The 288358-nt window shown below is 35.5% G+C and overlaps 4 protein-coding genes across 6 annotated transcripts; 2 read left to right on the top strand and 2 right to left on the bottom strand.

Moving 5' to 3' along the window:
* Positions 1 to 138939: 138939 nt before the first annotated feature.
* Positions 138940 to 258807, top strand: LOC122400885 (TWiK family of potassium channels protein 9-like). Its single transcript, XM_043402620.1, has 5 exons — positions 138940 to 139565; positions 142250 to 142535; positions 253737 to 253942; positions 255047 to 255332; positions 258527 to 258807. The coding sequence occupies exons 1-5, from the start codon at positions 139206 to 139208 to the stop codon at positions 258805 to 258807; spliced, it is 1419 nt and encodes a 472-aa protein (XP_043258555.1). The 5' UTR covers positions 138940 to 139205.
* A 9570-nt stretch (positions 258808 to 268377) lies between these two features.
* Positions 268378 to 269253, bottom strand: LOC122400884 (nucleoside diphosphate kinase 6-like). The gene is made up of 3 exons (XM_043402619.1): positions 269085 to 269253; positions 268624 to 268927; positions 268378 to 268556 (listed from the first exon to the last, which is right to left on the bottom strand). The coding sequence occupies exons 1-3, from the start codon at positions 269160 to 269162 to the stop codon at positions 268378 to 268380; spliced, it is 561 nt and encodes a 186-aa protein (XP_043258554.1). The 5' UTR covers positions 269163 to 269253.
* Positions 269254 to 270429: 1176 nt separating this feature from the next.
* Positions 270430 to 276658, top strand: LOC122400838 (NEDD8-activating enzyme E1 regulatory subunit). 3 transcript variants are annotated; one of them, XM_043402516.1, is made up of 8 exons: positions 270430 to 270580; positions 270781 to 270945; positions 271046 to 271228; positions 271304 to 271799; positions 271870 to 272003; positions 272084 to 272286; positions 272388 to 272512; positions 273118 to 276658. In XM_043402516.1, exons 1-8 carry the CDS (start codon positions 270513 to 270515, stop codon positions 273346 to 273348), a joined length of 1605 nt encoding a protein of 534 aa, XP_043258451.1. In that variant the 5' UTR covers positions 270430 to 270512; the 3' UTR covers positions 273349 to 276658. The 3 variants fall into 3 exon arrangements, with proteins under 3 accessions (XP_043258451.1, XP_043258449.1, XP_043258452.1); XM_043402514.1 differs by having other exon boundaries at positions 272376 to 272512; XM_043402517.1 differs by lacking the exon at positions 270430 to 270580 and having other exon boundaries at positions 270788 to 270945; positions 271057 to 271228; positions 272376 to 272512.
* A 134-nt stretch (positions 276659 to 276792) lies between these two features.
* LOC122400834 (neurocalcin homolog) lies at positions 276793 to 284445 on the bottom strand. The gene is made up of 4 exons (XM_043402509.1): positions 284315 to 284445; positions 284045 to 284163; positions 283644 to 283832; positions 276793 to 282382 (listed from the first exon to the last, which is right to left on the bottom strand). The coding sequence occupies exons 1-4, from the start codon at positions 284382 to 284384 to the stop codon at positions 282182 to 282184; spliced, it is 579 nt and encodes a 192-aa protein (XP_043258444.1). The 5' UTR covers positions 284385 to 284445; the 3' UTR covers positions 276793 to 282181.
* Between the last annotated feature and the right edge of the window lie 3913 nt (positions 284446 to 288358).

Raw genomic sequence — 288358 nt, 5'->3', positions numbered from 1 at the left:
ATAAAATGTTAACTGGCAAGCTGGATTGTAATTTTGGCGTTAATAATTTAATTCCTACTATTTTCCAACGTATACTGATAAAAGGAAGGAATATTTAAATTTTGTACATTATTTTTACAGCCGCTAATCATTTATACAGCGTTGAAAAATTCTCGTAAAACGAGCCATAACCACGTCTGACTATTTCCTGATATTTCTACTTGATTTAGTGTATATGTCCATTAACGATGATATAATATCACCCATTTGTAATTATTTCGAGTTAGTTACACGATAGATAAATGGAAAATAGATATCACGATATTACCACGAACGATTTCCACCAATAAAACACTAATACAAGTAGAAATAACGAACAATGGTCGGACGCATTAACCGTACCGAATAGTACGCGTTCCCTACTAATTTTCAAACTTAATTTTCTCGGAAACAAAGCTTCGTATGAAACAATTTTATTATAAATTATCGATTCATTTTTGCATGGAAAGTCACTCCTTTTTTCTGTCATACTACGATGTCGTTTGTTCATATCGAATTGATTTTCAAGGGCCAATTTGCATTTGCTACCGTAGTAACAAATATTCTAAAGGTTCCTATTACATTGACGTATCACAATCATATGTAAAATTGAAGAAAAAAAATAACCAAACGATGCAATTAAATTTTTTAAAAGCTGGCTTAAATAATTAGTTAATTTAGCTTAATTTTTTTATCAAGGCATTAAAATTTGTGGTAAAATCGTGAATGTTATTTAAAGGAATGTAAAAAATATAAATTTCGCAATTTGCTAATTATTCACAACGTTCCGTTGTCAGAAGTTTAATATTAAAAACTTGAAAAGCAACAACAATAAATCACGTTACATTCGTTTATATTTTCCGACGCGCTTTTTGTTCGTACATTTAAATATGACCTACCAACGTTATAATGCCTCTAAAAATCCATCCATTTCGGTGAAAAAGGGAAAATAGCGACAACGTCATTGGAATTAATGTGACCGAGACAGGCGCCGGCCGGAGTTCATTTATTGTCTGTAAAAGCTCTCTATTTGTCATTGTCGTATGTATGGTCAAAACAATGTACGCATTCAACAAGAACACTAGAAACGTGACGAGTATAGAATTGACCGAGGCCGATGAAACTGGGATTCCAAAGTGATAAATAAATCTAGGAATTGCCTAAAACATCTATTCGAAATTCCTGATTAAAACTTTTTAAAGACGATCTTTTGACGTTTCGATTATTACCATCGATTAAAATATTTGTTCGATAGAAACTCTTTGGCAAATAAAGTTTTTCCAGTAATTTATTAGAAATTATTATCTACCAAAAAACACTGCTATATATTGGCCTCCAGGAAACTAAAAAAATCGTTTTTTAATCTTCTTACTGATCATAACAATTTGCTAAAATTGTAGTAATATAAGCAAGATCAACCAAATATTTAAAATAATTTACAGAAATTAGGTTTTTAATTATTTTTAAGTATGTTCCATCAATTTGAAAAATCTATAATTCTATAAAAAGGTTCTAATTAAAAAATTCTATAGTCAATAATTCTGGAACATAATTTTTATCATAAACTTTTATTCGGTGCAACGAAAGAAGTGAAGCTTGTAAATTACGTTTTGCCCTGTAATTATCCTAATAATAGGAGTAGAAAATTTTTTTTTTAAGGGCCTATCCATTGATACGTCCAAAGTTGAATTTAGTTTCGGGGAACTTTTACCATGCTTATTCGGCTATAACCGTTTTCTTTTAATAAAAATCAATAATTGTGTAATCATCGTGCAATGAAAATTTATTTTCATCTTTTTATATCGTAAAAAATTATTCGTAAAGCGTGCACCGAATGCCGTGACGAGCAGAAAATAAATCTTCAGCTAGGGGTGGGTGATTTTCGTTAATTATACTCTAGGATAAAGTTCTGAAGCAAATCTTCCGAAGGCGCGTAAAAAAGTTCTTTCAGGGATGGTACCGTGGATATACCCAACGTAATTAAATTACAAACCACTTAACTAGTACCTGAGCTGGAGATTAATCCGAGATTACTTTGCAGCCGAGAAACAGTATTATTCTATTACCGTGCTATTGTGTCCTTTATCTCGACTACGGTCGCCGTGGTTTCACAACATGCAATAATTGAACAACACCGGTCACTTTATTGTACCCCTTTTAACCGTGTTTGGACCTTAGAACGATCTCAGCACTTTTCTTAATCTGTTTCAAGCGCAACATTTTTATAGGGAAAAGGGGGCAAACTTATTACCACACGCGCAATAAAATTTCATTTTTAGAGAAGAAGCATATTCAACTCTTTAAAATATTCTTTAAAAATTTTAGGGTTCGATTCATCGATTAATTTCCATATTACTTTACAAAATTGCCCTAATAACACTTCTGTACTATTTCTATCACGATACACACTTTCCTAACGACACAAATATTCCACCACTACCACTTTGAAGGCTCGATTCAATCGACAAATGGAAGCTGACATTCATAGTTTCAACCATAAAAATTCGTTGCCACTAGTTCCAACAGATACAAATCTTGTTTAACCCCTTAACAAATTTAAACAAAATTGAATAGTATATGTTTGAAAAATTATTTGGAATTAAATCGTAAGTTAAATTAGATTTGTTAACGTACGATTAAATTTGACAAATTTAAACAAAATTAAATAGTATACGTTTGAAAAATTATTTGGAATTAAATCGTATGTTAACAAATTTAATTGTACGTTAATAAATGTGATTTAACGTACGATTTAATTTCAGATAATTTTTCAAGCGTATACTATTTAATTTTGTTCAAATTTGTTCGTACAAGGAATATGAATATATAAAACTTAATGACGAGTGAGAACTTGTCACGAGTTAGACTCGTCATTGTACGGTAAGGGGTTAATAGAGAAAAATGTAAGCCATAAAATGCAACATAACACATAGCTAAAAGGAAGTTTTTATTCAGAGAATCTTCTTTCGAAGAAACTTATGCGTCGACCCTAAAACGCGAGCAACTAGAGCGCAGCAAAGTGTCAGTTTGCATTGGGATAAATTGGCATTCCGCGTCTTTAGGTTCAAAATGAATTAGCTTCCTCTCCAATATGCCAACTTTATATTCGGTAATGGTACTCGAACAGTATTCAGGGCTTCCGTAATATAAACTGCCGAGTAAGTGAAGTCACGTTCCGCGCTAGTTCTCTCAAAGAAAGACGAAGAAACGTAAGTTGGTCGCGTTCCACGACAAATTTCACTGCATGTTTCATCAAATCTATACCCCCCTTTCCGGCGCTCACTTCAATGGCCCGATATCTCTTTACTTCCCCGCGTCTCCTTAATTCTGCAAGGGGCGTTGCAGCAGAAAGTTTTGCTGGCACAGCCAGACCGGCTGCTCGAGCGTTTATCTTTGGATCCGCTGCCTCCGCTCGTCCTCCATTCTTCCCTTTCTTTACTGTTTACTAAATCCGTAATAACGATGCACCCCGTTTCAAGTACTTACCTTAACCTATTCCGAACGGGAGTCTCGCTCTACCGCGCCTGGAATATGTGGAACGCTAGGAAAGGGAGATAAGGTTTTCGAACAACTTCCGCGGCAACTTTTTCTGATACGCATTTATAAACTCTCCGGGGCAAGATAACTTTGTTCTTGATCGTGTATTCGAGGAAATTAAGGAAAATAAACTTTTGGATCATTTGGTTGTTAGAGAAAAAATTGAATACAGGAATATGATTCACGATGAGTCCGTGAACGTTTCTATTGCTTTTAACTTGAGGCCCCGGTGCATAAACATCTGCTAATGTTGAATTTTACAATATTTTGCAGTATTTTCTGTATTTGTTAGTTCATATCCAAGTAATATCCGACGACCACAGAAAATATTTTTCAAAAAGAAACTTAAAAAAAGCCAAGAGGCGTTATTTTACGTATAAAGAAAATTGGGTTATCAACGGTCGTCTGTTTTATTGACATAGCTTTTTATCAAAACTGTATATTTTTCCACGTGTTGGAGTCATCGATAAATGTTTCCTCGACATCGTATTCATCGATAGTATTTTACCAATATCGACTTTTGTCGATACTATTTACTTACTACTGAGCATGACAAATTTTTATTGTTGAACCAATATACGCTTTGCGTTGGTACGATAAACCAAATAGTAGAAACTCTTTCGTCTATTCGCGGCAATCCAAATATTTGTATCGATGGTTTTGTATACATACAACGTGGAAATGGAAGCGACCTCTTAGAAAGAGTGTCAAAAAAATTATGAAAAATTGCAGCGACTATGAATGCTACGACAAATACAATATACAATATTAATTTAACTATTAGGTATAAAATATTTTCGTGCATTAAACTTGTAATCTTATTTTCTTTAAAGAGACGTTATTTTCTATATTTTAAATAAAAAATTTCTCATCTCATTGTTCTGAAGAGAATTGAATTCTAATTAAAATTTTCCTAAGTATTAACGTTGTTAACAATTTCAAAAAGTGGTAACTCACTGTTTATTCGTAAGATATCCTCTTTTATGTCAGCAAATTTTTTAATTTTCATCGGATAGAAGATAAAATGCCCTTCAAAACGAATTTTGTTCCAAGTTGATATTGTAATTAGTTCTAGAGAAAACAATTATTTAAGAAAAAGTGCACATTAGTAAATTCGCGAACATCCTGTATTTAAATTTAAATTAATTTTCAATTAAATAAACAATTTATGATCCTGTTTTATCGTAGGCTAGTCGTATGATCAATAGGAAATGCTGAAACTATTTTGGGTATGTAGCGTCAAAGTAAATGTGAAAATAAACATAGAAGACAGCAAAAATTATAGTAGTTGGTATAGTCATTGGATAGAGGATGAAATGCCCTTTAAAATGAGTGTTCGAACAAGTCGATAGCTTTATTAGTTCCGGAGATACAGCGATTTTAGTTTCAAGTCGATGCGGTGGTTAGTTACGGAGATACGAGGGTCCGAAGCGTTTGTTTACTTTCTTACTACGGCCTTGTCAAGGTCGTTGACCGCACGTGCTCGTAGTAACTAGGTCACTCGGCCACTCGGTCGCGAGTCACGTGCGAGAAAGAGAGGTCCGACGCGACGCGTCAGACGAAGACAGCGATAGTCGAATTAAGAAAAATTACCTTTTACATAAATCACGATATCTCCGAAACGGGAAGTCGGATCGACAAAAACCAAAAGCCATTTTAAAGAGGAAGCTTTACCGCCGCTAACAATGGCTCAATAATGGATAAGGCACTAGTAGTTTCGGAACTGCACGCGTCCAAAGTTTCAGTATTTTTAATACGCGTTGTTAAACTTCTAAAACAGTGGAAACTGGAAATTCTCTTCTTTCATCATTCCTGTTTACTTCAGAAGTTAACCAAAATAATTTATATACACATTTAGAATAAATCGCTCAACCTGTTAGATGACAAGTCAACAACATATCTTTCTCAGAAAACAAACAATAAAAATAGATGTGAATATTGTAAATTTCATTGTACGTATACTATAAGAAAAGTCGTGAAGTTAAATGGCGCTAAAATAACATTGTACAGTCATGGTAGGTCTAGTGTTAATAGTACCGAGAATATAATGAATATCCTCAAATTCATCCATAGCAACAAATCACTCTACGAATCTATTTAATCATGGACAAATAATAATCTATGTCGCTAATGATGTTGTCGATACGACGTTATGCTTTCAATTAAAAAGAAAAAAATTCTTCCGTTCGTATTTTTGATAAATCAGATTAACTTTCGCAGTTTTCATTTTATTTCGATTCGGAGTTGTATATCGTTCTCACCGGAAACTCCGTGTACTTTTCGATGGACGTTGGTCCGAAATTCAATTCCACTTGTCCTCCGTCGTCCGCGGGGACTCGACCGACGCAGTCCCGGTGCAACACCTTTCTCCGTTTCTGTCCGTTAACGCCTCAACAAGTGCGAGGAACTACTCTTGGTAAGAGACTTAGCATCGTTGAACGTCGTCGCGCCGCCACGGTAGACAGAGTCAAATTCCACGGTTGATTAAGGGAATTAGGTGTCCGTTCCGACGAGACCTGCGGACTCTGTTTAACCGAGCTGCAACTGGAACTCGTGACGCGTCACTATTCATCGTCTGGCCGCCGTGGTCCTCGAACTATTCCCGTAGCGACAGGTGCCAGCTGTTGAATAAGCCTCGTGTGTTTGAGCAACTGACGGACAAATGGACCATAATTCCAAACGTGGACGAGGGTTGGGGTGGGGGAGATTCAACGTTTTGATCTTTACAGAGTCGCCTTGGGATTTCTTTTCACTGAGTTTATCATGGACACCGCGAACGTACGACTTCACGACGATCACGTATATTGATGCCACCTGATGTCTACGAGTTCCTTTCAGTGAAGTGCTCGAGCTATTATCCAACTGACACAGAAACGTTCGAAACGTGTCGACGTAAAAGTGGAATCGCTGTCGTTTCACGGGTACTCGCTGATGCCACCGATGAAAGGCCACTCGAAGGCTACGCGGAGTGGAATTCGCCAACGACTAATCATTTTATGCCTTTCTCGCGACGAGGACGACCCATTTAAATCGTTCCGAACGAACGGTCTCGAAACTTTCAGAAACAACGAAAAATGTTCCAAAGTTGAATTTCAAGGAACGTTAATATTATACTTTGTTGGCGACGATCATTTGTTTAGTTTACTTCGCGACGCGAAATTATGTATTTAAGACTTGTCTTTTTATTTATTTTACTTTATGTCGCATGCTCTCTTTTGTGTAGGACATTTGTACTGTACAGAATGTGTAGTATATAGTGAAATATCTACAGAAAATTTATATTGAATCATTGAATCGGTGTTGTGTTCAAATTTTATTGATATTATTATTGTCCGAGAAAGTTTTTTCTAACTTTCATTTTTATTAAACTTTCGATAATTTTTGCCCACGAATATACAAGGAAAAATTTTAATGGGAAATTCTAGAGGCCAAAATAAGATGAAGATCAAGAATATCACTTTGTTAATTGAGGCTTCGTTAAAAAGTTATTAAAAAATTTAATTAAAAAATTTCAAATCATTCTGAAAAAATTCTTTTTGGTTGCAGGGGTCAATTATAATCATTTTTGGTGAATAGACATACCTCCGAAATCCTCCGCACTTTCGAGAAAAAAATTCGAGTGGGTGTGAAATTTGTCGACAAAATTAAAAAATTTTAAATCATTTTAAAAAAATTATTTTTAGTGGCAGGTGTCAAGTACACACGTGCCCACCCTTAAAACTCATGGTGTATAAAAATTAATGAAATACGTTTTCGGTTTTTCAATGTGATTCACGTGTGTTTCGAGTCTGAAGTACAATTTATCGTGGGAGTACATGCTATAACGGCAATCGTTACGACCTTCCCCATGTTCCGGGGAAAAGATTGCAATCCCTACGATAAAGTGGCCTCGAAGACCTTTCTTCGGAAAACTGAGGGTTGATGAGCCCTTTCATTCGAGCAGCGATAGCCATTCCCTGCAGCCGTTCCCATTAGAACCCTAAAATTCCTTGAAGATTACACACCCCTGGATGCCTCTCAAATTCCTTGGTGAAAACACCACAGCTCTATAGTACACGACAACCTGATCTCGTTTTTTGTAGCTTGATTAGTAAATATCATTTACAATAAAATATTCATACACAAATTTCGAGATTCAGTGCTGTAAATATTGTGAGTCACAAATAAAACTTGCTTTCGATAATGTGAGGCGTATATGAACCACGTGGAGTTTATCAAAAAGTTACTAGAAATTGGTGCATCACGAAGCATATTAAAGTGTTGAGAATCCCTTATGGAAAACAGTAAAAACAACCTCAAAATAATATTTAAGCTGAGTGTAATTTGGGGTGAAAGTAACACAACAATTCAGAGTTTAGTCTTTTATGTTTTATATTTATAGTATAATACATAGGTAGAATCTTATTTCTAGTGAAACTAAAAATGAACTTAATTTTAATAACGCCTAAATGAAGATATTTGTAATAAACTTTTATTTGCATCATTAAGCTATATAAAAAATAATTGTAAAAACTAAGAATTTATTTTTATTCTCGCTAAAAATAAGTCTCTACCTATGTGTAATAAATATAAAACATAATATATATAAAATGAAATATCCTGAAAAATGAAACCTTGTTATTTTTCTTAGGAACTATTACAATAAATCCTGTCACCCATATGTGGATGACGCGGCAATAGAAATGTTAATACGTAAATCGCTATCATTCCCCAGCTCCGATTTCGAACCACATACAGTTACTAAAAAAATTTCCAATAACCTCGCCATCGGTAGCGTATATTTCTCCCGGTGTCGACGAACACAAATGTCCACGTTGTGTCAGCTGACGTTCTGATCCTACGGGATGTCCCTCGAGGCTCGTCGCAGTTAAGCATCATCGCTCTCCGCGGATCTGTTCCGACCACTCGAAATGGATCCCCATGTTGTACTAGTTTCGCCCCCAGGCAGTCTCGATTGGCTCGCAGAAAACTGCCCTTACAATTAGTTGCAACAAAAGCGCGGTCGCCAAAGTGGCGCCCGAGCCTAGAGAGCGTCGGAGGCTCTCAGGATTTCCGTGTAATTGCGTTTGCGTCATCTCGACAGAGCCCACAGCGCCGTTTTACGCGTGAAAGTTTAGTGAACCAGGGCCCGAATAAATCTGAAGCAACTAAGGGGAATATAGGAGAGCCGCGTGTCGAATGGCGGGGGTTGGTAAAGCTGATTGTATCGACGACGCGTCGATCTCATCAGAAACATGACCGCTGGAGCTTTGGTAATGATGTCTGGATATTGAGCCGCGGCGAGTGCAATTACTTTATCCTGTTTCTGGGTTCCTGTAGCGCGCAACGTTTTCTCGATTTTCATTTTCCGCTTCGTGTTTCTCACGGACGTTCGACGGTAACGAGAATTCATTGTAATCGTTCGGTGATTTGAAAGTTGGTCGAATAATTGCTCGCGTCGCGACGGTGTTCCCCTTTTTGGGAACATTTATCGTTACGTATTTCGATTGTGTGTAGAATTAAATTTGTATGGAATGGCAGCAGGCGAGGAGAAACGCAATTTATTGGACAAATTTGATAAAACAGAAATTAAATATGAAATTGTTGGCTTGTGTTATTGAAGAAATATTCAAGGTATACAACATTTTAAACTAGAAATCTAATTAATAGCAGCACCATAATATTTAAAAAAATAACAAAAATATTGCATTACTTACATTTAATAACCTACTACATTTTAATATATCAGAAATAAAATATAAAATATTTTCTTTGCATATAAGAATAATGCACATTTTTCCTTGTGTCATTCAAGAAACTTTCAAACCACATAACATTTTAAAAATGAAATATGGCAGGACCACGAAGTTTTTGAAAATAACAAAAATACTTATCGCTAATTCATGTAGTACTAAAAGGAATTAACACATGTGGTTGAATTTGGAAATACAGGCGTAATATTTTATTCGATAATTGTAAATAGTCGCGTGGAACGAGTGGGAATGAAGGGCTTAAGGTAAATCGTTTTCCAGTAATCATGCAGTGAGCGGTTCTAAAGGGAAGTCCGCGCTTAAGCGGAAGTGGTGCTTTCTAACAGGATAGCACAGTGAGAACCAGAACGTCTGGGCCTCGCAGAGAGTTGGGTTCACCACTTCCTCACTTTCTTACTTTTCGATAAAGGAATACCTCCGCGGAAAGTGGTAACCTTTGCTCCCCATCCAGGTCTCCGCCATTCTTGTAAGCGAACGAATCCTTGTGTTGGTGAAGAACGAGTCGAATCTCGATAAGTGCAACCTCAACGATTCCGGGAGATCATTTTTCATTGAATTGTGTTGACAAGTAGAAGGGTCACTTACCCACGAGTCAAATTGGAGGCGAAAGATTCTACTAACCTGGTCTCCAATCCATACTGTCGATACTAATCTATAAATTATAGTCTGGTATCGAGAAATATTTAATACCTCACGAAAACATTGTTGTTCCCTTCATTTTTTATGAACAAAAATCAGTGTCTCGTGTAACTGTCGCCACGATGTTTCGAGCAATTTCGACGGCCTGATATTGAAATGTAACAAACATCGATCAGTTTCCTGTCAGCTAGAAATTGCAATATAAAAATTACCAAAAAATTGTTTTATTCCAAACAAGTCTTGCTTCATTTTTTTAAATGGTATTGTATATTTTTTACTTTGTATTATTGTAGCTCGTATCAAGACGAATTCAAAGACTTTATATACCATGACCATCGAATGACTTTAAAAAATATAGAATGATATTTAAAAAAATAAAGGTGGCTTCAACTTTGTTGGAATAAAAAAAATTGTTGGTAGCTTTTATATTGCAATTTGTAGCTAATCAGAAACTGATTAATTTTTGTTTGGTACATTTTTCTGTCAAACCATTAGAGTTTCGTGATTAGGGTATACATTCAAGTCTAATAAAAAATATATTGGAGAATATCATTGAATACTTTTGTGACTATAATATGTACACACGTGTACACAATTAGTGATTTTAATCTATTTGTTTTTATTTATTTATCATACACAAGTAAATGGGTTACAAAGAAGTAAAAACCCAATAGTGTACAAGAGAAAATATAATAATTTTTACAGTTGAGATAGAGACCAGTGAAAAGCAGAATAAGTATTGATAGTGAGACAATCCACATTCCTCGGCATTAAAAATTTCCTCTTGCGTCTTCCCTGGATTGTACATTCCCCCTCCCCTGCCCTCTGGGGATCGCGCCAGCTACTTTGTAAGAAGCCAGCATATATAGTAATTCTGTTACGTGTGTGTGTGGCGTATGTGTGGGTTATTTATTGTAAAGGTTGCTTCTGAAATAATAAAGGGGGCTCGAGAACGTGTTTCTATTGCTAAAGTAGTGTAGGTTTCTTTTGATTTTTAACGGATATGCTTGTATCGTTGCCAACGGTTTCGAGCTCGCGTAACTATTCAGTACAGCGACAATAATCTTCCGAGCTACGACGATACTCCTACCTAATTATAATCAGTTCGTATCCACGATTGCCAAAATTCTCAACAAATATAACAAAGTCATACCGTAAGATCAGAAAGCATTTCTGTAAACATAATAACTAGACTGCGGATGCTTATGCATTTATGGGAAATTTTAATTTTCAAAAAACTGTAGAATGCACTTAATATGCAAATATGTAAGAAATACTCAAAGCAAGTTGTGATTTCATTAATTCTATTAATAAAAATATGAATTTGTATAAAGATCCACAGTTTAATCAGAACAAATATTTGATAGAGAATTTGTTTAAAAATAGTTTTAAAATATACTACAAATATAATAATTTAAATCTGAGTTAGGGGTGCACCAAAAATTTAGATCCACAGTTTAATCATAACGTATATTTAATAGAAAATTTGTTTAAAAATAATTTTAATATATACTACAAATACAATAATTTAAATCTACTTTAAGGGTGTATCAAAAGTGTTTTATCAGGGAAATCCAGGGGAAAATTAGGTTTGAGAAGTTCTGCCGCACCAAGGGGATGTTCTTTTCTAATGGCGCCGATATTTCCTGCGCAAGTTGGATCAGAAACGAGGAGGCGAGTAAAAGAACCGAACAGACGAATGTTCTTTCGACGGTTTCCGTCTCAATTTACTCCCTTGTTTTTGCGTACCGCGATTAGCGATCGAAGGTCCAGGAAAAGGGGATGGTAATTACGCTCCGGTTGATTGCAACAACGCCAGAACGTCGCTGCGCGATTGCCTCGTTCTCCTTCCTCTAGACGCTCTCGTAAACGCCACGGGAGCTCTCTTGGCTTCTATCGCGGCTCAAAGAAACGAAGTAAACACTCGGAATGACGCCTTTTGTCGCCGCGAAACGTCGCGGCTCGAGGAAATGATAAAGCGGCTCGTCACGCCGCGAAGAAAAAGTCCTCGGGACAATTAACAGGGCACAACGCCTTAATGAAATTCGTAATAACGCTGTCTGGGCTTCGTCGATAATTTCTGCGTACAAGTTACGTAACATTTTTCCTTTCGTCGTTCTTCGTGAAAGCGTTGTTTATTCGATGCAGGAATTCCGAATACTTTATTCTCGCGCATTTTATTAGCGCGTCGAAATTGTTTTCCTCAATTTTAAAACGAGACTTCGTATAATCCTACTTTTCGCTTTAAATATTCTTTTTTTTTTTTTAGAATGCTATGTATTCGATGCAAGAATTTGGAATATTTTTATTTACAGATTCTTCTTCTTGCGCATTTTATTTTATCCGTTTCCAACGATCTGCGTACTGAAATTATTTTCCACACTATTTCAAAAGTTTTCGTATAATTTTGTTCGACTTTTTTTTACGAGCAGTATTATTCTTTTAAAAAATGCTATATATTCGATGCACTGGAATTCTGAATATTTTTACCTGCACATTTTTCTTCTCGTGCATTTTATTCTACCTTGTCTTTTCACCGACGAATATATCAAAATTATTTTCCACTGTGTTTCAAAGTTTTTGCATTTGTTCGACTTTTTTTTATAAATAATATTATTTTCTTCAAATTCTATTTATTATATGTAGTAATTCTGAATATTTTTATGCACAGATTCCCACTCTATTTCGAAGCTAATTTTTATATAATTTTATTTTTATCCACATATTTCCACTCTTTATCAATTCAAAATTTTCGTATAATCTCTGTCTACTTTTCCAATGAACAGTATAATTTAAACAAAAATTCTATTCATTCAACGCAATAATTTCGAATATTTTTATTCTCAAACTTTCGTCTCGCTTATTTTACTCCATCTTTTCCCATCGATGTCGTAATTATTGTAGGCGCGAGATAATGGTTAAACAAGCCGGTTCAAAGATGTTCTACCAGAATATCGTCGTGTTTGATGGCCGATCGTCACGGTTATTAGCTTGTAGTGCACGGGTCAGCGCACATGTTCGAACCGTATCGACGATCTTTACACGTTTAGACGAGGTTACTTGGTGTCATTACCATGTCCCGTAACTAAGCATTGGCTTATTGGATTAGACGTCCGCGGGAGCGGGGGGGATAACTCATTAAAACGGGGGGGAGGTTGCCTCGCGAGCACCGCCATCGATCTTCCAGCGTCGGTGGTGCCTCCGACGAGCGCGTTCATCGAACCACTTGTCGTCGAGCGATTCGATAAAATTTTTGCGTATTGACGATCTTCGCGTGAGCGATGACGTCGGAACACGCTGTGACAAATTATCGGTCGATTGACTTTTAGCAAAAAGACTGATGGGAACGTCAACGGGACGAGGCGGCTGTTTCTATTTCACGAACAATTTAGCAACGTTCACAAGCCGTTTTATTGTTGCTATACGTGTGTATTCGATATATGCGAGAATTCAGATCCAATTGGTATCCGCGGTGAATTTGCATCGTGGAACCGAAACATCGAAGCGTCGATGAAAAGACTTCGATCGCTTCGAACTTGTTATTTCAACATGATTTATCGTAATATAATTGCCCCTTTTATTTTACCTTTTGTATCAGTTCGTCGAACGTGAAATATTACGCACGGAATCCCAATGCACATGTTTGTTTAGTAGATCGGTATATTAATTACAAAAATACATTTCACTGTAGAGTTTATTTCGTTGTATGTACTTTTTCAAATATGCAATTATTACATTTAAATGAATGTAATAAAGTATATTTTTATAGATTTAATTTTACCAAGTTTACCTTGAAACAAATCCCCAAGAGATTGAAATAATTAAAAAAGGTTTGATTGTGCATATCGACATACTATATACCTTGCGTTATTTTGAAAGCAAGTTGAAATTGAGAAAAATAATTTTTATATTAAGTTCATTAGATTGAAAGGAGTAGAACATTTTCAAATATTTTTAACATCGCGTAGAAAATAATTGAGAAACGGTTTCAGTCTACAATTGATTCGTCCTCGTCGACTCAACATTCACGGTGGCTTTAATTCCCAGCATTGGTTGAGAATCGCTCCCAATGGTTATTTTTCTCTAACTAGTCCCCCTTTCTTCCCAAATTAAATTCCATCATTCCCCGACAAGATCTTTTTTCGGGAGGCTAAGTCAGGTCAGAATTCCCCGCAAGCAGAAGTCTGTTCGAACGATTAATCTCGTCCGTGGAAGGATTTACGTCAAGTCTTACTGATGGGACCACCAGAGGATTCAGAACAAAATGTAATAATTAGAAAACTTAATAAATGGTAGAATTACAAATTGTAATGTGACATTCTTCGTCGGGGGGAAATGTTCTTTGGAAAAGTCTGCATAAAGGACTCCGAGACAATGGACACGATGGAGGCTACAGTCGATGAAATATACGATACGCTAAAGAAATTTCCTGTTGAAACGTCGCGAAGATCTATGACGCGATTTCTCTATCTAATCACTGTCTATTCTCGTTTCACACTCTCCATTGTTTTCCCTCGTCCATGAAACCCACGTGACTCTGTCGATGTACTTTGAAGTCGTGATGTTATTTTCAAAAACAATTTTTACTGGTAGAAATAGCTCTACGTCGCTTTATCTATTCATTATTCTCATTTCATACTTTCCATATTGAAGAATATTATTATCAAAAACAATTGTGACTGGTAGAAATAATTCTACGCAAGTACAAAACCGTGAAATTTGTCACGAAACCAATTGGTTTTATGTAATTGTAAACTAGACAACTTAAAAAACTTAATTCGTCTCGGTACACATTTCCGTAACCTCGCTAAAATTCACGAATCCTATTCAAAATCATTTCCATTAGCGTTTCAACTTGAGATTTAGTTCCCGCGCTCTCCAGCAGGGGGCTACGCTCTCTCGCAAGTTCTCAATCGACCATTACAACAACACAAGCCACACGTTATTATAACTAATGGCTGACTTATCCACGTGAAAAAAAGAATAAATAGATTCCCCGCATAAAGAAATAAATCCATGGATACTCCCAGAGCCCAAGTATTTTCGTCACTCACTGTGGATAAATACAGAAAAACAATATTTCTGTCATAAATAGAGGCCAATGTGTTAAAAGACAAACTATCTCGATTTTGAGGTCAATAACGGAACGTACTCGCGAATAAAATCATGCGAACCGCACACCGTTGCAGCTTCCACGTACGATATCTCACCAGCGTTCTCGCGCCGCGGAAAAAGTCCTTTTCGTGAATCATTTAGGCGGCGAATTTAATCGGAGCTTCGACTACCTGGGTCTCTCGCGGTAATGGCACGGTGAAGCAGATGGGAGATAAGTCGAACACTCAAAGAGATGAGCGAGAAAAGGAAGGAAGCGGGAAGAGTGGTACCGAAGACCGAAAGGAAACGAAAGAAGAACGAGGCGAAAGATGAACGGATATCGCGCCGACGATCTTATTAGAGATCCCTCAGCGCGGTCTGCCAAACGAGTTATTTAAGTTGGATGAGAAAGAGAGAGGTACCAGGGAGCGAAACGAAGACGATGATGAAGATAAAGGGGGAAAGCGGAAAGACGGGGGAAGACCGGAATTAAAGCTCGCCCGGCGATAGGTAGGAACACGGACTCGCGTCATAAAGAGGGCCAGGAAGGCTCTCTTTCCTGTCCGCGTCTTCTCTATCACCGTCGTCGTTTTAAGGAATATATTAATTAAGAGGTTGTATGATTTAATAACGTCGCAATTACCGAAGTGGCTTGGCCAGGCACCCGAGTATAATGTATACCGGTTGAGCCTCGATCCCCAAGATTCCTCTGGCCAATCTTCATGCAAATTGCTACCCCTGCGGATCTCCTAGTACTTGGAAACAACCGTCCTAAGTCCTGGCTGCGGGCGTTGTTAAGGACTTTGACCCCTTCCGTTTTGGCGCGCTGTGTATATGTATTTGGTTCCTTCGTTTTACAGGCGGACCGCGCGAAACGGTCTTTTCGAATGAAATACAGTCGAACCGGCATTATCCGAGCCTCAGTTGTTCCAATACTACCGTATCAGAACGTTCTATTATTATTAACGCGTTGACTGTCGGACCAAAATTGTACAATATTCTGCAAGACTAGAATTTTCATTTCAGATCATTCTAAACAACATGACTTAAAATTTGTTTCAGTACTTATTTTTGTAAGGTAAAATTGACAAGGCTTCTTTGTTTTCTTCATCTTTTCCCCCGACAGACTATCAGTTTTTCGTGTATTAAGTACTAAGTATAAGTTTTTCGAGAGTAAATACAAGAGTCTTAAACTGAGTGTTGCACTTAAACTAGTAACATTTGGAAGCTTGAACAGAAGTATCACAAATTATGAATTTGCACTTAAAGTGTACCAGGTACAAAAGCACTTACTCTAATTCTAATAATTGGCAGAATAACGTTAGTTTACAAAGTATCACATACGTCCAGAGTAGTCAGATAGATTGAGGTTAATACATTCACTGTTAGATCAAAACTAAAATTCTGATTTTAGACCATTGTAAAGTACATAACATGAAATTTGTGTCAATACTTATTTTTGTAAGCTAAAATTCACAAATCCAATCCAAATTTATTTCTCCTCAATATGATTTGCCTGCATGTCTGGTCCATCATTGACTATTTCTACTTATATTTGTACCTATAGATGCTGGAGACGATGTGGTATTATTTTTCTCGTTCTCGATCAAATCGTCTTCAAGTTTGTTGAACCCAGTTGAGAAATACAATACCATATCAATATTAATGCTTGGAAACCAATTTAAGTAGAAATAACGGGAATTTGTCAGACATGGTAGACAAATCGTACTGAATCGAAAAATTGATATAGTACGTTTGACCCATCACTGACTATTTTTATTTACACTAGTGACAGTAGACGTTGACGACAGGGACACTTTGTTGAAACACCTATTTAATAAATTTATCAAGGAATTGAGATTATTTATTACGTTCGAAAAGTACGAAGAGTATTTTTACTTCTTGAGTAATACACCCATAATTTACGAACGAATGTGTACAATGTTTTTTCGTAATTCAATATGAATTGTCCTTGTGCCTGACCCATTACTAGCCATTTCTACTCATATTTGAGATACTCAATCTTATTTGTTTTCTTATGATTTATATCATATTTCGTGGTGCATATTAGTTTCCTTTAAATAATCCAATGTGTTTTTCATTTGATCCGTTTCTATTAAGTCAATCGAAAGTGTTAAACGTAATTCTAATCATCATAATTTATCTTCGAGATTCCCCATTAGTAGAAAATCTTTAAATCGTGTATATGCAAGAATGAAGGCAGAATGCAACATGTAACGAAATCTTGAGGTATTTCGAGGGAAATGAACACAAGAGGCAAAAAATTGATAGGAAGAGTACAATTTACCAGTGTGGTAATGTCATGGCAACAAATGTGTACTGTCGGAGAGAAGAATGAAAGGTATACAGACTATCTGGGATCAAGGAAGAATCGCTAGCATGCGTAGTGGGCGTATGTCTTTACACGGAGGATTTACTACCTAGAGATGCGTCTTTATATAAAACCGCAAGAGACCGGATGAGAAGATTGGAACTCGGAAGAAAGGAATTCACCCGGCAAAAAATACTATAAGCGACAGGAGATACCATGACGAAGCAGTTTAATCAGGGGACTGAAATTTATGGTTAGAATATCCGAAGTAAGAAATTTAAACAGAGAAATCCACGACAAACTGTCAGATATACAAGCAAAGCTGTGTGGTAATCAAAAGAATTCGAAATGGTGGTACAAATCCTATTTTTTAGTCAAAGAATAACCAAGAATTTCTTAAGACAATAATTTTGAGTATAAAGTAGTACAATGTACTAGTAATGATTTTATCTCAGAGTATGCTACTTTATGACGACCCAGAAATCAGAAAGAATATTAGATTATTTAGTATTTAACATATTGATTGCCAGATGGAAACTAAAATTTTTTAGGAGACCAAAACTTTGACATAAATTAAAATTTGTCTTGGTATTTATTTTCGTAAATTGAAATTCGTGAATCCTATTCAAAATTATTTCTTTCAAAATTTCAGCATGAGAATTAATTGTTTAGGTTCCAAAGTGCAAAGTCTTGTCACCCATGTATGGATGATGTGGCAGTTAAAGTGTTAAGGAAGACAACAAGGAAGGCTTTTATAAGATAATGGAATTTTTACTGAGAATATATTCTATGAGGATATTCTATAAAGTACAAAAATATTTTTTCAAACTTTATAATACAAGGAAGAATATTTAAACGCTGGTTTACTACTTTTCCATGTCTCAAACATCTCCTAACCACAGTAAAGTATCTTGTTTTAACACTAATTCAACTAGTTTCAATCCCTCGGGAATTTGTATTATCATATTTTTATCCTCTTATGTTTTTAAAACCCTGATATTTAAAAATATTTGGAATTATTTCTGCAAGGGAGGTTTTTAAAAAGTAATAAAATTTAACGAACATATAGTTTATGAAGATATTTTATAAAGTACAAAAATGTTTTTTTTTTTATTAAGCAGTTGTGAAACCACTCATCCAGGTCAATGTTCTCCCAATGGTGAGAAAATTACATTCTTTGATGAAGGAGAAAACAATTTTACAAGCTTTTATGTTTCTAAATAAACAGATCAATTGGAAATCTAAAATCAGAGAGTTGATAAATTGAACTAAATCTTTTTCCAAAATTTGTAATATAGGGGAAAGCATTTAAACGCTGATTTACTACTTCCCCAAGTCTCGAACATCCCCTAACAATAAAATAGCATGCTCCAAACACTAATTCAATTCCTTCCATCGACAAAAAATTACACATTATTATATTCCTATCATTTTGTTGTTCCAAAACTCCAATTTGTAAAAATACTCGGTAATTATTTCCACACGCTGGAGCCCAATTCTCGACTGCTGTGGTTCTGGGAGGGGGGGAGGGGCAGAATGCAGGAGTTACTCTCGCAAGCATGACCGCCTTTCCCGTATTACAGAGCGAAGTAAATCATTCGGGGTCTTAAACGAATCGCGGTTGGAGAGGTACCGGATGAGGTTAGCCAAGAAAAGACGTACCGTCGTCTCGACCGGTAGTCTCGAGAAATCTACAGATTAACCTGGCCCCAGCTCTTCCCCACCTTTGAACACTTTTCCTACTACGCGCGGCAACCCGTGCTTCCTTATCCGCCTTACTAATATTGGCGCAGCAAACTGTTTGGCCCGCAAGAGCAGAGAGGCTCCGGGATACCGTCTGCTACATCCTGTTCCTCCCGCAGGACCTGCACCCCCCCTCCTCCATCGGGATTCGTGCAACCGCTTCTCTCGTCGCGCCTCACCCACCTCCCGCCATCTTGATGTCTTCTGCCAGAGAACTTGGTCCGGTTGGCTTTACCATCGTCCCCCCATCTTTCCTCCACCTCCCCCCCTGGCTGGTACCCTCAAGTTCCGCAAAGTGAAATTTACAGCGCGCCCAATGGCTTGTTTCGTGCGCGGAGCTCGTCGAGGGGCGTTAGAATCTTACTTAATATTCTGCCGGATCCCATGGGCCATCTTGCCTTCATGGTAGACTTGCCAGACATGGCGTTCGCCACAAAAAGTCACTCGAGATAAGCGTTTCACCCGGAATCTGGATTATCGAAGACTCTCTGAACATCGATCTTGTGAGTGTTTAGATCAGCAAATATTCATCTTGATATTGATAGGAGTAGTATACTCATCGAGTCAGTTAGATCAAAACCGTACAATATTCTGCAAGATTAATATTTTGATTTTAGATAATCGTGAACTATATAAATTACAATTTAGTTTTGATCAGTCATGAATCCTATTCAAATTTCCTTTAACATTTTAGCTTGAGAATTAATTATTTTATTTCTAAAATTAAGTTATCCTTATATGGATGACGTGACAGTCATATTATTAAAGAAGTATTTCAACGTTCTATAAAGGGAGCCACAATTTTTCGGCGAAATTAAAAAATTTCAAATCATTCTAAAAAAATTATTTTTAGTGGCAGGGGTCAATTACAATCATTTTTGGTCATTGCACGTACCCCCGAAATCCTACGCACTTTCGAGAAAAAAATTCCTTACCGAAAATACAATGTCTGACCATACATTGACATCTTTCCCTGAAATTTCATACGTATGTTTAAAAAGTCATAACTCCTGAACGGATTGAAGGATTTTAATGTTTCAAAAGGCAAACGACGCGTATTTTGGTGAAGAATATATAGAGATTCCAAGAATATTCGAAAAGTTGTTCCTTAACCCCGTAAAGTGAGAAAACCCCCATAAAAGTGGTCCAATTTTCAAACGGCCATAACTCCTACAATAGTCAATGGATTTCATTGAAATTTAGTCTGGAAACAGAGCTCATAGATACCTACAAAAAAGTATTAGACACCATTTCCGTATATAAATTTCCTCATACATGAAAATCAACACATTTTTACATTCACAATATATTTGTAAAACAAATCTATTCTTTTTGCGGCCATTTCTTGTACGAACAAATTTAAACAAAATTAAGCAGTATACGTTTGAAAAATTATTTAGAATTAAATCGTACGCCAAGGAATTAAATATAACATCTACTTAGAAGTGTTTCAATGGATAAACTCTTCTAAAGCTCGTAATCATAATTCTGCTTATTATTATATATGCATATTCTTGGGCCGTTAGTTCCGCTACATAACATATGCAGAATCACCAAAGTTTAGCGAATGTTTAGAACCTTAGTTAATATTCTGTTGGGTCCCATGGGTCACATTAGATCCATAGAGGGAGTCGGTACACGTGGTATTTCCTATACCATTTCAGCTAGTGTTTGAGGCGAGAGTTTTTGGGTATATCACACATTATCGTTTAAAATTTTAACAAATATCCAGTATGAGAATTTTTCAAGATCTCTGCCATTGCAAATAATACTTCTTTTCCAACTCGAGCTCGGAAAGTTCGGTTCTCAATCGAAATCGCGGTTTACTTTCGTTAACAATCGTTACTTTCGAGTCCCGGGGACGGTTTTTAAGCCGATTCTTCGGGCTAAACTTCGAACAATCGCCAACTGGAAGTAAATTGATGAAAATGAAGGGGCGAGACGACAATCGATAGGATATTGTGCGATAGAAGTAGTTTTTTTTTCACCCTTTCGCGTTCGTCGTATCGGACGATTATAAAGACTCCGGGGCTCCTTTTCGCGAAGTTCGGAATTCATCGCGGCGGATATAAGTAAAACTGTTATAACGGTACAATTTCCTCTGGGATTCGGAGGAAGCACTCGCCGGTATCGAGATAATAGACGACGATATAACGAAAGCAATTTTATTAAGACGTCGAAGCGTACGATACGATTTATGGCGCAATTCAAACTCCTTTCGTAGCGGTTTATACAATGACCTCGGAACTTGATTTAAAGAGATTTTTAATAGTTCGAGTAACGGACAATCGCGGCGAATTTATGTGCGGTTCCAGTTCGAAATTACGCCGGGACGATAAAAATTTATTGGCTCGAAAGTGCGGAATTTCGATGGACGAATTCCTGAATGATGTCTTCGATGAATCATAAATGCGAGGAAAATACAAATGACGACGGGAGCATAACTAATTTTATACAGTTTTTAATTCAGACAAAGAGTTCGCTTTTAATTGTATTTCATTTAAGGTCTCATTAACATTACTTAATTTCTCCCTTTAAAAAACTGATTTTCATTATGTTTTCAATGATATTCATCATATTTTTAATTTTGTGTTTTTCTCTACCATGATGAAAATTATTACATCAAATATGATATATTTCGAACTGACATTTACAGTTTGAACATTTTGTAGCATTTCCCTTCGTCATTGGATGTGAACGAGTTAATTCAGCGTGTCGTATTAATATTCACGTTATTCTGACGTTTTACCTAGAACTATTTTACACTTTCCAGTTTTGTCACGCGATATTATTTTATTTCACGACCGGAGAAGTAAAATGTACACACAAGAACTGCTCCATATCGGACAGGGTGAAAGAAGAGAGGTTCCAGCGACCGTAGCTGTTTTACAAGGTAATTTAATGCTTGAACTTCGCCCTGAGACGTTCGATTATACTAAAAGGAAACGAACCATCTAATACTGCCTCGAGTTTCCTCAAAATCCCCCATTGGGCACTGTCCTGCTTTAAAATATATCATAGTTTCTAAAAACATAAATTCCTCGAACTTTAAACCTACATTAAAAATGCATCAGTTTCGTGAGATATTTAGGGAATTTTCTATTCCATTTTCTGTAATTGTCGTTTCGTAGGATGCGTTGTTTGCTCGGGGTAATGTCGAAGACAATTATCGCCGCGATTTTTGCACTTTGATCGAAACGACGTGAAAGGACTCGAAATTTCTCATCGGCGCAGGGGATCCGCAACATGAATAATCCCGAAATAATTAACGGCATGTGGGGGCTTTGATCGAATGAGCTTACGCGCGTAGAGTATGCGCCGGGTACAAGGTCAATAAAAAGAGCCCGATAAAGGCGCATAAAGGGAGAGGAGCTTTGGCTCGTTCAATCTCCTCGTATGGAAACTGATATTCTATAAAGCGTCGAGCTGCAGTACACTCTTTCAGTCCTTTGGAAAACGCATCTGTAACACATGATGACAAAGAAAGAGGATTATGCTGAACGAGAAAAAGGGTAAAATGAAACGAATAACGATAGCAAGCGGAAAGATAGCGAGTATCTCCTTCTTTTTTTTTCGCTTTCAGTCGCGTCGACTACGCTCTGTTCCTCCATTTTCCATTGTTACGTGGACACCGACCCTCCACTTGTTTACGTGTATTTAACCCCCTCTGACCCCGCCCTCAGATCGTATAATCAAACATTAATGAACTAGTATTACCAGCCAGTATTATTATCTGTTTACAGTATTCCCTCGTTAAATTCACGAAAGTACTTTTCGTTATATGCATAAACTTTATCCCCATTGCTAGGAGAATCTCCCTTGGAGTTAGTCAATAGTCTAACAATACAAAGCAAAGCTTTATTTTTCGTTTTTTTTTTACATAGAAATTTTTTTAACATATTTCCTGACATTTTTTTTATTAGAATAACACCAAACTCGACGTAAATCAAAAGATATTTATGTATGTGATAAATTCTAAATATTATATTTAACAGTTGCTGGCAATAAATTGGAAATACAAGTTAATACAATTTCAAAATAATATTCCATCGACTACGTATATATTACAATATTTTATTCAGAAATTTATTTACTTTACATTTTCTCTTGACTCTTATCGATGACCGACGCTCTTGATTTGCAAAATATGTATTGAGTAAAGAAAAAGGAATGTTTTAAAAACTAAATTTGTTTATTACACTTAAAGGCATAACGAAATATATAATTGCACAATAATGCTGCCTACACAAACGTATAACAATATATATTTTTAGCTTAAGAGACTCCATTTTGATTTCGACACGTATTCAGCGCCATCTCTTGCGGATCAAAATAAAATCATAACATGGCGGGTGATTTGAAAATTTAAAATCACGATTGCAATTCCAACAGTATATATAAGATAATTTCGGCTTAATTTGACTAATATTTTTGACACTTCTGACTTACTTTCTCCCATAACTAATTCTCCGATTGCGCGAAATCGTAATAAATAACGTCCCCGATGATCCAACTAACACAATACAATTTCTCCACGCTCCGTGCTTCACAGTTTGCCATTCGCTTATTTTCGCCTAGCCATTCGTTCCGGTTTTCTCGTTCTGCTATTCAATTTTCGCTTCTCGTGGAAGCCAAAGGAAGTGGAACGTCCACGACAGGTGTCACAAATTTTTGCGAACGCAATAGCAGAAGAAGCGTCTGACTTTTATGCGATATCCGAGAGAACTCTGCGAATGATTTATATTCAGATCGACCTCGTATTTGTAAATTTTTCCAAGAACACGTAGGGTCATTGTTATTTAATTTTAGTCCTACGAAATAGTCCATCCTAGACGCAAACAAGTTCTAGTAACATTTTATCATCGATACTTTCTATGTTAATTGCCATGGAAACAACTTTCTCTACGTTACTGAAGATGATATAAATAAATATACATTTCATTTGCAATATTTGAAATAGATTATAGTTTATATTAAAACGATCATTTCACTATTTAATGTAACCTAAAATCAGGTATAAAATTACCTAACAAATTAAGCTCATTGAAAATATATTAGGATCTGCAAATAAAATTTATTTCAAAGGAAGCACGAAATAAAAATAAGAAAATAAATCAGACGAATTTATTTATAATTAACGGTATACAAATTTTAGATTCGCTCTATTGACCAGCTTCTGCCCTCACATTTATTTTTTCAAAATTCAGTAATGCATTTCAATTCATGAACGAATAAAATCAGATATAAAATTCTCTGACAAACCAAGCTCACCGGAAATACGTGAAGCATGAAATAAAAATGAGAAAAAGTCGAACAAATTTTATGGAGGATTAACGAATACAAATTTCAGATTCGCTCGTTTGTTTCTGGTCTTGTCTTTATTTTTTAAAAATTCAATAATGAGTTTCAATTCATGAGCGAATAAAATCAGATATAAAATTCTCTAACAAATCAAGCTCACCAAAAATACATAAAATCTTCAAATAAATTCATTTATTTCAAAGGAAGCACGAAATAAAAATGAGAAAACAAAGTCGAACAAATTTTACGAACGATTAACATATACAAATTTTAGATTCGCTCGTTATAACTATAGTTTCTGCTCTTGGCTTTATTTAAAAAAAAAATTAATTTACTAATGAGTGTAAAATTTGTACGATCACGACGAAAATTTGTCCCCACAAAGAAAATGGAAATCTTCACTTGGTGAATTCCGATCAGGTATGGTAAAACGAACTTCCGGTGTACGATGCTTTCAGCTGCAGATGCACGTGTGCACACTTATGCATCGGTAGTGACATTATATCAAGTAGTTGGTGAGTGGATGCATTCGTGGCCCACCTTGTCCGATGTATTGCTCGTGTGATTTACCATCGGGAGTTATTATGTGACTCCTATAAATGCATACCAATGTATTCGAGCTGGCAATACGTGCGTCCCACATTCGAAATTTAGGAATGCTCGTAATGTACCACGTGCATCTGCCGGTGCAACCTCTGAGATGAGACGAGACATGCAACCACGGAGAGGTTAGGCAGAATCGCGTCGTGTAACTCGTCGGGACTATATTAAATTCGAACGCGATTCAAATTTCGGCCTAGCTGAGCCGCAATATCTGCTCGCGACGTTGCAAAGGTTAGAGCTTGTGTACATAAGCGGGTTAATTTTCCATTAATTGTAGAAATAACGTCTTCCTCCGTCGCTTAATCTTTTAACTGCTCGAGCATGTTTGGACTGGAGTGACAATATTATTTTGGCTGGTTTTAGACAAGCGTGAATTTGGTATTTAATTTTTGTATGTATAAGAACAACTGTCAGAAAATGAATAGTGAAATTCATTTAGTAGAAAGGCTTTGCTACCATTGGTTAATTCAACAGTGAAGGGATTAAGAATAGTTTTCAATCTTTTTGGAAGATTTAAATTTTGACGAATTTCTTTCTTTCACATTTGCACATTGGAAAACACTGTTTAAGGGTTATATTAATAATTTAACTTTCTGTGGCATACAAGTTTGAATATTTTGAATGCCTTTCATACAGGCAGAATAACAAAAAAAGTAGTAATTTAACGAGTATAGCCATCATAAATATTCAGTACTTTTGCAATGATACTAACCATTGAAACTTACTTATGTAACGTAATTTTATATAAATAATTTAGCTTTTTGTGGCATAAAAGTTTAAATATTTTGAATGCCTTTCATACAGGTAAAATAAAAAAAAGTAGTAATTTAACAAATATAGCCACCATGAATATTTAGTATTTTTGCAATGATACTAACCATTGAAATTTACGTGTGCAACGTAATTGTATTTTGATTTAAACAGAAATTGATGAAGCCATGTTGAAACATTGGAATGGATTCTTCGTATTTATCATTTCAATATCGAGCATAATTGCAGGGAAAATGATATTTTCATAAAATTCTTACGCGTCGTCGTTTGAATCGGGGTCGATTTCTAATCAGCTGCTGATCGTGTTTTCACCGCATGCACGGCATCGCTGAAAGAGCGAATCTTCACGCCTTTCAATGTTTTCAAAAGGGTAATCCGAGTCCATTCACGATCGATGCCAATGCACGATGTAATTACCTGGAAGCTTACGGAACGTGTAAGGTACACGAACAGTACTTGATTAACCGTTACTCGTCGCCATTCGTCGTTACATATTTCAGTTCCAATATAAGGTAAAAGTACCAGTAGTTGACACTTCAAGAAACAAAGAATGAAAGCAAGAACACCCAACTGTCTCCATCAATAATAAAATAATTGACAGCCATGTCTCGAAACAATTTCGATATGAAATCAAAAAATCTATTCGATCTAACGTTATATTACTCAGAAAAAATATTGGAAACATCAGAGCTCGTTCGCTGGACAAATTAAAAAATTAAAAGGAACGTAACAATAAATTATGATGTTTCTTATTTCTCGATATTCTCGAAGAGACGTTACTTTGGTCGAAACTAAAATGTATCGATGTTCATCGACGGATAGAGAACTCCTCGATCTCGAACGGGATTAGAAATAAAATCGATGTACCGCATTCTTGGATTAATCCGTCCACGAACAAGCATAAGACCGTCCTCGCGATGCTCTCGATCGTCCTTCCACCCACTGCTATTCAGTTTTTTAAGTCTTTCCAACGTAGAATCCTTTGGCGTGTAGTGGAATGTACAGAGATAGCAGGAGGATTACGCCTAGGTCTTTTTTTCTTACTTTCTTCCGCTACGAGGGCCGACGTGACAGGAATAAATGGCAGTCATCCCTCTCGAAGCAACGCACTCGATACTCGCCCTTCCAGGACCGGTTGTGTACTCCGCGTTGTAGAATCTTTTAAGGTATGATGCGTATTCTACCGGCGAGAAAAATTCTACTGCATCACGGAAAAATCTCGCTAGAGACCATAACTTATCGAAAACATTTGTATTATTCGACACTTTGCTAGACCAAACCCCTCAAATTGTCTATGAAATCGAAACTCTGGTTTTGGACAATTTTTCACGAAACTTATTTTTACAATCTTCTTAAAATTCGAGAATTTTATTCAGATTTATTTTGTTTAAAGTCCAGTAGTGAGAATTAATTGTTTTAGCTCCTTAATAAAATGTAAAAATGAATAACTTGAAATTGAAATATTGGTGGATTTAAAATCTATTATCCTCTTGTCAGTATTTTTCATTTTAGTTTTTAATTAATTTGTTTCAATTTGTAGAAACAAAATTTTAATTCAGGATAAACTTCTACTTCAAACTTGAAGATTGAAACGTTGGTAGATTCAAAATAAAGAAAACACGTTTCTTGTTAATATACTCTATATTTCGTAAATAAAGATTGTCTCTAGGGTCCTCAATATTTTATATGGAATTCAAGAAAAATTTAAATATTTGCAAGAGGAACTATAATGCGATATTTCAATTAGAAATTCAATTTAAAAAGATTTTAATTAATTTTTTTGGCAAACTTTTAATTCTTCCTCTATATAAGAGAACCTGAATCACGTTGATATTAAAATCCAGCAATATTATTTCGAATATTACGTGTACACAAACAAAAGGACAATTTCGTGAATATTGATATTTCAAATTGTATATATAACATATATTCAAATTAATCTGTCATTCTTTCATTTCCTCTCTGTTCTTAATTTAACAAATAGGTTCGAACGTTGTCGACGCGCGAACGAAAATTGAAAAAGCGACGTTAGTCGTACGACGAAACAATTGTGACAAACGCCCGTAATGAGATATATTTTTTTTCAAATTGGAACGTTTGTTTTTAAGCGACATCGATGGTAAATACCATAGGTGGAAAATTTTTTAATTCGTTGACCTCGAAATAATCGAATTCGACGGGAAGTCGGAGAAACAGTATCCGTGTCTTTATGGACTTGCCAACCCTCATCAGTTTTCCCCTGTTTCGCTCGATCTTCCTCCCGCAACGATCATCCTTTACCTTCCTTTCGCGAGATTTCGTTCGTACACGCCGCGGTAATGCGGATTTACTCGATTCGCAAGCCCGATTTCTTCAGCCAGATGGATAGAAACGACTAAAAGTTCCTATGATAAACGATCTTGTCTGGATGTTAAAAACCCAGAACGTTTCTTTTTGCTTCGTCCCATGATTCTTTACTTACGCCATTATTTTTACGCGTTTCTCGTTCGCGCTTAACTTTTTCGCGATCTGCACTTTTGAAGAATCGTTACCAACCGATTCGAACGGAACTAAAATACTGCGTTCGTACGCCCGCGGACAAAAACATCTTTAATTCCACGTTAAAGCAATTAATTATATTCGTAATAAATGCGTTTCTGGAAAATTTATTACACAAATATAAATTGTTACGTACAACATCATTCAAAAGTTTGGAAAAAAGTATACTTTTTAAAGAAACACATTATCATTTCGATCGATCTTCAAAAATGTGTTTTTAGAAAATTAATTACGAAAATGTAAATTGCTACATACATCACTGTTCAAAAATTCGGAAGAAAACATACTTTTTAATAAAATTCAATATTTTTTTGTTAATAGAATGAATTTGTATGTATTATATTTTCTATATACATATTTTTATCGAATTTTAGCGGGTTCTGTGATTTTTTCTTTTGGAGGAAAATAGTGTTTCCAATGAATAGGACCTTAACAAATTCAAAGTTTCCAATCTCTGGATTAGATACAGAATATTTAAAAAAATTAATAAATGAAAAATTCAGATACTATTCGAAGAATTCTCTATGCAGAATTCCTATACAACAAAACTTAAAATAAAGTGTTTCCAATGGTGCAACATTTGAATAACGCAAGATCGAATAAAGTTTCAGTGTACTTAGCAAATACATAGGTCGAGGTAAGTTCCAAAAGACGTTCACGTTACTAACAAGGAACCATCGCGAACGGTCCGGCTTCGATTTTGATGAAACTTTGTACACTTATAAAGCAGCCAAAAATAATCAACACGTATTTTTTTTTAGCTGCGGTAACTCGAGTTTAAGGGGTGAAACCACCCCTTGAAGTTTTGGCTCAAAACGGCTATCTCGAAAACGGAAAGACATACAAAAAAATTGTTAATGGGCGAGGTTGATGGTTTCTTATGTACAATAACATGGTGTTAAAAAATTAAAAAAAATACAATTTGTTTATAACAAAAAAAAATTTATTAACTTAATTTTTCATTTTATTGAAATTTTCATAATGACAAAAAATGACGAGCATTTTATTCCAAATCCATTGGTATGCGATTTTTTAAAATTGCCTCCTACAGTTTTGCAGATTTTGATGATTTACATCTTGCGCGCACATCCATTATGGTAGTAGCCGTTCTAACTTTGATTTTAATGAAGCACTGTAGGCTTGCACTACTTCTAGAGGACAAAATCGGGAAAAATACAAGAATACCAATTTGTTGATGGAGGCTTCGTTAAAAAGTTATTAAAAAATTAAATTAAGAAATTTCAAATCCTCCAGGAAAAAATTATTTTCGGTTGCGGGGGCCAATTACAATCATTTTTGGGCAATACATATACCCACAAAATCCTACGCACTGCCGAGAAAAAAATTCCTAATCGAAAATGTAATTTATGGCCAGAAATGTTGTCCGAAAATTTCATGCGAATCTTTAAAACGTCATAACTTCTGAACGGATTGAAGGATTTTAATTTTCAAAAATGCAAACGACGCGTATTTTTATCGAGAATACGTAGAAATCGCAAAAATATGCAAAAAGTTGATCCTTGACCCCGCAAAATGAGAAAAACCCCATTAAAATGCTCCAATCTTCAAACAGCCATAATTCCTACAATAGTGAATATATTTCAATGAAACTTTTTTCTGAAGTAGAGCTCATAGGTACCTACAAAAAAGTATTGGCCAACTTTTTTGTAGGTCGTCAAACAAAATTATTAAAAATGAAAAATGAATTTTTAAGAAAAATCGACAGGCGTAGGTGCCTAAATTTTTCAGCGGAAAAAAAATTTCAAATCGTTCTAAAAAAAATTATTTTCAGTTGCGGGAGTCAATTTCAATCATTTTTGGTCAATATATATACCCCCGAAATCCTACGCACTTTTGAGAAAAAAATTCGAGAATATGTGAAATTTTTCAACAAAATTAAAAAATTTCAAACCATTCTGAAAAAATTATTTTCGGTTGCTGGGGTCGATTACAATCATTTTTGGTCATTGCACATTCCCCCGAAATCTTGGGCATTTCGGAGAAAAAAATTCAGTACGGGCGGAACTTTAAACGTTAATAATTTCTTAACGAAGCCTCCATCAACAAATTGGTATTCTTGTATTTTCCCCGATTTTGTCCTCTAGAAGTAGTGCAAGCCTACAGTGCTTCATTAAAATCAAAGTTAGAACGGCTACTACCATAATGGATGTGCGCGCAAGATGTAAATCATCAAAATCTGCAAAACTGTAGGAGGCAATTTTAAAAAATCGCATACCAATGGATTTGGAATAAAATGCTCGTCATTTTTTGTCATTATGAAAATTTCAATAAAATGAAAAATTAAGTTAATAAATTTTTTTTTGTTATAAACAAATTGTATTTTTTTAAATTTTTTAACACCATGTTATTGTACATAAGAAACCATCAACCTCGCCCATTAACAATTTTTTTGTATGTCTTTCCGTTTTCGAGATAGCCGTTTCGAGCCAAAACTTCAAGGGGTGGTTTCACCCCTTAAACTCGAGTTACCGCAGCTAAAAAAAAATACGTGTCGATTATTTTTGGCTGCTTTATAAGTGTACAAAATTTCATCAAAATCGAAGCCGGACCGTTCGCGATGGTTCCTTGTAAGGATTGTAATTCGATATGCTCACAATATCGCCTCTGGCATTCTGCAGCTAGGTTCCTTGCACGATGATCAAAGATTAGAGAAGGCTTAGTAGTCACTTGGAAAATTGGATCGCCTGCGTTGGCGATGCACTAATTTATATAACGGTTATCAAGTTTCTCGACCCGAGTGCGAGTATCATGACGGATAACTACAAGCAAATCCTCTTAACGCATAATTCGGTGTTTATTAGTTAATTGCTGACTATGCTCAATTTTGAAATCCACTCGATTTCAGAATTGAGTCAGAATCAAGGACCTCTTCTGTCAATGCTGGAAGAACTATTTCCACAGAATCCACGCGTTGAAAGATAATAGTAAATATTAAAAGACTTTCTGATCTTTTTTTTTCTTTTGAATTTAATCGATTGCAAGGCCATTAGCTACATGTTCTGGTAAATTTTATTATATAATTGGGTTAACACTGAAACTACCAGAGGAGTCAAAATGATCCATTCGTAATTTCTAATAAAACTTAGGTGCATTGTCTTATACGAGGCCAAACGATCTTTAGACTTTGAAATGTAGGACCAATAATGATTTGAATAATAATAAAATAATTTATCACGGGTTTGAGGAATGAGATATAATTTTTGTAGCAATTTTGTTTCGACTGTTGTAACTCTAGAACTCGTTATTGTTACAGTCGAGGCTAATACAAAAGAAAATAATTTAAATAATCTAACACTAGAACTGCCCAAATGGCCAAAATGACCCATTCGTAATTTCTAATGAAACTTGTAAGAAGTTTACATTTTGGACATTTTGTATTAGCTGTCCCACTGGTACTTCAGCCAGGCAGGGCTCGTGGAGTGACAGGGTTCAATTAAAGCAGCAAGTGGGTCGAAAGACTGGGGGGACCTTTTCTCGCCACCTAGACAAGTCGATCCTTTCGCTTGTCGGATTTTAAGAACCACGGTGGAACGACAGTCTCGAAACGGTATTGTCTAAACTCAACCACTTATCATTAATAAACTTTAACAGGTCCTCCGAACTTTGGGGTCGCTGATAAACTCTGCGTTGGCCCGCGAAGCTCAGCTGAGCAACTTAAAATAACTCGACGCGTCTTAAACGAAACGTCAATACGATGGACGTAGTGTAACGCGTCCTGGGTCATTCGATAGACGCTTACTCGTCTCGGTTACCCCGTTCGACCGTGGAAACGGTTCTCGTTTCGCAATGGTAACATCAGTCACAAACAAGGTCGTAACTATGTACGTGGCTGTCTGGCCGACCGAGCAATTGGTGCACCGAAAACTATGTTAGACTGGAGAAGGTTCTCCGAAATGGAATTACCCTTACAAACCAACCCCGCGGTCGAGGTATCCGTATTCGCAATCTAGCTGCGCCGACGTCTTTCTGAAATTTCCTATAAAAGTTCACGAAACGTTTATTGTTGGTCTCTCATCTGGCGCGATTAATTTGTTTGGTCGTTTGGACACTTTCGGACCTGGGAATTTGAACGTCACTTTTGATGTGTATCAAATTCAGTTTTTGATTCGGTAGAATATTTGTAATATTTATTTTTATTGGAATTTAAACTTTATTTTTGGTACGTATAAAGTTCAATATTTGATTTCGGGGAACTTTTTTAATATTTACCTTTATTGGAATTTAAACTTTACTTTTGGTATGTAACGAATACAATTTGATTAGGGGCATTTCTATAATTTACATGTATTTTTATCTAGGACGTTCGAATCACAATTTTTCTAAATGTTTATGAATATTTTGTAACACAGTAGTGACGCATTTTTTCAGGTACTCTCAACTAGAATATAGTATTTACAAAATTGTTAAAAAAAAATTGATATATTTTATAATTGTAGTAAATGACTTATCACGTGAAATAAATTGATTTCGTGCATAAAGAATTAAGATTTAAAGAAATAAGTCTATGTGTGGCGATACTTCTGGTTCTAGCCAGCAGAGGGCTACACTCTCTCACCAGTGCTTGATTGACCATCTATTCTTATACAGGGTGTTCTGTCACCTCTGGGAAAAATTTTAATGGGAGATTCTAGAGGCTAAACTAAGACGAAAATCAAGAACACCAATTTTTTGATTCAGTCTTCTTTAAAAACTTATTAACGTTTGAAGTTCCATACACATCAGAAATTTTTTCGGACTAATTAAAAAATTTCAAATCATTCTGAAAAAATTATTTTCGGTTTCGAGAGCCAATTACAATCATTTTTGGTGAATAGACGTACCCCCGAATTCCTACGCAGTTTCGAGAAAAAAATTCAAATAAGTGCTGAAAGTTTTGGATTAAAAAAAAAAGAATTTCGAATCGTTTTGGAAAAATTATTTTTAGTTGCAGGGGTCAATTACAATCATTTTTGGTGAATAGACATGCCCCCGAAATCCTACGCAGTTTCGAGAAAAAAATTCCTTACCGAAAATCTAGTGTCTGACCATACGTCGATATGTTTCCCTGAACTTTCATGCGAATCTTTAAAACGTCATAACTTCTGGACGGATTGAAGGATTTTAATGTTTCAAAAGGCAAACGACGCGTATTTTGGTGGAGAATATGTAGAAATTCTAATAGTATTGAAAAAGTTGTTCCTTGACACCGTAAAGTGAGAAAAATCCCCCAAAACTGGTCCAATTTTCAAACGGCCATAACTCCTACAATAGTGAATATATTTCAATGAAACTTTTTTTGGAAGTAAAGCTGGTAGGTACATACAAAAAAGTATTAAACAACTTTTCCGTACAGCTTCAACCAGAGTGATTAAAAATAAAAAACGCATTTTTAAGAAAAATCGATAAGGGGGTAGGTGCTTAAATTTTTTGGCGAAATTGAAAAGTTTCAAATCAATCTGGAAAAATCATTTTCGGTTATGAGGGTCAATTCCAATAATTTTTGGTGAATAGACATACCCCCATTTTCGAGAAAAAAATTGAGTACATGGACAAATTGTTCAATGGAATTAAAAAATTTCAAATCGTTCTAAAAAAATTATTTTCGTTTGTAAGGGTCGATTACAATCATTTTTTGTCATTTCATATACCCCCGCAATTCTACGTATTTTCGAGAAAAAAATTCCTTACCGAAAATCTAATGTCTGACCATATTTTGACATGTTTTCCTGAAATTTCATGAGAATCTTTAAAATGCCATAACTCCTGAACGGATTGGACGATTTCAAGGTTTCAAAAAGCAAACAACGCGTATTTTAGTGTAGAATATATAAAAATTCTAACAATATTGAAAATGTTGTTCTTTGACCCCATAAAGTGAGTAGAACCCCATAAAAATGGTCTAATTTTCAATCGGCCATAACTCCTAGAATAGTGAATATATTTCCATGAAACTTTTTTCTGAAATAGAGCTCATGGGTACCTACAAAAAAGTATTACACAACTTTTCTATAGGGCATCAAACAAAATTACTAAAAATGAAAAACGAATTATTAAGAAAAATCGACAAGGGGGTGCCTACATTTTTCAGCGAAAAATAAAATTTTAAATCGCTCTAAAAAAATTATTTTCGGTTGCGAGAATCAATTACAAGAATTTTTAGTGAATACACATACCCCCAAAATCCTACTTAGTTTCGAGAAAAAAATTCGTGTAGGTGGACAAATTTTATTAATAATTTTGTTAATAACTGTTTAACGAAGCTTCAATCAACGAATTGGTATTCTTGATTTTCGTCTTATTTTCGCCTCTAGAATTCCCCATTAAAATTTTCCCCAGGGGTGGCCGAACACCCTGTATGTATACACATCTCGTCCAATCATTCAATGTCGAGGCGTCTGAGGCAGAAACGCACCCTTCTGCTACTTTCTTTACACAGCAACAAGCCACCACATATTATTCCAACTCTAATAAGTAACTTATCACATGGAAAAAGAATAAATAGATTTCAAGCATAGATAATACTAAAATATAAAAAAATTAAGATAAAAAGAAATAAATTAACCCACTGTAAACAAAGACAAAGAAAACAATATCAGTATCGTAAAATAGAAACCACTCTCGTGAAACCTGAACATCCTGTCCTGAACATCGGATTTCACAAAATTCTCGACGCACCCCTCTAATATATTTATTCGTTTCATAAAGAAAAGGCCACCCAGCAAACGATATATAATGCACGCGAGAGGACGCCAGACGGTCGGAGGGGAGGGGGGGAGCGAAATTAAATCGATGCGAATATCATCCCCCTCTCCCGTCATCCGGGGGATCAGAAATTGCTTCCGAACGAGCGGATGCACAAAGTTGGCGAGCCCCGACACTCGAGGGGTCGCGATCCCCTAATGAACAAGACCGTAAAATCGGCGAATTGAAATATGATCCCTAAACGGTGAGCAGGGCGCTCGCGAAGCATTCTCGATGCCGGGGGTTAGTCAACCGTGATCGGTATTCATCCTTCGGCACGTATTCTGTCGAGGGGGGTAGATTGACCTCCTGAGAAAAATCACGGCCCTTGTCCGTGACTATATTCCGTCGAGCCTCACTCCAACGAATCTTCAGACCATTTCTCTCTCTCTCCCCAATCCACGCTCGTCAAAGGCCACGGGATCCGTCGTGACTCCTTTAGCGATTCAATTTTCTTAGGATAGCACGCGGACGTGCCGTCGAGAACGGCCTGAATAAGATATACTCCTCGAATTGAGAACGCGGAAGCGGAATGAAAGGGTTGGATAGGCCCTCGGCGAGTATCGTCCCGGAGTACTTATTCGCCCTTCCATCCAGAAACCGGTCGCGCTGTCACAAAGACACCGGTGGAATTTAACGCTTACTCGGCCGTTTTAAATCCTCGAGCGGACGAGTACCCGGCCATTTGCCCTTTTAACCCCCTTCCCCTAGCCTCTCGAGCGTCGATCGTTTTTCAGCTTCTGTGCCGCTGATTCTTCTTCGGTTCGCGCGCCACTCGAAGACCCGGACGAATCGCGGGGACCAGCTTCCGGCGTTCTCCTCGCCCGATTAATATTCCCGCGAAGCGCAAAAGCCTGGAACACGGGGGTCTCTTTTTGCTCGGTGGGAATCCTGCTGGCCGGATGAAATCCCGGGAGTCGTTACTAATCGGTGCCGTGAAAGTCGGTAATGGATTCAGGGGTCGTGGCAAGACGCGGTCCTGGTATGAATATTAAGTTTCAGATTTTGGGAAGACATTTCCGGACGGCGGGGGAGGTCGAGGTTCGAAACGATCGCTCGCGTTGAATAATTTCAAGCTCGGCGTGATCCTGCTCCGGGGGAATTTGTTACATGGGTCCGAGGACCGTTCCGATGTTTAGCTTTATGCATATTATCGGTTTACGTGCACGATGGATTCGCACATATATTCCATGGACTGTTTTCGTTCACGAGAGATTCTGTTTAATGCGTTGAATGGCAGGATAGTAATATTTCTTACGAGATCAAAACTTTGATTTTCATAAATTTATTTCCTTCAATATTTCAACTTGAGAATTAATTAGAATTAATTACTAATTGTAGTGAAGAGTCTGTCAAACAAAAACAGTTCAATTTTTTACGAGACCAAAACCTTAATTTTTGGCCATTGTAGACACAAATAAATATCTAGTACTTATTTTCTTAACCTAGCTAAAATTCATGAATCTTATACAAATTTATTTCCTTCAATATTTCACCTTGAGAATTAATAGTTTTAGTTCCATAATGGAAAATCTGTCAAACCAAAACTGTAAAATTTTTGACAAGACCAGGACTTTGATTTTTAACCATTGTAGACACAAATTAAAATCAAGAATCTGATTCAAGGTGATTTTTATTAACATTTCAATTTGAAAATTAATTTAGTTCCATAGTAAAAAGTTTGTCAAAATAAAACTGTAGAATTTTTGATGAGATGGAAACTTTGATTTTAGATAATTGTAAATACAAATTAAAGTTTAGTTTTTATTTTTGTAACCTAACTAAAATTCAAGAATCTGATTCAAATTTATTTCCTTTAACATTTCACCTTGAAAATTGTTTTAGTTCCATAATGAAAAGTCTGTCAATACCCTGTTTTTGGTGCAATTACTATCAGTGTAATATGCACTTGCATTTATTTCTAAATCCATGCATCCTTTTTTTATATTCCAACGTTGTGTTTCTAAATCCCAAATTAATTATGCAGCAAGGCCTCGTTTAACGCTGCTTCGTTAAGACACATTTTTGTGCTCCGTAGTAAATACACGCTATCAGTTATTAAACACACGTAGCTGGAACCGTGTGTCACGTAAAAAGCGCTTCCTTTATGTAGCCGACACAGTGGACGATTGATGGCGACAATCTTTCCTTTACAACCGATTTATCGAGGCACGTGCAACATAATTTGCCCCAGTGTCCTTTTAGACGTTGCTACGAACAGAGTTTTTAATATGCTACTTTATTACTGTCCGACCAACGGGAAAAGGAAGTATTAAAACAGATAAAATTTTCGAAACAGTCTTCCTTCCAAAATAATAAGCTCCATGATCATGTTTTGACTATACAAAATAAATTTCTATTTTGCGTCCAAACGTCTCAATGGATTTCAATTAAATTCTGTATTTAAATGCTAACGTCAAGAAAAGTCTCTCATAAAAATATCGTACGAAAAAGAGAAGTTTATTATAAATTATTTTCCACGTGTCAATATTTTTCTTTCGTCACTTCCTGATAGAAAATAAATTGCTATTGGTAATTTGCATCTCAATGGATTTTAATTAAATACTAACTTGACATCAAAAAAAGCTGCTCATAAAAATATCGTACTGAAAAGCAAGTTTATTATAAATTATTTTCCGTTACTTTTAAAATTTCTGAGTTTACAATTGGGGCATTAAATATTTAAAATTCGATCGCATGCTAGTTAGCTACACTTTGTAGTAATTTTGTAAATTTGTTAAAACGAACTTGGATTAAATAAATTGCATAACAAGAGCCCCAGTGGGAGTCTAGAAGAGCTGCAGCTACCATTATAATGCGATTGAAAATTAATTCAAGATAATCAGGACAAATGTAATTTCGGAAAAGACTGTTACAAATAGTAGTCGTTCTACAATCGTTTATCACTCGAGGGTTTTGCTAGTCAAAGAAAATGGATTCTGCATGAATTGAACACGACGTTCGAATGCTGGGAACGGCGATATCTGCCTCGTTTTCCGGGAGAAACAAACGAAATGCATTTTTAAGCAAATCGGCTCGCGATGAAAAATGGATTTTATATGATAATCGAAAACACAGTCGAATAAAGCAGAACGGCGGAGCTACATGTCGTAACCGTCGTTTTACCAGGAAAGGATAATGATTGCTGTTTGTGGCTGTATGGAAATTCCTTGAGACACCTATCAGCAAACAAAATGGAAATATATTTCAAGCAAATCGCAGAAATCTATTTTACGAGCAACAGGAAAAGAATTTTAATTGACGCAAAGACGGAAATGTACAATAATTACTACAGTGTAATTTTTGCATAAAAAATGATGACGTACAAACTAATTTTGTTCGATTAAGTTAAAACGAACGAAGTTTGGAGATGTTTGAGGGTGTTTCTTTCGCGTTTAGAAATTGTAGTAGATGTAGTAGATATCAATTAGTTTACTGGTTGTGCAGGTTGGTTTAATCTGAGGATTGGAATCCCAGCAGGAACATTTTAAGCCTCCCATCAATAGCTTTATGGCATCAGGCTGCATAAAAATGCGCCGTATCTGCGTGTAATCTGAATATTATGAGGAGGACATAAACTCGTTAGCTACACAGTCTCCTATAAACCTCGTTTTAACGAGCCCCTCGATATATAGTTCCTTGACATTTATTTCGCAATCAAATCCGACGTAGTTCTAAAGATGCAACTTATAGGGCGAACGGAAGTCACCGTTCCTTCTCACGTAGAAACCATTAACAGTGATCGTGCTCCTTGAGAAGTTTCCCCTCTGGTTTTGATCAAACTTCGTAGCTTCGCGGAGAGGTCAAATATAAGAAATACGATTTCTTTCAGCAAACAATAGTACAAGTTCGAGGGGTCAAACTGCCCTTAGAAGTTACAACCCCCAATGGCGTCCCTAAATATATCGGAGTTACAACAAAGTTTCGAAAATAAAATGATAAAAGTATACAGCTCCATTTAATTTAAATAAAATTGATTCAGTTGATTTAGCTATATATTTGTTTGAACACTATATCAAATTTTTATATAAACTCGAAACATGTTTAATTTTAAGCTGTCACTCTTCATTCACTTTGAAACTTTTTACAAAATTATAGTTGTTTCCAAAGCTGCAGAAAATACCAAATAATTAAAAATAAAAGAATGTGGACCTATTAGCGATTACAAAATAATGAATGATATAATAATGATGAAAATGATCTAGTGTTTGCTCTATTCCATTTAAATAAAATTGATTCAGTTGATTTAGCTATATATTTGTTTGAACACTATATCAAATTTTTATATAAACTCGAAACATGTTTAATTTTAAGCTGTCACTCTTCATTCACTTTGAAACTTTTTACAAAATAATAGTTGTTTCCAAAGCTGCAGAAAATACCAAATAATTAAAAATAAAAGAATGTGGACCTATTAGCGATTACAAAATAATGAATGATATAATAATGATGAAAATGATCTAGTGTTTGCTCTATTCCATTTAAATAAAATTGATTTAGTTAAATTGTTTACGAAGATAAATGTAACTCATTAAATACCATTTAAAATTTTTGAATGTGTTTATTATTCTCAGTGATATTTATTTGAACTTATTTCGATAGAAACATGTTTAATGTTGAGCTGTATTAATTTTCAAATTCTGTGCAAAATTGCAGTTGCTTTTAACATTTCACAAAATACCAAATAATTGAGAATAAAAGAATGCGCGTTTATTATCGATTACGAAATAATAAATCGCATAGATGCATTATAGTCGAATTAACGATTATCCGAATAATAACGCATTGATAAACGGCGGCAAGGGAAACCCCAGTACGCGTTAGAAAGTGCATTAAACCGACCCAAATTTATGCGCAACTATAGCGATTGATAAAACGCTCGAAGCAGTCGTAAATAAGCGTTAAAATAGTGCCAACCAGTGCCCGAAAATTAAAGGATTTTCACCTGAAAAGCCATTTAATGAAGTCGATTGTTTCCAGTAAATTGAAACGTCACTCTCTAACAGGTCGTTTCTTTACTCTTCTATTAATATTCTCGACATGAAATTCACGAAAACTCACATTTACAGAAGTAAATCTTCGATAAACAATCATAAAATTATTAAATTGAATCTTTAAAAAACTAATTTCAAAACCGAAATTAAATATTAATACAAAATTTTAAATTACACTAAAATTTTGTCCATTATTTAGTAATTTTTTAACGAATATAAGACCATTCGATAATAATTTGAATATTCAGCCCGAATTCTATGATTCGAAAAAAGACTTATTTTAAATTCATTCAAAATTGAATATTTTCAACCACGATAAAAAATTTTGTCGTTAATATTAATGTCACGTTCACTTTTTCTTCTTACATTTACAAAATAACACCGTTGGTTTGGTGATGAAAAATTCTTCCGAGTTGTTTAAATAAACGCGAAAGTGGTATAAAAAAGTTTCAAACATTGGATTTAAAAAATTAACGACTTGGCCGTACCTCGGGCTCGTAAAGCGGCTTACCTCGTACCAAATTAATCTTCTGTAACTAATTTCGTAAAAGAGAAGACAACTGAGAATTTCCGAGTTCCGTATTTACGTCACGTCATCTTACGTACAGAGTGAAGCATTTAAATGAGGGCATCCAGACAACGGCTTTAGACGTGCAACTACGAAATAATACTTCGGGACACAATTGCAACGCGTTTGAAGTGCCAAGTAATCGCAACGCGAAAATATCTGTCAAGATCTTGTTCTCGACAATCGTGAAAATTATTTTTTACAGTGATATATTTGTGTTATTTGCAACGCGAAAACGTAAATAGCATTTTGACGTAAATGTTTTGTTGTACAAATCGTAATATAATCACATTGTACCATCAGTGATATTTATAACAAATAATTTCTATCGATTGATTTCTTATTCGTGTTCCTGATGAAATTTCAACGTCAGTTATTTCGAAACCAAACACTTGGACGAACAAATTTCATTCTATATTTTCAATTAATTTTTTTTTTTTTCACGTAGAAGTAGTTTATTTTTTTATTGACTATTAAAGAAGTTACGAGAGTCGAATAATCTGAAATTAGTTAGCACTTGTGATATTAATAGCAGTAGTAGATTTTTCTATAAATATTCAGGAAGAACGTTGAACGTTCCACGGTTTGCAAAAGAAAATTTACAATACGACGATGGAAAAAGGAAATGTTGAAATACAGCAGGGTAGATATCTTCTTTTTATCCGAGCTTGTGACAGAGTGTCGCGTACGTTTCTACAATGGCTTAGGATTTCAATGGAAAACGATAAGAGTTATCGCCAAACGGAATTTTACAAGGTTCCAGGAGAAAACTTTCTGGACGCTGAACTCCTCCAAATATATAAGGCCACGCGTTGAACGGAAACGTGGATCGTTTTCTCATATTTTCTATTTCATTTGCGATCGCTAATAAGTTTCACAAGAAGACTCTGAATCAAACCAAGAAAATGGATTTGAAAATTATATATTCTACATAATCTCTTCTGGTATTCAAAGATTTTCTGACATTTAAAGTATTACATACATAACAGTCACAAAATTAAACAATTTCTGCTTCTTTTATTCCATTAAAAAATATACAACTACATAGGTGACCTGTTATAAGCCTCTCAGTGGAATAATTCATATAAAAATTCGTACAACATATAATTTACAAATTTTACACGCTCTGTGTACGTCACAGCTAAAAAAGAAACACAATGCGTCGGATTTTCATCGTGAGTTTAAATCGTCATTGTTGGTCAAATAAAGGCGAAAATAATGGAAAATGTCTGTCGAAACCGAACATTATTATTTACATATTTATTAACAGGAAAAACCTTTTAGTCCAAAAAATAGTAATATGAAGGGAACAAGAAAATAGAGATTATACAGAGAAGATATCGCTTATAAAATTTAGTAAAATAATTAATATAGAATTAATGCACGGATTTTTATTTATGAATCGCAAAATTTGCAGTAAATGACTGTTAACTCCGTACTTGTTCGAGAAGTTAGATTATGTAGTAGATCAATTTATTTTATCTACGATCACAATAACTTGTTAAAATTAATAACCAGAAATATGGTCTAGCAAAGTCCAAGTTCTGGTCAGGCGTCCAAATGCCTTCAGCAACCAAGATGTTCCCGTTGGCGTCCAAGTGCCTTCAGAAACCAAGATTGGTCTGGTTGGCGTCCAAAATGCCGTCCTCGAGGAAGACGTCATGTCTCCCTCTTAGTGCCTCCTTGGAGGCGTCGATGTTCGGATTGGGCCTTGTCCTGCCCAATCCGGAATTTGTTTAGGTTTTGGATTGTGCAACGCCCACAGCCTAGTTTGTTCATCTTGCAAATCAAGGTCTGCAGGACGTTGCACAATCCCTGGGTTAATTTATTACCCTACTTTGTCCTAGTGACTGTCCTGGTCCTGATGGCAAGCACGTGAGGGTCTGCGATACATCAATTGCCGTTGAGGGTGGTCTAACCGGGGACCGTTTCCAGAGAAATCTGAAACCGGCATCCGGCCAGACCTAGTCCTTTGGAAATTGCATGCTGTCCGTGAAAAATTGTGACTTCCTCAAAAACGGCACTGTTCATTGTCGAGTGTAGCGGAAACCCTTCACGTGGCGGCAACAATGACTAAAATATATATAGGCAAATACTTTAATGCTTCTTTATTTAATATATTACAAACTTAGAATAAAACTTTCAGTAATTGTTAGTATGAAAAAATGTAAATTGCACTACGTATGAAACTAGTTTGTCAGTAAAAATCGTACAATACTTATTTTCGTTTATATTTAACCCTTAAGTGGGCTCTCGATGTCAACTGAATTATTTTATTTAATGTTATTTTTTACCAAATTGGTAAATGGAAATCAACTTCTCTTTAAAACATTTAGGAAATAATGAACGAGGAAGGAGGATTACAAAAATTTTCAAATAATTACATTGACATATATTAAACAATTATTAATTCAAACTTGCGGAGAGCATTCACTTAAGGGTTAATATACACAGCTTATAATATTAATATTTTGTAGGGTATCCACATGCATTTTCATAAAACTGAGGTGTTAGTTTTTACTTAAGTTATCATCTTTTGTTAGATGAGTAATAAAATAAAACATTACATACTAAATAATATCGATTGCCCAGATTCTATCAAAACATTCTATAATACGTTTCACATAATATCGACCAAACGATGCAACCATATTTCAGAATAGAATTGCACCACAGTTTCGACCCCCGTGTTTGTTTCCTAGAAACTTGTAGTTAGCTTGAGGCTTCCGTACACATCATAAACACACACACACACACGTGCGTAAACATCATCGAGAACAACTGCCACGAGCAGACGCGGCGTAAGCTACCCGTTTCGCGCGATTAAAAATCCATTAAACGGTTTCGATAGAAAACCGGAATTCGACGCCCTCGGATTATGTTCGTCGAGCGTGTTTCCGCGGGAAACAGTGGCGCGTGCGATATAGCGCTCGTCGGGGGAATACGTCGCGCAATGAACGTCACTGGGAACACAGCTTAAGGCCGGCCACGGCTTGGGACTTTTGCCAAACTAAGTTCTCCCGGTTCCGGGCGGTCGTTTTGCTCGTTTACCAGCGTCCAGCCAGTTCTCTTGGCATCCGAGGTCCCTGTTTCCCTTCCCCCCCAGCGTCCGTTCGAGTATCGTTAGCATCGTCGCATCGGCGGCACGTTCATCTCACACCCTTAGGCTTACTTTCCAAAGCTCCCGGGTGTCACCTTGGCGACACAAACCTCGCAAACAACCACTGCCAAGATACAGCGAACCGTTTCTACGTTTCCTGTCGACTGGCACGCCAGCCACCGGACGCCTCCACCCGCCCCCCATGCCACCCCCTCTTTCTTCGTACGTCAAGTTGAGCGTGGGAGTTCACGGCTACCGGCCCCCCCGAGAGAACTCGCCAAACTGCCGAGTTGCAAATGTGTACAGACGACCCTCGGACGCGTTGGTCGATAGTCTGAACGAAATTACTCTTCCATCCCTCCTCCCCCTGGGGCTAGCTGGCCGCCCCCGTTGCCCCCCGTGCGTTTAACGGACCCTCTGCAAGTTTGTTTTAATTTCGTTTCACGGTGGCATTTTATCGGACCAGATTTCTGGCGTTCTTGAAACGAACCGTCGTTCTATCGGGGGACATTTTTCGCGACTACGGGTCGGGGAAACCTTCGTGGAAGAATGTATTTAATTGCCAATATTTTTGTGTTGGAAAAGTATTTTTATTTATTAGTTAACAGGCAGATTTACAATATTTATTCGTTCTACGGCGATAGAATTTAAGAACTCAGCCATTCAATATGAATTGTTCGTATGCCTGACCCCATCATTGACAATTTCCACTTAGACTTGTACCTATAGATGATGAAGATAATACTATTTTTTTTTGTTCTCGATCTTATCGTCTTCAAGTTAATTGAACCCAGTTGAAAAATACAATACCACATCGATAATAATGCTTAGAAACAACCAATTTAAGTAGAAATAACAAGAATTGGTCAGACGTGATAGACAAATCGTACTCAATCAAACAATCGTAATAGTACAATACGTCTCATCCATCACTGACTATTTCCACTTATATTTGTGTCAGTAGACGTTGACTATTTAATAAATTTATCAAGGAACTAATATTATTTATTACGATCAAAAAGTACGAAGAGTGTATTTACTTTTTGCTCAATAAACCCATAATTTACGAACGAATTTGCAGTTTCTTCGTAATTCAATATGAATTGTCCTTATGTCTGGCCCATTATTAACCATTTCTACTTATATTTGAGTCTCCAGATGCTGGCGACTTTGTGGTATTGTTTTTTTCGCTCTCCATCTTATTCCCTTCAAGTTAGTTGAAATCAGTTAAAACATACAATACAATATCAACATTAATGCTTAAAAGTAACCAATTTAAGTAGAAATAACAAGAATTTGTCAGACATAATAGACAAATCGTACTCATTTGAAAAATTGAAAAAGCTAAAAATCAATTACGTGTGATTATTAGTGAATTCAATATTGAAAATTTGTAGCTGTGGATTTATGGAAAAATTGGGAAATCGTGTAATGAAAAATTGCAGAAGACAAAATAAAGTAAAAAGAGTTAAGCAGAGGTTGGAAAGGTACTCGAAAAAAGCAGGGAAATGTTACACGAAAGTCAAGAATAGCCTTTTAATTTAGGATCAGTTTAAATCTAGTATGTCTATATTGACACGTAGATGACATTTCCTGTTTCGAGATTATTTGTCTCGAGTGGGAATAAATGAGTTCTCAGCCACCTCGAAGCTTTCGACGCAACACTAGGGTAGATCGATGAAAGAGGTCTCCATTCACGTACAATGAGTTTGGAAAGTGGTAAAACGATGCGATCAGTTTTTAAAAATAGCAAAAGTTACCTCGTTCATAGTTAGTACAATTCTCCCCAGTAATCTCGATTTAACATTATATCAAGCTTGAGATTTCGAACAATGCTGATTAAGCAATTCGTGTGAAAAAAACAGTTTCAGTCGGCGAAAGTAACTTTTCTCATTATGTGAACACGAAGTACGAGATAAATAAAAAGCAATACAAATTCTAATGTATTTATACAAAGTATAATTCTAGAAACTGGACGAAGTTACTTACCAAACAAAAATTTTAAAAGTTGACTAATGAAACAGCTAAATCCCCCACTTTCTGAACAAATATATCACGCAATATTAATTGAATTATACATACATAATACTCACATTTAGCAAATATTTCTTCGATAATTAAAATCAAGAAATTTTAAATCGTATCTACTCGCAAGAAAAATTTTCTCGAAATTTCTTTCTATGTTACCCTTGATTACAATACTTCATCAACAAAATTTTATTTATTTATGCAAAATCTAAAATATTCATCAGTATAAAAAAAGGTCCCCAGTTCAGTCGACATTTCGATCGGAAATCTCTTCCTGTTCATTAATTTCTGTAGCTGGTTCCCACCGACGGTTTGTTTGTTGCGAGACGTCGACCAGATTTGTAAACCACTCTGTTCGAATTATTCATCGGAACTGCGGGATAATTAAGGAAGTTTGGCCGGGGGGGAAGGACAATCAGCCACGATTCTGTCCGCCTTTGCGGACGTCTCTGCGGAAAAGGAGCCATGGGGACATGCCGGTCCGTGGCGATCTACGATCCACGTTCGATCTGGCGTCTTTCGATCCGGGGGGCCCCGCGCGATCCACGGCGGGAAACGAGAAGTGTGTCGACGTCGGGAACTTCTTGAGATCTGCTTCGAACAATGGCGTCTTTGCCCCTTCGTCGCGCAACCTAGCAATTTCGTCTTGTAACTCCGTCGCAAAGGGAGCAAGGGAAACTACCAAGTCCGCGTAACGTGGAATTGGAGCATTGTAGCGACAGGTTTCGCCCAGATGCTCGTTAGGATCGCGCGAAACATTCGACGAACCGTAGCAGACAATTATCAACCGAGTTCCTTGGAAACGTAAATCTGTTTGCGGAAAACGAGGGGGAAGAATTACAATTACTTTCTTTCGTTTCTTTGGTTATATACATTTATTTCTTATATCGGAGACAGAGCTGTATTTATGGCTTACAATTTTATATTGCATGTTCGTTAAATAAAATCGAACCAAATTGTCAACCCAGATCCTTGCAAACGTAAATTTGTTCAAATTGAACAATTATTGAATATTTTAATTTATAGTAAAGACTACTAGTACTAATATGGATCTGATGAAGATTCTCCTTCTTTCATCCTTGTTTATCTTAATTGTGAAAAAATACGTATAATAAAACGAATGAGGTAGACAAAAGTGTGCTAGAATATTTGGTTTTAAAAGACACTGATTTTCCAGCTCCTTTGGATTCATCTGATAGTGATGAAGATGCATATAGTACCAACAATGAATCGTATTTGTTTATAATTGGTTCATCTGTTTGTTATATGTTTAATAACTATAATAACTATAATAGAAGGTGCCTAAATTTTTTAGTGAAAATGAAAAATTTCAAATCATTCTGAGAAAATTAATTATTCCTCTTTTTTCTGTATACTCCTTACACTATTACAACAAAAGAAAAAGGATACGATTACAATTACTTTCTTGTGTTCATTTTGGTAATATATTTTGAATCCATCTTACATCAGACACCATTTTATTTCTTCCTATATAATTTTATTTCGTTATATCTGATATTGTAAGACTCGAATTACCTCGTCACGTTTATCTACTGCGCAATATCAGTAATTTTGTTACGTTCGTGGAAATTAGCATTTTCGCGAGATTTATCAGACGGCGCGGAATAAATAAACAGTTCGTACGTAACGTTAAAACGCGTGCTCGCGGAGGAAGATTAATTGTCTTATTATACATTTGAAAAGATTGCTGAAGCGACACGGTATTTCAGGCAATACGTTATCATAAGTTGAATAATGCAGCGCTTCCGCTGGCTGTTACGTGCGTTTAATATAACCATTCAGAAAATATTGTTCCATTATCAGCAACAGAGCCTCGAAAATTTACCGACCAATATATTTCGCCGCGAAACGTACGATTCACAAATCTTTCTTGCACGCTGGCTTGTTGACTTAATTCACAGAATTAAATCAACACTCCGCGATATATTCCCTAGCAACTAGCCTTGTAAACTTGCTTTAATATTTCATACTTATCTCGCGCCGTACGATCCACGGGAATTTCATTTATCCGGGACTCTTCTAATTGTTTCACGGGGTTTTGGATACAAAAATTGAGTCGAAAGCGAATTTAGTTTGCAAAATTTTCGATATTTCTTACTCGTTTCCCTTAATTTGCCAGGTGTATCAAATTGAATAAAAATTAAACCTAAAATGGGAAAGTCTAGAAAATTTCTAATCGTATCTATAAATGTTAACTGATAAAATGCAGAAATTTATATTGGTATCTACAATATAAATGCTAATTGATAAAATGGGTAAATTTTGTTTGCAAAGCTTAGAGGTACCCAATTTTGATATTTGATACCTAGAAACTTTATTTTTTACAAGGTCTACAATTATTTTGATATTTGACACCAAGGAACTTTATATTCGTATCTACATATATATGCTATCTGATAAAGTGCATAAACTTGTTTGCAAAGCCTACAGTTACGCAAATTTAATATTTGACGTGACGATTTGATAAGATAAGGGTGAACAAATATTGGGCATTTTCTCGATAGACACCTAGTGGAATGTTTCTCAGAAATTAAACCAAAGTACACCCGTTGAAAAATCGCCGCATTTCTATTCATTGTTCCCGGGTAGAGGGCGAGCCAAGAATCGTCGTTTCAGTGTGCGGGGGGCGTAAAAAACAAGGGGTTAGGGAGCTCGCGGTGGCATCAAAGTATGACCGAAGTGGCTTCATCCGCGCTCTCGACGGAGTGTACCGTATAAGCGGTGACGGAAAAGGGAAATTTCATTTCATATTCCGTCGTTTCTTTCTCCGCCGCGACGTTCCTTTTTCCACCGAAATTATCTGCGAACCATGTTACACGTGCCGCTCTTTGCTCGTTAAAGTGGAACATCAAGCTGCCTGCAACCAGTGCTCGACGTCGCTTACACGAGACGAGTTACCTAAGATTGGATTTCGAAAGACGCACGTTGTTTTTGCTGACAGGAGACAAATTTTTTTTTTCTCCCTTAATTTAAAACCCAACAACAGAATCAGGAACAAAGAAATTTCCAATTTATCTTGAGACTGAGAGTAAATGCTTTTTTATGGGGATGATAATAACTATTTTATATTCTGATATTTGTGCAAAATATAATACAGAACTAAATTGTTAGATTTCATTATATTCCATAGAGTAATTCTTTAATGTAACAGAAGATCCTTGCCTAATAATTTAAATAAATATTTAAGGATAAAATGTTCGAATTCTATGATTTCATAAAATGTTAGTATATGAAAAAACGGAGGCTATGTTTGAATAAGATGTGTTTTAGGACAAAGAGAAGAGTATTCAATGCGAACTCTAATTGATCGTTTGGGACAATCGACATTTGCCGTTCCAACAAAAGTACAGAGATTGCGTTTCGTATTTTGCTAGTCGAGCCTCCGTCCCACGGAGCTAGTTTCGCGTTTTATATTCCTTTCCTTATCCGTGCCCATTACCCATTCTCCGCTTTTATTTCCCTTTTCAAATATCATGAAGCTTCACGCTTCGCGTCTCCTGTTGCGCGTTTTACGCCCTTTCACCTTGCGTTTCTCCTATTTTTCTTCCTCTTTTCGCCACTGTCTCCGCGTTAGATGCTTTCACAGATATGGATGCATTTTCGTTCCTGACAATAATTTCCATAATGCTGCGTTCGCTAGAGAATCGTGCGTTATCTGCGTTAAAAACAATATCCATCCTCAAAAAAAGGGTGGAGAAAGTAATGTTCGGCTGGAAAGTGTCAGTATTTTATTCGAGTTAATAAAATGAGTAACAAATATTATTTAATCGAAAATCAGAGACTCCTGCACCGTAAAATGAGATAAATAATTATAAAAATCCGTCCTATAAGTAATTGGGGACCTAAAATAGGACGATGTTTCCTTCGAAAGTAAATAAAAATTGTAGAATGACATTCTATAGTAAAAATAGTCGTTTCTGTAATAATTCATTTTGAAAATATATAGGGCTTTATTCAACACTTTTGAATTATAATACCCTCTTCGATTATATCAAGACCCCAACGCAGTAATAATATTTACATTTATAAAAATTCAATAACGTTTCGAATATTGTAATAAAACATTTTCTCGACGGTGTGCAAACAAGGGTAATTTACGCCATGGTTTGTACTTATACGTATTAAGGCAATACACCCCCGTGGAGGGTGAATATACTTACCGAAGCTGTGGTTTTAGTTCGAATTTATAGCCGTTCCCACGTCACCGCCTCGATACCACTCGATCATAACAATTCTTAAGGGTTGCCTTAAAAGTACGTGGCTGGGTTTACGCTACGGTCGATGGGAACAATGCTAGGTTCTGTTTTATTTTCATCCTTCAAGGAATCACACAAGTAAGAAAATTTAAAAAAAATGTAACATTTTCTTTCTGCTTTAAAAAATAATTGAAAGTTTAAGAATTGATTCGCAGCTGGTCGAAAAGTAATATTTCATTTAGCCAAAACAAAAAATTTATTTACTTATGATAATCAATTTTTTTTTTTGGAACTGAGTATTTATATTTACTGGTGTATCCATTGGTTCGATTCATAAAACGCTAAAATTAAGTAGGTATCATCCGTGTGAAATGCAAATGCATCAATTATTAATTGAAGATGAAGAGAAAAAAAATTGATCAAGTATTGCAAGATAAAATTTGATAAAAAAATGTTTCATCTAAAAGTTTGTTCCTTCTTTACATAGAATAAGAATTTCCAAATAAAAATAGAGGTTTCCATTTCATAAACCACGGTTTCCCTTCAAATAACCTTAAAAGCGTTCGACAAATAAAAAATAAATAAAACCGTTATATTTCTTTCCCAAAACTGAGTAATATTTGTATTTAAAATTTTTCCGGAAAATGTGTCCGTTTTCGAGATATTTATATTTAAATTTTTCCGAACGAACCACCCCCTGTGTAGCCTAGCTGTGCTCTGTGGGAGGCTAGCACCGATTATCGCGACTGTCGCAGTATTTCATCCTAGCAAGCTCTCGGGCTGTCTTCCTCCGGTAATACGAATCGGTCTTAAAGCTTCCTCCGTTCTCCACTTTCGCATCGACAGCGGGGGCCACGGAGTTATTGCCCGCGTTTTTATTGCACAAGTTATTGCACGTACGAAGGCCTGGCACGGAAGACAACAAATTTTCTTTCTGTATCTTTCCAAACGGACCGGCAGGAAATGGGAAGCGGTGTTTTTGAAAAATAACTCGACTCGTCACGGCCTTCGTATCGGGGGATCCCCGTGACTCAACTATTCCATTGTTCCCGGAGAAGCCAACAACTGCCGCGGAAGACGCAAAGTACGTTCAAAGCTTTTCTTCTTCTTTTCCCCAAGTTCTGTTTTTCCCCATCGTTTTCTCCGATGTTCTTCCGGTCACGGGTGAAATCGTGTCATTTTTAATAACGTCACTGTGTAAGAGGGAGGGGGGAGGGGGCTCGGTTTCGCGGAAAACTCCGTTTCCGCGGGATCGTGACGTGCAATCCTTCTTGGCAGTTCGTATATGGAACAGGGGGGGGAAAAGCCTCGACGAAACCGATGAAATTTTATTAGACCGTGCTCGGTAGATTGATCACAGGTCATGTGACCGTTTATTGTCCGGCGAAACAAAGTGATTCGGTCGCGACGAAAGTAGAGCGAAGCGTGGATGACACGCTCCGCAGAGTGGAATGAATTCGAACCTTTTGATCGTCGACGCTTCTTTTATTCCGGCGTTCGATCGTTAAGGGCGGTCGATTTTAAAACGGAACGTTGGACAGTTGCCCGTTCCTCGTGGCTTTTTACTTTTTACAACGCGACGTTTCTGAAATCCGACGGCGATTAGAACGGGGGGGACCTCTGTGTCAAAAACTTTACACCATTCTATCAAACCTGGTATATTTTTTACGAGTTCGACACATTCGATGTGCCTGGGGACACAATATTAAGTGTAGACTTCGTTGAATGGTCGATCGGAGAGCATATATATACAACCAGATGATCACTCGAGCACTTGTGAGAGAGATACAAGCGTAGCCCTCTAGTGGCGAGAGCGAGAACTGACGCCACAGTTTCCTTTCACTTTTCCTTTTAACAGAATGAGATAGAGATGGTTTTTAGTAACCATCTTTCACCAAACATAGGTCACAATTAATTCAATGCATGATTTTTGTACTATTTTGTGCTATCATTGCTCCAGAAGAAGTAATATGTAAGGAACAGAGAAATAAAGATTGCACAGAGATACTATTATCGTTCATAAAATTTTGCAAAATAATTTTAATTTTGTTTCCCAAAAAATAATCGTTTTAAAATGTTACTTTATATTCTTTAGTCACAGCGGTTGAATCGCGAGCGCTCTTGAAACTGTATGATTTATGAAATTTGAAAATAATCTTTTACGCGGCTGTCCTGAATATCGAAACGCGTAATTTCGCGATAAGCCGAAATACACCGAAATTACTGCTGATCAAACTTTAACTAAAATTGAGGTCTTTACGCGATACGAGGCAAATATTTACCATGGTTTTCATAGATGAATATCCGCCCGGCGGAAATTCACCGAATAAACATGCACGGGAGTTTTCTTATTTTCGACAAGATCAAACCGAACATAATTCCAACAATGTAGAGAGGAAGTAAAATAGAGAGCCACTGTAATTACTGACGGTAGAATGGTGGAACCGAATGCATAAGTGGCAGCGGGAGCAGGAGCCTATCAACACATATCTTGGCCAGTTCCCATTTGTATTCATGACCGACATGTTTCTTTTCTTTCCATTCGCGTTCAATAAACTCCCGGTCAGGAAAATAGGAACACGTGAAACTCAACCGACATTTCGGGGCATTGTACCAGAACGAGCACGACGCAAACTGAATACCACTCTAATGCCTACTCGAAACCTTGATACTGGTATTTACATGGATCCAGCGAGAGCCTGGAGTCGATTCGATAGACATTCACGGCCGTGGCAATCGAACGTGTAACTATTCACACGGACATCCCCAACGGTTCTGTATTATCTTGACTGTTCGCTCTTCTCCGCGCGTGCAAACGACCCGAATATTTACCGGCGAAAGAACGGGGAGTGGGTGGAGGGGGCGGGGACTCGTATGGAGTTTTCTTTCTATTCATCCATCCTATCGTGGGAACTTTAAGTATAAATTACATTTCTTTGAACGCGACTTTGAATACCTTTTCTTCCACGGACAATGGAGATTAACCTTTTGACCATCTGAAACGTCCAAAATGACTTGGAACGACAAATAATTTGAGAACTTTTTAATTTCGGTCGATTCTGTTATCGTAGAGGAGGGGACGTGACGAATATTCAAATTTTGTTCTTCAGGACCATATTTTGGTTTTTCAATACGATTTGTGAAGGAAAAGGCAAAAGGGCCATTTACCTTTCTCCTTTGGCATGTTTTCGTAAATGCATTAATAACGGAGTTATGACCTGAAACAGTTGCATGGACCACCCTGTATACGAATACGAAGGTGGTCAGTCGATCACTTGTGAGAAAGACAAGAGGGTAGCCCTCTAGTGGTAAGTATAGAAGGTGTCGCCACAGATTAAAAACCTGTAGATTTCAACAGTTCGAAAATTTTCATAAATCGATTATTCGTCGTCTGATATTTCTTTATTTATTTACGGGGCAAGAACACACTGATTTACAGAAATTGTTATTTCTAAAATTGAATGATAAATTATATACGTGAATGATAAAATTACAAAAGATTGAAAGCCATCGGCATTATTTGAATCTCAAACTTGTATAAATATTGTACAATGATTGATCATGCAAACTCTGTATACGCAAAAACAGATGTAATTGAACAATCGTTAGAAATTCTAAAATTATCCTTGCAGAGTATTGTAAATTATTTTTCTAAAATTGTATAACTAATTATATCTATTATATACAATCTATATTTTGTTATTCCTCACATTTTACTTCCAGTTAATAAATGCACAATAGTAATAATAATTTGGTAACAAGAGGTTTAAGTTTGCCGCGAGACATCTCCCCTCGCGTGGCAAGGAATTACAGACGACAAAGTAAACATAACGCACTTAACAAATTGCATTTAGCGAGAACCCGCGCGGCAGATAGCAGTTCTCGGTTCTACGGTTGATTGTCAGCCCCGGTTATTCGAACGAAGTTACTAATTAGTTGCTCGAAATTTTTGCCGGCGAAAGCCGCGACGAACTAGACGTCGTCGTAATTATTCGCGTCTCGGGCGTCGCGAGCTGCTTCGCTCCGCGTGATTTTAATATTCCCCCGCGGCACGGGCGTCGACATAGTTTGCCTAATTTTGCGGAATTAGCCGGTCCGGTGTTCGAGAATGAATCGGAAACAACGGGTCGGATCGACCGATAAACTCGCGTTTTATCATAATTTCCATCGCGGCTCGTCGACCGCCGCGTCGTGGAATATCGCGGCTCGAAGAACAAACTCGTAAAAAAATGTTTTATGTCCTGCACATGCGAACGGAAACTGGTTCCTCGCTCGTGCCATTTTTTTTTTTTTTTTTTTTTTTCTCCTTTTTTCCCGTTCCTGCGTCCGCAGTGTACTTTTTACGAGGCCCGCGAAGAATGGTTTCCGCCGCGATAAAATTCGCGCGTCTAGTTGTCCGTCTTTGTTTCGCGGGGCAGGCGTGTGCATGTTTTTGCACGAGCAATTTTCTACACGTGGTGTATCCCCAACTTTGAATTCTCTCCCCTCACGCTCGTAAGGAAGCCGCGCTCCTTTGATGTACCGGAGTCCCGATGTACCGCCATTGACGTTTATGGGAGCATTTTACGGGCGATATTCAAGTCGAGACGAGTCGTTAGAGCGAAACAATTGATTAAACTATATATTTTAAGAATGAAAGGGAAGCCAAATATTAACAGAAATCTATTTATGTAAATCTTGATAAAATATTATTGTCGATGAATTCAACTTGAATCAAAATAACATTAAGATTAATAGATATTTTCAGATTAATATCCATAAATCTATTTATAAAAATAGATATGTATAGTAAAAATATAAAGGAAGCTAAATATTAGCAGAAATCTATTTATTTAAGTCTTGACAAAATATTGTTGTCGATGATTTCAATTTGAGTCAAAATAACACTAAGATTAATAAATATTTTAACATTTAACATTTGGAAACAAAGTATATATGCATATATGAGTAATAATAAAATTATTTTGTATATCTTGAAAATAATAAAAATTTTGGGATAAATGTGAATCCTGAGGCCATTTCTGAAACTTTTCGGCGAAATTAAAAAATTTCAAATCGTACTAAAAAAAATTATTTTTGCTTGCAGAGGTCAATTACAATTATTTTTGGTGAATAGACATACCCCCGAAATCCTACGCAGTTTCGAGAAAAAAATTCTTTACCGAAAATGTAATATCTGACCATATATCACATTTTTCCCTGAAATTTCATGCGTATGTTTTAAAACATCATAACTTTTGAACGGATTGGACGATTTTAATGTTTCAAAATGCAAACTACGCGTATTTTGGTGAGGAATTTGTAGAAATTACAAGAATATTCGAAAAGTTATTCCTTAACCCCGTAAAGTGAGAAAAACTCCATAAAAATGGTCTAATTTTCAAACAGCCGTAACTCCGACAATAGTGAATATATTTCAATGAAACTTTTTTCTGAAGTAGAGCCCATAAGTGCCTACAAAAAAGTATTAGATAACTTTTCTATAGAACGTCAAACAAAATTACTAAAAATCAAAAACGAATTTTTAAGGAAAATCGACAGGGGGTAGATGCTTAAATTTCTCGGCGAAAAAAAAAATCTCGAATCATTCTAAAAAAATTATTTCTAGGCGCTGGGGTCAAATACAATCATTTTTGGTCAATAGACATACCCCCGAAATCTTACCCATTTCCAAGAAAAATATTGAGTAAGTGGACAAATTTTTGAACGAAATTAAAAAATTTCAAATCATACTAAAAAAATTATTTCTGGCTACAGGGGTCAATTACAATCAGTTTTGGTGAATAGACATACCTTTGAATTTCTAACCATATTCGAGGAAAGAATTCTTTACCGAAAATATAATGTCTGACCATACCATTGGCATGTTTCACTGAAATTTCATGCGAATCTTTAAAATGTCATAACTCCTGAACGGATTGGACGATTTTAATGTTTCAAAAAGCAAACAACGCGTATTTTAGTGTACAATATGTAGAAATTCTAACAATATCGAAAAAGTTGTTCCTTGACACCGCAAAGTAATAAAAACCCCCTAAAACTGGTCCAATCTTCAAACGGTCATAACTCCTAGAATTGTGAATATATTTCATTGAAATTTTGAGGAGAACTAGAGTTCATGGATACCTACGAAAAAGTATTAAACAATTTTTCTATACAGCGTCAACTAAGTTTATTAAAAATGAAAAACGAATTTTTAAGAAAAATCGATAGGGGATAGGTACCCAAATTCTTCGGCAAAAATAAAAATTTCAAATCGTTCTGGAAAAATTATTTTCGTTTGCGAGGATCAATTCCAATCAGTTTTGGCGAATACACATACCTTCGAAATCCTACGCACTTTCGGGAAAAAATTTTTTTACCGAAAATACAATGTCTGACCAGAATTCAATGATTTCCTCTGAAATTTCATACGTGTGTTTAAAAATCATAACTTATGAACGGATTGGAGGATTTTAATGTTTCGAAATGCAAACAACGCGTATTTTAGTGAAGAATATTTAAAAATTCGAAGAATGTTCGAAAAGTTGGTCATTGAAGAAATGTCTTGGTTTGAATTTCAAGTAAGTTTGTACAAGAAACTTTTCTAATATTCGCTCGTTTCGTCAAAGTTCGACAAGATTTATATTCCCGCAGAAATCTGCCAATAAATCTCGAGTACAGTTCCAATTTCTCAAATATTGACATTTGTCAGCACGCATTCGCGAAACCTAAAACTCGAAGAAAACACGCAACAGTATTCGATGTTTTCAAAGTTTTTGATCAAACTACCTTCTTAAACCGGATATGTCAAACGCGTAAACCGATCCCTTGGCTTCGAGTGTACCGTCCAACGAGTAAAGGGAATGAGATACGCGAGAACGAGAGAGAGAGAGAGACGGAGCAATGGCGAACGAGTATCGCATTACAGACGCTCGGCGGCCGAAATTTCAAAGCGACGCCTCGCGCGTATCGCTGTGTCAATCCCTGTGCCAGTGATTTTCAAACCTTTTAGATGACCTCCTTTCACCCCAAAAGAAAACAAAACCTCCCCACACGAGATAAATCGTATGTGTAAAATGACACGAGAAATCTGTGCTTCAAAAATTTAAGTTACCCATATTTACATTTTCTTTCGACCAGAATCAAGATTTTTGTATTTTAAAACTCCCGTTATAGACGTCACGATGTACTCTATTAATACTAAAATCGCGTGGTCGTATCGAGGTGAAATAATATTTTGTAAAATAATAATACTATTTTACGGACGCAAAAAAGCTAGTATCGTTTTCTTAATTCAGATTACATTAATTTACTCGGAAGAAACGCGACTCCCTCCGAGCATAAGTCACAATTAACGCGACTCGTTTGGTCAGAAAAGTTTTACACCCGCTATAAAAAACGTGCGCTATGAAATATGCACGCAAGGGCGACGCGCTCCCCTAACGCGCGAACTGCATACAATGCAATTCGTATTACACGGGAAAATGCTCGAAGTATATTTTCGAATCTGCACCTGGGTATTTGGGTTTTGTCCAATGTGTGCGCAGTACTTTCGCGAAAAAAGGAAAGTAAACATGAAACGAAACATTTGCGAGCACAGAGGAAACCAGAAAAACACTGGGGCTAGGGAAATTTTACTGGCTCGATTGTACTCCAGTGTTGCACGCGTAGTTTGTATCCGCTGCTATATAGAAATTCTGTTGCTAGTGAAAATGTTTCTTTCTTTCTTGCCATATTCAACAACCGTGACAGGAAAAAGAATAAACTTTCTGTAACCTCAGAGTTCGTGCTAAGGATTCTTCAAAGAGAACGAGTCCTCCTAACGATAACTATAATGACATGCATTGTTTGGCAAACAAGAAGGAACACTTGTACAAGAGCGACCTCTTTTCTTCAGTTTTGTCACCCTTTTTTTTGTGAAACGTGTTTAATAATAAGTAGACTGTGAATTTTTATGTAAATTGATATTTTTATTAATAGAATTAATGAAATGGGAGCTTTTTTTCTCTCAACCCCTAAATATAATAATTCCTATTTTACTTTAAATATTTCTAATATTTTTGGATATTATGTGCATTTTGTAGTTTCTCGAGAATTCAAATTTCCCATAAATGTTTCAACATTCACAGTCTAGTAATAAATCATTATCAGCACGTAGAGAAGACATGTTAACTATCGATTCTTTTAGAAATGTTTAGTGGTTCTCAATTTTTGTTTAATTAAATCAACTCCATGCACTTAACTCTGAAAGATTCTATAATTTTACTAAATATTGCGAGGCGAAAAGAATATATTTGGTGTTTCGCATTTGCGAGAAAATAAATAACGGTATTGTTCGATGCAAAACAAGGTTATATCTGGAAAGTCACTTTTATCAGAGGCTTCCTGGGGCCACCAGAATTTTTATAAGGAACCTTCCGAGCCATGTTCTCCGAGTACAGTTCGTAATACAGTGAATTTAAATTTGGGTTACCGGAGGACCAGTCTTCAGCTGGAATGAACTCCGGGATACCGTTCCATATCCACTTTTAAGTTGTTTTTACTCTGTAAGCTGGGTCGAAGTCTTGTTGGAAAATCCGCCGTCGCCTTTGGAAAAGTATCGTACCCAAGGGTTTTACTGCTACCTCGAAAGTATATATTTTTTCTTCTTTTTTTTATGAATTTTGATCCTAGTTTAACGTCCTTTTTACCGAAACGAAAGCGAGCCACGCTTTAATAAGTCTCCACAAAAAGATTAATGAATCGTTGGCGAAAACATGTTTGTTATTTGTTTTTGAATTACCTAATATTTCGGAATAGAGAAACAGTCGAATATTTTACGCGCTACCTCGAGCTCGGCTAATGATAAATTTTATGCGGGTTTAATTAAGCTCCGACACGTCTGTGTTTTCGCGCGATCCTCTCTAAAAGCTGGTAACGAAGAGAAAAGTTCCAGTCTTCTGGCCCGTCACGTGATCGAGGCGAGCCAGCGCCGCGTGAATTCAAATAAATTAGACCCGGCCGACACACAAAAGTGGCTCAAAAGATTATTCCGCGGCATTAATGCCGGGGATTTGCTGGCCACCGACGCTTCAAGGGTAAAAGCTGTGTAACAACCATAATAAAATGGTCAACTGACCACCGTAAGAGGAACGTCCGGCGGGATTCACGGACGTACCTACGGTTAATCTAGGAAATGACTCAGCGGCACTCGGGCAACGTCGCGAACACTTCGAGTTTCGTCCTATTTAACGGGGCCATTCTCGTTTGCAAACCGAAAAAGATGCCGTTCTTTGGCGATTTTTTGCCAGAAAACAATAATTGAGAATCATCGTCAGTGTTCAAAATTTATTCGACAGGCAAACACAGTTTAGAGTAACGTCGTTGTCTCGATTATAAAATTCACAGAACAGAAATTCATTGACAACTGTATATTTTTATGTTACTCATTTATAATTCTAAATATGTAAATTTGATCCAATAACCACATTTCAAATTCTTCCTACAACAAAAATTTTATTCGAAGGCGTTTGACAGGCAAAACACATTTTAAAATAATGTCTTGATATTTTTATGTTACTCATTTATACTTCTAAACATGTAGATTCGATCCAATAACCACTTTTCAAATTCTTCCTACAACAGAAATTTTATTCGAAGGTGTTTGACAGACAAAACACATTTTAAGATAATGTCTTGATTATAAAATTCACAAAACAGAAAATCATTCACAACTGTATATTTTTATGCCAGTGATTTAAACTTCTAAACATGTAAATTCGATCCAATAACTACATTAGACTTTTCTTCGAATTAACCAATTGAAAAAAATCTTGTTAACTTTATTATAAATCATACTATTTTTAATAATCTCATTGATATTTCTGTACTGTATCGTATGTATGCTTTAATGGATTTACCCGTACAATATATTGTTATTATTTTTATTACGAATACCGTATAACAACGAGCAGTCTGAAATTTCAAAGTCAAGTTTAAAAAATTTGTCAGTCTGTCGGACGCTGTCGTCCAAACATTCTACACGATTACGCGTTTCTTCGACAACAGCCAAGCATTAGCAAACACGAGCAAAACTTGGCGAATGAATTATGTTAATTACACGGCTTGTCTAAGCTAAATTACGTATTCCAAGTTCTCGTAAATTCGTTAATTAAAGGGCAACCGTAAACGCAAACACGTAGTATACAATGTGTACCCAAGGGTGGAACTGCAACAGTAAATCTCAACTCGGATAAGTGAAACTTCCACGTGCCTTTAAAGCTAATAAGATGACTCTTTAGCGGGGCAATCAATACTGTGACAGACGTTACCTTAGGTGCATTTTCTTACACGAGGTCGAACAATCCTTAGACTTTGAAACGCAGGACGAATACTGATTTGAATAATAATAAAATAATTTATTATGGGTTTGAGGGAAGCCGTATAATTTTTGTGCCAATTTTGTTTCAACTGTTGTGACTCTAGAACTCGTTATTATTACGGTTCAGATTAGTACAAAAGAAAATAACAGTAGAACTACCAAAGTGGTCAAAATGACCCATTCGTAATTTCTAACAAAACTCGCAAAAAATTTACTCGACTGAATTTTTGAACATTTACTGTAGTTTTGTGTAAGACAATGAATAAACATTTACTTCTATTGCATTATACATTTCTTCAAGTATCTATCGTTTTAATTTCTTTGGTGCAAATAAATACATCATAATTGTCTATTCTAGTGTTAAATATTTTAAAATTACATTTCACAACGCCATTGAATAAATAATACTAGCAATTAAGTAAGATGCCAAGTTTTATTGATGCAGAAAGTTTCGTATAATGTGTATTTAATTCATGATATTGATCAGAGAGTGACGATTCCCTAACAATATTAAAATTAAAATATCTCTCTAAGCTAATGATTTTTTGACATAAATAGGTTAATATATTTTTGTAAAGAATACTAAGGTATAATAATGACCTCTGCACGTCCACCTATAAGAAATCTAGTATGAATTTTACCCTACGCGTAATAATAATAATAATGAGGTAAATCTAGATGGCAATATGTGGTGGGATTAGTTCGTAAAAAGAATACCATTTAATCTGATTCGCTTTGTGTCGTAATCGAAAATAGGAGGGCTGGTTACTCGCGTTATGAATAATACATTAAATCATTATTTCAATGAATATATTAATGAAGATTGGTGAATAATTATGATATTACCAGGAAGCTTCCATTACCTCGTGTATCGATATTTGACAGAGACAGATTCTTGCAATTATTATAATATGTCTCAATTTTGTTTCTGCCCATACCACAATTATACTCCGCAACATCAACAAAATTATGATATCCCAGAGTCCAGTGACCTTTCCAGACGAATATTCCTGAAGTATAACTCATTTTGGGGGGACCTGTATTATCCAAAGGTTGCCTTAATCGAACACCCGTGTCCCTCCATTAGTTCGGATAATGGAGTTTCTATTGTGTTTCTTTTCGACATCAGCAACAGCCACAAGTGTTCCGATACTTTGGCGAGCGACTATTTATGCATCATGGAACGACGTTGGCCGGTCACGAATTTCTTACGACACTTGGACGATATCCGTCCCCCATTTTCCGCAAACTTTCCCGGCCGCCAACCGTGGCCCCGGCTATATATAACCCGAGCATCTTTTCGCGGCCATAAATTTCCGCGAGAGATTTCGAAATCTTTGACAAAGTTTCCAGCACTGCTTTCCACGAGTTTAAGCCACGGCGTAAAAAGCGCCAAGGCGTGAGGGTCTGGCCCCCCCGGTGGGTGGGTACCTCCGGGTGTGTTCTCTCATTACTCTTCGTTTGGCCCGCGCGAAAATATTTGGATACGGTCGGCTTATCGTCGAATTTCACCCCTGCGATATTGCCACCAGGGGGAAAGAAGAAATCGCACAGGAAGACGGACAGGACAAGCGGACAGATTTACGACGGTCGATTTATCGGGAGGGAAAGTTGCTCTCGTCTCTTGGCGCCTCGCATCAGCCACATTAATGGACGCTTTTTTAAAATAACGAGCAAAGAATAGCGGTGGGAGGTGAATTCTCTTTCACGGCAATTTTTATTGAAAATTAAATCACTTTATTAAAACACCTCCGAAAATTTTGCTTCACTTGCACTCCATGTTTGAAAGAGAAATCACTTCGTTATTATCAAATTTTATAATGAAAATTGGTCAACGTATAAGATAACAGTAGTAAGTGGAAATAGTGGTAACTGAACAGTGTGCTTAGCAGGAGCATTGAATGGTCGATCAAAAAGCGTATATATACAAACAGATGGCCGATCGAGCACTTGTGAGAGAGACAGCGTGGCCCTCTGCTGGCGACTGCACGAAGTGTCGCCAGAATATTCCAATACGTAAAACCCCATTTTAGCAGTGAATTATCGTGACAACACTGAACACAAGTTCTTCTTTACGTAATACACTATTTGCACTAAATAAACTATTTATACTCCAAGAAATTCTTATGGATTATAAAATATAAACGAAAAGAAAATCTCAAATATCATACAATTGTTTGGGCTGTAAATTATGTATGGCCATTATATGGATAGATTTTGACGCTATTTTTGATCGTTGGTTGTATAATCTACCGAATCGAGTCAAAGCAACGTTTCTATTCTTTCGTTTCAAGAATGACAAAATGGATGTTCTCGTAAATGGCTTCGATCTGTGATAAAATTTCTAATTTCTGATCTGAATATGACGTCTGGCGGTCTGGGCCAATGTAATGCACGGGTAAACAGTGGTTAGCTTAACCAGGAAATTGCCTCTGGAGCTGCAGACAGGTGTTTCCTGCCAGTCACTAATGTCTCTGATGATTTCTAAACGTGTCGCCGACATTTCCGATTAAGTTTACGGAGTACTGGCTGCTGATATCGATTTCGTAGTCAACATTATATCGCGTAACCCCTGGTCCGCTAATGTAACGCATCCTATATCTTTTTCTTAAAGGGGCAGTCTCATGTGAAGATTAACCATCTTTATTAATTTTTTTTAAGTAAATGTTACATCTAACGCGATAGTTCATTTTTACTGTTTACTTAACTATCCTTTGGAAATACAAAATAAATTTTTTAATACATATTATACAAAAGATGTTCTACAATCAACAATACTTGACATTTATCTCTCAAGATTAAACTGTACATTCTTAAATATATATACTTTCAAAAAGCGAAATAAAAAATTTTTTTGAAGTCTCACATGAGACCGCCACGAACGTGGATAGTAATTGTGAGCTATTGAGCTTGAGTAAGCGATAACAGTTTCTTTATAAAATATAATTAATTAAAGTATTGTTGAAGATATGTATGAAATATTGAATATATTGTGGTGATAAAGCACAACCTAGCAGGGAACATTGAATGGTCGATCGAGCACTTGTGAGAAAGATAGATTGAACGTAGCCCTCTAGCGACGAATGCAGGAACTATCGATATAATATCTTATTTCTTCAGACACATCATAAGTCTATCAAATTTCATTTTTTTCCAACTTTTCGTATTCTTCTTTAAATAATTTTGTATTGTCGTGGACCTCCAAAACTCTAAAATTTAAAGAGAGTATTTTACATTTGAATCGTACGATGTAAATAAAGAAAATTTTATTTAAAACTAATTTCTACATGTGAAAAGTAACGTCAGGTACGTATCTATTAATTACCGAGTTTTTTCAAAAAACTATCATTTTGTGAACTATTAAAAGCTCAATGCTGTCCACTGCCGGATTTTCTATACTTAATAATCTATTTTTGACAACATACGTGCGCCATTTGCAAACGACACCGATAAGGGGACACCATCGCGGGAATAATTCGCGCGAAACAGTTAATTAAAGGTCCATTCGTCGTGGAAAGAAGGTACGACGAATTATGCCAAGGCCAGGTGCGAGTAAACGCGGGAAATTGACTTTCTGGCGCGGCAATGATAAGAATGCACGTAATTACGACTTAGTATTACTGCTAACAAGCCTTGTAAATAAATTCGGAGATGGAAATTCCGTGAATTTACGAAGGCTCCATTTATTAAGGAAGATTAATTTAGCCGGCAAGTTGTTAGACATTCTCGCCGGCAGTTACTTGTTAAGAGACGGTGGTCTCAAATTACGTGCTCTCGTCGAATGACGTAACTAGGAAAGCATCGTGACTCGCACATATGGCAGACACTACGCGGATATACTGATAATTACAGTTTCACGAGGAACGAAATTAATTTCGTTCGCGAAAACTTTTTGCCTCGCGAACGTCGCGAAGTCGTGAAATGGGATATAATTAAATCAATTCGTTCACACAGCGTCGATAATGCTTCGCGACTACTCAAATTTCAAATTTCACATTTCATAAAATATTTCCCTTCGTGATTTTCAAGTAAGACCAGGACTAGATGAATCTTTTTGCATTTAAATATTAATCGAATGAGGAACCAATGTACCAATGTTTTAATGTAGAACTTTCTCTAAATATAAACGTAATTCTACAAATTGGTGTTACCAATTTTTAATTTTATTCTTGAAATTCTTCAACCTCGAAAATGATTGTTCTCCGACCAAAAAAAAAATTATACTAAAATATTGATACACCGTACTATGTGTGTACAATACCTCGAATTCTTGAACGAAATAACTTCATGAATTTTTAATTAATTAGAACATCAAATTATCGGAATACTTCCGGCGCAGAATTTAATATCACGTTGTCCTCGAAATCACCACGATCGCTGTATAGTTTTCTCTCTCCTTTTTCTCGTTTCTTCGTTTGGACGTTGAGAATTCCAACGAATAAACGGGACCATGGATCTATTATAAACGTAAACTTGCAACGGAGTTTCGGATCGATGGCCACAGGACAGGAAATTCACCATGTTCTGTAATTAACGGGATCGTAAATAAGAAATGACGCGACGACGGAAGTGCTCTTACGGACTAGGCCACGATTCACGGTGACAAATGCCTATTACTGTTCCTATTCGCACCCGTCGAGGCGTCGTTAATCGACTCTAATCAAGCGCGATCGAGCACGCGTCGTACACGCCGGTACACGTCGAATTAAACGTTCCGCGGGGGCCACCGGTGTTTTGAGAATAAGATCAACAAGAAGCGAAGTCGTGGCGCAATTAGAACGCTTCGGCGGTTAAAGGCATTCGAATTTACGACGACGTTCTGAACGACGAGCCTTAATTACGCGCGTCTGCGAATAGAAACTCGCGCCCGCTGGAAATTCTGCCCCGCTAAGAAAAGTTTCCGACCGAAACGCTCCACGCTATTTTCTAAATGCCGTCGCAAAGTAGGATAAGACGCCCTACCATTGGGATATATAAGATTATTTTGGATATTGAACTTTTTTTTGCTCATATTCTAATTTATTCTCCAATACTTAGAATTACAGAATTGAGTATTTTTTGTATACAGTTATTATTCCCCACTCGTATTCGTACAGTATAATTTGTAGAATTGCTATGTTATTACTCTCACTCGTAACTTGTTTTCTTGTTTTTTTCCATTTATTTTTACCAAATGTTGTCTTTATTATACTGTGTTACTCTTATTTACAAATTACTTTCTTTTTGTCTTTTTATTCAATATTAACATGCATTTAACGTTCAATACAAAACCGATAGAGAGATATAATAATATAAACACAGAATACGTATTTTTTTTTCCGAACGGTCACCCATCCCCTAGTACTTGACCGCTCCCAATGTAGCTGCACTTCGGTAATCGTACGAGAATTAGTCTTTCCAACGTCGACAAGTTCTACTTTTAATTTATGCAAACACAAACTCTTAGGTATCTCAATGTATAAAAAAATGGTTTTCAGTTTTAACAACAACGTCTCAATTGATAAGAAACAAGTCTTTTATACTTTAAATTATACTTTTCTTTTATTACTTAAATATCTTAATGTTGAAGATAAAATTAATTCTTCGTTGTGAAGAAATATTTTCATTAATTATCTGAAAACTAGCTTTCTTAGAATTTGTGTGAAAAAATGCAATGAAAAACGTTATTGAAATAATAATAAGCGTTATGAAAAATATCAATATTGGATTTAAAAAAAGTGTATGATGGAAAATGATATTTTGGGTAGTTCCACGCACTAAAATTTTTAATAATCAGTCTACTGATTTTAAGGAATTATTTATTTACAGAAAATATAATGTAGGAAAGTTCTTTTATAGTTACAATTTTCTTAATTATTCTTAAAATAAAAATCACATCTAAATTACAGTAATAGTCATATAACAGCGTTGTGATGCCATGTAACATGATCAAGTCGTATTACACAGCAATTCCCCTCACGATTTTCAATTATCTATATTATCTATATATTATTTGAAAAATCGTATCAATGATAATTGAATAGATTATCGTACAAAACATGGTCGAGTCCATGGTCCTTAATAAACTCATTACAAATTATTAAGGTGTATTGTGGTGTTATTATTTCCTGTGGCTATACCTTATCGAATACCAGCCACATTAATAACTGCTGTATCGAGTTTGGTACCGGGGATAAGCCAACGATGAAAGAGCACTTCCGATAGTGACTCGGTGGACCGGACCAGATCGTCGTGTCTCAAGTAATTCGAGTAAGTCACTCAAAGCCACTGGCCTTTGTGAGCCTAAGTAACCATAACTCAGACTACAGACTATACTACTCGGTAATATCCTGGCAATAAATTAAATCTGCGAAGATAAACCAAGTAGATTTAGTCCCGGGACCCATAGGTTTAGCTAAGAGCCGATAGTATAATGGAAGGAGTAGCGTTTAGATACTGTCTACTTCGACTTCCTGCTTTCACATAAAACTTCAAAAAATTGATCACTCTCGTGTTAACAAAACTGTCGAATAAATTTGTCTATCTATATTGCAGACTGTGACAAAAAAGTAAAATTCATTTTTATTCAGGTTACAACATTTCAAATATCACAGAGCTCTTTCACTCTGTAGGTAACTTTAAGAATATCATATATCATTTAACAGGACTATTACTTTCAATTTTTTATTGTGTGAACGAATCCTTTCTGGCGAGACAAAGAGTTCGTTTGATATAATTGATCGAATATATCGGGCAGTATTTTTGTATCTTTGGAACTTTAATTTAGTACAATATCGAAATTAAATGAATCCTTTATGCTTTGTACAGAAAGAGAATTTATGAGTATTTATATTTCAAATTTTCCAGTTTGATTAATTAAAAACATTCCTATATATGAATGTTTATGTTTCAGTTGGTTTTGTAAAATATTTAGTATTGAATTAAAATTTATATCTATATTTCAAATTTTGTACTCTGATTAATTGAAGAAGTTCCTGTATAAGACTGCATATCTTTTAGTTGGTTTTATACAATATTTAGCATTGAATTAAAATTCTAGCCATACTAATAGCGAGAATAAAATTTATATCTATATTTCAAATTTTGTACTCTGATTAATTGAAAAAGTTCCTGTATAAGACTGCATATCTTTGAGTTGGTTTTATAAAATATTTAGCATTGAATTAAAATTCTAGCCATACTAATAGTGAGAATAAAATTATATCTATATTTCAAATTTTGTATTCTGATTAATTGAACAAGTTTCTGTATAAGACTGCTTATCTTTTAGTTGGTTTTATAAAATATTTAGCATTGAATTAAAATTCTAGCCATACTAATAGTGAGAATAAAATTATATCTATATTTCAAATTTTGTATTCTGATTAATTGAACAAGTTTCTGTATAAGACTGCTTATCTTTTAGTTGGTTTTATAAAATATTTAGCATTGAATTAAAATTCTAGCCACACTAATAGCGAGAATAGAATTTCTACCTATATTTAAAATTTTGTAGTTTGATCAATTAAAAAAATTCCTGTATAAGAATGTATATTTTATGTTTGGTTTTGCAAAATATTTAGTATCGAATTAAAATTCTAGCCATACTAATAGCGCTATCGTAAAATGATATAACTGCTCGGTGCAAAGATGAATGGTCCGATATACATACACGTCCACGAAGGTGGAGATCTATATACTATGCATACACTTCTCAACAAAGCGTACATAATAGACACACGCATGTCTGAGACGCATAAATCTTACACACACATTTGCCGAGGCAATGGCACGCATATAGACAGGTCTATACGCAACCACCCTTTAGGTCGTTCTGGCACATAAATTTATAGTTCATCTTACTGTACAGCCTTCAGATTGTTTATTTATTATATCACGCCATTCTGCGGTATATATTAACCCACCATTGAATTTATATCGATTTATCTACATTTAAAATAATTTCTGAAAATAGGATGTAATTCATCTCCAAAAATAACATTATATAAAGACTGTATAGTCAAAGAATAAAAAGGACGTTTGCATTATATTAAATTACTGAAACATTCTTTCAGATATTAAGAATTATCTTTCATTTTTCAAGATATTAAAACCGAGCCTCAAAGCTCAGATCCAAAAGGATTAAAACTTCATCTAATTCTTTTTATTTATACATGTACGAGCTAATTTGTTAGTTATTCGCATAAAAAATATTTAACGAATACAAATTATTAAACTTGACATGCTTTCTTATCGACAAACCGGAACTTTACCTTTCGAAATAGATTTGCAAAAATTTAATGGGTAAATATAGTATAAAAATGATAGTCCAATGCTTCAAATGATCAATATTAAAATTGTGCATATACGAGCTAATTTGTTAGTTATTCACATAGAAAATTTTTAACGAATACAAATTACTAAACTTGACACACTTTCTTATCGACAAACCGGAACTTTACCTTCCGAAATAGATTTGCAAAAATTTAATGGATGAATATAGTATAAAAATGATAGTCCAATGTTTCAAATGATCGATATTAAAATTGTGCATATACGAGCTAATTTGTTAGTTATTTACATAGAAAATTTTTAACGAATACAAATTATTAAACTTGACACACTTTCTTATCGACAAACCGGAACTTTAACTTTCGAAATAGATTTACAAAAATTTAATGGATGAATATAGTATAAAAATGATAGTCCAATGTTTCAAATGATCGATATTAAAATTGTGCATATACGAGCTAATTTGTTAGTTATTTACATAGAAAATTTTTAACGAATACAAATTATTAAACTTGACACACTTTCTTATCGACAAACCGGAACTTTAACTTTCGAAATAGATTTACAAAAATTTAATGGGTAAATATAGTATAAAAATGATAGTCCAATGCTTCAAATGATCAATATTAAAATTGTGCATATACGAGCTAATTTGTTAGTTATTCGCAAGAAAATTTTTAACGAATACAAATTACTAAACTTGACACACTTTCTTATCGACAAACCGGAACTTTACTTTCTGAAATAGATTTACAAAAATTTAATGGGTAAATATAGTATAAAAATGATAGTCCAATGTTTCAAATGATCGATATTAAAATTGTGCATATACGAGCTAATTTGTTAGTTATTTACATAGAAAATTTTTAACGAATACAAATTATTAAACTTGACACACTTTCTTATCGACAAACCGGAACTTTAACTTTCGAAATAGATTTACAAAAATTTAATGGATGAATATAGTATAAAAATGATAGTCCAATGTTTCAAATGATCGATATTAAAATTGTGCATATACGAGCTAATTTGTTAGTTATTTACATAGAAAATTTTTAACGAATACAAATTATTAAACTTGACACACTTTCTTATCGACAAACCGGAACTTTACCTTCCGAAATAGATTTGCAAAAATTTAATGGATGAATATAGTATAAAAATGATAGTCCAATGTTTCAAATGATCGATATTAAAATTGTGCATATACGAGCTAATTTGTTAGTTATTTACATAGAAAATTTTTAACGAATACAAATTATTAAACTTGACACACTTTCTTATCGACAAACCGGAACTTTAACTTTCGAAATAGATTTACAAAAATTTAATGGGTAAATATAGTATAAAAATGATAGTCCAATGCTTCAAATGATCAATATTAAAATTGTGCATATACGAGCTAATTTGTTAGTTATTCGCAAGAAAATTTTTAACGAATACAAATTACTAAACTTGACACACTTTCTTATCGACAAACCGGAACTTTACCTTCCGAAATAGATTTGCAAAAATTTAATGGATGAATATAGTATAAAAATGATAGTCCAATGTTTCAAATGATCGATATTAAAATTGTGCATATACGAGCTAATTTGTTAGTTATTTACATAGAAAATTTTTAACGAATACAAATTATTAAACTTGACACACTTTCTTATCGACAAACCGGAACTTTACTTTCTGAAATAGATTTACAAAAATTTAATGGGTAAATATAGTATAAAAATGATAGTCCAATGTTTCAAATGATCGATATTAAAATTGTGCATATACGAGCTAATTTGTTAGTTATTTACATAGAAAATTTTTAACGAATACAAATTATTAAACTTGACACACTTTCTTATCGACAAACCGGAACTTTAACTTTCGAAATAGATTTACAAAAATTTAATGGATGAATATAGTATAAAAATGATAGTCCAATGTTTCAAATGATCGATATTAAAATTGTGCATATACGAGCTAATTTGTTAGTTATTTACATAGAAAATTTTTAACGAATACAAATTATTAAACTTGACACACTTTCTTATCGACAAACCGGAACTTTAACTTTCGAAATAGATTTACAAAAATTTAATGGATGAATATAGTATAAAAATGATAGTCCAATGTTTCAAATGATCGATATTAAAATTGTGCATATACGAGCTAATTTGTTAGTTATTTACATAGAAAATTTTTAACGAATACAAATTATTAAACTTGACACACTTTCTTATCGACAAACCGGAACTTTAACTTTCGAAATAGATTTACAAAAATTTAATGGATGAATATAGTATAAAAATGATAGTCCAATGCTTCAACTGATCGATATTAATATTGTGGGAAGAATCGCAGTGTTTTATTAATTAAATATTTGCGTTGGATCAACGAAGTGACCAGTTTCAATTAACGGAAGCCTTCAAACAGAGGACCAATTCCGAGTGTTTCAGCAGTTAATTTTGCAGGCCGCAAACTCATAAAGCGTACGGATCTGAAAAAAAAACATATGGACGGAGCGAAAAAGTTGCTGTCTAATTAGCAGCCTTCGTTGGCGCAGCGCTATAAGCGAAAAATTCGACTTTCTAAAGAATGAATAGCTACATCCTGCTGGGCTTTATGAATCCGCCGTTTCGACGCAACGGAGACAAGAGATTCTATAGAGCTGGCTACATAAACTATGACAAATTTTCTCGAAAGCCATTAAGAATAGTGACATTTTTTGGATATTTCGGAGCACACGGGAACCTTTCATTATGATCTATGCGACTACTACCGCGCCAGAGGAGGATGGCCCTCTCATTTTTTAAAGTGGAACGACATCTAAATTTATGAATTTTTGAGTAGCTCGTTTAAAAACTGGTAATACTCGGTAACTCGCGTTTCGAAAATTTATACGCGGTACGTATTGCTTTTCATTAGTTTACGTTATTTACGTGACAATAATACTGCAATTTAGTGGGTGACGCGTGCATTATAAAGCCATGTCAAATATTTTGTACGGATAACAGGTGAATTTTTCTAGAGTTAGACAAACGACAAATAATTGTACTTTATACAGAAAACATGAAAAAGTTCTCGTAACGATTCTTATTTGAATAAATCACAATAATATCAGACCGTGGATTTTTGTTTAGACTCGACAATTTTTATAAAATTGGAATCGAAATTTGGTTACACCGATACTCCATTTGAACTCGAGTAACTTTTGACTGAAACATTTTTTTGATGTGACAGATTCTAAATAATTCATGCTTTATCAAAAATCATCGTACTAAATAAAAAAGAACAAAATATACTACAGAGATTTCTTTTTACGATATCAAATTTTGGAAGGAATTATCTTAATCATTATCATATTATTAATATTGCAAAGTAATGAAACGGTTCCAATATATCGAATGCCTGTTATTTCAGATAAATCAATACCTGTTATTTACCAATATTCATGTAGTTGTACAAGGTAAATTTGACAAAGAAATTGTATATTATTTAATTGTGTCGAGCAAATACTACAAGAATTAGTTTCATTCGAACTATCATAAGAAAATACACTATAAAAGGGAAGATACTAATAAATTGTAACGTCATTTAAGCAGAAAATTAAATCAAATTTAATTTACACAAATATGAAAAGATTAGAATAATATAAGGAGTAAGTGGATTTTAAAAAGTGTGTAAAATGAAAAATGTTTGTTGTATCGATTCGTGGATGGATCGTGGAAAGTTAACCGTGCAAATTTTAACAAAAATTAACCGTGGATCGCTTGTATAATAAGCAAATTCTCCTCGACAAGGATAGTAACTTCTTGAAACGTGTTCCTAAACTTATCCTATAATCATATTAAAATGATTATAACGCGGTGTTTGGAATAATTTAAATCCTAAGAATCCCAGAAATGTGTATCGTTTTCAGAAAGTGTAGACGAAAAATATTCGTTTTATCGACTCATGGATGGATCGTGGAAAGTTAACCTTGCAAATTTTGACGAAAATTAACCGTGGATCTCTTGTATAATGAACAAATTCTCCTCGACAAGGATAGTAAATTCTTGAAACGCGTGCCCTAATTTATTCTATAATCATATTAAAATGAATATAACGCGGTGTTTGGACTAATTTCAATCCTAAGGATCGCAGAAATGTGTATCGTTTTCAGAAAGTGTAGACGAAAAATATTCGTTTTATCGACACGTGGATGGATCGTGGAAAGTTAACCGTGGAAAGACGAAAGTTAACCGTGCATCGGTGAATAATGATATCGTCGACAAGGATACGATACTAACTTCTTGAAACGCGTGACAAAACTTATCGGTATGCCCGACGCGCGAGTTACCGCTTGTGCATTATCGCAAAATTGCATGGAGCGTGTTTCCGGCACAATAAACACCGGCAGAATTCTGACTTGACATTGATATTTAATCCCGTAATGCATGCGGACAACGAGTGTATCGCACGCGGTAAATTGTCCGCGTTCCACTGATTCACATGACCACCGGTTTACATAACATCCCGATACACTGACGTTCTACGCGCGAAACGACCCGCGCGCGTGCACACCGGTGCACTTTTCTCCGAGGAAAATAATAACCCAACGCGAGCTGGATGCACGCACGGAGCTGAACATAGCATATTCAGAGCGTTGCATCGATCGATGCGCTGATATGCTGTCTTTTATCGCGACAAAGGGGTAAGGATGCACAAGGTGTGCCGTCTATGAGAAACGAGACGAGAGATCCGGCGAGGTTGCATCGAAATTATTCAGCAATATGGCGGAGGGGCGGGGGCAGAGGGCCGTGATAAAACGTGAGGGGGCAGAATGGGCACATGGCCCCGGGCGCCATGTTGTTGAAGCTAAAGAAACTTGGAAGCAAATATGGTAACGATAAAGGGAAAATAAAATTCAAAATCTGTGTGTTTGTGATTTTGTGTTCCAGTAGAAAGCATATGTTAATTTACAAGATTTTTATCTAAATATGTTGGTCTATTAAACAATGTAAAATTAATAATCTTGAACACTCAGAAAGCAAAAGGGAAGGAAGTATGATAACGATATTAAGAAAATAAAATTCATAATCTGTGTGTTTTAGTAGAAAGCATGTGCTAATTTGCCAGACTGATAATCTGAAACACCCAAATTTTTGTAGCAAAACAATTCTCTTTTTTTTTTTATATTAAACGTCACCATCAAATTCTCTATTTGGACTTTGCAAAACACTTGTATGTAGATTTCCATGTATGTAACTGCCACTATTTTTGTCCAATCCAGAGGAAACTTTGTTCTTTTGCTCTGTATGTTGCAATGAAAACCATAAGATTTTAGGATTATCTCCCAAGAAATTTTATCAGAGATTTAGCTTCTATTAAGTTAAGAAAAATTAAATTTGTTAATTGCATATATTATTTTGTGAAACTTACATATAAATAACTGCAATGGAATTCTTTCTAAAATTTTGTTATATGTGAAATAATGTTTTTTGGTTAATGATTGTATGAAACTACTAAGTCCGAGTATTTAATTTTATCAATTTTGCGTATCCACAAAGAGATATTCCATTATTGCCCAAGAGCTAAAAATACCTAGGCATAAACTTGGACTAGAGAAATATACGACAATAAGAACCGTGCAAACGGAGAAACCTTTATCGTAAAGGGTATGGAACATGTAAAACAAAAACGCAGATTGTCCCGATTCTTTGGTTCGAAGATCCGACGTTTCTATGCTTTTCAACGTCGTAGAAAACATTAAGATCTGCAGTGAACCACGAGATTTTAACGATGATATTGTAAAGTTAACTTTATTCGTTTTAGTTGCAAAATACATTGAAAACATCAAGTAGTAAGAACGAAATTTCCATGAAAACACTCTACTAATAAAAAATTGATTTATTCTGTCAATTTATATCAGCTGTAATGTTGAAAATCATAGTATATTTATTTTTAAACGATTCGTGTTAAAATATAATATTATAATATTCTAAAGTAATTTTTGTATCATTAATTGTATTCTAATGACTTGTGTATGTTGTGTCGAAGAATATGAAACACAATTAATAGCTACTTGAACGACATTGACATTTTCATTTTAATCAGTGTCTGGAAATACGACTCAGGAAATTGTAATTTAATTTGCAACTTAATTTATTGTATAGTTTTAAATAAAATTCGACTAAGTCGATAGACCCTCTCCAGGATTCACTATCAAAGAAAATCAATGCAATGTTCTGGATTTATATACGAATGGTAGGAAATGTGAAATGTGTGTGTCTGTGTGTTCAAATTGATAAACGCTGGTCGAGGGCATGCGTAGATGCGCATCCAATTGGATACACATCGCGGTTAACGTGTTAACATACCGGCTGATGATTACAATCTTCATTGTTAAGTATCTCGTAAACTATTGTTCGTCGACGCAAATGGCCGAACATGCATCGTATATTTTACGGTTCTCTGTCTACCTGTGAAATTTCATTAATATTCGGGCGTAACGCGTCGTCTGATTCCCTTGAAAATAATTTCGTCTTTCACTGAGAATTTTATAATAAATATATAAGATTGAAATTTAATACGTAACTTATTTATTCAAAATAAAAGTATCATTGAATCTTCAAATCTGTTATTCTCATTAGCATTAGAAGTATAAATAGAATGTGCATATTATATTAAAAATATCATCGAAACTCGTTATTCTCAGGAGGATTAAAAGTGTAAATAAAATATGTACCCGTAAACCATCGACGGAAAACTTGTATAAAATATACACTGGGAGTTTCACCGGAAATATGCCCGATTGAACTGAAATCTACACGCCCGTAAGTATCCATTAAACGCTTTCAATTTCCGTGAAATTTTTACGCGGCTTCAATTCCAGAGATTTCTCCAGCGCAATTGGAAGGAGACTCGAAGTAAACCGGAAGTCGATCCTCCGTGTTACGAAGTTAGGGTAACCCTGGCGAGGCACCGTGTACCGGAGATAACTACCGTAGTACCTCGCGCGTACGTCCAATAAAAACTTTCCCTCGAAACCCCTCTTCATCCGACGTATATAGATCTCGTTTCATTTCGTATAAAAAGGATCCCACCTTCCTCCATTTCCGTCCCCTACCGCGCCATCGCGCATGAACTTTTTAATTCGTCCTTGCTAGAGAACACCCCCTCTCCCCATCCCCCACAGTCAGCGCCTCGTATTTCCTCTTTGACGTCGTTTCCGGTTACTGAAAGGCGAACGCTTCGCTGTATCCCCGAACCCCCGACTCTTTGACTTTTCTTGGGTGAAATTGTTACCAGACAGGTAATTGCTATTTCCTGTAACAATATTTCGGCGTTAAATGGTTTGTCGGCAGGTTGGACCCGCGCAACCAGACACAGACGAATAATTTAATAACGCAGAACGACGTGGAATGTAACAATTTATTTATAGAGATTGTAATCTTGTCAAAATTATTATAGAAGTTTACACTTATAGTTAATATATTTTTTTATGAGGTGATGACATGGTTCTATTTAAGGGTGGGACTGTAACCATAGTATGTATACAGGGTGTACGGTCAATCCTGGGAAAAATTTTAATGGGAGATTCTAGAGGCCAAAATAAGACGAAAATCAAGAATATCAATTTCTTGACTGAGGCTTCGTTAAAAAGTTATTAAAAAATTAAATTAAAAAATTTCAAATCGTTCTAAAAAAATTATTTTCGATTGCAAGGGTCAATTATAATCATTTTTGGTCATTAGACATACCCCCGAATTCCTATGCACTTTCGAGAAAAAAATTCGAGAAAGTGTGAAATTTTTCGAAAAATTGAAAAGATTCAAATCGTTCTGAAAAAATTATTTTCGGTTGCAGGGGTCAATTACAATCATTTTTGGTTATTAGACATACCCCCGAATTCCTACGCACCTTTGAGAAAAAAAATTCCTCACTGAAAATACAATGTCTGACCATGCATTGACATGTTTCCCTGAAATTTTTCGACAGAATTAAAAAATTTCAAATTGTTCTAAAAAAATTATTTCTAGTTGCTGGGGTCAAATACAACCATGTTTAGTGAATAGACATACCCCCGAAATCCTACGCATTTTCGAGAAAAAAATTCATTACGAGTGGAACTTTAAACATTAATAACTTCTTAACGAAGCCTTCATCAACAAATTGGTATTCTTGATTTTCGTCTTATTTTGGCTTCTAGAATCTTCTATTATAATTGTTTTCCAGGGGTAGGTGAACACCCTGTATAGGGATATGTGTAATCATAGTGAAATGACTCATAGTAAATGAATTATAGTAAATGAATGTGGTGTTTGGACTTGTTTTAATTACAAAGAGTCACAGAAACGCGTTGACATCGTTTTTGAAATGTGTAAGTGAAACATATTCGTTTTATCGATTCGTGGATGAGTCATGGAAAGTTAACCGTGCATCGCTGTGTAGTGATAAAAAAAAAAAAAATTAATATATATCTCCCGACGTTGAGAACACTTCTACATTAAGGGGCGGGAATTTTCAAACAATTTAATAAAATAGACACAAATGTCACAATTTCATTTGGAATACGATTTTGTAAGACCCAATAAAGTTATAAAAAGTCTATTTACAAAGAAATTTCATATCCAACGTTTACGTAAATAAATAAACTTCAGTCTTGGAGAATAGAAACGTTTAACAAAAATTTCTGGACCTCCTCGAGTTCTTTTTATAAAAATTTTGTATAAATGTCTTCTTACGGTTATAAATTCAGCTTGTTCCGAAAGAAATATCCCGTCGTAAAGTAACCATGGAGGTTTGCTTACTTTGTGGGAGTTTGGAGTTAACGCCACGTTTTAGTGGCATCCACGAAGTCGCGTATCGCTTTAATCGACAAGGGGAGGAGTGAAATTCCGGTATAACGTTTGCACTCGTAATTAACGTTTACGTTCATAATTGGTTCTGAACGGAAACGATTCCTCGGACATGTTTCTAGGGGGGGTTCGAGTAAGCGTTTCCGTGGGGGGGAAATTGATAGCCGTTTCCCGTGCAAGAAGAGAATGCCACATCGGCGAAAAAAAAGGCACGCTTTCTTTGTTGTGTACACATTGTTACGACGAAAGAACTTTTGACATGGAAATATTACAAGGATTCGAGAGAAAAATGAGGAAAGTGTGCAGGATGCGCCATTAAAATCACATTTATTTGTTGAAGCCTGGGGTCGGATGTCACGATATCTCGCAATAATAACACCATTACTGTTATTTTATTTGTTCACATTGTATACAAACAGATTAATTCGAAATGATCAATATAAAGGTTCGATACAAAAATAAACATGCAAAATAAAATACCTTTAACAAAGAACATAATTATATGCTTGGAAAATTTTACTGTTATTTAATTTTTTTGTATTCCTCTTATTTTACGACTAATATTTATTTTTCTAATTGTAGATTTATACATTTTACCAACCATTTTGTATTTAAGTCTTCTGAAATTAATTCCTTCGAATAAGAATATAAGTTGGGGCGAATAATTTATGAATTATTTTACTCGTAATAACAAATTTACTGTCGTAAATTTCCACGTAAATTAATTTCTATTTAAATGTTCCGACACGAAGACATTTAGTAAGATATAATTTTCTTAATTTTAAAACGAGTATCTTCTTCTCTCAGTTTCTACTGTTTTATTAAAACTCTAATTAGTGTTCGTTGGAGACCAACATTGCTAGGGACGGATTAATACCTTCAATTAGGAAGTTTTAATGAGCAATTAAGTATGACAATTCTATCACCGATTCAAATTAATTTCAGAGCCATCTACATAATTGTACAACATAGTAGTAGTAGCTTTGATCCTTGGCTATTTCATCTGAAAAATGTGAAATTCAATGGAATTGTTCTTCGTAGACAGCAGCGCCTTAAAAAATATATAAACGTAAATACAATAATAAATTTCATTTTTACTCTGTGAGTATAATTAATAATATAATTTGAAGAATGTATATTTTTTGGACTTTCAGAACAGTGTACGTTTTCTAATAAAATTCCAAGTGCATTTTTTCATAATTTTAAATTAATTATTTTTATCGAGTACAATATCGTACCACATTTGCTGGCCATTGTCGTCGATGTTTGATTTGTCGTAACCAGTGGTTATTTTCAATTGACCAGTAGTGCATATCGTGCAAATTTACATTTTCGTGATCGATGAACGTCCTCTGGCGATGAATAGTATCGTAGCAAAAACGCCTGATTGGTCTATGTTTGCTTTTGTGTCGGTAGAGAAAAATATACGAGCTTGAAGGTCCACATAGTTTCGATTTGGAGTTCATACAATTTTTTTTTTGACGTGCAAATAATCAAGAAAGTAGAGGATGAAAATGAAAGAACGAAGAAGAATATTTGGGGGCCTATCCATTGATCCAAATTTGAATTTTGTTACCCTTCGCTAAAAGCTTCGGTGCTGAGGGAACAAAGGGAAAGAACCTCCCTGTCGTTTCGAGGCATTACGATATGGCGCATGTAAATCACAGGGAGATTTTCGTTATTGCGCGATACAATGCTCGAATCGAAAATTTTATTCGCGCAGAAATCCCCCCCGGCGAGGTCAGCGTTCCACGAAAGAGAATATTCATCTTCCGCCAGTTCCTTTGCATCTCTATTTGCTTACGCGTCTGCAGATGGGTTTTCATCCCCCTCGTCTGCGATACCTCTGCCAAGTGCATACGTACAAAGGATCCCGGTTGCATCGTTTGACCAATTACAGCGAAACGGAAACAGAACTTCCCGCCGGTAATGTAATTCCCCGTCGTTTGGCGTTCGAGTTCCCTTGTAAGCCACCGAGTAATTATCGCCGTGGAAACGTGTTACGTACTCGTCGTCGTAACCCTCGCGCGGCCACGACTCCCTGGCCATCGACGTCGGTTTCATTAATAATCAATTAATGGAAAATCGATTTCTTCCTACCGCGACGCGTCGCGTAATTGAACAACCGAATTAATATCGATTACATCGATATTAATCTTTCCTGTAATTTCGAATTAAACTGTCTCGATCGTGGGTGTATAGGGATTCGTGAGAAATGATGCTAATGTTCCTTGATATATCGATATTGCGTCAATATAGTAGAGACTCTCGATTGTTTATAATTTCTCTTTGGTATTTATAGAATGCTTTGATTCATTGGATACGATATCAGAGTGACGTTTAGAGGCAAAAGTATCGCTTCAATTTTGTCCAAACATAATTTTTCATTTGGTAGAAGGTCTGCATGATTCGTTAGATGTATTTTTGCGTTTAGATGTTACAGCTGGTGCGAAATTCGTACAAAAGTATGTACCAAATATGGAAGCGATTATTCAGATATTTACATGATTCTTATAAAAATTTGAAAATATTATATATACATCGAAAGTAACTTTGTCATAATTCTAAAAAAGCCAGAAGATATTACGTTAATATGAAATAATAATGATTTTGAGATCGCAACAAATTTAAATTCAGTGTGCAAACACTGAACCTTGAGAGTTATGGCGACAGTTCCCGCACTCGCCAGCAGAGGGTCACGCTCTCTCACAAGTGCTCTACCAACCATTGAATATCCCTAAAACAGCAAACCACCAGATAGTTATAATAGACCCAAAGAAAATTACTTTAGAGGAGGGACAAAAACACAGAAGAAAAGTTGCGTCTTAAAATTAATTTGAGGTGTGAAATATGAAACATTTTCTTCATTTGTTACTCCATATTGCAACAACGATATAATCAGACCTAGAGATAACTTAAAATAACATTCAGAAATACCAAATATAATATACAAAGAGAGAGAGAGAGAGGGGTTATCTATAGAATCGAACAGAGCAGCAAAATATGGTACTACCCTTGGAAAATACCCAATAAATGATTCATCCAACTGGTATGAAGTCGTCCAAACCAAATATTCAACTTTACGTTAGGTTTTGACTTGAGATTCACTGAATTAAAATAAGAAACCATAGGAGAGGAATTCATTTCCCTTAAAGTATCCCTCAATAAATAATCAATGTTTATGGTTGTTACCATGTCTTAATGAAAGGAGTCTACATTTCCTCCTGTGAAGAGAAATGCAATAGCGTAGTCGTTGGGACCTCTAGGGGTACTTCTAAATTACATAAAGCCTGAATCGAGAGAGACAAAGTGGGAGATGGCTGCAAAGAGGGGACTCTGGCTCGTATACCTGACGCTGATAATATCTTATAAGTCACTAAGTGTAAACGAGCTGACGAAGGAAGACCTCTGGCGCGTGCGTTGTATACCCCTCTGTCCTTTGACAACAACTAGACGAACAGCAAGGTGAGGTACATATTTCTTCTAACATTTTTAAACGTTCTTGGATTTCTCAATTTAACCCCTTGTGACGTATGAGTTAATACCAAATAATTTTTTAAACGTATATTATTTAATTTTGTTTAAATTTATTCGTACAAAAAATGACCATGAAAAAGAATAGATTTGTTTAATAAGGGAAATTTATTTTATAAGGGAAACTTGTAGCTTCTTTTATAGCCTAAGCTTCTGCTTCTAATTTTGATACCAACATTTTCTTTTTTTTTATATATATATAACATTGAAATACTTCCTTAATACTTTGACTACCACGTCATCCATTTAGAACTATAATAATTAATTCTCAAACTGAAATGTTAAAGGAAATAAATTAGGAATAGGATTCATTAATTTTAGTATGATTATAAAAATAAATACTGAAATAAAATTTAATTCATGTACTTCATAATTGTCTAAAATCAAAATTTTAATCTTGTGGAATATCGTACGGTTTTGATCTAACAGTAAATATGTTAAAACGCCGATCACCGGTGACCACCGTGGTAGTCAACGTGTTAATCGCTAGAATTAGAAATAATTAGAAGTTTTAATAATTTTCAAATCATCCAGGTATCCTTTACTTGCAGTGAATTTTCCATCGCGATCGTTTACTTCGTTGTAAAATTGTGAAGCTCTGTAAAATCCGTTTGCTGAACGTAATACTTAGTCGAAAGGAATACATGAACCCTAGAATCGGTGTCCTTCGCTGTATGTCACAGTGAAGCGATTAACGATGACATATACCCAACAGTGGAAGAACTTAAGTTGGAGAACCGAACGGAAGGAACAATGGCCGAACCGTAAATTCCTCCAAGACACGCGAAATCTGTTCGGCACATTACCCAACATTGCCTATTGAAATTCGCATTAGAAGCAAACCAAACGATCAGAATATGGTGGTCCGTCGAGGATCGGGTCCCGGAATGGTACCTAAGAATCAGTTTTCCCCGACTGCAAACGGTGCTACGCGATATAAAGGGATTAATTTCAGCCGCATGGTGGATTCAATTACGTCGTAGACGATAACCAGTGTTTTCAGAGATCGCGAAGTCTTGGGAATTACCAGTTGTCTTCCTCGTCGTTCAATTTCTTTCTTCTATCGTTTCGACGTTAACCCTTTTTCTTTTTAAAAGTACCTTGGGCTTTCGAGACTCGCCTTTTAGTCGACTATAAGGTCGGAGGTATTGTTACCATTCTAACATTTTAAATTTCAGAATGTTGAACAATCGTTATACTGTACCGGTGAAAATATTCTTTCGTTCTTGCACTGTGGTTTTATTTTTAGTTATTTACGAACCGGAGAATTACTAATTGTAAACGCTACGATTCTTTGCCAATTAACATGTTTCTTTTTCTGCCTGGGAATAGCAATACAGATACACTAATGAAAGACAAATATTTCTTTCGAATTCGTATCAGTAATTAGAGGTGTGTAAATAGTGAAAAATTCTTTAACAATTTGTATCCTGTGCTTAGAAATTTTTGTTCGATGAGCTGGTAAATCGAAACACACTTTTAAGTAATGAATTTAAAAACATATCGATATATTTTTCCTGTTACAGTAATGATTCTTTAAATGAACCACAAACGTGATTCGTACTTTGAACATTTCTAATGGCGTATTCTTTTGTAACTATATATCTCTGTCAATAACTTTGGGGCTCACTGTACAGTAATGATTCTTAAAATGAACCTCCATGACGTGATTCGTAAATTGAACATTTTTATCCCTCTCAACTGAGGAGATTCTCTTTGGAACCAGTGTTACCTCCCATGTACGAAGACCATGCCTACCTACGAATGTTCATTTTAAAAATCATTACTGTGTGCAGAGTTTTATTATTCGCATATTACGTTCCGTGATACGTTACTGCGTCCAATAACTAGCACGATCGTTGCTTCGAAGCATGAATCACCGATACTGTTTTCGTCTTGTATTCAGATTGGACCGTTTAGTTTATATTCCTCCATATTTCACGTCACCTCGGTTGGCGCACGCTTTCGACATAATTTTGCTTTTATTCGCAATAACGAGATCGATAAACGTTACGTATCGGGCACGATGATAAAACAAAGCCGAAGCGTAAGGGTCAAAAGGTACAATTTAATAAATCTGGCGCGTATCTTTTATTTATCTGTGCCCACCCCTCGCGCAAGTAGTCCGATTTTCGGGATAATGAGGTCGTAAGCCAGTACCAGTAACAAGATCCGTCGAAGTAGCGTTGTGTATCAAGAAGGATGCCTTCGTTATTCCGCCGTTATGGTTTTTCTTCTTCTAACGAAGAAAAAGTAGTCTGCCTGTCGTACTTTCGCGCAGCTGTTAGACTCATCTTAGAAGTGCTCTCCTACTTCGCCGAGGCGGAAGGGAGGAATCGTCATAGACCTCTAACAAGGGTCATATTCAATCCGGATGAGCGTGACAATCTGTCCGATGAATAGAATAGAAACGCCCTCGCAAAAGAAGGGAAAATCCAACCGCGAATTTCAAAAGTGGCGAGAGGAATATTGTTACCGAACGAGTAATGTAAAAAGAGATTTAACGCTCGCGTAGCTCTCGCTTTTGGTGTTATTTTGTTTCCAGGGGGACCCCGGAAAGTTCGCGCTCGGTCAATTCGGTGAATGTTTTTGATACTTCTGATAGAGGAAAGCTGCTTTTGAAATACCATTTGGTAATTTTCCGCGAACGTTATCAAACGGGATTTATTTGCAGAGAGGATTAAATATCTCCATCATGAATTTGTTTATTTAAAAAAAAATGAAGTTCCCAATTTTTTTTTTATATAGATTTTCAAATATAGTTAGTAGCTTCTGTTCGTGAAATATATTCGAATTTTTGAAGATTTTTTGTTACCAGGTTAGAAAGTTAAACAACTTTCAGCGAGGTGTATTTATGTTCGGTCTCGAAGTTCGTTCTCTTTCGCGGTGGTTAGTTTTCCAGTCAATTAAGTTGCAGGATCGAACGATTTTTCCTTTCTTTCGATAACAAGGATACTCGATTTTTTAAAATCAACCTTCGATTCTTCGTCAGAAGTTCTCTGGTTTAATAAATTCGGTTTTTTTTGTTTTTCATTGACATTATACAATATTAAAACGTACTTAATAGTATTCTTAATTCTTAAATAGTATTTTTAATTCTGATCACTGGCTCACAATAAATTATTCTGCCAGTCATCGAATAAATATTTATTTTCTTTGAGTTTGAATCAGGATTTCTTAATACTATTCAACAAAAAAGAATTATTTTTTTAAATATGCCCTATTAATTAAAAGATACGAAGACTTTCAAATTGTAATAAAATCTGTGACGATACTTTCTGCGCTCGCCACCAGAGGACTACGCTCTTATCTCTCTCACAAGTGTTCGATCTACCCACAATATATTCTCAATATTTCGTAGCATATTTTGAGCACTATTTCAGTAAATTGCATTTTCCAAAGAAACTTTCATCTCTTAATCGAGCTGTTAAAATAACTGTCTACGTTTACTATTATTCACCTTGCTAGAAAATCGCTAAATCTTTAACACTTTGACTGCCACGTCACTCATATATGGATGGCAGGATTTATCATTATGATGTCGGAAAACTAATTCTCAAGTTAAGGCGTTGAGAAAAATAAATTTCGATAAAATTTGTGAATTTTAACAAGATTACGAAAATAAATACCGAAACAAATTTTAGGTTATGTAGCTTGCAATGGTACAAAATCAAAATTTTACTTTTGCAAAATATTATACGGTTTTGATCTGGCAGTGAACGTGTTAATATTTTACTAAAAATCAGTTTTGAATCGCGTTAAAAAATAAGTGTTCAATTCGTAGGAAGATTTTGTTTGTAACGTGGTTTAGAATGGAGGGGAGAAACAGGAACGTTGCGTCGAAACAAAACACGGTCCGCATAATTTATCGGCGAATTCGAACGTCTGGAAGTAATTACTCGAGTTTAAAGGAGGCCATTGAATCGATTCGCATCAGCCCCAGACATTGTTCGTTCAGCCATCCATTTTCGACGAACGTTCCTGTTTGAAATATGAAGAGGTTGTTCAGAAGTTATAAGGACGCGCCAGGTGCGGCACCTTTCACCCTCCAATCCGCAACATTCCGCAGACTGCGAAGGTTATATTCACTGTTAGGAATGGTCTTATCTTCGCCCATTCTGGAGACGCGGTGCTCTCGCGTACACAAAGTGCGCCGTGAAGAATGGACGTAATTTGAGGATACGACTTCGAACATCGTTCCCGTGTAGGAAGTTATTCCGCGGCTTTGAATGTGTTTGTAAACAGTTTTGAAGGCATTCAAGACGCTGCAGTAAACATTCGGCGGTAGGTTTATAAACGGTAAGCAGTAGTAGACCGCTTTCCATTCCGAGATTGTTCTGTTTTATGCGCGTCAGACTCTTAACGCGATTTTACGACGATCGAAACGATAACGATAATTCCAAAAGTACATTGTCCAAGGAGTACAATTTGCTGATAAATTCGTCGAAAATGATCCAAATATTGAACGAGCTATTTTACAAATGGATTCGAGTGCTTGTATGGCTTGTTAGGATTTATTAAAAACAACAAATGACAAAGCGTAAGAGATACTTGGGACGAATAATGTCGATTGTTAGCGAGATATTACATATTCTGAAGAGGGCACGTACGAACAGTTAAAATGTTAAATAAATACAGGATACATTGCACTACGTATTACTGAAGTTAAATAAATGAAAATAAATGTTGGAGAATGCTTCAAAGATTTATGAACAAAATTCGTCTTAAAATTCGTTCTAAGAAATTGTATAAATATTATAAATTCTCAGTGATATGATCTTTCGATTGACACGTGTTACAGTGGCTATTCGATTTCGCAACTTATTTGAAGAGCGATCTTCTCTAATTGCACCCCATAAATTGAGTTTTCCCGTAAGAGGAATAGTCGAATGAATTTTACCAGCGCGTGATGGCCGTTCCTCCGCTCGTAATGGGTATTCAGGTTTGCGTGCACCTCTCAAAAGAAACGAATAGTACTTGGGAGAATTGTTCAAGACCGCGGGAGTTTGTGAAATGTAAAAAAAAGGAGTGACGTTAACCGGAGTAACGATTACTTTCTCTACTAGTAGAGAGAATTACTGACGATGAGACGCCCTTCTTGCCAAGGTTTCCCATGGCAAAGAACTTGGTGCAATCACCTTGCGTTCTTACGTCACCTTGCAAACACTTGTACAATTCGTTTCTTCGGCTGGTACCGAATCGTTAACAGCTTGAGTGGTTCTCAGAATGAACAAAGAACTAATAACGACGCCCATCGCAATACGTATGTGCTCGAGTTCGATTGAAAAATAATTAATGAGAGGTGAGGTTTCTTCCTCGGATCATCCAAATAATTTTAAATATCACAAGTGTATTTTACTTTGTCTTAGAGAACAAGACGAGATCATATTTTATTATTAATCACAGCTTTTCTAGCTTTCTATGTGTTTCAATTTATCTTATCTATTATAAATATTGCTTAGTATTGTTAAACAAATTTCCTTTAAATTGGAATTATTTCCAAAGCATCCAAATCATTTTCCAAGGATAATTCAACCATTACAACTTATAAAGTAGCCTCTCTGTGTGTTTTTCATAACGTTCACATGGAACTCACAACCGCTCTATCATAATATTTGCCATCTTCTTCGTCTCACCTCCGTACATTTAATTAAGAAGAAATACATTTGCGACTAAAATGATAACGCTGAAGTATTCCTAAATATTAAATGAAATTATAACGCTTGTAATTTAACGCTGATTAAGAATGAATATTTGTTTAATTAGAACTTACGTTAAAATGTAATATACATATCCAGCAGGAGGGTACAATTTAGTGGAATTACGAGCTCTACTATGTAAGCACGAAATTTTCAAGATAAATGCTCGGAAATGGTCAAAAGGAGGGAATGTTGAATTTAAGTATTACTACTCCAATTGAATTCCATAGACAGAGTGGTAGTATAAAGCACACTGGAATACGTGATGTGTAATAAAGATGGGCACGTTCTCGCCACTCTTGGCAACGTTGTTCGATTTTATGATACGATCCTCCATGAAAGTTATAGCGGTATTGGTGTTACGAAGTTAGCTTGTCTTTGAGTAATTTAGAATTTCGAAAACGAGATTTACTGGTCGTTACTTTTTGTGTTATAAATTGTAGTTCTTCCACAAATATCGTACGATCTTTATATCATAAATATTATCGACATTTAATGGGTAACTCTATAGGTAAAAATAAAACAAAAATCAAAAAGTTTTCATTAATTTTTTAAGTAATATAATTTATCTTTATCAGAGAAGTCGGAGAAAAATTATATCTAAATCTTTTAGAATTCAATTCTTTTGAAAATTTATTTAAAACACTTTTTAAGTGTTCACAAATTATTTATATACATCCATCTATCCACGCTTCATTTATAGTTAGAATTCCTGCATAAACATGAGTGCTTTGACAAGCAGAATGTGTAAGTGTTACGCTAACGAGCCAACTTCTTAGATCTTTGATTTTTCATTAATGAGTATGGAAGTTTATGGAAGTTCCAGACCCTACACAGGTTTGTAAATTTAATAAGTTCGACAAGTTCTAAGGGAGTTCCGAGTCCATCAAATTTGGACAAGTTCTATAAGCTATAATCCGCGCGTTAATCTTATCATGCAACCCTTAAACGGCCCTTCCAAATTATTCTCGATCTCCGCGAAAACTTCGATACACATCCTTAATAAATAAAATGCGCGAACACTTCTTCATAATTCGTATAAAATAAAATATTATTGAATTACTACGTGGATTTTTCGTTTCAAAGATATCAACGAAGACATTATTCGAAATTTTTACTTCTAAAGCTGATTCGTAACGCGAACGTACCTTATTTTTGCAATGAAGTCGAAATTACTTGTAGAGTATCGGTCGTCGGCCTTTCCCAGTAAGTTTTAGTTTCGCGTTTCGAGTTTTCCCCTCTTTTTGTACCTTCGTTGAAACTTATTCCTCCGGGAAATCGAGATGTCTCGAAAAGTAAACGACACTGCGTCCTTGAGCAAAAATCGAAAAAGTTTGTCTTCGGTGGGTTCGTTGAGTGAAAATCCAGTTTCGTCTAACGCGTTTAAAAAATCTCTCGAACGGATCCACGGCACTTCGCGAAATTACGAAATTCTTCGACCCTACTATGTATGTAGCTCCTCGGTTCCTTTATGAATATATTGCTCAACTTTTGTAAACACCTGACACAGAATATTTAAACATCCAACAAATTTCAAAATTTCTACTCACGATTTCTTTTGCGTATTCCATGTACACAGGGTGTTCGGCCACCTTTGGAAAAAATTTTAATGGAAGATTTTACACACCAAAATAGGGCGAAAATCAAGAATATAAATTTGTTGACTGAGGCTTCGTTAAAAAGTTATTCAAAAATTTCAAATCGTTCTAAAAAAATTATTTTCGGTTGCAAGGGTCAATTATAATCATTTTTGGTTATTAGACATACCCCCGAATTCCTATGCACTTTCGAGAAAAAAATTCCTCACTGAAAATATAATGCCTGACCATACATTGACATGTTTCCCTGAAATTTTTCGACAGAATTAAAAAATTTCAAATCATTCTGAAAAAATTATTTTCGGTTGCAAGGGTTGATTACAATCATGTTTTGTCATTACACATACCCCAGAAATCCTACGCATTTTCGAGAAAAAAATTGAGTAATTGGACAAATTTTTCAACGAAATTAAAAAATTTCAAATCATACTAAAAAAATTATTTCTGGCTACAGGGGTCAATTACAATCAGTTTTGGTGAATAGACATACCTTTGAATTCCTAACCACTTTCGAGGAAAAAATTCTTTACCGAAAATATAATTTCTGACCATACCATTGGCATGTTTCACTGAAATTTCATGCGAATCTTTAGAATGCCATAACTCCTGAACGGATTGGACGATTTTAATGTTTCAAATAGCAAACAACGCGTATTTTAGTGTAGAATATGTGGAAATTCTAACAATATTGAAAAAGTTGTTCCTTAACACCGTAAAGTGAGAAAAACCCCCTAAAACTGGTCCAATTTTCAAACGGCCATAACTCCTAGTATAGTGAATGAAATTTTTTTCTGAAGTAGAGCTCATGGATACCTACAAAAAAGTATTAGACAACTTTTCTGTAGAGCATCAAACAAAATTACTAAAAATGAAAAACGAATTTTTAAGAAAAATCGACAGGGGGTAGGCACCTAAATTTCTCGGCGGAAAAAAAAATTTCGAATCTCTCTAAAAAACTTATTTCTAGGTGCTGGTGTCAAATACAACCATTTTTGGTGAATAGTCATACCCCCGAAATCCTACGCATTTTCGAGAACAAAATTCATTACAGGCGGAACTTTAAACGTTAATAACTTCTTAACGAAGCCTTCATCAACAAATTGGTATTCTTGATTTTCGTGGTATTTTGGCCTCTAGAATCTGCCTTTAAAATTTTTCGCAGGGGTAGCCGAACACCCTGTATATTATTACGATATATTTATTTATTTTGAAATTAAGTTTAGAATCATTTCATCTCAGTCCATTTGTAGATTTTATTTTCTCGTATTTTAAACGTTTAACAGAGAACGAAAATATAGAGAAATCGTAATCGAAATAAATTCCATTCTATTAGGACCGCGCTGCAACTAAATCGTATTTGTAAAATAGCTGGTGGCTGCTCGCGGTCACGGAAAAGATCCGCTTTAATTTTGAACACTCGAGAGTTCCTTCGGTATGCAAAATCTTGAATCGAGCTTAACCGGAACGTCGTTGCTGCGGCTGAATGAAATTTCGTGGGCGAGTCGATTCTCTTTGAAAAATTCAAACGATAACGAGCCGGGCGTCGTTCACATTTTAACTGGATTTAAATTTTAAATTTCACTTCCCCTCGAAGATCTCTTTTTCGTCGCTTTGAATCCATTTACCTAACATCCGCTTTAGTTCTTTCTACGCGTAGACCTTTTCGTGTATCTGGCGTTCCAATCGAGTCTGGTTCTCGATTCTAATTTCAACAAAATTTCTTCCATCCAATAATCCATAACGCGATCTTTCTATTTGTACTTCGATCTTTTCCAAAATCTATCACTTGAATTAACTCTCGTTTATATTCATGCAATTCGTCGAACATCAACTTAATAAAGCAACAATAAAAAAGAGAACAAGACACCTAATTTCAATAAAATTTCTTCCATCCAATAATCCATAACGCGATTTTTCGATTTGTACTTCGATCTTTCCAAAATCTATCACTTGGATTAACTCTGGTTTATATTTCTGCGATTGGTCGAACATCAACTTAATGAAACAACGATAAAAAGGAGAACAAGACTCCTAGTTTCAATAAAATTTTTTCCATCCAATAACCCATAACGCGATCTTTCCATTTGTACTTCGATCTTTCCCAAAATCTATCACTTGAATTAATTCTCGTTTATATTTCTGCGATTGGTCGAACATCAACTTAATGAAGCAACGATAAAAAGACGGAGAACAAGACTTTATCAGAGAATAAAGAACTTACGGGGCTTAATTTAAGTTTCATCTTCATTCCGAAAGTTTACTGTTCCTTTACAGTTTCTCATACGCGCGCAAAACAATAAGCATTGTTCCTCGTAATTGAAAATCCGTTTTCTCGGTATCAGTTTTCGAGAATCTTTTGCCCGTCGTTAACGCGAAAAACTTTGCTCGTTTTCAGAGACGAAGAAAAGTAAAAGGAAAGCTACGGCCTTTTGTTTTGTTCCGCGGACGGGGATGGAACGCGGGCGTTTTGCAACCGAGAAAAGGCATTCACCCGGAGAAACAATTTCGCGGTTAACCGTGACAACAGATTCGCAGATACCCTGCACGTAGTCGCGGCGTTTAACACCCCAGTCGCGAAACTTTTTATTACAAAGTGAGGAAAGTAAATAAGTTTACGGGCATTATTCGAGGGAAATGTACGTTTTTGTAATGTATACGACGCAAGGAACGTTTAATAATAAAAGTAAAGCCACGTCGAAATAAATATTATTTGTTGGAAAAATAAAATACGTTTCGATGTAAACTCTTTTCGTCGAGTTTGGAACATAATTAAATAGGCGATCATAGGTCAAGTTGGAATAAATATTGGGGAAATTGTTTTTTACGGTCGAGGCTGCACCGAAACTTGGAAAAAGTGATTATGTCCTTTGATGGTCCACGAATGTTCATGCATCCACAATAACTTTAACTTTCCCCGCAAAGTGGCGAAAGTTAAGCGTGTTTTCTCAAACACGAAATTACATTTGCTTCGCCGCTTCAAAGATCCCCGCAGTTTCCTGCGAAAAAGCGATACCTCGCCTCTCGTTTACTTGCAAAGTGATGATCTAATTGTGAGAAGACGAGGACCAAGGTACGAGAAACACGTACAATTATTATTAGGATTAATAATAAGCAATTTATACGTAGGGTTCTCGAACCTTTTGTATCTGGACATCTTCATGATTTTATTCGGTCGAAGACACTATTTATTTTTTCTTCTCGTGTTCTCTGTCCTAAAATTTCTTTCATATGCCTGCAATATCCACTGAAAAGTAGTTCGTGGATTTGAGACACTCCCGGAAACTTCGTTGTCCGGTTTTGATTTATCTGTTGCTGAGGTTGAGCTCCTCTGTTTTCACAACTTTCCTCGAAAATAAAGAAACACGATTTCTTCTCACCCCAACAGCTATCTATAAACCAGAAATGATGTTCCAAGTTTCATAAAATTTCAGAATATAAATGAGAAAAAATGTTGTGTAAACGTACCAGTTAGTCACACTTGTATTCGCACACTATAAATAAAAGAAAGCTTGTTTCTTATAAATTTAACCATCGTTGTTGAAACTGGTATAAATCCATTTTTTCGTTCATCGATATATTTAAGGATTTATATTTGAATAAATTATAAAGAGAATTTGTCAACGATGAATTTTGGTACGTTGGAAACACTGGTCCACGTGTGATCATCGAAGTGAAGCTGCATTGGCCGCGTGCAGTACAGGGGATGGGTGACCGTTTGGAGAAATACCACGTATGCTAATTTTATACACTGTTGATATTATTAATAAATACTTCTCTATTGGTTTGTAATTGGGAAATACTTTCTCGTTAATATTTATAAATAAAAAAAACAAAGAAACAACTTTATAAATAAAAGTAGTAACACAGTGTGATAAAAACATTTGGTGAAAATAAATGGAAAAAATTTATAAGAAATACGAGAGTAGTAGCTTCTGTTAATTTATAGTGAATCCAACATTATAGTGTAGTAAACAACTGTTAAAAATAAATAGAAAAGAATTCGTAAGTAATAAAAACAACATTTGGTAAAAATAAATAAATTCATAGGAAAGTTCCTATTCGTTTATAGTGAATCACCATATTATAATGTACGAATACGAGTGGGAGTAACTGTAAGTCATTTGAAGCTCTGTTTAAAACAGAAATAAGAATAATAAATTCCCATTTTCGGCTGCTGTCAATCTAGTAATTACTCTCAAGTAAACGTTTTCAAGTTAAATTAATAGTAAAATTTTATTTTGTATAATTTCCCCCTAAACTCGAGAGATTTAAGGTTTCATTTGTCGCGATCGTAAGCAATTAAAAGGGTGGAAAACGAGAGCACACGCCCTCGTAAACCATTTTCCCATAGTTTTACGCCGCTGCGAAAGGGTTAACATGGCTGTTCTCGCCTTGGTGGCTCCACAAACGCCCCATACGCCTGGAATTGGGAAACACCCAATCAGCGCGTCTGTACATAGCACGAACTACTAGAACGATATCGGGTTGCAAGCTCCATGTATCCACACTAGTTGGTGAAAAGCTTTCTAAACCTTCGACGTGTCTGCAGGACGGTGCGCGGGGTTGATTAACCACAACTGACACGACAGGTCCAAACTCTGTCCCGCGATATGGGGCCATCAACTGCCAGCTACGATGGCCCGAACTCGTCCTATGGACTAGGGGACCCTATCAAACCTTTAGAGGAGGGGCCAATGGAAGAGTACTCTCGATGAAGTTAACCTCCAACGTGTGGAACCATTTAACCTTTTGTTACCACCTGTATCTAACAGTGCAAAGTTGTTCTTTTAATCAAACAAACCTCTTACGTGTTCTTCAAACGGTATTTAGGAACGTTGGAATTCCACAGAGTTACTCCAAAAGACTTTTGACACTTTTTAAAATTTTAACTTGAAATTATTTTTCAAGTTTAATCTCGTTGTGGTCATAACTCTCAATTTTAAATTTTATAGCTTCACTTTTTCAATGTTAGCTTTGAAGGTTTAGTGTGCGACAATATTTCAGAGTCAAATTTTCAAGATTTAGTCTATACACTGAATTTAAATTTAAATTTGTTATGATCTCAAAATAAGTATTATAATATCTTATTGACAACGTGTTGTCTTTTGGCTTTTTGTTTGTGACGAATTTCATAGTATTGTATTTTTTGTTCTCTAAAATAATTTTCTCGGTTTCTTAAGATTTATTTACTTTGTGGTGGCTTGCTGTTGTAGGGAGTAAGAAGTATATACTATATAGGAATAGGTGGTTGGTCGAGCACTTGTGAGAAAGTGTAGCCCTCTGCCGACGAGTACGGAAAGCGTCGTCACAGTTCGGTTAAGGAAACATTTTCTGTCTTTTTAAGGATTTTTTTACATGAAAAATATAAGTTTCTTAATTTCGACACTATGCATGCATATTTGTTTATGTCTCAGGAATGTTCACAATTTTTTTCAAGTGGAAATAATGAAAACTGACTGAATTATATGAACAAGATTCCTTCGAAAAAAGTCTCCTACTGACTGAGTCTTGTTCAATAACATAATTCAGTCAATTTTAATTATTTTCGCTTGAAAAAAATACTGAACATTCCTAAAACATAAATAAATATCTACACAAAGTATCGAAATTAAGAAACATATACTTTCTTAGTAAAAAAATCCCCAAAAAGACTAGAATACCCCCTCAACAATTATTTCCACCTAAATGCAAAGGTGCCAAAAGACTTCCTTTGACCTAAATAAATAAAACCGCGACAAAAGCAGTGTCAAATCGTTTACCCCAAATTTAATTTGCCATTCGTTCGGTGAACCGTCGTTGATTTAAAATTTTCTAAATTGTTCGAGGATCGTGTCCCCGGTGTACGGCGTTATTTGAATTTCTATGTACGTCGATGGCAAAGAATCATAGCGTAATGCCGGAATTATTCACACTTGAGCAGCCCGGGAAATAATAAAACTTGGGGAAACTAAACCGGTATACAAGCCCCACGGTCTATACAAACGCGGAAACGTATCCAGCCGAAGGATCTGAGATGTCTGGTGTCCACTCGACCACCGACGAAACTTTCCACGGCTTCTATTTTTCACGAAACTTTTCTACCCTCCTTCCGACTTACTTCGAACTTTGCCCGGAAGAAGCGGCGGCCGCCGGGAGGGTTTGGTATCCACCAACGGGGTAAACGTAAGCAGAAAATGCGGGAAGGAAGTCGGGTCTGGCTGGAACGAATCGCGGAAAGTTCATTCTGGGCCAATAAGAATGGATTCTCGAGATTCGACACGGGGGGCGTGCGTGGGACGGGGTTGCATAGCTAATGAGCTACCTGATTGTGGAAGAGAGCAAGGGAAAGTCGAAAACGCGACTGCAAAAGACAGGCGAATAAACACGGAGATTGAAATTAATTTGAATACCGCGCTTTGGGAATGAGATTTCCTCTAAATAGAAATAAATCGAGCAGCTTACCTTGAGCTATTTTATTAACGTGTTTTATTATGTATATACTTTGTGAAGACAGGACTGAGATAAATTATATGAGTATTCTCTTTACTTAAAGAGAATTCCTAATTTTTCCCTTCTCTCAATAAAATTACAAATAATTCGAGCAGTTTGTCTTATACTATTTTATCAACGTGTTTTATTATTAGTATGCTTCGTGGAGATAGAAATGACAAAAATTCTATAACTCAAACTTTATAGAGAATTCCTAATTTTTCGGTTCTCTCAATAAAATTACAAATAATTCGAGCAGTTTGCCTTGTACTATTTTATTAACGTGTTTTATTAGTAATATGCTTCGTGAGGATAGAAATGTCAAAAATTATATAACTCAAACTTTATTTATAGAGAATTCCTAATATTTCTCTTCTCTTAATAAAATTACAAATAATTCGAGCAGTTTGCCTTTTATTGTTTTATCAACGTGTTTTATTATTAGTATGCTTCGTGGAGATAGAAATGACAAAAATTCTATAACTCAAACTTTATAGAGAATTCCTAATTTTTCGGTTCTCTCAATAAAATTACAAATAATTCGAGCAGTTTGCCTTGTGCTATCTTATCAACGTGTTTTATTATTAATATGCTTCGTGCAGATAGAAATGACAAAATTATATAACTCAAACTTTAATTATAGAGAATTCCTAGTTTTTCTCTTCTCTTAATAAAATTACATATAATTCGAGCAGTTTGCCTTGTACCATTTTATCAACGTGTTTTATTATTAATATGCTTCGTGGAGATAGAAATGATAAAAATTCTATAACTCAAACTTTATTTATAGAGAATTCCTAATTTTTCTCTTCTCTCAATAAAATTACAAATAATTCGAACAGTTTGCCTTGTGCTATCTTATCAACGTGTTTTATTATTAATCTGCTTCGTGCAGATAGAAATGACAAAATTATATAACTCAAACTTTAATTATAGAGAATTCCTAGTTTTTCTCTTCTCTTAATAAAATTACATATAATTCGAGCAGTTTGCCTTGTACCATTTTATCAACGTGTTTTATTATTAATATGCTTCGTGGAGATAGAAATGATAAAAATTCTATAACTCAAACTTTATAGAGAATTCCTAATTTTTCTCTTGTATTAATAAAATAAAAATTAACAATTCTGAACTGTGATTCTGTCAACAAGATAAAACGTAAAATAGCAAACGACTGAAATTTAAAATAACTACAAAATTGTCGTCTATTTAGCCTCAACTATAACGTCATAACAATAGCATCAAACTAATCTAGTCTTAACATAAAAAATGGCCGCCACTCTGTGGCGATGCTATGCATCCGGGAGCATTAGGGTTCGCTAAAAATAAAACCTCCGGGCGTAACGAAGAGGAAACAGAGCGAAGGCTACTGAAATTTCGATAACTCGGCTTCACTTAGCCGAATGGGAAAGAAGTCGTCAAAGGGGTGGGGAGTGGAAAAAAAAGATTAAAGGTACGAGAATGCAAAGTGGGTGACAGCGGAGAGCAGAGGGTAAAGTTAAGTAAGGAGCTTGCTGAAAGAAGAAAGAATTTTATTAAAATATTTAAGTAGCGAATCGCATTAGGGAAATGGCGACACTATTGTTCGCCTGAAATCTCATTATGGCCGAACGCTCGTCGGGGCCTCGGCGTACGAACTTTTCCATAGAAGTGGAAAGGAACTAGTAGAGCCTCGCGAGGGGTTGAAAAAAAAGAAAGAAGGGGGAGGGAGGTCACTTCGTCAAAATTTCCGAGGAATTGCGCGTCTCTTATGGGTTCCTTGCTCGGGGACTTTAAGGTGCTTTCCTTGTACTCGCGAGAAACTTGCTAATCTCGAACTTCCAGGACGTCATCGGGCCCCGGGATTAATTTATCGTTTCATTGGGACACGAAGAACTATGATAACACTCGTCTGGACTTACGAAAGTTACTCGCGACTTCTAATTATTAAATGTCCGTTCGAAGCGTTTACGGCGACGGTGATACTTTCTCGTTTGTTTCTTTATCGAATTGGTAGTCAATCTTTAGGAAATGAAATCCAATTTATCGCCTGTTTTATATTTTCACGGTGGAAAATCTTCTTACTTTTTAATATAAAAGTACTGATATCTTGAAGTAATAAATGTGGTCATGATTTATCTCTATCTGAAAGTTTACAGAGGCAATTAGCGACACCTGTTGAAGATACATTACAAATTTGCCCTGATGCAACGTAGCAGGTCATAAGAGAAACGTTGCAACTAGGAATATCTCAATATTTTAGAAATTAAAATTAAATTTAAATTCCAAAAAAGACATTTCTTAATTTATTGGAGTTTTTAATTTGTTCGGAATGTTTCAATTTATATTTAGACAAACTTTTATACTACAAATATACAAATAAATATTATTGTACATTGTTAATAGATGATACTGTAACTATTATAATTTTAGTATGTTCGCTCTTTTTTATAAAGAACAAATTTCAAGACTTATTGACAAGATTAATGTATGAACTCTTTAGTCTGTCGCAAGTATAGGTGAATTTATTTTGCACATAACAATTGCCCTTTCATTCAAATTTAAAATTTTTTTAATTCCTATAAAAAAAAAGTAACATATAGAGGAATTACCAGTTCCTTTAATAAAACCAGCGAGAAACTCCACTAGAATTGATCAATATAATAGGGTACTAAATTAGAGTTCTCAATTTAGAGAGAGGTAAAATTCAACGTACTAACTATAATATCCGAGAAAATAAGTTGCGAGGTACCAGCTCTGAAATCTCAATTTTCCGAGGACTGCAGGAAATTTAATAAAATATTTTACATACCAACGAAAATGCAATCCTGGGCTGCGCGCGAAGTTCTACCTGAATTCCTTCTATTGGAATTCCAAGCAGCTATTCACCGTTGCGATTTACCATCAATTCTAACATCAATCGTTGCCAATGGAAGATTTCTTTAGTTCAGGGTAATTGTACACAAAAGTTGACCGTTTCAGAAAACTCATACACTTCCTTCGGTCGGGTACGTCCGTCACAAAAAACTTAGCCTCCGCCTTTACAATCTGGAAAATTTGCATTAATGGAAGAAGTTGAGAGACTGGATGGCATCGACCATGTTCTCTCTATAAATCAAGAGAACCACTTCCATCGATGCAAATTTCCCAGTCTGTAAAGACAAAAGCACAGTTCTTTTGTGTTAAATGTAAAGTGCATTTACGCTCGTCGAGATAAAAATTCTTTCCATTTGTATTATAAGTCGTAACAATTGTTTCTTGTTGTTTTCAATAAATTTCTTTCGTTCATTATAGTAAAGAAAACTTAATTTAATAGAAGCACAATTTAAACTTGAACAATTTTTAGTAATATCGAATAATTGTGCAATAAGTAACACTAAATTTAACATGTACAGTATAAAGATGAGCCAGTTATTTATTAGTTATTTAATACATTTAGTAACGTTATAAAATTTGAGACAATTCAACGTGCTGGCGTAATAAAAATCAAATTTTTACTTAATGCCTCTTAATTATAATTTTTCTCAGATTCGAGATGCAATTGAGGGAACACCTCGATAAAAGTCCGGATTTCTACCTCGATAAACGTTTTGGTACCAAATGACGAGAAATAATTACCAATGAAAATGTTTGCAATTCTTATATTTATTATCGAGTGAAAAGGACTATCTCTCTCAACTTTATATTATCGAAGTAAGCAGTGTTGATAAATAAATTAAATATTCTTTTTCTCAAAAAATAAAGTACCAACGATAGTCACTAAAATTGGTGAATGCTTCGTTTCTACAATCTCAAACTCTGGTACAAGATACGAGAAACCATATCAATTGACCAGAATATATTAGCAGAACGAAATGTACTAGACACAAAAAGTATAAAAATCTTTAAGAAGGTTAATAAAAAATAAGGTTCGTGAAAAGTGTCTAGAGAAGTAAAAAATGTTCCGTGTGAGGAGTTAAACGATTCGATTGGCGTCGAAAATTGGCCCCGAAGAATTTGGCTGAAATCGGGCGGAGAAAAGGGCAATTTAATATGGGAAATAGCGAAATAGTCAATTGGACGGTTGGCAGGAATTGTACGGGATGCGTGTACTGTTGCGCCCATGGGCTAGCTGCATGATCATAATCAAGAAGCCAGGTACGTAATCCCCCGAAACTGGTGTCCGGGGCACACACCAGGTTGCCCCGAACAAAGCATAAATCACAAAGCGCCGAACATTCGTTATGTGGTATGCGGACCATGAAATACGTGGACTCCCAGCTTCTCTGCGCGTTTACGTGCACACGCACGTGGTCATGGCTGGTATCCATGTACACAGAGTGCGTTACGCTCGACGAAGCAAATTCATCCGATTGGATTCAGTTATTCGTTGTGGTAAAGGTAGGCAGAAGGGAGTTTTGGGAACGGAGCGTGTGCACCATCGGGGGAAATGCCCTCTAAATTTTTTGCAATTCTCAGAAAACGATGTTAAACTCATCACGGTAGAACAAAGAATTCATTTTGTCACTCTTCGATACTTACTTCGAAAAGGTAAAGACATTTTTATTCGTAATTATTTCTCGTCGTTTGGCACAAAAACCTTTATCGAGGTAGAAATTTGGACTTTTAACGAGGTGTTCCCTCAATTGCATATAGAACCTAAGGAGAATTGTAATTATGAAGCGTTAAGATATATTGAACATACTCTTTTCTAAGAGCTAAGCAATCATGTAGTCTTTCATGAGCATTTTTATTAACATTTTCATTCAACTATTATCATTAGAATTACCTGTTAATGCAATGATAGAGACGATTTCAGTTGAGGGAGATAGTCCTTTTCACTCAACAATAAATATAAGAATTGCGAACATTTTTATTCGTAATTATTTCTCGTCGTTTGATACAAAAACTTTTATCGAGGTGGAAATTTGAACTTTTAACAAGGTTTTCCCTCAATTGCATATAGAAGCTCAGAACAATTCTAATTATGAGGCATTAAGAAATGTTGAAACTCTTTTCTAAAAACTAGACAATCACATAGTCTTTTACAATCATTTTTATTAACATTTGCATTAATTTATCATCATCTAAATTACCTGTTAATACAATGTTCATGAAAATAGACAAGTGAATCGACAAAAATCTGCCATTATTTGCATCGAAAGATACATTTACTTGTTATTCGCGTTTTGGATCGAACAAATCTGCGATAGAATCTTTCCCCGGAATTAATTTCATCGAAATACGTTACCGGTGTCGTAATAATGTTTCCGCCTAACTTATTGAAGTGTATTACCGACGAATATTAGCCTCAAAATTCGACGAGCAGTTCGGAAGCGCAGTTTAAATCTTGAATTCAACGAACGAGCGAAAGCTCGTTTGAACTTCGCAATCTCACTCAGCTTTCAACGAATTGTTCTAGGGAGTTTACCTCATAGAAATGCTTAAACATGTTACGCGCGTTTATCCTTTCATTCCGGCGTATTGTCGTTTTCCATTATTTGAGATTATTCACTCATTATTCCGGATCACAAACTACGCGAAACTAATGACTTTGCCGTGTGAAAATTATGCAGTCTTGTAGAAATTTAAATTATTCTGGGTACTTTACAAAATTTGTATACGCATTATACAATATTATTTGTACGGTTAATGCATCGTGGCGGGTTAAAAATTCGTCCTCTGACGAAGAGCTGAGTGAGTCTGAAGAAAATACATTTTTTGCTCAATTTACTATACATTGCGCGTTAAAAAATGTTTAGTAGAATGTTTGGAAATTTGATACATTTATTAATATGCTATCCTTTTGACCTGAAATGTAGCCGTCGGTGCAGCAATAAATTCTTTATCGCATAACTTTTATGCGGGACCATAAAATGCAGTTGGCCACATAACCTCTTGCCTTCTACACATGTTCGTGATCCTATTTCTTCGCCGTTTCAACCTTCTAACCGCGGTTCTATTCTCTACAATTCCCTTTTACAATGTCTATGAACTCGACTCGTTCGATTCAATACGCATGAATCGGGAAAAGGAAAGCAATAATCGAGAACTTGTAGGCGAAAATTAATATTTTTCTTTTTCTCCATGCGCAGACCGATCGAAACAATTATATTTTTTCAAACTGCTCGCGATACAAAGCTTTATCTTCAGTTTTAAATTTGAGCGTATCTCTTTGAACGTTGTAATACCGTTAACCTTAGTTTCAATTAATTCCAATTTCCACGGAAATATTAAAAAGGCAAAACTGATATTTAACGAATGTAAAAGAATCTGATGAAACGTAAAAGCGAATATTTGACTTTGAAAGTAAGTGTTTTAATTAAATGTATAATAGCATGACGGTTTCCATTGTTGGATAGCGCGGATGATAAAACATAAAAGGAAAAACCCGTGAGCGTCAGAGAATATTTAAAGCTAGCCGTTGCCTGTGGCTTTGCCCGCGGCGAAGTCGTTTCTGTCATTAGTTTTCTTTTTTTGTTTTTCATTTCGTCGACTGTGTATCGAAATTTTTGTATAAAACAAACAATCCTTTAAATTTAATTTCCAAACGTGTCGTGTCATAAATGGTTTTGCTGGGAAAACAGGCGTAAGAGAGATTAAATTATATATTTTCATAACGACAGAGGATCAACATTTTACCTGTTTCATTCTGTTATATTTTGCAAACAAAACATCGTATTGTAATACCATTTTCCTTTAACAGGCGACTTGGAATAATAAAAAGAAGATTTACGTTACTAAAAGTAAATTTTATTGTAACGTTTCGATGAATTTTTAATTTATTTTCTAAATGTTCTTGTCACTATGTGAATTATAATTTACTGGGTAGTCCATATAAATAACCTTTCACTGAGTTTCATAGTCAAATTTTATAACAAGGAAAATAATAATTACTTATCAGATATATTGTTTAACTCTAATCATTTCATTTTATTCGAAAAAATATGCTTCAAGACGGATAAATAAATTTCAAGAACGACAAAAATCGAGCACAGAACATAAAATTATTTCTATCCTATGAAAGTATTCTTTGCTTTAGGATTTTACTTTCCATGGAATATCAAACATGAATATTTAATTTATTTCCCTTCTAAACAATTCCAGTTGATACACGACAAAAGAATGTTTTTATATTGGAACATTTAATAATTCTAGAATTTGTTTCTTGCGGAATATAAAGCATTTAAATTTTATTTGTTTCAAATTAAATTTAACTCGACATTCTCCCTTTTTTCTATAGTCTCTTTAAACATAATATTTCACGAAATCTGTAATTACAAGTTAAGTACGAACTCTTTTAACCAAAAGAAACAAAAAGTTTCACGTTTCCCACATTCGAGTGCGTACAAATATTACTTTTTTATCCGGAATAAAATCAATAATTCAACCTGTTCGTTCAGACGTGCACACGGGGCAAACTAAATACATAACATGAAACATATCCAGACGCGAACTGCGAATGGCTTCGCGTTCGCAACAGAAACCGACTGGTGATGGATAGCCGTGAACGTTTCGCGAAGTATTGCATGCAACACGTTCAGAATTGCTTAAATCGCGTGCTGCATTACACGTTGCGTTACACCCATCTTTACCCGGTTTAAGGGTAGCCTTTTCACCGCTGGCTCCTTGGTTATCCTTGTGCACACGAAGCTACCTGGCAGAAGTTCACCTAACACCATTCTTTCACGAGAGTATTTTCGTCGAAACGAGAGTTTCGAGTACCAATTTCATTATTTGTTAAATTCATTATTCGTAATCCAATTCCGTCGTTTGCACTTTGCGAGAAGATAAAACGCCCTTAAAAACGAATTTTATTTCAAGTCGATATCGTAGTTAGTTCCAGAGAAAACAATTATTTACGAAGAAAATACTGACTAGTAAATACGCCAACATCCTCTATTTAAATTTAAATTAATTTTCAATTAAATAAACAATTTATGATCCAGTTTTATCGTACACTAGTCGAATGATAATACTGAAACTGCTTTGGGTATGTAACGTCAAAGTAAATGTGAAAATAAACATAGAAGACAGCAAAAATTATAGTAGGTGATATAGTCATTGGATAGAGGATGAAATGCCCTTTAAAACGAGCGTTTGAACAAGTCGATAGCGTAATTAGTTCCGGAGATATAGCGATTTTAGTTTGAAGTCGATGCGGTGGCTAGTTACGGAGATATGAGGGTCCGAAGAGTTTGTTTACATTCTTACTACGGCCTTGTCAAGGTCGTTGACTGCACGTGCTCGTTGAAACTAGGTCACTCGGCCACTCGGTCGTGAGTCACGTGCGAGAAAGAGAGGTCCGACGAGACGCGTCAGACGAAGACAGCGATAGTCGAATTAAGAAAAATTACCTTTTACATAAATTACGATATCTCCGAAACGGGAAGTCGGATCGACAAAAACCAAAAGCCATTTTAAAGGGGAGGCCTTGCCGCCGCTAACAATGGCTCAATAATGGATAAGGCACTAGTAGTTTCTGAATTGCACGCGTCCAAAGTTTCAGTATTTTTAATACGCGTTGTTAAACTACTAAAACAGTGGAAACTGGAGATTCTCTTTTTCCATCTTTTCTGTTTACTTCAGAAGCTAACCAGAATAATTTATATACATATTTGGAATAAATCGCTCAACCTGTTCATGACAAGTCGTGACAAGTAAGACATACAACATATTTTTCTCAGAAAACAAACAATAAAAATAGAATTGAATATTGCGCTAAAATAATACTGAATGTTAGAAATTCTGAACGAAACTATTTTTATTGCAATATCTACCATATAAAATAGACAAACAATTTATTACGAAATAGTGACCCGTAGAACCAACAATGAACGAACGTTGTTTTGTCGAAAGATGTTAAATAAACAAAATTATGATTAATCGCTGTGAGAAATCAGAAATCCGGGTTAGTAGAGAAGGGGAACCGCGAATGATTGAAGAGGGCGAATAGGATTTTCCGTAGCGTTAAGAAATTCAATTATTAGATATTCACGTTTGTTATTAAATTAGCAATAGGTTGGTAAAATTTAGGCATTCCGTGCTCTGCACGCGGATCAAAGCAGTTAGTCGCAATAAACAGAAATTAATGCGTTCGAGTGGAAATCTGACTCCGACTTTGCCGGTCGCCTTGGACCAATTATACGTTTCTAAGAGGATCGCGAAAGTGCATACCTTCTACAAACCAATCCTTTGTGCCGGGAACAATACCAACTCACCACAGTTATCCAATTCTCTGTTGGATGGGTGAATAATCAAATTACCGTGTTATTCGGATTTCCTTGTTTCGTGCCACAAGACGATTCATTGGTTATTCGATCAACCATTAATTAATACCCAATTCGACGTTTCCCTTGCAACTTTAAACTGATATTATCAAACTTGCATAGAGAACGTGGATATAGCCTCGCGACAGTTCTAAAATTCAAAATATTAATTTTTTTATTCGAGTTATAGAAGGGTCTGTGTTACCAGAAATTTATCTCTGTTTTGGTACACAAATCATTGCTTTGTATCAGTGTTTTCTAAAACTTTTAATACAGAGAAACGTGAATAATTTAAATACATATTTATAGTAATAAATTGATCATTGGGGCATTTAACACCTATACAAGTATATTTTTCTTGTATCATTTTATCCTTTACGTAAATGAATGGCGTTGTATAATATAAATCGTAATTGTAACTGACACTGTCAAAATCAATAATTTAAAAAATCAATAATTTTAAATTAATTTAATTAACGAATCGTTTTTTCTTTTCAAGGTGGAGCCTCTCAGAAAATAGAGAAATTGCCTCTGCAGGAGAGACGTGAGTATAATTTTAATTTAATTTCAATTTCTATGAATGAATGAATCATAAAATTAGATTGTTAAAAATGTTGACTAATATACGCGGTGTTCCATGTTTCAGTGATTTAGTAAATTATTGTAAAACATAATGAAACAAGTGGAAATCCCTTGATCCCAATTTCTATTCATTTTAATACTCTTCGTCGTCGTTAATTTATCGGTTAAAAGCTTAACGAGTACGGACAAGGGTACGAATTGCGCGCACATGTTTGTTCCACCAATCGAGTCTTCGTACGCTCCAAAAACAGTTAGATAAATCGTAGGCGTACGGAATTTATGGCTGACAGGAATTCAAAACGAGAAAAATCGTTTAAAATATTAAAACTGATCAATAAATTCTATCCACCGTGAAACGTTGCATTTTTTATAAATCGGGTTTACCAAGCATGAAATTGGTAATCGCTAAATCCGCGACACAGTACGTTTTTAATATTAGTTCTATTGATTTAGCTGACTATAGAATTCATATGCGCGCGATAAATCTACAAATTTGAATTTCCGTTGATTTTCTGTCGCTTTATTAACCATCAATGTTTAACGTTACAATTTCAATGTTATCTGGATATTCTCTGGTATTTATTAAAATATTTATTTATTTTTTATGTACACAAATTCTTTATGGTTATCGACAATAAGAGGATGTAATATCAAAATTGTATAATTAATAAGAAAGCAAAGAAATTTAAATATTTGAGAAAACAATAAAAGAGATAAAATCGATTCTCTTTTCTTTATTATTCATTGCTCAATTTTGATATGCACGATCTTGTTATTTCACAATTAAAAATTGTAAAAATTTTGTTCCATCTCTTTGTATGTATAATAAATTTAAAAAATCGAAAGGGGATATACTTTAAACCCTAGCTAAGTTCTTGATCTCAAGTTTCACAATTATGAGGCCACTCACTCGTACTATAAACATCACTATAAATTAAAATCAACACATTTTTACATTCACGAGGTATTCGTAAAACAAATCAATTTTTTTCTTGCCCGTTCCGTGTACGAACAATTTAAAACAAAATTAAATAGTATACGTTTGAAAAATTACATTAAATCGTAAGTCAAGGGGTTGAGTATGTTAATAGCAAATAACTGACCGAAAATTATTTACATTTTGGAAGCACGAGAAGTCGAGCCTTCTCGTCGTAATAATTATGGTTTCGAAAGTGTTAGTAATTATTAATGAATTTTTTGAGAGTCGTGTGCCTGCACGATGGCCCAAAAATAAAAGGGAGAAAACACGCAAAGCAGCGACAGTACGGCAAATAATTTACCAAGAGAAAGAGTATTCTTCATTAAAGCTACAATGCGTCGTTCTTTTGAAATTACGGTATCTCGGTTGAAGCATTTTTCATGCTTTGTCCACGAATCGAGGATAATGGACTTCCTGTTCGCGCGAACCGAGGAAACGCGGCGTCTCTTCTTTCGCTATGCTTTCTCTCTCATTAGCATTCCTAACGCAATATTTCTGGCTACGGTCTCGCACTCGTTTCTCTTACTGTTCGCCGTTGTCCCTCTTTTTCCACGTTTCGAACGTTCCCTCTCGGTCCAGGCATCGCGTCAATTAAGAAGGAATTCGAAACTGCGCTGTTATCGTCCGGCGCTTTTATGTTCGCGGACATCAAACGGTGCCCGTAAAATTATTTAAAGCTTTCCGCCTCCAAATTGCCCGCGAAACCGAATCGTATTTTCATCGTCGATGGACGAAATACGCGAAACCGTCGGTAGGCACGTATGACTACACACGCGACACCGTATGAATATTAGATCGATCCATTAACTTCTTTATAAGTACCAAGAGAAACCAAATTAAGCGGGAAGGAAATTAATTTATAGCCGTTGCCACTTGTTATGGTACAAACAAACGACTATGACGCGTTTGGATAATATTAAATTTCGCGGCTGAGTTTCGTACATTTTACCCGGGCAAAGTTTGACCTGCTTTCGAACCTAAATCACAGTGATCTTCGATCGTTAAAATTTTTTCTGAGAAAAAAAACGACGCACGATATACAGGGTGTTCGGCTACACCTGGGAAAAATTTTAATGCGAGATTCTAGAGGCTAAAATAAGACGAAAATCAAGGCTACTAATTTGTTGATTGAGGCTTCGTTAAGAAGTTATTAAAAAATTAAATTAAAAAATTTCAAATCGTTCACGGAAAAATTATTTTCATTTGCGGGGGTCAATTACAATCATTTTTGGTCATTAGACATACCCCCGAATTCCTACGCATTTTTGAGAAAAAAATTCCTCACTGAAAATATAATGTCTGACCGTGCATTGACACGTTTCCCTGAAATTTTTCGACAGAATTAAAAAATTTCAAATCATTCTGAAAAAATTATTTTTGGTTTCAGGGGTCAATTTCAATCATTTTTGGTGAATAGACATACCCCTGAATTCTTACGCATTTTCGAGAAAAAAAATTCTTTACCGAAAATATACTATGTGATCGGAAATGTTTATACAACTTTTTAACGAAGCCTTAATCAACAAATTATTATCCTTGATTTTCATCTTATTTTAGCCTCTAGAATCTCCCATTAAAATTTCTCCCAGGGGTGTCCGAACACCCTATATAATTTTATGTAAGTCTTTTAAATAGCTTTTTCCTAATTACTCTTGCAAGTAATTTTTGAAGATTATAACACAAAATTCTAGCTTATTTTCACAAACAAAACAAGCACAAATTACCAAAAAAAGAATAACCAAAACTTACTACATAAATTTCACTAGAAACACACATCAAAGATCGGTGAGTAATCTTGAATCAAGTGTCATTTTTACAGATTTTCTACTCGAATATTTAGAATGCTCTTCTCAGTACTCAGACTCAGTTCTCAGACTATACAAAGAAAGAATCTCAGGAGCCATTTTCTCCAAAGAAAGAATCAAATTTGAACGCTAATGATCGGTGTATCAGTGCCGCGTAAAAAGCTGGGTATCTCTGGTCGCCTAAACGTTCACGATGATTAAAATCGTGGCCCCCGAAAATACCAAAGCCCCGGTCCGGCTGGGATTAAAAGCGCCTAAAAATACGCGGGGCCCTTTGAGGGCGCGTTAGCACGGGGGAATCTTTGTTTCGCTGGCTGGGATTAAATCCTCGCCGAGAGGCGGATTATAGTCGCAGGGACGACAGTTCGTGAGCACTATCGCGACTCCCGTTATCAGGGGCGACCGCTTCGCGATATTTTATTACCGCTCTGCCGAACGACCGACCCCCGCGCCTGCACCACGAAACTCGTCTGGGAAGCTTTGCGCGCCGCGGCGAAAGTTTTGTCGATGTCAGAGAACTTTCGGCAAAGTTTCCCGCGCGACATCGTGTTCCCCGGATCGTTGAACCGCCTAATAGACTTACGTTTACACGCGCGCCAGTGCTAGACCGTAGACAACGAGGGGGATGCCCATGGAACGCGATATTTAAAAATTTCACAACTAATAAAAAATAATAATAGTATTTATTTCTGCGCGACGAACCCTTTGATATACGTATGATAGAGGTAGACAAGAAACTTCAGACTTGAAACTATCGAGGGAACAAAACAAAGGGGAATCGCTGTGTATATGGTGGATCCCTCGTACAGATTCTAAAATCGTTCGCAAATTAACCCCTTAGCTTACAATGACGTCTCAGAAACGTGATAAGTCTACCAGACCAAACCTTGGTGTCGCTTTTGGCACGCACAGTTGGAAATTAAATCGTAAGACAAGGGGTTAAAGTGAAAAATAATGTCTCTTTCACAAATTATATGAGTCTCGTATCATAAAAGAAGAAAAGATAGAGTGTATTGTTGTGGCTATTTTGTATCGTGTTAAATTGATATGAATATAAATAATTGGAATAATTATAAATAATATTAAAGTAACCTGACGTTTAAATTAAAAAGCGAACGAAAGGTAGAATGTCAAGTTTCAGAAAACTTTCGAGAAAACGAAAATTTACCTGTTGAATATAATGTTGCAATTGTATGTTTTTTTTTTTATATTTCTTCGTGTTTTACGGCTTGGAGGATGTAGTTCTAGAACGTAGGAAATTCTAATATCGTCCGGAAGAAACGAAATGCATCGCTTTACTAGGTTACAGTGAAGAAAGTTAGAAGAGGAGAAAAATAAATGTAAAGAAATGACCGCTAGGGACGTTCGTGTCGCCAACTGTAGGGAGATTAAAGCCCCAACGGATGATAGTTAACTGCAGACTTCGTTATTGTGGAATTAATTGAAACGAGCCAGAGACGAGTAAACATATTAACATGAATTATATTTAAGCGAAGAAACGTTTAATTTAAGGAAAATGGGAACCAGTGGAGGCATTTGTAATTATAAATTTACATACGAAAATTGATATAAAAATTCTATACTAGTATACTTTCTGTACCTTAAATCTTACGTAATTTTATTTAAAAGTTTTACAAAGTTATACGTCAATTTCAGTTTAATATGAATTATTACCTTGTATTTTTGATCAAATTATTGTTCTTATCAACAAAGTAGTAGAAACGTGCATTTTTAAAGTGTACATTTAATCTTTCAGACGTGAAGTGAAAGGTTAATATGCAAACAAAGAATTTACAGTCGCGTTCGAATTCGTGCGAACAATGCACTAAAATTTTTAACTGGCAAACATTAATAATTTGCCCTGTTTGTCTGGAACAATGCACGTGTACTGTGGCTACATTTGTAACGGTGAGAGAGCCTTTTCTAAAGATGCTAGTCTTTATTCGACGAAAGCATAATGATTTTTAGAAAATAAATCAAAATATATAAACGAATTTCTTAACAAAGCTGTTTATGCAAGAAATGACAATAATTAATTCGTTAAGTAACCAATTTGTCTTATTGATTTTTCAAATTGTGTATTAAAGTTAAACGTGAGACCATGCAGAAATAAATATGATTAAAATTGACAACGAAAATATTTTAGATATATTATATTAATGTATTTTATTAATTCAATACTTCTCTATCGATTTTATAATTTTTAAAAAACCAAAAAAAATACTACTTAATAAATATTGTAATTAACACAGTGTAATAGAAACAAGTTTCTTTTCATTTATAGCGAATATAGTGCATGAATGCGAGTGGGGAATAATTTTGTAAACTAAAAAAAAAAATATGGTTAAAGCAATTATTACTCAGTTTGATAATATTCTATCCAAATAATAAATAATCTTCCACTGAAAAAAAATTCAAGAGACCCTTCTGTGTTAAAACAAGTATTACTCAGATTGACAATAATAAGAATCTTACGCTACAAAAAAAAAAAAATATAAGAGACCCTTCGACTCTAAAAGAATTTATTGTGCACAAAAAGATTGACCTCCCATGGTACCTGCCTAATTAAAAAAAAATTTACTTCGAGAAAGCAGCTTATCCGGACCGGATGATGATACTGTGCTGTAGTCGGACACACAGAGTATAGCACAATATGCAAAACTGCTGACGCACAGTATCTGCTACTCCCACGCGGCATCGTGCGATTTGATACTAGAATTTTCAATGGGCAAGTGTCGTAGCCGCGTTCGCGCGAATCCCGTTACGCTCCCATGCGGTCGGTGTTAATGCAGTCCGCAACAAATGACAAACAACAAGCTGCGTCAACGCGGCGTAGTAGCCGCAGGACCGAAATTCGCCGCGACGGAGCAATGGACATAGGTCAGGGCGAGAAAGGGGGGTGTGGGTGGTAGCGAGGGACACGAGGCGTAGGTGGAGGAGAGGTCGAAGGTTACCCGCGCAACGTGTAAACGCGCGCACCCTGGAAATTTGCAAGTAAATAGCAATTAATCAGTGTCTGTATGAATGGGCCGGCGCCGTTAATTTGTCATTTCGCGCCGCGACAATTTGCATGCGACTGTCACCGTCGTTGAATTCGCCCCCTCGTCGCACGTGTAATATTATATATATGTGTATGTATATGTATATATTGAAAATGCGAACGATACGCGCAATCTTCCGTCGTTGTCGCAGCGGTGAGTGCGCCCGGTACCCTCCCGATGATCGATGAAACGTCCGAATTATTAGCGCGGAACTGATCCCTCGATGTGAATGAAGCAACCGGCACCGAACACTGTCGCAAGGAGACGTCTCATTAAGGGAATTCGTTAAGAGCCTGTTCGAAAAACGATTTATGAACGCGGAGGGTGCAGGAACGTTCGAAACGCGGACAAAATGCAGCTGTATCGAATTGGAGCAATGATACACTGCTTATACGAGTTGATACTTCGAAGACTACGACACCACCCTCGCTAATCCTATAAATTTCCCTCCACAAGTTTCCAACCAAGTGACTACCATAAACAGATAAATCGGGCCAATAATAGTCGCTAATAACCCCTGTTGTTGATGCAACTCTAAACTCGTAAAAGAAAACAAAAAATCAAACGAGAGAAGTTAGCGAGAAAGTATAAGAATGAAAATAATATGGAGCTTAAAGTGCACAATTTTAAGAGAAGAAGTCGAGAAATCGATTCGATCGACCTTCATTTCTGATAAAAGTAATGGAATGTATTTCTAAATACGTCTATAATAACATCTAGCAAATCTTGCACGTGTTTCTACAACAAAAATAAAATTGTCTTTTAACCCTTTCGGCCCGAGTTTTTTCTATTCATAATTTAGTTATTTTACCATTAGAAATCAGTAATAGTATACTAGGGTTAGCTACATATTGATTTTGAAAGCTGTTTAATGATTTTGGAAATTGGGGCATACGTGGCCCCATCAGTTTTTTTGTGCAACGTTGTGGGACACATGTGTCCCATTGGCGGAAAATACAAATGTACTATTTTTTTTTTTTTTTAAAGAATTACTAGGACATATCGTTCCAATTTTGTTAAATTGACATACAACTTTTAATGAGTATATACATATACACTAGCAATACACAATTTTGTTGTGTGAATGATCTCACTTAATAATTATAAATTTTTATGCGTTTTCTAAAAACTGATGCCACCAAAAGCTACTCTGAATCTGGCAAACAAGGAAATGCATTGTATATTATCAAAATTTCTATTAATATTGCAATATTATTAGTTTCAGTAGCCAATTAAAAATTGATTTTCATAGAACGTTGTAGAACGTTTATTAGCTACATTATGCATTAAATTGCACAATTTCTTTATTGTTAGTGTATAGGAATACATATATACATACGTATATGGTTAGGTCTTGGTTAGGTCTGGGTTAGGTCTGGGTTAGGTCTGGGTTAGATATTATAGTTATATATATAAACAATACAGGGTGAGGCATTTTAAACAGGTCACCTGAATAACTCGCTTGTTTTTGAAGATAGGAGAAAATGCATTAGACCAAACTTATTTGGTATCGGGGGGCTCATAATCTGGTATTACCAATTTTTTTGTAGGTGGAGGCGTCAAGGAGATATGAAGGTCAACTTTGTTTTTTTAAATGGAACAGTATATTTTATTACTTACATTCTGATAGAGTGTTTCAAGGCGAATACAATGACCTATTATTAAGGTCATTCAAGGTCACCCAAAGTCAACTGCAATAGAAAATAAATTGTGTCAGAGTACATTTCGAATACTTGTGTATCACGTGTGTGTATTGCGTGACACGGGTCACAAAAGATAAACAAACATTCAATCACATTGTACGCTTATCCGTATCCTCAAACATTATTGGTAATTTTACTACCGACTAGAGCACAGCTTCGTAACATTTATTCAGTCTAAGTGTTTAGTTTTCTAAAATGCGTTACACGATAGCAGAGAAAGTAGAAATGGTTCTTATTTATGGTGAATGTCATAGAATTATGAGGGAAGCGGTACGTGTGTATAGTGAAAGATTTCCCGATCGTAATAATAGACCTTCACTTTCTGTCTTTACAAACATTATAAAAAAGTTCCAAGAAACTGGAACTGTGGATAACAAAACACGTAATCTTGCCAAACGAGCAACTGATGATGGAAACTCGATAAATATTGTAGCAGCTGTAATACAAGATCCACATGTTAGTACAAGACAACTGGAACGCGAAAGTGGCATCAGTCAACGAAGTATTTTACGAATATTACACATTAACAAATTTCATCCGTTCCACATATCACTTCATCAACAATTAACTGAAAATGATTATACAAAACGTTTACAATTTTGTGAATGGGGCTTACAAAAACTACAAGACGATGAAATGTTCTTGAGTAAATTGTTATTTACCGATGAGGCCACATTTACAAACCATGGAGCAATTAACCGTCACAACATGCACTACTGGTCGGTAGATAATCCACGATGGTTGAGAGAAGTCGACAAACAGAGACCTTGGTCTGTAAACGTCTGGTGCGGTCTTCTTCATAATAAAATAATTGGTCCATATTTTATTGATGGCACGCTAAATAGTAGTAAGTACCTGAGAATCTTAGAAGACGTTTTGCCAGAATTGTTAGAAGACACTTCACTGGACATACGACAATCCATGTGGTTCCAGCAAGACGGATGCCCTGCTCATTCAGCACGCAATGTTACAGAATTTCTAAATAGAAAATTTGGAGATTCTTGGGTAGGTCGATCAGGAAGTAACAAATGGCCGGCACGATCCCCAGACCTGACACCTCTCGATTTTTATTTGTGGGGAAAATTAAAGGCAGAAGTGTACCGCGAAAAACCAACTACCAAACTTGACATGCAAGAACGTATAAGAAGAGCTTGCTCTGTAATAGATACAAATGAAATTTGCCAGGCAGTGTCATCAGTATTGCAACGATTTAGACTATGTATCCATGTTCAAGGTCGCCATTTTGAACACTTGTAATAGCAGTATCAAAGTATCCAAGTGTTCGAAGAGTGCTTTGACACAATTTATTTTCTATTGCAGTTGACTTTGGGTGACCTTGAATGACCTTAATAATAGGTCATTGTATTCGCCTTGAAACACTCTATCAGAATGTAAGTAATAAAATATACTGTTCCATTTAAAAAAACAAAGTTGACCTTCATATCTCCTTGACGCCTCCACCTACAAAAAAATTGGTAATACCAGATTATGAGCCCCCCGATACCAAATAAGTTTGGTCTAATGCATTTTCTCCTATCTTCAAAAACAAGCGAGTTATTCAGGTGACCTGTTTAAAATGCCTCACCCTGTATATGATCCTATATAATTCGTATAGAAAACTTTTGACCTCGTAAATCGAGTATAGCCATTTCTATACATTAAAGACTAATTTTGAATTGAGTTAAATTTTAATTGGACGTTCACTTTCGAATTTGAATCCTTAGTGTGCCTGGGAAACTGCTTCAACCAATTAAGCTACACAGGTCGTTAACGATTTCTTCTCTCGCGAGCCTCGTAAACCACAATGGCCGCCGCCTACAACAGATACTTCCAGCCGTATTACGGTATTTTATAACCACAAATACAATGTAATTACCCTGTATCATTTTGTAAACATCTATAATCCTGGTATATCATTCAAATGGCAATTACCTCGCTATTCTATCAAGAGAATTTGCATTCAACGAATTATTAATTATATAATTATGCACGAATTGGAACGAAATAAGGTGTTCAGTTTTACTACGAAGTGAAAGAATGTTTCAGTAAATTTCATACGAAATATTCAGCTCTCAATAATTGTTACACCGCTTTCGCTTTAATGGTTTAAATGTTCGTTGCGGTTTTTTAATAATACAGCAAATCTTAGATTGAATGGAAAAACTTCTCTTCTCCAAAAAGAAATATACTTTCTACTTAATTCTAAAATTTTATAGGTATTTTATATTGTTCCCTATTTAATAATTGTCTGCGTGGAAAAACGAAAAGTAAATACAAAATTTTCTTTATACGCGTGCACTATTATTTTCTTTATCTGGAATTTTCTTTCGTCTACGAGTTCACATTCGAGAAATTGTCATTTCGCTAGAATCAGAAACAACGTGAAACGATTCCCTTGAATCTCTTGAATTTTGGCAATGGAGGGGCATAGTTTAACCAGTTTTGGTAAATATCAGAGGAATTTTTCGCCAAGTTTTCAAACGCTTCTCTGATATTGGAATTTTCTAAATTGACCAGATTCCTTGCTCGTGTAACATTCTGCTGGAACGAATGCTGCACAACTTTAAATGGCAATCTACACCACGAAAGGTAATCTGCAGGATTATTTTGAAATGGAATAATTGTATAATTTTGCACTTTTAACAAGATGCTAAGAAAAATTGAAATTGTGAAAAGTAATAATGAAATAGAGCCAGAAATTTCTTTCTCAAATCAAATAATAATTTTCTCTGTCTTTTCTAGTGATGAATAAAATTAAACAAAATGCTAAATAGAATTACATTAAAGTGATTTATTATTCTATAATATTTTGCTCAGCACTTTGACACGTTGATAAGAAAAATTGTGTCCTTGGAAGGTAACAAATAAATTTAATCAAAAATTTGTTTCTCAAATAAAATAACCATTCTCTAATAATGAAAGAAATTAAATAAAATTTTAAATAGAAATATATTAAAATGATTTATTATTTTATAATACGTTGTCCTGCACTTTGACAAACTGATAAGAAAAATTCCGTCCTTGGAAAAAAATAAAAGAATCTGATCAAAAATTTGTTTTTCAAATTAAATGATCATTTTCTCTATCTTTTCTAGTAACCAAAAAAAATTAAACAAAATTTTACATAAAATTAAAGTGATCTGTCCCAGTTGTTCCAACGTATTATAAATTAAAATTTAATGGTGCAGCGTATTGCAAATTCTTTCCAAACAATTGTGGGGAGCGTGTATTAAAGGACGTTAACTTCGAAACAGCCACGTTGAAATCGAAACGTTCCAATTTCATATTTTACATATCGTCGTTGCATGATCCCGGGTTCGCGGGACCCCGACACGTTCCACGCGGTAATGCAATAAATATTTTCACAACTTCGAACACGCCGCGCCGTTTCAAAGTGCAATAAGTGCGGAGGTAACTCGCGATACGCGCGGAAAGTTGAAAATGAAGTTTTCACCGGCACTGGAAACGCTCATTTCTATACATTTTTCGCCGGAATATCTCTAAATATACATTCCCCTCGGTTACTTGTTGGGAACTACGCCGCTCTTTCTGAATTCGAGATTCCCGTGGACCCTGGGAACTGTGAAGACGATCCTTCGAGTGTAACCGCGAGAAAATAATTTTCTTTTCATCTTGAGGAAGTATATTCTAATCTTTCTATAGATTTTTTTTATAAGAAAAGTAAATATATTGAGGAAGTATATTCTAATCTTTCAATAGATTTTTTTACGAGAAAAGTAAATGTTTCTTTATTTCGACATTTTGCGTGCATAATTGTTTATATTTCACGAATGTTCGCAATTTTTTTCAAGTGAAAATAGTCAAAATTGAGTGAATTATATGTCATTGAATATGAGTCTTAGTATGATTACGGTGTAAACCGAAATGAAAAGAAAAAAGAATTTATAATAATTCATTTTGAATTTTGAATATCAATTTTCTTGACCTTTTTCATGTTTAACGAGCTTAAAAAAAAAACAGTAAATAATTTTGATGACGTTGCCAGTCAAAATTTACATCACAGTGATGATGTTTTTCTCCCTCAAAGAGAATTACAATTTTCTGGGAACGTTTATGATTTTCCAGTTTAAAATTGTTCTAAATAGAAGTAGTAATTACTTCCTTCGAATACAGTTTGTTTCACGTCAACCATAAAGCTCCAGGAAAAGGGTAATTTATTACTTCTCTTGACCGAGAATTTATCCTACGAGAAAAAGACAATTGCAGTTGAAAATGATTAACTTCTGCGGGTGAAAATTTCGATTACAGGCTGGAGTAAAACTGCGTTTGTTAATTTCCTGTCGGGCGAACACTCGTTGTGTCAACGAGAATAACCTCTGGAAAGTGGCAACAGAGTTTGCAATTCGTTACAATAATTACGCGAGAAAGACAGCGAAATATTAATTGGTTTCTTTGATTTCGCGAAACAGAGAACAGAAAACAGCGTAAAATTTGCATTGCGAAAATCGATGCAGAACGTTGCTAATTGTTGGAATATAAAATTGATTTGATTCAACGTAACAGAGTGCAGAAACGGGATACGTATAGCGAAGCAATATTCTATTTAATTCTTGAATGGAAATAAATTGTCTAATCCAAGTCTGCGGCCGGTTGTTGAGAGTTCGTTTTAAAAGCGACAATTCCACCTTTCGCTAGTAATTTCTCTGTGCCTCTCGCCCTCACTTACAACTTCTCTTTCACCATCTTTGTTTCCGCTTCTTTTTTTTTTTCACGGCATTCTCTGCAGGCGAAACGACAAAATGAAAGTTTCGCAACGGGCGAAATCGTTCAAGTGTCTCGTACAGCGCTTTTCGTGCTTCGAACGAACAGAAAAGCTCCGATAAAGTTTCAAGATATTTCGAAATCGTTCCCACCTATCGTTTAGACGCTGAAAGCGAAGTAGCGAGGAAAATCGAGAATCGTTGCGTTCGATTTGGATGAAAAAATTGCGGCCCTATCGACGGTTAGGGGCGTTGCATCTTCGACAACGCTGATGGAACCCTTCCAACGTTTCACGGTTCGTTTAAAGTTCCAGTTTTCTTATTCTTCTTACCAATTCAGTTACATTTTATGTTTAATAAACGAACAACTGTCTACTCCGATTATAAGCAGTCGAAATATGTTGACAATTAAATATTCAGAATTAGAACCTAGCTTGTTCGATGTAAACAAATCAGATTTTCAATTCATTTTCAGATATCATTCATATACTCATTTTATGTATTATAAAATCATGAATTACTATTAGTTATTAACAAATATCAATAAAATTTCATATGTAACGCAATATTATATCCTGATAGAATTATTTAAAATAATTACTGGGAGAGTTGTGTTAATTACTTTCTTGGTTGTACAATATATTGTAACAGAGTTGATGCACTTTGTGATTTTGTGTGTATTCCTGTCAGATAAAAAAATATGTCAAAGAGGAGGTATTGCTATAGGTAAAAAATTGACTCGATTTTTTTGACGTGTCCTGAGTTCGCAAATGCGAAAAACCGGTTGCAAAATTCTGTACGCGTGAGCCTGCGTCGGCGTATATTACTTTGTATCTCAGGAGTGATTTATTAGAACGTTATTGGAAAGTATAGCGAATTCTGTATTCGAAGCATCGAGGATAATAAATTTTTTAAAAAATTTTATGGGGAGACAGTGATATATTTTGTATCCATAAAATAGTATTGACGTTTGTTTTTCTTTATAGTTCAAGCGTACATGTGGGGCATTAATAAATTTCTTAAATTCTTGTTAAATAGTAGGAAGCTACTGACATATATTCGGTAATAATAATTCCAAGATTCTATTTTCGTAATGAATAAAATTTTTAATGTTCACCTTAAGGAGGTATTCTAATATGGAATTTCATTTTTCTGGTCTTTTTTTGAGATTTTTGTACAAAAGAAAGTATAAGCTTCTTGATTTTGACATTTTGCATACATATTTGTTTATGTTTTACGTATGTTCACAATTTTTTTCAAGTGAAAATAATCAAAACAAGTGTCCTACTGCCTGGCACGATTCTAAATATTCTGCTTATTTGAAATAAAAGAATCAAAAAAATTGGCGTGAACCAAAATGAACAAAAAAATAGTGAAAATTTACAAAACGGCGACACGTGGAATTTTGCTTATCGATTTTCTTGACTTTCATATTTATAATAGCAAGCTGAAGAAACAATAAGACAACAGTTTTTAATATAATTTTGAACAGAATTTATTTTCAATTGAAAAATGTCAGAATATCGACGTTGATCAATACCGATACCGCCATCTCTGGGTCGAATGTAGATATATGTAAATAGGTAAATAATAAGCGTAAATGTCCTCTGTTGTGTAGTAGTCTTTGTCTAAGTGAGTCACGAGTGCGAACGAGAAATACGTAAACGAGCGATTAAAATATATCGAAATATATATCACTGCGTTAAAATCTCTGACAAAAAAAAATTGTGACCACTCTTGAAACATCAACAAACATATATGCAAAGTGTCAAAATCAAGAAACTTATATTTTCCTCGTAAGAAAAAGGCCAAAAAACTCTAAATTAGAGTACCTTCTTAACACATTCACTGCCAGATCAAAACCATATAATATTCTAAAAAGTAAAATTTTGATTTCAGACCATTGTAAGCTACATAACTTACAATTTATTTCAGTGCTTATTTTCGTAACCTTGTTAAAATTCATAAATTAATTTTTCCAGTATTACAGTGACAAATTCTGTCACCCATTCGAATGAATGTCCCGAAGCAAACAGCAGTTAGTTTGAAGCGTCACGCATATTACATCTTCTACATCTACTAAATCTTCTCCAACTTTGTCATTTTTGTGAATTTTACTTCAAAAATTTCGATTTTTTCAATCCATCACTGTTAACCCTTTGCACTTCTATGTCGAGTGTGACTCGACATCAATTTTTATCTCAGGAGCTCCTTCGTCAAGTCCCATTCGACATTTTTTCAAGTCCAAACCAAACAGATATCATACACTTGAAAATTACAAAATACAACAACAGTGTAAATAAGACACTTATTTTAACAAGTAAATTTCAAATAAAACACTAAAAAGCATTGGGAGCCGCTGGTAACAAAATTGGAATATAATTCGGAGTGCAAAGGGTTAAGGAGTCTTAACACTAGAACTATCAAACCAGTAAAAATGACCCATTCGTAACTTCTAATAAAACCTGTAAAAAATTCACTCGATTGAATTTTTGGAAATTTATCGCAATTTTCTATAAGAGAATGTATTAACACTTATTTCCATTGCATTATACATTTCTTCACGCACCTATCGTTTCAATTTCTTTGGTACAAATAAACACACCATAATTGTCAATAGTTCTAGTGTTAAGGAACCTTCACATCGCTGGGTTTATGATACGGACGTGACTTCTCCTCTATTTTTGAGGATTAGGCTTTCGAGACATTTTTACTTGACAAATTACGTTAGGGTCATTAAGGTGTAAGATATTTTAGATATTTTCCTTTTAATATCTTAATACAATGGTTTGTACGGAAAGCTGACTCGAATGTAACTAACTATTAACAAACGATTAACTAATAAAATGAACATTCTAAATGCATACTTCACGCGAAACACACACACATAGTCGGCAATGCCTTTAATCGAAACTCTCACATAATGTAACTGCACTCATTCATTACAAACCTAAAGGTTGCTTACAAAGGAAACTCCAAACTCCACACGGAACTTGGAATCCTTGGAGCTCTTCCTTGCCTTAACAGCGATTGAGTGCAGATCTACAGATCACCGGGGTCTTGGGGGCTTTGGCTTTCCCCAAATGTTTATAAAAAAGGCAACATTCTCGCTCACTCTTGCATGGTGTACCTGAACACTGGACAGCAGGGTGGGCGGGAATGTTGCAAAAGGCAAGGAAACGCTCTGCCAAGGTGACGACTTTGAGGATTGGCTTGACCAATCCTCCCATCGGTTAGCGCTGCGCGTTTTCGTCACCTTGGTAGGGGAAGCCAAGCTTAGGTTAAGGGTAGCATTAAGTTTTCGGATTAGATTCGTATTTGATCGAGCCTTACGAACTCGACTAGACTCTCTACAAGGCGTTTCAAACTCTTGTGTAACACGAAGAGCAACGGGCTTCAGTTATCGGTATTTTCCCAAACACCAGTTTGGGTGGTCCTTCGAGCACAAGGAAAGGGAACACAGTAAGGAGCTGTGTAATAACCACGGTCCGCGCAGTACATAGCACGTGGGCATAGTGCTTCGCGGTCGAAACAGCCACAGTGGTTTCTCCCCTTAAAATCAAGACGATTCGAAGCGTTCTAATATAATACCAACTTTCGTGTCCACGATTGTAATCCTAGTGTACAGAAAATTGCAATTAATTTCTATTTTGTATCGTAAAATTAACGTATGTATATCCCGTGGCGTCGCGATGGACCGCGGACCATCCTATCAGACGCAATCCGGTACGTGTAATTCGGCTTACTTCCGCTAATGAAAGAGGCCCGGGCGCCTACGCGTTGCACAGACACGCGCACGCAGATTAATTTCGACGTTGCATCCAGAATAACGTGAGCAACGCGGGACTACGGAAGGGGCTCTGGTCGATCGACGCGTCCTGCGATTCGCATTCGTTCGGTTAATTCCGCCGGTTAATTCGGCAGGTTTGCACGGTCGGCGCGTCCTCTGCAAACGAGGGCAAATTATTGTCATACCGGCGATAATTGAGCATGGCCGACTAATAAACTGAACCGAATTGCCGACTCTTCGGCCAGCGAGCGGGATTCGACCAATTCCCACCCGCCGAGCCTCGGTTTCGACGTCCAACAGCCGACGTCGGTCCGTTTACAGTAACCTGGTATTACGTTTACATCAGAAATTACCGTCTGATTGGCCGTACCGTAAACGGGGAACACCGCTCAAGGGGGAAAAACGGGGAACAACGATCTTTGCTTGGCACCAAAGCTATCGAAGACTGATTAATTAATTAAATCTCGTCGACGATTAGCATTTCTAGCCGTTTGTATTGCCCGTAGAAATATAGCAATTTGTTTAATTACCCACTCCCGGTTGCTACGGGCAATTGGCTATTACCGTGGAACGCGAAATACAGTGGAAATACAGACTCTATTTGCTTGATTAAACATAATTTTTACGACCTGGCTACCTGCAATGTTTGGGATTAAAGATATTGGTGAAGTTTTACATTTTCCATCGCGGTTAGAGATTGCGTTATTATAGAGATACGGGCGTGAATAGAGCGTAGGCGTTTTAACGATTGCATTAATTAAAAGCAGTCGATTCGAATGGTAAACCAAAACCCGGGTCGTCGCTTTGAATTTATTTCGTTGATATGATTACTGTCTTTACTTTGATTTCACTGATTTACTACTGTTTTTAGTCAACTATTTCGAGTTTCAAAAGTAAAATAGATCTGCTGGAGATTGTTTTTAATTGAATTGTAATCATTTTTTTAAGCAACGACGATAGTACATTTTAATCGAAAATATTTGAACAATAGGGTATACATGGATTTATTTCTTCGTATTCTAATTGTTCATTCATATAAATGTATTCTTTTTCCATGTTATAACTTACAAGTTAAAGCTATAAAATATATTAAAGTGTAATTCAGTACCAAGTGATATTAAAATGAACTTCCAAATCAGTTTTAAATTTTATCAGGATGGTAACCCTAAGCACTAGACCAGAATAATACAAGAATTACATAGTGATGCATTCCCACAGAATTAATCCAATTGAGAGTTTGTGAAACGAACTAGATTGCAAAATAAAAGTAACACCTAAAAATATTGTAAAAATGTCAATATTTTTGTATTTTCATGTCTGATACTATATTTTTGTGAATTGTTTTAGTATTTTGTATTCTATTTTAGCTGTAATTTTGTAAAAAAGAGCATTGCCCATTAAAATGTGTCATTGAATAGTAATAATAATAAAATGAGCTTAAAAAAAATTACAAGAAGAATTGGAACGTAAAGACCTGATTTTTGTGGAATGAAGTAAAAGTAACATCTAAAAATATTCCAAAAAAGTCAATATTTTGAATTTACATGCCTGATACTATATTTTAGTGCATTATTTTAGAATTTTGTATTCTATTTTAGCTGTAATTTTGTAAAAAAGAGCATTGCCCATTAAAATGTGTCATTGAATAGTAATAATAATAATAAAATGAGCTTAAAAAAAATTACAAGAAGAATTGGAACGTAAAGACCTGATTTTTGTGGAATGAAGTAAAAGTAACATCTAAAAATATTCCAAAAAAGTCAATATTTTGAATTTACATGCCTGATACTATATTTTTGTGAATTGTTTTAGTATTTTGTATTCTATTTTAGCTGTAATTTTGTAAAAAAGAGCATTGCCCATTAAAATGTGTCATTGAATAGTAATAATAATAAAGTGAGCTTAAAAAAAATTACAAGAAGAATTGGAACGTAAAGACCTGATTTTTGTGGAATGAAGTAAAAGTAACATCTAAAAATATTCCAAAAAAGTCAATATTTTGAATTTACATGCCTGATACTATATTTTAGTGCATTATTTTAGAATTTTGTATTCTATTTTAGCTGTAATTTTGTAAAAAAGAGCATTGCCCATTAAAATGTGTCATTGAATAGTAATAATAATAATAAAATGAGCTTAAAAAAAATTACAAGAAGAATTGGAACGTAAAGACCTGATTTTTGTGGAATGAAGTAAAAGTAACATCTAAAAATATTCCAAAAAAGTCAATATTTTGAATTTACATGCCTGATACTATATTTTAGTGCATTATTTTAGAATTTTGTATTCTGTTTTAGCTGTATAATTTTGTAGAAAAGAGCATTGTCCATTAAAATGTAACATTCAGTAGTAATAATAACAATAAAATGAGCTTTAAAAAAATTACAAGAAGAATTGAAACTTACAAGATCTGATTTTTGTGGAATGAAGTAAAAGTAACATCTAAAATAATTCTAGAAAAGTCAATATTTTGTATTCTATTTTAGCTGTAATTTTGTAAAAAAGAGCATTGCCCATTAAAATGTGTCATTGAATAGTAATAATAATAATAAAATGAGCTTAAAAAAAATTACAAGAAGAATTGGAACGTAAAGACCTGATTTTTGTGGAATGAAGTAAAAGTAACATCTAAACAAATTCTAAAAAAGTCAATATTTTGTATTCACAAGTCTGATACTATATTTTTGTGCATTATTTTAGTATTTTGTATTCTATTTTAGCTGTGTAATTTTGTAGAAAAGAGCAGTGTCCATTAAAATGTATCATTCAGGAGTAATAATAATAATTAAATTAGCTTAAATAAAATTACAAGAAGAATGGAAACGTACAAGACCTGATTTTTGTAGAATGAAGTAAAAGTAACATCTAAAAAAATTCTAGAAAAGTCAATATTTTATATTCTATTTTAGCTGTATAATTTTGTAGAAAAGAGCATTGCCCATTGAAATGTATCATTCAATAATAATAATAATAATAATAATAATAATAATAAAATAAGCTTAAAAAAAATTACAAGAAGAATAGAAATTTACAAAACCTGATTTTTTTTTTTTTTAATAGTTTATACTGAAACGTTTGAGATCTTCAAAGCAAAAATACTACAAAATATTAAATCAATTCATATTGCTATCCAGGATGTTCAAATCACAACACACAATGACGTACCATTTCACTTACGATTATCGATTAGAATATAACGTTTATAAAAATGTACATATTTCATAATTCTAATAACTGACTTATCGCTTGGAATAAATTTATTTTGCGCATGAACGATTGAGATACGAAGAAATGGGTCTGCGTATACCGAGTGTGCGGAATATTTTGGTACGTTTCGCGAGGCTTACCGTTGGCTCGATATTATCGAATCATCGACGTGCTAAGTGGTTTTGTCTGCAGAGTGTCCGATACTCAAATAATCCGGTAGAACGTTTATCAACAAAATTCAATTACTGGTCATATCGGTGGAAATGGAGCTAATGCGCGCGATAAACCGACGCGGTTTAGCAACTCTTTGTAATAGAACCAATAGCGACGAAACCGGGTATCATTTGGCAAGATTCTGCCGCGCGTTAACGTCACATCGACGAACGGTTCTGCCAATAATATAACGTTTACACGGTACAAGGTAACATTCCCGTGTAATGTAGCGCCTCGATGGTAAATAGTATAACATTTATACCGGCAATTAACTTCTAATTAGTCTGATGTTGCGCGTGTACCAGCCTGTAGTAACAGTTGCACATCGCTACTACCGGAAATCGACATCTTGCTTATTAGCGTTAACCGTTGTACGGTGTGTGTGTTTGTTCGTATCGTGAATTGGCAGCGATTTAATGTTCGCGGCGCTTTTACAGTGTCGAAGCAGTCGATCAATCGCATAACTAACATCGAGTCCATAAACTGGACTGTCGAAGCTGCATTCTCACGAACGGGTTAAAAGCTTCCACAAATGTGTTTAGAAAAAAACGAATTAAACACTTTTGAAATCTTGGACATTATCAAACTTCGTATGGTCTGACTTTCTCGACTTTCAATAATCTTTTCAAGGTATAAACAAAAAACATCTACGAAAATACAGTTAATCTCCAGTGGTCACTTTTCACTTTTTTCTGTTTCGAAATCCAAAGTTGTAAACGTTCTCATAATTTACACAGAGATTCTTGCGACTCGTACGAAACAAATCTACTATTTCTGATTGTATAGTAGATGATAGACAGAATCCTAGATGGTGTAATTATTCAAAATTATATTTGTTTCTTATTTTTGTTACATTTGAAATAGTATCTGTGTTCATTAATTCTTCAAGTACTTATAATTACATTTCGATGTTTCTTATTAAATCCTTTGGTGTAGAATTGTTTGCATACAAGTTCCATCTCCTTTGGAGCTGTACCAACTAAAACGTTAGCTCCTGGACATGTCTTCGCCGACAATGAAGAATATTGACCCTGAGGAGGGCCCAGAAAAATGCGTAACAAATTTACGGCGGCGGGTCTCGCTTCCTTGCATCGCTAATTCTGGGAAATATAGACACACACTCGAGACTGCAGCTACCGTGTAACCGCATCCACTAACAAGCTGAATTGCGAAAGGACTCTCTCGAATGGATACGTTCGCTCTCGCGAATATCACCGGTGTATAGAAGAGAATTTCATCTCAGAGCACAAATTCCAACCTCGTTCCATTTTGCAACGCTACACGTCGGCTCGTTGTACACGTTTGCCGACGTGTGTACAGTGCAATGCAAGTACGATGTCCTCAAAGGATACCGTAAGTCGCTGGCTACCCTTTCTCTCTATTCGAACCACACCCGCTGTCTCTTGAACTTTTAACTTTCTTTCGTCTTTCTACGCGCTGCTAGCTTTCATTTCATATCTCGAGAAATTGCTGGTTCAATTTTCGCTATGCATCGATTTTGTTTGGTTCGTACCTGTGGTTATAATAATCAGTTTAGCTGGGGGAAAAGTAAATGACACGTTGTGAAACTCTGTATCTGTGTGCACAGAAATTTTTAATAATGAAGGTAGATTCTCCCTGTCGGTTGGTGATGGTTTGGTAGTTTCAAGAAATGGAACTGAAATTAAATATTCGATTCATTACACTGTAACATCGGAGATTGTAATATTGGAGTTTAAATTAGTAGACTAGGGGTCTTCATAGAAATTCGTATTTTTAATAATAGAAGCAATGAAATGGAAGCTTTGTTGTCTCAACCCATAAATACTATAATCGAAGTATTTCTTATATTTTTGCGTATCAAGTGCATTATGTAGTTTTCTAAAAATTTAAATTTCCCACAATCTATAAATTACTTTAATCAAGTCATCGAATGAACGTTTCGACCTCCAATATAACATACTGTGTCTGTGATATTTACTTCAAAATCTGAAAAAATACAGGGTGTTCGGCCACCCCTGGGAAAAATTTTAATAAGAGATTCTGGAGGCCAAAATAAGACGAAAATCAAGAATACCAATTTGTTGATGGAGGCTTCGTTAAAAAGTTATTAACGTTTAAAGTTCCACTCGTACTGAATTTTTTTCTTGAAACTGAGTAGGATTTCAGGGGTATGTCTGTTGACCAAAAATACTTGTAATTGATTCCCGCAATCGAAAATAATTTTTTTAGAACGATTTGAAAATTTTTTTCTTCGCCGAAAAATTCAGGCAGCTGTCGATGTTTCTTAAAAATTCGTTTTTAATTTTTAATAAATTTGTTTGACGTCCTACAGAAAATTTGTCTAATACTTTTTTGTAGGTACCTATGAGCTCTACTTCAGAAAAAAATTTCATTGAAATATATTCACTATTGTAGGAGTTATGGTCGTTTGAAAATTGGACCACTTTTATGGGGGTTTTCTCACTTTAAGGCGCCAAGGAACAACTTTTCGGATATTTTTGGAATTTTTATATATTCTTCACTAAAATACGCGTTGTTTGCCGTTTGAAACATGAAAATCCCCCAATCCGTTCAGGAGTTATGACATTTTAAAGATTTGCATGAAATTTCAGTGAAACATGCCAATGGTATGGTCAGACATTATATTTTCGGTAAAGAATTTTTTTCTCGAAAGTGCATAGGATTTCAGGGATATGTCTAATCACCAAAAGTGATTGTAATTGAACCCTGCAATCAAAAATAATTTTTTCAGAACGATTTGTAATTTTTTTTTTTAATTTTTTAATATCTTTTTAACGAAGCCTCATTCGAGAAATTGGTATTCTTGATTTTCGTCTCATTTTGGCTTCTAGAATCTCCCATTAAAATGTTTCCCATTGGTGACCGAACACCCTGTATAGTTAGATCATTTCTTACTCTCGTAATCAATATCAAGTTTGGTAATATTAATAACTGTGGTACAAAGAGTAATATTACTGCGTTGCATCGCAGATACGCTAGTTGAAAGCTATAATAATCCGTTAGAATTAATTATATACCGTTAATAAACTGTCGAGTAAATCGAGACTGTTCATACGATTAATAGCATCGTGTTGAAGACAGGATCAAATAGACAAGCATTACCGATGCTAAACTAGCAAACCCGAGGCTAAACGCGATAATATTGCCCTTTGTGCGAAGAATATTATGTATTATACAAAGGGAATACTTTCTTGACTAGTTAAAGCAGGCTCTGCAACAGACATGTCGAACAGAAAGCCCCATGGATTAAATTTTATAGCTTCTTTATTTTAATGATGTCTTGTAAAGCATTATAGAACACTGTGCGTACGCGACAAGTTGGTTAGTGGGACTCATTGGCTTCACGTATCCCCACTTTCGTTATTTCGACCAATAGCGACAGTGGGCAGACTCTGAACTAGAGTGGGGAACCAATCAGACCCACATTCCTTTCACTAGTCAACTTCTCTCAGATGCAAACTACAAATAAGACGACTATAATATCTTCCATTAAAAGGGGAAAACCCTTGCAATGAATCTAAAAATTTTATTAGTGAATGATAAAATAAAATTTGCCCAAATGCTACTCTTCTTTCGATCTTCGATGCTTAACACTAGATTTATGGAACTCGTCAAATTCCATACTTAAAAATACAGAGCTCATAAATAATTATTTACTAGCAATTTAATATTGAATTTCATTAATGCAATCATACGAATATATATTCTAATTAAAAGAAACGGTTAATGTAACTATCAAGATGAAGTGTTTCGATAAAAATATATGCAATCTCCATAAATCTAACTTAAAATTACAAAACTCATTAATATTATTTACCAGCAATTTATATTGAATTTCATTAATATAACGATACGAATATACAGGGTGTTCGGCCACCCCTGGAAAAAATTATAATGGGAGATTCTAGAAGCTAAAATAAGACGAACATCAAGAATTTCTTGACTGAGGTTTCGTTAAAAAGTTATTAAAAAATTAAATTAATAAATTTCAAATCATTCTGGAAAAATTATTTTTAGTTGCAGGGGTCAATTACAAGCATTTTTGGTCAACAGACATACCCCCGAAATCCTACTCAGTTTCGAGAAAAAAATTCCTTACCGAAAATATAATTTCTGGCCAGAAATATCTGCAGGAATTTTCATGCGAATCTTTAAAACGTCATAACTTCTGAACGGATTGGACGATTTTGATGTTTCAAAAAGCAAAGAACTCGTATTTTAGTGGAGAATATGTAGAGATTATGAAAATGTTGGGAAAGTTGTTCCTTGACCCCGTAAAGTGAGAAAACCCCCATATAACTGGTCCAATTTTCAAACAGCCATAACTCCTACAATAGTGAATATATTTCAATGAAATTTTTTTCGGAAGTAGAGCTCACGGGTATCTACAAAAAAGTATTAAACGACTTTTTTGTCGGGCGACGAACAAAATTATTAAAAATGAAAAACGAATTTTTAAGAAACATCGACGGGAGTAGCTGCCTAAATTTTTCGGCGAAATTGAAAAGATTCAAATCGTTCTGAAAAAATTATTTTCGGTTGCAGAGATCAATTACAATCATTTTTGGTCATTGCATATGCCCCCGAATTCCTACGCACTTTCGAGAAAAAAATTCCTCTCGGAAAATATAATGTCTGACCGTACATTGACATGTTTCCCTGAAAATTTTCGGCAGAATTAAAAAATTTCAAATCGTTCTCAAAAAATTATTTTCGGTTGCGGGGGTCAATCACAATTATTTTCGTGAATAGGCATACCCCCAAAATACTGCGCATTTTCGAGGAAAAAATTCAGTACTGGTGGAACTTTAAACGTCACTAACTTTTTAACGAAGTCTCCATCAACAAATTGGTATTCTTGATTTTCGTCCTATTTTGACTTCTAGAATCTCCCATTACAATTTTTTCCAGGTGTGGGCGAACACCCTGTATATTCTAATTAAAAGAAATTTTTAATGCAATCGTTCAACCTCAAGTATTTCGATAAAAATATATGTAATATCCTTAAATCTAACGTTAATAGAGTTATGGAATGATTTTGTCCGAGAACGGAACGGTTCAAGTTCTCTTTGAATAATCTTACATTTCCGTGCCCTGTTCCTTGTTCGCCATTTGTTCCTTCCGCTGTAACGCGCGATAAGGGGCAGCGGTCGCGCGGTGGGGTGAAAGTGGAAAATTGTCTGGAACTTACGACATTCTTCCCAGAGTGCCCGCACCTGCTTAACTTAGCGTTACGTTCGCGCGCAGGCTGCCTTAACACGTGCAACTTCCGGTGCGACGTAAACGTATGCCGCGTTGTACGTGCAGAAACATCGATGTGCGTGTCCAGAGAGAAATGATGGTGATAAAGTTTGGCGAACAGCTGCGGGGAATGTATCGCCCTTATTTGTCCGAGCGCGGTTCCTTTTTGCAACGGACTTCACAGCCGACGGCGGGCACCGTTTCATCACGTTTGGTTCTTGCTGGAATGGGTGTAAGGTTAACCGAATAGACTTTTGTAAAAAGTTACAAATGCCGGCGCCCCGGGGTAACGAGACAGTTCCGTTTCGACTGGCAGTGGAAGTTGGCCCGAAAGTTTCGATGATTCTGACTTTCGTTTCTTTGCAAATGTTATACCGCTCTTTATTGGGATTTCAACCCCTTGCATTACCATTTATTTTCAAACAGTGTTCAATTGGCCACAGCACTGTCAATTCAATTCAATTTGTATTAAATTTCCCAATCTGTTCTCAAATATGGTATCTAAATATTTTGTATTCTGTTAAAGTTGAGTTTACACTGACAAATCATGTGGGTGACACCTGTCATTTTTATTTAGAGAATTAAAATTATGAACGGGAAGATTGTCACAAATTTTTACGATTAGCCTCTCAGTTTGTTCAATCTGACCACTTAGGGGACGGAAATAATTGTATTCTTTTCAAATTTCATAATTCCGGAATGTTAAATGTATTTTATTTCTGCCCTTGTATGGTCCTGAAGACCACACTACATGGCTGAACGTCACGAACATGGCGTCTTAATGTACGCTTTACATACGCAGCGTTCCATTAACAAAATTGGAGATCACCCTTGTCTCGAAGAATATTAAAAATACAAATGTATGTGCAAATTATCACGAACACTCTGTACATCAAGATTACTAGTAATTTTGCTTTTTTCTATATTTATAAGACAACGTAAACATGTAACTTTCAGAAGCAAAGAAAAAGTAATAATAATACGAAAAGACTTCTTTTCCTCTTCAGACTCTCCATGTTCGTAAAATTATAAATCGCATCCGCAGATGATCGATCGTAGACGTCTCCGTGTAAAATATATATAAATATACTCGATTCGGTTTTCCCGTGAACGGCGTAATTTCATCGCGAGTGGGAGACGAGAAATATTACCGGGGCCAATATCGAATCAGTACAGTCAGCAGACCGGGGGTTTAAAAAGTCATATACCATCCCGTCGTAAACCAAAGCCGTTTTAACACTTACCCGGCGGTGCTCTATTTGCCGGAAAATTTGTTCCACTTTGCTTAGCGAGAAATTTTCGCGGTCTCTCTCCCTCCCTCTCGGTTTTTACCTACCTCCCTCCCGCGCTGTTCGCCAGACCACCGGCATCCGCCTCGCATCTCGACCTCATCCAATTCCCATTGCCCGTAGTGGCGCGACGGGGGCTGTTCGAGCAAAAGCGACCGGGTAAATATCTTGCAGTGACGGTAAACGGAATTGAATAAACATTTTTCAGCAAATAGAATCGACAATGGTACGAATTTAAAAGTCGCTGAGACGAGCACAGGTGGTTCTCCCGCCAGCGGGAAAAGCGCCGAACGGAAAAATTGCATTTCACATTTCACGCCCCCTCCCCCTCCCTCCATGCAACGTCCCTCGCCCCCGTCGTCGTTGCCCCCCGGTGCACCGCGTACGTTTCGTTCGTCCTTTCGTTCCCTTGCACGCGACCCGTCTTCCTTTCCACCCCCGTAGTCGCCACGAACACCGACGACAACCCTTATATAAAACGTCCGTGATCGCCAACCCTGAACCACTCGACTTTTCTGAGCCAGTTATCTCCCCGATTCTTGCTGAGAATTGGTTATAAATGCTAATGTACGTGCCAGCTGCGGCGCAATCTCCGAAGAAGAACGTTTCGAGATGAAACGCGTCCGACGTGCAATTTTAACGTCGGACACGTCGCAAGAAATCCCCCGGCCTCGAAATATGGATGCCTGGTCGCCGATAGGGACGGAATCCTCGACGATCCGGGCGTGCAATATTTAATTGAAGGAGAAAAAATTATTGAAATCGAGGGATAAATAGTAAAATATATTTTTTAATTTTCTCTTGCGCTATTAAAATTTTTTGTTCATTTGAAAAGTGATAACAAGCTGCAAATTGATTCTCGAATTTAACTTGCATCCCGTCTATAAGTCGCTTAATGAATGTGGAATTTATTTATCCGTTAGATAATGAGGGAATTGTCATGGAGTTAAAATGTTAACAATGTAGAATTTTTATTCTATAAGTGCGTTACCCACGTTTGAAAACGTTCCAATTAATGGTGGAATAATAATTTTTCGTTAATATCATTCCAACTTTTCCGTGATACTTGCTTCCTCGTCCAATTTTACGTATTGCGTGTCTATTTTGACTTATATCAATACGAGCGTTCCAAAATGCATTGCAAAGCAGTGAGTTGAAGTAACTGAACGTAAGAAAAGCAAGATGGCCGCGATACTTCTCACACTCGCCGCTAGAGCGCCATTCAATGTACCTGGGACGAAACACTTCCCTCTCTATTTCTTTCCTACTACTATCTCGTTTACTCACTTCCTCGACACACAGTAAATCGTCACAAAGATAAATAAGGCTGCTTTAGAAAATTGTATCTAATCTTCAATTTCAATATTCAAACCCGAACGAGACATTTTTAGTTATATAAACCGTATCAAAACGATTTTCAAGATTTCTCCAACCACCAAAACTCTCCTTAAATATTTATCGAATGCGAGTATAGCAATAACCTAAAACCACCATTGCTACCAGCCATTAACATCCGCGTATCAAGCGTCTCTCTTCGACAAGAACCAACGTCCCTTGAAACGAGCTATAAACCCGCACAAGTTGCGTTCCCCCCAATTGTTTATACTTAAAAAAAAAAGGGACAAACAAAGGGAACGAAACTATCGGTCGTTTACGCGGAAGCATGGCAAGCTCGTAAACGGACCCGTAAAAGGGTAAGAAAGGAAAACAGTCGGAAAAGGAGGCTCCGTGTGGGAAATCGGAGCAGAAGCGAAAGAGGTCAGATGCATGCCGGGCGCCATCGCTAGGACCGATTTATGATCGTGAGCGTGCTCCGGCAGTTTGTTCCGAAGGGAAATCGTTTCTTCACCGTTGGAAAAGGAGGATCGAGAACAACGATCGATCGAGACAGACGATAAATTAGCATCGACTTAGTATCCGACGCGCTCAAATTCATTGGCCCTCTTTGTGCCCGTGGACCCGTTTCCGCTCGCGTGTGCGCGTGTGTCTGTTCAAAGCACGTTTCGATGGCTGGATGCGGCCAATTTTGCTGTTCAAACACGTCCCCGCGTGTTTGCGAGCTTTCGGGCTCGAACTTCCCCGGGTTCCGTCGAATGGGAAAGAAGTACGGCGAACGGTAAATCCTTGGAAACGTTATTCTTCGGGTATCAGACTGGGCGATGAAGAAAAGAAATGAAAGGGGGAGGGTGTTCTATCGTCGGTATCGAATTCTGAAAGGTCGATCGCCTTCAACCGTTACACCGGAAGTCACGAATGCACCAATCAAACCGTAATTGTTGCTAAGTTTCGCTAGATGAGTCTTTATCGTGATGTTGGAAGACATTCGAGCAACGAAACTACTCGTGATTCATTTTATTTTGTCTACTGTATTCGTCAAGATTGGCGTACAGTTTAAAAATTAATTAACTGTTTTTCCGAAATGTTCGTAGATCTATAGATTTCAGTTATTCTTCGACGAATTTAAACGTAATATTATATACAGTTCAGAATGATTGGGACCAAACTTGTAAACTACCCTGTTGTAACTCGTTGGTGATCCATTTTATTTTGTCTAGTGTATTCCTCAAGAATGGCATATCAATATTAATTAACTATTTTTCCGAAATGTTCGTAGAACTATAGATTTTACTTTTTTTTCGGCGGATTTAATCGTAATTTTAGACAGAGTGTCCAAAAAGGTTAGAACCATCATAGCTGCAACAAAACTGAATTATATCTACTTAATGAAATATGCCTCAGCAAAATGAAATAAAAAGCTTCATAATTATCATTTACTTTTGCTTCTTGTAGTGACATAAGTAAAGTTTTCCATCTGCTTTTCATTATATTTTAACTTTAACTACGCGATATTTCATTTCGTCGATTAACATAGAGAAAAAGGAGGAAAATGGGAACCTAAATATAATCATGAAACCAAAAAATGGTGAAAAACGATCTGTGTTGCAAGTAAAAATAAAGAAACTATAGAGGATGAAAATTGGATTAAAACTAAAAAAATATAGCATAAATTTCCTAATATTAAGAGAACACTTTGTCAAATTCCCAAATAATCGAGCAGTTTGGAGTCTGGTTGCAGAAGATTTTGAAATTTTATACACCGATGGTTTCGTGCCAACCTGTATACCACAATGCCGAGCAAATTTCACGAGACAGTAAAAGTAGTTGTCCAATACTTTTACTCGAAAGTTTTCAAGCAAGACAAGAATATGGAACTTTGAGTCTCTTTGACATCGTCTCGAGACTGAAACTCCTTTAAAAATCTTTCAAGTCTCGAATGTTTGAATGTTCTGAATTTTGTAGAAACCTTGACAGTATGCTTGCTCGTATTTATGTTATACGTGAAAGAAAATGTAAATATTTTGTGTTAAATGAAAGTATTTTATTGGTTAATAATAATAACACAAAAGTAAAATAACTGTTGAACATAATGTAATAAAGAGTATAATAATGTAACAATAGCTTAACTTCTAGAGCAGATTAACATATACTTTCTTGCGCTTCGACATTACGCATAAAGAGGTCGCGAACATCCTTCATTTTGTAGTCAAATAGCAATCTCATATCTACGATTTAATAAAACAATCATCCATATATAGGTGAAAGAATTTTTAAATAATTAATTCTCATGTTAAAATGTTAAAGGAAATAAATTTGAAAAGGATCCATGAATTTTAGTGAGATTACAAAAATAAATACTAAGTTTTAACTAATTTGAATTAACGTGTTAAGAATGTCTTAAAATACTATAAATGTATAATAAATTAACTTACAATCGTTTCAACAATGCACCAGAACATCTCTCAAACTTTGATTCTACGAAACTTGACGTTCCATATTTTTTTAAACAAATTCGAAACCAGCAAAGTGTTGATTTAAATTCCCTCTACGTTCCCGTAAACTGCGCCAAATTTTTATTTTAATTTTTATTGTCGTTCGAGTGTTCTTTCGCTAATTTATTCTACAGAATCAAATCGTATTCGTCGAAAGTCGAGTGTTTGTTTAAAGCGTGGCGAAACTATCTCTGAATCGTCGATGCTTCATTTTATTTTTGCCTTTATTGGGAACGATGGTGCCGCGATCCCGGTTATGCTCGGACGAGAATTTCAATAGAACCGTGTTACGACGATATTAAAAATACCATAGAAACGTTTCGAGTCTTCAACTGTGACGTCGGAAGCTTTCCCTGTATATCCCCCTCCCCGTGTGAGATACAAAAGCTCCCGCGGAATTTTCGAATTTAAATATCACTGAACATCCAGCCAGGCACGGATCCTGAATCACGCTCGGATATGAAGAACTCCGGGGCTTTAAACCAGTTGATCTTGCTATGCATTTATGGATGTCGAAGGCCCGAAGGACGCTCTATATCGTGCGGTTTCCGCTCGCGACGAATCGACTTTTCGTTGCCTGTCCGTGTCCGCGCTTTCGTCGATTTTTATCCGCCTTGGCCTTCCTACGCTTTCTTCTGTCCGATCTCGCGTGCACTGTATTAGTGGATCTCCGGATGATCGTCGATTATAGTCCCTCGGCCCGGGAGACCGGTTCTCGAGGAAGCTCACGAGGAAACAGGAACATCGCGGGACTTCCCCGCGATTTCCCAAAAGACCGTCCACGATAATTCAACGTTCCGCGTTCAGCCTTCGAGCTGTCTGCTTCGGGACATCGAAGCCATGGTTCAGCGTCGGATCTCTGATTCTTTTCGAAATTTGATACGGGGGCGAGTAAGAGGATAAGCAACGTTCGCGCACGCTATAATATCACGTTGGACCACTGGTTTGCGATCTTTCTTTACCCACGATCCTTATCTTTGGATGTCGCGTTGCTCTACCACGCAAAGGAATTGCTAGAAATATGAGATACTCTTTATTTTTTAACTTGGAGACTTTCAGAATAGGGCAAATTAAAAAGTTTTGATGAATTTTAGAGAACTTCGTGTGAAATAAGCTGTGCACAAGTATGAATATTGCGGACCTTACGAAATCTATAAATTTTTCACTTTTTTTAAGTGCAATTTTTTAAAATCTACACCTAGTACCTGTCGATTTTTCTTAAAAATTTGTTTTTCATTTTTAATAAATTTGCTTGACGCTTTACAGAAAAGTTGTCTAATACTTTTTTGTCGGTGCCCGTGAGCACTAGTTTAAAAATAAATTTCAATGAAATACATTCACTATTGTAGAAGTTACGGTCGTTTGAAAATTGGACCATTTTTATGCGATTTTTCTCAATTTGCTGGGTTAAGGAACAACTTTTCGGATATTCTTGCAATTTCTACATATTCCACGCAGAAATACGCGTTGTTTGCATTTTTAAACATTAAAATCCTCTAATCCGTTAATGAGTTATGATAAGCAGTACGTATACTACAGCTTAGAAGTCTAAACCACTTATTAAAACCACTGTTTTGATCGAAAGTGTTTCTTTGTAAATTATGAATTTTTGTCTGCTTCTGTTGTCTGACATGATTATAGGTACATGCTTAATCTTAGTTATTCGTTAAAATAATGATTACTGTAATGATGTAATTTGATGACAATATATTCGATATTTTATTTATAATTATTAATACAGTAAAATTAAGATTATCTGGTATACTCACCGGACAATTGGACTATAACTACATATGAAGTGATAAAAACGAGAAATATAATCACAGACGAGGTATACAAGTAGACTTTATATCCCCTGTATTTTTTTGGATTATTTTTATGGGATTTTCCTCAATTTACGGGGTTAAGAAACAAGTTTTCGAAAAGTTTTAGAATTTCTACATATTCTTCACCAAAATACGCGTTGTTTGCATTTTTAAACATTAAAATCCTCCGATTCGTTAATGAGTTATGACGTTTTCAATATACGCATGAAATTTCAGGGAAACGTATCAACGTATGGTCAGACATTACATTTTCGGTAATGAATTTATTTCTCGAAAGTGCGTAGGATTTCGAGGGTGTATCTATTCACCAAAAATGATTGTAATTGACCCCTGCAACCAAAAATAATTTTTCTAGAATGATTTGAATTTGTTTAATTCTGTCGAAAAATTTGTCCAGCTTCCTGAATTTTTTTCTCGAAAAGGTTGTGTTTACTCACCAAAAATGATTGTAATTGACCCTCGTGCTCGAAAAAAATTTTTTCAGAACGAAACTTTTAAATAACAAATAGCCTGTATATCTCCTCTGTGTCTCCACTTTCGGTACCATTTGTACCATATTATGTACATTTCCTCGCATTGTTGGAAATAATAATGCCATTTAAGGGGTCATTCTACCTTGTAGGCACGAAAAATACATGTTTCTTTGTGAGTTTTGTTTGCGGGCTATTAAAGAGCGATTAATTCCTTGTTTTGTAGATACATTTATTATATATTTAGCTATATTTACGAATTTTTGCAACGCAAAATATCTATTGATTACGCTGTTTTTGTTGATCAACAAACAATAGTTTTTACGAACGGCGCCCGACTGCGTATGTGATATCTTGCGAACAAGTTATGCGAAATCCAAAAACCAACGATATTCTTAATATAGATGAGTGTTGTTATAGCATGAACTAGGATCTTTTCAAAAAAACAGAAAATAGCAAAATGGCAGCTATTTTACGAAAAAATACTGAATATTTTCATATATTCGGTAGATTTTATTAATAAAAGAAAAAGTATTGCATATATAGCAATTATCCTAGTTCATGCTATAGGGAGTCCAGTTCTAAAGATATTGTATAAATTTCATGTTGATATCTTGAATAGTTTTCATGTTATCGTCTACGCCGTGCCGAAAAATGTAGTTTCGAGAAAAACAGCTTTAAAGTTTCACGTTCAGCTATAACTTCGTTAGTTTTTCAAATTTCAATTTAATATTTGGTAGATATATTTTCGAGACTACATGCTAAAACAAAGTGCAAAAAAAATTCAATTTTTTAAATCTCACAAGGTAGAAAGGCCCCTTAAATGAACCCACTGTATTCCCATGTATGTAAATTCTTTTTACCCCATTCTATATCGTAAATACAATATGGCCGCTAGAGTCTCAGTTTGCAAATTTCACACCGTCGCTGTCTCGAGCGTCGAAAGCATCTTGGTTATCGAGACAGCGGAAGGGGGAGCGGTCAGTTCCATTTTCCGATGCGCGTGTTTCCTTCGCCGGCGTGTTGAAATATTACCGCAATACCGGTCGGGCGAACGTAAAGAAAAGTAAACGCGAAATCCAATCGACCAATCCTATTTTCTCGCTTCTGTTTGCAGATTACCTCGATCGAGCGGAAGGAAAACGACGCCCGGGGTCCCCGCGTCGTGTCGCCGCTGATTTATTCTCAGCGTTATGGAAGCACCAGGACGCGGCGTAGAGGGCATAAGCAAATTACCGGATCGAGCCTGACCGTGTTAATCGGCTTTCACCGAGTTTCCATCGTCGCGCCGAACGGGACGAACAATTATTTTTTATCGAAGATGGGAGAGACGAGCCAACGACGAACGTTCGAGCGTGTTCGACCGCGCCTCGGATCGGGAACGCTCATTCCGGAAATCCGGTTCGTCGGAACGAAGCCTTGAAATTGCCGTTCGCCACTTCCTCGTCGGTTGCGGTTCCCGCCGCGTTTCATTCTTTCCCGCGTGGCCCGGAGACGATGGGGTAGCGCGGAACTCCGGCGGCTTTGCGATTCAGCTGCTACGAAAGTTTAAGCGACTTATGGGAGACACTTTTGAAATTCACTCCGCGGCGTTCCTCAAGTTTCCATTTTACCCGGTAACCGGAGGGAAAGGGGCCTTGTAGCCGGAAGTGCTCTCGGCGGATGTCGCAGTGCCGCGGCTTCCCCTCGAGACGACGTATCGTATTTAATTGATCGACGCGAAAGCTATCGAAAGGGCCCGTTTAAAAATCGCACGATGGATTCTTTAATAAGGTTCGACGCTGTTCAACATGCGTCTATAAACATTTCTTAAACGCGGAGGGCGATATACCAAGGGGAACTAATATCCCAGAAAATATCTCGAACATCGATTTTATCCATAGAATTCTGGGCCGCGTTCCAGTCAGGACGTCTTCTAGAAAAATGACAGGAGCGTCTCGCGCGCGATCGAACGCCCGATTCCGAGAGATCTTCCCGTGATCCGGTCCGTTTTCCGAGGGGTTAATAAAAATCGACGCCCGGACGTCGATCCCGTGACAACGATCGATCGTACCCCGTACGAGAGAAGGCTCTCGCGGAAAGATGCTCGAACGTTCGAACCGTCGATAGCGTTCGCCAAATGGAGTGTGTCGAACCGTGGCTCGCTCGCAATGGGGTGTTCGACGTTCCCGGTGCTCATTGTTACGCAATACAGTCGGACTCGCGGAAGGAAACCGTCGACGATCGTCGCGAGAACAAGTCTTCGGAAGAGAATGAACGGGACACGAAGGAACGAGGAATAGAGGGAAAGAGGATTCGGGTGATTCTGAGAGGTCCTGTACTCGCTGGAGAAACCGACGATGCGAACGGCGCGAGATTAACCATCGGGAGAGAGGTCGAAGAAGATTAGAGGTCCACTCTTATCTTCCTATTTTTCTTTCCTCCCCCCGACGGGTCGGTTCTTCCCTATCGACGTAGCGTCCCGACAAATGCGAACGGCAGGCCGTCCCGGAGATACCGTTCGACAAATGTGATTCAGACGCAGGGACTGGTTGATCCGGCAGAAAGGGGGAAAAAAATAGAGGATGGAGAAGGACAACGCGAGACATTACAGGGCTTACGAGGGCTTCAAGCCCGCGAATAATGGCAATACATCGTCCTTGAAGAGGTCTACGTCGGACCGCTCGAAGACTCACGCATCGAGACAAGTGAGATGCCTCTGCTTCGGGGGAGTGCCGGACAAGGCCAGCCAGCACTCCTTCCTCAAGGGGTTTATTATAAACCTCGGTATATGCGCCCTTCTAGTGGGCTATACTTTACTGGGCAGCTTCATCTTCCTCGCCATCGAAGGCGGCAGCGACGTTGGGATACAACAAAGGACCCTGGCCACCACAATAGCGGGGAATCAGCCTACCAGACGGAACGCGACCGCTTGGCTCAAGCAGGTGAGTGTACAAATATTAATTCCTGATCGACGGTGTATCTGGCTCGAAGGGAATTCGCGGGAAATATAAACAAACACGCGACAATGACAGATGCTGTCTTTTCTCGTTGAACGAGTACGGGGATGACGACTGACGGAGGGGAGGATTTTTAATGAAACGAGGCTTAAAGTGCATAGTAAAAATTTCTATGGTTATTATTAGACTTATTATTAGTTTATGCATTTATGGGAAATTTTAATCCTCAAAAAACTACAGAATGCATTTAATATGCAAAAATATAAGAAATACTTAAAGTAAGATACGAATTATTATATTTAGGGGTTCAGACAGCCCTCTGCGAAGCTTCCGTTTCATTAATTCTATTAATAAAAATGTGAATTTGCATAAAGATCCGCAGTCTAGTTATTATATTTGGAAAAAGAACGTGTACGATTTATGTATCCTACATGGTATGTGTTTGCAGAATGAGTGTACAAAATCTTGAAATCTAAGGAAATATCATGCAGGAGTTTGAGGATAAAATGTACACTCGAGCTGACTTTAATTGCACAAAATTATAAAAACTAGTCTCTTAGACCATTTTTGGTTTTTACGATTTCTGTCGCTAGCTGAAACTTGCTATTTACTTGCAATATTATTGCATTTTTTTAAAAGAAAATTGAGTAATGAATCTTGGAAAAATGTTAGATAAAAGCAGAATTGATGGAATGATATTGTTGAGATCAGAAAAGTATAGCATCGACAAAATTGTGTATTTATTAAATAAAAGTTGTTATGCTGTATATAATATTCTAGAAAATCAAAAAATCCTGGAAAAATTAAAAGTGGAAAACCTCGTGTCACATTTGAGTGCAAAAAGCTGACAATTTGTAAGATGCTTCGAATTTCAAGAAAACTGAAGCACAAATCACAGAAAAAAGCGTAAGAAATTAAAAGAATGACTTAAAAGCTATTTTTAGTGACGAAAATTAGTTTAATTTGAATTACCCTCATTATTCTATTAATTTCACGTTTATTTTCTTATATGTCTTTATAATAACGACCAGAAATATGTAACCTCCGTCGTTTCATTTCCATTTTAACGACAAGTAAATTGAAAATTAAGCAAATAATGCGACATCAGAGCGATCCAATCCCAATCGTCGATAGAAGTTGAAAATTTGTTTTTCATTATACCGTGCGTTTGTACTAATATGTTTCGCAGCAAAACAATTATCACGAAATGTAAATTTCAACCGGCACGAACAATAGAGAATAAAAGCACGTAACAATATTGTCGTTTAACGTTATGTGTCTCTGTTACAACGGTATATACCTGTCAGTGTACCTTTTTCATTATTGGGACAAATAAAATAATAACAATTCCTGAGGGCCAAATTTCGAGTCGAAAATATATTTCAAAATTGTTAAAATCAAATATATCCAAAGATTTATTTAGTACCCTGCCTGGTACTGATTTTATAAAATTAGAGAATATGAAAACTAACATTTCATATTTAATATTTCATTTGGATAAAATTGTAACCAGTTTCAAAATATTATAATTTGATTCTGTGGGACCAAAAATAAATTCGACGAAAGAGACGAAATTTGTGTAAACCTCGAGTTAAGAATACACTTCTATTCGATACAATACCGAATTTATAAAATTAAATATATTCAACGATATATTTAGTGTCTTGTACTGATTTTATAATATTGAAAAATATGAAAACTAACATTCCATCTTGGATACAATTATTTAACATTTGACTTGTATAAAATTGTAAACAGTTTCAAAATATTATAATTTGTGTTTAATTGCATTCTGCGAAACCAATAATAAATTCGACGAAAGGTACGGAATTTGCATATGACCAGCGTAAACTGACATTCTCGTGAAACCTACGAAAGTTTCGCTCCTTCCATCGTACGTAGAGTATCGGCGAAAGTAAATCTCGATTTATCGTCACATCTCCGGTTTGATCCCAGCTTTCTTACCTGAGATGACCTCACTGAACCCGAAGTCAATCGAATTATCTGTGCGTTCTGGCGTTAGCGCTCGTTTCAACCAAGTTTTATCGATCGAACGTCTCGTCCACTTTCTTCCTTCTATTAAAGCGAAACCATTTCCGCGAGGACTCCTGTACAGAAAAGATATTTCCGCCTTCTGGACTCGTTATTTGTCGTTGCTCTCGACGCGTCGTATTAACTGACGTTCGACGGTACTTCGAACCGTAAGCTGTCACACCGAACGTTTACAGTTTGCTGGACAAGACAATAGCTTGCCCGCAAACAATCATTTATTTAAACGGTTATCGACGACAGAGAATTTCAAATTTTTATCAAGTTTCTTGCTTGCAGGATCTATTACAATTATTTGTCAATATATAGAGAAGCAAAATTTTGTATTAATGATAGAATATTTAAATCTATGTAAATTGATATATTAACTGAATTTTGAATAAATGCTTTGATGGATCCTTTTCAAGCACAAGATTGGAGAAGCTTGCGTTGCAATATTATTCACAGCAATTTAATATTAGATTCATTGCATCAATAAAGTTTAACACAAATTGATACAAAATAATATTTACGAGTTTCGTAATTTTAAGTATGGAATCAAACCGTAAATCTAGTGTTAACATTTTCAATGAAACGAAGTTTTCCTGATTTCTCTAATATCTCAAAATATTTGCTCGTAGGTTAATTACGAGGCTCGAGCGAAGACCGTCGAGAATATATGGATAATCACGGAGAGTTTGAACATCCTTTACCGTGAGAATTGGACGCGACTGGCTGCCCAGGAAATCGCACGTTTCCAGGATCAACTGGTAAAGAGAATCACCGAGGACATGATGGCGACCCAGAACGTCGAGACCTACGTCGGAAGTTCCGCCAGCGATCCCGTCACTGAACGACGTGTACCGGAATACGAGTGGAACTTCGCCAAAGCATTCTTGTACTCTCTCACAGTGCTGACTACGATCGGTAAGTATTTAACAGAATTAACCTAAACCGTCGAAATTCGATTGCTGGCGGCTTATGAATCTGCATTCGTTCTAAGTACGACGCTAGCCACGTTGTTCACTGTGCAATAATTTCTTCGACGATATGAAGAATCAACGAAACGTTCACGATTAATTTCACTGACGACAGAGAATGTATTTATTAAATATATCCGGTGGTTCGATGCACGATAAATGCAAAAGGATTTAAGCACCATTCGTAAAAATCAAGATGGCTACGACTATCAGTCGTATTCGTAATAATATTAATTACTCGTTGCTGACAAGTACTGCTCGATTTTTAATAAATATGACAGTAGAGGTACAAAAAATACAATATTATTTAACAAAATTTCTAATAGTTTCGACAGTGCTCGTAATTTAATTACGTATTTTATAAATACCTTTTACTCGATGGAAATTATTCTATCTGCTTAGTAAACTTTTGACTTCCCACTTTGTATTGTAGCCAAACGTTTCCGTTATATCTGTACAATATTTTCATCCGTTTCACCGTCGAATTGATCACGTTCTTCGAGGTGTCGTTCCCTGGATCGTACCACGCAGCTCGAATAGCCTGATGCAGCTCTTGCGTGAGCGAATATTGGCGTCCATTGTCGTAAATTCTTCGCAACATTAATCCTTACACATTTACGATCGGATTAACGTCAGGCGAGGTCGGTGACCACTTTAATGTCAGGATATTCGCGTCTTCCAGCCGCGTTCGTGTTGACTTCCTGTCATGAATCGCCATCGATATCGTCAAGAACACCAGATTCGGAACTTTAAAACGATGGAAATAAGGCTCAAAATTTTAGTAATTTGATACGTAATTTAATTGCACATTTCTAGTTCCTTATCGAAATATGTTTTAACATTATTTGTAATTTTTCCTTCCATTCAAATATATTCGATCTTTCACTCCAAGAATGTAATATAAACAGAAATTTGCCCAATTATCAAATAATGAATTATTTCGGTTAAAATGAAATACGACGTCGATTCAATTCATTCGAGACTCAGATTCCTCCAATAATATCGGGAATCGCGAGAACCGTCCAAATTGAATTTTTTGTGTCGTCCAAACGATTTAACTTAAATACTTGAGGAATGGAAGATCTTTGATTTCGATGGCTTCGGTGATATCAGCTGTAATATCTCGTCGAATAAATCCTCTGAAGTGCCAAGACGTTCCAAGGAAATTACTTTAAACCTTATCTCCATCGTCTGAAAGCTGCAAATACGGTGATTCATAAAAATGTCTGAGTATTAATAGCGTGAGAATTTTACGATAATAATGAAATGGTAATAATTGGCAAATCTTTTTTATTCTATAATATTCTTAACTTCCGTTTTGGTTCGAAGGAATTTTCAGTTAGTCGTTTTATTGACTTCGTATCTTCGATTGATTCTCTTGATACTCCCATCGTGTCTTTCTAACTAGTTAGTCAATCTATTGTTGGAACTGGAGAGAATTTCCTCGAACTGCTTTGTAAAGTCTAAACAGGGGATCGAGACAGATCTTTGCTGTAACAGATTCCAACTTTGACAGACACTCTTGAAGCAAATAATCCGGGTATATGAAGGACTCGTGACGAGGTTCGGGGTTCTTCGACAAGAGTCAAGATATTTGGTGAACATTCTCTTCGCAGGTGGTGCTTTGACGAGAAAATTAGAGTCACCATGACTGAGAAAGAATAGAATTGCATTTACTTTTGTACCAAAACCACTTTCTTAGGTCTCTGGTTGCTGTTGGCAATCGAAGGTCTACTTGATTCGTTAAAATTTCATGAATTCTTATTTTAAATACGAGCTCATCACCAATAGTTATGTTTACTTCAGAACAATACTGAGACAACCCTTGAAAATCAGAATAAAAACAGAATAGGAAAGGTGAGAATACAAACTAATATAAATGAAAATTGTGATATGAAAAATTAACTTTGGCGTCTAAAAAAAATACTATAATGGTTTGACATTTGGGTTTGCATCTTATAGATGAAAGTACAGTTTTGTAAGAAAAATTTCCAGGAAAAAGGAATAATTATTTGACAGCTACTTCGTTGCTGTTTCAAGGTCTCGATGGTACTTGACGTGTAAATTACATACCACAAGAAGTATGTTAGATCGTACTAATTTATGTCAAGAGCTATTTATTTCGATATTTGTTTTGATACCTCGAAACACTTATGATACTTGCCAGTATTAATGAGTATGTCATTGGATTGGTCACGTCATTAGTCTGGGGTCTGTCTGGTCCTTCGGTTCGTTAGACTGTTTGTTCACGAACGTACCGTTTGTAATTGAATATGCTTCTCTTCAAAGCCACCTATTTGGCGGACACTGCAACCTTGGGTTAGAGATAACATTATAATGTTTGCGAAACATTTGGGAGCTTGGCATTAGGAATCTGCAATCCCACGGACGTTCAAATCAGATTATCCTTTCTCAATGGTTAATTCACTCCGAATAGCAAGAAAATCAAAGTAACGTGTATAAATATCACCTAAATAAAGCTACTTGTCGGTTGATACCATAATTATGTGTCACCATATCAAATTATGAAAATAGACTTTCAAACTCTTTTCGAAACTTTTTGGAATTTCAACGATCGTTTCATGTTTCCCTAAATTTTATCTTCGAGCCATTTCATTAACAGACGTCTTAAATTAACATAACACGTAATAAATTAACAAAGTCCATTGTGTGTTAGAGCTTTAATCCAGAGTTTACTTAATTACCAAAACAATTAATATATTTTGTTCATGATGATTCTGTGCAAAGATCGTGTTCCAATGAAAATGTAGAAAACGTGGATGAACTCAACGCCTCTCTTTTGGTCATCTTTTTAAGTTTAATGATATTATTTAGTACGTGTTACATAATAAATTAATGTCTCACGTGCATTATTAAGTTCGCGTAACGTGTTTACGCTTAATGCAGTTCCCTTATCTCTATGCTGTCCTAGACGCGATGGGCATTGAAATTCTATGCGGCCCGGTGGCTTCGTATCAAGAAAACACAGCGTCCCTTCGTAAATACAACACGGAATGGCAGAGAATTTTACGTTCGAACGATTCCCGATAAAACGTACCAGTTTCGCGCGTGCAAAACGCGACTGATACCCGACCAAGGGGAATTGGACACGTGGAGCAGGGGCGGAGGAGGGAGGGGGGAAAAAATCGTGCAGAAGCAACAAGAGTCGGCCGGCTGCTAGCCCGAAATGGCGAAACAGGGGGATCGGGTACGGCGAGCATCAATTTTTAAGGCAAACAAAGTCCAACATTAACGTGTAATGGCCGCGGCGTCGACCGAGCTTCCGTTGTCCTGTTTAAATATCGAAACGCTAGGCGGCACGATGACCGCGAATCGACAATTCCAAAGCGTTCGGTTTACGGGCGTTCGAACCGAGTGACGTCACGTCCGATCGTTTACTCTGGTTATTACGGAAACAGATTGGAAGTCTATGAGTTTTGTGGATATTACGAAAAAAAGAAGACACCGGTGCACGAGGGGCGAAACTAAAAAAAAGTAAGAATGGACGGAACGAGAAACCGAGAGAACGTCCATTGGTGAACAAACGCGGGGATACGCGGGTCAGCTTATCGAATTATCGTTGCAATATATGCTCTTCTTATACTCTTTTTCTGCCTTTCTAATGCATCGACAATTTCTGTTGCGTAAATTCAGCGTGCTACTGGCCGGGAAGCTCTTAGCGCTAGCTTTGTACAACAGGATGCTGGGGAGATTGCCTCCGGATGGAATTTGAATTTAGTGATTAGAATTTATTGGAAAAGTTGCTTCGCTGTTGGTCAAGATTTCCTATCGCATGAGCTAATGATGAATGACGTAACTATCGCGAAAATGCATTTTATGGAATGAAACATGGGTTTCTCTAACGTCGCATGCATCATTCAGGGACGATTTGTGTAACTCCGTGCAGTACGTATAATACAGTTTAGAAGTCTAAACCACTTACTAAAACCACTGTTTTGAACGAAAGTGTTTGGTGTAAATTATGAATTTTTGTCTGCTTCTGTTGTCTGACATCATTATAGGTACATGCTTAATCTTAGTTATTCGTCAAAATAATGATTACAGTAATGATTTAATTTGGTGACAATATATTCGATATTTTATTTATAATTATTAATACAGTAAAATTAGGATTTTCTGGTATACTCAGGGGACAATTGGACTATAACTACATATGAAGTGATAAAAACGAGAAATATAATCACGGACGAGATATACGAGTAGATTTTATATCCCCTGTATTTTTTTAGATTATTTTTACGGGTTTTTTCTCATTTTACAGAATTAAGGAACAATTTTTCAAAAATTCTTAGAATTTCTACATATTCTTCGCCAAAATACGCGTTGTTTGCATTTTTAAACATTAAAATCCTCCAATTCGTTCATGAGTTATGACGTTTTGAAGATTCGCACGAAATTTCAGGGAAACATATCAACGTACGGTCAGACATTACATTTTCGGTAATGAATTTTTTTCTCGAAACTGCGTAGGATTTCGGGGGTATGTCTATTCACCAAAAATGACTGTAATTGGCCCCCACAACCGAAAATAATTTTTTTAGAACAATTAGAAATTTTTTAATTTCGTCGAAAAATTTCTGCACTTACTGAATTTTTTTCTCGAAAGTGCGTAGAAATTCGGGAATATGTGTAATGACCAAAAATGATTGCAATTGACCCCTGCAACTAAAAATAATTTTTCTAGAATGATTTGAAATTTTTTTTTTCGTCGAAAAATTTCAGCATCTAACCTCTGTCGATTTTTCTTTAAAATTCGTTTTTCATTTTTAATGAACACAACCATGGGTAATATACTAAACAAGTTATTAATAAAAAAATATAAATTCAATTTTGTAAGCAAAAAGGACGATATAATTATGCCATGTTTACAGATGGAAATAAGTTTAATACTTATGAAACATGGAACTCAACATGAAAAATTCACGACCCGACTAAAGTTCAAAAATTAATTTTCACCTATGATGTCACGGAATAAAAACAAATATTTGAAGTTACATAATTTGATACTAAATTTAATACCACGATTATTTTAATTTCACGTTTAGGTACGCAACAAGTGAAATAAATTTCCCCTTTGTCTCACAATTCTACATTTTCTTGCATTAGTTTCAAATAACTGTTAAATCTTCTCCGTTTAATGCCTTGGAAATAGCGGGGTTTTTCTGAAAGTTTAAATGGGATTTTAAATTTGTCCCATCTCGTGACTGGTCATTTTCAATCTCGGAAAGGAAGTGAAGGAAACTGAGGCAGAACTTAGAGAAAGGATTAAGACAAGAGAAACGTTCGACAGGTAGTTGAAAGAAGAGTTATGGTATTGGGAAAATAAACGAAAGAGATTATTGTGAGAACGGAAACAGCGATCTAAAAGTCTAGTAACGAAAAGTATATAGAAATAATATGAAGCAAAACAGAAACGATGCCAATACAAGAATCGTTCATTAATACAGGTCGAGTCGTTTAATGCTGCTTCGAGAAATCTTTCACGAGTTTTATAAAACTTGTCTTATATAAAAATTGCATTCAGTTTTAAAGGAGACTTATTACTTTCTGATTCCTTCGTTTTTATATGTTTTTTAGTCAGATTTCAGGAGGGCAACAAATTTCGAACAAATATTGGGCAAATATTGGGCTGTCGAAAGCTCAGTAATTAACGAGATACACATGAAAATATTGCCAATCTACTTTAATCAACGCACCTGAAGTACATACTCAAAATGGTGTCCCTTAACGCGAGCAATAAAGAGCAATACGTAATTAACAGCACAAAACGTTCTATTGTTTCGAAAATAAATACACGTTGCATCACTTCATTGAAGTATGATGAAAATTTATTGTTTGAAGAATCTGACAATGGTTCGATTTGATTTGACTTTTGTGAATCGAGTTTAAAATAACATCCTCAAATTTAAAAAGTACATATGTACGTGTCTGTCAAGTGTTTGATAAAATAAATATGTAGCATACTAAATAATTTAAACATAATGATATTGATATTTCCTTTGAAACTCGAATTAGTAAAAATATATTTAAAGAATATTTATGTTGGAACAAATTTTTCATCTCTGAAATACAAAGCGTCACAGTTGTCAATTTAATTCCAGTTTTGTACAGGTACAAGTTAATTGGTTCAGTAGTATTCCAGGTTACTATGCCTTTGACAAACATCGTTCTGGGAAAAACTCGTTTGAAAGTGAATAACGATGCGTGTATTACACTTACCCTTAATCTGTTGTATCCAAGGCACTTGCCTCGTTACACCCTAACGACATTACGTAAAAAAGAAGTACGTTTATGGGACAGAACAGAGAAAAATATTGCTAACGAAGTTCCAAAAAAATCAAAGGCTTCCGAGTCTCCCAAAGCTTTGCAAAATTGGACTTTTTGAGAACCTTCTTAATACTTTCGAAAGTTTTCTAAACGAAAATGAAACTTGAAACGATATTAACAGAATAACAGCGATTAATTCGTTGCCAGAATTTCTGGATCCATCGTTCCTATTTTCTGCTGTCGCTACCTTGCTTAGTGGAAAGCCTCTCGTTGACAGCAGCGAACGTGCCCGGCCATTTCTTGCCCCTTTCTCTTCTACTTTTTACCTTACACGCCACTTAATTACGAAAAGCGTCCTAGTGCTCTTCATCGCCTGCCACGAGTGCAAAAATATATCACGAATCTTGCGAAAGCTTCCAAAAATATTCAACATCGACTGGATAACGGAGCAATTGCACTCAAAGTTTCTTAAAATTTTTCAATAAATTTTCATCCCTCATTCTTGAGAAAATAATTTCCTAACACTTTGAGATTCTCGATTTCTGAAGAAAATTTTCACAGTATTTTGGAACTGTTATACAGAATATTTTACCATCTTGCAATCTGAAGCTTCATTTTTCAATACTCAGTATTTACATTTTATATATATTTATAATATTCGATTAATTTTTCTCAAAATGTTGTATTACTAGTTTATATTGTTAGGGATTGTACTTAGATTTCTTAAAATTTTTCAATAAATTTTCATCCCTCTTTCTTGAAAAAATAATTTTCTAACACTTTGGGATTCTCGATTTCTGAAGAAAATTTTCACAGTATTTTGGAACTGTTATACAGAATATTTTACCATCTTGCAATCTGAAGCTTCATTTTTCAATACTCAGTATTTACATTTTATATATATTTATAATATTCGATTAATTTTTCTCAAAATGTTGTATTACTAGTTGATATTGTTAGGGATTGTACTTAGATTTCTTAAAATTTTTCAATAAATTTTCATCCCTCTTTCTCGAAAGAACCATTTCCTGAAGCTTTCGTTTTGAATATTGAATATTTATATTTTATATAAATTTACAATATTCGATTAATATTTTTTTAAATATTTTATTATATTGTGTACGAAGAAAGATCAAATCTGTGGTCGTTATATTGACTTGTATAGCGACCAATGCATAACCGAGACTGGGGAACGAATTATAATTCAAGAGACTGTGAATAGGAATTTCTAATGGTTATTGATCCCAGGGACAAGCGTTAATTATTGACCTTAAGACAACGCCATAAAGCGTGTTTGCCCCAGCAAGGTTTCATGCTGTGAAATTCATAGCAGATAGGAAATTTGTATATTATTTAGTTACGTCAAGCGATACAGCAAATTGGATTTACCATCTTGCAAATTTCACCCTGTTCCTCCGTTTCTCCTGCAATGTGTATGATCTCTCGATTGTCTTAACTTCAGGAAAATACATTAAAAATATACAAAAGACAAAGAAATTATATAACACATATCCATTGAATACATTTATTTTTACTATCAGCAGTCTAGTAAAATTTACAAGACTTTATTTTACATAAAATTAATACAAGACGTAAACACAGACGTAATTAACTTTATGTAAAGTTAATTTACAGAAGTAGAAATTTAATTTCGAAACCAAGTTTGCTCCACGAGCGACGCAAACTAAAATATCGCGCACACATTTTAAAGATAGTTTCCTCGCCTCGTTTAAATAACATCCAGAGAAAAGATAAAATCAAGCAGAGGCAGACGGAGGGCGTGGAACGGAGAAGTTTTCTTTTTACCGTCGGTTCCGATACGCAGGTTCGAGAAAAAGAGTTGTAATCAGCGAGGAAGTATTATTTTTCCGAGGCAGAGGGTGAGTCGAGAATTTCTAAGGAACGGCGAACGCTCGCGGAAACTGCAGAGTGTTGGCTGAAGAAATTTAACGGGTGTGAGACGCTAGAGGCCGAGCCGCTCGTCTACAATGCAAAAGTTGTTTTAAATGATAAAGAGAGAAAAACATAAAGCGTTGCGAGGATGTGCTGGATTTAAATCGAGGATGTTTTAAGTAACTATGCAAATTTTCGATTGTGCTTCATATTTCCTTGCATCTTTTAAGATAGAAAGTTTCGTATCCGGCTCTGGAAACGCTTGGAAAAGCGTTTGTATTATAGGGGATCGCATCGATGAAGGTTTATATTGTAGTTAAGCGTTCTTTTGTTTTATTCCATGGAAAACTGGTTGCAAACCAAAATATGATTAAACGTTTCGGGCAAAAAGGCCGTTTGCGAAATTTCTTGGCAACGGGGTCGGGTATTTTTCGGCGGTACGCTGGAATCCGGCGCCCGATGGTCGATGAAAAGGATTGGGAATGGGTTTGGTACATTTCCTCAATGAGCTGGAGACCGCACGAAAACCACAGTCGTATTCGACAAACGTGATTAAGCCTAGTTTGGAACGGTTTATACTCGTTACCGAGATAGAATGTCAATTTATGATAGCTTCAGCAGCGGGCAGTTTCGTGAAAATAATTTTACGATAATCATTAGATACGTGTTTCGATACAATTCACGCACAATGATTCAACTGTAACTCAAAATCGAAGTTTGATAGAAATATTTAATTTCTTGAAAAATCGATTTCGAGTAGAATTAATTAGAATTCGATAGCTAAGAATGTGATGTAAGTATCTATTTTTATTTTCATTGCAAAATTAAATGCATAGACATTGGATAAACTAATTTTTTAAATACACATTATTTTTCTATATTTCTGTTACGCTCCAATATATCCATTTGCAAAGATTTATTAAAAAATTGTTTTTTCATCACATGTAAAGCAAGTTTAACACGTGGTAAGAATTAAAATTTGTCCAACGCTGTAAGATATTATTTTTGGACATGAAAAATCATTGCTCAACAGACAGTTTAGAGAGACGTGTCAGATAATTGAATAACGAATAATGTAAAGTTAACAGTACGAAGCAATTTAAATTAACGTGTAGCAATTAATTATATTCTCGAGGCGGTTGAATGTGAGCGTTGTCGCGTTTTGTCTCGTAGCCGGCAACCTCTACTAAATTAACTCCTAGTTTTCCAACTAAAACTTCCCGAGTTGATGGACGAGCGACTCGGTGTCGTCTTTCTCGTTTCGCGTAACAAACTTTTTAATTGGTCGCCACTGTGTTCGAAAAATTTGATCGTTTTACGTGTTCACGGCGACGAGTGGGTTCTTTGGAACGATACAAAGTGTGCCGGTTGGCTGATAATTATGCTTCGTAAACGAAGTTTTTATACGGATCGCGAAGCTTATGATTATACCGTCAACTTTCGCTGGGCGAGTTCTATATAATTCCACGACTTTTCAACCAGTTTGAATAATCTTTCCACTCGAACTTCGTTGAACGTACTCGTTGGAAAGAATTTCGTCGCAAAACGTGATATGTAACGGATTATGTAACATAGTTCAAACCCCGAATAAAATGTCAGAATAATAGTTATTCGTATCTTAAATATTTTTGTAAATGGAATATTTCAGAATAGATTTTGGATTTGGAGAGTTGCAGATATTTTGAAATTTTTTTTAATAGAAATGTGTTATGAAAAATATTATTTGTGAGCAGAGAAACGAATTTCACGTGGAATATAATTAGTGAAAGACAATGGTTGGATTTATTGAGAAGATAAGTGAATTTCCGAGTTGCTTCTTGTGACGGGTTTCATTCAGACTCTTTATCGATCTGCGGTACGCAAAACGAGCCGCGCCCACGATGCGTCCAGGCTAAATTTCGTTTCTTGTCCTGCACAACATTTTCCATAATTATTCGAGACGCGAAAGGAGGTTTTGTAAAAACTTTCGACGACGAGACGTTGACATTCCATTAAAGGTGCATCTGCGAGCAATTTCCCGGAGCACAGAGGCTGCAGATACGGGTTTCGTTGGGCTAATGCTATTGGTTTAAACCAAGTACTCGAGTACCCTCCAGTACACTGTGTCGTACCGTGACTTTGGGTGTGTCCCAAATAGAACCAGCGAAATAGAATATTCCCAGAAATGCTTACCCTACTAAGGAACTTCTATTATCCATGCATGTAAGCATTAGATTATAGTAGATTACTGTATAAATTCCGTTCGTTCGTTTCTTGTTGCAAATGTAAACAATAAATGCTAGATTTTCATTATTATTGCCAGTTGGATATTCTTGTCAAACGTCAAGTTTGAATGAAAAGTATATACGTATGTAGTTTAAAAAATATTGTTTGCCCCAATCAGTTGCATAATAAATATTGCATACAAATTTTATCGTTTATTTTACTTATTGAATATACAATATAAAAACTGAATGCTGTTGTCAAACATGAAGTTTCCACGAGAAATTTACACATAAGTAGTTCAAAAAGTATTGGTTACTCCAATTCGTGTTGCATTTCCATTGCAAACCGAAAACATTGCGCAATTGTTTCTGGAAAATGTTAAAAAATACAATCCACGCACGAGCTGGTTGCTTAATAACTTCCTTTTCAATCGTACATTTGAAAGCTTTTATTTCCAAAGGGAACAAATGTTTTGTTGGGAAATGGAGAAAATAATAAAAAATTCTTTTCTGGTATATGGAACAAATGGACGCAATAAAATCAATAATGCGATCGGGCTTTTCAAACCGTGCGCGTATTTTTCGAACGAACATCTATCGAAACTTCTTTGATTCGATCCGTGGTTTGAAGTTATCTGTATCGATGTTACAAAACCAATAGAAATTCCAATAACAAACAAGATCACAAGTATCTTCAAACTAATCAAATAATTGCAAATATCCTCTATTATAAAAATTGAGTGTTTGTGTCTCGAAAACGAAACTTCAAACTGCAAAATGGTAAACTCTAACAATAAACAAGATTCCCTAATATAAAAACTGAGTGTTTGTGTCTCGAAAACGAAACTTCAAACTGCAAAATGGCAGATTATTTAAATTTCTCTTCGTACGAAGAAGTTTGAGATTAAACAGATTATTAGCGTGAATCGATAAAATTGACATTTTAGATCGTTATGGGAGCACTGGCCCCAAGAGGTCGCGCGAGTTAAACGTTTTCTAAGGTACGTAGCTGTTTGTACACCATCGATGTTCGCAAATATCGCGCGACGGTTGCACGAAATCCGCCCTGGTCCTCGGGCACATAATCCAGTTTACGTATCGCGGGAGACGGATCGTCCGTTTGTGTTTCTCGATATGAGGTCGCATGAATATTTGGCCGATTGCCTCTCCGCGAGCAGGAGTTACGTATTCAGAAAACAGTCCGAGTGCCGCTGGACGAGGACCAAGAACCCGGAGAATACGGATCTCGAGCATCCAAACACAATTTTTATCCTCTCTAAGGATATCCCTTGCATATCACCTGCCCTGCGTGTTCTTAGCCGAGTTTATCAGGAACCGTTCCCGGATATGGAATTCCCCGAATAAAATATTTTATCCTTTTCGTCGATGGTACGTGCATGACAAAGTCTCCAAGTGCCGTGTTTATCTGCAAGATTGATACGTCCATGGGAATGGAAGCTGTTGTCGATGGATTCCCCCATCTATCGAGTCCGTAGATTTCTTCCAACTCACGAAGTACTTCTTCTTTCTTCTGCCTGGGCACTCGTACCCTTCGGGACAGACTGTAGGAAGTCCATTGCAAGATGGAAATATTTTCGTGTAGGTTTCGAAGAAAATGTCCCAATTATCGATGGACTTTTTGACTATCTTCGCTTTGTATAACAGTAGGAAATTCTATATGGTAATATAATGAAAATTGTTTACTTCCTTATAGCAGTAATAGTTTATTTCACATTTGTATTTATAAGGAACGTAATAACTGTCTTTTTAAAATTTACATGTGGAATTAAAATAAGAAGATAGTGAAGAACATTGTAAATTGAAAATATTCATCAATTGAATAAAAATATTAGAAAAAAAATAAACTTGATGAAATCGAGTAAATATAAGCCTTTTGATGGTCGTTTTCGAGCGATATAAATAAGCTTCTAGCTTTTCAATAAAGAAAATAGTATCGATATTATCGCGAATACTTTTATCCATTTTCGATAGTATCGATATAGGTTTAGTCCCATGTCTGGATGGAAAATAGTTTTTGCAACGATCATCGTATGTCGAAACTCGAAACAAAAAGTGAAAATTGTTTTCGGAAAAATAATTCCAAACTGTCATACATGTATAAAGCTCCACTATTTTATATCAATTAAAATATACGTGAAAAAATAATGTCACGTCTGTTACCATATTTAAAAATATACTGAACATGTTTATCTCTATCCAAAATCGATGAAAAGCGATTATAATTTTCTTTTCACCCTGGGGAAAATAATTTGATGTTTCATTCGGTTGCTCATGAATTAGTGAACTAAGTAGCAGCTTGTTAAAAATGGATCGACTACCCGGGGGAACCAAAGCATGAAACACCACGGCTTTCAGGGATCAACCAGGATTTTATCCGCTCCCAAGCTCCTGCATCACCTATTCATGTACTTATTTCACTCTATCTACTTAACTTGCACATTCTCTCGCATAGTATTTCAAGCTTTCCTCCTATAAACTGTCTAACACCATTAACATCCAAAGAACTATTTCATTTAATATACATGACATTTTTTTGCAGCAAATGTTAACCATTACTACTCAATATTTCATAGTTTGTGTTTCTGAGATAAATGATCAGGTAGAAAATTTTAGAAACTTAATGTGAAATATATTTTACTGTTCTACCATATTAAATGTATAAAATATTTATTACTTAATCTTAATCATTTCATTTTAAATAATTTATTTAAATCACAGTCCACTGAAGAGGGCCTTCTTATAAATGTACCAATAGTTTAAACTAAATTAACAAATCCAACGTAGTCAGAATGTTGTCTAAGAGGAGGCACAAATGCTAGATTAAAACTAAGTTTTTAATATAATATACTATAATCGTCATGGTATTCTCGGTCATTTCCAAAGAAAATTGAATTTAAAATAGCTACAAGGAAAGCGTACCATTTGATCACACTCTTAAACATATTTTAATCTTTGATCCTACTATAACTGAACTTCGAACGTATAAAATATAGAAAATATATAGAAAAACTGTGACAAACTCTGAAAAGCAATTTTCTCGAGTCATGGTACTTTCCATAATATTTATAAAATAAAATAGGCCCTCCTCAGCTTAAAAGTTCCACTTGTGCGCTGAGAGTAGACTAGCAGACAATTTCTAAATATCATTCATACGTGGCTTTCCACTCTTCGACGTTCTCAAATCCATTTAAAACAGTAGGCTCGAACGACAGACAGAGAATTTCGACCAGTGGCTGCCTGAAATTAGCCGCTATTAGGCCCCCTGGACGTATTGTTCGCTCGAAATCCACGGAGTTGCTCGTGTAATAGATGGGGGGTTGGGCACATATACAGGTTCTGTCGGATTCCGTTTCCCGGCATTGTCGACCTTCGAACGGCGATAGTCAGACGTAGGATCCATTAATCATCTCGCGTGGTTACTTTCGTGTCATCGTAATCTCCAACCCTTTCGTTCCTTTATTCGCCATCAGGGTTGGTCGTGCTCGGTTCTGGCTTCTTTGAAGCTTTTCGTTCGCACGTTTCGCGTATCATTCTTCTCCGGCCGTCCTCGCCGGTGACAACTCGCCATTTTATATGGGCACTGTAATTCTTCCCGCCCAGGGAACACCGGGGCGAATGGAAAGCTGAAGGGAAACGGCGACACCATCGACGACCATCCGCCTCGACGAGGCCAAAGGCGACCTTTCATTCTCGACGGTTTCGCGAATTTTAATCAGAGGACTCGAGGCGTCCTTATTCGACTTCTCCGTGACTCGCTAATGGATTGCTAGGCGTAGAAGAGGTTGCGAGTCGAAATTTTCAGCCTACATTTTCGAATGGGCTGAAGAACGTCGGACGGGGGACGAAAGATGGTGGATTGAAATATTTTAAACATGTCCGCCAGCTTGCTCTCGTGCCTGTTCAACCTACTCTAGCGAAAAGGGGCTCGATAGAGTCCGTAGTTCAGCGTCCAAATAACGTTACTTTAAATACTGCAGTAGAATTTTTGTTGGTGGAATACCTGAGCACTTTGAACGTCGGGGAAAATCATTTTTTTATTTTTAGTAGATCGGGACGCATCGAATGAGAAAATCCTTCAAAATGAAAACGAATATACTCTATGGTTGCAGTTCGTTTTCGCATCCAAGTCGAAACGAACCGTTTCACGCGGATCTAAGACGATTGATGGGGAAACAAAAAAATAACCAGAATTTATTGAATTCTATAATTCAACGAAAGGAGCAGTCGATACTTCCGACCAGATGGTTCGTTCTTATACTGTTTCTCGTAAAACCAAGAGATGGCTCATTCTTTTTTTTATTTTACGGTATGTTAGACCAAGCTGGGCGTAATAAAAATAATATTAATATCTCAGTGTGTTTTACAATGTCAGAAAAAACGCCGATATAAATTCTCAAAGAATTTCTGCCAGCTATTTTATATATTTTTAAAAGGGGTACGAAAGAGGATCGTAATTCATTGAAAAAATTATTGCTGGAATTCGAGTTTAATATAGCAACGAGCATTGAACGGACAAATATTTTAAAGTGGAAAACGAGGAGGTCAAGGTCCTGCAGGACCTTAAATGTGATTATGAACCGTGATGCATAAATTACATACAAAATTGTACAAAGTCAAATTGTGCAAAAGTCGAAAATAAGCGGAGGAACGGTTAAAATTAATTTTGACGAAGGATGGGGCTTGTAAAGTCGACGCGTGGGTGCCATCTTGAATGTGGAGCCAAACAATAGAAAGTAGGTTGTAAAGGCTAATAGGAAGGCGAGAATTTCGACTGGGGTAATTGCAATTTTGTTCTCCATTTCGGGCCGTATTATTTCGCCAACCTTCTCCGTCCTCGTTGCTTCGTAGCCATCCGCATCTTTCCTCTGACACGGCTGATTGCACTTCAATATTGCAAATCGGTGCTTGGACGTGCCGCGGCGTTCATTGGATGGAAAATTGGATAGCACCGAAACATTGGAGAGTACTCTGTTTTAGAAAAAGACTGAGAATTAAAGGAGTAGAAGAATCGTGGAATATTGAATATTTGGAAAAATTGCTAGTGCACAGGACAATGAGAAGCGTCACTTGAAAGGTAGAAAATACTGCATTTGAGGAATAGAAATACCTTGGAAAAGAGATTGGTGAAACGAGAATTGCAAATCGTTGTTTAGTTGCAATGAAACTGAAAATTATTATTTTTATGGTACAAATTCAATTCTTAATAGATGTATGTAAGATGTATGCAACTTCTATTCTTTGTTATAATTAAATCATTGTTTTTTTATGCTCAGAATTAAGTTTGCTTCAAGTAATCGTCTTTGGAATTTTTATAATTTTTTACCTAGGAAGGATTTGAGAATCTGACCTCTAAAAATTATATATGGGAATAGAAATAATAAAGTTTCTATAGTGGCTCAACATCTATCAACATTTTTTAAGAATCTGAGCTCTAGAAATTAAAAATAGGAATAGAAATATTAAAGTTTCTATAGTGACTCAACATCTGTCAACATTTCTTAAGAATCTGAGCTCTAGAAATTAAAAATAGGAATAGAAATATTAAAGTTTCTATAGTGGCTCAACATCTGTCAACATTTGTTAAGAATCTGACCTCCAAAAATTATAAATAGGAATAAATAAAGTTCAGATGGTGGTTGAACATTTGTCAACGAATAAAAAGATCGTATAAATCGATTGAAACTCGAATGATATGTTTTCTATTAAAGAAGAAGAAGAACCATTAATTTTTGAAATAGACGAAACCTGTCTTACTTTCCACATGTGCCGAGCATCAATTAAATTTGACAACACAGTATAGCACCAGGGGGAAAGGAAAGACGTTTGAAGGGGTCGTTGAGAAGTCTCGAAGTGGCAAAGGTTGGCTTCTTCTTTTCGTGTTTCGTTGGATACGAATCACACTTACCCCTTTGCTGTCTTTCCTCCTTTTTCTGTTCCTTTCTTTCGCGCTAGACAACTCGCTTCTCATCTTTCAGGCATTGCAGCGTGTCAGTCTCCTCAGACGTTCTCCACCGCGTTCGTTTCTCCTTTCGTCTCGCTGCCGTAAAATTGCTATTTTCATTTTCTATTTTCCGCGGCCCTCGCAACGCGGGCTACGCGACCGCAAATTTTAACCGATACTCCACGTTCTGTGAAAGAAATTTGACGTAATTCCAATTGAGAGCTCTATTCTTTCAAAACAAACTAAAAGATAGTAAGTTTTATTTGTGAGTATATATCAATACTTGCGTAAATCTGAAAAGAGTAAAACCCTCGATTATAGATAACACTAATAAATTATTTATAAATTATTTAAAACTTAAGAAATTTCTAATTGTGATTCAAGGTATTTAAAATTGATGTTTTTGTATATTTTTAACAGCTAGAAGAACTATAAAAAGTAAAATTTGAATACATTTGTAGCTGAGGATCTACAAAATTATTAGTTTAAATTCATTACTGAAATTTTGCTGCGGAAAGATGGTTTAATGAAACACGTTGACGCTTAAAATCTCTTTAAAGTACTAATGTCATATTGTGTTCCCCTCGAAAGGCAATTTTTGCTAGCAATATCTCTTCATTTTTATTTAAAAAAGATCTCTCTCCGGCGAGGCATCCTGTATATCCGTCGACTTTAACGTCAAACGCCGCAAGAAGATGGATTTCCTCTTTCTTTTTCGAGAATGGTAATATATACCAGTGATCGATCGCTGCTCGAGTGGAATTGTGCGCCTCGCGGTATATATTTTTTAATCTTGTTTCGACCCCTCTCCACTTTAACGTTTCTCTTCTTTCTTTACGACATTTCAGGCCGTAGATAACTTTCCGATTACGTTTCCTCTTCTGAGGGGCCATGCTTCATAAATTGTAGATTGAATAGGTGAAACGAACGTCTGGAAATATATTTCTTTAATCTTTCTTGTCTCGCGAAATGTACGTGCTTCGCGGCGTTTCGAGCTTGCGCGATTTTTCTATTTTCCTCCGACGAGGTAGAAGAACGTTCCTTTGTATTGTAGTCTTCTTTCGCCGTTATTTGACCTCGAAGCCTTTTATTTATTTTCTGAAAAAGTATCGATCGAACGTCCAATAATATCAAGTTAGCGTTGTAGCGACGAACGAAATGATAATTGATATTTTAAACGTTATCGACGATGGTGAGTTCACGTTTCGACTCTTGTGTCTTATTCTCACATTATAAATTGTATATCGATGAAACTAAGTTTGATTTTGACCCGTTAAAATGACGTAAGAAATTTTTTAAGTTTATAACAATTTTAAAAAAATAATGGTGCAAACAAGTGCTCGAAAACAGAAGGTCGTGAGAGGACTGTTGGGTAGAAAAATTGCAAAGGGGTTAAACCAGAGGGAAGGGAGCGGGAATAGTTGGCTTTGATTAATGCGATACGTCCCTCCTGAGAAAACGCAGTTCACATTCCACGTGAAAACACACCGACTCTCGAATAAATTCCACATTACGAAGTATGCCAAAATAGTTTCCCAGGCTTTAACAATCTGTCTACATTAGAACATTGTGTACGGGGCACTAATTTTGCTCTAACGAGTATCCTCCTTAATTAAATATCTATATCAGTAAAGCACAAAATTATTATTGTCCTAACAATCATTAAACGGCAATAATTCAATTTCCTGAATACTGATATGCAAGGATAAATAACTCACAAAAATTGTATAGTAAATGATGACTTATTAGTTAGTATTTAAAATCGTAAATAATTCGATGAAACGACGATGGAACATTCATCAAGGGATGTTTTACGCTTTCAGAACATCGTATAATAAATTATAAAAGAGTATGTTTATTCGATACGTGGGTATCAAAGTTTAATAATAATTAATGTTTCTATCTGTCACTGGTTCTATGAATTTGCAGAAGGCCAATATTATTCATAAAAGTTGGTACACCTTAATGCTGCGTAATTCCGGGTGCGATATATTCCAGAAAGATGGTCGGAATTGCAGATGCGCCACCATTGCGACAAACGCATTAACCATCCATCTGGTAGCTTTATTTCTTCGTTGTAGTCTTGTCCATAAAATCTTGGTCGAGTAATCCGGGTCCGTGTTTCCCCTAATGTTTTGCACAGTCGACCTGCCACCTCCGCCATCTTTTTTGAACACGTTCGCCCGGGGATAGTCGCATAAATTCGTAAACAATAAACCAACCTGCTCGGACCGTTGCAAAATCTCCTAGTCGAAATTCACGATTTACTATTTTCAGCCTACGTTTTCGAACGGATTGAAAAGCGTCGAGCGAGGCTGAAAGATGGTAATTTTAAATATTTGAAAACGTTCGGTAGCCTGCTTTCGGTTGCAAAGCGAAACTTATTTCCGTTTCTTTCACTCGTACGATTTTATCTCACGCTTAGCCTATTCGACGTACGTTTATGCTCGATTTAAAGTCACTTTAATTTTTGTATCAGGGAAAATATGATAAATTGGAAGAATTGCTTTTGGAGGGTTGAAAGAGTTCAAGGACGACGCTGAAGACGTTGAAAATACGAAAAATATATTTTTAGTTATAGAGTTAGAATTCGAATTAGACTTCGGTAGGCCAGCTGACGATTGAGTCGACAAATTTGAATTTTACGTTATAAAACTGTTAAAATTAAAATTTAGTCTAAAAGTGGAAAGCTATGAAAACTTTGCACGAAGATAGTTGAGTCGACAAATTTGAAAATTCCAATTACAAAATTTTATTACACAGCCTCCATTTTTATTTGTTCCTGGTAGAAAAGAATGGCTACGTTATAAAACTGTTAAAATTAAAATTTAGTCTAAAAGTGAAAAGCTATGAAATCTTTATATGAAGATAAAGAACAAATTTTTATTTACAAACTTTTGCATGTTCGATACGAAATAATATAATTTTTAATTAATAAACTCGATGCTCTCTGTGTTCAATTAAACTTTAAGAAAGCGGCTTAGTGAAGCGTCCTATAATGACCACGACGAAAACTTGGCCGGAAGTGAACTTCGTGGTAAGCAAAACCATAAACCACACATTACGACCGCTTTAATGTTGTATATGAACGTCGTTAGAATTGCTCGCGAGATAACGCGGCTCATAATTGGAACATTACACTGAAATATCGGTTTCAATATTTGCGATAAAAATTAGTTGCTTTTAGACCATATTGATCTCCGGCTTTGCACTTACAATGTTTACAATACTTTTATTACTAATCTTAAAATTCGATGTAACAGTTCGAAGGCGCTTTATCTTGTTCTTTTTGTACCTCCATCGGTTCTGTTATTATAATAAATATCCCAGCTTCTATCTAGACTAGCTAACAAGAATCTTAAATTAGAAAATTTAATAATTGATCTTCCAAGCTAGGAATCATTTTTGGATTTATCAGAGAAATTTCTTCTAAATGTACTCTTTAATATTCAGAGCAATGATACGATTTTTCACTAGGGAGCTAAAAAAATTAGTTCTCAAGATTAGATAGGACTCTTGAATTTTGAAAAGACTATAAAAATAAATTCCAATTGTCTAAGAATGAAGCTTCATTTTCGTGGACAGTTTGAGAGAATTGGGAATCGAGGTTCCTTTCATTTAACACACATATGGGTGATATGGTTTTTCACTAGGGAGCTAAAAAAATGAATTCTCAAGATTACATAGGACTCTTGAATCTTGAAGAGACTATAAAAATAAATTCCAATTGTCTAAAAACAAAGTTTCATTTTTGAGGACAATTTGAGAGGATTGGGAATCGACGTCCAAGGGAAAGCACATCGAATTAGATAAATTGCGTGCGTTGAAACGGGAGAAGGGGTGAAATTAAGGAGTTAATCGATGCTGAGGAATCGTAAACGTCCTCAAAAATTTGCAAAAAAACCAGAACGAAGTGGTAATTAAAGCTGATGATGCAAACTCGCGTGAAAGTGAAGGAAGCGGCTCGAGGCGAGGCGAGAGAGACTCCGTAGGCAACTGTACTACCGGAAGTTCCCTAGATACGGCACTGCCGGAAATATCGTCGAAATATGCTAAGAGCCGAGCAGGCCGCGCTCGCGGTCTTAGCATAACAACGGCCTGGCATTCGGCGCAAAACTTCTGACTATGCAAGAGATGCCCAGGCCCTGTGGAATTAAAACGGGATCCACCTTGGTTCTCGTTTGTTCAGCCCCCGCGCGTTCCCTCCGGCGCGCCGCGACGCGAAACGTCGAAACATATCGACGGAATACCTTTCGAAACTACTTACCGGTTCGTTTCGACGCCAGCCGTCGTCGCGCGACCGAGTGCCTGGCGAAGTTGAAGTTGTTTCGAGTCTGTCCCCTCTCGACGAAGTAAATAACAAGCCCCGGGCGTCGCTAATTTCGCGAGTGAACTTGAATATTAGCGCGACAGGGAGATTTATAAGGTACAGGAGTAAACAGGTTGCTCGTCGAGACATTAAGAGGATCTGGTCTTGAACTTTCGTAATATCGATTGTTTCCTTGGGAGAATACACAGAGTATTTCGCACTACTTAGTCGTCAAACGATAGTTAGAAAAGAATTCCATTAGGCAAACTTGTCTTGTATTGAATTTGAGGGGCAAATTGGCAAGTTTAATAATAAATGTGGATTCAAGAAATAGTATTACTTTTTAAACAGTATCTTATTGAATAAATTGAGCTTAATAAGTCTGGAATCTATGATTAATTTTATTGTTCAAACACTAACTTATGGAATAAATTGTGTCTCTATTCTGAAAGCGGTTTATTTTTTGACTGCCTATCCATATATGGGTAACAGAACTTTTCACTGTGAAACTGAAACAATTAAAATTCAAGTTGACATGTTAAAGGAAATAAATTTTAATAGGATTCATGAATATTAGGCAGATTACGAAAATGGGTATTAAGACAAAATTTTAATCTAGTTTACAATTGTCTAAAATCAAAATTTTGGTCTCATAACAATTTTAAAGGTTTTTTATAAACCAGTGGATGGATTATTTTATTCTCTGTGAGAAACTAGACTTGAATCCAGAAATATTTGATTTAAAAGATACCTCATGAACAGCATCCTTTGGTAGCTTCCTCTAACTAGATTAAGACATCCACTAACTTGGTATATGTTTCTACTCTGAAAGTAATTCCTTTTCTCTTAATAGTAGTATTATTTACAGACCAATCGATAAGCTATTTTATTCTTTATAAGAAAGTAGACTTCTCTATAAAAAAAAGAAGTATTTGGAGATATTTTATGAACGTTATCCTTTGGGAGTGTCCTCTGACTAGATTAAGACATCCACTAATTTGGTATATGTTTCTACTCCGAAAGTAATTCCTTTTCTTTTAATAGTAGTATTATTTACAGACCAATCGATGAGTTATTTTATTCTTTATAAGAAAGTAGACTTCTCTATAAAAAAAAGAAGTATTTGGAGATATTTTATGAACATCATCCTTTGGGAGTGTCCTCTGACTAGATTGAGGCATCCACTAACTTGGTATACGTTTCTACTTTGAAAGTAATTTCTTTTCTCTTAATAGTAGTATTACTTATAGACCAATCGATGAGTTATATTATTCTTTATAAGAAAGTAGACTTCTCTATAAAAAAAGAAAGTATTTGGAGATATTTTATGAACGTCATCCTCTGGGAGTGTCCTCTGACTAGATTGAGACATCCACTAACTTGGTATATGTTTCTACTCTAAAAGGAATTCCTTTTCTTTTAATAGTAGTATTACATATTGTTTTGGCCGCGAAGCTACTATGCCCTCGTGCTCTGTAGTGCGCGGACCGTGCGTATTACACAGCTCCGTACTGTGTTCCCTTTCCGTTCTCGAAGGACCACTCAAACTGGTGTGTGAGAAATTACCGGTAACCTTGAAGCCCGTTGCTTCAAGGAAGAGCCCGCTGCTCTTTTTAATTACACAAGAATGGTTTTGCTTGCGAAAAGTCGACTCGAGTGTGTAAGGCTCGATCAAACGAATCTAATCCTAAGAAGTAAACTACCCTTAACCTAAGCTCGGTTTCCCCTGCCAAGGTGATGAAAACGCGCAGCGCGAACCGGTGGGAGGATTGGTCAAGCCAATCCTCAAAGTTGTCACCTTGGCAGGGCGTTTCCTGCATTTTGCAACATTCCCGCCCACCCTGCTGTCCAGTGTCCAGGTAGACCATGCAGGAGTGAGCGAGAACGCTGCATTATTATTAACATTGGGAATACCCAATGACCGCGAGACCCCGGTGGTCCGCAGCTGTGTGCCAGCACGGGTTTACGATACGTCAATCGCTATTGAGAGAAGGAAGAGCTCCAAGAATTCCAAGTCCCGTGTGGAGTTTGGAGGTTCCTCAATGGCCGTATCCTAATTAATCAAGTAAAAATGTCTGAAGGCCTAATCCTCAAAAATAGCGGAGAAGTCACGTCCGTATCATAAACCTCGCGATGTTAAGGTTCCTTTAGAATCCTTAACACATATAGACCAATCGATATTTTATTCTTTATAAGAAAGTGGACTTCTCTATAAAAAAAAGAAGTATTTGGAGATATTTTATGAACGTCATCCTCTTGGAGTGTCCTCTGACTAGATTGAGACATCCACAGCGTCCAATGGACAAAAATTTCAGACCAGTTCCTAAAGTGCCATCTTTCGTTGGCCAATTTGCATTCAAACTGGTGCAACTCCAGCCGTGGCTCCCTGAACGGTCCAGAAGAAGTGCGGATAAGGTGGTGAAGTTCTACGTGACCGACGAAGAAGAAGCCGAACGAGGCAATGCGGAACCGCCGCTGTGAGCTTGCAGTCATTAACATGGCAATAGCGATTGTTACGGTGCAACGGACCGCTACCCGTGGTCGAATGACAACTTTGTCCTCGACGACGGCTGCGGCTGCGGCTGAGAGGACGAAGAACTTGTACACCTCGGGGAATACATTAAGCGTAATCTCCACCTTCGTGCTGGAAAATAGCGACTGTATCGTAGTTGTCGGATCCCTGCCATGGTTAAACACCCCGTACATAACTGGCTTTCGGAAAATCATTTTGTTTGCTCCATGGACAAAAATTATATCCCTCGAAATTGAAGAAGATAATTATTTGGCAAGAAATAATTTTGTCACAAGAATGTTTTGTATTCTGAGAAGAACTATTTCCTGATACACGTTGTGAAATTTTTAATTTTAAACCAATCCGTACAGAGGGAACTCCAGTTCACTACATTTCTTGTTTTTATTTGCATTAGAAAACAATTTTAGAACGTTCTATGTATTGAAGAAGACTCCAAAATATTCTTTGTATATTTAGAGAAAAAATCGTAGTGAAGTATTTAAAAAGGATTGATTGATTTTTCAGAGAAAAGAATTCTTAAATATATACTTTTAAGACTGTTTTCTGAACTCTGCAACGTTTGGAAAGCCTGTTGCGTGTGATAAGCAAGCATGCTATGCAGGAACGTTGTATATGAGATCCCTTAGCCCCAGAGGAAATCCATTCCATAAATCTTGACTCCTTTTGTCCTATATGATTTGTCCCGAGGGTTATAATAGTTCAAATGTCATTCGAAGTGACACGTACAGAATACTTCCTATTTAATGTTTATATTATACTTGTACAACAAGGCTTGCATTTTGTACCATTAAAATGTCCTTATTCGATAACCAGGTTTACGATTTCTAATTAAATTATAAGTTTATTCTATATTATATACTATATATCGTTTATCTGTAAGCGTTATTCTTTACCTCAACTACAAAAATATTATTATATTTACTCTCGATATATTTTATTTATTTTCTCTTTGAACATATCGTGATTTCATATTAAATAAATTCCAACAAGAAAAGAATGATTACCTTTCCTCTAGATTAGAATAAATAACTATATATGATTTATATTTCCTATTTTATCACTAATTTTCTTAAATTTTAAACTGCATTAAAACAAATCTAAAACTTCTTTATTTTAAACAAAAATATGAATGTATTAAAATCGGTCACAATATAATAATTATTCGAATAATCATAAAGTAGCTTTTGTTTAAAATAATATTTAAAGTCACAACTTCTGTACTTGTATAATCTTTATACGTGAGTTTTCTGGACTCAGAGTTGCATATAGCGTAATACAGAGTTTCTAATTTTTACTTTCCATCGGGAAAAAAAAAATAATCAAACGGCATTAAGTTCAAAGAACGAGTGGACCGCAAAATATCTCTTCCACGTTCAATGCATCGATGACAGAATTGCCTTTGCAATACGTGACGCGCGGGTTGTGCATCCGAACAGCTCAGTAAATATTAACTCTTGACCCCATATACCTTAATATATATTTTTTTTTTTTTCATTCGACGTTCGATACTCTTCCGAATTTCACAGTGAAATATTGGATGTTCCGTTCGAATAACTGCGAGCAACCATTGAATCTCGATACAAAAGCAAAATGGCCGAAAACTAATTACAGTGTTTGTTAATCTGTTAACTAGAACCGAATCGAATTCGAGGTAATGAAAATTTTAATTACAGCATTTTTCGAGAAACTTTTCCAACGAAAATGTGTCCAAATACAATCTGAATTTTACAGCCAACACAATCACAAAGAAAAAAACAATTTTAATAGAAATATAGAGATAGTAAAAATTTTTGTTTCTAATCTTCGATGAAAGTATGATTTATTAATCTCAAGGAGCTCCCAATTACGATACATTTTAATAAATGTAATTAAGCCAAGTTAATGTCACTTCTAAACCATGTAATTTTTATTCGAAATAATTTTTGATACGAGTGTTTTTAAGTTATTCGAGGAGATCGGCTTGAACGATCGGCCCCGCGTGTACGAGAAAACGCGGCCGCTGTGACGAAACGACATATCGGATAAAAATCAGTTCCGAATATAGAACCGCGATCCAAATGAGCCAATCTGGCAATGACGCGATCCAGTGACGACGTTGACGTACAACTACCGTTAAAAATGCATTCTTCCCGCGTGTTCGTTTCGGCGATTAAAAATTTTTTTATCGATGCTCGACAGGTTTACGCGCGCGCTCATAGAACACACCTGACAGGAAGTGCATTACGCTGAAAACCGAACGTCAGGTTCCGAAATAATTCTGCATTCTTTTTTTTTTTTTTTTACTCTTTTTTTCTGCGGAAACGCAAGTGTGGGTGGATTTTCGACGAGGATAAAAGGACGTTCAAAAGGCAGGATTTTTGTCGGGCGGTTTTTGTGTATCAATTTTTCCGTTGAGCGCCAGTGTTTCATCGAAAATTCCGACGAAGAGTATTTTCCAATATTTTCCGTACACGGGACTATAAATATCATAACCGATTAACTGGCGCAATAGAATCGCTCGCGAGAGTAATAAACGCGAACCAAAACGAGATACCATTCTTAGATATGAATCATTAGTATCTACAAATAACAAAATTAAAAGTGTACTGGAAAATATAATTTCTAAACCGACGCATCTCGTATTAAATAAAATTACAATACAAAGACTTCGGTAAAAACGATAACACTTTATAGATGAAAACTCATCTATTACCGCAAGAAAAAGAATACCAGTATCTTAAAAGAAGCAAAATCTTTATTTCGAATTCACCAGCTTTATGTACCATCTTACTTACGTTCGACCGATCGCATTCAATAGCGTGAGCATCCTCTGTATTTTCGAACTATCCACGGAAAATTTGCAGGAAAAAAAAAAGGAAGATGGAGGAACAAACAAGTGACATTCGCGTTTACGGCCTTCCCTTTCTATAAATGTTCAGTCGACGGATAAAGGCGTGTTTTCAGACGGAAACGTTAACCTCGATTTCGACAGTGTCCGACGACGAACTTTTGTCGTCATGGACGTGAATCGGGAGTAACTTCGGCGAAAAAAGGACCGGACAGAAGAAACATCGCTTCTGCTTCTTATTCCGTTCACGGGCCGGTCGCAATCTAAAACAGCGCCGAACCGACGTGGCTGAAGGGACCGAAAAATCGAAGCTACGACCCGATAAACTTCTACGGCGAATGCTTCCTTAACGCTCGAGATACAACGTTGGTTTCGAAGTTATATCGCGGGTTTTACGAAAATAAACTCAGTCGTATCTCGCGACTCGACGCAGTGCCAATGGCGCCTATCTAACGGACTCCCGGCGAATTGGACGAGTAGCACCATTTTTGCGATGATTTAATCCGTCTGATAACCTCGATCGCGTTCTAATGAAGCGTAGAAAATTGCATCGTGGCTCTACAGGGCCTAATCCTTTTTTTTGTACGTGGGGAAGTCCCCATGGACACAGTGCCGGACTCTTACCAGCTAAAACATCACGGTGACCGTCCTCAGGCGCCTGGCGGGGGGCCGGGAGCTTTAGTGAGCTCACACAGAGTCCCCCGTCGCGCCGTGCATTTCCAGGCCCCTCCCGGTGGGAAACACTCCTCTCACCGCATTCCCACTCAACCGCAGGCATCTGGTCACCAGCGTCCGCAGCCCCGTGACATGGGACCAAGCTACCGGCCTTGGGGCCGTGTTGGTCGCAGAACTCATCCGCGGCCAACTGGCCAACGCGTGACCTTAGGTAAAACCCGCGGGAAATATCCCATGCCCTAGCCTTCTCAGGCTGATAACCCCATCCCCAGATCCCATCCCAGCGGCTGTCACCTCCCCAGCCGCCAGGACAACAAAACAGAAATATAAACGACACAGAAGAATCAATTGTTGCAGAAATTAATTAATAATGATATTCCTCGATATGTTTTGAGATCACTAATTAAGCTTCTGCTGGTCTCTACATGCCTCCACTGGTCTCTGCTTGTCTCTGCTGACCTCCACTAGCATCTGTTGACCGTTACTGACCACTCCTGATACTTCTGACAACGTACAACGATTACGACTGGCTACTGTCACCCTCTCCCAGCCTATGCTGGCCTCTGCTGACCACCGCTTATATTTCTGACAACGTATAACGATTACTACTGACTTCTGTCAGCCTCCACTGGCCTCTACTGACCGCTGCTGAACACTCCTGATACTTCTGACAACGTATAACGATTACGACTGGCTACTGTCAACCTCTCCCAGCCTCTGCTGGCCTCTGCTGACCACCGCTTATATTTCTGACAACGTATAACAATTACTACGGACTTCTGCTTGCCACCGCTCGCCACTGCTGACCCCTGCTGACCTTCCCTGGTATTTGGACAACGTATAACGATTACGACTGGCTACTGCTTGCCACTGCTGGTCTCTGCTGGCCTTTGCTAGCTTCCGCTGGCCTCTGCTAATCACCCCTGATGCTTCTGACAACATATAACGATTACTACACGTTACTGCTTGCCCCTTCTGGCTTCTGCTGGCCCCTGCTGACCCCTGCTGACCACTGCTGGCCACTGCTGACCTTTGTTGTCAACTTCTGACATGATGTATAAGTATTCAAGCCGTGTATAATGTAAATCTATGGCAATAAATGATATAATTTAATAGAATTCTATGTGTTCTCATCATTTTTACCTTTCTTTTCCTCTCCAAATCATTGCCTTAGTTTTAAGAGACCGTTTTTCCGGTTAAAATTGGATTCCCAAAGTGTCCAGCTCTCGTACTTGCTGCCAAAATCAAAAATTAACTTTAAAATTTTTTTTCTGTAACCGTCACTCTCGTACCTGTTGGCAAAATCGAGAATTCATTTTTTTCGTCAAAAAATATTTGCTCGAAAATTTCGCCGATTTCCCAAAAAGTCCTGAAACAACTGGAAAGTCCTGAAACAGCTTTAAAGTCCTGAAACAGCTGGGAAGTTCTGAACCCCCTTGGAATTTTGGAACCCCTTTGGAAGCCCCGAACCAGCTGGAAAGTCCTGAAACAACTGGAAAGTCCTGAAACAGCTGGAAAGTCCTGGAATTTCTTGGAAACGCCGAAAATTCTTGGAAATCCTGAATTTTTAGCAAAGTTCTGAGATTCAGGAGTTCCGAGGTGTTTCAGGACTTCCTAGTGGGTTCAGGGAAACCAAGGAGTTTCAGGGAGTCTTATAACTAAGGTAATGATTTGGAGAGGGGAAAAAAGGTAAAAAATGATGAGAACACATAGAATTCCTTGTAATTATATCATTTATTGCCATAGATTTACATTATACAATGTTTTAATACATATATATCATGGCAGAAGTTGTTAACAAAGGCCAGAAGTGGCCAGCAGTAGTCAGCAGGGGTCAGCAGGGGCCAGCAGAAGCCAGAAGGGGCAAGCAGTAACATGTAGTAATCGTCACACGTTGTCGGAAGCATCGGTGGTGGTCAGCAGCGGTCAGCAGAGGCGAGGGATGGTAGGCGCAAGTCAGTAGTAATCGTTATACGTTGTCAGAAATATAAGCGGTGGTCAGTAGAGGCCAGCAGAGGCTGGGAGAGGCGGGCAGTAACCAGTCGTAATCGTTATACATTGTCAGAAGTATCAGGAGTGGTCAGCAGCGGTCAACAGAGACCAGGAGGTGCTGGGAGAGGCTGGTAGTAGCCAGTCGTTATCGTTATACGTTGTCATAGTATCAGGAGTGGTCAGCAGCGGGCAGCAGAGGCCAGCAGAGGCTGGCAGAAGTCAGTAGTAATCGTTATACGTCGTCAGAAATATAAGCGGTGATCAGGAGAGGCCAGCAGTAGTTGGGAGAGGTTGGCAGTAGCTAGCCGTTATCGTTGTACGTTGTCAGAAGTATCAGGAGTGGTCAGTAGCAGTCAACAGATGCCCCAGTGGAGGCTAGTAGAGAAAAGCAGAGACAGAACACACATTTGAACGAACTGTGCAGTAAATTCGACGCATAAGTGAGCGTTACCAACTCAAAGAAAACGTACACATACTGACAAGATGGCCCTAAAGATATTCCTTATTTACAAAACATAAAGTATCTTAATTATGAACTAATGTTTTTTATTTTGAATTTACCAATCGATTTCAAGTTATTCATTCTTACATCAATTTTTAAGGGTAAATAAAATAGAACAAAATAGAATACATTATCTAACAAACTCCAAAATTCAGAATCATTTTTCGAAACACTGAATCATCCTTTTCAAAAATCATTCCCTACCTTAATAATAATAAGTAATACCCCATTTGACTTGGATTACTTCAGCCATATCAATTTTGCTCCTTTATTTCTAATAGAGATTTCTTTAACTGTTAGTTTGGAAAGAGTAACTTCGCGAAGTAAACACAGTTTCATGTTGGACGAAGTAGAATTGCGAAACGCAGTAGCCAGGTCACTTTTCCAATTGCTTGGCTCGTCCTTCGAGGTTTTGTAATGACTGCTTGTCGAGAAGCTTCTCCCTCTCCCCAAGACGCGAAAATCGTAACTATAGTCGCCACAGCATGTTTGCAGCGAGCAAATATCTAGCGAGTTCTTGACGCGTCGTCGCTTCTAGGGATCCCGTGGAGACTCGTCGGAGCAAAGATGGCACCTAACCGACACGAAGGAGGAAACGCCACTTACTACTTTCCAGGCGGTAATATTCTCTGCCCATCGGGACTCGGGGAATCGTAAATTCTGCGATATTTCTATGCTCGAACCATTCGGATTGTTAAGGCTAACCAAAATGTTGTAAATTATTCAAATAAACTTTGATCGCGATAATTACAACGAGGAACCACTCTGTTGTATCCTTATTCGTTAGTAAAATGTCTCGTAAGCAGCTAATAAAATAATAGTTACTCTAAATCGTTTCTCTAAAAATACTTAGTTTGAAGATGACTCGATGGATGTTTAGGGATGCAGAAAATATAATTTTTAACATTGAATAAAATAACATTATTCTGTTATTATTAATAGGGTTTTTCCATCGTGTAAGTCTCTCTATTCAAAGGTTAATAATTAATCTTTGCATGGAGCCCGCGATTCGATTTATAATGCGGCTGATACTCTTGTGCAATTAAGAGATTCAAACAGTTCGATGATTCCGAATGGATCGATGCAAATCAATTAGAGCTTAATAACCAGTCCAGCAAGCGAATCTCATTACGAATTTCTACGACACAATTAACGCAATTATAACGTAATTAACAGAATTCAAAACGTGATGCGCTCATGAATTATTATAACGTCGATACCATGTTACTACCCGCAACATTGTTATAAAACAATTTACATGTCCGTAATTCCGGAATATCGTCGTCGAAATTTATCGACAAATTGTAATTGGTAATGTCGCATCGTAGAATTTCAATAGGTTAAAATTGTTCCGTGCTGCCGTAATTTATTTCCGTATAATTAGGCATAGTTCGCGATTTGTTATTTACTCTGTGTATCAGTCGTATGACATTCTTATTTTTTAACTCTGATATTGTTATTACCCTTAAAACATAATGGTGAATTCAGAATATCGTTCCAATCTATGTAAACTAAAACTTCAAAAGTTTTGTGGAATAAAATATCATCTTCGAGATTATAATATCAACGTATACGCTTCGAGTATTTTAGTAATGGAGTAAGTGAGCTCACTAATTCTCGAAAAAATAGAAAATTGATTAAAATGTTTCGAAATATAAATACATTCTTTAGCGAACAGTTTAGAAATATATTTAAAAAATAGCAATTTAAATTAAAAGATTCCTTTTCATCGAGGAGGTACACGGGAAGGCAGAGTTTAAGAATCACTGTGTTGGGGTAGAAAAAACTATGTCACTGAGAAATGCGCGGCAGTCGACAAAAAGGGACGAATTTATTTCGCAAACGAAGAAGCGTCCGGTAAGAATAGAAAGGTTTGATCTCGTCGGTGATGGTACAGTAATCGATAGCACCAATCGAGGTTTCTTTCCTACGCCGTGAAACAGAAAAAAGGGGAAACGCAAGATCCATGCGAGAGGGTAGTGGGATCTGTAAGGTCGAAGAAAAAGATGGCGAAGAGTGTCTTCATTCTTTAACGTCCGGCACGGATTACAGTGATTGATATAATGAAATCGACTGGTTCTGTTATTGCGTTCCATTTCCAACGTTACTTCCAACATTCTCTAATAGTATCTGTCAATAACACTTAGCAATCTATTGATTAAATAATTATTAATAAATATTTACTACGCGGGGAGTTATTTATCAAATGTTTATACAGTGTGTTCGGCCACCCTTGGGAAAAATTTTAATTCGAGATTCTAGAGGCCAAAGTAGGACGAAAGTCAAGAATACCAATTTGTTGATGGAAGCTTCGTTAAAAAGTTATTAACGTTTAGAGGTCCGCCCGTATTGAATTTTTTTCTCGAAAATGCGCAGGATTTCGAGGGTACGTCTATTCACCAAAAATGATTGTAATTGACCCCTGCAACCGAAAATAATTTTTCCAGAACGATTTCAAATTTTTTTTTTGTCGAAAAATTTCAGGGAAACATGTCAATGTACGGTCAGGCATTATATTTTCAGTGAGGAATTTTTTTCTCGGAAGTGCGTAGGAATTCGAGGGTATATTTATTCATCAAAAATGATTGCAATTAACCCTTGCAACCGAAAATAATTTTTCTAGAATGATTTAAAACTTTTCAATTTCGCCGAAAAATTTAGGAACCAAGGTTTGATGAATTTTAGAGAACTCCATGTGAAATAAGCTGTGCACAAGTGTGAATATTATGGACCTTACGAAATCTATAAATTTTTCACTTTTTTTAAGTGCAATTTTTTGAAATCTGCACCTACCCTTGTTGATTTTTCTTAAAAATTCGTCTTTCATGTTTAGTAATTTTGTTTGACGCTCTACAGAAAAGTTGTCTAATACTCTTTTGTAGGTACCCATGAGCTCTACTTCAGAAAAAAGTTTCATTAAAATATGTGCACTATACTAGGAGTTATGGCCATTTGAAAATTGGACCAGTTTTAGGGGGTTTTTCTCACTTCACGGTATCAACGAACAACTTTTTCAATATTGTTAGAATTTCTACATATTCTACACTAAAATACGCGTTGTTTGCTTTTTGAACCATTAAAATCGTAAAATCCGTTCAGGAGTTATGACGTTTTAAAGATTCGCATGAAATTTCAGGGAAACATGTCAACGTATGGTCAGACATTAGATTTTCGGTAAGGAGTTTTTTTCTCTAAACTGCGTAGAATTTCGGGGGCATGTCTATTCACCAAAAATGATCGTAATTGACCCCCGCAACCGAAGATAATTTTTCCGTGACGATACGAAATTCTTTTTTTTCACCCAAAACTTTCAACACCTACTTGAATTTTTTTCTCGAAACTGAGTAGGATTTTGGGGGTATGTCTGTTGACCAAAAATACTGATAATTAACCCCTGCAACTAAAAATAATTTTTCCAAGACGATTCGAAATTTTTTTTTTCGCCCATAACTTTGATCACTTACTCGAATTTTTTTCTCGAAAGTAGGTAGGATTTCAGGGGTATGTGTATTCACCAAAAATGATCATAATTGACCCCCGCAACCCAAGATAATTTTTTCGTGAATGATTTGAAATTTTTTAATAACTTTTTAACGAAGCCTCAATTAACAAATTGATATTCTTGATTTTCGTCTTATTTTGGCCTGTAGAATCTCCCATTAAAACTTATTACGCCTCAAAAATGTTTTCTATGATAAGCACGAGGCGTCTGGTTTATCCACAAACTTAATTTTCGACAGACTACATTCGAATTAAATATTTACATTCCTTTCCATTCAATCATCCTTGTTTAAAAATTACTAGTAAATAAATACTTCTATTAAAAGGGAAACGTTACTCAAATTTTAAAGCAGAAGTAAAATCGAATTTCTCAGTCACGTCGTTCCATTAACACAGATCAGTTTACATAAAAATTAAATTCATTTTTTGCCTCATAGTCTTATAGTTTTATTAAACTAGGCACATTTCTTTGATTTCCAAGTTATCAGTCTTACACACTTTTTTATAGAAATGTGTAATGTCTATAAAAGTCCAGAGAATTGTGAAATCATGACGAACCTGAGGTACAGAAATAATAAATCGTGCATCAGATCCTCTTGGACCATCGTCCAGCGGTTGTTTTCGATCACGTCCACGCTGCTGGTCTTTCCGTTTTGACATCGACTTTGTATCGGACAGGTAATTACTGGTTTCGAGTTATCTATGCGAATCTATCGACGGGACGTGCCCCGAATTATTACCACATACTTCGAGCCCTGTTTTATTCTTTGCTGTGAATCGTTCTGCTAGATATATACGTTTTCTTTGGGTTGGTAACACTCTCTGCAGGTCCAGTGACTTTATAATCTATACTATAGTTATTATACGATAAACAGATATCAATTTTATTTAAATATAAAGTGCATTACTGTCTAAAATCCTGCCAATGGAATACAAGAATAATGTGTGTAATAGTGTATATTTTGTAAATAACGAATATCTCTAGGGCCCTCAGTACTTTTCGTTTTAGTTTTTAATTAATCCGTTTCAATTTGTAAAAGAAGCATTTCATACGAAATTCAGAAAAAATTTAAATATCTCCTTCATGAAAATGTGCAAATACTTGTGCGAACTATAACGCGATATTTCCATTAGGAATTCAATTTAGAAAGATTTGAATTCATTTTCTTTCGCCGCACACTCTTTTCAGATTCAAGCAGGATTTTTCGAATCTTCTTAACATACTATAAATACGAAAAGTGGGCGCAAATAATGGGCATACGCTCTACATTTTCTACCTTGAAAAGCATAATCTTCAACACTATAAAAACAGTTTTCATCGAATCGAACCACAAAAAACACGATCGTTTCCAATTTCTAATACTTCGTTTGCAACTTTATCGGATTTATGGACTCGAAAATAATATAAAAGTCGACTGAAAGCTTAGCGATAAAATTTTTTAAGCACGCATGTTTCGGCCACGAAGCACTATGCCCACGTGTTATGTGTCTCCGTGACTAATGAGTTCCATTTCGGATTTAAGAGCGCGAAATGGTATGTTCAAAAATAATTTCGTGCACGAAAAAAAGAAAACAGAGAACCTACCACCGGTCCGTGCCTTCGCCCCACATCTTTTTAAGAGTACTCCGGACAAAAGGAGAGCCAGAAAGGGCAGGCTTAATTATCCGTAGCTCATTATCTTCGTGAATCTTCTCGCACGCGGAGACGCAGCGAAACCATCCTTATTTCGCCGTTTCTATTTACTGGGCGGGGAGGGGTCAGTCGCGAAATCGAGCCTCGAAAAATCTCCGGCTAAGTCGTTAACCCAGTTTTGAGCATTTTTTTTTATGGCCTCGTCATCTATTAGTTGTTGACAGTGCATGCTCGTTGTATCGCGTGCTCGTTTGTACGTGGGAGCTATCGATGCGGGGATTAAACATTCGCGGTAAAAAACTGGCAAACTTTTCTTCCATTTGTTGGCCCGCGATTATTTATGGCGCATACGTTCCGTTGAATACGCGATATCAAGGAAATTTAATAACCAAAATATTGGGGGGAGTCTTTTACGAATGCATTTGTACCTTCATCGCGTGCTCCAACATGGATGATATTATTATTATTCTTTCTACACGTTTATTCCAGAGATAAAAAGCTGCTTTTTCGTATGAGTGTTCATTTATTTCTGTAATTAATTTTTTAGTTAACTGATAATAGGTGAATACGAACAATAGAATCAAATTAGATACATTTTTATAGAATTTATTCTTTCTAAAGTGTATGAGTGTTTCAAACACGTTTTCTATAATTTCAGCATTGAATGGCCTTTTTCTTCCTGTGGGGGGCCTTTCAACATTTATTATTTAGTCTAATATTAATCAGAGTCACTAAAGTTTTAAACTTTTATTAAAATAACTTTACGACGATAAAAAATATGTACGACTGAAATTCTTGCAGATATTTTTGCACTAACTGGAATCGAATATGTATTCGTTTGGATGAATCGAAGGTTTCAAAAGTTATTTAGCCGGACTGAATTTTTTTCTTTCCGCCATTTTAAGTTCACCGTTGTGTGTGTGTAATTCGCGTCGAATAATTTTGACGGTGAATCGGAGCTTCTGTTCCAATAAACTTCGATGAAAAAGTCGTGTTCTCGATATAGTACACGCAGTTCCCCGATATTGGGGGCACGCTGTTAAAATATTTTTAAAATCCGGTCCTTCTCGCATGGAAATATAGAATTTGGGATAAAGGAGTATGGTTTTATTACGTTACACCGAAACACGGATAAAATAGTTCGTTCCATTGCGACTGGGTAAATAAACCTGGGCAAATATTTCGCCTATTCGATTCTACAATTCGTTCACCACATTTTATTTGCAACGCTCAAAATTCGATCGGTCGAAAAGTGCATATATTCATTTACCACAAATTCAATATTTATATTCCTAAGCCCTGGTTCCTGATTTTAATACGTAAGTAATCGACCTAATTTCCTTCGATAATCATACGATAACCATAGCTAAAATTAAATAAAAAATCGGTAAGGTAAATCCGTTGATTACGTCATAAATTGCTTATTTATTTCGTGAACATTTTTTGACCCTGGTTTAGAAAATTGATCGTACATTAACCATGGTTGAAATTAAATGAAAATGAAAATCTTTCGTAAACGTATATTTATATTCCTAAGCCCTGGTTCCCGATTTTAATACGTAAGTAATCGACCTAATTTCCTTCGATAATCATACATTAACCATAGTTAAAATTAAATAAAAAATCAGTAAGGTAAATCCGTTGATTACGCCATAAATTGCTTATTTATTTCGTGAACATTTTTCGACACAGATTCAGAAAATTTATCGTACATTAACCATAGTTAAAATTAAATAAAAAATCAGTAAGGTAAATCCGTTGATTACGACATAAATTGCTTATTTATTTCGTGAACATTTTTCGACACAGATTCAGAAAATTTATCGTACATTAACCATGGTTGAAATTAAATGAAAATGAAAATCCTTCATAAACGTCAACGAAGAAAAATCAGTAAGATAAGTCTATTGATTGTGTTTGAATTGTTTATAATTTCGAGAATATTTTTCTACCCACGTTTAGAAAGAGTCAATTGCTTCAGGTTGACCCTGCACAGCCTTCACCTTGATTTTTCGGTTCCATTTCCAAGCTCGACGCCAACATTCTCCAATTTCGAGTGATTCATTAACTCCGGCGTAATGAACACTATGCGTATGCACGGAAACTAGTTCTGCCTACCTAACATTGTCCTATCGTAGAATCTATGCTGCGACAGTAACAAGCATAATCAACCGCTCAGCAGGTTCAACAAGCGATACTCAGCATATATTAATTACAGGTCCATCTCCCCGTTTCGCGTCGTCTCGATTCCATTGCCCGCATAAATTTTGTCCCGTAATAATGATCGCGTGGTGCTCCTGAACTCCGCTGTTCGCCTCACTTTTAGTGCAACCAATATACCTTCTCAGATTTGACACGAAACACGTGACATTCGTGCAGAAATTACTGTTTTCTATCGTTAATTTGTAATATCGAAACGAAAGAACACAATCATCCCTGCATAATAAAAACGAGTCACACTTCGAAAGTTCATTCTGGATTATTGTCTCATATTTGACATTTCAATTTAGTATTTTATTTTTTACGAAATCACAATATTAAAACTATTAAAATTCGAAAATAATATAAAATTTTAATAACACTGTGAAAATATTATATTTTCTCTCGTGCACTAATAGGTTTTTACCTGTAGAATAACTAGTACAATTAACGATCAAATAATTTAAAGAATACGTTCAAAAATTTCCAGGAGGTAACTTTGTATTTGACGTTTCAATTTAATACTTTATTTCGTAACGAAATCACAAAATTCAAACTATACAAATTCGTACCTATATGCAATAATATAAAATTTGAACAACACTGTGAAAATATTATATTTTCTCTCGTGCACTAATGGGTTTTTACCTGTATAATAACTAGAACAATTAACGATCAAGTAATTTGAAAAATATATTGAAAAATTTCCACGGAGTTTATTCGATCGTGAACGTAAAACGAAACAAATTGCTGGAGCGCGTTTCTGGTGGTTGAAAAAATTTTCGTGGACGGCAGAAAGGTGCCAGGGAAATAGTGGAAGATATACGGTTCGTGTAGGAAAAAAAAATGAATGCAGCTCTCTTCCAAACGCCGCTACCAGAAGAAATATTTTTCACCTTAACAGCTATCAAAACCAGGCGCCGCCTTTCCGATTCTAAGGCTTCGGGAACGCCATGGCGTAGCCTCTGTGCATCCTTAGAATCCGAAGCAAACCGGATTCAATGGAAAGGGCACAAAGTAACGGAAATCGTTAACCTCGATGCCAATTTTCAATAAGTTTCATCCCGCCGTAAGGAACGCGCGGAATAATTCGTTCCACTTTTTCCACGCGGACACCTGAAACTTTTGGCCTGAAATTTCTTTGCACGAAGCGTCGCTTCTCACCTTTCACGGCTGTCCCGTTTTCCTTCGAGATACGCAACGTTTCAGCTGTCTCGTACAATCCGCGCTTTTCGAGAATTGCTTTTTTGACTCTGGAATTGGACACGGTTTTCCATTGAAGAGCTGTCCAGCGACACGCGTTTGCGTCGAATTCGAACGGCACGTTTGGTTTGCGAAAAAAAAAAAAAAATATAAATTGCTTCGTATTCAGAAACACGAACTCGAATGAAAAATGGATAAATTATTCCGTAAGGATTTTATTCGAACAATAGATAACTATTAGGAACAGAATATATCGATTTATCGTACGTTTCGACTGTCATGATTCTCTAATATAGAAATTGAAACATTTCTATTTATTTCAAACGAGAATCTCCCTTTGAAAGCTCCCAATATATTGGGATCGATACTATTCGTTCTTACGAACGACCATAAATATGGAGAACATTTTTTTGTTATATCCATAATTCTTGGAGCACTAACAACTCGAAAAGAAGTCAAGAACGAAATTTTTTGAACTGATATGTTGAAACAAAGTGTGTTAATTATATTCACATTATCTTGTTAGTTAAATACATAGGTGTGTACTCTATTTCCTCATATTAAGAATTTTGAGAGTAATTTTCATCTATTTTTCTTCATATGACATAAAAAGTTCAGTGTATACATATTGAAAACTCTAATGAAAGCAGTTAATGTTTTTTTCAATATTTCATAGAAAAGTACACTAAACTAATTCATTGTTGCATGTATTTTGCACTAATTTTCGCAAAACAATACCAATTTTCTTTGGCCAGCGTGTTAAAATTAGAAAAACAATATTTAAAGAACTATGTCTGACTTATTACCGATCTCTTCTACTTAAAACGAGGTCCGCCCCATCGTAGGATTTTCTACTTAATCTGCATTGCACCGAGATTATTCGATATTTTCACACACTTTTATACAGAATGGGTCTAGAATTATAATTTAACCATATAATAAATGATTTTTCTTGCAAAATAAATGTGGAATAAAATTCTTCATTATAGAAATTGAAACATTTCTATTTATTTCAAGCGGGATCCTCTTCTTGAAGGCTCCCAAAATCTTAAGATCGATTCTATTCCTTCGTTCTTGCGACCATAAAGCCCCTTACTACGAAACAGAGAGAAATCATGCTCGGAGCGATTAATCTACCTAAAATTTTCACTGTTTTCGATATAACGTGACCCGAATCGAATGGTAGTCGAACTGGCCGTAGTCGACTCGTCGTCGATACGCAAACGGTTAAACGCGAAAACTCTGACCGCGCTCATATAATATTTGCGCGGTGCTCGACACAACGAAATACATATTCGTGTACATAATGTCACGTACGCGCGTCGAGCGGAATCGATGGTTGACACCGTGACCAGATTACGAACCGACGTCGACGCAACGAGTATCTTTCATCGATGCTTCGAGCACCGATTGGCTCCAAGAAAATAGATCACGAATCGCCTGGACATTATTCGTTACGAGTTGCGTCCGTTCGATTATGGCTCTCGGTCACGATCGTCGTATTCGCTGATCAGTGTTTCCCAGCGTGAAACCGTACGTCGGTTTTGAACAGTTTTTTAGACAATTAAAAACATCTATTCATTCATTTATGGGCAAATAAACCCAGTGATGAAACTGGTTAATGTTTCTATCGATGTATTATAGAGAAAAACACTAATTTATTTTTACGTGTTCTTTGCACTAATATTCGAAGAATAATGTCTATTCTCTTTGGCCAGCTTGTTCAAATTTTTAAAAAATAGTTATAGAACTTCGTCTGACTTATTACCGATCTTTTCTACTTAAAACGAGGTCCACCTCATCCGTAGAGTTTTCTACTTAAACTGCGTTACATTAAAAACATGTATTCTTTTATTAATGGACAAATAAACCCATTGATGGAACTGGTTAATGTTTCTTTCAGTATATTATAGAGAAAAACACTAAACTAATTTATTTTCACGTGTCTTTTGCACTAACATTCGAAGAATAATGTCGATTCTCTTTGACCAGCTTGCTAAAATTAAAAAAAATATATATATATAGAACTTCGTCTGACTTATTACCGATCTCTTCTACTTAAAACGAGGTCCGCCTCATCGTAAAGTTTTCTACTTAAACTGCATTACATTAAAAACGTGTATTCATTTATTAATGAACTAAAAAACCCATTGATTTACAAAAATTACAATTGATTGTTTACCTCGAAAAATTTCTCAGAAGATACATTTAAAAAATCAACGAATGCAGAGTATTTATTAGCAGTAATGGTAATACGAATATCTTGATTGAGAAAACGAGATAAAAGTGCTAGTAAACCTGAAGGAATATATCAGAAAATTATTTATTTTTTTTTATACCATTTTTGGAACGTTGAGACGAAGCGTGATTCAAAAAAGGTTGGGAAACACTGCCCAGCTAGACGCAGCTGTACACTGCAAATGTTCGAGAGACACGAAAACGCGTCTGTGCCGTATATCTAACGCTTGTGAATTTAAATTTGCTATCGTACGAACATATGGCCCCGTCGATAATGGCCGAAACAACATACAACGTTTCTTGCGATCGAAACGCGTAAAAGTTTGGACGAGATTTTGTTCTCGCGGCCAAATGAAACTCAAACGAGCCGCTGAAATGGGTTTTTTAATTACACAGCTGCTGGCGGAATTGGGCAAATTTTATTCACAAATAACCGATATAAATTTTAGATGGGTTCGTAAAACAGCTTTCGCCGGCGGCCTCGCTCGCCTGGTTGTCGGTTCAAAAAATCCGTTAACGAATTCTAATTTAAAAAATGAATTTATATAAACGGAACTGAAGTTATTCCCCGTTCGGGAATAAAAATAGTAACGGTGAATAATTCAAAACGCGGATTAATTAATTTATTAAACTCGTAATGTTCAATATCGCGTTGTTGTACCGAGCGTATTGGAAATGAAAATAATTTCCTCGAGCAAATAAATGCTACCTTGATCTATTCCCGATTTAATTTCTTCCGTGAAATTAAAAGACCGCGCCGCGTTGTTGTAATGGCCGTCGCGAATACGAACACGAGCCAGCAGCGTATAAAATTACACATTTACGAAACAGCGCCGCAGAAAAAGATTCGGGGTGCGCCGGGGTTGAAATTGCAGTCGAATTTGAAGCATGCAGAGTATGAGTTGCAACACGATGCCGGAAGGGATTAAAGCTTGACAGATTCCGACTCTGTATCGCTCTTTTACACGGTATCGTGTATTTCAAACGCGGGGCATCTCGTTGCTTGAAAAAGAAATAGGATTTTAGCAGGGGAAAGGATTAGTCGACGGTTCATGGCCAAAATTTTTTGCGTTCGGCCGGTACTCTGTGACAAGCTCCTTTTTGCGTATTAAACTCTTTGATTTATTTTATCGTGTTACCATCGGCTAATCGATAACGCAATTTAAAAGGACCTCTTGGCGTTCTATTACTCGTTCTTTGTACCTGATAACACGCCTGACGTGAATTATTATTATGATACAATATTTCGGTCCCTCGTAGATTATCGATACCTTGTTCGAAATAGCTTATGGGACAGCTTTGCTTCGAACAGAATGAAAATGAAAGCAGCTTGCATGGACGTACAAGTGGAATATGAACATATACGTACGTAGTGTGCTGGAAATGTTCAACAACTATATTTATTACGATTTTTTAAACTGTGTGATTTTTTTGAATTATTTGAACTCCAATATGTTGAAACAGACACTGTTAAACTTCGTAATATGTGTAATAACATTTAAAAAGTTATCCTTTACTTAAAAGTGATTTCTAAGAGTATTCAGTAGTCCGTATTTTATTTATTTTATATTTCATTATTGTATTTAATAATTTATTTAAAACAGTTCTAAATTAGTTTAATTCTACATATATTTTGCAGCTAATTTTCGAATCATCATATTGTAATTAAAAGAACAGGAAACTAAACAGTGTTTGACTTAATATTGATTTGTTCTACTTAAAATGAAATCTGACTTATAATAGGATGTTATTTAAAATTCATAATTTCAAACTTATTCAATATTTTCACCCATTTTTATGCAGGGTGAGGTGGGATTTGCGGTTCAACTGAAAAGTGATCGATTTTTCATGTAGAAATAAATATAAAACAAGAAATAAAATTCCTTCCATTTTGAATGAATCAAGTTTAAAAATTAGTTGAGTACCAGTGCAATTATTTCTACTCAGACTGACTTAAGATAATATCGTATTATATAGTTTAATTGAATATAACTAGTTAGAAAATGCTACGAATTTAACAAATAAAATTTACTGAATACTGAAAATTATGTTAAGTGTGTTTAATATACTTTTGCTATAGTTCATCAAAAATATTTCGAAATGAGATGCACTCTAATTTTGCCCAAACTTTACACATATATTGTCAGGTGTCCATTATCATCATGTAACTACGAAAATCAATATTATGCCTGACATAATAATGACTTGTTCTACTTGAGGCGAAGTTTGTACTCTAGACATTCTACTTAAATCTCACACTATTCAAATTCATCCCATTGTTCTGCAGGAATAATGATATAACCGAAAATTACATATCCACGTAATATTTCACATAACAGTAAATGAAAAATGTGGAATAATCGTGTTTGAAAATTCATCATCCATTATTTTTGCTTCTTACAATATTCGTAAATATTGTGTGATATAATTGGATCTAGGTAGTCAAAAAAAATCAAATGATCAAATAATCAAACAAGAAATAATAACGTCCATTCGTTACGAATAAACGAATCAAAGATTTTGGAGAACGATGTCTGATCTCACATTGTTCCGTTCCACTTGGAACGAAGTTCCACTTTGGCCAACGGGTTAATTTAATGGAAGGACCATACTCTCCGCGACGACGATTGCTACGATTCAAGACAATCGTCCATCCTATCAGAAAAGGTTACGAGCGTTGCATGGACACCAAGAATTCCTTGAAAGATCCCCGAAGCAATTCCAGATCTGACAGCTCCGATTCTCCTGCCGTCGATCGACACGAGATACCGGACGAAGGTAAACTGTGAACACATCTCAGCACTTTTCCCCGTGTGTGTTGTCGGCGTAGGTTAGAATCTCGACGCCCGGAACCGAATGATGGAAGAGAAAGGACGATGTGTAACAAGACAATCCAATATCCTAGGACCAGAAACGCCCCCGGAACTGACAGCTCTACCTGCTGGATAGAGGTCTTACCCTGCCACTCTGTTAACACCGACAGTGTCCTTTGCCCTTTGTACACCTCGTGGAATCCTGATTAACAACCAGTTCCCCCTGTCGGAATATCGACTAGGAATCGATAATACGAATTTTAGAGTTTTCTTCGAGGCCCCGGGGAAGAATTTCCGTTACGCTTTGAAATTCTATCTCGTTCGAATTTCATTTTACAGTAAAATACATTTTCCCTCAAACTATCTAATTCTACGACTCTTATGCAGGTCCACCTAAATGTCTCCTTTAATTGTGGGGGTACGAAAAATATTTTGTATGCTATTTGAGTGAATTGAAAAAGATTGTGTTGCAAAAAATATTTTCTTTCCAAGGTAATGTGGCGGCCAAGGCACCACATACGCCTTAGTCGTTCGAAGCCGCTACAATGTATGGTTGCACACGAGACGACCAGAGCCGCGCGAGCCGAAAAGCCGTTGTCGTCGCCTCTGACCGTCTTTTGTTTTCGAAGGCCTCTTGGTACGGTGGCGATGATCGTACCAGAGAGTCGAGCGTAACCCGCACCACGAGTCACGTCGTTGTACGACAGCAACAATAAAATTGTGCGGAACGGAACAGAGCGGAGTCATTATCTTCCCGATCCCACATTGGTGACCCCGACGTGATCTCACCGCGCAAGTAAAGTTTTTTAAAGAAAATTTGGACATTTTTCGTATACGGACAATATTAGTTAGTGTAGAGAAATAAGTGTATAGTGTTAAGGACATAAGAAAAGGACACGGTCTGACAAATAGTAAGCGCGGTGTGTGTGTGCGGTGAAACTATTTTTTTTTTTTTGTGACTAAGACTGGTAAAATGACTGACCCTAACGTTAACGCAGGGACATCCGCGGGTGTGCCGTTGGCAGTTGATCGCGTCGCTGTACGGATACCCGAGTTTTGTCCGGGAGACCCGGAGATGTGGTTTTCAATGGTAGAGAGAAGTTTTGAGGTATCCAATGTAACGTCGGAGACCACGAAATTCGGGTACATTCTCGGCGCGTTAAGTGCGCGACACGCCGCGGAAGTAAGAGACATTATCATGAATCCCCCGGCCGCGGATCCGTACACGACGCTAAAAAATGAGTTCATTCGCCGGCTTAGTGCGTCGCAGGAACAGAAAACGCGGCGGTTATTGGAACACGAGGAAATCGGGGACAGAAAACCGTCTCAATTTCTTCGTCACCTGCGCGGATTGGCCGGTACGGCTTTTTCGGACGGTGTATTGCGGACGCTTTGGATGGGCCGACTACCTGCTAATATGCAGGTGATTTTAGCCACGCAGCGGGACACCCCGCTGGATAAGGTGGCAGAGTTGGCAGACGCTGTTGCGGATACGATGACACCGCGGGTACACGTCACGGAGGCCGCGATTACGGGCGTATCTGCATCCTGCCAAATACCCCCGCCGGGCCCGAGCATCGAGGCCATGTTAAACATTAAGATGTCACAATTGGCTCTTTCCTTGAGGCAGGAAATTTCTGCCATCCGTGAATCCTTGGTGGACCAGGGGCAATCTTCCCGTGGCAGGTGGACCCACCGAAATCATCCAAACTCGCACTACCGCAGACGATCTCTATCGCGATCGCGAGAGCGGCCCGCGGGAGAACAAATGGACCATCAAGGGAAATGCTGGTACCATTGGCGGTTCGGTTTGGCCGCGCAGAGATGCGTTGCACCGTGCAATTGGAACGCCACGGATCAGGGAAACGACCTAGGGGAGTCGTTGATGGCGACCAGCGACACAAATCCAGCATCACGCCGCCTCTTCATCTTAGACAACAGCTCGAAGACGGAATTTTTAGTGGATACTGGGACCGATTTGTGCGTTTTTCCGCGCCGCCTGCTAGGCGGATTGCGAGAAAGATCGGAGTACCAGCTGGCGGCGGCGAATGGGAGTGTAATTAACACCTACGGGACAGTGTCGTTAAACCTGCACCTCGGCCTACGACGGGATTTCGTGTGGCGATTCGTGGTTGCGGATGTTACAAAACCCATAATCGGGGTAGACTTTCTCGATCACTTCGATCTTATGGTGGACATCCGCAATTGTCGCCTCGTCGATCGGACAACGTCGTTAACGGTCCGCGGAACACGAGCCGAGGATGAGACGCCGTCGGTGAAGACAGTAGCAGGGACTACCGTTTACCACCAGCTCCTGATGCAGATGCCGGAACTTACACGGCCTAGCGGCACCCCGATGAGGACTACGCACCAAACGGTGCATTACATCGAGACAACCCCTGGACCACCCGTTTCCAGCAAGCCGCGGCGGCTTCCACCGGACCGGCTCAGGGCTGCCCAGAAGGAGTTCGACGCGATGGTGAAGATGGGCATCGCTTGTCCTTCGAAGAGCGCGTGGTCATCACCCCTTCATATGGTTCCGAAGAAGGGCGAAGAAGCTTGGAGGCCTTGCGGTGACTACAGAGCGTTAAACGCACGGACAATTCCCGACCGATACCCCGTGCGTCACATTGAGGATTTTGCGCAACAACTGAGTGGCAAAAAGGTATTTTCCACAATAGATCTCGTCCGAGCTTATAATCAGATTCCGGTTGCGTCGGAAGACGTCGGAAAAACGGCCATTACAACGCCGTTCGGGCTTTTTGAATTCCCGTACATGTCGTTCGGGTTACGAAATGCCGCGCAAACATTTCAGCGCTTTATCGACGGAAATTTTACGCGGTTTCGATTTTTGTTACGCGTATATAGACGACATTTTGGTCGCCTCAGAATCCCAAGCCGATCACCTGCGCCATTTAGAATTATTATTTAAACGATTAAAAGATTACGGCATTGTTGTTAATCCGAATAAATGCACGTTCGGACAGGAAGAAGTTAAATTTCTAGGCTATCGGGTAAATGAAAGCGGCACTCAACCTTTGCCCGGCAAGGTACAAGCCATAAAGTCATTTCCCCTTCCGAAAAACGCGAAGGATTTGAGGCAGTACTTGGGAATGCTTAATTTTTACCGCCGTTTTATCCTGGATGCCGCTCGCTTTCAAGCACCCTTGAACGATCTTCTAGCCGGCAATTTAAAGGGCAAGACCCCGATAGCCTGGACTTCGGAAGCGCGTCAGGCTTTCGAAAATACTAAAAATAGTTTAGCAAACGCAACCCTGCTTTCTCATCCTGCGGTCAACGCTCCGTTGTCGGTTACCTGCGATGCTTCTGATTACACCGTAGGAGCTGTTTTACATCAGTGCGTCGGCAACGATCGACAACCATTAGCATTCTTTTCTAAGAAATTAGGATCTGCCGAAAAGAAGTATTCAGCTTACGACCGGGAACTACTTTCTATCTATTTAGCAATAAAACATTTCAAACATATGCTCGAAGGCAGACATTTCACGATTTTTACAGACCATAAACCCATAACTTTCGCTTTCAAACAGAAATTAGATAAATGCTCTCCTCGACAATTCCGATACCTAGATTACATTGCGCAATTCTCTACAGATATTCAACATATTTCCGGTAAAGACAACGTCGTTGCCGATGCACTGTCCAGAGTGGAAACGGTTAACCACTCGATTAATTTCGAAGAATTGGCAAAATCGCAAGCCCAGGATGAGGAGTTGCAGCGGTTGTTGAATAGCGAATCTAGCCTGCGATTACGCAAAGTCTCGTTGCCTGGCACGTCTTCCGAAATTTTTTGCGATATTTCGACTAAGAATGTAAGACCTTATGTCACCCCTCCTTTCCGACGTGCAGTTTTTAATATGTTACATGTATTATCACATCCAGGTATTAACGCGACGATCAAGCTCATAACGCAACGTTATGTTTGGCCGTCGATTAAAAGAGATGTTCGCACGTGGACACGTTGCTGTATACCGTGCCAAAGATCAAAAATTTCCCGTCATGTGACTGCACCATTGGCTACATTTGTTAAACCTTCTGCGCGATTCGAACACATTCATTTAGACATAGTAATTTTACCGGTGTCCGAAGGTTTCAGGTATTGTCTGACCTGTGTAGACAGATATACGCGGTGGCCGGAAGCCTTCCCCATGGTCGATCAGGAGGCCCAAACCGTAGCTCGAACCTTTTATGACGGTTGGGTAGCGCGGTTTGGTGCTCCCGTACGGATTACCACCGATCAGGGTAGGCAATTCGAATCCAAATTATTTTTTGCGCTGAACAATTTAATTGGATCCACACGCCTTCGCACAACGGCGTATCACCCAGCGGCCAATGGGATGGTAGAGCGTTTTCACCGACAGCTCAAGTCGGCTATAAGGTGCCACGGATCCGACAAGTGGACAGAAATACTTCCGACGGTTCTACTCGGTATTCGTTCCGCCTGGAAAGAAGACCTCGGCGCTACCTCAGCGGAATTAGTTTATGGCGAGCCATTAAGATTACCGGGAGAGTTCTTGTCTTCGCATTCAGCGGAAGGCACAGAAAATGCTTCCGATTTTACTAATAGACTACGCAACCATTTTTCTAAATTGAGTCCCTCTAATGCATCACGCCATTCCGTTAATCGTACATTCGTTTTCAAAGATCTTAGCAGTTCAACACATGTTTTCATCCGAACAGATTCAGCCAAAACTATTTTACAACCCGCTTATGAAGGTCCATACGCCGTAGTGCGCCGAGGCGAAAAAACATTTACAATAAACATTAGAGGTAAGGAAATAAATATATCAATTGAAAGGCTAAAGCCTGCTTATATGCTAGCAGAAAACAGACCGGATCCCGTGAGCATAGAAAATCAGCCGGTCACACAAACAAACGTACCTGACAATGCGCCGGTTATACAGCAACGTGTTACGCGTTCAGGTAGACGCGTACGTTTTCCCGATCGATTTCAAATTACGCGGTAGTACTTAAGGCTTGCGCATTATTATAATAAGTATCATATACCATTTATTTTTATCCATCACTTTTATGTACTTTCATGTATTTTTAGGTATTACGTATTATATATTAAACTCCATGTAAATTCCTTTTTTTTTCAACTCTGTTCAAATACTGTAATGTAAATCTTAGTTAGGATAACGTATTTTATATAATAGAGTAAATGGTAGTGGTAATGTAGTCGTTCAATTTTTCGTAATTGTGCCAATTACTGGCAGGGGGGTAGTGTGGCGGCCAAGGCACCACATACGCCTTAGTCGTTCGAAGCCGCTACAATGTATGGTTGCACACGAGACGACCAGAGCCGCGCGAGCCGAAAAGCCGTTGTCGTCGCCTCTGACCGTCTTTTGTTTTCGAAGGCCTCTTGGTACGGTGGCGATGATCGTACCAGAGAGTCGAGCGTAACCCGCACCACGAGTCACGTCGTTGTACGACAGCAACAATAAAATTGTGCGGAACGGAACAGAGCGGAGTCATTATCTTCCCGATCCCACAGTAACCTTTTTTTTTAAATTTACTAGATTATCGATGCTTCTGTTGGAGGTGCGATTGTATAATTTTTTTTATTACATTTACATTGCACGACCTTGAACTGACCTTTGAGTTCGAAAATTAAGTGGAAACGATTTAAGTGGCCTTATTCAAATGGATCATCCTGTATAATGCGAATTTTTTTAAGAAAAAGTAAATTTTTCTTAACCATCTATAAATTCAATCATCCATACCATCAAAGTGAATGTGTCAAGAAAATAAAATATTAAGATATGCATACATAGTATTACAATTACAGAAAATTTCTTTTCCTACTTTGAAAATAATATTTCCACAACAGCAAAATATGTTTAATTTTTACTCAATATTTAAAGAAGGTGAATCAAAATGGCGAAAGTGCTTTAAAAAACTTATTTACCTATTCATAAATAGTCGACCACGCTTATATATGAGATTTTTAACTCTGAAATCGTCTTTTTAATTTTGAACAATTTTTCTGGTTATAAAGGATGATATAAATTTTACAATAGATCGATTTAAAGAGTCGAGACATTAATATCGTTTTCTAAGTAAAATATAAAATTCATGGGGGAAATAACTAGCGTGAAATAGGTAATCTTGGTCGGACTTTACCACAAAGTGCTAAAAGGACTTCCGCTATCAAACGTTATCGATACGAGACACGCGAATACATTCGAAAAATGTAGTTTCGAGAAAAACGAGTTTGAAGTTCGACTGGCACACGAATCGTGGTCATGCTCCCTTTACGAATCGTTCTCAAAGTTTCATAACTTCCACAATTTTTCAAATTCGTCTAAAATCGAATAGTGTGATATTCTACAGACATCAAACTACCCATTTCTGCAAACGAAATTCCAGTTTGCGACGGGGAAGCAACGATTTCTCTTTTTCTTTCTGATTTATAAATCATTTATATTAACTGACAAACAATTCTACAAAGTAGATCAACAATGATCACCTGATCTATCTCTGTTATTTTTAAAGCTACGAAGGAACATTATTCACAAAGTGAATTCTTAATAGTAGCAATTTTGCTTGCTTTATTTAAAAAAAAAGAAAAATACAGATAATTACGAAAATACGTAATTATTCTTGCGAATATATTTATAATAAAAATAAACTGTAAATTATACATTTAGAGTCGATAAGAAATTACTTGGAAAGCAATTGTTAGCAAAACACGCGCCAAAAACAGTGTATAAATTTTATGTGTTAAAAGGTTTAAAGTGAGATTGAGAAACGATGATCGATCAGGATCACTTTTCCATGACATTCACTGTGTGTGGCGTCACATTTTACCGCTTTCACGACTCTCTTCGATTGCACTGGCGATTGTATTTGAACGTATAAAAGTGTGATCCAACCTTCGTCAGTCTCCATACTGCCAATGAAACCTATTTGTCTTTCCTCTACGCTCCTACGATCGCCCTCTCGTTCCTTCTTGAACGTACCTTCGACCACGTGCGTTTGGAAGGTTTCCGTCAGAGAATGAAATTCAACTCGAGCGCGTACTTTGTTGCTTTTGGCTATCGGTCGCTGAAAGCAGGTAAGCCAAGGTTCAATCTCTGTTACTCTGTTTGGCTCTCTTTCAATGTATCCTGTTCCCTGTCCTCTTTGAAGGATTTAGATTCCATACCGGACCTACCGTAATTTAAATCAGTACATAAAATGAAAATAGGAATCAGAATTAGACGACGAGCAATCATTTTTATTCATTTTTCTACCCCAGTTGAAAACTAAATATTTATTCGTAATTATATTCGTTTTTACTGGCAATATTAATATTTCAATAACAAGAAAATTTTAAAATACTTCACAAATAAATTCCCAATTTTTCAAATTTGGGCTGCCTTCAAATGTCTATAAGTGTGAAAATTAAATTATCACAAGGTAATTCCTTTGCAAAATGACTTTCTTAGCGAAAGATTTATAATAAAATGTAACAAAAATTTGGGAATTTGAGGAATTTGTAAAGTATAAGTAATCGTAATTAAAAATCTATTAAAATGCTATTGCTTGTCCCAGCATCCATGAGCGAAACAAACTTTTTTTACACGCCCTATCTTAACAACAATTGGCTGAACAAAACTATAAATTGAAAATTTCTTTACTCTTTATGTAAATTACCGAAAGTATCCTTCGTTTCGAGAAGCCTTGAGATGATAATAATTAGTTGAAAATTAGAAAATAATAGGCTAAATTATAGGCTAAAGGATTGTTCGAAATTCTCGATCGAATACGAAAGAACGAAATACGCTCGAACGGGATCGAATAAAAGAATGAAAGGAGTGGTACTAGAGATAAGAAAAAATTAATTTATCACGCTCTAACAAACACTGGGTTCAAATATCTCGAAATAAGGGCTATGTAGGCAGGGCGTGGCGACAGCCAGAGTGGATTAATTCAGTAAATCAAAGCGAGAGTCAAAGAACCACAGGCGCGACAGAAGTGGACGATGGTGGGGGGTAGTACTGACAGATGGGCGGAGGTGAAGGTGAAAAAAAGACAAAGAGCAGAGTAGGTTGAGTAGAAGGGGTTATTGATATTATAGGTCCCTTTGGTTCTCCATTACTCTGGCAAAAGGTTATAAAACTTATTGGCCGATAAAACAAGAGCATGTCTATTGCTCGTTTAAAATGGATTCTGAGCGAGTCGCGCTTGTATTCGTAGACGATACTTATATGTACAGTGTGCATGTGTCGTTGGTATTGATCTCACGACGTGTTGAATTTTACAGACTCCCGGGGTTTCCAGTTTAATGTAATAAAATGTAAAATTTTGCTGCTGTGTTATCGTAACGTCCCATGTATAAACAGTTGTGCTTCTTGTTCTCTGGTAAAATTCTATTTTTTTTAAATATATGGGGCGTTTCTTTGTAAGAAGCATTTGTATAATTATTGGAAAATTGAAAACTCGAGAGGAAGTCATAAACGAGATTTTAAACATATATGTTGAAACACACTTTGTTGTTTATAATATTTTCTTGTAATATTATTTTGTTGTTTATATTCTCCACATATTAAACATTTGGGGAGTAACATTCATCTATTTTCCCCCACATGATGTAAAACATTCAATGTATACATATTGAAAACTGCAAAGAAAGTAGTTAATGTTTTTTTCTATGTTTCATGGAGAAAACACTAAACTAATTTCTTTTTACGTGTATTTTACACTAATTGTCGAAGAATAATATCGATTCTCATCGGTCATCGTGTTAAAACCAAAAAAAAAATATCTATAGGGTTGCGTCTAACTTATTACCGATCTCTTCTACTTAAAACGAAGTCCGCCCCATCGTATGGTTTTCTACTTAAATTTTATGTCACACATTTCATGCACTTTTGCACAGAATGGCTCTAGAGTCATAATTTAACCATACAGTGAGTGATTCTTCTTGTAAAAATAAATGGCAAGTATGGAATAAATTTTGTTCGTACAAGGTTTCGTTTTTTAGAAAATTAATTTTTAAAATTCGTCCTCATGATACACATTCTTTCTACATATGCTGTTATTTGTAACTATAATTCATGGTCTCGTATTATTTGTTTGAAGTTAGCCTTACTATCTTTCAATCAGTTGTAACCATTTACGTAATAATAAATGAAAATAAAGAACAGAAAAATTGATAATTAAATATCGAACTTCACACACATCGTGCTGTTATAAATTACTACAATAAATTTGTAAATAATAATAAATATATTAATAATTATTATTTTCATAAATTGTTCTTAGATAAAAGATTATTTGCACAGGAATCTTCCTAGGTTATATTTGATTTTATTATTGGGACGGTAACTTTCCTGGCTGAATTTCGCGAATTAACTTTTAAAAGAACATTGCACGTTGGTCACCCAAAAAACCTTTGCTATTGCAGATTTTTAAAAGAATCAAGGCGACAGGTACATGGAACGAAAACATCCAGACACGGAATAAAGGCGCTGGAGAGGTTTGTGGTGCGGTGTTGCAGCTGTGTGTTTTACATTATTTGGACAGTACGACACGGATGAGTGCGAGTATTCTGGAAAGAGAAAAAACCCTCGCATAGAGTCTATGCATAGTCCAGTAGTATTTAAATTTCCAGTTAGCGTTTTCTTGTATTTTACAAACTGCGGCTGAAGGGAATGGCTGCAAAATATTTGTCAGAGTTCAACTATTAAAACCGCGCGATATATTTATTATTTACGTTTGTATACACAGTGTTCCTCTAACAGAATTCTCGATCTAAGATTCAATTTTGGTATCCGATTATGGCTCCTTGGTCAAAAGACCTATCATCCATCCATGACGTGGCGATCAACGTGTTAATATTGGCTGCTATGACGTGCTAATAGAAACGTTTACCTAACTATTAGTATTATTAACTCGCTGCAACAGATTGTAACACAAACGTTATTCGTGTGGTTGATTGGTGATTGGAACGTGTATACAAAATTTGTTGCAATTTCTCAACTACAACGTTTCAATCGTCCGTACTATCTGTTTACCTTAATATTTTTAAACAAATACAAAACCTCACATATTTCAATTCTTATATTACCAGTACTATACCCAATTTCTCGGAACTAATTTATCGATTTAAACGAAGTGTGTATTTAAAATTTTGATGAGATGCATAGCTCACGATTATTTAAAATTAAACTAAATCGCAGGTTTAAGTAAAGTGTAAACTGTATACAATGTTTTGTTTCAATTGCTTGGAATGGATCTTATAAACACTAGAATTTTGATTTACATTATGGATTTCAGAAGAGGTGTGATTAAGTTTCGTGTCTATTTAAAAATATTAAAAATATTAGCTGTAATTGAGGAATTACAACAAACGAATATTGCTTGTTATATACACGTTTCAATCACCGAATGGACCACGCACATAACCAATGTTAACACATTGATCGCCACGTCATAGATGAGTGATAGGTCTTTCGACTAAGGAGCTGAAATTGAATACCAAAATCGATATTTAGATCAAGAATTCCGGTAGAGGAACACTGTGTACCTAAACGTAAATAACAAATGTATCACGTCGTTTTAGTAGTAGTTAAATTTTAATAAATATTTTACAAGCTATTCCCTTCAACTGCAATTTGTAAAATAAAAAATAAAAACGCAAACTAGAAGAATAATAAATATATTAAGTAGTTTTAATAGTTACATTCTGACAAATATTTTACAGCTACTTCCTTCAATTACAGTTTTGTATAATACAAAAACAAAAGTGCAATGTAGACATTTAAATACTACTGGACCATACATAGACTGTATGTGAGGCTTTTCCTCTGCAGAAAATTTCCTATAATTATTTTTCGTTGCCCTCCAGATCCAAAATTACCTAATTTCCATTATCGTCCTTTCACGACATCGTCCCATTAGGAATCCAGACCCGAAATCCGAAATCCGAAATCCGAAATCCGAAATCCTAGCTCGATCGATCCTCACAAAAATCGTCATTGACCGCATGACACTGTGCACCGGGTATCGAATGAATCCAATATCTTAGACGATTGTCCTGCCCCGATATAAGGTCGAATGATTCTTGATCCGCGTCGGCGTGCTCGCAACATTTCAAAAATAACCCCCTTTCCCGGAGCCAATTCAGAGAACCGGTCGGGCAGGACGATAAATCAGGAACGAAGGAGAACGGAAACGATACGATCGAGGCGTCGACGGACGCCTTTTTCCATTATTCGAACGCTGCAACGAAGAAGAAAGAGAAGAAAGAAGAAAGATCCTCCAGCGACTCTCGCATCCGTGCGAGGTTAAGACCTTTTTCCTCGGAATACACGGGGTTTATTGACTGTCGCAAATCGCTCTGCTCCGCTCTGCTCTGCTCTGTTCTGTTCGGGGTTATTGAGTTCGAGCTGTTCTCGCGCGCGCGTCCACGCACCACACAACCGTCCACGCGGAGCCCCCATCCATAAGTGCACGCACGTACGATCGCCCCGACCCCTCGCGGAGCCGCAAACATTACGGCTGCGCGCGCAGCCAGGTGCCACTACCCGACACGCATTACGGTCACGTAGCAATATTCAAATAAACCGCGGCAGAAAGCAGCGCGGCATAATAAGTTCCTGACCGCTCCCCTCCACGCTCTACGGTTGCCCCAGTCGCGGAGAAGAATAATCGGACGGGGTTGCGCGAAGTTTTCGACGGAAAGCGGAGAAATATTGCGATCTTCGACGCGTACAGGCCTGGCGGAAGCCTCGAGGAATTTGAAAGGGAATTACTCCGCGGACGGCGATTTATATTGCGACGGGCGAGGGAGGGGGGACGATATTGTCGCGGTTTGAAAATAATTTGAATCGCGTCGGGGGAAACGCCCGGGGAATAATCGTCGTCTCCACGGGCTCTCGATTCAATTAGACGATGTTTCATTCAAATTTTACTCGATGCGTGTGTCTCGATAGAATGATCGTGAGAGGGTGATTTTCGAAAATTTAGGGTGGAAAATTTGAAATTGTGGCATAGATGTTTTCGTAACTTCGTGTTTTCTCAGAGTTTTTTTAAAGTTATTTTACACTTTGACTGCCACGTCACCCATATATGGGTGACAGGATTTATCACTATGATACTAGAAAAATCAATTCTCAAGTGAAGACGTTAAGGGAAATAAATTTGGATAGAATTTGTAATTTCAACCAAGGTTGCTAAAATAAGTCCTGAAAAAAATTCTAGGTTATGTAGCTCACAATGGTCTAAAATCGCAATTTTACTTTTGCAGAATATCGTACGGTATTGATTTGTCAGTGAACGTGTTAAAATGAATTTTCTGAAAACTTTATTCTCTGTTAAAAAATTTCTATAGGTGGATGGAAATTGTTTAATACAATATCGGATGTTTTTAAATCAGCTACGTAATATATCTTCATATGTAGGTTATTTACTTGAAGACAATAGTTCCTTACAAAAGTTACTTGGTTTCGAGAGTGAAACACAATTATTTTACTTGTCTTTTATTTGTTGTACACTTTCAAGATTAATTGAAGAGTAATTTTGTTTTCTTAAATGGAAACCTATATTTTTGTCTACAGATTCTTATCCTACGCAGAAACAGAACAAACTTTTTTTATCAAATTTAATCTTACAAAGATATTTCTGGCTTTTTAATTACATAATATTTTATTATTAGACAATTACTACACAATATTTATTTGTAGTACGAAAAAAATCACGGAACTTCGATCTTCGTAACGTGTTTTCAAAATGCTCTCTATTTTGTGCTAAACAATAATACAATCCAAATAAAAATATAGATTTCGAATAAAAAGTAAATAAAATAGTTGTATTTCCCCCTTAAAAAATATGTTGTTTTCCTGATAATTAGATTTATATTTTTCAAACGAACACCCTGTGCATCGTTAATGAAAATAGACTGTATTACGGAAGTAATTAACGGATTTCCTGAAAATTCGACTTTTATCAGTTTTGCGATAATATCGTTGAACCGTAGAGATCAAAAGGAGATACCATAGTTATCCGGTTACGACCAATACTCTTGTTGAAGTCCTCGTTCCAAAGATTTAATCAAATTTCAATCCCCCAGAAGTTGAATCGCGGCGGAATTTACCTGCTACAAATCCTTCTTTATGGCGATTCAAATATTCAAATCGTATTCTTGTTCTTTAAAATTTTCCGGATGGAGTTACTTCGTTCGCGTAACCAGATATTTTTACGGCACTATTCAATCACGGACATAAATTCGCTCGTTGTTGGAAAAAGATGAAGACGAGACCTCCCGTCGGATAATCCGAAAGACCAAGAAAGTAATTTGTTCCTTCCAGTAAAAATATATGATATTTTTCTGAATGCTATCAAACTTTCACGAAATCATTTTTACTTGGGTGAATCCATTTTGAAGATGGTTGAAGATTATATCCCGTTATAAAATTTCTTTTAAACCAATTGAAATTTGAAATTAATTAACCTATTGAAATTCTTGTACGTGGAACATATTAATATGTATTATTAATATGACGTTATATTTATAATTATGCAACATATAGAAGATTCAAGATGTCAAATATAAATATACTAGAAGCTAACATATTAATAAAGTTTTTATATATCTTAATGTATTTAAGTGAATATAAATCCCACACTATTCAATGAATATGGTGATATATTTATAATTATACATCAAGTAGTAGATTGAAAATATGAAATATAAATATCTCAGAGGCTGGTATATAAATAAAGGTTTTACTTATTAATCTTACATATCTTAATGCATTTAAATGAATATAAATCCTACACTGCACAATAAACATGACGTAATATTTATAATTATACATTATATAGAAAATTCAAAATGTCAAATATAAATATACTGGAAGGTAGTATATAAAAATAAATAAAAGTTTTACAGTATTCAAGTCCAACGTTTAACAAGGAGATAAATTCCTAAAAATCGTATTAAACTAATCCTGTATATTTTATAAAAAGCCTAAAACGGTTAAAGAAAAATAATGGTTTGCTGGTAACAATAACCAGCACGACGTTGAATTCGACATCCGCGAGCAGAACCGTGTTTCCAATAAATTACATAATTCGTTCCCCGTGCGTGTCCCCCGATAAATTTCGCGAAAAAATAATCTATGACGTTTGAAAGTGGACACCGTGTATAAAGCGCCGCGGTCGCTGGTAATTCCGTACGAGATGGGGAAAAACACGGGGCCGTGCCTTGCTGGATGCAACGAATTAAATGGCAGCCCCGGCCTGTTCCGGCGTAGATTGGAAAATTCGAAGCGCGTTGTGCACATTTCTCAGTCAATGTCAAATACACTGTCGGCATATGCGAAAGGTAAACAAACAGAACAAAACGAACAGAGAGAAAAAAAGAGAAAAATAAAAGAAGAACTCTTGGGATCAAATCGAATTTCCGGTCCAGTCGGAATGATTTGAACGGACGATGTCGTTCCCGCCGTAACTCTGCCGTGCACTTCCGACGTGGCCGCGGTGCGTTTTTATCCTTTTTCCATCTTGTTTTTGTTTCCACCGGTTCCCTTCGAACTGACTAACCTGAGATTATTTATTCTCTGGACAGGCGCGCTGAAATATCGCTAGACGCGCCGTTTAACCGATCGGTATCGATTCCAGAACGCAGCTTTCTGCCCCGCCTTAAATTTTATACGGTTCCGCGGTCCGTCAAAAATTCTGTCACGGTTATATATCGTTACGCGTACGCTGTAAACGAGAAAAACTTGTTTCAAATTGAAGTTTTCTTTTTTGTACATCGAGATATTTAAGGGTTCGCGTTTGAATAGATTAAAATATTAATTACACTTTGATAATTGTAAATTAAGTTAATATTTAATCTGGTACGAGTCCATTTTTGTACGTATTGAGATATCTAAGGGTTTATATTTGAATAAATTATGAAGAAAATTTGTCGATGGTCTTGGCTTGTTGGACACACTGGTCCTCGTTCGAAACAACATTTGATAAAACTAATAGAAAGAATTCACAAGAAACAAGTTTTCTTTCCATCTACATCACCATTATAATAATGGATACTATAATGTACGAATACGAATGGAGTCACAGTGACTTACAATTACAGCATTTAAACAATAAATAAATAAATTTCTCGTTCTACGGTATTGACACAATCCACTCGACAGCAACTGCTTGTTTCGAATAAACAAAATATTAATCGAACCAACAAAGAAAAATATAACGTTTCCAACTGCATCTAAAATTAATTACAAACAATATAATACTAATCTATCCTGATTGGTCACTACATAAAAACCACAAGAAGCTTTTCCACGTTTACGTTTCTGGACAGCCAATGACAATTCCCAACACAGACCATGTTGAAATTGTTTGTTAATTAATTTCTTTTGTAAACGATTCAGACTAGTCGTACTAGGCATTGAATAATTGGGGAGCAAATTTGGAAAAACTAAAAATAAAACGACAACCACGTTAACAATGTCGAAAGTTTTATAGTTGTTCCATCTGTTATTTCAACCAAAAAATTGCGGATACGAGGTTTCACCAATATGTGAAACATCACAAGCGTACATTGTTTCCGATCTTGTTTCCGATTTTTCATCGGAGCGTACAAACAATTGGGACACGCCGCCACTGTTCTCGTCGACCAGTTTGTCAATAGCAACGCAGTAATCACACCAATACACCGCGTATATTTCCATTTTTGTTTCCTTTTTTTCTTTTTATAGTCTCAGTTCGCGTGTCTCATATCGCTAATTGGATAGGGTTCTTAATTAAATTCCGTCGATTCGTCGATAAAGACGCGTCGATACGATCCAATTTGTATTGAACGAGCTGACGTTTGACGTATTCGCGAAAATTCTAACGATTTTCCCGAATTTACGTAATTCGCGTTCCTATCGTCGAATTTCTATCACGGTATTTGGCTCGCTTTTCGCAAAAGTAATAAGGATAAACGTTTCTGCGATCGACTCGAAGGCGCTCTCTTTAATCATCGAACTCGTCGACACGCGAGAAAGAACGAAAAGCCAGAGGAACTAAACGTCTAATGAAACGAGGTAGTATTAGAGAACACAATTTTCGCCGTGCTCGTAGAAACTTTTCTGTTTCCTCTTCGTCACGATTCAATTCGCTTCAAAAGTTTGTCGTCGGATTTTTCAAACAAACGAATCACCTGCCAATTATTTGCCTTCTGCGTTGGAGAATTCGAATATAGGTGAACGAAGAGAAATTAATTATACAATAGGAACGAGAGAGTTTCCTTTGTCCTAGAAAACGTGAAACATTTTAGAAAATAAATGGAGAATGAACAGTTCCTTTGTTGAGGAAATTTCGGAGAGAAACTGTTCAAGAGATAAAACTCTTCGTTATTTAATTTCAAACGTACAATTCGTATACGATTTGAAAATTTCTATATTATTTCTATATTAGTAAGAAAGAAATGTATCTATCTATAGTGTAACAATTATTACAAAATTAGACATTAAGGGATCTTTATCAATTATATTAATATAACAGAAATCTGATTTTTCTCGACTTTCTTAATTGCCAACTTTGTTTTAAGTAGAAAGTGTCAGTGTTGGATCGGACGCAATTATTCTGGTATTTCCTTTCATAAATGTAACACGACGATGCACAAGAGTTGATATTATACATTGGAAATTAGTGGTAAAATACATGTAGAACCCAAGTTACATTCTTATTTTATGAATTATAACCAAACAATATTAAAGACCTTTATCAATATTCAATTATAATATTCCATTGGATTTTATATATTATGTGAGAAATAATTGAAAAATGGTTGTTAAATTCGTCACATTTTCTAGTTAGAACCAGTCGAAATAAATAATTCCACTTTAATAGATTCCAACACAAGTAGAAATACTAAGTAATGGTCAGACCTATCAACAAAATTGATTTTCTAGATAACGAAGCCTCTTATCAAAATTGTTATTCTACATTTTCGATTTGGTTTTACACAAATAATCACTCCTCTGAATTATAATACATGTACGATACGTCGTTATAAGGTGGACTGCGTTTTAAGTAGAACGAGTCAGTATTGAGTCCGACCCAATTGTTTCCGTATTTCTTTTTTAACTTATAATTTGTCTCGTATGAAAAATTGACATTATACTTCGAAAATTAGTACAAAATGTAGAGAGAATTCAACTAATTTTTGCCATAAAACATTCGAAAGAATTTATGTATCACATTCATCCACATATCATATTAGGAAAAATAAATAAATATTTCTTCCTGAATATGCAGAAAATAGGGTATCCATTTAGAATATCGAACTCACAAAAATATATAAAATTAAGTAATTAATATTGTATTTTTTCCAAATGAATCCACTATATTCTCGAAAAGGAATACTTGTAAGAAACAATTTCGTTGCACCTTATCGACTAATTTCCACAGAAAAAATCACTCTAAATACTGATTACGCTTCAATCGTTCAATTTACATAAAACAAAGTTAAATTAATTCTAATATACCCAAGATTCCCAAAACATTGATAAATTTTCTTTAACCGAATTAAATGGAAAGGAGCACCGTGCTGTTATTATTAAACGTCACAACTTTATTTTGACGTTCGAAGCAAGGGTCTCGTAACAAGAGAGCTGTTTCAGTTTCAAAATTCGATTACACGTTCGGTTTGATAGCACTGCTTCCAGTCGTTACCTTCTGCTTGGCAAGCCCACTACACAAAGGCAAACAAGATGAGATAGTCTTTAGCAAGGTTACGTTTTTATGGCGCGTACGGGTGGAATACAGCGTACTCCTTTATGTATAATCCCCCGTAGAGCCGCATGCAAGATCGTCTTGGATATTGCTGTCACGCGAACACACGCGCACTTTGTCTTTGCGGGCAGATCAAGGAACGTACAAAGGTCGATATACCACTTCGGGTCCTCGCTGTGCAATCTCCTTCGATGCAATATTTAAAAAAGCATCGCGTCGTGGGAGACATTTTCTCAATATTAACTTTAATTCGTGCGACTCCTCGTGTGCATTTCCATTTTATATTAAATTGTTCGCCTTTTTAACTGGATCGAATAACTTCTAAGTTTCCACTATGGCTCCTTTCATAAAATTTAATTTTAAAAATTATATTATATTTTCGAATCGATGCGACACAAATTAAATTCAATCATTTTTACTGTACATATTTTAATATTTCCTCTTGATAAATTTTTATGGATATCCACTGCTACTTTTTTATTGTGTATCCTCTTTCTTATCTTAAAAATTTCAAAATAAGATGAAAATCAAGAATACTAATTTGTTGATTAAAAAGTTATTAAAGTTTAAATTTCCGCCCATACTGAATTTTTTTCTAGAAAGTGGGCAGCATTTCGGGGATAGGTCTATTCACCAAAAATGATTATAATTGACCCCAGCAACCGGAAATAATTTTTCCAGAAAGATTTGAAATTTTTTAATTTTGTCGACTTTAAACACCAACCTCTGTCGATTTTTCTTAAAACTTAGTTTTTCATTTTTAGTAATTTTGTTTCACGCCTTATAGAAAAGTTGTCTAATACTTTTTTGTAGGTAGCGATGGGCTCTGCTTCAGAAAAAAATTTCAATAAGATACCTTTACTACTGTAGGAGTTATAGCTGTTTGAAAATTGGACTAATTTTAGAGGGTTTTTCTCACTTTACGGGAATAAGGAACATCTTCTCGAGTATTTTTAGAATTTCTACATATTCTACACTAAAATACGCGTCGTTTGCCTTTTTAAACCTTGAAATCGTCCAATCCGTTCAGGAATTATGACATTGTATAGATTCGCATGAAATTTCAGGGAAACATATCAACGTATGGTCAGACATTAGATTTTCGGTAAGGAATATTTTTCTCGAAAGTGCGTAGGAATTCGCGGGTATGTGTAATGACCAAAAATGCTTGTAATTGGCCCCTTCAACTAAATATAATTTTTTTAGTATGATTTGAAATTTTTTAATTTTGTCGACAAATTTCACACCTCGAATTTTTTTCTCGAAAGAGGGTAGGATTTCGGGGGTATGTCCAATGACCAAAAATTATGGTAATTGATCCCCGCAATCGAAAATAATTTTTTCAGAATGATTTGAAATTTTTTGATTCAATTTTTTAATAACTTTTTAACGTAGCCTCAGTCAACAAATTGATATTCTTGATTTTCGTTTTAGTTTGGCCTCTAGAGTTTCCCATTAAAATTTTTCCCAGGGATAGCCGAACACCCTGTATACTAAATTATACAGGGTGTTCGGCCACCTCTAGCAAAAATTTTAATGAACGATAGTAGAGGCCAAAATAAGACGAAAATCAAGAATACTAATTTGTTGATGGAAGCTTCGTTAAAAAGTTATTAACAATTAAATTCAAAAATTTCAAATCGTTCTGGAAAAATTATTTTCGGTTGCGGGGGTCAACTGCAATCATTTTTGGTGAGTACACATACCTCCGAAATCCAATCTACTTTCGAGAAAAAAAATCGAGTAGGTGGTGAAATTTTTCGGCGAAAAAAAATTTTTCAAATCGTTCTAAAAAAATTATTTTCGGTTGCGGGGATCAATTACAATCATTTTTTTATCATTACACATACCTCTGAAATTGTACGCACTTTCGAGAAAAAAATTCCTTACTGAAAATCCAATTAGGTGCCTAAATTTTTCAACGGAGAAAAAAAATTGCAAATCGTTGTGGAAAAATTATTTTCGGTTGCGGGGGTCAATTACAATCAGTTTTTGTCATTAGACGTACCCACGAAATCCTGCCCACTTTCGAGAAAAAAAATAGAGAAGGTCTGAAATTATTCGAGAAAATTAAAAAATTGCAAATCGTTGTGGAAAAATTATTTTCGGTTGTAGGGTTCAATTACAGTCATTTTTGGTGAATAGACATACCCCCGAAATCTTGCGCATTTTCGAGAAAAAAATTCAGTAAGGGCGGCACTTTAAACGTTAATAACTTTTTAACGAAGCTTCCATCAACAAATTGGTATTCTTGATTTTCGTCTTATTTTGGCCTCTACTATCGCTCATTAAAATTTTTGCTAGAGGTGGCCGAACACCCTGTATATCATATCTTTCCTTAATAATAATAATAATAATAATAATAATTCTAAAGGATTCTAATTTAAACTTATAGTATTTTTTTAAAATGTGGCTGAATATCTGCCCTTTGAAAGTTGAAGCTTTCGAAGGGTACAATATAAAAATGATTGCCAATAACTTTAACGCGATACTATAGATTGCAAGAGCAGAGTCAGTCGTCTGTCCGCGAGCACACGTCCGCCGCTGTGCAGTTCACGTGATAAAATATTCTTTTAATCTCTTGGCTCAGTAATTTTTTGCCCCGCGGAGAACTCGTAATGGGCAGTGTTTTTATAGCAACGGGTTCGCGTAATACAACTTGCGGCATATTCTGGGCGAAAAAAAAGAGAAAGGAACCATAAAATGTTCCTGCATAGCTTGCATTTACCGAGGAACGCCGCGGAAAGAAGCGAACGTATTTTTAAAAAGGGCAACCTATTCAAATATAATAAATTTAATAATCCTACCGGTGGATTTCATCAGAAAAGCGCTTCTGTGTACGATCGTCTTAAAATATACCGACGTTACAGGTTCGCGGATAATTTGCAATAAATTTCACTGTAATTTATAATTTTTAAACATTGTGAGACAAATTTAGGCCCGCTATTATTTTAGTTCCCGTTTCATAACGAAAATATCGAGTCTGTTTACTCGTAGAAATTTCGTATTATGTAAACTAGAGTGCTCGTATACGAACAATGAATTAATGAGTTTTAATACTTTGACAGCCGCATGTTTCACGCGAAGATCGTACCGTGCACCACTGGTGGTGGATTTCACCGAAGTTTGAATATTTTAATAATGGTGAAAGCTTTCAAATTTAATCTCGAAATTTTTAAATTCCGGTATAAATATTCAAATGTTATGCTTCGTCACGAATTGACACGGATTCGTACGTACTTTTATCGTTCGAATAAAATTAAAAGAATATCGATTATATATAATACCGACGAATATATAAATATATTATGGATTATGAATTTTTTTGGGATTTTTTTAATTCCCATACAAAATTTTTCAACAATTGAAATAATTTTCTGTTGGTGTTTGTAAGCAATTACGGTGGTCTGTTGTCACCTGTTCTGTATTGTTTACTAACTAGTTAAAAGAATTAAAATAAAAATGCCAAATCACAATGCGTGTATGCAAACACGAACGCAAGTAGAAATAATGAAAAATGTTCAGACACAGCCAAGTAGCATTTAATTTCACGTGTGCTCGACGAATTTTCAAGAATCAATTCCCCAGAAAACAAAGACTCGTGTGAAATATTGTATCGTATATTCATTATTTATTTTTAGAAAAAATATCACTTTTCCGAATGTATCAGGACACACAATCCCATTTACATGAAAGTGTCATGAAAATGTCGAATAGAAGATATGAAATTTAAGTAGAATACTTCACTACAAGTCCAACTACGTAGAAACTGTCAATATTGGATCTGACGCAATTATTCTGGTATTCTCTTTCACAAATGTAACGCGACATTGAACAAAAATCGATATTATACTTCGAAAATGAGTGTAAAATATAGGGTGTTCGGCTACCCCTGGGGAAAATTGTAATGGGAGATTCTAGAGGCCAAAATAACACGAAAATCAAGAATATCAATTTGTTGACTGAGGCTTCATTAAAAAGTTATTAACGTTTAAAGTTTCGCCAGTAATGAATTTTTTTCTCGAAAGTGGATAGGATTTCGGAGGTATGTTTAATCACCAAAAATGATTGTAATTGACCACTGCAACCAAAAATAATTTTTTCCAAAAGATTTGAAATTTCTTTTTTTTTGGTCGAAAAAAGGCTCCCTGTCGATTTTTCTTAACAATTCGTTTTTCATTTTTAGTAATTTTGTTTGGCGCTCTACAGAAAAATTGTCTAATACTTTTTTGTAGGTACCTATGAGCTCTACTTCCGAAAAAAGTTTCATTGAGACATATTCACTATTGCAGGAGTTATGGCCGTTTGAAAATTGGACCATTTTTATGGGGTTTTTCTCACTTTCGGTGTCAACGAACAACTTTTTCAATATTGTTAGAATTTATACACATTCTTCACTTAAATACGCGTTGTTTGCTTTTTGAAACATTGAAATCGTCCAATCCGTTCGGAAGTTATGACGTTTTAAAAATACGTAAGAAATTTTGGAGTGACATTTATAGCCTGAAATTATATTTTCGGTTAGGAATTTTTTTTCTCAAAAATGGGTATAATTTCGGGGGTATGTCTATTCACCAAAAATGATTATAATTGACCCCAGCAACCAAAAAGAATTTTTTTAGGATGATTTGAAATTTTTTAATTTAGTCGAAAAATTTCACACGTATTTGAATTTTTTTCTGGAAAGTGGGTAGGATTTCAAGGGTAGGTCCAATGACCAAAAATTATGGTAATTGAGCCCCGCAACTGAAAATAATTTTTCCAGAACGATTTGAAATTTTTTAATTTTGTCGAAAAATTTCACACCTTCACGAATTTTTTTCTCGAAAGAGGGTAGGATTTCGAGGGTATGTCCAATGACCAAAAATGATGGTAATTGAGCCCCGCAACCAAAAATAATTTTTTCAGAATGATTTGAAATTTTTTAATAACTTTTTAATGAAGCCTGAGCCAAAAATTTGATATTTTTGATTTTCATCTTATTTTGACCTCTAGAATCTCCCATTAAAATTTTTCCCAGGGTTGGGTGAACACCCTATATATGTAGAATCCAAGTGAGTTACATTGTTCTTTCATGAATTATAACGAGAAAATATTAAACACTTTTATGAATGTTTAATTATAATACATAACTGTATTTTATGTGTTATGTGACAAATAATAGACGAATAGCTGTTAAATTTGCAATATTTTCTAGTTACACATCAACAAACTAGTTAAAACCACTTAAAATAAATAATTCCACATTAATAAATTCCCATACAAGTAGAAATACTAAGTGATAGTCAGACCTATCAGGAAAATTGATTTTCTAGATAACGAAGCCTCGTATCAAAATTGTTATTCTACATTTTCGATTTAGTTTTACATAAATAACCACTCCTTTGGTAGCTAATTTAAGTAGAATAACTCACTACAAGACCCAACTTCATTTTAAGTAGAAACTGTCAGCGTTGAATCGATCGAAATTAATGTGGTATTTTCTTTCATAAATGTAACACGACGATTAACAAGAATTAATATCATACTTTGAAAATTAGTGTAAAATACATGTAGAATTCATATATTGATATTTCTGTTCCAGGGAGATCGTAGTGAAACCAGAAATAAAAATATTGCATTTTTCGTTGCAGGAAAATATGGAAAATATACTATGAAAATTTTTGAAGACAAACAAGGAACAGTCCTTTTTTCTGGCTCGAGTAAACGTGTCTGTATATCTTCGATAAGAAGAGTTTGTTCCGGGGGAACTCGGACTACGTTTTGTCCGTTTTTCCCGTAGTTTCTTTTTGGTTCGCACTTCGATCTGTCCCCGGAGAGCGGAGGATAAGCAAAGTTTTGGTAAAGGTAGTCCGGGTAGTTGCTGCCACGTGGTTGGACAACGGGGTTGAATAGAGGGAAGTTGGTTCCAGGAAAAGCGAAGAAGATTCTCTCTGTATATTCGTATTATCTCAAGTTCGGCGACACTTTAACCAAGTTCGAGGTATCGATCAGCGAGGCGTCGTTTACTTCGGAAATTATGTTGTACCGGCCTCTGTGGCTCTCCATTGAAATCTTCCCGTAAACGGTTTGAAAACATAAGCTGCTTCGACGTTACGATTAATATTGTAAATATTCAAAGCTCGTCGAAGGGATAAAGATGGAGAAAAGTAAATTGATTTCGGTGCTGGCTTACGAATTGTGGAAATCACAAAATTATAGAATTTATAGTCAGAAATGATTAAAATAACTCTTTGTTATTTAATTGCAAACATAAAATTTGTATACGATTCGACAATTCCTATATTAGTTTTAATATTCTCGATCCCATAAACTATACATATGTATTCTTATAGATAGTGTAACAATTAAATATTAGGAGATTTTTATTCAATTGTATTAATACAATTGAAAACTAATTTTTTTTAACTTTCTTAATTGTCAACTTCGTTTTAAGTAGAAAGTGTCAGTGTTGGGTCGGACACAATTATTCTGATACTTCCTTTCATAAATATAACACGACAATAACCTAGAGTTGATATTATATTTTGAAAATTAGTGTAAATTGCATGTCGAATCCAAGTCAGTTACATTCTCCTTTTTTTCGATTTTCTTCATTGCTATATAAAATGTTAGAACAATCAAAATAATTGTTTGCCTAGTGGTGTTTATAAACAATGTTGGTGGTCTGTTGTTATTTGTTAAGCTAGAGTTAAAATAAAAGTACCAAATTCCATTGTGTGTGTTGCAAAACCAAACACAAGTAGAAATACTGAGTGATGGTCAGACCTATCAACAAAATTGATTTTCTTGATAACGAGGCCCTGTATCGAAATTGTTATTCTACATTTTCGATTTGGTTTTACATAAATAATCACTCCATTGAATTATAATATACGTAGAATACCTTGCTATAAGTTGGACTTTGTTTTAAGTAAAACAAGTCAATATTAAGTCAGACATAATTGTTTCCGAATTTATTTTTTTACTTGTATTGTGTCTAGCATAAAAAATTTGATATACTTCGAAACTTAGTACAATACTTACTAATTTTCTTTACTTTCCCACGTGTCACTTTCATTCTTTTTTAATTTTAAATATTATCTTAAATTAATGTGATCTATTCGACTATGCAATTAGCCATGTGTTAAATAGTTTAAAATTACACCTACTAATTTTTTATTTTAAATTTAAATTTGCTTTCTATCTTTCTAAATAATTTTGCACTGATCTGTACGAACGAGAAAACATTTAAGAAATTTAAGTCGGACCATCGAGAATTTAATTTATGTCGGCGTCGTCGAGCAAAGATAAAAATTGTATCCTAATAGGAGGGAGCTCCTTTCGTAGAGACGATTTATGGTCGTTTTCTTTCGAGCCATTTATTTACATGGTCTTATAGCTGACAGTAAACATCAGCATCGATGGTTCGGTGGGGTTGGGGACGCTCGTAATGATTTATTCCTCGTATGCCCTGCCAGATACAGATCATAATTTTTTTTCGTATGCAAAAACCTGTTCAGGTTGGGTTCTTGTAGCTTCCCTGATACGGACCACTGTCGTTCGCGAATAACATTATCATAAAATATCCATTTTTCGTCACACGTTGCCGGAACGCCGCGGGGAAAAAAGTCTTTTTGTCGATCGCCGTGGAACGAAATATGTGTTGACAAGTACAGCATTATCATTATGACACGAATGTGCATTTTATCGATCGACATTTTAATTTTCTTTGGGGGCACAATTACAAAAAGAGAAAACTCTATTGACAACGACAGAAGGGAACACATATTTGTTAATAAATATAGATTCGATGGAAATGTATTATATTCATTTTAGTACTTTGTCAAGAATGTGTACTGAGTTGCAAGTATGCAGACAAATATTGAAAATCCAGTACGTTCTTGCCCCCAGGTGGTATCGATAAATACATGGTTAATTAAAATAATAAACGATACAATAGCTCGTTCATCGTTTACTTGATACGTTGAACGAACGTATTTATAGCAATTAAATATAAATATACGAATACCACAATGCAGTTACTCTGGTAAATAGCGACGGATAAATTGCATTAATGGCAAAATTGAATGAGTGCACTCTGAAAGTGACTAAACGCACTTTCGAAAGAGTTCATTACGGGCAATAAACTTGTGGAACCGGTGGATTTTGTAAACATGGCATTCATTGAAAGCGGGATTTACTGTTTACAAAAGCGAGGGGCGGGAGACAAATAGCGCCAGTGTATTTCAGGAACATAACCTTTCAATTGCTCGGTTCGAGCTTGCGACAACTTGAGAGACAACGGGTCACGCGTGGTCAATTATAGCGCACAGCACCCGTATTGTACGTTCTTTTAGAATTTCTTAAAAATTAAACGATTATTTAAAATTGGACCAATCATTTTAGCAGGATATTATTTTCTTGTATATTTAATACTAGCATAACTTGAGATGTTATGTATTAATGTCTTTTGGAATTATGATAAGAAATTGAAACATGGACAAGTATGTATATAAGAGAGGCAATTCTATATTGAATAATGTTGTACAACAAAATTATATTGTATAATAAAATTATATCATTGTGACTTATTAAATAACTAAACGTTGGACATTTTTAAATATTCTAAAATTCAAACGTAGACTTACAATAATTTTATTCTTCCAATTTAACCAATATTATATATATTTAAAACACAAGAATTGCAACTCAAATATTTAAATTTATATACTCATTGTGATTTATTAAACAACTGAAAATTGGAAATTTTTAAATATTCTAAAATTCAAACGTAAATTTATAATAATTTTATTCTTCCGATTTAACCAATATTATATATATTTAAAAAACAAGAATTGCGACTCAAATATTTAAATTTATATATTTATTGTGATTTATTAAACAACTGAAAATTGGAAATTTTTAAATATTTTAGAATTCGAAAATAAATTACAAGTAATAATTTTATTTTTCCGACTGTATATCTAAATCGAACGTTCGCTATTGCGAATTAATACAACGTTGATAAATGGGCTGTCGTTTGTTGCACCCATGTAACAACAATTTACGATTTTTCGAAACGTATCCGTGTCAATCTACGGACGGAATCACCTGTCGATTTTCTAAATGATTATTTTGCTGATGGATTATCGTTCGAAGAAGATAACGATAGAATACATTAATTAAACGAGTTTCACTGACAGTGACGTCCGAAATCTATACGTATTTTTTACAAATTCTCCATCGGAAACCGGATAAATAATTATGCGTTTTGAATTTTTTGGAACCTTTAGAATTAGCCAATCGTTCTATTGATCTTTTTATAATACTGTATCTTTGTTGAAGATCCTTTTTCTGGTAATTTTGAATCCAAATATTTATTTCTAGAGTCTCAAAACTTCCTCATGACTTCCAATCACTTCACATAGAGAATAGATGAATTAGTAGTATTATTCATGGTCCTGCATCTTTGTTGAAGATTCTTTTTCTAATAATTTCAGATCAAAACATTTATTCTTAGAGTCTCACAATTTCTTCATGACTTCCGATCACTTCACATAGGGAATAGATGAATTAGTAGTATTATTCTTGGTCCTGCATCTTTGTTAACACTTTGACTGCCACGTCACCCATATATGGGTGACAGAACTTTTAACGGTAGAACTGTAATAATAAATTCTCAAGTTGAAATGTTAAAGAAAATAAATTTTAATAGGCTTCGTAAATTTTAATGAGGTTACGAAAGCAACTACTACGACAACTCTTAAGTTGTGTAGCTTGCAATTGCCTAAAATGAAAGTTTTGGTCCCGTAAACAATTTTAGGATTTTAGACTGGCAGTCAACGTGTTAAAGATTCTTTTTCTAATAACTTTAGATCCAAACATTTATTTCTAGAGTCTCAAAACTTCCTCATGACTTCCAATCACTTCACATGGTGAATAGATTAATTAATATTAATATTCTTGGTCGCACATCTTTGTTGAAGATTCTTCTTCTAATAATTTCAGATTAAAACATTTATTCTTAGAGTCTCACAATTTCTTCATGACTTCCAATCACTTCACATGGTGAATACATGAATTAGTAGTATTATTCTTGGCCCTGCATCCTTCTTAAGGATTCTTTTTCTAATAACTTTAGATCCAAACATTTATTTCTAGAGTCTCACAACTACCTCATGACTTCCAATCATTTCACATAGTAAGTAGACTAGCTAGTAGTATCATTCTTGATGCACCACTTTCATTTCTTCGCCAATAAAATTTCTCACCCAAAATCTAAAATCCAAGAATCTCGTAACAGATCTTACGTGGCAAGACTGGACGTGATTATTTCAGGATACAAAAGTCCACCTGGTCGTTAGTTTCCATTAGACAAAGAGAATCCATGGGAGAAGCGAACGCTCAGATTGCAAGGAGTTATCCTTGGAAAATATTAGTTAGTAGCAATTTATTCCGCGAAGGCGTTAGCGTCTCGAAAAGGATGGCCCAATCACGAAATAATTAGGCACTAAAGCGGCTTGCCTATTACACGAAGGATAATATAATTAATGTCGATATTATACCTCGCACCCGTTTACTCGCGCCGACAAGTCTCTGGCCATATTCCCGGGAGATCCTGAAAATAAAATCCCGGGGATCATCCGGCCTGCCTCGTACGTACACAGAGAGGGCGGCTGGGCCCAGTGGCAGGGTTTACCTGGATTTACGAGTGGATATTATGCAGATGCTACTTGCATTAAACGCACTGACAGTGCAATATTGCGCGGATAAAAAGTACATCGTTCGGCGCCGGGAACTAATTGGTAAGTGGCTCGACGTCTTCTCTCCAATGAAAATGCTTTCTCTTTTCTCCGATGATTTATATTAAGCGCCCCATGGAAGCTCTTACCTGGGTGATTGACAGGGTAATTACATCGAATTCGTTCGGAAAATAAGGAACTGAGAACGTTTACTCGATATGCTTAAGGAGTTTCATTACTTTGGACTTTTTAGGGATTTTTTCGCAGAGAAAGTATAAGTTTGTTAATTTTGAAATTTTGTACACATATTTGTTTATGTTTTGTGAATGTTCACAATTTTTTTGTGATAAAAATAATGAAAATTTATTGAATTATACTGAAGGAACGTTGAATGAGGTTCTTTTAAAAAGGTGTCCTGCTGGCTGACACGATATCTCAAATTCTAATTGACTTATTAACTTGAAATTTATAATGAATCTTCAGGAGACACAGTTTTATAGCTGGAACTAGGGATATTAAGATCTGACGTGTTATTCTACTTTTTTTCAATCTCAAAGACGAATAAACTGTGGAAATTTGATAGTTCGACTTTAATGTGTTACTAATTTTTAAAAATTGAGGATATTGAATTTGTTTTTGTTTGTACTACAACTGTATCCTTACTAAATGAAATACATTTTGAATTTTTCGTTTTGGAGAAACAGAACAGTCGCTATGTCAATTATCTGGACTTGCTTTTTAAAATAGCCTATACATGTCACTATAGAACTCCTACATTTTTCACTATTTTGTACTAAAAAAATTTGTGTATATCCTCTTAAAACGAACAACAAAATGGATGAAATTCTCGTATCGAAAAGTCTCTCGGTTTCTTCGTAAAAAATTGATAAAGAATACTTATTTTTCCGTCTGCTTTAGTAAAAGACTTCCTCAAGAGGAGAGGAAACTTTCCTTCTTTTGGGTGCTTTCTCTTTTCCATTAGTTACATTATTTCTGTTCATGACAGTTCTGTGTCATAAAATGCTACTAAATTTTTTGATTCTTTCCAAACTCCCTTTTTCGATTCCAAGATACAAATATTATGTGCTTCTTGCAACTCTCTTTCACGATTTTTATCCAATTTTTGCAATAGTTATAATTATTCCTCACACACTTCCTTTACCTTCTGATTATTCAAAAAGTCTTCAAAGTCACAAAATTTTACATTAAATAATACACAAATCAATACACTGCACTAATTATATTTTCAACAACTCAAAGAATTATATATTCATATACGTTTCTTTTGAACTAAAATGAATAAATAAGAATTTCTAAACCAATCACACACATTTTTTTTAATTTTCAATATTAGGAAAATATGTACATGTTAACTCATAATCTCAGTCATCCTCAATTTAATTTAGTTAAATATATAAAGACGAATAAATAAAATTTTCCAAAACAATCACACACATTTTTCTTAATTTTCAACATAAGGAAAATATTTACATCCAATGTTAACTCATAATCTCAATCATCCCCAATTTAACTATATTTAGTTAAATTTAACTAAATGAAAGGCGAATAAATAAAATTTTCCAAGGTAATCACACACATTTTTCTTAATTTTCAACATTAGGAAAATATGTACATCCAATGTTAACTCGTAATTTCAGTCATCCCCAATTCAACAGAGACCGATTATTCAAATTATCAGAATGTTAACTTATAGCGAACGCACAATAATTGAAAAAGAAAAACTTTGTGGCGATCAACGTCGTCCACAATTCTTGGCGCATCGCGCGCGTCGATTCGTTAGAAGTATGCACTTTAAATGCATACGTAATGAAATTAATGGCCGGTTCCCAGCGACGGCGTGAATTCTGAATTAACGCGATCATTTACCGTGTACATATATCGCGCGAATCTATCCCGGTTCCCAGGTAACAAATGCGTAAATTATCATTGCGAGCGTAATGTATATACTGTGGAAGAATTTAATTACTCCTCGGTTTGAAAAACCAGACAGTGAAATTCCGTTCTGTTTACTTTCGACGTATTTCGTTACGGACGCCCGCGTCGTTTTGTTGTCATAAATCTCGTCTGCCTGGATAATTCTGTTCCGAAGTCTAATATTTGGCCGGCCAAAGCTCTCGTTTAATCGCGCGTGGGAGGCGCGAAACAAAAAAAAAAAAAACACAAAAAAATATAAACGTATCTTCGAAATGGATTTCGTTCGCGCGGAACCGCGGTCTATCGCGATATTCGACGCCTGATAGGAAATTCAGAGTTACCAGATCGCGAGTCCCCGGCGTATTACAAACACAAACACAAAAACAGCTCGATTGCCTCTTGCTCGAAACGGTCGGCGAACGAAATTAATATTGCCGGGCGTTGCGTAACGTTCCTCGCGAAACAACAGTCTTCGAATTTACGAGAAGCTTTTTTCTTCTTTTAACCATCGATAGATTGATGTTTGCTGGGAATCATTTATGAAATAGAGTTTAGTTTCCATTCGAGATGCTTTCAAGATGATGTTTCAGTATGAAAACAGCCCTTATGATTGGACGGAAAAATGTTCAGTTTAAGAGAAGTGGTTGAAATTGTAAAATTGTATGTTTTCAAAGTGCAAATTGTCTGCACTCCATTCTTCATAGAATATTTAAAAATTCGTATTTTTAATTCTCTACTTACAAATTATCGTGCAATTATAATTTTCGAGATGCTTTTAAGACGATGTTTTGGGGTGAAAACAGCCCTTAATGTTGAGAGGAAAAATATTAATTTGAAGAAAAATTGTAAAATTGTGCGTTTTCAAAGGGGAAATAATTTTGTCTCCGCTCCATCCTTCATAGAATATTTAAAAATTCATATTTTTAATTATCTACTTACAAATTATCGTGCAATTATAATTTTCGAGATGCTTTTAAGACGATGTTTTTTGGGGTGAAAACAGCCCTTAATGTTGAGAGGAAAAATATTAAGTTGAAGAAGAATTGTAAAATTGTGTGCTTTCAAAGTGCAAATAATTTTGTCTGCACTCTATTCTTCATAGAATATTTGAAAATTCGTATTTTTAATTATCTGCTTATAAATGATAGTGTAATTATAATTTACCGTATAATCTTTAGTTTAATACCGTCTTTAAATCAAGCTTCTAAAATAATCTGTTTAAAAGCGAGGCGATAATGGTATTTAAGAATGATTTAATTTTGCCGCGCAAATCGGCGTTATTCGTCGATATAGTGCGCGTTAATTACACGCAATATCGGATTAATTCCGTGACAAATTTGACTTCGACCGTCGAATTCGCTGGTTTTTAATATCTCACGCCCCCGCGATTATTTGCAGTCTGATAACAATGCTGGAATTTCTACGCCCATAAATATTATTGTTGATCGCAATTAGCCACAATGATATTTATTTTACCTTCCCGCGTACACTTCCCCATGTAAACGATGAAAACAAAAATAACACCTCTCGTCCATCAACCATGAACCGCGTTTATGTTTTCACATAATGATCCATTCGTTGATCTAAGAATTCTCAATTGACGAGGAGAAGAACATTTATTTATTATTTTTTTATTTCCCCAATATTTTATATAGAGCGTTAACTATTGTTCTGAAAACTCTTGACAGAAATCTTTCTATAAAATAGTATTTCTATATTAAAATTTGAACCTGAACCCCACAGTTGTATTCCCATGCACATATTTATATGTACAAAATAATTAATAAACAGATCTATACACATCTATCATAAATGTCTCGTTTCGAATCATTATGTATGGTTTGGTTAATAAAAATATTTGGAAAAATGTTCGCCAATCTAAGAATTCTCACTTGAGAGGAGATGCACACTTATCTATTTTCTTTTATATCCTCATATAAATTTACAATTTGCCTACGAGCAACACAATAAATAAACTGGTTGGCTAACAATATCCTAGAGCATTACCATTGTTCTCAATACCCTTTCTATAAAATAGCGCTTCCATATTGAAATTTGAAACCAAAAAATTATATTCCATGCACAAAATAATTACTAAACACATCCATCGCACTTACCTATCGAAAATTTCTCGTTTCGAATTATCACGAACAATTAGATCGATAAAAATATTTTATTTTATGCAAAAATGTTCGCCAATCTAAGAATTCTCAATTGAGAGGAGATGCACACTTATCTATTTTCTTTTATATCCTCATATAAATTTACAATTTGCCTACAAGCAACACAATAAATAAACTGGTTGGCTAATAATATCCTAGAGCATTACCATTGTTCTCAATACCCTTTCTATAAAATAGCACTTCCATATTGAAATTTGAACCCAAACAATTCTATTCCATGCACAAAATAATTACTAAACACATCTATCGCACTTACCTATCGAAAATTTCTCGTTTCGAATTATCACGAACAATTAGATCGATAAAAATATTTTATAACGTAATATAAAAATATTTTGTAGTTCGTTATAGATCCCCAAACTGCGTAGCTTGGATATAAAAAATCCCAGGATCGTCCGAGCGTTAAATAACGTGCGAGAAATATTCGTTCCGCACGTCTTGAATGACCGAGCGTAAAAGGGAAACTGTGTAAGAAGCTAATCTGCCGCTGCATGCTATAAACCCAACACTGTTCCCTCTCTCTCTCTCTCTCTCCTGCCAAGTATAGTCGAAAACACGTTCAAGTTCGTTCTCGAACAATCCAAGACCCGGGTATCACACACGCGCGACAGTTTCCGACGCGAGGCGATTTCCGCGTTTTCCGCGCGGATGCTCTCCGCTGTTGCAATTTTGCAACGCCCCGGCGCGGATTATAAATGTATTTTCAGAAACGGGTCCCGCGGTTGCGTCACCTTCTTTGTGCTCTTGGCACTGTTTTTATCGCGCACTTTTAACACCCACACGCCGTTGTATATATACCCGGGCGTCGCCTTCCTCCGCTACGTTTTTTCAACGTTTTTTTTATTGAAAGAGACGTTTATTTTCCACTTTACAGGCGAACACGTACCCGAGCACAGGGCGGGATACTGGCGTTTTAGGTGGTAAACAGAATATACGCCGTGGAATTTTCCTTCTCTTCGGTATCAACGTGCATATAGTAATTGTATCCAAAGAGGTTTAAGAAAGCAGGAATTATTGTACTAGGATTATCTTTTGTATTATACGGAGTTTCGTAACGCGACGATGTTAAATGTATAAACAAAAGTTACGGAGGTTTTCAATTTTTTAAACGGAATGGTCAATTGTTTCTCAAATCTCTTGCTGTTGTAAGAAGAAGTGTACATGATTCCGTTCTAGGTCTATCGTCAATAGAATATTCAATGGTCGGGGAGTGTATACAAATAGGTGACCAATCGAGCACTTGTGAGAGAGATGAGAGCGTAGCCCTCTGGTGGAGAGTACGATAAGTGTCGTCACACCTTAGGGAAAAGCTACAGTCCGTGACTCTTGATTAAACGCAATCTGAATCTTCTTTTTTTCTACAATAAAAGGCTCTATTTAATGAAACTAGAGGCATCTGTTTTGGGCAATTACTTATTTAGTATAGACATATTAATGTTTTATGAAGAAAGCAACCCTATCAGGCGCTGCCTTACACGTCTGGACATTCAATGATCGGTTGAAGAACGTATACAAACAGATGGTCACTCGATCGTTTGTGAGAGAGACGAGAGCGTAGCCCTCTGGTGGAGAGTACGATAAGTGTCGTCACACCTTAGCGAAAAGCTACAGTCCGTGACTCTTGATTAAACGCAATAGTATTTTTGCAATATTACCCTGAATCTTCTCTTTCTTCTACAATAAAAGGCTCTATTTAATGAAACTAGAGGCATTTGCTTTGGGCAATTACTTATTTAGTATAGACATATTAATGTTTTATGAAGAAAGCAACCCTATCAGGTCCTGCCTTACACGTCTGGACATTCAATGATCGATTGAAGAACATACATATACAAAGAGATGTCCACTCGAGCGCTTGTGAGAGAAACAAGAGCGTAGCCCTCTGGTGGCGAGCGCGGGAACTATCGCTACATATTGAATTCAATATATTTTTCAAACAAATCGCACATTCTTGGAGCTTCTTGCGATCCAATTGGAACAACGTGCAAATAATTTGTTCCAGCGTCGACAACGCGAACGAGAAATTTCTAAAATCATATTTACAACGGACACGGTAATCGAATCGTTCTTTACTTATCACGGAATTATCTTCGCTCCCGACTAAATCGAATTTCCTTGTTTTCTGCACCATTGATATTCGATCTTCCAATCGAAATGCAGCGAAAATATACAGTGCAAGAGGGAAGAATCAAATTTCCGTTAGCGAACAAAAATCCAATTCCGTCAAATATAAATGGTTTCGCGTTGTTAAACAATTACTCCCGGATCGAGACTGAATAAAATTCAATTTTCAAGATTTTTCGCTGCTTGCTTTTACAAAATGGCGAACGAAATCTGTTCTCGATCATTTTGGTCACAAAATATTTTTTTGTATTAAACATGTTGTAATGATGCTTGAAGAAATGTATAACGCAATTGAAATAAATTATTTGTCATCTTATAGAAAAATCGATTTGCAAAAATTCAGTCGAGTATTAATTTTACAATTTTTATTCGAAATTACGAATGAATCATTTCGACCACTAGGTAGTTCTAGTATTTATTAAACTAATCAACAAATAAGAAAAAATGAATGTTCCCAATATTGTTAAATACAATTTTATATTTTCATAGGTGTTTCTTAATGCTTTCATATTTTTAGTGTTACGTTTACTTGACATAGCTTAAAAAAAGTTTTGTTTCTCGTTTAAAAAAAACACATAAAACTGGAGAAACGTTTCATACACCTTGGAGCAACACGGAGTTAATACAATAAGAGTCGATAATTCCACAATTCGACCAATAGGCGTATAACGAAATTCGGATGGCTAATTCCGGCGTAGTCTGCAGGTAGTAAATATACTTCGGAGGGGCAGTAACGATCGTTTGTCGGTTGCGGCGATTTCTAAGCCCATAAATACCGACCCGGAACGCTTCCATGTCAGTAATCATTGATCCGGATCGCCCTGAACCCCCATCGAATCGTTCTTTAACGGTCGTAGTTGAGAAATAATTACAGAAACTAATTTACCATTAGCATTCTCTTCGAGCTATTTATTCCAGGAGCGAACGTTAAACGAGAAAAATCTACCGTCTATCAGAAATTTATTTACTTGAATGCGGTATTATTTTTCGATTACATTTTGTTTAAATTCCCCGCGATATAAATTAGTTTCTCCGGTGTTATTTTAGGCTTACGAGAAGAAAATGGCGAGAAACGAAGTTGACGCGTACTATAAACCGTGGATGCATCGGACGGGTCGAATAAGAGTAATCGATACAATTGGCATTCTGTATATCTTGTACGTTAGTCGTTTTTTTATTGGCTACCGTATTTCTCCCTTTCCGCCTTTTCCTTCCTCCTCGCTCTTCTATCCCGTCGGTTTTCCCACTTTCTCATTTTCTCGCCTCCCCCTTTCTCTCCCTTATCTTTATGTATCACTCTCTACCCGGGTTCGATTTTCTCGTTTAGCCACTCTCGATAGACGACGAGCTTCTAACCGGCTGTGCACACATCCCCAATAACAAGGAACCCGCCACACACGCGTGCACACACTCGGAGAAACAAAAAGCAAACATTCCGTCCCCTTAAACTATCAGCTTAAGTTAACCTAACCGAAGAAAACCGATCGTACGCGTTGGCGAAAACAACAGAACGGAATCGAGAATTATTTATGGAATAATATTAATTTCTACTACTAAATATACGTCGACAGATCCCCTAGCCCTCCTAGGGAATTTTCTGTTCAGCGACTGCAAAGTTTAAACGATAAATAAATTCCTGTAAAACAATTTCTAACGATTTATTTAATTTTAGAAGTTATTTAAATGTAATATGATATTATTTAGTTCGATTTAAATGGACTCGTGCTACTTCGAAAAATCCCCTAGTCTTCCTAGGGAATGTTCTAACTGTTCAACGACTGGGAAGTTTAATCGATGTATAAATAAATTCCCATAAAACAATTTCTGACGATCTATTTAATTTTAATACGATATTATTTAGTTCGATATTATTAACAAGGAATAATAAATACTAGTTTGGTGAATTTTGTGTGTGGGGAAAATATTTTAGAAGTACGAAATTGAATGAGTATCAATGAAAGAGAAATGTCTCTTTAAATATTAATATTATTACAAACAAAATGATTATTCTACTTTTTTTTTTCAAAACAGAAATTCGGATTTTTAGTGATTTTTTGCTTAGATTCGAACTGCGTATAATTCCATTTATAAACGGTTTTTCCCAAATATATTTTGAAAGTAATGATACATACTGGGAACATGACTGGTGCATAACTCCGTACTTCTTCATAGCAGTAGAATATTGTATCGACGGTACTATTAATAATATCGACACATGACCGACACAGCTGCATTTACAGCGGCTTTTGACGGAGACTAATGAATTCCAGGTGAAGAAGATGAACTGAGAGAGTTCCGAGGTAGTCGATTTACTCTTATAATAGCGAAAACTTGTCATTGCAACGGTACAGTGCAGGTTAGTCCATTCAGACGATCAAAATAGGACGAATGATTGGGAGCTACGAGTCTTTGAATAGATGAAATCGACAAATATCGAAGACACATGATTCTAATAGACAAAATTACATTACATATTTTTGAAACAATAAGAAATTGAATTCTGATTTATTTCCTGAACAATTTCTGGAATTGTAATAATGAAAATTAAGAGCTTTTACGGTCCCATTTTTACGAAACATTAAACTAGGATCCCTGAATCGTAATTAATCGCAAAGTTTATTAAAATTGTTTGAAATGTCAACAATATTAGCAATTAAATTCTAACTCTTGTTACTTGTTTGGATGATTGGATTTGTACTGTAATTTTTATGACACGTGTTTTTTATTCGATTACACCCCCTCCCAGCCCTGTTCAAGTGTACGTGAAAAAACAAATGGCGCCGTTTTGGGGGATCTTGGTGTAAAATGATCGACATTTAACGCTTCTGTTATATTATTCATCGTTTGCTTTTATTCCGACCGCAGGTATTCGCTTTTGACTAGCAAGCGACTGTTCGCGCCTCCTCGGTCCTCTTTTGTTGCGTACAAAAAATGTGCACCTAACGGCGGGTGCTTCTATTGTCACGCGCGGTCAATGCTCCTGTCACTGGCGACAGTTCTCGTTCGTTGCAATTTAAATATCGCCGTTACGCTTGTCAGTTCCATCTCTCAAAGGCAAGTCCTGGCCTATCGAAATAAAAAACGATCTCTCAATGTTCCCAAAAAATTAAAAACACTCGACAAACATCGTCGAGAGCGAAAAACAACTCAACGGGCACGGTTCTTGACAAAATATTCAACGACTCGTTCGAATTAATAAATTTGAAAAACTACTTAGATTCTACAGAAATCCAAGGTCGGGTTTATTATACTCTATTCTTAATTCAGACAAGCATCGAAGATGTATGATTCTGCAGACAAAATTATATTACAAATTTTTAAAGTTATACGAAATTATAAGAATAACTAAGAAGAAAAAAGAAGTACTTATACGAACGTTTAAGAAATTAAATTTTGATTTATTTCCTGAGAAACTTGAGAAATCGAAAAAATGAAAATTAAGAATTTTCTGAGTGTCTTTAAAATTAAAAGAAAGAGGAAAAGAATTTTTGTTAGAATTGTGTTAAATTAATATGATATTTTGTAAAACTAGCTCCGTTTATTTCCAGACACTTACAAATGAATGTATAAATTTCTGCAACGATTATTTTCTATTTAAGATAATTATTTGGTCAAGACGAGTGTACTGAGTTCAAGTTTATTTTGTAGAAGTCTATAACTGAACACCAAACGAATGAAATTATGAACAGTCGTGGAACATTGGAAGCACTGAATCTCATGCGATCATGGAGGGTGCAGCTGCATTGGGCGCGGTCAAGTTACAGTATTTTGGGATGGGTGACCGCTTGAGCAAACACTACGAATTGTTGATTTTATACTGTTTGTATTATTATAAGTTAATGTATAATTATATTAATATGTAAGTTAATATCATTATTAATATTATTACTATTATTACTATAATTATATTAATACACAAATGAATATAACCATTATTTAATACAAAAAAAAAGAAAAAAAATGGACTTTGAAAATCCGATAACCAAAAATTGACCACGTCACGAAAGAAAAAGGAATTTTCAAGCATTTCAACATCCAGTTTCCCCACAGCGTTTCTCGAAAGGAACCAGGAATATTGAGCTGCAAGTGATAATTCCCCTCTCGCCGTTTAATTCCGCCTAAGCCGGAACGAAGGCCGTACGTATGAGAAATTTCGGCGGGAAGGTGGGGGTTGGAGGGATGGCTTACACCCTCAAAGGTCGACGGTGGTGAGAGAAATACCGTCTCGGGGAGGGTAAAAGATGAAAGGGCTCGCGAAGGGAAGTATTAAGCAGGGACTTATTCTTCCAGTAATTACTACTAATAGCCACCCCCGAGGGCCCCAGAGGAGCGAAGCGAAATAGAGCTACACTATCCCTCCGCTCTTGTCTGAGAGCGCCTGAGAGAATTCCGCGTCGGTAAACATCCGGGCTATAAATTTTTCCAGGATTCCGTGGAATTTTCGTGCACTCTTCGAGATCCTTCGTTGGACGTTCAGTAACGGTCCTTATTACGCGAAGTGCGAGTCGTCGAAACGGCGGCAGGCGAAATTCACGGGCGTCAATTAAACGGACGAACGACGCTAAAGTGACGAAACGAGGACGAATTCGTACGGGGAAAAATGTTGATGCGTCTGAATTCCCCCGGCCTAGAATTGCAACGCTTTAGTAATTTAATAATTTCCACGAACGTCTTGAAATCATATCAGCCTCTCGCAATTTTTCCTTAGAAGATACTAATATAAACGAAGAATTTCATGACGGGACTGTATTGTACAATTATTAAGGAATATGTGCATATTTTTTCTTTTTTTTTTAAATACAAAATGGCGATGCTGGTGCTCGTACCTTTTCGAGAACACCTTTTTTGAAAGACCTTTACTAAAATTACCGTAACTTCCAAAATACTGGATATTTTTGTATGAAAAAAATTGTGGATATTCTCCAAACGTAGATCTAAATATACGCATTCAAACTTAATACAAAAATATTTCGTACTTTCTCTCCAAAAAATTATTTTCTAAAGTAGGATACTCTGTGGATCTCCAAGCTTTTCTTTTCTGGTTTTGGGTTTTCATAAACGACGGGGATCGTAGGAATCTGCAAGATCGCGCTCGATACACGTATCCTTGCTAACCTACATGTTAACCGGTTTTGGGCACGGTCCAAGTTTCGGTCACATAAACGATTCCTCTTCTCGCAAGTTTCAATATAGGGATAGAATATAATGGGATATCTTTCGCGAAACTTTCTTGGTCGTCTCCCAAAATTTGCACGACGTACTTATGATGTTCCCAGAATTATTAACCTACAAATATACATATATTTCGAGCATGTAAATGTTCCTTGCATCCCTGTCGAGAAGCCACGGATTACATAAATTTCCCCGTCTTTCTCCCACCCCTTTTGTGTTGTACCGTGCTTTACCGACTCGTAGAGTGTTGCAGGCCTGTTCCTTGCTAGTCTATCTTCGATCTCGGTCGTATTTCGTAAAAAGTCGGCAATTTGCTTCGACCCGTTCAATCGTAAAACGCTCGGTGCCGGCGCGAAAATCGCCACAATAACGGCAACCCCATAGACGGGCTGCAATGTGTGTAGCTCCGAATGGCTTTCCGCGTGATATATGCTCCGACCTTATCGCGTCCTTATTCCCTCACCTCGTTGTTCCTGCTCGACCACCTGGGCTTGCATTTCTATCAGACACACCGCCTTAACCCATTCGATCCGAATTTTTTCTATTCGCAGTTTAGTGATTTTCTCATTAGAAGTCAATAGCACTGTGCTGGGGATGGCTACGTATTGATTTTAAAAGCTGTTTGATGATTTCGGAAATTGGGTCACGCGTGTCACATTAGTTTCTGTTAGTGTGATATTATGGGGTTGATGTCTCTCGTTGATGATTTCAAATAAAGAAATATTCAATGACGTGAGAATTTATAGTGAGTCATTATTGATTATTTCGTAAAATCTGTATTCATTTTTTTTTATGATATAAATGGATTACTAAGAACACAAACTGACGTGTCATGATTGATAATTGATTTAGCTATATTGAAATGGTAAAGAAATTTTATATTAGAAAATCTAAAATAGTTCTGGTAATTTGACAACAAATTTCAGAAATAATATATTAATAAATATACTAGGCCAGCTACTTATTTCACTAGTATGCGTACAAAATGATAGACAGTAACAATGACTCACGCTATTTCATACATCGTAAGCATGTATTCACATGTACTACGCAACAGCTATCTCAGAAATAATATTCTCCCGAGATTGAATTTTATAAAGGAACCTCTCGACTGACAGAACCTCATTTGCTCTTTGTACAGGATCAAGGGATAGAGAAATAAATGAGATTTGTAAAGGATATCGCCTTTCGATCTGCATAGATTGCACTATTTTCCCGTGCAAAGACTGTATGAATTTTCTTTTAAAAAATTACTTTCAAATATATATCAAAAATGAAAGAATTTTCAGTTTCCACTGTCTTAGAACAGTCTAACGACGCGTATTAAAAATAGCCAAAATGTAAACGCATACAGTTCTGGAACTACTACAGTTTTATTAATTATTGAGCCACTGTTAGCAACGGTGAACCTTCCTCTTTAAAATGGCTTTTGGTTTTTGTCGATCGGACTTTCCGTTTTCGAGATATCGTAATTTATGTGAAAGGGTAGTTTTCTTAATTTGACTATCTCTGTCTCCGTCTGACGCGTCGCGCTGGGCCTCTTTGTCGCACGTGAGTCGTGACTGTCGTGACCTAGTTCCGGCGTAGTATTTCCAAGAATTACTACGCAATGTTTACTATTTTCGCCCGCGTGAGTTCATTGATATCAATGAAACGTAAACAAACGCTTCGGACCCTCATATCTCCGGAACTAGCCACCGCATCGACTTGAAATTAAAATCGCTATATCTCCGGAACTAATAAAGGTATCGACTCGTACAAACGCTCGTTTTAAAGGGCTTTTCATCCTCTATCCCGTGAACATAACAACTATTATAATTTATGCTGTCTTCTATGTTTATTTTGACATTTTCTTTGACACTATACACCCAACGATGTTTCAACAATTCAAACTGAATTATTAATTATTTATTCAATTGAAAATTAATTTAAATTTATATACTGGATGTTCGATCAGGCCTCGCTGATATATTTTTCAATTTTGCTTAAAACTGTACAAAAAAATATGCAGATATGTGCAAGTTCTACATTATGCAATTTACGACGATGCAAAATTATCCTACAATGTCGAAAAGAATTTCGCGTTAAGGTTAGAATAGTGTCAGCACACCAGAGGCAACGACAACGTTGAATAAAATTGCGAACGCGTGAAATTGCTTCTGTGCAATTTACGCTTTATTCTGTTAATATTCTTACGTTATTATATTACGCCATATATCTAAATTTGACTTAATACTTCATATTTTTGTTCTATTTTCATTATCTGCATTATATATCGTTATAAAATATTTTCTTAAAATTTTGAAGACATTTTTTATTGTTTTCAAGTTAGGCAATACAGTGAAAACTCGATAAATGTCGCTACTCCGGGTCCGGTCAGCAACACTTACGGAATAGGAGAATCGTCTTTCGAATTTGATTGTAGTTTGCCGACGCTTCGAACGTAGAAAGAGTCAGTAGCTAAAGAAGAAAGAGGGACTGAAACTCGGATTTATCGCCCCAGTTTAAATATCCGCGTCAGTGTGACCACACTACTGCACAGAAGAAAGTTTTTTATTTTTTACTTTTTGTTAATAAAAATTTCACTATCATGTTGGGGAGATTTCTCTGATTAAAATGAGGCTAAACACGATATAAATCGGTCAATATTTGGTAGCATAATATTGAATTAAATATTGTACTTGCGAGTCTTTCTCTCTGTATTTATCCTTCTTGTGCTGTCCTTTTCTATGTTCGGAAATATCAAAGAACGACGCATCGAGGTGCTGGCTACATTTATCGAACGGGAGGTAGCTATTTTCAAACGGAACGGTTCCACCGTTTCGTAAGTGATCAAAAACTGCAACACATATGAAATAGGGGGTTTCGTTAGCTACCTCTGTTCGATAAATGTACTATCCACTGACCTTGCGAAGATACGAGTACACAATATTTAATTCAATATTATGGTAACAAATATTGGCCGATTTATATCGTGTTTAGTCACATTTTAATTAGAAAAATCTTCCCCACATGATAGTAAAATTTTTATTAAAAAAAAGTAAAAAATAAAAAACTTTCTTCTTGTACAGTAGTGTGGTCACACTGACAGGGACATTTAAACTAAGATGACGAAGGCAATAAAGATTTTTAAAGAAAGCCGCTACGTCTCCGGTTACACTTCGCCTCACTGGTTCAAGGGGGATCCCCCTAGTGGTGGGGATAAAAATGTATCATTTATGGAACAGCTCTTGAGGACATTTATCGAGTTTTCACTGTATCGTTTAAATTAATTTTAAACTACCATGGAAATATTTTATATTGAATTATTCGACGTTGTCTGGATTAGGAATACATAAATTATTTTAACACTTTCTCAAATATAATATTTCTCAAAGAACAAGAAAATACAGCAAAAGCAGGAAAGATCAAACCGATTTCTCGATTACTATCCATTCTACAGAAAATTTTCGTTGAACAAAAAAGTTGTCAAATATAATTTCCAATATTTTTTATTCTATACAATTTTATACTAGAAGCAACGGTAAGTAAAACATAGTACACTTTACGATCCCATACAACTACCTATACCTTTCCAAACAAACTTGCATGTTATCTCAGTTACTATCAATTCTGTCGAAAATGTGTACACCGTAAAAAAGTTTCTAAATTCAATTTGTAACAACTTTCGTTACATGCACTTTCGCTGTAAAAACAACGGTAAGCGAAATACTGTAATAGTTTTCTGTTCCATGCAACAACAAAATTGGTCTAGAATAAAAATGTTTCTAGATTTAATTTTTAATTTCTCTTTCCTGCACATAGTTGCTATAAAAATACTTTTAAACGAGATATAGTACATAGTTCTAGGTGGATATAAAACCTCCTCCCGATAAGAATTTTAGTTCAAATTTTAAACCCAACATAAAGACTTACAAAATTATTTTCTCCGTAAAAAAAAGAAAAATTGGACTTCCCTGTGGTTGTATTATAATCTATTGTATGTATAGACACAGACTATGTTCTATTTATATACATTTACAGATAGCGTCAAAGAGTGTTGTTTGCCATTATATTCTTGCTCGATTTTTTCATACAAAGAAAATGTAAAAATATTTCCTAATTCCATGAAAGTTGCAAAACGTACAAGGTGTAAATATTGAACGTTTTCTCGCGCATCCGCCGTCGACTTGCGTTTGTTTCGTGGAAATCCCAATAGTGTGATACGCGAAGGTAACATCGTCGTAAATAATCCGCGGTAACGGGGGTAATTAAACGGCAAAGTCAAAATTCGGACAATGATCTCGATAACGATAATACCGAGTACAAAAGCCACGAAACACGGCGGAGCATCGAACCTCTCTCGAGCAGTTTATCCTTCAACCCTATCGTCAGCCTTATCTGTCGCCGTGTTGCCTTCAACGCGCTCAGACAGTGCGTTTCCACGAAGTAGAAACATCTTGCCGGCCCGCATGCAGCATAAGCCACCTCGCGAGATATACTTTATGGGACAACATTTCGCTGACGCTGTCGTCGTGTACAAGCTGCCGCGGAGAACTATCCCATACATCAGATGCACACACCGTACCTGGGAATCCCCGAACCCTCTCAGTATTCCATCCACATTCTTTCCATTTCAGTTTATTCTATGGTCTTTGCGCCCTTTCGTCTGTTTCTCGCGATACTGCATCTTCTCCCCTTCCTCGGGACTCGCATTCTCCTCTACCGCGCATTTGTTTCGATGGAAAATTCAAAATTCGCCCGTTGCAATCGTCCCAGAATCTCTGTGTTCGAAAATCGACTCGTATTTTTACGTCGACTTGTCTTAGAATAACTACCGACAATTATAATGTATTTATTTGTACCAAGGAAATTTAAACGATCGCGAAGAAACGTATAATGCATTGGAAATTAGTGTTTTATTCATTCTCTTATAGAAAATTATAGTAAATTTTTAAAGATTCGGTCGAGTAAATTTTTTACATGTTTTATTAGAAATTATGAATCATTTTCACCACTTTGGTAGTCCTAGTGTTAATTGGGAGTGTATATCGAAGGTTTTAAGGATGAACAAAGAGAAATTTCCAAACCAAAGAGATCTCTATGGAATATTTTAATCCGAATGTAACTAAATCTTTCTAACTGATTTTTCTAATATTTAATTAAAGAATGTAGTTCGTTTGAGTTGCTTTAAAAATTTGTGAATGTGTAATTGTATGGAATATTTCGAAATATGGGGTTTGAAATCACTCGGGAGCTAAATGATTCATTAGAGATAGTCGAAGCCTCCCTTATTGGGGTTGCGTTATGAAAGGGTGATGGAAAGTGAAAGAGAAGGCTTCTGCCTTTTCTTCCAAGCGTATATTTTCCTAGAATTGTTGGAAGTCAGCTTGGTGCGTGTAATTGTTCGAGTGGTTCATACTCAGGCCCAGGTGCATGCAGTGTGCAGCTGTCCAAGAATCCCAGTTTATGGTCTCGTAGACAAAGAACACAGTTTTATAGACCGAGTCTTCGCGACCCTAGCTATTTCGCCTAGCAACAGTATTTTTATAATTATTTTCCTTCGACTAAGTTATATTCGCATGTATTTTAATTTTTTTAAATATCTTTGCTGTTTACAATTTTCTACTGTCACTAGACTTTCTTTGAATTTTTAATTTTAAAATAAATTTCGGTCCTTATTTATTAGAATATATACTGGAACTATACTTGATATATTATTGTTTGTTATATTGCAACTATTATTTGCCTATTTCAACATTTTGAGGCACGTCGAGTAGTCTCAGTAGTTCGATAAATGTAGAAATATAACTTATTTCACTGTTGTTTCATTTTGTAAATATAATTTCGTTACCTTGTTTCACGAAATAATGCTAAAAACAATTATTATTTATTATAATGATTTCAAAAATGAAATAACAGTGAAACAAGTCATATTTCAACATTTTCAATTTTTAATTTTAAAATAAATTTCAGTCCTTATTTATCAGAATATATACTGGAACTATACTTGATATATTATTGTTTGTCATATTGTAACTATTGTTTGTCTATTTCAACATTTTTGGGCACGTCGAGTAGACTCAGTAGTTCGATAAATGTAGAAATATAATTTATTTCACTGTTATTTCATTTTGTAAATATAATTTCGTTACCTTGTTTCACGAAATAATGCTGAAAACAATTATTACTTATTATGATTTCAAAAATAAAATAACAGTGAAACAAGTTATATTTCAACATTTTTTAAATCCATTAGGGTTAGAGTGTAATACTTTGTTCCCAATAAAAACGAAGTTTCCAGTGTGTGTCGATGTAGTTTCAGGAATTGGTGGTGATTCAATATCGAGGGAAAATGTAGTGACTATTAACGAGGGACTACTATATACGAATATGAATACGTATTTGAATAATAGCAAAATGATCCTTTTTGGTGTATGTAAAATATTAGGTGTGAATAGTCAACAATTTTCAAAATATAAATAATTAAAGTGTTACAATTATGAATAAATTCATAAGTTTTTGTGTATTTTTGTATCGGGGGAAAATATGTACCATGTGGGAGTTCATCGATATTGCAATACTGTAGCAATAGTCTGAAGTGCAGTAGATTTAATTGCTCGTGTCGCGCAGTACTTACTTCGTGAGTATGCAATTGTAGTACATGAGTGTCATCAGACCCTGGTGAAGGCAATTCTCCTAATTGCTACAATATTCCAACATCAATAAACTCCCACTTGGTGCATATTTTCTTGTAATACGAAAATACACAAAAACCGAATTACCTCTCCAGGGACAATTTTTTTTTGGTCTATTTATTATTGACAATAATTATAATTATAAAAAAAAACAACTAAACGTCCACATATGTGGCCAAGGGCGTGAATAATATGCTACTTAGTAATGTTACAAAAGCATTGCAAAACTATATTTCATAAAATAAAACCTTTTTGTTGATTGTCTTCAGGATTATTCTTTTTGAACAATTTGAAATAAAGAAATAAAGGTCTAAAATAAATTATTTCTCATTTTTATTCCAAATGAAATTTGCCCAGGTCTGCACTGCCCAAAATACTAAATCATATGTTTCTCAGCTTCTCGATAAAATATTTACGAATTCTTTGGTAGGGTTGTACAGAGCTAACAATTGTCCCACTTTAAAAATTCATGTCTCAAAAACGTATGCACTGTCCACACGTAATATTTTACGTACACCAAAATGGATCTACTATCGTTCTACAAAAGCACAATTAGCCCCTTGCCGTACAATGACGTGACTGACTCATCACAAGTTCTTGGTGCCAAGTTTCACAATCATAAGGCTACTCACTTGTCATCAAGTCTTATAAATTAAAATCAATTTCTATTTCTATTTTTTTTTTTTTGGGTGCGATACTGGCACTATCGGCTTCGTAATAACACCATTTATCTTCTATTTTTTAATTTTTTAAATTCTCTATTTCCTACTTCCACCTGTCTCCTGTTACTTACTCCAGTTATTCCCCTCCTTTCTACTCTTTTAACTCCTTTCATCTCCTTTTCCCCTTCTTAACTCTCCCGCAACCCTAACCTCGCCTTCAGCGGACGCTTACAACTAAAATTAAAGTTAACCTTAACCTATTACAAAAGACAATAAAACTAAAGTAACACTACTTAATTACTAATTATCACCACCCCATTAGGAATTCACCGCCTAAATTAAAATCAACACATCGACCATTCCATGCACGAGCAAATTAAAACAAAATTAAATAGTATACGTTTGAAAAATGATTTGAAATTAAATCGCAAGTCAAGGGGTTAAAATCGAAGTCTGAAGTTCTCGCGAGATGCTCAAAGTTGGCGTCGAGTTAAGATCTATCGGTTATCCTGGCCGTTCTCCACGTCCGTTTTCGTACGTTCGTCAGAACGGCGGAATCAATATAAATCAGCCAGTAGCAAACAGCCCCGTCCAAGTTAGGAATTGAAGTGCATTGAGTCGCGACCCACCGGCTCTCGGAGGCTAAATAACATCCACACGCCGTAGACCAGACCGGCGTGGTAGACGATACAGCCGCTGTCCCGGATCGTAATATCGCTTTAATTATGTGCGCCGTATTTGCGCCAGGTCGCGTTATTAATTTCGGGTCCTCGCACGAAGAGACTTACCATTACGACCTCGGGGGTTACGTCGAGGATCCCGACAACCCTGTGCCACGAAACGACGTCGACAAACCGTGGAGAGGAGTGGGATGTCAGAGATGGGCGAAACGGGGTTGTTCGCCGGCTCCCTCATGGCGGTATTCGGCAGCGTGTGGCGCGATGCATTCGCCTAACGCGGCACACGGCTCATCTTCGAGATGTTATTGCACGACGAAAACGCTACGTCCTGGCCGTATGCAAATTATTTCAAGCGGTAAATTAAACAGCTAAAACCGGGACGTAAATGCTACCTTCAAGATAAGTCGTCCGCCTGTTCTAGGGCCCCTGCCTCTTACTGATTGTCTTGGTACGTCCTAGCTACGCGATAAATTACTATTTTCTTCGTGTTGTATCGTATATTTGGGTAAATAAGATATTAGGTCGTCACATATGTTCGTGCTTTCTACTGCAAGTTGAAGTAATATTTTAAACATATAATGGAATTTTATGAAAAATAGTAAACCTCTTCTCGTTGAACAACTCCCTCCCCTTCGTTTGGCAATGCCTTTGTATCGTTCCTGGAAAACTTGTTTGATTTTTTTTAAATGCAGTTCAATGCTTTTCATTAAAACGTTGACATTTACAAATTCTTTACCCACTAATAAGCCTGAATATTTTTATATTCTATTTCTTATAAGGCTCGATTTTATTATATGCTAACAAAAATATTCATGCAACCAGACTCTAGCACGATCAAGAAAATTTTGTTCTGTATGCCAGTGTGGATTTCAAACTTTGAATTTTGACATATATCTATTTGTTTCCAATTTCTATGAACTGTTGATGTGTTACTATGTTTAAAATTTCAAAAGTCTCCTCAACTGACAAATTTTCTTCGTTTTCTATTAAATTACAAATTCTATCCTCGTCAATTTCGGAATATCGAACGGCACGAACTTACGGGACGACCTAATATTTGGAATATTTAAAGCGGACGATGTTATTTGGTTTTTGATATAGAAAGTACCTTGCAAAGTATAAGAATTTTTATTAGGAATTGTTATGATCGATATATGTGCAAGTATTTCCAATATTTTTCGAGCAGTAATAAATCATGGAATAAGCTGAAATTGACCAATTTTTAACCAGGTACAATTGCTGTTTACGAATTTTTACAGTGGATATTCTTTGTTTTTTTTTTCTATAGAAAGTAACTTGCAAAGTATAGGAATTTTTATTAGGTATTGTTATAGCTGCCATATTTCTTATTGTTCGAGTCACGTGACACTTGTATTAAAAATCCAACTCCAAGTCTTATTATGTACAAAAATTTTGTGTAACTCTCTACTAATTGCAATTTATAACTTCTCTATTATCTACAGTATTTGAAAATGAACAGTTGGTAAAAATAAATGGAAAAAATAATGGAATAAGCTGAAATTGACCAATTTTTAACCTGGTACAATTGTTGTTCACGAATTTTTACAGTGGATATTCTTTGTTTTTTTTTCTATAGAAAGTACCTTGCAAAGTATAGGAATTTTTATTAGGTATTGTTATAGCTGCCATATTTCTTATTGTTCGAGTCACGTGACACTTGTATTAAAAATCCAACTCTCAGTCTTATTGTGTAGAAAAATTTTGTGTAACTCTCTGCTAATTGCAATTTATAACCTCTCTATTATCTACAGTATTTGAGAATGAACATTTGGTCAAAATAAATGGAAAAATAATGGAATAAGCTGGAATTGACCAATATTTAACCTGGTACAATTGTTGTTTACGAATTTTTATAGTGGATATTCTTTGTTTTTTTTTTCTATAGAAAGTAACTTGCAAAGTATAGGAATTTTTATTAGGTATTGTTATAGCTGCCATATTTCTTATTGTTCGAGTCACGTGACACTTGTATTAAAAATCCAACTCCAAGTCTTATTATGTACAAAAATTGTGTATAACTCTCCACTAATTGCAATTTATAACTTCTCTATTATCTACAGTATTTGAAAATGAACAGTTGGTAAAAATAAATGGAAAAAATAATGGAATAAGCTGAAATTGACCAATTTTTAACCTGGTACAATTGTTGTTCACGAATTTTTACAGTGGATATTCTTTGTTTTTTTTTTCTATAGAAAGTACCTTGCAAAGTATAGGAATTTTTATTAGGTATTGTTATAGCTGCCATATTTCTTATTGTTCGAGTCACGTGACACTTGTATTAAAAATCCAACTCTCAGTCTTATTGTGTAGAAAAATTTTGTGTAACTCTCTGCTAATTGCAATTTATAACCTCTCTATTATCTACAGTATTTGAGAATGAACATTTGGTCAAAATAAATGGAAAAATAATGGAATAAGCTGGAATTGACCAATATTTAACCTGGTACAATTGTTGTTTACGAATTTTTACAGTGGATATTCTTTGTTTTTTTTTTCTATAGAAAGTAACTTGCAAAGTATAGGAATTTTTATTAGGTATTGTTATAGCTGCCATATTTCTTATTGTTCGAGTCACGTGACACTTGTATTAAAAATCTAACTCTCAGTCTTATTGTGTAGAAAAATTTTGTGTAACTCTCTGCTAATTGCAATTTATAACCTCTCTATTATCTACAGTATTTGAGAATGAACATTTGGTCAAAATAAATGGAAAAATAATGGAATAAGCTGGAATTGACCAATATTTAACCTGGTACAATTGTTGTTTACGAATTTTTACAGTGGATATTCTTTGTTTTTTTTTTCTATAGAAAGTAACTTGCAAAGTATAGGAATTTTTATTAGGTATTGTTATAGCTGCCATATTTCTTATTGTTCGAGTCACGTGACACTTGTATTAAAAATCCAACTCCAAGTCTTATTATGTACAAAAATTGTGTATAACTCTCCACTAATTGCAATTTATAACTTCTCTATTATCTACAGTATTTGAAAATGAACAGTTGGTAAAAATAAATGGAAAAAATAATGGAATAAGCTGAAATTGACCAATTTTTAACCTGGTACAATTGTTGTTCACGAATTTTTACAGTGGATATTCTTTGTTTTTTTTTCTATAGAAAGTACCTTGCAAAGTATAGGAATTTTTATTAGGTATTGTTATAGCTGCCATATTTCTTATTGTTCGAGTCACGTGACACTTGTATTAAAAATCTAACTCTCAGTCTTATTGTGTAGAAAAATTTTGTGTAACTCTCTGCTAATTGCAATTTATAACCTCTCTATTATCTACAGTATTTGAGAATGAACATTTGGTCAAAATAAATGGAAAAATAATGGAATAAGCTGGAATTGACCAATATTTAACCTGGTACAATTGTTGTTTACGAATTTTTATAGTGGATATTCTTTGTTTTTTTTTTCTATAGAAAGTAACTTGCAAAGTATAGGAATTTTTATTAGGTATTGTTATAGCTGCCATATTTCTTATTGTTCGAGTCACGTGACACTTGTATTAAAAATCCAACTCCAAGTCTTATTATGTACAAAAATTGTGTATAACTCTCCACTAATTGCAATTTATAACTTCTCTATTATCTACAGTATTTGAAAATGAACAGTTGGTAAAAATAAATGGAAAAAATAATGGAATAAGCTGAAATTGACCAATTTTTAACCTGGTACAATTGTTGTTCACGAATTTTTACAGTGGATATTCTTTGTTTTTTTTTCTATAGAAAGTACCTTGCAAAGTATAGGAATTTTTATTAGGTATTGTTATAGCTGCCATATTTCTTATTGTTCGAGTCACGTGACACTTGTATTAAAAATCTAACTCTCAGTCTTATTGTGTAGAAAAATTTTGTGTAACTCTCTGCTAATTGCAATTTATAACCTCTCTATTATCTACAGTATTTGAGAATGAACATTTGGTCAAAATAAATGGAAAAATAATGGAATAAGCTGGAATTGACCAATATTTAACCTGGTACAATTGTTGTTTACGAATTTTTATAGTGGATATTCTTTGTTTTTTTTTTCTATAGAAAGTAACTTGCAAAGTATAGGAATTTTTATTAGGTATTGTTATAGCTGCCATATTTCTTATTGTTCGAGTCACGTGACACTTGTATTAAAAATCCAACTCCAAGTCTTATTATGTACAAAAATTGTGTATAACTCTCCACTAATTGCAATTTATAACTTCTCTATTATCTACAGTATTTGAAAATGAACAGTTGGTAAAAATAAATGGAAAAAATAATGGAATAAGCTGAAATTGACCAATTTTTAACCTGGTACAATTGTTGTTCACGAATTTTTACAGTGGATATTCTTTGTTTTTTTTTCTATAGAAAGTACCTTGCAAAGTATAGGAATTTTTATTAGGTATTGTTATAGCTGCCATATTTCTTATTGTTCGAGTCACGTGACACTTGTATTAAAAATCTAACTCTCAGTCTTATTGTGTAGAAAAATTTTGTGTAACTCTCTGCTAATTGCAATTTATAACCTCTCTATTATCTACAGTATTTGAGAATGAACATTTGGTCAAAATAAATGGAAAAATAATGGAATAAGCTAGAATTGACCAATATTTAACCAGGTATAATTGCTGTTTACAAATTTTTACAGTAGATGTTCTTTGTTTTTTTTTCTATAGTACCTTGCAAAGTATAGAAATTTTTATTAGGAATTGTCGCAGCTGCCATATTTCTTATTGTTCGAGTCACGTGACACTTGTATTAAAAATCCAACTCCAAGTCTTATTGTGCAGAAAAATTTTGTGTAACTCTCTACTAATTGCAATTTATAACTTCTCTATTATCTACAGTATTTGAAAATGAACATTTGGTAAAAATAAATGGAAAAAATTCATAAGAAAGTCTCTCTCCATTTATAATGAACATAGTACACCATTATAATGAACGAATACGAGTGTGAACTACTCTACATGAATTACAATTTTGAACAGATTGTTACATTTCAATACGATCTACATTCTCGCGTATTATCATGCTCGAAATATGTTCATAATATGCAAGAAATGTGCAATATGCATATTCATTATGTAAAATACATATACAATATGCATCATATGCAAAATAAAAACTGCATCCTTCCTCCAATGACAAAACAAAGTCCAGATTGCTTCATCTATTTCCTCTTAAAATATGCATTTGCATATTACTGTAAACATTACGAATAGCAAAAATGATTCCAAAAATAGAATCTCCAAGTATTGGTTTTTCTCTTCTAAAAGAACAAATTTTCTTTATGTGACAAAAACCATCGACGCCTGTAGGCTCCCACTATGTTCATGGAGCCGTTTTATTTAGTAAATAGATAGTTTAATACTATTTACAAATACTTGGATTTATTTACAATTATATACATATGTGTTAACAGTTTAATTTTCAATGTTCTTGGTTCGATTCTTATGGAGTTCTTAAGATGTTCTAACTGTTCTTGAAGTGTTCTAATCTGGAAAGTCCTATGCCCCACGAATATATACAGATTCTAAAATAGGTGGAGACCTTGTGTATCCAATCAAGCCCCTGTCCATCCATCGTGGGCCAGTCCTCAGATATTCGAAATCCCGCCCACTAAGGGTGGTACAGGGGTGGGTGTCCTGCAATTTTCTTTGTACCATGAGGTACTTGCCAAATAGCTAATTCAGTAATTTAAAATAACATTAACTAAATGAGGGGTATGCTAATAACTGTTGGAATTCTCAAGAACGCCTATGTTGCGTTTCGCGTTTCGAGATTCAAGTCAAGAGGGTGCAGCTGTGTCTCTTCCTTGGCTTGTTTAGACAAAGTGTAGGACCGATCGGGACGAATTTTTCGTCACTGATCTTTTCATCCTGTACGTTTCTTTCAAACCGTGCAAACGTGCCTTCCAAGTGTTTCTAATAAAGCTTAGTTAAAAGTTACATCGTCCAAATTGTTTTCTTATTCCACCACCTATTTCCAATACCAAGGCATAATAATTTTCACGAAGACATCGTTACGAATCAGAAACTTGTCGTCACGCTGCTCACCGTGTAGGCGTGAATTGGTTACGCGGGGGCCCAGCCAATACCGTCCTCGCTCTATTATTTCTACCGATGTAATTTCTCCTCGTTTTCCAGACAGTTTGGTCGGTCGTCTCGCGAAAAATGCGCCCGCGGATTGCGGTTACAGCGAAAATAAATAATCCCCGGAGTCTCTTCCGTTTCTCGTTTCGTTCCGCTTCGCGTGTCTCGTGTCTGTTACCTTTTTTATCGCGATACCGTCATCTCGTTACACCGTTCCGGCTTTCTACCCCCCCCCTACCCCACCCCCATCCCTCTGGACCGCGGTTGTGTTCGACCTCCCCCACCCCCTTTTCTCATCTACGCGTCTCACTACGAGAACGTAATATGGTGTTTTTGAAAAGCGTCGGATGAAAAATTGTTTGCCCGTTTATTGAGACCTCGGCGAGCGAAATGTTTAAATAGCTCGGGGAATAACCTAGTTTGCTCTCCGGGGGTAGGGCGTGGAACAATTATGTGGGCCTGTTTATTCGACAACGCGAACTATTATTGTTCGTTAGGGCTGTACAGACTGGCGAAACGACGCCGCGAATTCGATGCGACGATCCAGAGCCTGAACACTTTCGTGGAGGAGATATTATGCAACATAAATTTTCTTTTAACCCCTTAATGCTCATATTTTTCGGGTCAACCAACAATGATCAGTTTTTTTTATTGGATTTGTTTCTAAAAATACGGTTTTTGTTCATTACAATGTTGCATCTAACGTATAATTTGAAGGAAAACAAATATTATCATCCCTTAAACCGTTGGATTAAACAAATATTATTTTCCAAGGCAGTCAGACTCGGGCATGAACGTTAAGGGGTTAACACACGTTGACTGTCTGAGTAAAAGTGTAAAATTATTTACATCACCAAAACTTTGATTTCAGACCATTGTAAACTACCTAATTTAAAATTTGTCTCAAGACTTATTTTTTGAATTTATTTTCTTTAATATTCAACTTGAAAATTAGTTATTTTGGTTTCATAGTGAAAAATTCTGTCACCTATACAGGGTGTTAGGCCACCCCTGGGAAAAATTGTAATGGGAGATTCTAGAGAAAAAAATAGAGCAAAAATCAAGAATACCAATTTGTTGATGAAGGCTTCGTTAAAAAGTTATTTACGTTTAAAGTTCCACCGGTATTGAATTTTTTTCTCGAAAATGCGCAGGATTTCGGAGATATGTCTATTAACCGAAAATTATTGTAATTAACCCCCGCAACCGAAAATAATTTTTTCAAAACGATTTGAAATTTTTAAATTTCGACGAAAAATTTGTCCACCTTCCTGAATTTTTTTCTCGAAAATGTGTAAAATTTCGAGGGTATGTGTAATGACCAAAAATGATTGTATTTGACCCCCGCAAACGAAAACAATTTTTCCAGAAAGATTTGAAATTTTTTAATTTTGTCGAGAAATTTAAGTACCCCCTGTCGATTTTTCTTAGAACTTAGTTTTTCATTTTTAGTAATTTTGTTTTACGCCTTATAGAAAAGTTGTCTAATACTTTTTTGTAGGTACCGATGGGCTCTGCTTCAGAAAAAAATTTCAATGAGATACCTTTACTATTTTAGGAGTTATGGCTGTTTGAAAATTGTACCAGTTTTAGGGGGTTTTTCTCACTTTACGGGGTCAAGGAACAACTTTTCGAGTATTGTTAGAATTTCTACATATTCTACACTAAAATACGCGTCGTTTGCCTTTTTAAACATTAAAATCGTCCAATCCGTTCAGAAATTATGATGTTTTAAAGATTTGCATGAAATTTCAGGGAAGCATGTCAACGTATGGTCAGACATTAGATTTTCGGTAAGGAATTTTTTTCTCGAAACTGAGTAGGATTTCGGGGGTATGTCTATTGACCAAAAATGCTTGTAATTGCCCCCTGCAACTAAAAATAATTTTTCCAAGACGATTCTAAATTCTTTTTTTTACACCCAAAACTTTCAACGCTTACTTGAATTTTTTTTCGAAACTGAGCATCATTTCGAGACTATGTGTATTCATCAAAAATGATTCTAACTGAACTACGCAACCAAAAATAATTTTTCTAGAATGATTTGAAATTTTTTAATAACTTTTTAACAAAACCTCAGTCAAGAAATTGATATTCTTGATTTTTGTCTTCTTTTGGCTTCTAGAATCTCCCATTAAAATTTTTCCCAGGGGTGGCCGAACACCCTGTATATGTATCACCTGGCAGACAAAGTGTTAATAAAAAAGAATCATACATAAAATGTAAGTCTGAAAAGAAATGTTTGCTTGTGATAGCCCACCAAATCAAACAATGTTTTCCTCTGAGATTTTTGTTCTAATATGAAAAACAAGATATTTAAAATAAAATTATATGTGACATCTTGTTTTGGCCATTTTATGATGGCTTCAGGAAAAATTATACGTAAATTCTAAACAACGAACAATTTTTCTTAATACTGTTTTTTATTACTGATAAATACTCTGTATCTTTTGAGAAATTTCGAGATCACATAAACAATCTTTTATAATTTCTAATTTATGCTCGATGAATTTTTGTAAATCAATGGGTCTTTTGCCCCTAAATAAATAAATAAATAAATACAATACTGTGAAATGTACGCAACAATTTTACAACCCCCTCTTATAATTCTATAAAAGAAATTTAAATTACATTATTTTCCCTTTAAAAGTCTATTCAGTTTCAAGATTATACAATCCCCGAATTTTCGAAACGATCAATTGTAGGGATAATAAGAATTATTATCCTGTCAGGCCTGCCATTCTTTGATGTACAAATATGCCTAATACGCAGGGTGTGTTTAACCCCTCCTTATTAATATGTAGAAGCAAGTAAAATACTGCTGCGAAACGCGAGGGGAGTGATTTATTTAGTCGACAAAAATTTAATTAATTTCGGCTCTCCTTCCTGGAGCCCTCTTCGGGTACACAAATAACTAAAAAAAATAAAAGGGAGGTATTTACATGAGTATACAAGAATTCTTCATACTTTCAACATACATTCATCCGCATTGCGCTATTTATATTTTTGTACTCGTGAAAATACCTCCCCTTTTTAGCTGTTTATGTACTTGGAGAGGGCTCCGGCAAAGAGGGCCAAAATTAATTAATTTTTTGTTTGACTAAATAAATCACTCTTCGCGCGTTTCCTGCTGCATTTCACTCGTTCTTATATATTAATAAACAGGGATTCGTCTGTCGGGTCCAGACCATATGAAATTACTGCAAATATATGAAACATGAGAGAAAACTTTTATGAAATTTGTCACGCGATTAAAATATTGCAATATATTGAACGAGTATCTTTCTTTATTTGTTGATGTGTGTTGGTAAGGGATGAAAACTATCCTCGAAGTTATTATACTCAGAATCGTAAAATAGGAAATTGTTTTCTACCTCAATTGTAAAAATATCATATTTTCTTTATTTAGTTTATTAATTTTGAGCAAATCGCAATCTACTAGAATTAGTTAAAGACTTAAATAATTAATTTTGAAAATTTCGAAATAGGTAAAAATTTGATAGAATTTCGAATCAGTAGGATGAACAAACCATAATTTTGCAATTGAATACAACTTTCGTATCCTTCATAATACTTCACGATTCACTATGACAGAACTGGTCGTCACGTGACGCAAAGTCCTCAATTCCTCTGTTAATTCCACTATCGAACTACCTAATCACTCGCGATAAAACTCTTTAGTTATCGTTCGGTTGTGAGGCAATAATTGATAACAGATAATTCCGTTGATATACTGCCAAACACGAAATAAAGCATCCTGCAGATATAATTCCATTTTCTGAGGTATTATGTTTCGCCGCAATTGCCCCATTATCACTTTTCATCCGACGTTCATAAGCGTTTCGTGTTTCAGTCTAAAAAGGAGGAGTTCACATTCATCTTTTACCGAAGGTTGACTGCTGACAGTTTCCGTGGACCCATTATTCATATTTGCGAGTCTTTCCAATGTTTTTCGAGTAACAATAAATCGTGGAATAAGTTTAATCAGTTTCAATTACTATTTACGAATCACCAATCGACGATGTAGGCTCCTAAGTCTCTTAAATCATGGTTATATTATATTCTAGTCTGCTCAAAATTTTTGAAATCAATATTCCTAACAAACTGGCTGCCAGAATTCACATTTTTTATACTGTGGATCCACAACAAACCCTTATTTTTCAGAATTAAAGAATACGAAATATTAACATATGGCAAAATATTCAGCTGTTCGTGACAAAATTGTAAATTTTATGCATTTGTGACGTAAGAAACGATTGTATTTATTTACTCAAACTTATTCATTATATTATAAAGTAAATGTAACTCGTGTGTCATGAATTTTACTAAAATGTTAACAATTAAAAATTTTTTTATTATTTTGTTCATTAATTCCATTCCAACCTTTCTGTAATTTTTTTTACCAGACCTTCAACATTTGTTTCTTACTTATCACATATTTATGAAAATAGTAAAGTAGTAGCTCAAAATAAATGTAACAAAGGAAGATAACAAGGTTGCTTTAGAAAATTGTACACATATAAAAAATAATGTCGATCGTATTTAAAAGATATACACTTATACAAAATAATATATATTAATATATAAAATTTTTTTTCCATATCAAGTCATCCTATTAATCGAGTAAATTTTTCTTTTCGAGAAAGGTCAAACGAAACAATTTATATACAATGAAGAAAAATAAAAAGCTAGTAAAACGATGTGACGAGTGCATAAATGTAGCAAAAAATTATATCGAAGAATTACATACAACATATTTCAGAAAATCGTCTTGTTACTTACGGAACGAGGCTCGTACGTTAATCTTCTGGTAGCAATTAGCGAGAATTTCGCGTTTAATTTCGCGTTAGTTTTGCGTAATGACGTATTTCTTCGGCGATAATGCACTCCGCCCTCGACAGGATGGTAATACGTAAGTTTTAATTTAGTTTAATGTTCGCGTCCCGTAGACTGAACACCATCAGCGAAACCTGCTCGGCGGTAACGCCGCTGCGACGAGGAATCAATTAAATGTCTTTATGCCGGTGTGTACGCGGCGTATTGACACTCAAACTTTCCGAAACATCGCGTGACGTCGCCGAGCAAAGTTTTGCAACAACTGCTCGCGACGTCGCCGCGTCTCTATAATGCGCGGTAAATAGTTCCGGAAGTTTGGCCACTTTTCGAAACCGTCGCGGCGGCCAAAAGTTCACGGGGGTCCGTCCGTATTCGTTAATTACTCTCTTCGAGAACTCGAACCGCCGTCTTAAATCGCCCCGTAATGGCGGGCGATAGCGGCCCCGGACAATTTCATTTTAGCTCCGGAGTTTTTAATTACGCCGGAAATGGATCACTCGAAACGAAGAAACAAAATCTACAAACTTATTCCGGATGCGTCCCACTTTCGATTTCTCCCGGAACATTCGTGGGTTTCCGTCTAATTAATTACCAGCCGATCAAAAGTTGAAAAACGATCGAATTTAGAAATTTATTTATTTTTAATATTAATTTCATTCTTTGTTGTTTTCTTTTTCCATTTCATTGAACCTTGACACTAACAATAAAAAGAATTTACTTTTAATTAAATATTGTTGTTGAGAATATTCTGAATAAATTTTCTATTGTAAATGTAATTGTTGGATGGTATTTAATAATTGCGCGAAAGTCCTTTGAGGTAAACACATATATATGTATATATTATAAGAAAAAAGGAAAGAGATAAATTTAATCATACAAAACAATATAAGTTTAACGCTGAACGCAATAACACGTGTTTTCATTATATCTGTAACCGCACACACGTCTGTTTCGCACGAGGATCTATACGGAAGTGAGATCTATGGATCGCTATCTGTAAACGATTATCTTCCGTGGTGGCGCCACAATCTATTCGCGGGAAGAGCAAACTCCTTCAGTAATTTAAAATGAACATTGTTCCGAATTAACTATGAAAAATATTATTAAAACAGAGAAATCAAATTTTCTAACACTTTAGTCACTTCAATTTTAAAACAATATATTCCATCGACCAGAAAAGAAATCTACAAACTTATTCCGGATGCATTCCACTTTCAATTTCTCCGTAACATTCGTGGCTTTCCATATAATTAATTACCAAACGATCAAATTTAGAAATTTAAATGCTAGAAAATGAACCATAGATGAAACTAGAAACGATAAAATATTGTCACGTATATAAAAATTATTTTTACTATTAATTCCATTCTTTGTTATTTTCATTCCCATTTCATTGAACCTTGACACTCTGATATTAAAAAGAATTTATTTTTAATTAAATAAATTTTCTAATATTCTGAATGTTCGATTTCTTTGGAACATTCGTGAGTTTCCAATTAATTACAAACGCTTTTCGACACTTTTATTACTTTAGGTTATTTAGAATCATCGATTGAAATATTGAATTTGTCGAAATAAAAGAATCTACGAATTAATGGGAAAGCATTTGATCGTTGTAAATTTAAAGTACTAAAAATTGAAAGCCTGACTTTTTTTTAATAGTTTCAAGGTAAACGTTAAGTTCAGAGGGCTTTCGAAGGAATTGAATTTGTAATTTCAAGATTGCGTATCGTTTTCTCGTAGCGTGCACGTCAAATTTCCCCAGTCGCTGTGTAATGTTTTGGATGACATTTTGTAGGTATATTGCGTTGCAACGCGTTTAACAGCGCCCGGGAGTTTACTGAATAGAGAGCAGGAGGACGCGCGTAGAACATTGAGTGCGCTGATAGAGAGAAAATGTTGAATCGGAGGAAACGTAACGAGCAAAACGATGTTTGAGAGCGAAACGTAAAAGATGAACGACGCGGTGTTTTCAGCCGAGTGTGATAGAACGCGAGTTTTCGCTTTATTTTTGTATCGTTTCGACTTCTAATTTGGTTTCTATACAAGCCAGAAATAAACGTTCCATCGATACACACAAGTAAACTTTGTCTCGTCGATATATTTTATCTTGTACGAGAAACAAATTATAATTAAAAGGCTATCTGAATATTGAATATTCGTTGATAATACATCTCTTTGATATAACAACGATATTATTGACAATTTTATAAGTATTGATATTTACTTTAATTACATATTTCTAATAGTGATGGCGTCGTCGGTCACCGGTGACCCCCATGTCATTCAACGTGTTAATAAGTTAGTAACGTAAGAGATGCATCAAAACGATCAAATTTAGAAATTTAAATGCTAGAAAATTAACCAGACATGAAACTAGAAATGAACAAATATTGTCTTTGTATATAAAAATTACTTTCACTATTAATTCCATTCTTTGTTGTTTGCTTTCCCATTTCATTGAACCTTAACACTGTGATATTAAAAAGAATTTATTTTTAATTAAATAAATTCTCTATTGTACATAAATTTAAAGTGAACATTGAATTAACTTCGAAAAATATTGTTTAAACAGAGATATCAAATTTTCTACAATTTTAGTTACTTCAATTAAAACATTATATTCCATGGAGCAGTTTCAAATTTTGATAGTGTTTAACTAACAACCGACCGCTTTAGCCGATATTTGAACAACGGTATGATTTATCGGACTTGAAGTTTTGCACTTGTTGGACAAGAAGTCTTCATTATATCGAATCGGCTGAGAGTTCAAGAGGCGGGCGTAACGAGGTCATTTTGGACAAGTTTCTTGGTCTAACAATAAGACAGCTTGTCAAACTTGGACATGTTCCCAATGAGTTTTCCAAGTCTCACTTCACTGCGTTGTAGCAAATTCGTGCCCGCAAAGCTTGTACAAACACCCGACTTTGGTACTTGTAATCGATCATGGACCAAACGTTGTAATATTTATTAAAACTATACAAATACTCTACTTGAGTAACTAAATCTTGTCATTAGAAAACACCTGCTGCATCATTGTATTCATTTTCTGACATATTTCGTAATACCATTTTTCAAATGAATTAATGAATAAAGGTTGACGAAAGTACATTGCTGTGCATGATGTAGAAAAAAAATTAAAGTCGAGATAAGTATGTCGAGATAAGTATATCGGTACTGTTGCCAGGATTCTTCAATTTTTTCTCAACTCTCTGCCTCTAGCGCACCCCTACATCTCTTATTATGACTTTAATCAAAGATTCTATGTATATAAATATGCATGGAATCTCGTATGCATGAAATTTACATTTAGAAAATCGAATATGAATATTACTCAAGAAACTCGAGCTTCTTTCAACAAGTCTGATTAATTCAGAATCAATTTGGAATTAACGATACTGGCAATTATTAATTCATAACCCCCGGATGATCGACTCTGAATCATTAATGATTCATACTTATATACTTCGGAAATATATAGGGTGTTCGGCCACCCCTGGGAAAAATTGTAATGGGAGATTCTAGAGGCCAAAATAAGACGAAAATCAAGAATACTAATTTGTCGATGGAGGCTTCGTTAAAAAGTTATTAACGTTTAAAGTTTCGCTCGTACTGAATTTTTTTCTCGAAAATGGGTAGGATTTCGGGGGTATGTCTATTTACCAAAAATTATTGTAATTGACGCGTGCAACAAAAAATAATTTTTTTAGAACGATTTGAAATGTCTTAATTTTGTCGAAAAATTTCTCCAGTTATTAAATTTTTTTCTCGAAACTGGTTAGGATTTCGAGGGTATGTTTATTCACCAACAATGATTATAATTGACCCCACTAGATAAAAATAATTTTTCCAGAACGATTTGAAATTTTTTGTTTTAGTCGAAAAATTCGGGCACCTATCCCCTGTCGATGTTTCTTAAAAATTCGTTTTTCATTTTTAATCAATTTGATTGGCGCTGTACAGAAAAGTTGTTTAATACTTTTTTGAAAGTATCCATGAGCTCTACTTCCAGACTAAATTTTATTGAAATATATTCACTATTCTAGGAGTTACGAACATTTGAAAATTGGATCACTTTTATGGGGTTTTTCTCGCTTTACGGGGTTAAGGAACAACTTTTCGAATATTGTTAGAATTTCTACATATTCTACACTAAAATACGTGTCGTTTGCCTTTTGAAACATCAAAATCGTCCAATCTGTTCAGAAGTTATGATTTTTTAAAGATTCACATGAAATTTCAGGAAAGCATGTCAACGTATGATCAGACACTAGATTTTCGATAAGGAATTTTTTTCTCGAAAATGCGTAGGATTTCGGGGGTATGTATAATGACCAAAAATGATTGTACTTGACCCCCGCAAACGAAAATAATTTTTTCAAGACGTTTCGAAATTTTTTTTTTCACCGAAAAATTTAAGCACCTACTCTGTCGATTTTTCTTAAAAATGTGTTTTTCATTTTTAATTAATTTGGTTGATGGTGTACGGAAAAGTTGCTTAATACTTTTTTGAAGATACCCATGAGCTCTACTCCAGAAAAAAGTTTCATTGAAATATATTCACTATTGTAGGAGTTACGGACGTTTGAAAATTGGACCACTTTTATGGGGGTTTTCTCGCTTTACGGGGTTAAGAAACAACTTTTCGAATATTATTAGAATTTCTACATATTCTACACTAAAATACGCGTCGTTTGCCTTTTTAAACATTAAAATCGTCCAATCTATTCAGAAGCTATGATGTTTTAAAGATTCACATGAAATTTCAGGGAAATATATCAAGGTATAGTCAGACATTGCATTTTCGGTAATGAATTTTTTTCCCCAAACTGCGTAGGATTTCGGGGGTACGTCTATTCACCAAAAATGACCGTAATTGACCCTCGCAATCAAAAATAATTTTTTTAGAACGATTTGAAATTTTTTAATTTCGTCGAAAAATGTCAGCACCTACCCCCCATCGACTTTTCTTAAAAATTTGTTTTTCATTTTTAGTAAACACAACCATAGGTAATCTAGTGATACAATTTATTGATAAAAAATGAAATATATAAAATTTCTACGTTCTATTCGTCAACCGTTTAGTACCGACGTCAGTCTTGATTGCATGCAACTGTGACTTCTTTGTTTGTCTGAAATATAATCCGTAACATTTACCGAAGGATAGTCGGGGTAAATATGCCGGACAATCGGAACTCTACTGTATTAAGATTCGAACAGTGAGCTGCCCAAGGGAGAAATATAGTTCTCGAACTTAAGAAACGTGCATGATACGAACGATGAACAGATTTATAGTAGTCTTGCACTCTATATGTTGTTGCTCCTCGAGCAATAAAACTCGGGCTGACAATCTGCTGCAGCCCCTAACAAATGGTAACAGATAACGGATACGAAAAGGGTCACACCGTCGTGAACGATAAGGCGAAACGACAGTGACGGATAGGCTTCCGCGCAGCTCCGCGAGGTTTCCGCGAGTGCAATTCCATCGGCAATGGACTCCCGAAGCCGCTATCATGCACGGTCCAGAGCAATTCCAATAGGCGATCCATTATCTTAAGCGGCGTCAGCCCAATCGATTCGCCCCGTTGCTTTTTCCGACCGCGTTCCCCGTATCTCGAAAATGCCACCCCCCTCGCCGACCACCGCAACCCTTCATTTTCGCGAGACGTTAAATTTTTCAGAACGGCTCGCGGAGATACTAAACAACATTCGTTTACGAATATTGCACTTTCCATGCAAATTTCCCCCTCGCTATCGTTAGCTCGATTTGTCGATATTACGATTAATCGGCGTTAGAAGAGATCGCCAGTTTCGTGCGCCGTTCGACGACGCTCTTTTCTATTTTTGTTCGTTTTCGAGATAAAATGGCTGTCGTTTTCAGCGGCGACTGATATACCGCCGGTATATTGGAAATGCAGAGGTAATGGAAATCGCGTAATATAAATTCTCTGTGGTTATTTATACTGAAATTTAGGATGAAACTATTCAATCGCAACGCGAATGCAAATTCGCAGAATAGAAAGTGTTTTTCTTTCACGACGGTCAGAGAATGAGTTATTATTTTATACACAATTTGCTGTAGATTTTGTGACTCGAAATAAGACGAAAGTCGAAAGTAACGACATTGAAATTAAATCTGAATATCTGTACACATCTACTTAATTTGAAACTTTAGTGTCCGAATCAGGATTTCGAGTTTTTCTTTGTATTCTATCGAAAAAGAATTTTAAATAAAAATTCAAAAAATGCAAAAAAAAATTCAAATGCAAAAAATATTTGTGCATAGTTGCTTTGTGGAAACTTCTTTGAAAATAAACGAAATATATTCAATATTTTGTTCAGCTCGCAAAGAGCTAATTTTGTTATAACTTGTTAACAAAGCATTTCTGGATTTTTTGTTATATAACATTTTAGTCTTAGTTTTACTTGTAGAACACACTGCTGAAGCTTGTACAGAAAAATTCAGAACCTCTATAAATTATACGAGACGTAAACCTTTGAGATTCGGACAGAAGTTTTAGAAATTGCTGTTCCAGATTCGCGCAAAGATCATCTTCTATTCGATCTTCGTACGGAAACTGATAAGCTCTTACTTAAGAATTCGCTCGAAAGCCAGAAATGCATCCATTGACTCACGATTCTGATTTCATCGGCTTATTGTTCTGTATGCCGCTGTAATGGGATGAAATTCTAGCCGCTGAAAAGCCCGAATTCCCTTTCTCTGACCGAATTACACCAGAAACGAATCCCACTTTCACGCCTTGCCGGCTTGTCCGTCTGTTTCGGAAACAGAGAGCGCGTGCTTATTATGTGCAGGTTTATGCAAACAGGCGAATAAGGAACTAAAGTGGACTATAGCCAAGTGCCATGGCGGGGATAACAATAGCCCTCAACTGACAATTGATTTTGGTGCCACAATAGGTAACCTGAAAGGTCTCTGAAAGTGGTTTCCAAACATTTCGAAAGCCGTTGAAAAGGAGAGAACCTCTTTGAAATTTTACAAACTAATTTTTTGATTTACAAGAGAAACTAAAATCGATCTTTCACGATCCATTACGCGAGATACCGTCGTTCTAGGAATATTTATATACTTATAAAAGGGGAATTACTGTCTTCGATTTTTGTGATTGTTTTCGCACGCTTCGCGAACAACCGATGTCTCAGAGTCGTCGAAGATTGTAAATCTTCGATTCTAGGTTTTAGAATTCGCGAATCCGTACGTCTCTAATCGTGTTACCGGGTAGAGATAGTAAGTTGAAAATCTACGAGATGTGTTTGACTGCACGATTGATTCAAGAGTGTTTGATGTTTCCTCCTCAGCTCAAACCCCCTCCGACACACGATTTTGAGGATGTTCACTGATTTTTACGTTGACCTTGTGGATCGATTGATTGGCCATCGACTTGGGGAAGGAGGATCCAGTTTCCTGTCCCTTTTGGGCGAAAAACTCCTCCCTCACACCCGAACGTGGTGAAGGAGGAGTCCCAGGTCACCCTGGACGAGGGTGACCGCCGTGTCCTCCCCAAGTCGAGGGCAGCGTTAATTTTGTCGAGGAAAAAACGGGACTCCGGATTAGGATACGCTGAGTTTCCGCGCGTGTTTTGCAGCTGTTTCATGGCTATATTGTTCCATGAGTTGGCAATGGTCGTTGACCGGACCACCCGCGGAACAATATAGCTCTTCGCTGGTCAACTCGGGTCTAGTGCTTTCGTTCGACGAGGCACTTTGATTACTTTACGATGACATTTGCCAGATGCGGAATATTCGAAGACTTTTTCGACCAAATCACGGTTCCGCATCTGGCACCATAAAGAGCGGAAAACCCGAGTTGACCGGGCGGAACAGTGATACTTTCTTAACTGACTCTTCTTAACTCTTCTCGACTCTTTCTTAACTTCTCTTCCCGTGCCATTTACCTCGACGAAATTCGGGTCCAAACTGTAGGCGTCAACGGCGCGGTGAACAGACCAAACTGATGTCACACTGCTTTGTAACAGAGATTATAAGAATCGTGACCGACTCTTGTGGCGTACCAATAGGAACTTAAACTCGATCACGATCGTGATTTGCTGTCCGCGAGCCTGGCTCGTGATGTTTACGTTTGGGCCGACTTTCTGTTCGCGAGTCTGGTTCGCGTTTACAGTAAAAACTCGATAAATATCCTCAAGAGCTGTTCCGTAAATGATACATTTTTATCCCCATCACTAGGGGGATCCCTCTTGAACCAGTGAGGTAAAGTGTAACCGAAGACGTAGCGGCTTTCTTTAACCCTTTGCACTCCTATGTCGAGTGTGATTCGACATCAATTTTTATCTTAGGAGCTCCTTCGTCAAGTCCCACTCGACATTTTTTCAAGTCCAAACCAAAGAGATATCGTACACTTGAAAATTACAAAATACAACAACAGTGTAAATAAAACAGATATTTTAACAGGTAAATTTCAAATAAAACACTTAAAGGCGTTGGGAGCTACTGGTAACAAAATTGAAATATAATTCGGAATGCAAAGGGTTAAAAATCTTTATTGCCTTCGTCATCTTCGTTTAAATACCCCTATCAGTGTGAAGTGTGACCACACTATTGTACAAGAAGAAAGTTTTTTATTTTTTACCCTTTTTTAATAAAAATTTTACTATCATATGGGGAAGATTTTTCTAATTAAAATGAGACTAAACACGATATAAATCGGTCAATATTTGTTAGCATAATGTTGAATTAAATATTGAACTTGAGAGTCTTTCTCTCTTTGTTTATCCTTCTTGTGTTGTCCTTTTCTATCTTCGAAAACATCAAAGAACGACGGATCGAGGTGTTCGGTACATTTATCGAATAGAAAGTAGCTATTTTCAAACGGAACGCTTCGTTAGCTACCTTTGTTCGATAAATGTACTATCCACTGACCTTGCGAAGATACCAGTACGTACATACATGTTTTGGAGCTGCTATTAAATACCTTTCCCTAACTCCACGGAGACATTTCACTCGAAATTGAACACGTTTTGGTATACAATTTCAGATTTTGTGCAAACTGAAATATTTTCAGAAATGTAATGTGTAGACTGCGGATCTTTATGCAAATTCACATTTTTATTAATAGAATTAATGAAACGGAAGCTTCGCAGAGGGCCGTCTCAACCCCTAAATATAATAATTCGTATCTTACTTTAAGTATTTCTTATATTTTTGCATATTAAATGCATTCTGTAGTTTTTTGAGGATTGAAATTTCCCATAAATGCATAAACATCCGCAGTCTAGTAATGTGTAACGGATACTTAAACTGTTGCAATAAATCTGGTTCCCAGTCCCTCTTTCTTCTTTAGCTACTGACTCTTTCTATCTTTGAGGCGTCGGCAAACTACAATCAAATTCGAAAAACGATTCTTCTATTCCATAAGTGTTCCATCCCGGACCCGGAGTAGTGACATTTATCGAGTTTTCACTACATTCATGTTTGGGCCAAAATCTTCATCACGAGTCAGACTCGTTAAAGCACGGGAAGGGGTTAATTTAAGTATTTAATGATTTTTTTTCAGGTTGTGGCAGCATAGCTCCAAAATCTACGTGGGGCAAGATCGCGACCATGGGTTATGCCAGCTTTGGAATACCGTTGACCCTAGTCTACTTGTCGAGCGCCGGAGGGCTCTTATCCAGATGCGCCAGAGGTGTCTTTACGCGAGCTCTTTGTTGCTGTCTCTGTTCAAACTGCGGCTATTGTTGCTACGACGAACGCCGTATGGAGGTGAGCGCGCAGAATTTATCATAAAGATTCATTAAATATCGATAAACCCAAAGAAACTAATATAAATTGACTATTTACTCGACTTCGCTTGCCCCTTGCATAATATTTTTACGATTCAAAGTTACTGAAAGTTCGTTGAAAAATTACAATATCGTATTCTGAAAGCAAGTCTGTGCACAGTGTAGATTATAACGTTTGAAAAATAAATTTTATTTTGAACCGCTCTGAAAAGAAATTAAGTTATAAAATTTGTATCTTTGTTTATTCGACATCGAAGAATATTTATTTTGAAGGGGCAAATATTGTGAAAAAGAAGAAGAAAAATGTTTTTTTAATAAAATGACGTGTTTTTCATTACTGTAATATTGTAGCTGATTAATATGTATATGCATAATATAATATAATATGATGCTTTTTTGAGGAATTATCATCGTTCAAGAATTAGAAGTGTTCAAGTAGTTGAAAATACAAGCTTGGTTTGGATTATTTAAATCAAATCAAGTATTTGATTGTTTAAGCATAAACTACTTTATATATTATATGATAATTATAGATTATTCTAAATGAAAAATCCAGCAAATACCACCAGTACTCAAATCATTACTGTTGAAAATAAATTTATTCAATACATGAAATATCAATTTTCTAAAAATAACAAACATTAAAAATCATAAAAAAAACACAGAAATTTCTAAAAATAATATCCCCCAAGAGAGAAATCTTTATCTGAATATTTGTGCCATCAAAACAAAATATTTGTCCCTTTAAAGTTTGTCACAGCTAAAAAAGTTAATTCTCAATATTAGACGTTAAAGAAACTAAATCTAAATAGATCTCTCGAATTTTAACAAGACTATAAAAATAAATTTTATGACAATTTATAGATATGCTAGTTTCCCAACTGTCTAAAAACAAAGTTTTCGTGGGCAATTTGAGGAGTTCGATAATATGAAATATAATTTCTCGTATCATTAAAAGCAAAGATTGAGGCAACTCACCCTGCACGATGAACTATTCCCTTGGGTGTGTAAATGTTCGAGCAAACGGTGTACCTTTCTTCGCGGATCGATCTTAAAAATTGCTTTTCGATTGGCGTGGGTGCAGGAGAAGGAGAGACGCATGAGGAAGAAACGGCAACAGGAGGAACTGGTGCAGCAGCAGCAACAATTGCAGTTGCAGGAGCCCTTTTACGTCCGCGCGAACGCGTCAACGTTCACGAGCACAGTGGAAATTAAAGCCAGCCCGAAGGACGAAGTGTCGAGTCTTGGATCCGGTGACAGGCCCAACGTTACTATACTCGCACCAATCAGCATTTGTCTCGGCGCAATGCTCTGCTACATCGTGGCAGGCGCTTTTACTCTGCACAAGTTAGACGGCTGGTCCTTTGTGGGTACGTGTAAAAGAGATCCCGCCATTATCCAAGGAGACAACCACTCTTTCACAAACGTATCGTACGCGAATCATACAGTGCTCGAGAAAATATCCGATAAGATTGAAACGTTTCTCGCACTATGGGCCAGGATTTAGGCGAATTTTATTCGCGATCGACGAGTCAAAATTTTAGATTCGTTCGTAAATCAATTTTAATTTATTTTCCCGTTTGTGAATACGCCGTCATTGGTCAGTCTTTTTCGTTAATAATTCAAAAACGAAGCCCCATCCGACATTTTTGCAAAGGAAATTGTTGTTCAGAATCGTCTCAGATAACCCCCATTTCCGGTTCTTACACTATTTACGGGACACCCTGTATATGGATGTTTTAAACTGTTAAATCTAGTTTTGCAAGGAATCTAAAAATTTTAGAAACATTCAGTGAATTAAATTTGCCCTACTCTGGCTTGGACTAGCTATTTCCTTTTTGGTTTTTATGGGTCATTGAGAATTTGTTTTAACCTTCCGAGTACTGTGCCGGAGTCACTTTTGACTCATCGCTTTCTTCAAGACATTTGCACAGTATTAAGTCTCGCTACTGTGATAGAGGTAATTGTGTGTATTTGTATTAGTGAACTGTCGATGTGAGTCAGAAATGACTCCGGCACAGGCTGCTAAGTCCAGTACACGAAGGGTTAGAGAATCTTTGAGGGAGTATTCTACTCTAAAAACTTGAAAAAATTCAAAACTACACCAGAAACTAAAATTTCTTCGATTCTATATAAAATTTTCTAACCAAATACCGTAGGATTTTTTTAAAATATTGATTTTTGTAGAAATGGTACATGCTTGAAAAATAAATGTCGATTTTTTTATAAAATTCACCATTAAGTCGAACCTTTTGGCAATATTCTGGCAGCAAAAATACCCAGTAGTAACTGATGATAATTTTGTGATAATGAAATGACTTTTTTTAGGCATTTAAACTCTACTTTTGCTTATTTTTAAGTTTGGGATATACAATTTCTCGGTATAGTGTTAACCCTCTGTAATTCTCGAAATCTGATTTAATCCTATTGCCAGTATGCAATATCTCACGTTAACATACAGTTGAAATTTACTTTTTAATTTGCAATCTCACTATCAATACTCGTATAATTTTTTTAAGAAGTCAAACATTTTTTTGATGGTTGAGTAAAATAAGTAAAACTCTGACGATCCCAGGTTTCTTTTTGTATGGTAAATGATTGATTGCATCCGAGCTTGCCACTTATGGCATTAAAAATGCGTGTAGCCCAGCATTGTCGACTAACAATGATTTCTCCTGAACCGTCGTCGGTTCAATTGAGAACAATATTTCTCTGAATTAATGATTCGATTGTGTGGCAAAAGCTCCTAATAAATAATACCCTTCCTTAAATGTAAACGTGCTTTTGTAATGGCGGATGGAGCTTTACCTTGCTCGGTGAAGCTCCAACCAAAGCGTTGAATATTGTTACAAACTATCCACGTCCCATTGTCCGTAACTCGAACATCTCGAAAAGGTTTCCATTTTTACTCGCGCGATTTTTAGTCATATACAATTTTTTTTTAAATCAAGAGATATTACCGTTTTTTTATCTTTAAGCAGTATAATGCTATTCAGAGAAGTTATTGGTATACTGTGGTCACGACAAACTCCCACTAAAAAGGACAGAAAAATTTGTTTGATTTGATTCTTAGATAATGTATAAAATAAAGGAAATGTAGAAAATTTTACCAAGAGTAGACAACCAAAAAACGTTAATTTTGTTGTAGTAGTATTTTTTCCATGTTTGTAGCAAAAGTCTTCCTGTCCACTCATCACTGGACCCACTGAAACAGAAAAAGTCATTGTCAGTCATAGTCCTAAAGAAACGATAATAACTTTCTGTTAGGTATGGTGACGAAACTATAAGATACTCATGAAAATTCTGAAAAATTCTATGTAGCTCAGAAACTTCTTTTCTCGCTTGTAGAATTATTGTTTACATACTGAAGATGGAAATATGCATACAAAATAGCCATAAAAAATACATCTTTGTAACGCAATAAAATAGATGTTTTATATAGATAATTGTTGAGGGATACTGGCTAAAGCAAAATATTCAATGGAAAGACAATTTAACAATATTGGTGATTTAAAAACATATATTGAAGATATGTGAAGGAGTGTAACACAACAACCAATTAAAAAATTATATAAATCTCTTCCTACCGTAACGTTAGAGATTGCCAAAAATAAAAATAACAACCCACTACCTGTCTCATAATTTCGTGACACTTGTTTTCTATATAACTTGTTATAATTTCTATAATACCTTCATATAAAATTTACATTCATCAAAAATCTTTTTATGTACATTTAGTTCTACAAAACATTAAACATCTGCGTTTCATAATTGTCATGACATGTACAACTCGAGAACAGTGCATGTTACTACTGTGCGTCCGCGAGAAGTTGGCAAGTGAAAGGAATGCAGGTCTGATTGGTCGAAACGACAACGCAAGCGGGGATGGGTGCAGCGAGTCAAGCACTCCCCCGCCTCCTCTGCCCTCCCACTAGCTAATTTCTCACTAACACACAGTAGTATACACCTCAAGCCCTGACTAAATCCCCAGAAAGGCCAATAAAACAACTTGATAACCGATTTCACACGCTTGTGGTGACTCCGTGGCCTCAGTATACCAGTCAACGGTTAAATTTCTATCCATAATAAAATGAAACTACTTTATATCGCAGAGCTAAACTTGCTGTTTCATGGCCAACCACTAGCAAACTTCTCATCAACACACAGCAGTACACACCTCAAGCACCAACTAAATCCTCAGAAAGGCCAATAAAACAACTTGATAACCGATTTCACACGCGTGTGGTGACTCCATGGCCTCAGTATACCAGTCAAGGGTTAAATTTCTATCCATAATAAAATGAAACTACTTTATATCGTAGAGCTAAACTTGCTGTTTCATGGCCAACCACTAGTCAACTTCTCACGAACACACAGTAGTACACACCTCAAGCACCAACTAAATCCCCAGAAAAGCCAATAAAACAACTTGATAACCGATTTCACACGCTTGTGGTGACTCCGTGGCCCCAGTATACCAGTCAAGGGTTACATTTTTATCTATAATAAAATGAAACTACTTTATATCGCAGAGCTAAACTTGGTGTTTCATGCCCAACCGTAGATGCAAGCTACTTCTGCTTCATGAGCCTGAGCACGATTGGGTTCGGCGATATGGTACCCGGTTCCTACCCCCGTCAAAGCCTTTACGAGTCAAAGAACGTAACCATTTGGTTCTGCTCCTGCTACATAATGTCCGGAATGGCGCTCACGGCGATGTGCTTCAACATCCTCCACGACGAGATCGTTCACAGGCTGAGCCATCAAGCCGAGAAGCAAGAGACTGTGAAAGCCAGCCCGAGCGTGGACGAACTGTCGACGGATCCTTTTGCGTTGACCTCGTGACAATTTCCGTCTGGCAACCTGTGCCACAGGAACGGCACCGACGAGAACGACATATGTGGAACGGAACCGCCCACAAGCTTGTTCGCCCACGAGAACGAAATCAATATCCTAAAGGACTCTTTCAATCAAGTAGACGTCACCAGAGACTGCAAGCCGATCTTGAAGCTCGAAGATCACGTACCGTCGATTCCTAGTGTTTACATGTTGCCGAAAGTTGACGAGGAGGCCGAGGAGAACACTGAAATGTAAAATTTTTATCTTCCTTCTAGTTTACACACACAAACACGTTTGATAATCGTGATCGAGTCCGATGGGGGTCGCGGATAGGTTCGTTCGCGGACGTTCTCGCGAAACAGGATAATGTTCTGGATCGATACACATAACGCATCCGTACATGTTAAATATAGAAAAGTAATCGTTCTATCACAGTGACATAGTGTACGCTTCAACGAATAGCGAGGAAACTGAGAGAACGCTCTGATCGGTTGTCGACGCTGATTTCGAGATTCATTTCTACAAAAGTGTCTTTGTTTCGAAATTGTGGCGATGGATGATGGTCTCGACTGCATACTGTTAGTTTTGTATGTAAACGAGGCATTCTCATTGGAAGATAGCTGAAAGTTAAATTATATTTGTGTCAGAGAGAATTTTAGTGGATTATCTTCCAGTTATTTACCTTCGAGAAGCTATCAAGCTATGACAGAGAAATATTAACTCGTGTTCCTTATTTTAAATAGATTTTAATTGAAATAATTCTTCGAGTCGTGAACGAGCATTGGTTCTATATTGACTACATACATTTTCGAAACATTTTTAAACTTCTTCAGCGAATTTTCATATATTTGAGTAGTCGCAGAAAGGATTGATATCAAAACCTCGTAATTTTCAAGAAAGAAGATTACCTTTACAATAATTAAAATACACTTACATATATGAAAAACTGAAATTAAAATAAAATTTTCAAAGCTATGAGTAGTTACAAAAAGATTGATACTGATATCTTATAACTATCCCGAAAGATTACTTTTACACTAATTAATTAAAATACTCTTACATGTATGAAAAGCCAAGATTAAAATAGATGGATTTTCCATAACAATTCTTTCTGCTACAAAACTATGTAAATTAAAACAAATACTCTTCGTTACAGAGAAGGAGTAAATAGCAGACTTTAAAAAAACAACAAAAATATAAGCAATGAAATAAATACAATCAATGCTAGTAAAAGGAACACAATTAATTCAACAATTTTTTTCGTTATTTTTAAAAAAATTAACAATTCTATTTTTAGTCATTCGACTACATATTGTTGTATACACAAGTGTCTTTCAATTCATTGTAATAATAATATTTTCTTTTCCCTAAAAATTGCGAAATATTAGTTTCTTTCGTAAATGTATTTAAAAATTCACAAAGGAGGATTTTCACGAAAATATTGATAAGCAACTTTGGTATTCAATGGGAATGTCTACGTGCACGGAGATTACCGGAAGCAACCGTAAACGTTTATTTATTTCGGCGAGTCAAAACGGCGGGAGCTACGCAAAAGCGAACGTAGCCTTATTTCACGATAGTGTACTATTTAATGCCGTGTTTGATAAACCCAGTAACGACGTTACGCAAGTTCTAAGTAAGATGTCTTCAAGACATACGAAGTGTCTCCTAAATGTTCTAGGAATTTCCCAAACTTCCTGCAGACGTTCCTACGTTAATCCAAGGCTACTCTTAATGAACTTTGCTCCACGTTACTAGAACGTAAAATCTGTGTTTCCGTCTAGACACTTCTCCGATAGCGACGCAGGTAACGAGAATTATTTTCTAGATAGAGAATAAAAGGGAAGAGTAACGGAAACTAAAATATATTTTGTTTCTTCCAAACAATAGCACGATAAGTAATTCCGTTTACACGAACGATTATTTATTTTCAAAGAGGTGGGTTCCAAGACACACCAACGCACGATGAGACCGACTCGACGTTTCTACACGCCTACTTAGATAGAAACTTGTAACAGTATTTATATTTCCACATCTAAGCACTCGCAAGACAAACACATTCTTACCTATAATATAACTAAACCGGTTTTTGCGTCTAGTCTCTAAATCGAAACGTACACATTGACATACAAGACGTTCTTTTTCGTACTGTGCTCGTCAAATAAATTTCATTCGCGTAACGACACTGCCGCGAGAAATCTATCACCCGCGTCGACATTAACACGTAAGTACCGATAAGTATATTTTTTAAACGAGCGAATTTTTCTATGGGATAAAGGAAAGGAAAAAACGAATCGAATTCGTTATTTATATACTTGTAATCAGTACAATTTACAGTTTTCTAACGTGACTTTAACTTTTGTACGAACGCACTTTTATTATCGATATTTACTGGAACGATTTTTTATATTCCACGATTGATCCGATTACGACGCTACGATCAATTGTTCCCAACGAATGCACCGCTACGGCCGTCATCGACTAGACGCAGAAATCAATCGCGCGAGAAATCACATTCAAATACTGTGCTCAAGAACAATAACTAAAGTACTGTTGCGAATAAGCACTAATCTATAAGAGTGTTACATATGAAACTATCCACGCCGTTTAATATTGGTATTCGTCATAGAATATGAGATTATCGAGTGCGTAACGTATAGCTGTGAATTAGCAGTAAACTATTAATCTCGTCGGTTGCAGGAGCAGACTGTACCAGTTAATCTTCACAATAAAACATTGTTCTTTTTACAGTAAACAAACATAATTGGTCGTATTTCTTCTAAAAAAAATATATTTACAACATCAAAGTGTACCGTCAATTGTCTAAACTAGGATGTTTTCCATTTTTAATTTTGTCTATAAAAACGTTTATACTATTGGCTCTTTAATAGTCGCTGTCGAAGGCAAATAAGATACAATTAACGCAGCGGGGGCAAAATTGGGCAAATTTTATTCGCGAATAAGTAATGAAAATTTTAGATTCGTAATCTAAGTTTACGTTTCGTTCGTAAATTAAAATAAATAAAATATGTCCAACTCAGAGAACTCGACAGTTATAGAGGCACAAGTGTACTTAGCGACCAAGGGTGAATAATTTAAATAAAAAAATTGTATCGTCTGCTCCGTGCGACCGACGAAAGAATCGCGTTCAGTAGCGAGTTAGAAGTGTCCCTTTTTTCTGTTTCTTGTAACATATCATAAGATGTAAGCGACTCAAATGCTACGATCCTTTCGCGTTGAAAAGACAATGGAGAGCGGAATCGATAGATAAACGATCTGTTAATCAGAAATAGAATCAAATAACGTTAGTTGCTCTCCGGGTGAATGAATGTGCAACAAATATGAGAGATAGCTATCTCTTTCTCCTTGATACGTAAGAACAAATAAAAATTACGGATGCATGCATTCCAGGGGAGGAGGGGGGTGAATTTAAACGTTGGATTGCTACTAGATGCTCAGGACAAAGAAAACGCCAAGAATATAAATTTGATGGGCAATCGTGCGAGACCTTGCTTTATTTAATTTTTACGTATTTATAAGAATTACTATTTTAGAAAGTAAACTCTGTGATTAATTCAGTTGAATAAAAGCAAAATATGACAATTTATAGCCAGGAATTTATTCAATTAACGTGAAATATAATTATACTCTATAATTGAAAATCGAATTTTTCTTGAACAAACAACGAATCAACGTTTGTGTTTTTATTCACTGTTTTAAGTTTGCATCTAGATTAGAGTTTTACCAACTTAAGGGAATTGCAACACCGAGGGTTTTTGTTTCTCTGCAGAAAAGAATCTGATTTACTTTGTTGACGTTTTGGCTTCTTTTCAAATTAAAAATTGTGCAACGACTCTGTTGAGAGACCCTAGAAAACTATAGTTAAGTTAAGAGGTCCATAATTAATTAAAATCTCTTGTAAAAAAATTTTGTCACATTAAATTAACGTGATCGTTTTAATGATCAAAGAAGTTTATTATTATTTTCCTCCTTTTTCTATTGTTTTCCCACAATTTTTAAATATTCTCTTTCACACCCAATTTGATAATTATTCTTCCAATTGTTAAATTCTTCTACCATGAAGAGAAAAGAACGTCGAACAAATGGATCACATTCTGCGTGTTTCGATAATTTTTATTTGCTCTTATCGACAGGGAAGCAAGGATTGTCTTCTGTATTTGTTCTACGAACAATCTGGTGTTCCAATTTTGGGACAACCGAATGGTCAAACGAATTTCGTACGGGGTGTCTAGTGACAATCGATATTAGCTTGAGCAGTTGCTAGCGTTATCGTTATCACTCCGTTGGTGATTCGATGGAGGGTCGTGGCCAGTAACCAAGACAAACTTTACTTTGGTGCGAGCACCAGCCCATCCTGCCATCGATCCAAGCTAGCTGACCGAGCAAACTTTCTCGCACTCGTTCGATTCATTCTGAAGGGGCGTACGCGTTTCCTCAAGCTAACGCCTGGACAATTTATTGCGTAAAACTACCAGCAATTTTCCTATACTTACCAAAACAGTCGGACACCGTCATCGTCGAACGCATTCCCAACTTCAGTGTACTCAGGGACTCCCTAAAAAAGAAAACAATAGAATTAAAGAAAAGTAAAGTTCCACGATAAAACAGTACTTGTACACTATATTTAGCCACTTTGGTTTGTTGAGAGTCGCATAAGTAACAGAGATATAATTTTTCTTTCTGGGGGAAAAAAACAAGAGTTAAAAAGAATAAAGTTTGAATCCTGTATTACATAAACACGATAAAAAGAATTTTGAAAATGTTTACAAGACCTGCACACGATGTTTTGCCAGTTTGTTGTATAAATAAACCTGAAAATAATTTTTCTTTCGTAGAATAAAATTTATGGAATGGGAGCAAAGAGGATCGTAAAGCAACGTTGGACAAAATCGAAGTGGTTTCGATCGCGTCCCTTTTGCGCAAAAATTTCATCGAACTAGTTGAACGAAAATCCCTTGGTTGAAACAATTCGGTGCATTTCAACGAATAAAATCATAAAACTGCTGATAGCTCGAAAGGAATCAAATTCGCGTAGCGATCGAAGCGATAGTCGCGGGAACGTTCTAAAGAAAAATTTATAGATCAATGTGCTCGTTCCTAGATCGCGTAAAATTTGATACCGGAACGTAAAGAATATGTTCCACGACCTACATAGCAGTACTTCAGTTCTGGAGATTAGCAGCGTACGTTTTTATACTGCTCGTCCCGGATTATACGATTTGGCAAAACGGCGGAAATACCGATTCCGCTTGTAAATCTTTGCGCCGGATGCTGTTTCGATCTGTTTCTTCCTTTCGATTCGTAAACGTCGCGACCGTTAATCTTTTTACGTCGAATAAAATTTCACTGATATACCAATATCGCAAAATCAGTTTCCCAGTGTCGTAAAAACCGAAACGAAACAATTTATTTACGATTATTAATCGTCAGTGTACGTATCTTTATTTTCTGATCCGCAAATTTGTCTCCTTTTATAAAAATCGTTCGATTTCAAGGCGAAGAAGTAAATCACTTTCCGAATATATTCTTCCCATAGACACCATTTTGAAATGTCATGAAACTCACAACGCGTCTCTAATATTCTTATTTACTTATAATAAATCATCAGTCGGCAAATAAACACAGTTTCTGTATTATATAAAAGAATCAGATTTATCTTGGTACTTTAAATTGGTAACTATTAAGAATATTTCTTTATTTTATTTGAGAGATCTCATAGAGTCCAGTTTGAGAAACGCTGGCTTATGAAATGGCCCGATAATACCTCGCCAGAAGGGGCGTACAACGCACGTATAATATCATCTTTTAATTCCAATGCGAATTCCCATCGCAGAAACTCCCTTGTTCGATTTTTCTTATTGCATAAGATTTCCGTCCTGCTCGTCCCCTGATCTCGTGTCCTTACGTTCTGGTTTCTTCTCCCGTTCCTCGGGGAAATATAACCGAGTTCAAGGCACTCGTCGCCCGTCACGAAACTTTAGCGCAACAATTTTACGGAGAAAGTGTCCCGGGGGACTCTGATTGCTAGATCCATGTACTCGAGACGAGACACCAAATCTCGATCCTCTCTGTTCCTCGACGTTCTCGGTTTTATTCTGTTTCTCCGTTTACGTTTTTCCAAAGAACCAATTAGGACGCTGTTAGGATTAAAAAAAAATACTGAACAAACAAATTTAACGATGATAATCTCGGTGGAAATATTCAATTATATAATTTCGATTGGCACGCTTGTGACCCACATATGGGTCAACGACAGAAGCTCCTTTCTGTCCGAGTGACTCACTTGTGGGTCACAACGATTACTCATTAATGTACTTACAATATCGTTTGCTTTTTTTTGTTTGCTGTTTGCTAGTTTCATTTATTTTAAACGAAAAATATCGATGATGAAAACGATTGATAGATTGAACTTCTAGGAAGCAGACAAAATATTTTTTCTTAATCGTCCGATTACCCTATACTAACTAAATAAATTAAAAATAATTATCATCGATGAGAAACGATTTGGAAAAATAGAACAAACCAGAAATCCGAGTTAAAAGAGATACGAAAGAAAACGCGTGTCGACTGCTCAAGCGAAAAAATCGAACGGATCGTTAGACATAGGATATTTGAGAAATGGATAAAGATAAAAATAGCTTTTACGCTGATTCAAATTTGTCACAATTATCGAATCGGCGGGATTTGCTTCTGCCGTCCTTCCGTTGCAGCGAATCCTATACGAAAATTGCAGCGTAACGTAATTCGAGCGTAATTCAACATTCTGCTTAGGTTTACCATCTAAGTCTTCGAGAATACCAAAGTAACATTAACGTATAAGAGATCATTATTAACGGGGGTGGTGAATAGACACTGATATCCGTACGAGTGGCGACGTTACAGAACTTTTCTATGATACCTTGTACATAGCATTGAACGTTGTACGATATTAACGATAGAATGATATTTAATGTTAGAGGAGTGCTATTAAAAAACGATAGGGCTGAATTTCTATTTTCACTCTCCCATCATTTTCGTCTAAACAAACGTTCCGCGGACATTCGACGCGCCAAACGGGGAAACTAACGATAAAAGATGGCGGACGTCGAAGCGTCACAAGCCCTGGTCTATCGATGCTCCCGAAAAGAAGACTCTCGTGCACTTTATAGAATTCTCTATGATACCCGTACTACCGAATGTAAATCTTTGTACAGGAAATCGGTGTCTCGCATTGAGAAACATTAGTAATAACGTTCACCCTCGTTTACAGTTTTCATCGGGAACGATTTTACAGGGAATTCGTTCGTTTTCTGTACGCTCTTGCACGTGTGCGTGTGTACGTGTATGCGTATGTGTGTGCAACGTTTTGTTCATCACCCGAATTAACGATAGTCGAAAACGAAAGAATTAATTTACTGTTTGTACAGATTCGTAAAACTTAGTAACCATCGTCGATATCGACGAAATAGAGTTTCGAAGGAAAGTCGACGTCTTTGTGAAATCTTTCGATTCTTTTATTATATAACGTTGTTAAATGAATGCAACTTGAAAAATCATTGACTTTCCTCAAAACTCGATGGATCGTTTCGTAAATGTATCTAAATCATCGAAAAAGCCTTCGTTTTATCTATCTCGAAACTGTATACGAAATATCTCGATACCATTAATTTTAACTCGACGATTTTCCGAAAATTCTTTTGCGACTGCTGTTTTTATCAAAGTGGCGACAAAATTGTTTGCGCGTCAACGAATGTGGAAGAGAAGAAAATACAATGTTAAATTGTATATAAATATATTTTAGAAATTATCGTGCAGGATGATCGTTGTAAGAAAATTAGAATTTTTAATTGTACGCGATCGAAAGACAGTCAAAATTTTTGTGAAATTCATGTTTAAATTATATTACTTTCTCCTCGAGTACAAAACGTTTCGTTTAGACGAATAATAATAACGAGAACAATAACGTTCGCATTCCCCGATGTCCTCACTTTGATTTACAAATGGTGTCACGTGCTCGTGCGAATCGAGTGACGTTAAGATTATCGGGAAAACTAAGTAAGGAAACACGATAATAAGTGTTTCCTTAAAACTTTCCACCCGTCGTTTGCCAAAGCAGATGCTCCTGGCGACTGCGGTAAACTGGCCATGCTTAAAGAATTTATCACGCTCGAAGTTTTGCAATTTTGTTCGCTCCTTAAGATTCCTGCTTCCATGGATTATCCCTGCACGCGTCTCTCATACTTTCCATTTATCCTCGAAAATTATTGCGAATGGCAAACTTGCTGAAACGTTCTCAGCATTTTCTCATTCGATTGCTTGTATCATCGCCCGATTTTTGTAATGGCAGTGTATGTGAAGAAGAATGACAAGATAGGTATAGTGTGTATATGAGAGAAAGAAAGAGAGAAAGAGAGAAAGAAAGAGAAAAAGATCAGTCAAATTCCATGGACCCATGGTTCCAGTTGGTATAATGTAACAAATATAAACATCAATTAATACTTTGTAAATAGCTAAGAAAGTGAACGATGTGGGAGTACATTCGACGTCACTGTAAATACACGAAAAACGAATTGCTGGGTATTGTACGTCTGTATTATCGTTTGTCGAACAATGTATCTTATATTACCGAATAATAAAACAAAAAAGACTTAACAAAATCGTTATCTTATCCTTTGCTCTGTTTCCTTCGTAGAATTATTTTTTCTATGTATTTCAAAACAATAAAAAAATTCCTCATGAAAAGAAATCAAGCCTTTTACTATATTGCAATCTGATTGAATTTATTCCGTTATATTCGATTCGAACAGGAAATATAGAAATTCATAAAACGATTGTTATTCATAAAGTTATTTAAATCATAGTTCATTTTTAAATATTGCTTTTATTCAAGGTATTTTATTAATAATTTTCTATCCAACATTTCTATTTTGATAGAAGATGTAAGCTACTCCTTTTTGAAATACTTAAAACACGTTTCATTTAATTTCCACATCATATGCATTGCGCAGATATGAGAATATGACCATAGACGAGGTATACGAGTAGACCTTTCACCTTATGGACTTTCGTGGTCCAATCTGACTGCCATACCGACCTGAAAATTCGGAGGTGATTTTAGCGTCCTCTTCACATGGATGGCGGTCAGTTGAGAAACTATTCACTGAATTAGTATTAATGGGCTAACAGCTGTAGTGTGTGCGTAAATGTATGTGAACTGTCTATGGAAGGGATTAAAATTAATTTCTGAATCTGTTGAGAACGTTACGAATGACACGAAAATGGTAATGGATCCGGGACCCCATAAAAATGGGCCGAAAAAATGCATTGAGTGAAAGGTCTACTAGTATACCTCGTCTGTGATATATGCCTAGGGAATTTGGTTAGTTATGGTATAATCTCCTTCCTATAAACGCAGAAAGATGGAGCTACCGGAATTGCTAGTAAAATTTGATCAGTTTTCAAAACAACTATTATAATACATTAGATTGTATAAACATAAGCTATTTTACAAATATGCACACAATATTCATGTCTAAAATATTCAACAAAAATTTGCTACTTTATTAACAGTATTCATTATGTAATTTGGTTGTTATCGGTACTAGTAACACTTTTATCAATAATATGCAAAAATGCTACTGGGTCAAATTTAAGTTGACCTAAGTTATAGTATTTTTCTTCGTTTATATACCATTCTCTAACATCGAAATCTTTAAAAAATATTGGTATCTCCTGTTCTACAGACTTTGTGGAATCTAGAAAAATTATTTTCCATTAGATATGGAAATAATACACAACTTTTTTAAATAGAGACTACCATACCAGATCCGTGTGTTGCATTTCTTGTATCCGATATACCAAACATTCCACGAATTGTATCTGGTGCAGTATATTGTGCTTGATAAACTTTTGTAGGGCCCATTAATTCTCTCCACTTATCTATAGCATCATAATTAGCTAAAATGTGAATATCAGATGGGCCACTGCACATAAATGTTATGAGCCTGTTATAAAAAAATCTGTCCTTGTGTTCCATGTAAAATGTTTCCGCCTCTTTTTCTGTAATTATTGTTCTACGTGATCTGACAATTTTGAAATCATTGTCAATTATTAAATCTCGAATTTTCTGAAAATAAAAATAATGCTCAAGTTGCAATATCCTAATTTTATACAAGATTAAATTAACTGACTTTTGTCACAACACTGCTTGTTTGTTATTTACATGTCTATATATATATAATACGACATAAAACATGTACAAAAGTTAGGTTATGTTCTCTTACTTGAAGCACAAAAGGAGATTTAATGACATGCGGCTTGATTATTGCCAACGTTAGCTGAAGATGCTTTCCCAATTGCATATTAACATTCTTCAACTATCCTTTTTATCAAATTCGAAATATCTCATAATGAAACAAGAATAATTTTAAAACCATTACTAGGAAGCATTGTCATATTCTGACAATTTAACTTTTCAAACGAAATTCAAATCATAACAGCACATGGTAAAAAATTATTAAATTCGTGTATTTATTCACATTTATTTATGCCTGATTAAAAAATGTTTGGAATCCATGCTTGAAAATTCATTAAAAATTTTCTATAGTAAATTAAATAATTTATATAAACTGCAAAATATCTACCTTATTATTTATGTAAAATTATTTTCAATTTCATTAAAATTTATAGTTATTTCGAATTATATTCGACAGTACTTATCGAAATAAATTAAGGTCATATCATTTATAAATATGGTCATTGTCGCTTATAATGATTAAAAATATGTACTTCTTTTTACTTTAGGTAGAGTATTGTTAAATCGTATGTAACAAACTGTAATATGCAAATTTCTCGAACCGAAAGAAACCGAATAATCTTGCCGATATGCAATTTCTGGCTTTGTTTTAAAAGTATGACTAATTAACCCTACCGCTAATGGTGTGTTCATTTCAGCACATTGAATTTCATTTGTTTTAAGACAGGGTGGAAAATAAATATAGTTCATGAAAAATATTAATTTAATTCTAAAGTTCGAATTATACGTATATCATTTAAATTGTAACAATGATATGATAATACATATTTTAAAGATGGAAGCAGGCGTTCGACTAGATTCGCCACTTTTCTTCCTATTATAATACAATGCAAATATACAAGATATTTCAATAAAACAAATATATGATAACCACAAATGTGATACAGTAAATACATAGAAGAAGACTGTACTTATAACTTGACCGAAATATGTAAATAAATTACGCTGAAATCGATGAAACGAAATCTAAAAAAAAGATGTATATTTGATATTGTTTATCCTATTTAGATATGGTATGTTTCCAGCTAGAAATTGGTTGATTCCCGTTAAATTGATTTCATGTTACAAGGTATACTTAAGTCACAGTATATGGGTGTAAAAAATATTACGCTATAAGTATTTATACAGCAATTTTATAAGTTTGTTAAAAACCATTCTATTAAAATCAAGAATCTTATATTCGAATCGTTTAAATGTTATTTTTTGCAAAACACAACATTTTACTTGCAGTTTTGTATCTATAACATTATTTTATATGTGGTCGCCTACACATGCTTAAAAAGTATGGTGTCATATACATATATCAGAAATTATATGTGTGCATCTCCTGAAGTATAGATCCTTACTGTTTCTAACAAAGTAATATTATTAGAGCATTTCCCACTAGTCCGTCCTTATGGCATCGCCGGCACCAAAATCGCCAGAACAATCCGAAAGAAATAGGAAATACGACAGACAATTAAGGTAAAATACCCGGTAAAAAATATATTTTGAGGTTAGGGATTGCAGTTTGTTTTCAATTGTCAAAAGAGATTATTTTATAGTTAAAGTATTACTAGTAACTGTGTATACTTTTCTCTGCAATGAGTGGAATTACACACATATTATAATATTCTTTTTCTTAGATATTTCAATAATAGTACTTTTAATATTTATATGCATAGGTTGTGGGGTGACCATGGTCAAGCTGCATTGGAAGGTGCACACGTTTGTGTCATAAATGCTACAGGCCTTGGTACTGAAATTCTGAAATCCTTAGTCCTCCCAGGCATTGGAGCATTTACAATTATAGATGGTAAAAAAATTACACACGAGGACATTGGAGCAAAGTATGTATATGAAAATAGTATCAATACATTGAATTATAATTTATTAACATATAAGATAATATTATGTCATTAATTTTACCTATTAAATCAATTTTAATAGTTTTTTTTTAGAAGCAGATAGTGTTGGAAAATCAAGAGCTCAGGTAGCAATGCAAATGCTATTGGAATTAAATTCAGATGTTAGAGGTGATTACATAGATGAGGAACCTGAACAAATTTTGTATAATAGCCCAGATTTTTTTAACAATTTTACCGTTGTTGTAGCTACTTCGCTTGTGGAAAAGTAAGGGTTATGATAATTGTAAGAATGTAAGCATATAACATTACTTTTATTTACTTAAATAGGAAATATTTTCAGATCTTTAATTCTTCTGTCGCAAAGGCTTTGGGAGCTAAACATACCATTAATAGTTTGCAGGAGTATAGGTTTCATTGCATACATGAGGATTCAAGTAAAAGAGCACACAGTCATAGAAACACATCCTGATAATGAAACACCAGATTTACGTTTAGATAAGCCATTCGAGACACTGAAAACGCATCTTGATTCAATAAATCTAGACGAAATCAGCTTTAAAGATTACCCTCATATACCATATTTAGTTATATTATATAAATTTTTACAAAATTGGATGGTAGATCATCAAGAATTACCGAAAACGTACAAGGAAAAAAATGAATTTAAGAAACTGATAAAGGAAGGTATGCAAAGAAATGAGAATGATGCAACAAATAGCGAAGAAAATCTAGCAGAAGCTATGAGAGCAGTAAATACATGCATAACGCATTCGGAGATACCGGAAAGCGTGAGAAATATTTTAAACGATGACCGGTGTATTAATTTAACAGCCAAGGTACAAGCAAAAAGCAGTAAAGGAACACGAGTAAACTGCTTAACATTAAATTGACTTACTGTATTTCCAGAGCAGTTCATTTTGGATTATTGCAAAAGCTATAAGAGATTTTTGTGAAAATGAGGGGTCTGGATTATTGCCATTGAAAGGTACTTTGCCGGATATGACGGCCGATACTGAGAAATATATAACGCTTCAACAACTGTAAGATTTTTTTTTCGTGAAAATCTCATACGATGACATTAATTTTTCTTATTAGATTTACATCAATTTACTTATTCCAGTTATCACAAACAAGCGATATCTGACGCGGAAGCAGTATGGCGACGTACGCTCCAATTATTACGACAATTGGGCAAACCGTCGGATTCTATTTCCGAAAGAGACGTTAAATTATTTTGCAAATACGCTTCAACTATACACGTAGAAAGAGGAACATGTATAGCAGATGAATATGATTCCAAAATCTCCGAGACGTATAATATAGGTAACATTTTCAAGGCATTCATAATACTTATAGATACATTTGTGTATGAAGAATGCATGTGTTTGATAACGATTTTAATTTTTGTTCAGTGCAAAGTTTAGAAAATCCGGAAAGTATGATGATTTACTACGTTGTTCTTAGGGGAGTTGAAAAATTTCAAGCAGAATTCAACTCGTATCCTGGGGAATTCGACGATCAAGTAGAACCTGATATCGTTAAACTCAAGGTATTTTCTTATATGAATTACTTACAGTAACATCTTGTTAATACCTCGCGTTTCCATCTTGATAAAACGTACCGAATCGTCTCTATCCTTCTTCGTTGGCGCGAAAGTAAACTAAAAACTTCTATGCTTCTCTCCAAACACAATCATATTCGGATTATTTTCACTTAACAAATAAAATTGTAATGAAAATTATTGCCAAAAATAGTTTTCAAAGACAAACGAGGACACTTAATCATTGTTTCTGGAATTCTTGTGCCCAACTGCTACGATATGCGATACGGCAAATAAATTGTGTTTCGATATATCGATATATCGATGTCGGCAATAGATTTCTAACCAGTAATGTCTACTTTTTAGTCTATTTTTTCTTCGCGTGTTATAAGCTTTCTTTGATCGGAGTCGATTTCTTGTATAAGTAAAATAATTCGAATATTTGTTAATATTTGATTAATAGACAAGCCAAGAAGCTTTGAACGGGTTCGAATTTGAACGTTTTATCGAGGAATTCCGTACTAGCAATAACTTAATAATATTTTTAAATAATAAAAAAATGTATATCACATTAACAAGTGATTTTAGTTTTTATGTAATTTAATTCTTTTCAGGCACGCATAACAAAATTACTAATCGAATGGGGATGTGGGCCATTAGCGAAAGACGATTACGTGCATGAATTTTGTCGATTTGGTGGATCAGAATTGCATTCGGTATCAGCGTTTTTAGGTGGCCTCGCAGCTCAGGAAGTTATAAAGTTTGTTACAAATCAGTATAAACCAGTTCATAATACCTTTATATACGATGCAGTTACATCGAATTCTGGAACATTTTTCTTCTAGTATTGAATATTACATTAATAACATACTTTTGTATTAAATAAAGAGAAAAAAAAAGAAAAAAAAATATAATATAATATTCAAATTTGTAGTTTACGCAAGTTTCGTATATTTTTAAATTAACTATTATATGGCCCTTTTTTTGTTTCTAAGAATGTTATATTATGTTTTTCATAAAAATTTACACGATCTGTTGAAAGTGTATTATTAAAACTCAAGTTGAACGAGTATAATATCAACACTTTAATGTAGCAATGAACTGATACACAAGTCATTTCGTTCTTATTTATAATAAACAACTATTACTTACAATAAATACGTATAAGGTGGAAAGCAAATTAAAATTTTATAATACCGTATAATCGACGCACGCAAATGTTAATATTTTACCGGTGTTCCACTCTTAATACAACTTAATAAAACGGGTTGCGCTTTGATTTTCGTATTTCTTCACTTTGTACGTTAACATCTTATATCACGTTATATTATTGTTACTTTATCGATATTGAATTAACTGTATCCTGAGTATACTAATTAACCGTTAACTACGATTAACAATACTATAATATAAAACTCTGACACTCTACTTTCACACAAACCACTTCAGTATCCTGAACATATTCAGTATCCTATATATTTATTATTTGCAATGTGACTATCCCTTGACTATTCCTTCATTTATTTTTACTTAATTTACACGTTACATTGATTTTTTCGTAGATTTTTGTTCAATAACAATCATATTCGAAATTCAAGGAATTGTAAATTCAGAAGTAGTTTTGCGAAAGCTTGACAAAATAATTTCAGTGATTACAACAAACGCAATATCGACAGTACACGCTTCGTACTTCGTATACACACATAGCACCGACAAATACATAAATACATGTAGAATTAATAATAAATTACCATCATATATTACATATAGAGAAGGAGTTTGTAGGGTAAATTATGGGGAGGCGAGGAAAGACTGAGATAGTTATTAATAATCAATAATTCGATTTAGAGGAAACATGAAAGATACTCATTTTCAAGATAGTCAACTTGCAAAAATTTTAAGGATCAGAGAAGATAAGAAAAATTTAACGCGGACGAATGACAGATTCATACAAAAGGGAAAGAGCATAATGTAAATGGAGGAACATTTAATATTTTTAAATGTCTTCGAGAAAAACACCGGTAGAGAATTATAACAACTTTTATGGTATACATATTCAGAATTTCATCTATTAACTTTCTTGTTTGTTAAAATCTGAGCCGTATAATTTATTAATTATTTTCGTCTGTTGTTCAATAATTCGTCATTTCTGTTTATAGAGTTAATGTGAGCAGGATATATTTCTACAGAAACGGTTAAAGCAATTTGAAACTAACCCCCGTCATTATTTTTTAATGTTTATACTTATATGTATATTTGTCAGTAAAATCGGTTCGATCTGTTACTACTATTGACTTTTACTTCAGACACCGAAATATCGGATTTACGAAAAAAAATGATTATTTTGCCTAAAACGGTACATGCACAAAAGTTTTGTCTCATTTGATGATTTACTTTCTTTCGATAACTAAACAAAGAAAGAAACAATTTTCAATTTTTAATTTCTATAAAGCGCGTATTTACAAATTCAAACAAGATATGCCACTTAATTTTGAAACTATATGACTTCGTTGACCACTATAAACATTGCTATTGAAATATTTTCAGAAAATAGATATAGAAAAAGTTTAGAGCATGAAACGTTAATGTCATCGATAAGATCAACAGTATTTGTTAGAAGTAAACCTTCTGGGATAAAACCTTGGTACAAGCAATGTTAGTAATTTGTAATACCATTGATATCCTATAGAAGAATCTCTAATCAATTTTTTAGAAATACTAGGATCTTAGGCAAGAAATGATAATTGAATATAGATAGATCTCAATATGCAACAAGTGTTGACTTTCGTTAAAATTGTTCAGACAAAGACACTGTCGTTTTACATTAAAGTTACTGCGTTGTTATTATGTGGACTTTTTCTTATTAATAAATGTTCTTCTTGCTAGTAGTTATATTGTGAAGTATTATTGGTAGAAGTGAAAATCATTACATAATCCACCAAACTCCTAACTTTATACATTCTAATTTAAGAAGAAGTATCAGGACAAATACGAGCAATAAATAACAGTATTTCATTTTTACTGATGCTTTTGTCAATATTCCAGTATTTAGGAATTTGTACAAATGCCATTCTTTCTCCAAACTACAATGTGTGACATACGATTCATTATTTAGTGCGATTCTTCAAATACCTTATTTTACAATAAACATTCCAATGCCACGCAGCAGCACAAAGAACTTTTATGAAAAGAGTTTCATTTAATTTATCAAATATTTGGAAAAAAAAAAAAAATGTAGAATGGTATAATTACTCAAGCTTTATTGAATCAACTCTTAGTTTTTCGCATTCGTTATTATCGTTTTTCAATTTATTTATATATGTATATATAAATATAATATTTGTTATTTACGATATTTATAGTGAATTTAATATCTTATATACAGGGTGGTTCGTTATTGTTGATACAAGTGTAAAACAAAGATTTTGCAAATGAACCATCGTTTTCGAGAAAAACAATTTCGAAAATTCGCCAGGTACACCTGTATTTGATTTAGAATTAATCAAGCAAACATTATTCTAAATCATATCTGTCTTATTTGTGTTTACAAATGTCATTGATGTCACACTATTATAAACTTGTAGTTGTAGGATTACAAAATTAAAAATGAAAGTCGTTATAGCTTCCAAAGAGTTTAAAATATGAATTATACTGCAAAGAGTACATAACAATTTACTTTTCATAAATCAATTCTAAATAGGTTCATTATTTATAAACACAAATAAATGAGATATGATCTGTAACTAGATTCGCTACACTAATTTTTAGTCGCGTGTGAATGTGCCCTACGGACTTTCGAAATCGATTTTCTTGAAAACAATGTCTCATTTTCAAAAACTTTATTCTACACTTTTGATCCATTTTTTGTACCGCCAATAATAAATTACTCTGTATAAAGATGCATTAGGTAAGGAACTCTTTCACTTTGCAACATATTTATATATTATAATAAAAATGAATCCTTTCAATTAATTTTCATTGTTATTACTTTCCATTGGTTTAGTGATGTCTCCCGTGTTCGCTTTTTATCAAATATTACTGTTTTCTTAAACATTCCTTAATAGGTAACTTGCTAATAAATTAAAAATTGAAAATTTCATGTAATTTATTAATAATAGGAGAAAACTCTAATTTAAACAATGAATATCTACTTATGTAGAATTAAACAAAATTAAATACTGAGAAAATTATTACAATCAGTTGCTATTTTATCTTATGTATTATATATATCGTTATATCATTATAACAATAAAAAATTATTTCTGTTATACAATTTGAATATCGGGAATCTTTACTTTCAACTGTCGAATTGTTTTGAAAATTACTTTCTTTTTACAACATATCAGATTTGACTATTTAAAATCGATAAAAATATTAAAATTTTTAGAATTTTATCAACAAACTTATGTGTAATTCTGTTAAATAATTTTATATGCTAAACTAATTATATTCCAAAAATATAATGGAAATGATTTAAAGTGGACAATCAAAACTGTTCTGTCAAAATTGTTTATCCGATGATGTTCGTTTGTTTTTTTTAATAATCTGATTTTCTCATTCAACACTTTAAATACTAATTCGCTAATACCATTTATGTTTTGATGAATTAGTATGACTTACTATTCATTTTGTATACTTATCTTGTAAGAAAGTGGTTGAAAAATCATTAAATATTTAAACAAATGTAAAATTATGAAAGTTATGCAATATTATTGACTTTTTAGAGTTGTGCTAATTTAATTGCAATATTTACTTTTTCCCGCTTTATTGCTTTTTAATCCGAGGTACGATAATTACATTTTGACTTCACTAGCATTGAATTTAAAATATAAATTCCATTTTATCTAAACAGAATTTTTTATCTATTCTTTATATTTTTGTATTTTTTAGAAGGAAATGTCATCGCTTTGTTTTTTTCGGTAATTAGCATACTCCCTGCACCTTCTTATTTTTCCTCTTATTAAATAGTCAGAAGAATCCAAACATTGTTTTAAAATTTCATATATTAACTTCAGTAAGGTTATTTAGTTTATACAATGACTATACGGATTAAAGATATAACTATGTGGTCTTTATCCTTAATTATTAATGAGCATAATATGAACAGATAATATCTTAGAAAGTAGAATAGATTTCTGCATAGATACAAATATACGTATATATATACAATATATATGTATATATGTATATGTTCTAATATATGCACGTATTTTATACGTTGCCCTCCTGTAAAATAATACTTACAATACTGCCAGCATAATGATTACTTATCACGTAATCATATTTAAGTAGCAAAGATGTTTCGTTAGTGATACCGGAAAACGTAGTCGAACCTTAAAGGAATGTAAATTAAAGCTCGATCACGCATTACGAAAAGGAAATGGTGACAGAGATAATGAAGAACATTTAAAACAAAAAATGAAATACTAATTAAAGAATTGTGAAATAAAAAATCATTTAATCAATGTCCTATTCCCTCAACAACAACGACGAACCGTCCGAATTTTGTTTCCATTGTAGATTGTAATTTATATACATTAAATTTGTTTCGTATATTTCTCAAAATATACACGTTTATCTATACCGAGATAGTTACTTTAAATTTAATCACGAGTCGATTTCTGTTGATCGTGCCATAATTAATGATCCGTCACAAGTTACACATTTGTTCTGCTGCTGCGTGTATTATTTTTGCACAGACAGAAACTGCAATATTATCGCGCTCTTATCACTAGGAACAAGTAATAAAATTATAGTGCTATGTATACATATATGCAGAACGCATTAAAATAGCCAATTCTAATTGAACAACAGGTGGCGGGAGATTTTGTTTGTTTTGCTTGTATTTTTTTTCTTTTTTTTTTTTCTTGTTTTTGTCTCCTTCCTCCTATCCCTTTCTCGCGTATGCATACATGCAGACGCGTATAACGATACATTGTCACACACATAGCACATTCGTACACGGACATACACGCGTATACGCATTCGCAAAAATAAATCTCTAAAATAGTTCGTGCGTGTGAATTTTATTCTCTCGTTTTTCTTTCCCCATGTTATCTCCTTTCCTTTTATTTTCACTTCATTTTTACAATCTTTTTTTTTTTTTAAACTTGAAGCTTTTTGTCGTTCGAAAACTACTGAACTAAAATAACAATCAGTTCAGTCGTTCAAATCGGCAAGCGGGCTCCATTCTTTCCCTTGCTTGTTACGAGAAGGTTAAAAGAACCTTTGTTTTACGGAAATTAACATGTTAAAGCGATTATAACAAAGGTCATCGGACTGTAACTTCTGAGATAAACAAATTAATTCAATAGCTTAATAACAATTACAAAATTCTATATTCGAAGTTCATCATAAATAATTGTTTCTCCAATTGTTTTCATGGAAATATATGTGCAAATATCTTATAATTTAATTATAGTTTTTTAAATCTCATTATTTTATTATAATAGTAAGTCAAATTTAATAGATAGAATCATTATAAGTATGATTTAATTTTACATTTATAAATGTAGTTTTATGGAAATTTTTGGTAATTATTTTAGTCAGTTTATATTCATGAAAGTTGCAATAAAGTATACAAAGTTACAATAGGATCATAAGTAGGAAGCAATTTTAATATACTCTTGTCGTTAAAAAATCCACAAAACATTATAAAAAGCCACAAAAGAAGTGGTTATATTGTATTACAATGTGAGTTATCCTCTTTAAATAATATTTACACATTGCATACTGGTTTTACTGTTCTCCATATAATTCCATTATTCATACTTAAAGCGAAAAAAAAACGTTATTATCTAAAAACACATTATGTTCATTAAAATTAATGAACTGTTTGAATAATTACTTTAACCAGACGTTTTTTCTTTCATCAATTTTTTCCGGTGACCTTTGCTACTCGAACTATTAATTGCTCCAGTTTTTCTGCCAACATATTAAGACGTATCTCAAAATGAGTCTTCTCTATAATTATTAGATCATTAGGCGATCTATGACAGCGCGTAATGAACATTCGAAAACTTTTCGTCGGGATCACGAAGAGTATTATGCGCATCATCGTATAATATGAAATGTGTTCTTGCAATTAGCTATTATGCCGAACATATGTTTCTCTTATTTCATAGTTACATACAATGAACCATTGTTACTACCTGAATGCAGATCTTAAAGTGTGTAGAACATCAGCATGATAGATCATGATCTACACATCTGAAAAACTTAAAAATAAACGTTCTATGCGTGTCTACTTCTCCTTCAATTACGTAAATCTGAATAAAATTGTAGGTTATCACCTAAAACGGACTTATGCGCTCCTGTACAGTAAAGTTTAACTGGAATCATTTAATGAATTCTAGTTTTTTAAACGCACTCGGACCAATACCTAATTCCGCAATCCACGCGATCACAGTTATGGGTTCTAGACTCAAGCGAGAGCTATAAATTGAAAATAGATCGCTTATTTTTTCTTATGTTAAATTTCAAAGTTTATACTTTTTTACTAAAACGAAAGCGTTCATCAACTTCTTTTGATAAATTCAAGAAAAAAAAAAAATGAATATATAATTAACTTTTGTTGATGGTTTAAAAATACTACCGTAGGATTAGTAGTGTAAGATTCTATTCTACTCTAATTAGAACTATGTATCATCGATTTATACCGAGTATTTCACAATAAGTATCTGAAAAGTGGAAAATTAAGTTGCCATTAATTGTCACTGTAATATGAATCTTAATACTGCTAAGCAAGTATAATTTATTCAGACTTTAGTAGTATCACTGGATGATTCAACCAATCACGTAAACAGTTATGTTCTTATGTAGATAATTATGTTTTTTGCCTCGTAGTGCCAAAAATTTAATCTGAATTGAGAGTTCAGACGAAAGCCTAGTTATGTTATTAATTTAATTTGGATATTAAGTTACTAATATAAAGCACAAATTTCTTGTCTGGTTAGAATAGGAGCAACTGCAACAAAGATTACTAAAGCAACTAGTTTACTGCATTCAAGAAGTAATATCGAAATAGATTCTGAAGTTCTAAATACATTGTAGAACCTAGAAATTAGATAATAGCCCAAGTTACATTAAATCTAAAAGTTATAACATGTGTATTGTAATTGGGCTATTGCATCAGAGTATATTTGTATAGCAGCAACAGTAAAAGTTTTGATTTTTGTAAGTTTTCTAGTAAATCCTTAATATCTATATATTTTTACTATTATAATATTTCTATATGTTTGCAACAGTTATCTACATAAGTGTAACAATGTACTAATGCAAGATTGAATCCCTCATCTAAGTTGACGTTGAAAATATGGCATTCATTGTAATTTGAAGTCAGATTAAGTATAGTTGAGGGAGTGTCCCTTAGTTTTATTCAGATCAATTACGAAGGAGCTATAATTATTAGGAGTGTGCAGGATTTCAATTGAGGCAGGAATTTTTTTCAGGATCAAGATGGACTCTGGAAAATGTTTGAGGTCCCACATACCCCTAATAATTATACGTAAGTTTTTTTATATAACATTTGCGTATGTTGCTAAGGTATGCATTACAGATAATTTCAATGGTTCAGAATATATGGCTATGAAATGGGAAAAAGATGTATTGGGCACAATAGCTTACAAAAATCCATATAGAGCACTTAAAAATTACTTTACCTTTGAGCTGCGTATGGCGGAGACTTATGCTAAAGACCACTACTCAAAAATGTGTTGATGTATGAACTCGTTATTTATAAGCATAGTTAAGGTTATACAGCAAAGACGGATATCGCACAATTGTGCCACAAGAAACAGTAGTTGAACTTATGTAAACACTATTGTCCATTAAAGCTGATCTTTCATAACGAAGGTATCGAGATGCTCCACGAAATGATGGACAGCAGCACAAGAACACAGAACACTAGAATTCCGCTAATTATCGCATTTAACCGAATAACTGGAACACGAGTGCTACTTCAGGCATCAATGTCACCGATAGCATTGAGGTAAAGTCTGATGAAGCACATTCTTGGTTCTAACTAACGAACCACAATATTTTCTTCTCGAATAACAGAGTGTGGGCAGCTCTGCAGGTCATTCGTCGTACGCAGCACACGAGGATTCGTACATCCGAAAACGTAATAAGCTTTTTTTCGTTTAAAATCGATCCGTTTACGAGACGGAGCGACTGGACTAGTCTTGCAGACTAGCTTGCGGTATGCGCAAGCGCAATGGGCCCAGTGACCCTGGACCTGTTCGGGTTCCGGTCCAATTTAAAAATGCCCCCTTTTTCTATCACCTATGTTTTCGAGCAACGTTTACGTTCGTAACGATTTCTTGCATGAAAATTCGTTAATACGTTTAATACTTACTTATCTACTTCTCGATAATAAAAATTTGATTATTATATGATCAATCGCGTAAAAATAAAGTTCACACGTAAAGAAAAAAGAAAAGAGAAAAAAAAAAATTAAATATTATGAAACAGCAAGGACAATACTGTACAAAGAGTAAAGAATTCTTACATTAAATGTAACCAAAATAATAAAAGTTTTTCTTTGAAAAGTTTTCTAGGGAATTTTTTAAAACATATACTGCTTTGTGATCGTAATGTTTGTATACGGGACACTATCGGACCGGGTCCCGACGCACGTATCTGGACGACACGGTAATATTTGCATAATGGCCCAAGGCTTCACTGAGCTTGTGCACTAGGATCGCACTGCAACAGTCGCACAATAGAAGGGTCATTCTTTGCACCCTCTATAAATTCGTCGAGTGACAATTTGCCATCCTTATTTTTGTCCATCTGCAGGAATATCTTATCGGTTCTTTTTTCGGGTGTAGATTCGTCTTCTGGCATTTTCATCACGGAACCTACCATTTTGTAGATTGCCTAGAAATAGGAAAATCGCATAAAAAGGCTCCACTTAAGAAACTTGTATTTTGATTATTCTGTTTCTTTGTAGCAGGAATTGGGGACTGTACCTAATGATATATACTATTAAAAGCAGAATTTAATCAACGAGGAATATGTATATATATGCAGTGGTGGATCTAGAAAAGCTAAGGGGAAACGAAAAAAAAAGTATAAGAAGAATTCGAGTCCTAGAAATTATAAACAGAAATAGAAATATTACAGTTTCGATAATTATTCAACATAAAGAAATCTCTAAATGCGAGTAAAATTCTGATAATAAATTTTTGTTAATTGATTAAAGGGTGTGGAGTAGGGATCAAGTTTATACAGGGTGTTCGGCCACCTCTAGCAAAAATTTTAATGAGCGATAGTAGAGGCCAAAATAAGACGAAAATCAAGAATACTAATTTGTTGATGGAAGCTTCGTTAAAAAGTTATTAACAATTAAATTCAAAAATTTCAAATCGTTCTGGAAAAATTATTTTCGGTTGCGGGGGTCAACTACAATCACTTTTGGTGAGTACACAAACCTCCGAAATCCTATCTACTTTCGAGAAAAAAAATCGAGTAGGTGCTGAAATTTTTCGGCGAAAAAAAATTTTTCAAATCGTTTTAAAAAAATTATTTTCGGTTGCGGGGATCAATTACAATCATTTTTTATCATTACACATACCTCCGAAATCGTACGCACTTTTGAGAAAAAAATTCCTTACTGAAAATAAAATTAGGTGCCTAAATTTTTCAACGCAGAAAAAAAATTGCAAATCGTTGTGGAAAAATTATTTTCGGTTGCGGGGGTCAATTACAATCAGTTTTTGCCATTAGACATACCCACGAAATCCTGCCCACTTTCGAGAAAAAAAATAGAGAAGGTGTGAAATTATTCGAGAAAATTAAAAAATTGCAAATCGTTGTGGAAAAATTATTTTCGGTTGTAGGGTTCAATTACAGTCATTTTTGGTGAATAGACATATCCCCGAAATCTTGCGCATTTTCGAGAAAAAAATTCAGTAAGAGCGGCACTTTAAACGTTAATAACTTTTTAACGAAGCTTCCACCAACAAATTAGTATTCTTGATTTTTGTCTTATTTTGGCCTCTACTATCGCTCATTAAAATTTTTGCTAGAGGTGGCCGAACACCCTGTGTAGTTCCCCTTATATCCGCTACTGTGCATGCATATGATTCTGGCGCATGATCTAGGGTAAAAGTGTAAAATTGAAATGTTTTACACGTACTGTCACGATTTCCATCATTTCTTGTCGCGAAATATAGCCGTTACCATCGAGGTCATACATGCTGAAGGCCCATTTCAATTTCTGCTCCAATTTGCCGTGTGATGTTACGCTCAGAGCGCACAAAAACTCTCGGAAATCAATTGTTCCATCGCCGTTAGCGTCGAACGTCCTGAACACGTGTTCTGCAAACTATGCATCGTACGTGAAAAAATGCGTTAAAATATTTGAAATGGTCTTAACGTTTAACGTGGACAGTTTGAATAGTATACAACTGATTAAATTAAGATCGCTAAGTTCGTTCGAGAGGGTGGTAGGTGAGAATTTTAACTGAACGTAATCGACGTGTCGCTAATAAGATTATTTTTGTTCTATATAAAATAATTTCATAATTTTTGTCCTACCTTTGAAGCGTCACCATAGGGGAAAAAGTTTCCATATATTTTCTTAAATTCTTCTACGCTGAGATGCCCACTCGGGCAGTCCTTCAGAAAGCCTTTGTACCATTCTTGAATTTCAGCATCTTTAAAAAAAAACACATACACACGTTGTTATTTATCGAGATCGCTACATATTAAATTGCACTTATTTCATGATTAAAATGTTTCGTTTTATTTAACGACTAACGAATAAAGTGAAACCGAAATTGGACGAAAGTTGGGAATGAAACTCGCCTGAAAATTCAGTATTTTGTTTGAGGTCCTCCAGTACTTCCGGCTTTAGTTTGCTGTTCTGTTTCCCCATGGTCGTTCGTCGCTCCTTTCAGAATTTCGGGCTTTCGACGGCGAGTCTCGACCGCTAATTAGCAAATTATTAAATGCTAACTAGTCTACTATTCTACCGGTGCCGCTTAGAAAAACACAGTTTGTTGGTGGTATATTCGCCACCAGACACGTCTGGAAAAGAAAAAATAAGTAACTACATACGGACGACCACAAAATCATCGATCAAAATAATTTGACGGAAACCGGGATTTTTACGGTTTCATTTTTTCTAAATTTCGCATGAACATTGCAACGAAATTTCAGGGATTTTGAGGGGTTTTGTTTTCAAAATAAAGAATTGTTACGGACAAAAGAATACCATTTTTCAGGTACTGAATTTTGGTCCAGGATTATATGTTTTTACTTTTTCAAGAAATATAAAGATTTTATTATTTTCTACGACACAAGTGCATCGTTTTCTTGTATATACAATTTGTTTTAAAATGCTGGCATAAGTTGAAAATTCCTCGAGCCTAAAAAAATCGAGTTCTCTATCGATCAAAAACTTGAGTTTTCGTTTTCAAAACGTGGACAAACAATTAACATTTCGTACACACACTCACACTCGAAAGACAATTATTGATGATACTATTTTTACTGATTTAAGATCATAAAATATTGTTTTGCACACCAAACTACTTTTACTTTTATGAAATTTGAGAGAATTCATTTTTAATTTAATTGATAGTCTCGTTTTTAAATTTACTTGGAGAATTGTATTTGTAAAACAATTTTTATTTCATTAAAAAGACTCGATGTGACGAGAATAGATTAAAGTAAATATTCCACAAGAAAGGTACATTTTTGTTTTCGAGATATTATTAATTCTTTCATTCAGTAAAAATTTAAAAGTGTATAGCATAGTAAATAGACTGAATACAAAATGGGGATTGTCAATTGTCTTGAAAACGGGGTAGCGATTTTTATTTTAGCTCAATATACATATTTTCCTATAACGAAAAAAGAAATGTTAAAAAGACTACAATTTAATATTTTACACGTCTCATACAAACACAGTTTTATTTATACTATTTCTAAAAATATATAAGATAACTTTACGTCAAATAATTTTCCTTCTTAATAAATTTAGCGTTTCATTTTTAAAGTAATTTATAATCTTTTCATATACTTAAAAAAATTGTTTCTGATCGGTTAATAAAATTATTAGCCACAAATGGATTGACCAAGTATTTGCAGAAATTTGCATTTCACAAATTCAGTTTGTTTTAACTATCGATCTTAGAACCAAAACAAATAAGATTTTCCCATTGCTTTCGTCGAGATCTACGATTAGAAGTCGATTCGACGATTTTGAAAATTGTAATGTTTATCGTTATTTTGATTAAAAACTGGAACTTTAGAACATATTTCCATTCATCGTGCCTTACATCGTAAACTCGATTTCATCCAGCAAGGCTCATCTCAATCTTCGCCTCTGCATGTAATGTTAATTGCTTTATGCATATTCAGAAAACGAAGCGTCAAGTTGTAAAATGATAGGGCACTTTCCGTCTTCTTTTGGTACAAGGATATATATATTTTTCAGCTTACCCCAATGTTTCCAAATATTTTATAAATTTGTAATTATTAACAACGTGAACAACTCGCGTAAAAATTGATGGAATTCGGGGGAATTGTTTGATAAGTATAATCCTTCTGTGGTTTATAAGAGCATTTACAATTCCAGAACACAAACACACACATATCCAAAAATTTAAGAATGTATATATATTTCTACTTAAAAGTTTCAGGACATAATATATATTTCTATGTTCTGGAGTCATTATTCATTTAAATAGAAGGCAAATTATACCTTCAACCTATATGATATTTATGCGGAGCAAATAAACAAGGTACATTAATTATTTGTATGATTCACGTTGGATACGTTTCACATGTTTCAAGTACATTGTGCTTTTTCGAAACTATATCCTGTACTTTCCTAGGTACATAAATATTTCCACTTTTCTTAAAAGAAATTTGACTTTTAATTTCAAAATAGAATAGTTTTACGACACACGTTTTTAAAAAATTCGTGATATTTTTTTTTTATATATATGTTTAAATTGTTTAGACTCCATATACAAAAACAGAGGGAGATATCAAGACGTGGACAAGAGACAAGGACAGATATGGAAGGAAAGGGTTGAGACCTGTTTACAGTCGTTCGATGAACACTAAAGTAATAACCGTAAAAGATGTTTGCCTTGAATGTTCAGCGAATATTACGAATACAATCAATGCAAATTCCCGTTAATATCACCGCTTTGCAATTTTAACTTCCGTGAGCCCGTTTCGTCCGTTCTTTTTTTCGCGTTGAGCATCACTAAAAATAAAACAACTACTTCTACGTGTGTAATCTCTAGAGGATCGGGGGTTAGCGTAATAAGACCGAATTAGCTTACCGTAAAGTCAACACTTATACGTTTACAGTCATACACATTCACACCACTGTAACAGAAGAAACAAAAGGTTAATGTGATTTCGGGTAACGATGAGAAAGAGAGAGAGAAAAAAAAACAGAAAAAGAGATTAAATAGGAACGCAAAGACTGACAATGACAATGTAACAATAATAGTAATAACGATTACTACACAACAACGGCAATACATTTAGAGCATACTGAGATTTATTATAATAATAATATTAGTAATGATGATAAATGCAGGTTTCTTCGGTCTTTTGTCGTGTATAACCCACGAACAAAATATGAGTCTATTTTGATTGCTTAATCGGAATATTATAAGTGCCGCGATAATGTACTACGTACGTATTATTATTAGTTCGCGTTCGTGCTTACGGGCAGAGTCCACGCTTTCATAGATCTCCTTTTTAGATACAAAATTCCATCGAGTTATTCCGGAAGCATTTCTGTGGGGGCTGCAAATTTCATCTCGCACTCTCAAAACTGCACCAGACAAATTTAAATTGTGAATTCGTAAATCATAGGTAATTTGATTTCATTATTTAAGTAATAATTAACATTGTGGTTTATCTTTAGCAAAATCTATTTTTCTCTTTCACCAGAATCGAAAGTGACAATTTTCTAAGTTCAAGGGGTATTCTCATTTGGAGTATTTCTGTATCGTTTTGCTAAAAGGAAAATTTGAAACTCAAACATTTATCGAAGAGACCTAATGATCGTGGTTCATGAGATAATCAAGGCAACCGATCCAACGAGAAGGAGCCCCATTTACACAGTTTATCTCGACCGCCTAGACTCGCTAATGCCAGTTACTTCTCCCTCCAACTTCATTCGCCGCTAAGTGATCCCTTTTACTCGCCCACGCAATGCAACCCGACGATTCCACGCAATAATCGAGGTTCTATTGTATCGATGCTATTGTATCGACCCACATTCTGTTGAAAACACGAACAGCGAGAGTTGACAGTGTGGGTCAAGGAAATTCTGAAAGACTGATCGATCATAAATACTTAAAACTTGATTTTCTAGAAACAAATAACACCTCGAAACATAATTAAATCTTCAACAGCCACAGAAACTCATATTCCCATAAATAAAACTTAATAACTAATTTTTTAGTGCCAGCACTCACAATATTTCCATCGAACGAGAACTTAGGGATCCAACTGTGTAAGCCATGCAGTCTCACTGAATTCATATTTTCAAAATTAAAAAAACACCAAAGCGTGTCGACTGTACTGTACAATTTTACATTAAAATTTCAAATCGTTCGCGCAAAAAATACCCGAACACCAATTGCTACGCCAATGAGAATACTCCCTTATCGCTGATACAATTGTTATTATTAAACTGCGGATGTTTATGCATTTATGGGAAACTACATAATGCACTCTAATATGCAAAAATGTAAGAAATACGTAAGATACGAATTGTTATATTTAGGGGTTGAGACAACCCTCTTCGAAGCTCCCATTTTCATCAATTCTAGTAATAAAAATATAAATTTGACTAAAGATCCGCAGTCTAGT

Source organism: Colletes gigas, unplaced genomic scaffold (genome assembly GCF_013123115.1).
Source record: "Colletes gigas isolate AHSC1104 unplaced genomic scaffold, ASM1312311v1 Colletes_gigas_Sc00020, whole genome shotgun sequence".
Taxonomy (NCBI): Eukaryota; Metazoa; Arthropoda; class Insecta; order Hymenoptera; family Colletidae; genus Colletes; species Colletes gigas.
Note: the sequence above shows the minus strand (reverse complement) of the source record. Positions and strands in the feature narration are given on the sequence as shown.

Excerpts from the sequence above, each read along its gene's own strand:
- LOC122400885 (XM_043402620.1), top strand. The coding sequence starts at position 139,206 with ATGGAGAAGGACAACGCGAGACATTACAGGGCTTACGAGGGCTTCAAG. Across the intron at positions 139,566-142,249 it reads CGACCGCTTGGCTCAAGCAG|GTTAATTACGAGGCTCGAGC; the intron begins GTGAGTGTACAA and ends ATTTGCTCGTAG. Across the intron at positions 142,536-253,736 it reads CACAGTGCTGACTACGATCG|GTTGTGGCAGCATAGCTCCA; the intron begins GTAAGTATTTAA and ends ATTTTTTTTCAG.
- LOC122400884 (XM_043402619.1), bottom strand. The coding sequence starts at position 269,162 with ATGCAATTGGGAAAGCATCTTCAGCTAACGTTGGCAATAATCAAGCCG. Across the intron at positions 268,928-269,084 it reads AATCTCCTTTTGTGCTTCAA|AAAATTCGAGATTTAATAAT; the intron begins GTAAGAGAACAT and ends TTTTATTTTCAG. Across the intron at positions 268,557-268,623 it reads AAATGCAACACACGGATCTG|ATTCCACAAAGTCTGTAGAA; the intron begins GTATGGTAGTCT and ends TAATTTTTCTAG.
- LOC122400838 (XM_043402514.1), top strand. The coding sequence starts at position 270,513 with ATGGCATCGCCGGCACCAAAATCGCCAGAACAATCCGAAAGAAATAGG. Across the intron at positions 271,229-271,303 it reads GCTACTTCGCTTGTGGAAAA|ATCTTTAATTCTTCTGTCGC; the intron begins GTAAGGGTTATG and ends AAATATTTTCAG. Across the intron at positions 272,513-273,117 it reads CTGATATCGTTAAACTCAAG|GCACGCATAACAAAATTACT; the intron begins GTATTTTCTTAT and ends AATTCTTTTCAG.
- LOC122400834 (XM_043402509.1), bottom strand. The coding sequence starts at position 284,384 with ATGGGGAAACAGAACAGCAAACTAAAGCCGGAAGTACTGGAGGACCTC. Across the intron at positions 283,833-284,044 it reads CCTATGGTGACGCTTCAAAG|TTTGCAGAACACGTGTTCAG; the intron begins GTAGGACAAAAA and ends TACGATGCATAG. Across the intron at positions 282,383-283,643 it reads AAATGATGGAAATCGTGACA|GCAATCTACAAAATGGTAGG; the intron begins GTACGTGTAAAA and ends TCCTATTTCTAG.